This window comes from Calypte anna, chromosome 4A (genome assembly GCF_003957555.1).
Source record: "Calypte anna isolate BGI_N300 chromosome 4A, bCalAnn1_v1.p, whole genome shotgun sequence".
Lineage (NCBI taxonomy): Eukaryota > Metazoa > Chordata > Aves > Apodiformes > Trochilidae > Calypte > Calypte anna.
In genome coordinates, this window is record NC_044248.1 from 32,215,213 (window position 1) to 32,503,570 (window position 288,358).

General features: G+C 37.8%; 2 protein-coding genes across 2 annotated transcripts; one reads left to right on the forward strand and one right to left on the reverse strand.

Annotated features, from left to right (window-relative positions):
• Nucleotides 1-7,109: 7,109 nt before the first annotated feature.
• GLRB (glycine receptor beta) lies at nt 7,110-55,451 on the reverse strand. The gene is made up of 10 exons (XM_030449817.1): nt 55,397-55,451; nt 53,947-54,100; nt 42,671-42,777; nt 40,065-40,132; nt 29,212-29,441; nt 26,201-26,283; nt 23,820-23,960; nt 22,043-22,195; nt 16,493-16,785; nt 7,110-7,406 (listed from the first exon to the last, which is right to left on the reverse strand). Exons 2-10 carry the CDS (start codon nt 54,075-54,077, stop codon nt 7,110-7,112), a joined length of 1,503 nt encoding a protein of 500 aa, XP_030305677.1. The 5' UTR covers nt 54,078-54,100; nt 55,397-55,451.
• A 41,185-nt stretch (nt 55,452-96,636) lies between these two features.
• On the forward strand, nt 96,637-225,268 carry PDGFC (platelet derived growth factor C). Its single transcript, XM_030449844.1, is given in 6 exon segments — nt 96,637-96,941; nt 170,998-171,192; nt 188,413-188,594; nt 217,063-217,270; nt 222,785-223,002; nt 223,687-225,268. Coding segments are annotated over 6 exon segments (1,029 nt in total). The 5' UTR covers nt 96,637-96,832; the 3' UTR covers nt 223,804-225,268.
• Nucleotides 225,269-288,358: the final 63,090 nt, after the last annotated feature.

A 288,358-nucleotide genomic window follows, 5' to 3' on the forward strand; every position in this document is an offset into this window, starting at 1 on the left:
TGAAGCACATCCAGGAGGGCAGTGGAAGTAGGCTGCCTGAGATGACACAATCGGACAAATATTTTAAGAATCCTACAAAGATTTTACACCCTCTGGTGGGCTGAGGATAAAAAGGATTTGTCAGAAGTGGGAGCAGCTAGCAAGCTAGACATTGTCAGAATCAGAAACTGGTGCTGGAGTGGTATTGGCCAAAACATTAGTCTTTGCAGTCAGTTTGTGTCAGTATTATGCCTCTGAAATAGCCAATCTTCAAATTAATGTTTTCCAATGAGCTGGCCCTTGGGAGTCAAAGAAACAACCAAATTATTCTGAAAGAGCAAGTGTGCCTGAGACACTGATAAATCTGTTATGACAATGTAAGGCTTAATAAACACTGCAGAATACATTTATGTAGCCTCTGGGTCAAATGCAGGCTTTAAGGTTAATAGAGAAAAGCAACATTTAAAAAAAATGTCACATGAACTACTTTTTCTCATACTCTGCTTATGAGAAGAAATACATGATTCATTACCCTTAACTCAAAAATGTAATTCATGTAGTCAGGTGCTATCCTAATAAAACAATATTCTGAGTTATACAGAAATAACTAAAATAAGATAATGTAGATGGTGGTAAAATCTGAGAAACAAAGGTCTTTTCATATATAACCATTCATCTATTCTTGAACATCAGCACTGTTTTTTCTTCATGAGCTCCGTCAGTCACAGGCACCAACTTTGCTCTCACTGGATGGAGATGAAAAGTAGAACAGCTGAAGAGAATTGCCAAGGAAATAACTCAGTCTTGATAAAAGAAGTGCTTTGTAGAACAGAAAAACAAAACAGTGCTATTGATTATCATGATGTATGCTACAGCAAAAGAAGGTGGGAACACAGGGGTTGCCTACACACAGCTTTTCCTCTCAGCAGCAGTCACGGATATTTTTTGTTGGGTTTTTTTTTTTTTCATTTTATGACATTAGAGAAGAATCCGTCTGAGTTGAAAGGTTTTGCACAGGCAGTGAGTGGTACAGCAGCTTGACCTCCTGTACTCAGGTTTCTTGAGGCTAAAAAGCTCTTGAGTTTCCTTTCTCAAGTGAAAAATGACCCCCCACTGTGGATATTCGTAGAAAGAAAAAGACACACATAACTATATCTGAAAAAAATCCACACTGCCCACTGCCACAGCCTGAAGAACTCCTCAGGTGGAGAACAGTTATCCAAAACCTTATCCTTTCTACTCCACAGTCCACATCTTCCTTTCAAATACATCACATGGCTTGTGGGATAGAAAGCAACCCATGTTTCCTTACTGCTTGTTTTTTGTCACTGCAAACCATACTTCCAGTCAATAAGGGAAAAGACTGTTAATGTTCCTGTACTCAAAGACCTGTGCTTAATGTACCTGTTGTCTCTGCATGATAGCCACTGGTGCCAGGCAGGCTTGAGGTTTAACTCAATACTCCAAAGGACAGCTGACAAGCAAGCTTGGAGGAATCAGCCTGTGCTGTTCTCCAGAGCATTTCAAGGAGTTGATGTGTTGAGAAACACTATGACGAAAAGCAATCAGTGCCCCTCAAAACCATGGTTGACCTCCACGGAGAACCTAAAAGACAAAAAAGACTTTTGTAGTCTTTCTTTCACTAATTTCTTTAGCCTCAATATTCATAGAAAAGGTTACAACCTAATATCCACTATTGGAGTTAGGGACTTTGAACAGAATCCCACATTCGATGTATACACAGGATAGTCTCAACACACAGATTCCATAGGCAACCTCATTCATGTTTAGGTGGCCAAATTCACCTCATTTTTTTGTAAGTGCATTTTGGAAAAATGAGTTTTGTTTTTGACACTGTGGGTGAACACCCTTGTGAGTTCACAAAGTTAAACATAGCAGAAATGCTCCATGTCATCCAGACCCATAGGGAGAGTATTTTATGGTGGCATCTTTCACATCACCAGTGGGAAAAAATAACTCAATTCTAGCACACAGTGTGTCATCCAGCGTACATCTACGTTTTGCAGAGAGGGGCTGATAAACACCCACACAAGCTAACTTTAACCCAACTCTCAAGTGTAAAAGCCAAGGCAGCACAAAGCTTTGTGGGGGTTAACACTGAAGTATATTTTTTCATTTCCTATGCCAGCAGGTAGGCTCCCCAGCCAGAGCTCACTGTTTCCATGGCTACGTTGCCAGTCGTCCCCAAGTCAGCTGGTTCACAGCTAATTTGGATAAGCCTGCATTAGCTGCAGACATTTCAGTGACTGCACTGTAGATATATTCATAGCAATGGAGGGTTTATCAGAAAGACTTCAAATAGCCATGAAATATTGTTGTAAATGTCTGCTGAAACTATCAGCACTGATGGAATGAGGACAGGTGCTGGGAGGTGGAGGAGCCGGCAACTTTACTGAGTAAACCAAAATGCAAGGGGGGGGGGGGTTGCAAGAAGCCCAGACTGATTGTGATTTATTTAGTACAATGGTATAAAAAAAAACCCTACAAGAAGAGTTCTATGTCTTGAAAAGATTTACGTTTTGTTTTCTGTATTTTCCATTGTTTATTCAAGTGTAGGGCTTCCTATGAAAACAACTAGTTTCTCTATCTTTCTGGCACCACAGATGATCTTAACTTTTCCTTTTTTTAGTTAGTCTTTATATAAAGACTATTTAAATGTTATAGGATACTATTTCCATAGTAAATTGTTAGTAACAAGTAGAGCAAGTAAATTGTTAGAAACAATTACTTTAAATTTTAGACACAACCCCCCCTTCCTTATTGATCCTCTCAGCATCTGAATTTCTTTTTTTGTCACATTATCTTCCCTAATCCCCAAATTAGTATGGATCAAGTGGAGTCCTATCATTCCGTTACCTGATGTACACTGCATTTGTTCTCATTTCAGCACTAGGGGATCTTTATAGCCTGAAAAATTGCTTGACATTGCATATATATTGTGCACCCTTGGAAAGAAATAATTTATTGTTATCTAATCTATGAATATCCTCAGCACAAGTAATCTAATAACCATAACAGTAAGATGCTTTAATTGAAGAAGAGTCCAGTGGTCTCAGCTGTATTATAATATCTCTTAACAGATTACCTTAACAGCTATGACAGTCTGCTTATGGAAGTTACAGTCTCTCTTCAGTGTGAGATATTTTGGAATAATCATTACTCATTAGTGCATTTCCTGAAAATGTGATGATTATACAGCCAGATTAACCTCTTTGGTTTGTGCTCACTGAAACTGCCCAAAAATGCAACATTACTACTTTCTCCTTAATGGATTATTGGATTCTGAGGATGCTCTCCCTTTACCCACACATTTCCTGATTTTGAAGAATGAAAGCTGTATGGCAATGTTTCCAAGTGGTCAATCCATGTATTTTATGTAGATATGTATGTATAGGTGTATGTCTATGTACATATACGACTATATGTACAATCCAATATACAAACCAAATATATTCCACTTACTGAAATAAACTCCTTCTTCTCCCAAAAGACAGACTGCTCACAGGCACCATCTCAGATAAAAGCTGCCAAGAAACACTACAGAGCTTCTTTTAAAACTGGCTGTCAAATAAGAGTAGAGCCAACATAAGAAAGTAAGGTATGGAGGACACCAAACAGTATATTTCACACACCCCAACAGGAAATTACTGCAAAGCAGCTGTTACATTTTTCACTTCACATCCTTACTTACTGTATAGCTTAAATTTGTGGATGCAGTTAAGCAATGAATTGATTTATCTCCACAGACATTCCTGATGCAATGCTTGGATCTGTTCTAAAATCCTGAAATAGAAAGAAATGTAAGTGGCTGTAACAATTTGAAAAAAGGAATGTGCTATTTGGATGCTACCTCTTGATGCCTTAGAGCCAAGAAAATACTGAATTTTTTTTTTTAATGGTAGAACAAAAATTGGTAGTGCTTCTTCCAGTGAACAGGAGAACTTGAAGTAAATGTCAGCTGAAACACAAATGGTTTCTCCCTCAGAAACAGATTTTTCTGTTATGTAGTTTGTTCAATCATGACTAGTTAATCTAGTTATGAATGTGTACCTCATCAGCTTCACCTTTGCTACCACATGAATGTCTTCAGTTCTACACTTTGAAATTCGTACTGCTTGACAAGCTTTTATAGCTGCCCATTGATTTTATGTCCATGTATTTTTAAGTTATTATTTTTTCCCCCTCTGTATTTTCACTGCCAAGAAACAACCTATGATAAAACTGCCTTGACAGGTTTATATTTGCACCTCGTTCTGGAAATATAAGTCAACAGGCATAATTTTACAACTAGAGGGTGCTGGAGGACCATAATGTGATACAGGATGCAAATCCCTCAGTGACCTTTAGTGGACAGAAGAAAAATAAATCAATAATTACTGCTCAGTAGGACACATTAAGATATTCTGGAGTAATACAAATACTGAAATATTATCTAGTGTAAGCAAATAGAAAATTAATACTTTATAGCTGATACTGTTTTATTTTAGATTTTGTTTCAAATTTGTTGCTAACTTTGCTTCCATCCTCAGTTTTTGTGCTGTAATAAATGAAAAGCCTTTATCTTAACAATACATATTCTTTTTGCTTCCTTTTGTGTGAGTTGGAAAGCAATTAAAGCATATTATTGATTAAATGTTTTATGATAAAACACAAAAGCCATCAAGGAAGCAGGAAAGCAAGAAGGAACAAAGATTCATTTAACAATAAAATCTATTATTGAGATTACACAGATAGAATGTGGACATTAATTACAGATAAATCATTTAATAAGAGTTCTAACAAAAAAGTCAACTTCCAAAATTCATACAATTTCCAGCACAGTGTAATTATTTTCTTGCCTTCCATTACTGTAAGAAAAAAAATACAAGTATGAGAAAAAATAATCTCTATAAATATAGCACTCTGTATGTAGAAAAATTACCCCTCCCATCCTTCCTCTCTTTGACTTTTCCTTATTGCTTCTTAGAGTCTCTGACAATTCTGTAAATACCTTCAACAGACAGAAATATTGAAACTTTGAACTAGATCTTAAAGATGTAATTTTTTTCTCCCTCCCATTCAACTTGGCTCAGTAACATCTGGCATTTCCCTTCCTTTTCCTCAGATCAGAAAGAAATCCAAAGAACAAACCATGACTGCCTGGTAAAGTGACTCCTTGAAATCTCCATGAGAAATATTCCAGGAAGCTGGCAGAAACTTCATGACCATATTCTTAAGAACAGAACTCTTCAGCCCAGACAAGAATTGTATCAACCAGGCTACTGGTCAGAAAGTGGCAGTGGTTTGAAAAAAAACCCAGGTGCTCAGAGAAACCAATGTGGGGAGCTTTAGCATCTTTTTTACATTCCCACTCGTGACTTTCTGGTTGTTCTCACTGGATGTACATGGACAACATTCACATGGTGGGTGATAACAAAGTGTTCTGATAGCCCACTTGTGGCCTGCATTGGCTCAGCACATCCTGGATGATACAGAAATGTAACACAACAAGAGGGATTGTGTCTGGTTTTGTGCTATGGAAGGTTTCACATATTTAATTCAGTCCCTTCCTAGCATGTGAGGAGCAAATAACTGGTATTTCTTTTTATGAATAGCCAGGGTAGTGAGAACCATCTTACTTTGATATTTAACTAGCTGTGGTACCCCAACTTTACAAGCAGAGACATGTTTTTCTAAAGCATGCTCTCAAACACTGAGGTCCCATCCCAATGTGTTTCCAGGGAACAAATGCCCCTTGTCCACCTACATCCCAGCAGCTTTCTTTCAGCTGTTTCACCTCATGACTTGCCCTTATGAAGGGATATACCCTGGCACCCACAGGAGACCACATGTCCTGCCCTAAACATCCTGAGAAGATCATGTTTAGTAGGCTCCATGTCACAGGGATTCCACTGGAAAATGGAGAACAGTCTCTTATGTTCTATCAGTGTCCTAACAGTCTCTTATGTCACCAGTGAGCTGGTGAGGGCAGTCACTAATTCACACATATGCATGCATATATCTCACGATATATATAAGAGCCTCAGCCCCTTAAGACTTTTGGACACATCTTCACTTCTGGTGGCTTGGTGTAAACTTTGGTCACCTGTACTACAACTGGCAAACAAAAAAAAGTATTGATAAACGAGGAATTTCATTTTGACAGGAACTGATTTGTTCAAACTGAAAGCTTTTAAGGGGATAAACAAACCAAATTGAGTAAGATGTAGCCAATGCAACAAGGCTTGACAGATGCTACAGAAGATAAGCAAGAGGGCCCAGTAATGCAAAAAAAGTGGAAGAACCTGATACTGAACTTCACCTTGTGATGTTTCTCAAAAAATCCTGATAACTTTAATCTAGAAAGTGGTCCGGGTTTTTTTTTTACATATTGTATATAGTTTACACCTAAGGAAACAGGAGTCAAAATTGGCCCAAGGTTTTATTGTCAGCATATTCTCAAACACTAAGTGTGCCTGCTTGATAGATACAATTGATTTTTTTTTTTTGGTTTTCTAAATGAGCTGATTTTACAAAATTAGTAATCCTCTGACCTTTATTTTTCACATAGACAAGACTGGCTAATTCAATGCTGCCTTTATCTTCATGTACAAAGTCTAAATAATATGAATTACAGCTTAGCTTTTCCTTCAAAGGTGCCACCTAAAATCATACAAAAACAAAATATTTTTTTTTTCCTCCTCTGGAAGTCAGCAGAAAAGCTGTTATATACTACATAAACTAGAATACTGACTTTAATAATACTTAACGTGCACATCAGTTTCATTGTCAGAAACACTTTAAATCTTTGTATGTTACTAATAACTGAAGAACATTATTCAGCTTTATAATGTAGTATGCATTGTCCTTCATATATATTCCTAAAGCAGGATGTATGCTGTACATTTATATACAATGCTTTTCAGAGCACAGACATTGCAGTTTCATGCTTTCATTCAAATTTCAGATGCCATAAGTTCAGTACAATCACATGGCATCAAAATGCAACATATTGCTTTGCAAATGCAAATAATTTCACACAGTGGCCTTCATGACTGGGGTAATGAAATGGAATATATTTTACACGTATGAAATAAATAAATAAATAAATAAATAAATATCATGAACTATCATAAATATATGGACCAGTATATGACGTTGAAGAACAAAAAGCAAAAAGGGAACAGTGCTCTTGCATAAAGATCGATTCTCTTTGCTGCTGATGGAATGACAGGCTTGGGAGGAGGAGGTTTCTTGTTGTTCTTGGCTTGAGATTTCCCAAGCCCATTGTTGACTTCTATGGGCTTCCCATAACAGTCATAATTCGACAATTCAAAATCCCTTGGCAAGCTTCCAACGATGCTGAAATCATTGGATCTCAAATCAGATTTCGAAGTGCAAACTTTTTTGCATCTGGTCTCACCAACCTATGAAATAAAGAGTGAGAGGAATCATGGTCTACTCACCGTATTTCACAAGAAAACTCAACACAGCTGCTAAAGAACAGCGCACACAAAGATACAGGAAAGTATTTGTTGATAGGGACACATTACATCAGCTTCATTTGCTGAATGGTGGCATTATAAAGTACTTAAGGAGATCAGTCAATCATATAAAGTAATCCAAACATTCACAATTGTGCACTTTCTCATGCACAAGGTGCCACATGATTTGCAACATGCTATAGTTAGACTCTTTCATTTTAAGATGATGGAAAGTGAGACAGTATTCCCATAGAGTATTTTTGGAAATTGGTTCTGTGCTGATGAACTTGCAGGACAGATACTATTCAATATTTACATTTTTCTGAGGCCTAGAAGATACAGTCAGAATTAACCCTAAAATTCAGTGTTTGATGCAACAAGTCGTTTTAGGTTCTATATAGGAGTCTGCTTAAGATCCTGTATCTCAACCTTGGGTGACCACCTTGCATGGTGAGAAGGCACTTTCTTTGTACCTGAAGTCCTTGGTGCCTCTCCAAAGACAGGTAACAAAGATGTGACACTGTTCTAAGCACTTCCCATTTATTCACTGAGGAACTGTGTAACAGGGACATCTAAATCCGACTTTGAGCCTTTCCTACAGCTCTGTTACTGCTCAACGGGATCAAGTACCACTGTGCTATGGGGTAACCCTGGGTGAATCCCTCTCTTTTACAGACTAGATAATTGTGCTGACACAGGCAATAAAAAATTAACAGAAAGTATGGTGCCATCAAACTGAAATGTTTTTTGTGAAAAAACCTCAACAGTTGCTATGTTTGCATCCTTGGATTTTATAATGTTTATATTTCAGGTGCAACAAATCTCCAGGATGAACACCCTCACACTGTTCTGGAAGGTTGGAGGAAGGTAAATCTCTCCTGAAGTTCAAATGGACTATACAGTAAAGCAGAAAAAAAAAAAAAGGAGAAAAAAAAAACAGGTTATGAAACTTAACTGCATTATTAATAATGCCATTTGTTCCCATATATAATCTGAGAGTTAGGTAGAAAAAATGTTGGTTCACAAATCAGGCTATACACATGGACAACTGACATTAACTGAAGTTTTGGTAGGTCTTCCTGGAGCCACTGAACCACTAAAACTTTGCTATTCCAAAAGTTGCCTGTGCCTCCTCCCCAGCAGCCTCTCTCTCCTCCACAATGCCTCCAGGCATTTTACTCTCAGCTTTGCCCATCTCTGGTTTTCTGCAGTCTTAGGATGACAATTTGGGATATCTGCGTCACCACATTTTGTAATTAAATTAAGTGAGCTATAGTACCAGACTTATGGACAAACGAAAAACATTCTGGAGAATATAATTATCTTCTCAATGACAACTGACAAGGTAACCTGAATAGAAAAAACTGAAGCAGTCAGGAAGAGAGATAAATTTGACTGGAGCTTTTACTCCCATCACTGACAATTCTGATTCTGGTGCAACATGGAAGAGAAGCACGAGACGACTCCCTCAGCAAAGAATGGATCCACCTCCCCACATCTGCCAGACTTGTCTTTCTCAGAAAAACAGACAATTTTGAAACCAATGAACTAAAACTGAGTGCAGGTTACACAACAAAACCAAGGTGACAAAACTAAAACAAGACACTGTTCCATGATGGTAAAGCAAAGCTGTACGTAAAAATTCCTGCAGCTGTTTCGCATTTGCCAAAGAGCTGACAGCCTGGGACAGTTCAATACTGGACAAGCCAGGCCAGCTCTCTACAAAGGTGGTGATTGAGACATGTATGAACATGATTATGTGACCCTGGGTGACATGGGGGCAGCCAGCCAGTGATCTGAGAGACTTCTTCCCATCGGGTCATACCCAGTGATATGGGTCATAAAGACACAAAACAGACTCTTGTGCAACGAAAGGTTAACTTCGAGGTCTGGGGTGCATGTTAACTGAAGAGTCACAGGAGTATTACATTTTCTCCATGGTCAAAACTAGCAAAGTTTAGTAAGGCCATTACAAGAATTATAATAATGTATGAAATTATAAACCTTTCGGATTTGCAGACTTGTAGTCCATTCCTCATACTACCAGCTATGTACTGTAAAACTCAGTGACATTCATGGTAGCCTAAGTGCTCTGATTTGCAGTGAAGAATACTCCTCCTGTTCCACCTGCAGCATCCAGAGGCTGCCACAGGTCAGGTCTCTTTCTCTTGGGGGACAGGGAACTCTGGCACTGGCTTCTACAACACCTGAGCCTAACAAGCAGAGCACTGTTTGCAGCATATTCACAAAGAGCTCTGCTCAGTTTAGTGTCACCTGGAGTACTGCTTTATCAGGGTGACACAATTTCTCTTGTAAGAGCAACCCGACCCATTTTTTTCTTTAGTTAAAGTTATATGTTACTTTTAAAAATAATTTCTTTCATTTCTCTGGCTTTGAAAATCTAACGTTTCTATTTTCTACATTCTATTTTCCACATTCTACTGCCTACACATATTTTAAAATTTCTTTTCATATATCTCTTCAACTCTCCAATATTTCTGTTGTCTTAATCTAAATTTCCTTCAGTTAACCTACAGCTTTCCCTAAACAAAGAGAGAAAATACATTCTAAAAGTAGTTTATTTGCTTTTTATTCATCTTGTCTTGGTTTGAGCTAGAAGTCTAATGATATTCCTGACACCAAAGAACCATTTCAATGGAAAACAATACCACAGGATCTTGTTTTAGGGAATTACACTGAATACTAGTAAAAAAGTAAAATGGTGTTAAATGTTACATCACCACTCTCCACATTCACTGCCCAAACTACCTGTGCCAACTTTTCCTTTAAAAACATACAGAATGAAGAAATTTTTCAATGAACTTGTTCTTCACAAACATATGCACCTTATTTCAAACCTGAATTTATTTGGCTTCAATTTTCAGTCATGAGGCATGACTAAAGTTAGTCTGATTAACTGCTGGTACTTACAGATGGTAACAAATCTAACCTAGATTTTGCATAATTCAGATGATGTAACCAGGCTGACATATGAAGCCAAGCCAAATATTCTTCTGCGTTTCTTACCTCTACATCATTACCTCTGCCAACCTAATTGAGAATCTTTTAAGTAATTATATTGTTTGATCAAATCAATAAACCCATATATAAGCTTTAATTTCACTGACCCATTTAAATTTATTAGCTAACTTGGGGCTGAATGCTGAATAATATTAGGGATAATTAATACTTATGAATAATAACTATTAGTCAACCTCCTGTTCACTATGCAATATTTTTCACTGATTGATGTCAGGCTTATGATTATTCATGTTATGCCACTTAGCATATATTAAAAGTACTGGCATGATGTTAGCTTCTTGCTATCTTTTGGAATCCTCCCAGTTTTAAATGAATTATTAAAAAAACAACATTAATGTTGCACAGCGCTCATGGTCTTCTAGATGCAACTTAAGCTGAAATATCAATTGTAAAATGTTTAACTTTAATAGCTACTGTTTAACATTCTCATTAGCTACTGCCAATAAAAGCTATTTCGTAATCTGATTGAATATATATGGCTTTTCCACAAACACAGCAGAAAATTGGTTCAATACTTTTTGCCTTTTCTTCTAATTCTTTATATTTACAGCACCTCTATTTAATATTGGATCAATATTCTTTGTACTAGTTTTGTATTCTTGCTATATATGCAAAGTAACTTCATGCTGTTTTCCATTATACTAACCACATATCCCTTTTGTTACCTACACGTATTATCTACACCTATTTTCCAGGTTTCAACTTGCATTAATTGCTATCGACTTCTCAGTGAGAAGAAAAGAGAAATGCTTAAAGCCAAGTTAGTTTTCAATTTTTGGAGAGTTTATTTTCAATTGTGTTGTTTGCTTGATTTTTAGAATTAGTATACCTCCTGGTCTGTAGCTGTTTCAAACTTTGTTAGAAAGCTCACCAGCATCATTCATATTTTTTGTTTAAATTCTTCTACCTAGATGAGAAAAAATACTTCTCAAGGTTGTGAAATCTGTCCTCTCACAGCACCAAACATACCAAGACTTGACTAAACTTGTGCAAATAGAATAAGGAAACTTTTAAACTGTTCATCCTATAATGAAGTCCTATTTATCCACCTGGATGAAGTGTAATACAAAATGCCATCATTTTGGATTCAAAAATTATTGAGAGCAGAAATGTCTGCAATTTCTAGCAAAGCTTCAAACGTGCTACAGCACTGGCAGCCTCTCAAGCTCAGCATGTGTCCCTTGGGCTGAAGTGCCTCCCTACTGTAATGCAGCATTCCCTGCCCTACAAAGCACCTCTCCTCTGCCATAAAATAATTCCTTCTGCTGACCCCAAGCAGATCTGTCACTAGGGCTGTCAATTGTGTGACAGTCTTCCATACAAGATGAAGGAGTAGTTCTAACAAACTCAGTGATTAATTTTTTTTTCCACTTGTTTTGTTCTTTTCTCTTGGCTCTTGCCATAATGATAGACATAGATCATCAATAAAGTAATGATTGTTTAGTATTAGTGTGTATTCAGACTGAGTACATTTTATGGAGAAGCTCAGCAGGAATTCACCATCACATTCCAAATATTACACTCCTTGCAAATTCTCATTACCCCACTAGTTGCGAAGTACAGTACAAAAATATTTATACATAAAACATCACAGAATCACAGGATAGCTGAGGTTGGCAGGGAGATCTCCGGAGATCATCTGGACCAACCCCCTGCTCAAAGCAGATTGCTCACGGCCTTTTTACAGTCAGGTTCTGAATTATATCCAACAATAGATATGTGAATTGCTAGAGCAGAAAGAACTTACTCTGTACCTGAAATACTGTCAGGATATATTAAAATAGCCAGTCTGTGGTTTTATGTACAACATAAAATGTATACTGGGTTTCTAGTGATTCTATAAGAGAAATCTGAGTCTGGAGTGCCAAGATCAGGTCACTATTGGTCACCACCAGTGGTCAGATAGATTGCAAATCAGTAGAGATGAGCATAACCTATATCAGGTTTCAGAGCCTAGATGTAGCTCTGACAACATCAGGCAAGCAATAGCACAAGTTCTCTTTAAAAATAACTGGGTTTAGAGCTATTATCACCACTTGCATAGCACTATTCACCCCTCATCTGAGCCATTCTTTTAGCAAATGTTCTCTCCAGTCTTCAGTACATATCAGTGGGGGCCCAGCTTCTATAAATGGGCTCGATGAAAATGTGACTTTTCAAATTGAGGGGTATTGTTACAGTTAACAGTGCAATCTCCCCCAGCAATCATGCCACCAGTGAAAGCAAAAAGAAACTGATTCATCTTCAAAACATTTGCCTTGCTGCTTGTTTTCCTCACTGTATGATGTTACATTGCTAGGAAACACATGCAAACTCTCACTGAGAAAGCCACTGCCAGCAGTTACCACCAGGTTGCATAATCTCTCTGTTCAGAACATCTCCTTGCAGCCCCTAGTAGCTAAGGGGACCAAACTGCTCTTTCTCATGGCTTCTTGCCTGTAAATACATCATCACTGCAGCTCCTAGCAAACACAGTCAATGTGCTTACGTTGAATCTTCTCTTTTTTTTTTCTTTTTTTTTTTTTTTTTTTCTGCAGATTCAGGTTGATTTTGCCAGATGGAACACTTGACTTTAATCAGAGAGTTATAGTTAAGCCCATAACCTATGGGCTTAAAATGGCATTGACATTTCAAGGGGCTTTTTTGGAGGGTGCATGAGTCATAAAGCCTGGACTTGGGGGTTTGGCATATGCTGACAACACCCAGCTTTTACGTCAGCAGTACGCAGGGTTTTGTGGAGAGGAGAAGTAGTTATGCATCCACAGAGGGCTTTCTCCATCTTTGGCTGATTCTCAGATTGTGAGCATTGTTTTCATCCTGTCATCTTCATTGTTGCTGTTGATGACTATTGGTTGCCATCACTGACTTTACTGACAGCTTTCCACTGAAAAATTACCCACCTTCAATTAGGAATAGCATCAAGCTTTTAATTCTTATGATGCACTGAAGCCCTTACCCCTTTACCCAATTCCTTGTCATAAAAAAGGAACAATAGCTGTTTGTACTTCGAAGTATTATGACATGGTTTTGTTATGCTTTGTTTTCTACTTGTATGAAACACACCAAGTTTCCAGACCAGATGCCATTTTTATCTTTCAGAAATGGAGCACACGCATGGCAGCAAATTGTTCCATAAGGGCTGGGACCCGGGGTGCATGACTGCATCACTTTCTTCCCTGCACTCCCTTTGATGCTCCCCACACCTGGGGCCTTCCACCCCAACAACTCTGCTATACTTATAACACTGTCCCCTTCTCCAAATCTCCAGCAGAGATATCACTGCTGCAATGCTGCATGGCTGCAAGAGCCAACAAGAGCATCACTTGCTGCTTGAGGAACACTGGCAACCTGGAGTCAGATCAGGGGCACTTTAAAGTGCAATAAAGTAATTTGTCTTTTTAAAGTGCATTCCCTTCTATTAGTATCAGCGCCCTTCAGTTTATGTCTTTTAATAATAAGTGCTTCATTTAAGATGGAGAAAAATTTACTAATGAATTATTAATGGTCTCTGTTTTACCCTACTTGAAGCCTTCTGCTTCCAGATCATTCATGTTGGCTTTACCTTTGAGCCCCATCTGGTCTATCCACTGCTTCAAGCCTAGCTAAGGTGAGATTTCCAGCTACACCCTCAGTCATTTTGCTTCAGTATCACCTCCTATCTGGAAAGAGAACAACCTTGAGCTCTTCTATATGAACCATGCCCATGTCAGGGATGCAGTTCCAAGTTGTCTTCTTTTTCTTCTAAAACTATACATTGAGTCATCTTAGTTTTTTCAGATACTTGTATTTGCTCTGTCCTCACACAGAGATCATACACAATTCTGATGACAAACAGCTCCTGAAGTTCTGGGACAACATTCTGACCTGGTTTTGTTTCATATTCTTTATGTCTTTCAACACAGTTTTTTTCCATTATCTGTTTCTTTATTTTTTCCCTTCCTTGCATATTTGCCATATGGCAAGTACATTTTCTACTTGGTTGTTATTGGGTCTGTATGGGAGCAATCCAAATTTTGTGGGTCAGGCCTACTTTTGGATTGGGAGCCAAAGCTACCAAAAGAAAATTAGACCTGTTTCGATTTAGGAGGCTGGATAAAAGCTGGATCACTGCCCATGAGGGGAGGTGACCACTCAGCAACATGTCCAGCTTTTGCAGCAATGAATACATATTTCCAGTATGTCTTGCTAAACAAATAGTAACTCTCTGTATAAAGATCATCAGAAGCTGTGTATGCACAGTACTCCATGTATATCCAACCTAAATTATTGTTGCAGATATTATAGATACTGGAATGTTAAAGGTCTCTGATAAAAAATTGGGAAGACTCTGAAAATTGCAGGTCAACCATGAGATGCTGGACTTGACATTGCATGATCGTGGATGGGAAACACTGCAAGAACTTGGGGGGCAGACTGAGGTCTGAATCCTAAAAACTTTCAGGCTACTACTCGACACCATTCATGGGGAAAGCTATTTAATTTTTGTGGACAATGACTCCCCTTCCTTTAAGTTTTAAAATGCACCATATGTCCAAACTTACCTGCTTGAAAAATCTTATTTAAAGATGAATGGATAGCATAGGTGGTAAGGGTTATCATTCTACTCTCCTTATGGCTATGACAATGGCATGCAGCTTAAAGGATGTACACACTAAGGCAACTCAGTAATTTAGCAATTTGGTTTTATTCACACTACTGTAAAATGTAGCTTTTTATTAATCTTGTAATTGATCAAACTGTACCCTTTCACTTGTTAAGTACGAAATAGGAATAAACAGATTTTATGCTGCTCTACTGGACTGTTGCAATTACTTTGTCACAAGAAACAGCTGAATTTGGCACTCACAAATTGCCGAATGCAAAAATACCACATTCAGTTCAGAGGAAGTAAAACTGTTCTTTCTACTCAGTTCTCATGTTGCCTGGGCCTGGGCCTGGGTTGCTCTAAGCTGAGCCTGGTTGCATACCAAAACAGCTCCCAGGAGACTCTTGTCCCAGATGAGTATTATGGTAGTCAGTGCACCACTCTGCAGCTGCTCTGGATGGTGGGTAATCAGTTATGGGACAATGTCAGGTTGATACTAGGACAGGGTTTCTGCAATTCCAGCATAAACTACTCCCTCCTTAAAAAAGCTTTAGAGTCACATTGGACACTGCCAATATTATACTTGGATCTGGCCTAATAACGCTATTTTCTACATCTAAATTACTGAATTAGTGAACTAGAAGCCAAATTTGTATTTCCTATATTTCAGCATAACATATTTTCTTCTGTAGAATAAATGTCATTTAAATATCACTCAAGACTGAGGGCAGTTGGCCTGGGATGTCAGATAACTACTGGAGCACAAAGGGGGAGTTATACAACAACCAGGAAGCATGATGGAAAACTCTTGCCTGAACTAAGGTGTACATCTCCTCTTCTTCACGTAACGTGATTTGACCAACTTACCCATGAACTCTATCTGGAAACACAAGAAATGCAGGAACTGCTTGACAGACAAACAGACCTGTCTTTTGTTTACAAATGCCAAGGCTTCTGAATCCCTGCCTTCAGAGATGCTTGACATGCAGTGTGGTGCAGCTGTGGCCATCCCGAGGAAAGCAATGAGATGAGTGTTATTTGAGTCCACTCTCAGCAAATACTGACCGAGAGTCCCATCCTCTGTATAGTTATAGCTTGACAGCTGCTATTTCTTATGAGAAAAATAGCAACTGTAAAGCTGTTTGCTGCTTTATTTACCTGAAGCTCAGCAGCAACCATGGTGCTAGGATATTAAAAGACAAATTCTTCATTTAGTAACTCTGACCCCAAATCACTAGAGACCAATCGGTCATATTCCTAAATAGTAATTACCGATAGGTTTTTAATGTCTTAATTCCTTCTAAGATTAAGCATTGATGAAAACTATTAAGACAGCAAATTACTGGAATTATGTTAAGAGAAGATAATGCTGATTTTGCATACACAGGTTCTCAGCTCCTACCTGTAAAGTGCTGATGTGGACAGGAGTCCCTGTGCCATTCACTGTGTTCTTCTTGGCAGCATTTCCACCCTTCCCTTCCGCTTGCTCTGCTTTGGCAATCTTTGCTTTTTCAGCTTCAATTCTCTTTGGATTGTTTAGCATTACCTGAACGACTGCATACTCCACCAGAGATGCAAACCCAAAGAGAAGGCAAACAATCAGCCAGACATCTAAGGCCTTCACATAAGACACTTTGGGAAGTTCGGCAGCAAGAGTGGTACATTCAGATGCCAAGCTGAGTACTGAGAAAATACCTACAGAAAAAAAAAAAAACCCCAACACGTTGATTAGAGAAAACTTACCCTTACTGATGCTGGCTGTGCTGTCTCTGAAAAAGACAACATTGAATGATGCTTTTTCTAACAGTGAATGGGACTTCATAATGTGGTTGGTTTATTTTGCAGTGGGTAGACACAATGCAGATGTCTTCAGACAACAAATAAGTTAAACTGAATAGTCATGGAGGATATTACAGTTAGTGATTAGTTATTATTAGCACCTTCATTTTATAAATGGGGAAAGAAAGAAGTATTTACTGTAGTTTTCCAGCTTGATCACACACTGCACAAATGGGAAACGGGATGTCCAGAGGCTTAGTCTACAACGTGCATCTAAGTCTGGCAAGATGGAGGAGAAATATGATACCTACATTAAAAGACTTCAAGTCCTTTAAAATAAATTTTAAGAGCTGCTGTTGTCCAAGAAACCAGAACTGTGATACAGCAGGGGAAATCCTCTGAAGGACCTGCCCACAAGTATGATATCCAAAATTTAGGTGGAGAGGAAGTTTTTCTAAAGAGTAAAACTGTACCAGCCAATTAAAAAGTCTGGGCTCCAAATTCACTGTGAAGATGAAAACACTGAGGTGACTGATGGTCTACAAGCATTCTCTAATAAATAGTAATTGAAAGTGCCTTTATGGGCCTGTGAAAGTATTAAATTTTAGTTGATTATAAATACAATCATTATTTTGCTGTTATTCATATTAGGATTTCAGTAAGAGTGATATGATAACTTATTTGATATTTATCTCCAGAGAAACTATAAAAAATTGTTACAGTCACATGATTTAAGAACATATAATCCGATGGTGTTTTATTTTGAAATGTGTGACAAATAATTAAAAAAAAAAAGATTTTTTTTTCCACTGGGATAAGAGAGAATGTGCTATGTCAGATCATAAGGACAGACCTAATACTGTACTACCAAACCTCACTGTCCACTCTGGTTTTATTTTCCTACTACTGTATCAGCAGCATTCAAGTATCAAAAAAAAAAAGATACCAAGTCAGCATCAATTAGTCTCTCTTTTTATAAATTTATTTCCACTGACCAACACCAGCTGTCTTCAGCTGAACACTAATAATGAACTGCAGTAACAGGTGCAAATTATGCTGTATTTCCTCTTAACATATAAAGGACATCTCTGCCTATGCCAACCTTTCTGTTCATTATCTGACAGTGTACTGTATCAAGTAGCATGCTATGCTTATGCTAGACTTCTGAAAGGCAGCATCCATCTGTACCCTGAATAACCAAATTAGCAAGTAGCCAATGACTGGCTCAGCGTCTTGGATATTTTTTTTTCCTACTAACTTTAAATACGTTTACTATCTTAATATGCAAATGTTATTATCATGCCTGGTACTTAGAACACATGGTCAACCACTCTGTAGAGCTTAAAATACTATCTCACACAATTTTGGATTTAATTCTAGAAAACTAACTTAAAAATTCTACTAGGTGAAGAGATTCTAGTGGTGCTTCCATCCATTTATTCAGAAGACCAACTGAGGTCACAGTAACCTGCCACTAACTTCCATTTGTCTGAATTCCGAGGATGAAAAACTCATTCGTGAAGCCTGAGAAACTTCTAGGTTTTCAAGGTAACAAAAAAGTGAAAGAAAAGCACAGAATACTCAATTAAGCAACTATTTGCTGCCAGATCAGAGTGGGGAGTGCCTTGGAGACACAAGTACCAGAGTTGTAAGTTACACCTCTGGCAGCAGCACCCAACACGGTTCAAAGCCCAGGGCTCACGCTCAGTGAGAGGAATGAATAAACTGCAAGATTACTAATTAAACAAGCAAAAAAATCCTCCCATTTTCTTTCCAGGGATTACTAAAGAGACAGGACAGAACTCCTCCCTCTACACTTGCAAAGTAAAGTGGGCTTTTTAGCTTTTTTAGCAAGTATCTCTGCATTTTTGCCTCTAGAGAGGCATCCTTCTCAATGGCAAAATTTAACTAATCAGTAAGGTTACTTAGCTCCCAGCCTAAAGCATGACTGTACAGAGCTACTGTTTTAAAAATTCTGTCTCAAGTTACACATGGAATATCAGAAAGTGCCAATCCAGCAAAGCAATTCAGCATGTGTTGCCAGATAAATAAATCTTCCTTTTTTGAATCCACTGAACTTTTGATCCCCAGCACTATCTCCGGGCAGTGAATTCCACAGGTTAATTATATACTGTATGAAACAGTATTTTCTGGTTTATATTACTGCTTTTAAAATGTCTGTTGTCATCTCACTAATTTTACTGGAAAAGGTCATATTCTATCTTTGTTATAATTTGATACCTCTAATACATTCTCTTATCTCATTAAACTTCATAAGCTTAAAGACATACTCTTGCCAATCCCTCTGCATAGCACATGTATCTTTACATCTTCCTTTGAGGCCCTACATTTGCTGCAATTTTATAAAATGAACTGAACAGAACTAAGACAGATCTGAGGACAGGAGAGGGTGGGGGCATGCCTGGCCTCAGATCCAGCTGTCCTTTGTATGTGTGGAATCTATCACTACTACTAAAAGCCTCCATGTACCCTGTTGTACCCCCCCTGCATGCTCCATGCTGCCAGGTTGCTGTGCAAGGACAGAAGTCTGAATGTACATCAGATCCCTACAACTCCAAGATCTTACTCCCTTTGGGGGTCAAACTGCAGTGAAGAAAAGAAAGGGCTTTTAACAGATGCTTGCACACTATCCACCTTTAAAGAACCAGAGAGTCCTCTGCCAGGCCCATGAAAAGGTGAAATACCAGCATTTAGTTAGAAAGAAGCAATTAGTGATATCAACTTCAAGGTTTCTTAGCCCCAACTGCCCAGGTACCAGTCTTTTGTGGACCTCCCTGCCACCAGATGATCTAAATGGATGAAATGTTACTGGGTTTGCAACTAAAGTAGTTCCTATGCAAATACTTTTGCTTCAGATATCCTTCTCCCAGAACAATTATCAGTCTACAAAGATATATTTTGAGTACTGATTTGCTAAGAATCCCCTAAATTACCTGGAAACTTCTGAGATGCCTAACCACGGGGACCAGTAGACCATTATACTTAATTCTAAGGATGACTGTATTAAGATATTCGTTAATAAATCTAAAGTAGCTTCTCATCTGATGAGACCTGTATCTAGCCATTGAGAATGTGGTGTCCATTGGCAACACTTTTTTGGGAGATTAGATGTAAACCACTTCATGCAGAAAAGTTAATCTTGTTAGATTTCAAGGCCAATTTATCTTCAGGGATGTAAATAGAAGAATTAATCTGTTGCTCCCTTGCAAAATGGAAAAACATGAATCTATTCCAGTTGCATGAATCTATCAACTTGCATTCCCAAGTACTGACTCAAGACTAAAAGATGCTCAGCTTTAGCAGTTTTTGCTTCTCTGGGGAGTCAGGAAAAGTCACATAACCAGTGAAATGTTTTGAAAAAGCATTATTTCAGAAATCCTAATACAGAAAAGACTACAGTAAGCACTTCAAATAAATGAAAAATAATAAACAACAAATAAGCATGCATGTTTAGTCACAAAGACATCCACATTACATAAATCAGCACTATTTCTCTTATAAATCTATTACATAATTAATAAGTCTGTCTGGTCAGACATTAGAGGTACAGGATTATCACAGCAGAAATACAGCTCAGATTTTGATCATACAGGAGCTCACTACATGAAAAATATTTCCAGTTTGTGTTTCTACCTTTTTAATTTAAGGCATGCTACTTTTTCCCACTCTTCTTTTCTTAAAATGTCTCACGTTTTGCATTATGGAATGCATCCTTGCTACTTTTCAAGGTAAGAGATTATATTTATTACTTTCTATAAAACTGATACAGATTGTGACTTCTCCTCAAGTAACTATTAATATTTTTAAAAGTCAAGAAAAACAAAGCTGATTTGTATTAGAAACAACCCCCTAGAGAAAGGATACATTAAATATAATTTGATAGTGTTTATGTCACACTTAATTAGAGCTATGTAGCCAACCCTGACTCTGAAGCCAAAAGTATCACTCCAGTCAGGGTTCTCCAGGATTTTTACAATTCTTAGGCTTTTTTTGCTCATTGCTTCAGTGGAGGAGGAAAAGGAACAGTAGATGACTTGAGATGGGAGAAATGGGACTCATGCCAGTGGATATGTGGACACTTTTCCACCTAGCAAAACCAAGCAGGCACCCTTCCCTCTGCAATAGGCTCTTAAGACAGCTACTCACTGCTCCAAGACTTTATGGATCACAGACATAGCCTGGTAAAATGATGTGGCAGGTCCTGACTCCCAGAGTCTCCAGTGCTTACTGACACATGGGAGGCTGCATGGGACTCAAGTCCTGTGGGGATGTAGTGGTTCAAGTGTGGATGAGAGGTTTCTGAGGAAGGCAGGGGGATGGAGGGATTCTTGCAACTGCACCCCTGGGGGCTTGAGAACAGGTATGCTGAGCCTCTTAGGACACAGAAAAGATTTGGAAAATAAGTGGAGTGCCAGGGAAAAGGGGAGCATGGGGAGGTCAGAGCAAGAGGGAGGAGAGATCATGGCATGGGGATGGGAATCCAAAAAGGAAAAGAAAGCAGAAGCCTGGCTCTGAATTTCAGAGAGCTTTTGGCATTAGTGGTTTTGGCCACCCCAGAGCTGGAGTCCCATGTACAATCCAATTAGTCAAGATAATACTGTTTTGATTAACTCTGTGTCCTACTATCTTGTAATAAATGAAGGGCCTGCCTACTGCGTTGTGCTGAGCAGCCGGGTAGCACGAGCCTGAAGTACTCTCAGGAACTGAGGCCCTAATGAAGTAAACCAAATCAGGTAACAAGGATGCTTATTTTCTTCCAGACATAATTTTTTTTCTATTACTCTTCAGAGAAACAGCCCCAAGAGGCAGAGTCTCTCTAAAGCCCTACTTATCTTCTTGGTTTCTACTGATTATTCAGATGTTCAAATCCCTGTAAGGTGCATATTGCCACAGTCTCTGCTGCATCCCTGGTATGTAAGACCAGCTTTGACTGAATGGAGAAAAGCAGAGACAGCATGCTTATCACATAAGTGCTGGAACCAGTATCTCAATGGGTTTTACATGACTAGGAATGAGGAGATTTCAGTGAAAATGATGAGTGGATAATGGAAGTGAATTTGCTCTCAATGTCCAGCATCATGTTGTCAAAGCAACTGGTAATGGCTCAATGGTGTGACACTGGACTGTGACAGTATGTATAAACACAGGTTACCCAGTGGGACTCTTGCAGCACTTGCATCAGGATTGATCCAAAATGACAGCCAGGATAGAACAACAATTAGCAGTGTAGGAGCATAAACACCCATCATGTAAAATCCAACTTGTCTTCTTAAAGTGAAGATTACTTCTACACAAGTGTAATAACCTTTAAAGAAATAAATTCATTAATGTTTACTGTGCTTTGTAGCTCAGCCTCTTCAGGTCCATATCTTCTAGGCCTTTTCTATGTATGAGCAAAAGGTCAATAACTTCATTTTCATTATAAAGGGAAATAGTACAATCTGAAAAAATAAATGTTGAAAACAGAGCTCTACATAGCTGCCAACTTTGGTCATACTCTCTGTGCTCTATAGGGCACCTTCTGACTTTTCACAGACCATCAGGACAGGCAGTTAAAGTTAAACTCCCATCTTGATGCTGTCTTCAGGATGCAGTCCAGATAAAATCAATGGGGTCCAGCAGTTGTACTGGCTTAAACTCACTTGAAACTCCTACTTATCATTAATTTGTGCAAAAGATGGAATTAAGATATATTAGTGTAAAAAGTTTAGAATGGACAGAGGCGGTCTGATTGTGACTAAGTAGATTCCCACAGTACTGAAAGCTAGTACATGTGACTTCTAAAATTCATTCAGACTTTTAAAAAAAGACTCTAAAGACACTGTTATTCTTGCAAACAAGGAATACTCTCACCAGTAAAAAAGTGAAGATCTAAATCATCCAAACATTTTTGATATCTGTTAACATGAAATCAATACAAAAATAAAACTGACAATACAGAGGTTTTGTTGGAGGCAACAGATGGATCAGGAAGTCTGATAACCAGACAAAAAATTACGTTTATATTTTTACTCAATTAGCAGAACTGGCATTTTTATGTTAATATTAACATTTTGGTATTATAATTAAGAACTTCATAAACTATTCTATCACAAGGAAAAGACATGTTATATCACAGTAATTTAAAAATTCAGATCACTCTGTATCAATAAAGGTTGTGCAAAGCTGGTTTAGAAGACAGGATCTGTCAAAAATATATGCATTCATCGTCTATATTTTCTCAATTAAGTACCATGGAATGATAAGGCATCTTGAAAGTGTTGTCTGGCATACAATAACTAAAACAACAAAGCAATAAAAGCAATTAAAGAAAATCTTCCTTGTGTAGAAGATACTATATGGGTATATCACAGATCTTTCTATCCTCTTCAGCAATCTGTTGTCTCACAAATTTCTCCTCTGTAACTTTTGAATACCTTCCAGATATATTGAGGTTTTATTTTCATAGGAGGGATGACCTTCAAAATAATTGTTTCCTTTATGCCAGAAAAGCATTCTGTATGGCTTTGTAACATCTTTCATCAAGCAGAGAATAGTATCTATTGGCCTGACCATTCAGTGTGCAAGGACCTTCCTAATTGGATCTGTCAGTAAACCACAGTTATCCTACTTGGCTGCAACATATGAATATCTTTTCTGAAGCTGGCCGCTTACATAAATGGGTACAAGCACTATAGAAACAAACCAGTGATAGTAAGATCACAAGACATCTAAGCAAAAGCAATACAAACATTTAACCTCATCTTTAACCTAGCTGTTTCTAGATTTGGTTAGTCTGAACTAATTGCATGTGACAGTTACTATGTTAAAAGTAATCTATTTAAGCCTACAGAATGCAAGACATGAACTGAAATATTATCCATTAAGAATAAACAGTAACTGAAGGAAGCTTTCATTTTTTTACGAAAGAAATAATTTATATTACCTACCTGTGCCTTTATAATACTTGGTGCAATTACCATATTCGATATCCTCCTTTTTAATATCAAACTGAGGCAGAGCAATTTTCTCTAGCTGGACAGGATCTCCAGACTGCCAGATAAACCGTAAGTCATCAGTTGTGTAACCAACTACAAGAACAAAATAATAAGAATCATTAAAAGAATCACCTCAACTGGAGCAAACTCTGCAAGAAAATCTAGCGTATATTTATCATATGTCTTTCACTCTTTTTATATTTCCTGCTCGAATAATCAAATACAAAAGTAAAATAATCTACAACTGAATTGTTATATATGCCTAAGTTTGGACATGGTGGGTAGAACATTACAATATCAGCAATATTACAATTATTGAGGTGTTTTGTCCAATGCTTACTGCTTAAACAATGAAAGCAAAGCTCTTTTCCCCACAGTTTTGAAGCTTCCATATTCATTCATACTCCAGCAAGGCATGAAAAATATTCTGAACTTTAACAGCATTCACAAGTCCTAAAAACTTCAAAAGAATTTAACAACACAATTACTGTGATGAATCTTGGGCTTTCTTTGAAAAAACTTTTCTGATTAGTTGTTCAGATTAAAGGCCCTGATTCATGAAAGAGTTGCCATTCAGCAAACAGTTGACCAGGAATTTAATTAGATGTATAGACCTACTATAAATCAATTCAGTGCCTTCATTATTTCCTGGGTATGGACTTCTTTAAGATTCACAATAACTTAGTAAAAATCACAGTGTCTCAAAGCTTTTTATGGAAGATACTATAAAAAAGAATAAATAGTTGTTTTAATGTTTCATCAATAAAATTAGTTTCACCTCCCTACAATAAACAGCAAATCACAAAATTGCCAAGATCCTTTATGATAACAGTTCCTGGACACTTAAAATTTTGTCCTTAGAGAGTGTGCAGAACTAGGGGTCAAAATATAGGAACAGCTTAGTAAAAACTGGTGGCGGCTTTTGTTTTGGAAATACAGCAACTAGAAACAAAATATTGATGTTAAAATAACTTAAGTAGAATAAAACTACCAATGGCTATCAGTGAGAGCAAGCCTACAGCTGGAACTGGAGGGGCAGTCAGGAGCTCATGGGTAACATTGTTGCTTTTGAAAACTGAGTTAAAAGGTAGAAGAAATTTCAGCGCACAATCTTTCCAAAGGAGCAAATTCCTCCTGAATATGTCAACTTAGCATTGAGAAAGACAATTAAGTTGTTTAGATAAAGTTAGAGAGTTTTTTTTCATTAGTTCATCCTTGAATAACCATTACCTTGAAAAGCTTGCAATTAAACCCAGATTGAGAAAACTTCAGCAAACTTGCATTAATATTATTGTTTTTTGACCATAAGTTTACTTCCGCTAATAACTACACATTCGCAAAGGGCAAAAATACTATGGACATACTACAATTCTAAAGGTAAATGCTGGCAATCAAAAACTAAATTGTAAAGCTCAGATATTAATATTATCCTTGTACCCCTGGGATGTCCTGATCAGCCCTGATTAACCTTGGTCTTTCTTCACTGTTGTCTTCCTTTCCCTATCCTCCCCTTCCCCACCCGGCCTGGTGGAGTAACAGGAAAGTTTCTGTATTACAGCAGGAGCAGACTGGAGCAAGCTTCACACTTGTCCTTACTCAGGAAAATAGAATTACTATGCAAGTGGGATCCTCAGGGAGGAGTGTGGGGAAAAAGCTGTGCTTGAATAGGTACCCTTGTAGCTGGGGAGCGTGAAAGCAGATGGGTTTCAGAAACAATTTAGCTGCAACTTCCAGCATGGCATGAAGCCCTTCAGAGATGAGACCTGGCTGTTCATGAGATCATATCACCTAGAGACCAAGGAAGGACTGATAAGGAAGAGATGTCTGACTACATCCCCAGTACATCTTGAAAACACTGTCAAAGAAGGGGTTTCATATTAAATGCTCTTGATGTATTGACACCAAATACTTTTCCTTTGGCACTGTATCAAAAGAGTTTAAAATACCAGGAAACATCAATGCAAGGGTAAAAATTTGACCTCAAAAACCTCCAGAGCAGCACATGCTGTGGAAGTTACAATTTCCTGGGGAAACCATGGATATTTTTTTTCTAACTGAAATGTGTCTCCATTTTGCTATGTTTATTGTAAATGCTTTTATAAAGCTCATCAGTTGTCATGCTTAATAGCAAAAGCTGAAAACAGAGTTTATGGTGCTATAACCATAAGAAGCATTTTTGATAGGGAACTGTATATTGCTATGAACCTGTGAACATTTATTTCAAAATTCATTAAAAATGCTGACTTGAACAACACAGAATTGATTATTTTTGGTTTTGATTCTCAAGTATGCCTATAAGGCAACTGTTTTTATGTACAGAGTGATTTACATACAGCTTTCCAATTGCATCTTGCAGCGCTGTGTATCCATAGGAAATAAGGTCAAGTCCAAAGGGCATGACAGTGTAATAGACAATCTGAAAATACAGAAATTTAAAAACAGTATTAGCTGCCAGGTAAGCAGTAGATGGCAATAAGGAAAAAAAAAACCAAACAAGTATCTGACTTTCAGCCTCTAAAATAGCAGAAAATTTTTAAAAATCGTAAGTAGCAGGTTGAAACTGAGATAGCTCTAGTAATCCAAGAACAAAATGTTATAAACATATGCTAGTTAGAGCTAGTTACTAGAGACTTACTAATAAATAAATGACACAATACGTATGTCATAAGAATAGCCAAGCCAAATATTCATAGAGAACAAAGTCCTGTCTCTAGCAGTGGCCCAACAGCAACCTCCTGAAGAACATGAGACTCCAGCAATCAGGAAATCAGATATCCAGCAGTCTCTCAGATATTGCACCTCAAGAATTTTCTAAACCAGAAGTGACACTTCAGTATTTAAGGGACCTCAACAGATTTTTTTGTCTCCAAGGGGCTGTTTTTTTTCCAGTTGCTTTCCAGAGTCTGTGAAAGCTTTATCATGCACAGAAATCATGCACAGCATTCTGCACATCCCACAGCTAAGCTGCACACACTCTAATCATCTACTTTTATTTATCTTGAGCCTGTCTCATAGTTCTTTTACTGGAAAAAAAGGTGAAAAATCAATGTCCATCCATTCTCTCTGTGCCATTAATGATTTAGAGACCTCAATGCCACTACCTCATTTATCTTTTTTGTTGGTTTTTTTCCTGTGTGAAGGTGGCCTTGCATAGCTGTTCTTTATAAAGAATGCCAATCTGTACCTTTGACCATCCTTGTCTCCCTTCTTGCAGTGGCAGGACTAGAACTGCACCTTATTTTCAGGATGCACGTATGGCATGGATTTACATAGCTGCATGACGTTCTCTTTAGTCCCTAAAACTACCTAGAATTCAGTTGACTTTTCCAACTAGTCCTGAGCTGTTAGCTGACATTTTCAGAGAATCAGCCATTATTACACAGAGGCAATAATTATTACCACCTCAAAACAAGTCAGTTTTTATGTAAAGTCAAAAGAAAAAACTTACTGCATGCATAATTTACAGTTATTTACATTGAATTTCCTTGCATATGTTGTTGCCTACTCACTAGATTAATCTGCAATTCTCACTGCTGTCTCTCATCTTTACTATCCTGAATATTCTGGCATCATCCAAAACACCTGTCAATTCAGAGTTTTCCAGATGATTTATGTTGAACAAAACAGGAACCAGAAGAGATTTTTCTGTGGGACTTCACCACTTATTACTCCTCATATGACTACAAGCTGTTTACTCCTACATTCAGTTTCCTAATTCATAACTATTTATGAGGGAAAGAGCTTTCTCTCACATGCGTTTTGTCATAAACATGTATTTTGATAACTGGAGACTCTTTCATTCTTGTGTGATAACACCTCTGTGAAGTAAAAATACACGGCACAGCAATTAAATATTTTTAAATCTTAAAATCTCAGCATCATGTCACCAAACCACAGTGCCTCAGAAAATTAATGAGTATCATGTATTATTAAAGTCAAAGAGAATATTTTTAGAGGACAACACTAACTACAAATGTTATTGAATTTTGTTTTGTCATTTGGAAGTTTTCAGAGATTAATTTTTCCATCAGAAACACTTCTAGTAGGATTCAATGAATATTCACTATTTGCTAACCTAACCTAGTGACTGAAATAATCTCATTTATGAATAGCTGGAACCTGGAATTTTTATTAGGTTTCAATGTTTTATTTAATATTTGCTATTTCAAATGAAAAATTTTCTTTAAAGCTGAAAAGATATTTTCTATTTTGAAATATTATTTCTACAGACGTAAAACATGCTACAGAAACAACTGAATCAGAATCAGGACCTTCAGAGTGAGCTAAATGAAATACTTTGATTGCCCAATGAATTTTCTTTTCTGATTACTGCTGGCAAAAAGTCTTGAGATTGAGTTTTCTGAGCCTGATTTGAAATGGGCAAAAAAGAACCCCAACTTTCCCATCTTCTTTCTTTTTTCTAGCAAACTCTACCATGGGAAGAAACAGTCTGTGTGACTAGAATTTCAGAAATATTTCCAACTTAGCTGTTAAGTTGCAGTAAATTTGGGTAATAATTTTTTTCCCTATCAAGGCAATATGTTCCAGTTCACACCCAAATAAAATTCACTCACTTTCAGGAAATTTTCTCTATTTCTAGAAATTTCTATATTTCTAGTCTCTACAAATCATTGTGTCTATAAATTCTTAAGATCTGTAATTCACTATGAGATCCTTCTTAGTCTAGCAATTTGATGTTTTCACTGGATGATTATTTTTAGGGCATGGTGTTTACCTTTGACAAACCAACTCAATCCACAAAACAGCAATTTGCAACAATAGTTAAACAACATTTTTGAGCCTTCTGAAAAAAATCTATGCCAGTAAGGCATAAAATGTAATCAGGGTTATATCCCAGTACTTTTACAAAACACTGATATTCACAAAGTTTGTAATTTCTGCCTTTCCATATATATCATTAGTAAATAAACATAATTTTCTTTTGTTGGTGCAGAAATTCAAGTGGTCAGCAAATGATAGGGTTTTGCTGAAAGCTGTACGTCAGATATTATCTATTTCATTATGCTTCCAAGAATCCAAGAAATTAGTGAAAGGGCTTAAATTTTTTCTTCAATGAATTCAGTGTACTTAATGTGTTAGCTTAACATGACATACAAATGTGCATACAATTCAAATTTCTAGTACTTGCTGTGCAACTTACACACTTTGAAACGATCTGATTTCTCCACAGACATTTGAATTAATTTTAGTATTGTTTAAAAACTGTCAAATTTAAGTATTAGTCATAAATTATATTACATTAAGTATAACACAGTATATATTTCTCATATCAAGTAATTAAAAAAAAAATTAAAAGAAGAGTAAAAATATATCAATAAAATACCTCATGCTGACTAGGACATCTCCATCCCGGAATATAAAAAGAAGAATATTTTCTTGTGTGACATCATGGAAGTTAGCATTTTTTTCATTTGCAAAGAATAAGTCTGGTTTCCAAAGACATTTAAACATAGTTGGGTCCACTGTCAGAGTATCTGAACCTCTCCAGTCATTAGGAAGTTTGAGCCTGGGGTCATTCCACTTCTGTCTTAGAAAGATGTTGACTCTATAATCCTGATGGGAAGAAGACATAAATATTAGACCATCCAGAAATCAAGCCATAATCCCACAGAGAGAGAAAACCATTTTATCAAACTGAGGAGAGAAACAATTTATCTTTTTCTATCACAAAATAATATTAATAAGTAATAATAATTAATAAGTAATAATATTAATAAGTATAAAATTTAATAGACTACTAAAAATAGGTACATTTTATCTCACTCATGTTTTGCATCTAATAACTTTGTTTAAAAAAGGACCAAATTGCACTCCTCCCACCCCTAATTTTTGCATGCCCTCAACAGTAAAAGCATGCAGCAGGGCAGAGGAAAGCCATTGCCTGACTACACTACATTGCTGCAGGCAGCACAGGCACAATACCATTTCTGTCAAGATATCCTTCAAGTATAAATTCCAGCTTATTCTCCATTTGGTTCAGTGGCACACTGATAGTACAGTATCACACTACAAAAGCAGAAAGCAGACCAGGTAGATAGTAGATTTCACACTGCCCATGCAGCCTCAGACCTTGTAACAGTGATTTGGGATTATTTTGGTTACTGAAGAAAACTGATGCCAGCTCGCAACACAAGTACAGGCATAGCATGTATGAGAGCAGAAAAAGAGCAGGTCTCAAAAAGACAAAACCAAGGCTTTACACAAAGAAAACCTCCTTCTGCATTCAGCAGGACTGCTGCTCAGGGATGGACAGCATTAGAGCCATGCTCAATGAGAACTTAATTTTGCCTTTGGGACCTGGAGTAGCATGTGTCTCAGGGCAAAATGGTACCCGCATGCATTCTGCCCTTAGCAAAAGCTGTGTGCATCCAAAGGAAAAATCTGACCCAGTATGTCAGTTATGATTTTTCAGCCTTACTTCTAAATCTTTTTGCTTTTGACATTTACATTTAAGCCGGTGCCTCTTTTTTACATATCTGTAAACTAGGTAAATCACAGAGAGAAAAAAAACCAAAAACGTTATGTTGAAATAAAGTACAAAGAAAAAAACAAACCCAAACCAAAACCGCCACCAAAACCAAATTACAACACAAACCAAAATTCTATATGTATGATAATGTCTATCTCCAGTCTTCTGACCAATCTTCTATGGTGTGGTTTTTTTTTTCATAAATGACTATAAGGTACAAAGTATCTTGAGGTAAGGGGTGCATCATTTAGAGCACTAAAATCACTGTACTTCTTTACAATCACAGCAAAATGCCAGAAAACTGAGTGAAGGTTCTCAACATATTTTAGGTCTGTTAATGTATATAAAGCTGTTTATTTCACACATCACTGCCATTTACACATCTTCCTGTCGATATAATGTGGGTTCTCTTCTCTTGTACTGTAATACTATAATTCTTCTGTAATACTGTAATACTATATAGAATGGGTATTTACAGTCCAAAGCATGTACCATGTTGAGACAGGCAAGCTAACTTCAACAGGAAGGAATTCACCTGGTTAAGACCTCATGCAGAACCATCTACCCTGTTAATTAATCCTGTTAATTGGGATACAGTCCCCACTGTCCTATATTAAGTCCAACAGTCAGATCAGCCGACTACCGGCAGCGTGCTGCACACCCTTTCTCCGGCGAGGGTCTCTGGCGAGGCCAATCAGCTGGTAAGGGGGCGGCACCCAGACCAGCAGGAGGGATTTAGGTGGCTTCTGGGAGCGCCAGCGACCCGGAACAGGCAAACAGGAAGGTGACGCGGCAGTTAGCGAGGCAGTTAGAGCAAGTAGAAGGGTCACAACAACCTCCCGCTTCTCTTGAAGGAGCCATGGTATCCAAAAGAGGAAAAACTTTCGCTGTTACAACAAAACGTGTGTCCACACAGACAGAACCCCTTAAGATGGATGCAGCTGTTCAAGCCTCTGGCTGCGCAGAGTGTTTGAGCCTAGTGCTAGCATCTGAGGACAGTGTCTGCGTGAGATGTGAGCAGGTGAATGACCTCCTATGCATGATGGCAGAGCTTAAGGAGGAAGTAGAGAGATTAAGAAGTATTAGAGACAGTGAAAAGGAAATTGACTGGTGGAGTCACACCCTTTCGACTGCAAAAGAAATCCAAAAGGAGTCAGTGAAACCCAGCCCCTCCTCTGATCAAACAGTAGTTGCAGACAAGGTGGATAGGGGGGAATGGAAACAGGTACCCCATCGGAAAGGTAAAAGAATCCCCTCCCAACCCCCGCCATCCCCCCAGGTGCCCTTAAAGAACACATATGAGGCCCTGGACTCAGAAAATGAGGCGGAGGCCAGACAAGAGGAAGATCTCTCGGGAAGGTCTCCTGCTCGCCCCCTCTCTACCGCACGGGATACAACTACAGCTACGAAGAAAAGAAGAAGGGTAGTTGTAGTTGGTGACTCCCTTCTGAGAGGAACTGAGGGCCCTATATGTCAACCGGACCCATCCCACAGAGAGGTCTGCTGCCTTCCCGGTGCCCGGGTGAGGGATATTAGTAGGAGACTCCCTCAACTAATTCAGCCCTCAGATTATTATCCACTGTTGGTAGTCCAGGCTGGCAGTGATGACATTGCTGGACGAAGTACAAAGGTGATTAAAAAGAACTTCAAGGCACTGGGTCATTTAGTTGATGGGTCAGGAGCACAGGTGGTGTTCCTGCACCTGTGTTCCAGCAATAGAAGACCTGAATGAGGAGAGAACTAGGAAACTAATCTGATCAATAGGTGGCTAAGGGATTGGTGCCACCGGCGGAACTTTGGGTTTTTCGACCACGGGACAACTTCCGTACTACCTAGTGTTCTCAAAACAGATGGGCTTCACCTAACTAACAAGGGGAAAAGGACTCTAGCATGTAAGTTGGAGAGGCTGATAAGGAGGGCTTTAAACTAGGTTTGAAGGGGGATGGGGTTGAAACTGGGCTCTCCAGAAAGGAGCCTAAGGGTGGTCTACCCAAGGTATGAGACAAACCAGAGGCCCAGCTAAAGTGCATGTACACCAATGCACGCAGCATGGGCAACAAACAAGAGGAGCTGGAAGCCATTGTGCATCGGGAAAGCTATGATGTAGTTGCTATCATGGAAACGTGGTGGGATGACTCCCATGACTGGAGTGCTACCATGGGTGGCTATAGGCTCTTCAGAAGGGACAGGCAGGGTAGGAGAGGCGGAGGGGTAGCCCTATATGACACTGTAGAAATTGAAGTCTGTAATAATAACGTGGAGTGCCTGTGGATCAGAATCAAGGGGAAGGTCAACAAGGCTGATATCGTGATGGGAGTCTGTTACAGACCACCCAATCAAGATGATGAGGATGATGAATTATTCTACAGGCAGCTGGCAGATGTCTCCAAATCGTCATCCCTTGTTCTTGTGGGCGACTTTAACCTACCAGACATCTGCTGGGAACTCCACACCAGAGAGGAAGCAGTCTTGGAGATTCCTGGAGTGTATAGAGGATAATTTCCTACTCCAGCTATTAAATGAGCCCACCAGGGATGGAGCCTCGCTTGACTTTCTTTTCACAAACAGAGAGGAGCTGGTGGGAGATGTGGTGGTCGGTGGACGCCTGGGACTTAGCGACCATGAAATAATAAAGTTTTCAATATTCAGGGATACAAGGAGGGTCATCAATAAGAACTCTACGCTGGACTTCCGGAGGGCAGATTTTGGCCTATTCAGAAGACTTGTTCAGAGTATACCCTGGGAAACAGACCTTGAAAACAGAGGGGTACAGGAGGGATGGTCGTACTTCAAGGAACAAGTTTTGAAAGCACAGGAGCAGGCTGTCCCAGTGTGCCGAAAGGCGAGCTGGCGGGGAAGACGACTGGCCTGGCTGAATTGGGAGACTCTGAAAGAAATTAGGGTTAAGAGGAGGGCCTACCAATTATGGAAAAAAGGGCTAACTACTGAGGAGGAATTTAGGAATATTGTTAAGTCATGTCAAAAGAAAATCAGAGAGACAAAGGCACAATGCAAATGGAATCTCGCCACCTCTGTGAAGGATAACAAAAAGTCCTTCTACAGATACATCAGCAGCAAAAGAAGGGGCAAGGAAAACATCCATTCTTTACTGGACACGGGTGGGAATATAGTTGTCAAAGATGAAGAAAAGGCTGAGGTATTTAACACCTTCTTTACCTCAGTTTTCAACAGAAAGACAGGTTACCCTGAAGACGGATGGCTTCTGGAGCTCATAGAAAGTGACATGAATCTAAACAGCCCCCCTGTAATCCTGAAGGACACAGTCAGTGACCTACTGAGATGCTTGGATCCCCACAAGTCTATGGGACCAGATGGGATCCACCCAAGGGTAATGAAGGAGCTGGCAGAAGAGCTTGCCAAGCCTTTCTCTATCATCTACCAACAGTCCTGGCTCACTGGGGACATCCCAGATGATTGGAAGTTGGCGAATGTCACGCCAATCCGCAAAAAGGGCCGGAAAGAGGACCCAGGAAACTACAGGCCCGTCAGCCTGACCTCAGTGCCTGGCAGGGTTATGGAACAAATCATCCTCAGTGCAATCACACAGCACCTGCAGGATGGGCAAGGGATCAGACCCAGCCAGCATGGGTTTAGAAAGGGTAGGTCATGCCTGACCAACCTGATCTCCTTTTATGATCAGGTGACCCAACTGGTGGATGAGGGGAAGGCTGTGGTCTACCTGGACTTCAGCAAAGCGTTTGACACTGTCTCCCACAGCACCCTCCTGAAAAAACTATCAGCCCGCAGCTTGGACAGGAGCACCCTGTGCTGGGTTAAGAACTGGCTAGAGGGCCGGGCCCAGAGAGTGGTGCTGAACGGGGCTGCATCCAGTTGGCAGCCGGTCACTAGTGGTGTCCCCCAGGGATCAGTGTTGGGCCCAGTTCTGTTCAATATCTTCATTGATGATTTAGATGAGGGGATTGAGTCCATCATCAGCAAATTCGCAGACGACACTAAGCTGGGGGGCAGTGTTGATCAACTGGAAGGCAGGAGGGCTCTGCAGAGGGACCTGGACAGACTGGAGAGTTGGGCTGATTCCAATGGGGTGAGGTTTAACATGGCCAAGTGCCGGGTCCTGCACTTTGGCCACAACAACCCCATGCAGCGCTACAGGCTGGGGGCAGAGTGGCTGGAGAGCAGCCAGGCAGAAAGGGACCTGGGAGTCTGGATCGACAGGAAGCTGAACATGAGCCAGCAGTGTGCCCAGGTGGCCAAGAAGGCCAATGGCATCCTGGCCTGTATCAGGAACAGCGTCACCAGCAGGTCCAAGGAAGTGATTCTGCCCCTGTACTCAGCCCTGGTGAGGCCACACCTCGAGTACTGTGTCCAGTTCTGGGCTCCCCAGTTCAGGAAGGATATCGGGGTCCTGGAGCAGGTCCAAAGGAGGGCAACTAGGCTAGTGAAGGGACTCGAGCACAGACCCTATGAGGAGAGGCTGAGAGAGCTGGGGCTGTTCAGCCTAAAGAAGAGGTGGTTCAGGGGAGACCTCATCGCTCTCTACAACTACCTGAAAGGAAGGTGTAGCCAGGTGGAGGTTGGTCTCTTTTGCCAAACGACTTTCAACAAGACAAGAGGGCACGGTCTTGAGTTGTGCCAGGGGAAGTTTAGGTTAGATATTAGAAAGAATTTCTTTACGGAAAGAGTGATCTGGCACTGGAATGGGCTGCCCACTGAAGTGGTGGATTCTCCGTCCCTGGAGATATTTAAAAAGAGACTGGATGTGGCACTCAGTGCCATAGTCTAGCAACCGCAATGGTGGTTCAAGGGTTGGAATCGATGATCTCAGAGGTCCCTTCCAACCCAGCCAATTCTTTGATTCTATGATTCACTGTACTGAGTAATATTTTTCCTTGCTGAACCATAAGGGAAAAAACAAAGTATCAAAACTAAGTAGAACAAGCTGAGGCAATATTTATTAATATGAATAGTTCTGAGAGATGTCGCTTGTTGACAGTCCAGTTTTGAAAAAATATACATAGTCTGGCTCTTATTTATAAGAAGACCTATATTATTTGGTCAAAGTAAATAAGTATAAAAATAACTGATATGAAGTGATGTTTTACTGGAAGTCTCTCATAGAGAATCTTCAGGAGCAAGGAGGAATTCAGGTCATTACCGCAGACAGCATCTTTTCAATTATATATATATAATTGAAAACTTACTTTATTTCTTGCTGAAGTTCCCATTCCATATGCATTTCTTGTCTCAGTGAAAACTTGCTTTAAAACATATGGGATAAATACTGCATACTGGTCATGCTCACAAGCATTACTCCAAAATTAATTTCCTTGTGAACAAGTGCATTTCCCTAATTTTAATGAAATCAAATGCCTTTTCAGAGACATAGGCAAATCAAAAGCATTGTCTGACACTTGCCTTCAGCTTACCCATTCAGAAGAAGTTTACATCACTGAAAGGCAGAATGCACTGGCAAAATAAGAACTGGAAGTGAGATCAGGTGAATACTATTTTATCACCTTCAGATACTATTTTATTACCTGCCAGATGTTGTGACATTTGAATAACTTGATTCTGTTTCTGTTTAAGACAATGAAAGAAAAATTACATTAACCTAAAACTGATCTGTTCAGATCTACCTAAATGACTAGAAACCTGTGTCAAGCTTCACTTGGAGAGGAAGACCACCTATGTACTTGAGGCAACATAGAAAATGTAGAAGAAAACAGAGATGTCAGGATACAAGTGCGGCAAGCCAGACAATGATGTGCAGAAGAGCTTCTGTTTAAAAGAATATTAACTATTACAGTTTCTGATATAAATCTATTTTGGCAGAAGTCTGCAACCAGTCCTCTCAAATTTGGGTAATGAATTTTAAGATTCACTATGTGCACTACAGTTAGGTTTGACAGGAGCTGAAGAAGTGATCTACACAAATCATGTAATGACATAGTCTTCTTCACATACATTTTACACATCATTTGAATATTACAGAATGATAAGCATTTTATAAAAAAGGAGAGTCAAATACCAACCAAAAATCTTGAGACAGGGGCAGGGGAGGGGACAGTCCAGAATAGATTTTCATCAGCATTAAACCTTGGAGAACATGGTAGGTAAAAAAAATCTACAGGTCATTGTTTTCCCATGAAACTCCATCAAAAGGCAAGTTGTTTTCGAGGGGTAGAAAGGGGAGGCATTCTAGGAAATATTTCAAATGCAACCTACAAAACAGTGGGTATGTGGCTAGAAAAACTCCTCAGGCCAGAAACCAGGCATAATCAATACATCTCTTTCTGCACACTGGAGCACACAGAAGATCACTTATACAAAGAAAGAAAGTATTATAACGCTATTTTAATAAAGTAGAAAATGTAATTTTTAATATTAAAGTAAGAAAAGATAATTGACCTTTATAAAAATAAAGAAGGCCTTTCTGCAAGGATTTAACGTAAAGGAGAAGGAGGAAGTGAGGTTTTGCCATTTGAGTGAAGAAAGGTTATGCTGCAAGTACAAAGCTGGCATACAGGTTCTGCAGACAGAGGGACAGATGACCAGCATGACTAAAATTTTAGAGCCCAATAGGTATTTAAAGCAGAAAGAATCTTTCCTGGGCAGTCTCTGTCCTGTCATCCAGTCCATTGCAGCTTATAAATGTAGCATAATTACCATGTTTTCCCACAAATCTGCAGTCTAAAAACACATCTGCAAAATCAGAAGTAGAGTTAGCATAGGGACCCTAGACAAGCAGTCTGATGAGCTAGGATGCAAGTAACAGGATTGAAGATAAAGGGAGCTTACTGGAAGGTAGCAGCTCTGTATAAATAAAGCTCATATTCACTCTGTAGTTAGCTAATTTTTTGTTTAGCTTTTCCAGGTAACTTGTTTGATACCTGTGTGAAAATGTTGCAGCTCTCTTGAGAACTCAACAGCTCAACATGAAAGTGACTGTTTCCAGACACAGAGCAAATTTTTACCCTTCAGTTTCTTCACTAGGGTTTGATTAAGTCAATACAGGCTTATGGGATTAGGATACACAGTTCAGGTCCTGTCTTGATTCAAACCCATTTTACATCACACCTGTAAGTGCTATACTTTAGAAAAAAGCACATAAAAAAACCTCTTAAAAAAACAACCAAACAAAAAACCAACCAACAACTGCAATTAAAAAACAGCAAATTTTTTTATTACTGAAATACATGAGGGACCCTCAGAACCAGCTACCACGATGTCAAGTTGAGCCCACTGACTAATCAGAGGTTCCTGACACAAAGCCCAGAGTTGGCTATTTCAGAGAAGGGTTTAAGAGTGGGATACAGGACATCTTACTGAAGATACTTCCATCTGCATCTCTTTTGATATCCTTCTGAATGAAAGGAGATCAGCATGCCAAATCACCTTTTCCCACTGGCACTTCTACACATTGGTTTGTTGGGCTGTATACCACCACCTCACTCAAAGTTACTTGGCACCCTTGGTTGCTTTACCTCACCCTTCCAAGAGAAGAAACTGTCTCCTTAGGGCAGCTAAACCAGGATGTTTTACTCCCGTATACACCTTGCAAAACCTATGACCATCAACTATGATACAGCCAGAAAGGACTACAGAACCAAGAATCATCACTATAATTCATCAGCTGAAATACTTAGAAATGTAATTACTAATAGCAAAATATCTGAAATAATGTATCAGTCCATTCAGTTTAGTAGGTTCTGGTAACTTTACGAACAGTAAAAAAAAAGAAATCAATATTCCCCAAAAGTCACTCCAGTGCCTGAGACAGAAGGCAGCCACTCTCTTCTTCAACAGGGAAGCTTTTTCAGCATTTCTGTTATTTCCTGCAAATGCCTCTCCTTTCTGAATGCAAGAGGCCCATCTGGTCCTTCAAAATTTAGTGCTTCATTTCCAGGAAACACTTTTCCTGTAATTCTATAGTCACAAGTCTTTTCCCAGTCTAAGTGACTTATTTCTACTGTCTGATGCATTACCAAGACCATATGAAGACAAGTACTAGGCTATCTCCAACAGAGCATTGGTTCTTGAATACAACAGAACGCAATGCCATCTGCAGCAGGAGGAGTATCCCAAGTGATGTCAGGAAGAACAGATTCCCTGTTTATTTTGTCACTGCTTCCCACGATACAATAAGGCACCAAAGAAGTAACTCATGCTTAGTTATCATGGCATGCATGTAATGCTGTAGAGCACACACTTCATCTTTTGGAAGGAAAGCACATCCCTTACGTTCATGTTTTGTTACTCTTTGGATGTGGGTGAACTGTAAAAAAGCCTCTGTAAAAGTCACTTTTTAAAACATGCAATAAATCTCAGAAACTTGAAAGGGCCATCTGGCCTAATATACCTGCCATCTTAGACACTTATCTTACTCCTACTTTCCTGCTCTTCTTCCCTGCCCATCTTTAAACTTTAGTCCCCTTTTTGTTTTCAGGAAATAAAACTCAAAGTATGTTTGGCACAAGTATATTCTTTGTTATAATATCACTTCCCACAAATGCTATTAGCTGACTTATTATCATTCACTCCTAATTAAAGGAACAGAATTTTTTTGCCAAGTTGTTCAAAAGCTGTTCCAGCCATCACATATGCTAAACTTCGAGCAGCTCTGAAGTCCTACTGAAATGTCAATAGGGTATCATGTAAACTGGTTCAGAATTTTAAGACTTTTACTTCTTCCAACAGCAAAAGGTGGTTTATTATTTATTAGCCATATTTTAATTTATTGCTGCTGTGCCATTATGAGTAGGAATGCTGTCTCAGTCACAACCTCAAAAAGAGCATCCTGGTTTTGGGAACTACCTCAATGCTGTGGATGCAACAGATCACCAAAGTAATTTCTAAATGTGATGCTCAGGAAGTACTTAAGAACTCCCATGCTGAGTGCATACCCTGGCAGTGGCTTCCCACATACTTGGAAGATACATCATGCTCCCCTCTTTTTTACTTAAAAGAAAACCCCTGTCAGATCAGAACATCTTCAACATTTAAATGTTGGGGTTTTTGCAATATTTTTAACAGTATTTATTTGAAATACTATTGTAAAGAAGATATTCAGGTTCCAAAATACTCTAAATGGCTTATCTGAAATTATTTTTTCTCTTGAAATTAACAAAAATGTCAAAATTATAATGAGAATTATTTGGTGCTGTTATTGACATGTTAAAATTTTATGACTGAACTCATCTTTTGAAAATTCAATTCTTTTACCTCTCTCAAACAGTAAACAAAAAGAAGTAAAATTATGGTCACTGATGACTTACTCCTTTAGTCCTTCTCCCTCTGCTCCTCCATGATTTACTTTATCTTCAGAACTTCATGAAACAGAGAATCTGTATGCTTCAGCCCTATGCATGAATGTTCTTTTTCTCTCATATATAGTTTTAGTATTTTCTGTACATCAACCAACTTACATTTTAAGTCTCAGGAAGGTTACATAATTTGCTTGGAATTTCCCTTATGGAAATAAGTGTATTTCTTACATTTTAGATACCATGGATTTTCTTTAATTTACAACAGATTCTAGAAGCTGACAATGTCTGGACAAATATGGAGTGAAACAGATTAATAGGTTTATGATGTTAAGCACAGTCAGTCTATCACTAACCCCATTAACTCAATGCTGAGAAACTGCAATCATAATAATTATTTCTGCTTTAGAGTTCATAATCCTCAGCCTGAAATTTAATAAGGAAATCTCATTTCAGTCTTACCATAGTTGTCTCTTGAATTGACCCAAAGCTATTAATGAAGATGTTGACTGCAACATCGACTGGAATTCCTTTAGAAAAAAAAAAAAAAAAAAAAAGAAAAAAGATTAAAAGATTTCTAGTGAGCTGCACAATCCAGTAACTCTATGTTATAATTTTTATACCAGGATCACAACGATTCTTCATATGGTCATTCAACTTTATCTTTTCAAGTTAGATGATACACAGCTTTCAAAAGCTGTAGTTTAATGAATTTTGATAGAAAATAAATACAAATCATGAAACCTCTGTTCAACCCAGTGATAAAAGAAAAAAAAATCCTTAGTCCAGAGTATTAAGATTACATCATTTCACAGTTCATAAACCTGAATAATTTTCAAATTTGATTATTTTCTATTACCACAGAATGCACAATCCAGTATTATTTCTGCATACAGTGCAGTGGATAGAGGCAATTCACACTTCTGGTGGTAGGCACTTTTAACTGTCAAGGTCATAATGATGATCTACCATCCCAAATTACCTGTTTATGATTTATGATGACACATTTACTTATGTTGTAAGAGGATACTTCTTTGTGCAAGCCAAGTACAAAACTGAAAGTAGGAATACAGGCAGATAAAAATAGTTGCATGCAGCTTTCACAGTTGCACAGAGTGCAAGAGGAATTAGCTCCATTTTATAATGGTTACCAATTTGCCAAGAAAAAACAAAAAGATAGGAAGACAGACTGGATTTTTTCCTCTTTTCCACAGCCAGGAATCCTGTGGTTGCAGAGGGATAACGTGACAGCTGCTACATCTGCCCTCTGTCACCCTGTGGGAACTGACAGGCAGTCATTTAATCTGGTGTCAACAGAGAATTATCACAAAGCAGGGAGAAGTAGCCTGATGGTTGTGAGAACTAATTATGGTCCACTGGTTTTATTTAGCACCTGTATGTTGAGGGTGTCACTGTGTACACTAGATGCATGTATCTGACCTCCTTTACACTGTTAAAAGTACTTAATTCAGTGGAATTCTTTCTACTTTCAGCACTAAGCAATAGAACAATACATGAAGACTACTTTGACAAAGATCACATAGTAATATATGCCTTACCTAATAATTTGTTCATCTGAACACAATATTTCGGTGTACACTGAATACATAAATTGAACTTGTCACATTTCACCAGAAAATCACTAAAGTAGAATTTCACTTTTTTAGTTTAACCAGTTTCTTGGATTTGTTTTTTTAAATCAGACCAGTTAAAAGTGGTACTTTTGGTTATGCAAGAAGCGTAAGATTTTGTTTAGTGCCTGATGCATGTGACAGAGCACCTACCACATCATTAGTAGCCAAGAGTGTAATCTCTCTTCCAGATTTGGATAGGAAGTGCCATCCAAGAAAATCAGTCATGTGTGAGGAACATTTTCACATGGCCAAACCATTGTCAGAAAATGTTCTTTTTCTTCCACCTTCCCGTGAGTTAATATTGCATGTCCTCCTTTTTCCTTAGATCTTGATTCCTACTAGACTGCCAGCAGTGTTATCAAAAATATAAAGAAATCTGCAATATGCTTTGTGATTTATCATTCTGAAGAACAGGTAGAACAGAAACTGAACGTTTATTCTTTGTGACAAGGTTTAGTGCTGTAAACATACACAAGATTCTACAGAGAATAAGAAAAAAGCCAGTCACTTGCTGAAAACTGACTTTGATACAATTATTTATATGTATTATAAATCAGCTATAAAATTTAGTTAAGCAGAACATCTGCATGTGGTGTCTTTGAAAGCAGGAACAAGATTACAGATCTACAAATTTATCGTACTATTGATAGGCATACTAAACCACCTCTTAATGCACACAGACATACTTAAGTTTAAAAAAAAGAACTGACTTATGTGAACTACAGTGTCTGTAATGTAATAAAATTTTCAATGTCCTTTTCCAGCAGGGAAGGCATCTAATTCCCAGAAATTTACAGCAGTCTGGGTTATTAAGAGGTTTTGAAGAGAATGTGTATTCCAAGCTTTTTTTTTCATATGTAAGGAAATCAGGTTTGCCTACATGGAAGATTCCTACAACACTTGACTACCAAGGAAATGTTTTAAAATCGGAGAATGTGTTTAAATTATTACCTATTTGAAAATGCATGAAATGAAAGTGTGTAAGATGTATTACTAACATACCTTTTAAGGGTTAAATAAGTGTATAGTTCCCAAAGAGGGCTACTGCAGATCCCAAGTTTTATAAAGCCATTTTAAAGGATCTCTAAAGAGAATTCTGTTTTTTTAAAATACCGTAGAAGTACTGCTAAAGTCTCACTGAAATGTAGAGATAAAAAGACATTTAAAAAATTTATTCTATAAAATCTAACTCTATCTTCAAGAGACTCTTTTACAAAATGAAAATATTTATGATAGTAATAAGTATAATATCGAAGTATCATATACTATTATGATCATAAAATCCTAACATATTACCTTTCAGACCAAAAGCAGGAAAACACAGAAGAGATTTACCAGATTGTGAATATTTTCTCTACATAAATTTTCTTTGTATGAAAAGAGCAAAAGTTAAATTCCAAAGATTAAAAATAAAGGCTGGAACATCTGACAAACCTTTGAAATTAGGCCTTATCCTGGGATCATAACTGAGCAATAGTCTATTCAAGATATTGCTGGTAGAATTAGCTGGTACTCTTGCAAGATCTTCAGCTGATTGCTGGCTGTAAAAAAAAAGTGCATTAGTTACTTAAGTAGTTTTGGAGTAGTGCCACAAATTTCATTTCATGAGCAAAATACTGTCAGTATTTTCAGCTTTCATAGTGCATAGACTTCCTTGCTATGTGATGCTTCAGTATTTTTCAAGACACTATAACAAAAGTCAAAGCTCTCTCTTAACTGTAAACCTGAGAAAATAAACAAAGCTCAACTCATTAATTGTTGCCTTCCCTCCTAGCACAAATTTCCAGGGAAACACCATGTCTTCCTTAGCATAAAGCAGCCACCTGAACTATTTTTAGTGACTGTCAGATTAGGAATAGAAGTAAACTGACAGGCACTTGGTAGGTGCCAAACCATGCGGAGGTTTTTGGCAGCCTCCTGCTCTCACATGCCAGCACCAGCTACTCAGAGGGCTGGAGCCATTGCATCACCTCCTTGTCAAGTGCTAATAAAAGCTCTGTTATGGAAAATGAGGCCTTGGATTCTTGTATAATTTTGCAGGGGGAATTGAAACATCTCGACTTACCTTTTTATTGTTTTGGGTGTTAAAACCATCACTAAAATGAAAAGAATCTGACAGGTAAAGGTAGCTACAAGAGTAACATGAAATAGAGTGTGAAAAAAAAGCTGTGAGGGGGCATCAGTCCCAGCCCATTTATCTTATACACCTTTAAGGCTGATAATGTCATGTAAATTACTTTATATGCTATCTGTACAACCTGTTCAGTGATGTTTCCTAATTTTGAGTCTTGTCTTGTAACCACTTTCCCATCCATTTTAAGACAAATACTCTGCTAACTGTCATCATAATTTAGTAACTAAGATGTCATGTAAAAAGAGGGCAAACACTCTACTGAGGCATAAGCTGTATACATCTAATACCTCTAGCAAACAAATGTATGAACATATTTTTTAAAATTATCTAAATTATTTCCTAAAAGTTTTCTAAAGGTTTCCTAAAGGCTTTCAGTATCAGCTGCCTTTGCCTCATTTATCCTGCTTAATTTTTTTCATTATTCTTTCCCATACCAATGTCAGCTTGATAGACCTGTGTGCTATTCTTTATAACATCTCAGATCACTTCTAGTTTTCTTTTCATCACTCACTTTCCTTCATGTCCTCTAGGACTTCTGCATTATTCAAACACTTACTGAAAAAAATATTAACTCTCCAAAATGCTTTCGGTGAGGTATTTGTTAAAAAAAAAAACAAAACAAACTAAAAAATGTTGAATGCATCAGGCTTCTTTATTTTAACACATCCAGTTAGGGTAGCTTCTGTTCACCATCCTCTTTAAGGACTACTGAGAAATTAAGTAACTAATAAATAACTCTCGTCATTGCATGGTATCACTGATCGAAATCTGGAGGTAAGACCAGATCTCAGCCCTTGAATAGCCCAGCTTTTATGAATAAAATCAAAATTTTAAAAATCAACTTTTTAAAATTAAAACTGTAAGAGAAACCAGAAACAACTGAACAAGACCTGCCAACTTGGTAGCACTTCATACGCCTTTACAGTGAGGTTTCATCTCCTCAGTTAACATTTAACAGACGAAATGTTTACAAATAAAACTACGAAGGAGTTCCCTATTCTTTCAACCATTTATGACCACATAACAGCACTTTATTCCATCATAGCTTCCTTTATGTCGCTTGAGCATTTTATGTTTTAGAAAAAAAAAACCAAATTTTTGTTTACCCAATTGTATGCAGGATATTTCTGAAACCTAAAGCTGTGTATCTGTTTAATTATTTGCTTGTATTTAACATTATACATGAGGGATAAAAGCACACCTACTCAGCTCTGATGTCAAATAACCACCTCATTCTCCCCAAAATTTCAGACTACTCACCACTCGCTAGCAGGATTAGCATAAATTCTGAAGGCTCTCCAAAGACATAGCTACCAAAAGGTGTGCATTCATGGGTATATCTTAAACTACAGTATACCAGATGAGAAAAAAATGTGGAGCAGCTTTAAGTACTACCTCTTGTACAGGCATTAAAACTGCTGCTATGATTAACAATTGCAAAGGTAAACTACTTGTTCTATCAGCATTTATCCAGAGATAAATGGTCCTCTAACAAAAACAGGAATATTTTAGTTTATTAGCATACATTATCTTCCACCAGCATGTCCTTATCGTGTCTACAATAAACCTCTGATAATTTACTATTAGAGCAACTAAATAGCAATAGGTGTTCTTATCCCTTTGAATAACTGAGAAATTCACCTTCAAACAATTTACCCATGGCTGTGTTTACAGCTTTTTATATTTGATTCAAATTTGGATCACTATGAGTAAGACTAATTTTTTACTATCATTTTGAGATTTCTGATCAGCTTTTAGTGGTGACCTTTACCAATGGAAAGATTGCTACAGAAGCATGGACACATAAATTAAATACAGATGCTCATAAAATGCAACGAGGAAAAATGCCAAAGAAAATAAATGGGTGAGCATCAAACAACCGAAAAAAGCCAAATATTGCTGATAGCTTTATATGTCTCTTCAAGAAACAGGAACAACGTAACAGTTTTGTGAGATCTGAATTGCACTGCATAATTACAGAAGTAGAAATATCTGTTCAGGCTGTTTGTTCAAACATCAGCCATGATGTAGGTAAGGGAGATTTATTGTGTTGGGGGAAAGTGATGGGATGAATAATGGGAGGCTGCACTGCTTTCTGGTAAAGAATTTAATGATCACATCTTCTGTAAGTTGTTGGGTAGTGTTTTAACTTAAGTGTAATGTGCACACATTTATCCTCATTTATATAAGGACCAAGTGAAATACAGTAACATTTGTTGTTTTGAGGTGGGAGAAGCAAGACAGAGGATCAGTACTTGCTATTTTTTAAATGTGACTTTGAAATAACTGGTTGGAATAGCTACTGGAAAAAAAAAAAGCTCTGCTTAATAGCAGTCATATTGTCACTGTAGTCTTTTATAGCATGCTGTCATTGAATTAATGTCACCAAAAAGCACTCCTGCCACTGAGCATTGTCACCAGGACTGGGTTTCCTTCAGAGAGCTTTGCTGATCAAAATGCCTCCATTCCACCTGCAAATCAACAAATCCTATGTGCAGGTTTTGGTGATTTAAGAGGTTATGTCACTTTCAGAGGGACAGATGAGCAGAATGACTTAACCAAACAGCTCATGGGATGGGTCAAGTGTTTGGAGAAGCAGGCTGGAACTATTCATGCCACTAAGATATTTACTAAAGCCACTAAAACTCCTGTTTATTTGGGTGTTCTTTGATGGATTAATGATGAAAGTTATATGTGTAGGCTACATAAGAGAAAAAGAATTTGAGGTAAGATCTCCTTTCCTAAAAGCCCATATAACACACCAACCTAGAAGTTACTTACTGCTTTTTCTTATTCAACCTACAATTTTCACATTTATGAAAAGCTGGTAACTAGCCTCAGGTTACCCTTTGATTTCCACCAATTGTAGCATGTGCTGTAATTTTAATAAATTTATTTTGAGTTGAGTGGATATGGAGCTGCTGAGAAGCATTAGGAAGTGGACTGCAGCAGAATTCTTTACAGGTAACTGATGAGTTCTAATCAAGATACAGTGAACACCAAACAAAGCATCAGGCAACAAAAGTCTCACATTTGCTATAAAGGGAATTTAAAAGCAAGTCATAGGAAAGCTAGAAACTGCCTTAGCAAGAATTTTGCCTAAATAATAACTCTGGAAAAAACCACAACAAACAAACAAAACACAAAAAACTTCTTTTGTGTGTGGAAAAAACCTAAAAACAAACAAAAAACCCAAAAAACCCAAAAAAAACCCCAAAAAAACCCCCCAAAATCAGAGAAAACAATCAGAATATTCAAAATTGTTCTTGCTTCTATAAACATTGCCCTCAAAAGCCAGAAACCAAACAAGGCTTTTGGTATAACATCTCTGTGCGATATGACTGGCCTCTCTTTGCTCTTCAGAACATTACTTCTGGATTTATTGAGGAATAAAAGCATGACTTTAAATACTCTGTTTCACAGGATATATTGTAAGGTGTCCATTTTCTCTCCTACTGCAGCTCTACACACTTTGAAGAACAATTAACATTCTCAATTGATGGCAATGGATAATTATTTTTATAATTCACTAATAAAATCCCATAGTTTAAAGAAGTAGATATACATGACAAAATGCAGCAGGTATTACACTTGTTTTGAAATTTATACAACATCCTTACATTTGTGTTAAGCGTATGTTGTCAGAAGATGTTATTATATCTCTATGGGTTATCACAACATTTAGTCTCAGAGCTCACTAAAGTTACAAGGAGTCCTTAGCACACTCAGTGCTACAGGAAGGTGACAGGAGATAGGAATATAAACAATATTATACACCATGAGGAAGGAGTACTTTTGCTGTTGTAATTAATACCTACTGCCCTGATCCCTACTCTTAAGATCCAATTATGTTGAAGAACTTCTAATTTTAAAAGAGAATATGAATATACTTTTTACCTTATGGTAGGAAAATCAGGAGAAAGAAAGAAAAAAAAGAAGGATGTGTCAGAAGGATGTATTCACACTCCATCTTACAGTACACTGCAGTCCACACAGTCATGTAGCATGCTTATTCTGGTGTTTACTTAGAGTGCACAGCTTTCATTACCTAGAATTAAGCTTTGCCTTTGCATCATACTAGATTTCTGTCTGACAGATAAAAGTACTCCCACTGTAGTCTATGAGTTTGTAACTCACAGTTTCAACTTGCAAAGCTCAGTTAAATCCAGAAAATTTTTCTATTTAATGCTGAAACAACAGATTTTAGTAGGGTTTATCTAATCTTCATGATGGAAACTGACATTTTACTCAAATGAGATGGCAGTGTATATATCTGAAAATGATAACACAAAGTTATGAAAAACACAGTATCTGTCATCTCATCATATATTGTGAGAACTATTACCCTGATATAAACTACCAGTGTTCCAATTTGCAGGCATTTGATTTTCTGAGTGCAAAAATTTGAAGCATAAAAATAGGCTAATGCAAACCAGTAAGATGTCATTCTTCTGAATTATCTCAGTTACCTCAATTATGCTTAAAAGCTACATTTTCAAACTGTACTAGGTACACGTCTGTTACTAGAAAGAATAATTACAATGCTTCCAATATAAAGAGATATCACTGAAATTATGTAAAACTATGGTACCCTGAGTTTAAGCATCTTCATGCAGTTGATAGATAAGTACCTAAAGTTAGGTAGGTAAATATCTAATTGTGCCTAAATTTGAAGGAATTGCAGTCCTGTGAACAAAGAGAAATGATCCTGAATAGTAGAATTTGAAACAGAAACCCAGATCAGGCATCCCTAATTGAGAACCCTGAATTGTGGGGGTGAAATAAATCATCTTTCATCCGCTATTGTAGACAACCAAAGAGTACAGTCTCCTGATGTGGGCATACAAGCAACCTTTCTGAAGTTGGGTAGTATGAATAGTTCAGTCTATGTCACTACTTCAGTCCTTGTCTATCAGAAACCTACCAGTCCAGCTTTGGTTTCAAATTCAGTATTGCCAAGGCAGACCACCTTCAGGAGTGTTGATATGGTGATCTGAGGTGCCTTATTATAAGCCAGAGAAAAGCAAGCTGATTCATCTGCCTGCCAGAGATGACAGCCCACAAACCAGCAGAACCAGGTTAGTATGGTACTGTATCCAGCCTGACCAGCACTGGTCACAGCAAGCTAACCATGCACCCATTTCTCAAAATGAGCTTGTTTGGTCCTCACTTAGGCATCTCTGCATCCCACTGAAGTCACCACTTAAGCAACTTCTGTCCTGTTGTGTCCTCACACTGCATGCAGACAGGAAACATGATCAGCACTCAGGTGCTTAAGCAGAACAACAAATATTTTAAAAAGCAGCCTCCTTGTTCCATTACTTTTATCGAATGTGGTAAGTGATGCATGGATCTTGGTGAAATCTAACTACCTTGTATGGTGGTAGAAGTGGAGATACATTCTGTAGAATTTCTCTTTTGAAGATTCATTTGGTGGAGCTGAGAAAGGAATTTAGTTGCATAGTTTTCCTTCTTCTTGGGTTTAGGGGGTGTAATTTAACCTGCACATCCCAATATCTTCTCAAGCTAGAGGCTGTGTCTGACATATGGAGTTGGTAACTTTACTGCACCATTGTAGTGTCTCATCACTGCAGTCTTCAGAATAAAGTAAATGCTGCTCACTGAGGGAGAATTATTGAACAAGCAACAGCCTACCATGCTTAATTACTGTTTTACAAGAGAATTCAGGTTTTGCTTATAAAGCTTTGCCTTTTACTCTCCAGTAAATTTATCCACTCTGAAAACAAATCCCCAAAACTCCTGGAATGTGGCTCTATCTGCTTGGGATCAGGGCTTTCCATAAGAGCTACATACTACAGAATGATTAAGCAATTGACCAACTGCTGTTACTATGCAGCAAGAGAATTTTTATAGGAACCAGACCTGGGCCAGTAATGTACTTATCTTCAGAATCACTGTGAGATGTAACTGCCTCCACAACCAAATCCAGGCTTTTCTTTGAACTTCAGTTCATCTTCTCCCACAAACTCTATTAATCCTCCCATCATACCTACAAATGAAAATGTTCACAAACTACCAACAATGTCTTCTACAAAATGGGAATAAAAACACTGATGACACTTCTTCACCATTGACGTTTTGGGGATGTTGCCATACTATGCATAAACAGGACGTATACCAGAATGCTTTATATAATTTTAAAATTATATCAAATTTAAAAATTATAAATTATAGATTTTAAATTTATGTTGTCCAAGAGGAAAGAGGAGAGGTTCCACACTTTGAATTTCTACTTTAGTCTTTATGGGAAGAGCATGTCAGAAGCTGACAATAAACCAAGAGGAATTTTAGGACAGGCTCTCATACAACTCTGTGGCTTAAACACATGGAAGGTTTTTCTCCCCTAGTTCCACTGTCTTTTGTTGTTATTTTTAAAAAGAAGCTGTTTATTGAACCTTGCCATCTGTGACCTTTCTAAGCTTCCAGCTGGCAGATGGCACAAACCATGTTTTCTGGAGGGCTTAGAGGGCCATTTCACAGTTTCTGAAGTCGTTCATATGCTTTATTGATTTGTACTCCTACTCTGTTCATGAAAAAGCCTCTAGAGCTATGAAACAGTATTTAGTTAATCATACATTTGGATTTAAATGTCCATGTGGAAAAAGGCACAAAGGTGAGGAGGGATCTTTATTCAAAAAGCAGTCCTGCTGTCCAGACAAAAGAAGGAGATTTAGTGACTGAGGTTTCACTCTTAGCATTGCGGTTGCATTAGATCCTGTGGGATCTTCAGAAATAAATGTTGTGCCAGGGAACAGCTGAGTCATCCTAAACTATAATTAAGAGGGATAGCTGTGATTAAGAGCATGGTCATAACTGATTTTCTTAGCTGCTGACACTCTTACATCTCTATGCTTTCTGTAACTGCCATATCAACTTCCCTTTCCTTAAAATTTCATTTGTCTTGAGATCTTGCAAGTTTGAGAAGAGACCTTCTGGGGCTACTAAGGATTCTGGGGGTAACAACAGCAGCTCACACATCACAACAAAAAGTAAACATCTTCCAGCATCTCTCTTAGAAGAAGTACCAGCTAAGTGCCCAACATGTTTAGCAAAAACAGGTATTAGAAGACATTATGAATGAGTTAATGAGTTAAGTAAGAACAGCTGTAATTAAGCTGATAGTCTACTCTATGATCAAGAAAAAGATTAAGTGACAAAATCTATCTGCATCTATATGCAATCATCTATATTCAGTACAATGAATTTAAAAATTAGCTTTGCAAAGAAGTCCATAATCCAGAAGATTTTTAACTTCTTCCTGGAAGAGATGAATCTGCCTTTTTCTTTTTTTTTTTTTTTCTTTTTTTTTTCTTTTCTTTTTAAGATTTTCCATGGAAACAAAAGGCAAAAGTTTTGTTACACTAAAGCTCTGCATTTTATTACTCTATGCATCTGTGGAAGCCAGATTCTCACATTTCTGCTCAGATTTATAGGATGTTAGGCCTGATATGCCAATTTCTTTGTTAATCAACAAACATTCAGGAACCAGATACAAGTATAATTACTCTGTTTCATTTGGAAAGCCTGAGGTAATAAGGAAAATGATCTGAATGCAAGCTGTGAAATTTTACATCTGTTCCAGGCAAGCATTCAATCAAAATAAGAACCAAGTGATTAAACATCAGCTTCATGAAACTATTCAATAAAAAAGCTGGGAAAAACAGTTTCAGAAATAAATTAAAATAAGATGGCTAATCAAGCCAGGATCAGACAATGTTCTGAGAAGTACAGTGTTATCAATAATCACAAGTAAGAGGTTTTTCTCTTGTGACACGAAATAGAATTTTCTTAATTGATGGAAGCAAGTACCTGTTTATGAGACAATAATGAACTTTTTATAGGGTGTCTAATCAGTTTGCTTGCAGATTATTCTAATAGTAGTGAATTTCATGCACATCTGGATAAAGGCTTGCATTCTGGAGAGCCATAAAAGGAAGAGCTTCAGTATGCTCCATTTCCATACAAACAAACTCATGCTGAAGTCCCAAGCCAGTCTTATAACTACCCATTTCTTAGCATCAAACTAAGGATCTCCAGCACTAAGATCAGATGAAGCATAAATCTTTCCTGGAAAATTATTTGCATACATTTGAATATCATTATAAAGTTTGCAAAGAGAAAATTGTTCCTTATATAATGACAAGAGTGGGTTTTGTTCTCTGGAGGAGGCAAAATTGAGCTTTTCCCATGTTGTAAAGAAACAAAAGGCTATAATTTGTTATAATTAAGCTTTAAATTTTCTTGCAAGAGTAACCAATGCAAATTAAAGGCAGGTTAAGTTGTTTAACTTATAAATCTATTTTTCATTAGGAATTTGTACCATTCAATTTTATACATTATGCAAATCTTATTTTCTTTACAAAAGATACAACGCATTCTTCTAAAAGATTTCTCTTCTGCTTTACTAGTAAATTTTTCATTCAAGCACTTCTTTTGAAACTATATTGGATCAATCACTATGCTGCCATTTAATTCCCATTCCACTGCACTGTGCTTTCATTTGTTTCAGAGGAAAGATTCCTTACTTTTTTCCGCAGGAAAAAAATAATGAAGATTAGGCAACCTTTTTTACAATGCAGAGTGTAACTATCTAAAGAAGTTTTGTGAGAGATCGTGTGGCAAATTAAAGTTTGCCATCAGAAGTCTAAGTTAAGAGTGCATTAGATAATTTCTCTGGAAGAAGCAGCTGACTTTCATTGCTCATTTACATCAGAGGTCTGCTAGGTGCCAGCCACAAAAACCTGCAGCCCCACTCTTACATGGGGTTGTCCCTTCAAGCTGTGCAGTTCATCCAAGTAAGATCTAGAAAATTTGTTCATCATTTAGAAAATCCAACAGGGCTTACTGATAGAGCAAGCAATTCTAGTTAGCAGCACTGCACGTGTGATACATCAGACAAATACTGGATTCTGCTAGTATTTTCACAGAAAGCTTCAACTGCCTGGAATGAAAAATACAGCTTGGAAAATTAATAGCATTTATCAAATTATTTTCAATTATATTGGTGACAAATGACATTATTATAGAATCACAGAATGGCTTGAAACACCAACAGGTATTAAAAAGAGTACAGTACCAAGAAATACTGTACTTGAAAAAAAAATACACCCATGCATCAAGCCAAAATAACATCAATGTCTTTAATTCTAAAGACCAAGTCAAGAGCAGGGGGGAAATGCTGGCTGCTTTCATGGAAGATCTGGATTGAGGTCCCAGGTGTGTAACCCACTTTCTGAGGACTTCAGCACCTGTTCTGAGAACTGTGACATTTCTCTCCTTGCTGTGAATTCTCATGATAGCTCAGACGAAAAGCTCCACATGGAGCTCAGCTGAAGTATTCGAAGTTAATAGAATGGCTAGGGGTCATTTCAGATGAGTCACAATCGTATTAGACACTTGTATCTTAATCTATTCAAACCTTATTCAAATCACATTTTTCAGGTCTGATATTTAAAAAAAAGAATGAAAACAATGGCCTTAGTAGAAACCTTTTAAATAATCTGGCTTATAAATAATTATTGCTGTTAATATTTTAAAAGAGTGGGAACTTTAAGAAATATTATTCAAACATTGCTTCCATCTGATTATTCAGCTTTTTTCCCCTTTTTATTTGAGAAATATTTATTAATGTGAATAGTCAGCCCCATCTTCCAGTCAACTTTTACGAATAATCAAGTAAGAAATGTGTTTTAAATTTGTCTAAACATTTTTATCTTTTCAGACCTACTGGTCTTCTATACTTTTTGGCAACATAATATATTCCATCGATTTTTTACATGGATATTTACACCATAACTCTACAAAGATACTCTAGGCTGGCCAAGAAAATGACAGAAGAGACTCACAAATAAAACTGTATTGTTCTATGGATCACAGCCTAAAACTTGTTAGGCATTAGACAGAGGGAAGAGTATTTTTAACATCAAGTAATCATAGATGTCCGGAATATGTTCTCTATTCATCTAGGCAATCAAAGATTTTAATTTCTGTATTTTTACAGAGAGAGAATTCCATAAGGGCATACTTTATAGCAACAATCAATCCATCTCCATAAAAGTTTTAGTACTGTAAGTCACTGATGGAAGATGCTGGAAACATTTGTTCTATCCAACACACGGTAAAAATACATATAGGACATGCCTTCTCTTACACCACTAAGCTAATTGGAAACTGAATTTCAGCACAATGGCTTTGCATCCTCCTTGCTTTTCTCAGTATACCTGCAACACAATGCTACACAGCACAGTACTATGGGATCACATACCAGGTCCCCAGAAACAGCAAGACAGTAGGTTGGAATCCCCCAACAAAGAAACAAACTATCTACAACAGCTTAAATGTTCATTAAAACTGAGGACTTACTGCAGAAGAATCACAATCATCAACAGAACTTAGCTATGATGCTGCTCAAACCCTCTTCCTCTCATTCTCACCCCAAATGCCATTCTCTCAGCAGAAAGCATCACTTTCTACTTCAGTTGCCATGAAATTTCCACTATTAAAAATATGGTAGGATGACCATTACAGAAAAGCATACAAGAAAGAAGGTACATACGATGGACATAGGTACTGCTTCTTTTTCCCTTTTCCTTTCTTTGAAGACTTCTCTTTGGAATAGACTTCTTCAACCCATAAGGAGAATGAGATGAAAAAGAAAACTGCTAATACGAACTTCATCTTGAACATGAAGCGTCAGAGAAACTTCCAGTCTGCGGCAGAAGAAAACAAAGACGTTTCTGTTAGTAGAGCTAGACATAGCAAATGGGAACACTTATCTACAAAATGTAAACAAATTTTACGGCCTTTTTTTTAAAAAAAAAATACTTTTATCTCACTTGCCCTTGAAGGAAGAGTCTGTTGAGGTGCAATTCTGATATGGAACCAACTTAAGCAATTTTCTGGCAGTCAAGCAGAGTCCCAGAGTTAAGAGCCTGACAGCAAGGATTTATGTGCAAGTTTGCTCCAACACATTTAAGAACTGAAAGAGGATGTCCTTCAAAGGCTGCCTCAAAATCCTAAGAAACTTGGAAACAGAACTCTTCACTAAATACACCATCTATCAACTCCACTGGACACGGTTAAATGGGAGCAACCAGACATCTAGCAAGGCAAAGAACTGCAATCCCTCCATGACCTTGCACAGCTAAAGCAATAATTTCAGTGCCAGTTAAGAGAAAAGCTTGCAAATTTAATTTTACCTACAGAATTTAACCATAAATTACTATTTTGCACCAAGTATTCCCGCTGCGGAGCCAGCCCTGAAAAAGGCCTTGCAAAGATGACTAAACACATTCGGCAGTACTCTGCTCGATTACATCGTCTCCAGTTTAACACCCAAACTCCTCACGGGGCAGACCCACGTCCCAAAGGCCGGAGCTGAGCCTGTGTCCCGCCAGAGACCGCACCGGCCGCGGCCACAACGGCATTGCCCGTTATCTTCCCATCCCACCGATACTTCCCAGGCGTCTCTTTGGGCCGGCGGATGCTTCAGCACCACTTTCCACTTCTATCTATTTAATTCTTTGGAGGGAGCAGCGCCCGCCTCTCTACCCTTCCTCTCCCCTCCACCTCCAGGAGGCACCGGGATGCTTCAGCCCACCCCAGAGATCCGCAGCCCCCCTCCTCCCGCCAATACCGACCCGCGGAGCTGCCCCCGCAGCCCCCTCGCCCTCACCGGGTCTCCTCTCCTCCCCGATACCACCCGAGGCCTCCCGCCAGCCCCAGCGCCGCGGAGCTAGCGGCCGCGGCGCTGCCGGTGCAACGCGGGGGTACCGGGGGAGGAGGGAACGAGCGGAGTTCCCCTCACTCCTCCCTCCCCACCCCAGCGTTGCCGTGGGGGCAGCCACTCCCGAGCCCCGCCGCAGCCCTCCCTGGCCCCGCCGCCATCGGCGCTGGCCGAGGTGCTGACCGGGCCAGGGAGGCTGCGGCCCGGAGCGGACGGAGCTCTGGGGCCGGGCCCTTTGCTCCTCCGCGGCCCCCTCCCCCGACACCGCCCCGGTCCTCACCGCCAGACGCTCCCCTCCGCGTTTAGAGTCGGCGGCCAGCGGGAAAGCGGCGGCGGGCCATAGCGCGGCCCGCTCTCGGAGCGAAAGCGCCGTTCACTCCGGCGGGGGGAGATCCCCTACCTCCGACCGTGCCCTCCGCGGCCACTGAGCATGTGCGGGAGCCGCGGCGCGGCGGCCTCCCAGTGAGCATGTCCCGGCCGCACGCCCGCACATGGGCACTAAGAGAGCGGCGTCGCCGTCGGCGGGAGGGCTGGGGGACGCTTTCCCCCCCGCCCCGAATTCTGACCCCGCGCCGTCCCGCCCCAGAGAGGGCACATTGCCTGGTGGGGTTGGAGGGAAGGCGCGGATGTGAGCGGAGAGAGACTGAGGAGGATGGGGGGAAGACAGGGTTCAACACAAGAAGTGCAGGGAGCTGTACAGGGAGCGAGTCCAGGGGAGAGCCACGAAGATGAGGCAGCTGAAACACCTCTCCTATGAAGCCAGACGAACGGAGGTGGGGTTGTGCAGCCTGGAGAAGGCTCCAGGAAGACCTTCCAGTGGCCTTCCACTACCTGAAGAGGTCTGCAGGAAGGCTGGGGAGGGACTTTTCACAAGGGCCTGAGGATAAGAGGTATTGGCCTGAAACTGGAGGAGGGTAGATTCCGGTTAGGCTTTAGTAAGAAATTCTTGACTATGAGGGTGGTGAGATGCTGGAGCAGGTTCCCCAGAGAAGTAGTGGACACCCCCTGCCTGGATGTGTTTAGGACCAAGTTGGATGGGATTTTGAGCAACCTGGTCTGGTGGAAGGTGTCCCTGCCCATGACGGGGGTGTTGTTAACTGGATGATCTTTAAGGTCCCTCCCAACCCAAACTATTCTATGATTCATTGCTACATAGATTTGTGCGTGTGTGTGTGTGTGTGTGTGTGTGTATACATATATATATATATATACATGAATTGAGTCAATTGTTATTGCTTCATTGAAAATCATGGACTTTTGCTGGAGGTTCACTTTGGGTCCAGAGGCATATCCTTGTTGCAATGGATGTTGGTTTTCCTGTGGCTCTTGGCTAGTCACTTCAACTGCATTATGAACAGAGACCTAATGGAATTGAAATTTCATCTGGAAAATTCTTTCTGGAGCTCCTTGTATCTCACACTTGTAGAAATGCAGGTCCATGCTGAGTTTCTTGCAGAACTCATTGCTTACATCAGGTATTTGGCTGAAATTTTGGAAATGGACAGACATCATTATACAGCTGAGTAGTCTTACATTAGCAAATGCTTATCCTCCCATTATAGTTCAAAGGCCTCATCTCCCACTTGTCTCACATTCTCTTTAGTGACCAGGTCACTGGAGATAGTGACTGTTCTCAAGTTTTCTTCCTGCTTTGTTTCCTGTCATTCCTAGAATGCACTGCCAAAACTTCAGTCTGCAGTATGATAAAAGAGCAGCAGCATCTGAAGAATGCTTTTTATTCTTAGGAATGGATCCAATTATTAAGTGTAATTCATCAGTGGAGGCTTTCTGCAACATCCTGTCGTCCCCATCATGCTTCTTTGTGAAGCTCTGTTGGAGTTTGGATTATAATGACAGATAAAAACTGAAGAAAGCCAGCTATTTGGCAAATGAGACATGAGATGGTGAGTGTGCCATGGCAGGCAGCAGGCTGTACCCAGATTCTGTAACACCCGAATGTCAGGTACCCTCAGCTCTGCCTTCTAAGAAACAGTGTCATATGGTATGCATGTACTGCCATACACATATATACATATGTGTGTAAGTACACACACATGCATCTGGGTGCAAAAGCCCACTGTCATGGGTCACCGTAAAGCCACAGGTCTCTCAAGACACAGTTTTCCTGCTCTAACACAGGAACTTGCAAAACTACACAGAGTTTCCTGAAACAGAAAGCAAAGTCCAGAGGCTGCCCATAACACTGTCTATGTGTAGAAAAAAATGGCAAGCTTATTTTTTTAAAACTCTTCTGAACTTTATCTCAAGAACAGAAACCAAAAAGCAGTTGTTGTTCTAGAAGGAATAGCATAAGTATTTTTGAGACCACTGATTGCCATTTTTTTTTTTATTTTATTTTTTTTTTTTTTTTTTTTTTGTTATTGGGAATAGGAGCCTATTGGATGCAAAGCACCCTTTGTTCTCCTTTTGGTCTCCTTTGGGCTGCCAGCAAATCCATTGATGTTTGTAAGTGCTTCCAATGCAGCTATGGGTGTAACTACCTAAGGGTAGGTGAATATTTGTGGCAACTCAACTGTAGAATAAAATGGATATGAATACCATTTACCCCTCAGGTAAGACACCTTGTAGGTGTAATATCAAATGTTACAAGAAATATTTCGATAACCCTTGGTTAATTTTTCTCATGCATTTACATGGCATAGGTGTCAGCTCACAAACAAGTGCTGGCAGTGAAGGGTATGTGGGAAAAGTCCTCCCTCCTCTCACCATTTAAAAACTGGACAAGGTGACAGACAGCTGCTTTCTTACCCCCAGCACCTTCTGGACCCATCACCAGGGACAGAATAATCATGCTGCCCATGGCATCGCTTCACCCAGCACTTGCCAGAAGAGACTGGGGCTGTCAGACATGCAGGGCTTTGAAGGGCAGCCTGCATGCCATCCAGCCCAGGCAAGTCTGAGTGAGAAGGACTGGGGGAAAAAGCCTCCTGTAAAGCCTTGTGCCAAAAAGAGATCTAATTCTGAGTAACAGGCCAGGTTCTGCTGATCAGTTCCGTTGGGGGTTTGTCTGTTAGAGATCTTCTTACTGCTAAAGGAATGCATAATGAAGAAAAGGCTGAGGTATTTAACACCTTCTTTGCCTCAGTTTTCAACAGTAAGACAGGTTATCCTGAGGACAGCTAGCTTCTGGAGCTTACAGAAGGTGACATGAATCTAAACAGCCCCCTGTAATCCTGAAGGTAACAGTCTATTGAACTGCTTGGATCCCCACAAGTCTATGGGACCAGATGGGATCCACCCCAGGGGGATGAGGGAGCTGGCAGAAGAGCTCGCCAAGCCTTTCTCTATCATCTACCAACAGTCCTGGCTCACTGGGGACATCCCAGATGATTGGAAGTTGGCGAATGTCACACCAATCCACAAAAAGGACCAGAAGGAGAACCCGGAAAACTCCAGGCCCGTCAGCCTGACCTCAGTGCCTGGCAAGGTTATGGAACAGATCATCCTCAGTGTAATCACACAGCACCTGCAGGATGGGCAAGGGATTAGACCCAGCCAGCACGGGTTTAGGAAGGGTTTGACTTGATGATTTCTGAGGTCCCTTCCAACCGAGACAATTCTATGATTCTATGATCTACCTCTGCCTCAGCCTTTCTTGTATTTCAGAGTCTAGGAGTGGACTTCAGCATCTTCTTGCTGCTTGCAACTGCTGCTTTGTCCATTGGAAAAATCAGACCTTGTCCATTTCTCTGGTTCAGGATTAAGTCCCAGGAATTCCAGATCTTAGACATTACCCTGATCACTAGAAAACAGTTGTGTAAACTATAGGCAAAATGTAGCTCAACCTTTCCCAGTGCTCAGCTGGGAGTCATTAGTCCTTTTAGTTTGCAGCAGTGGAACAAGTAGAGCTGAAAATCCAGCAGTGTAGCTCTGCTTTTCAACCACATCAGAAGTACTTCAAGATGTATAAGGTAGAATTTATTTGGTTTTATCACTCTTTTTAGTCTACTTTCTTAAGGTAATAAGTTTTGTCTAATAACGTTGTATGTGTGCATGTTTCAAATAGCTTGTTGCAAACTTTTGATTTTTTTCCAACTGATTGATGGCACATTTAAAAAACAAACAAAGAAAGAAAGAAACAAACAAACAAAAAGAGCAGAGACCTCAGAGATATTAAGTCCTGCATGTTTTGTAAAGACAGCTGGCTGGTAAGACAGATTGAGATAATATTCTTGCAAAAGGAAAAAAAAGTGAGAAGTAAAGCAGAATGGCATGACTAATTACTAGACATGAAAATCCACCTGGGAGAAAGGCATTATAAATTCTTTAAGCACAAACATATTTAATTCATAAAATATCTGCTTCATTAGAAGAGGAATTATGACTGAAAAACAGAAATTCTAGTGTCAAATAGACACTAAAGACTTTAACCAGCTTTTTTCAGGAAAGGGAAAATATTATTTTATATAATCAAATAACAATAAATAATACATAATATAAAATAATAATAACCAATATAATTGTATTGAATTAAAAAAGCAGGTGAACACAAGACCCACATTGAATGGAAATCAGATTTCATTAGTTTTAATGCTGACCAAACTAGTTTTTCATATAAATTGAGTTAAATTAGTTCACACAACTAGAAAAAATTAGTTTAAAAAAGGATTTAATGTTCTGCAACCTCACAGATGATTCTGATTTCAATTGCCTGTCACACCTTGATGACTTTGGTGATTATCCAGAAGGTATAGATTTACAGGGCTCCTAAGAAAGACCAATTTCTATAGGATGCTACATGCTATTTGTTCTTTCCTTTCTTATTATTCTGGAGAGATATATATCCTCAGGGTATTGTATCAGGTAGGAAATGGGGACAAATTAGGTTCTTGGTATAAAAGTTTCTCTCATCTGATACTAGTGACCAGGACTGTGAAAGGTACCCAATTTTCTTCCATCTGAAAAGATTTGTAATTTTAATTCAGTTTTGAAATACAGAAAGTAGAAAACTCAGCAGCAAACCAAACAGCAAGAAGATGAATCATCAGAGGACAAAAATTATAGTGTGTCCTCCTTAGTGTTCCAGTTCCCTCATCTCTCTCTCTGTTAAAGATACTGAGTGTGACAGATGATTCTTACAGGGTCAATCTGAATGCTGGCAAATTTAGGCTATTATGCTTTGGTGGAGGCTCTAATATGAAGACTTTTCAGAGAGCTGTATGCACCATGAAGTCTCTCATTTATTAAAATCAAATGAGAAAGAGATTAAAAATACATGCACCTTCAAAAACTGTGTTACTGGTAATTGCAATAAGCCTGGACTATATTAGGCTTTATGTATTTAATAGATACATAGCTTGTCAGAACAGCAATGGCATTTATTGATCATATTAGACATAATCATATTAATAATGTATATACTTCACAGGAAGCAGCCACATGTCTAACTGCTGTCATGGATATACAGAAAATTGGAATTGTACAAGATGCCCAAAACATATGTTCCTTGCAGGCTTATGCAATTTATTACTTGCATTTCCTAAGTAGCTATCAGCAGCCTGTCTGCTGACAGATCTCCACATGCAAATTGCTGTCGAGCTGTGTGTATGACTTCAAGATATTTTTCCCTTCTTTTCTTCTTGCTAAAATGAAAGTATTGGCAAAATGACTCCAAGGCTGAGAAAAAAACCAGCAGAACAGTCCTGTAATCCCTGAAAGGATTGATTAATATAAAAAGCAGAGGCATCCATGCTAGAATACAAAGCTCCATGTGTTGCAAGAGGGTGGTGTGTGTGAATAGTAGTTCATTCTACTGGTTCTAGTTTGTTGCCAAAGAGATTAAAGGAAAATCAGAAGTCACTGAAGCCAGTAATATCTGCATTGCTAGTGTCAGTGAGAAACTTATGTAGTGGCATCCTGTCCTTAACCATGTTGAGAAGAGGTTTCACCTTAAAGAAGTCTCCAAAGTAGTCCAAGTCACAGTTCCTTTCATTATGCAAAGAAGTTACTAAAAGACAGCTTAATCAGCCTGAGGAATGTTTTAACTGTCAAAAAAGTGTTCTCTCATCTGGAATGCTGCTTCTTGTGTTGGAGTGTTTTACTAGCAACAATGAAGTAATTTTAAACTTGCTGCACCTTGTAACACCCACTGTCATGTAGTACTTTTTTAAAAATTGTGTACGATTATATAATTATGACAGTGGTAAAAAATTAGCTAAACTTTGCTTTAAAATTGCTCAGTCTCAATTTCTATCTTTAAGATAATCTATTAGACAGTCTAGAAAGATTGCCACACCAGTTTGGGGGAAAATAATAATAAATTTTTTAAAAAACCTATTTGTATGCATCTATACTTAACCCATATACTCACATTTAATCCCTGTGTATAAAACCGTATGACTATAATTAATTGGCCAAACAGATTTAGTGCCAACATAATTTCTTTTTTGGATTATACTGTCATTTAAGAATTGAGATACAAGTCAGCAGTGAAAAGGATTAGGCTGTCAGTTTCAATGTTCTTAGAGGCAGGGTTTGTTCATGCATAAATGGTAGATGTAAATGCCTTGTGAAGAGTTAATGCATGATTAGTAATTTTTATCAACATGCTACAGGCATGAACTACATGTCTCCTGGATAACTAACTGTACTGAAGCTATGTCTATGCAAATCAATAAAGAATATAACTGTTCATTGAAAATAATCAGGAAGAATAATCAAAATGTCATTCAACAACACATTCTGTACTTTCTGCAACATAAACACTTTATAAAGGCACACTGCATGCAAAGTGCTACACAGAATTAAGTACCTGCCATTACCTCGACTTGCATCATAAAAAGAAGAGACAGATGCCTTGTTGTGCAAGTCAAGACAATTCATGCTAATAAGAGTTTTAAATATGATTCAGGATTCCTCCTGGATGCAATGGAAATATATCTACGTCTTCCTGAGAACAGAAGTGAGGACATCCTAGCCTTCCAGTCTCATTCAGATTTTCTTTTTGCCCACCATAGTGCATGCTCTCTGCCCAAAACTCACTGCTGATGTGCTTTACTGTAGTAGCTTCTCTTTACTTAAATTCTTCTTGATTTGCATTCAGTCTGAACAGCTGGCAGCTACCTGCTAAACATATGGTGCCAAAGGCCTGCAAGGCAAATTTCTTACAGCTCACAAGATGCTCAGTCTCAGTCTTTGGAACACTCCTAGCACACTGTCATGGTGCTGTAAGAACTTCTGTCTGTCCTGGGCTCCCACTCCAAACTGGACATGATCCTCAAAATTCACATTGTGCCTGTGACCTAAAGAAAAAAAGATCCTTTTTTTGCGTTTTGGACATCAGTTACAGCAGAACCTCAGTATAAGGGATTAGTTTGGTTCTTAGTCTAAAAAATTGTTATTCTATAAATTTGTGCTATAGTAAATCATAACTTTAGGATCAGTTTCCTCATCCGGATTTAGCCATTCAGAAAAGGGATACCATCACAATAAATGCACTCTCCAGGAGAATTTCTGAGTTTTCATGCTTACCTTATGGGAAGGATCCATGCAGGTTAAAAGCTCTGCCTTAGCAGACGCACTATTAAATTGACCCTGAAATCAAAGTTCTGCTTTTTTTTTACTTTCAGAAAACCCAAAGAGTTGGTTATTCCTGACTGCTGATTCTCTGTGTAAGGAAGGAAATTAAGACTGTAAAATGTAGAAGAACCATTATATACACAGCAGTGGAAGTCTTGGAGAATGAAACCACTCATCAAGAACAGGTGCCTGAGGCACAAGGGCGGATATGTGACACAAAATTTAAGGAGGTATTTTTCAAGAATAGAGAATGCTGGAGAAAAATAAGTCTGGAGCAATCACTATTATATTAACCCTTTTGACTGAACACACTTTTGAGATGTCTGAATTCAACCAAGCAGGCAAGCAAGGCCATGTCCTACTAGTTTGAAAAACACACTTCAGAGTAATCATAATTATATGCTTGGTGCCTAGTTATTACACTATATGGCTTCTCAGAAATAATATTAGCAATTAGTAATCTCCCAAATAGAAAATTTCAAAAATATGTTACCCAGAAATCCCTGTGGAAACCCCATTCATCCTACAATGACAGCTCATTGTGGAAACAAGTATTTTACCCATTACGCCTGAAATATGCAGTTTAAATTACGTACCTTGCATCAACATTAAAAATAAATATAGCCCTGGAAGTTCATGAAGCTGCAATGAAAGCTGCTAATTATTATTTTTTATGTCTAACTGTAAACAGAGATGCCAGAGGTTTTAGCATTTGTGGTCAGTAGGTGTTAAAGAACATACTGATCTTTTACTGCATCCTTAAGTTAACTTTGTCTGCTCTAAGATATCACTGTTTCTATCTTGAACTAGGAGACACTCATAAATAGTAATGGATTTGGTGTCAGTGCTGGCAGTGAGAACTGCATTCGTGCTGAAAACTACCTAGTTGTTGAAAAAATGCATTCTTCTGTTTAGGTTTTATCTGATTGTTGCTATATTTTTGTCTTTACATTGGTTTACTATGATATCAGTTTAGACCAGTCAACAGATTACTGCCTACAGTACAACTATTAATCTCCTTAAGTGTGATTTGACATGCTTTGTTTGGTTAGGGATCTGTATTTTATGCTAGTGCTTATCTGCTGGCACTCTGATTGTAGAACTCAGTATTCCATTTAGAATATCTAGAGGGCTAGGACTGGGATTTGCCAGATATTTTATGCCAAAGTACTGTGCCATTAGTCTGTATGCAGTATAATTGCAGTACTGTTCATATGAAGACCATTACATATTTGATGAAGACTATCAAATGACTGCATAAGAGCAATAATGCTGCTTCAGACCACTGGACCCCATGGCACAATATTCTGTCCACAACAGTGGCCACAGGCAGATGCCTAGAAAAGAATAAGAACAGCATCAGTAGATGTTAAACTTTACATGAATTCCTTTCCAAACTCCATCTATTTTCAGCTGAGGCAATTTCTTAATGCTGTTGCAGAAGTACCTAGGCCTTAATATACTAGAACAAGGCACATACCAAGGGCATTGCTGCTCTGCTCTTCCAAAATTAGAAAAAAGACTATGGGACAGCCTGGGTGTACAGAGGGACTGTCAGACTGCAGAGAAATAGTCTGAGAGTAGCTGTCACAGCTGTCAAGTCTAACATGATGGCTCAGCTCCAAGGAGCAAATTCCTGCTGCTCTAGGCCAGAAGAATTGGGTAAATAACATTCAGAAACTCTAGGGTCTTTGTTTTATTCTTAGCCTTTGGCTAGTGCTATACATGCATAGGTATTTGCCTCAGTGTGCATAGGAATGCAGTTTTTCTTAGTTTTCACCTTTTTCCTTATTTCATAAAATCCAAAAATCACTCAAGCTCACAAGCAGAATTTTTCCAATCTTTATTCAATTCCTTGCCCACTCAGCCCCCACTCAGTCTGCCCAATAACATTGTGTGAAGAAAGGTCTTAGGTTAGCATGCCAGTGTCTGGATCAAAGCATACAGGCTTCCAGTGAAGCTCTGTGTGAAGACAGACCGGACAGTGACTATTTCTGACTTCCTGTCACATTAGGAGAATGTGACTGGGAAGCTACCTTGAGTACCTCTCAGAGGCCAGCCTCCAGAAGCTGTTTTCTGCCTCATTAGCATCCCTTGCTGCTGGAAGTGCAACTGACGAGTGAAAGGCCAATGAAGATTCCTGAGACTTCACTTAAAGGACCTGGACAACTGTATTATGGCTGACATGTGAACCAGAAGCTGAGGCCAAGTCATGGTATCATATACTGACATAATGAACTGGTAAAGATATCAGCAAGCTCTACAGTCACCTTAGGAACAGCCACCATAGTCTTTATATGTACCTGCTGGCACCACTGGTGACAGAAGTGTATCTCTAATGGGCTTGACAGCATTTAAAAGTCCCATCAACTTTTGCTAATATCCAGGGAGGCTTCTTTTTTGGTCCAGCTCCTTACAGTAAGTGAGAATCAAGAGACTTCTACTGACATTATTCACTGGCCACTTAATGTCCTAGATGCTGAGGGTGATGTTCCCTGCTGGAAAATTATTAGTATAAATAAAATGCACTGAAGGCAGTTTGTCTCAAAATCACACAAGGAATATGTACTATCAGTGTTGCAGTTGCACTCCTCTGTTTTTATGTCAGCCATGAAACAGGGGAACAGATCCCAGGAGACATTTTGCTGCTGTTCAGCCTCTCTCTCAGATGTTTTGCCATGGTTCGTCTCTGCAACAGCATGACACAAGCACAGCAGCTTGTTGTCCAAAGCTGTTTCTGGCCTTTGCAGCTGTTTCTTTGCTACATCACCACATCTCAGGCACACATCCCTAGCTAGACCCTGGTTTGCCTGGACCATGTCTACTACACAAATTGTCCTTACTTTACTCTCTGCTTCACTCACTGTGATTTCACCATATTCCTCACCCAATTCCTGTTACGGAGTTTCCCAATCCAGCCTCTCAGCACCCACTCTAATCTAATCTCAGTGACTATTGTCAGCCAGTCCAGTCCCACTTTCCGTTTCTTGCACAAGAGCCTGGACAGTAACACAGAGCATAGAGGAGATGTCAGGGCTCTTCTCACCAGCACAGGGAACTCGGTTCCAAACTGCCTGGGTGGGCTCATCAGAGAAGCCTTGGTTGGAATTAAGCACTTCTAGATAAAACAGTTTTAGACAACTGCCATAAAGAAGATGAGTAACAGTGCTTGGGTTAGATGTTTAGGCTGGCTGTCACAAGCCAGAGACCTTCCCAGTTGGATGGTGACTGAAGTGCACTGGGCATCAGGAATGCTGCCTGCAGGAGAGGGAACAAATTGCAGTGTTATGTTGAGCTAAGAGCTGATGATAATGAGGTTTCATTAGTATGGTTCAAACTAAGCTGCATTTCCTTGTCTGCTTCTGCTGGGATAGATAACAAAGAGCAGACTTACTAAAGTCAATTTATTTCACACCTACTTTATTCACTTGTAGGGTAGGCTGGCTGCACTGTCAAACAATGGTTGATTTGGTGTGTTTTGACAAGCCCATATTGTATGCTTCTCAGCACCTCATTTTTTAGGTGTATGAAATTTGATGAAACAAATACGCCCTTTTTGCATTCCTCCTTTCTTCTCTTTTCATGATAGTTTAATAAAATTGAACCAACATTGGGATCGCAGTTCCAGAGTTGTATTTAGGCCTCTTTCCTCCTTTCATTTCTCTACATTTGTGGCTAACTTCCACAAATATAAATAGTCAGGGGATTCTCTGAATATTCAGCTAGGTTGTTGTCTCCAAAAACAGGGTGACTTCCTTTCCTTATTGTCTTCTTAAATCCACTTCATGTACTGGCCTTTTTGCATAAAAAGGATTTAAGACCACTGTACCAAAGCTTAACTCTGATGTTTATTTTATTAAAGACATGAAAATTGGCTGAGCATTTCCCTTTAATAAGTACCTTGTCTTGGAGCTTTACAGAGATACAGATCACAAAAAACCTCAGAAATCTTGAGATGCTCATTGTAATTTACTAAGAATGAAAAAACCATATATAACTGATATTTCTCTATATGACATTACCATTATCTCTGAAATGCTCCAGTGAACTTTCTAACAAATCAAACATAAAGAGACCTGCTTGTCAGTTCAAAAGTATGGGCAGTCCTTGCTCAGTCACAGTTAATGAAAAATTCCCTTTTAATTCGTGTGAGCCAGCATTTTGAGCTCTAGTTAAGGAATATCGCTGGCAGTGTGGATTAAAGGATTTTTTTTTTATTGCTGCTTTTCTTGCCTTTCCAAACAATTTTGCTGCCGGTCAGCTATTTACAACACAAGTTCAGAGCAGCAGTTTTGTTATTAAAGCAGTGGAAAATAAATGCAAACATAGAAAGAAGTGTATAGAGATGTAGCCAAAACCTTTTATTAGATTACCAGAAAACAGGCCACATAGCAGATCTTTATTTTTTAAATCTGGTTGTTTTTTTCCATAAATCCAGCCGCTGATGTTTACTGATGATTCACTCTAAATATGAGCTTCATTTGACTTTTGATTGACAAAACACCCAAACCACAGGGCAATTGCATGGAAGAAAGTCTAAAGCAGCTCCATGTCTTTTCACCTAATAGTCTCCCATCCAGATATGCTGGGATATAGTGCTGCCGGTCACAGGTTTTTAGCAAGAGACCCCTAGCTCTGAAATCTCTGAAAACTTTCCTTTGTCCCAGGGAAAGCTACACAAAGTTAAGCTATTTGACTTTTCCTTGGGACAGGCAACTTGGGTTGCAGTGCTCACATATCCCAGCAGGGAATTCAGCTCAAAAGTGAGGTCATGTTTTGTCATGTCCTGAATGAACTTGAACCCTGGCTGGGATCAGTCTGATTTAAACAGTAAAGAAAACAACAACAACAAAGAGGAAGAAAAAAAAAAAAAGCACAGGAAAAAAAAAATTAAGAAAAAGGAGAAGAGAAGAATACAAAGAAAAAGATTAGAAAGAGAAGAATACAAAGAAAAGGAAAAAAACCCCAATCTTCCCAGAAAAAACTCAGGAATATATATGGGGCCCCCCATACTTGCCTTTATTCCCCTTGGTTTGACAGCTGCTGCCATCCCTATGTCAATGGGGAGAGGCTGAGACCTTTTTTAAGCCTGTTGGTGTTTTCTTTTCTGAGATGAGCTAGCAGTGAAGTTACTGTTACAATTTTCTCTACTTAAATCTTCCCAGCACTTGCATGAGAGTCGCTCTGCTTTCACTGCCTCAGTGAGCATAAATTCTTCAAAAGCTATTAAACTGTGCATCACAAAAACACTGTGTTGCTGAAGAAAAAACTTTTCACATATCTGCCCATGGACTCTTGCTGTCTTGAAGGCACTGAAGCAATTCCTTAAGTCTGGTGAAGTATAGATTTCCATTCATGGGCATGGTCTTGACTGAGATTTGGGCTTCACTGTAAGGTTGATGCTAATTGGAGACATTATTTAGACACATTCCTCCATGGCAGCTGAAGAGACAGTTGTATTTTAAGGGAAGCTAGGGTTGCATTGGTATTACTGGGTGATGCAGAACTTAAAGAAAGGAACAAAGGTTTGATGTGTTGTAATAATTCTGTGTGAGGTGGTGTCTTTACCAAAAACTATTTTTCTGCAAATATCTGCACATGCCTAAAGAGGTAATGTTACAAGTGGGGTGAGTCAGGGGAACTCCAATGAGTGTCTTCAACCTTGTTTTCATTAGGAGGGAACCCATTTGCCAGCATGATGGTCACATACCCTGGTACATCCTGCAAGTAAGTGCAAGGCAAATTCACCCCCTCAGTACTCTACATCACAAATGTGCAGCCATTCTTCCCCCAGAGCAAAACAGTCATTTTGAGTTAACTTCACAGTAGCCACTTAGTGTCAGTAAAAGAAAATAGGAGTTCTTTATCTGTTACTCCCTAGACCATGGGATAGGAGTAACCTATTAGAAGTCTTCCATAGCTAACAGTTTTCTCCTTAAAGTCAGTGACCGATCTGTTGGGAATATAACCCTGGTCTTTGTTAATACTTGTGGGGTTGATGGATAACCAAGAGACACATTATGTACTTCCAGCAGTGTTGCTTAATAAGAGAAACATGACTAGCTTAGTTTTGAATTATTTGCAAGAAATTTGTTTGATTGAAATTTGTATGAAAGTGGTGAAAATATGTTCTTTTGGTCTACAAATGATTCCAGTTTACACTGAAGTGTCACTACCCTGACACCAAGCTCATTTTTCTTAATGATCTCAATTCACTGTCAGTGAAATCAATGAAGTGTGTTTTTCATTGGTCTTAATGGGATCTGGACAAGGGCCTGTGTTTCTAAATAAAGCCAAATAGTGGCTGATTCTGTATTCAGTTATAGCCATGTAAATTGGAAATCAGCCAGTTGGCAACTTCTTTTTTATTTCCTCCTCCTTTGTGTTTTGCAGCAGAAAAAAACCTACTTTATTGGGGTGGAAAGGGTAGAAGAACAAACTTAGAAGGATAAAACTGCTGTTCTCTTTTCAAGTGATGTAGCACTTGGTCTGTATGCCTCAACTCAAAAGGAGTACTTTAAATTATCCTGAGCTCACCATCTTGAATAATTTGCAGCCACCTTAGGTTTGATATGACTTAAATTCAGCTGCCTGTGTACTAAAAGAGACATTACTATTACTCACTATTGGCTAAGTACAACAACACTCAAACTATACCTCTTACATGGCACCTATGCATAAGGCAGAGCACATGTGAAGTAAAGCTATCACATCTGTTCCATTCAACTCTTACCCTCAGGGATTTCCCTTCATTTATTTGCTTTGGCAAAGTAAAGAGATTTTTGCACAGTCTCTGACATCTCTATGTATCTAGAAATATTAAAACACAATCCCTGAATTTGACATACAGGTGGATTATGGCAATGGCTTACACAGCAGACAGCTTTAAAAGCAAGACTGACAATTTGTTTAGTTTTCAACTATTGACAGTTTTCTGCATGGTCCCTTATACATAAAAATTACAGAATTTTTTAAAAAACTTGTGGTTGAGAATACAGTGTTCATTGCCAATGACCTCCCCCTAACTACCTCAAAAAAGGGGAAAAGACAGTCCAGTGCATAGTCAAATATCCTTTCTCCTCGTTCTCTAAAAAAAAATTACTTCTTACCTTCAGCAAATGTTTAGTTCTCTTGCTTTGCATCTAGAAAGCTTGATAATGTTTTCCCACTTAATAAATTTTAGGAGATTAAATTAGCAGCAGACTGCTAACCTGTAGCTTCATTCTCTTTTCTTCATTATTGGAGTTCCTCTTTATAAAATTATGATTTTCATAAAGAAATCTGATGACTCACAGGAGAATAACAGCACACGTGTACTCTTGATTGTTAAGTTTTTCCCACATATGAAGATCAAGAGGTCAGTTCTGACTGACTCTTGCATAACATGCAGCTTATACAATGAGGAATGGTAAAGAGTTTAAAGAAATGACCACTTACAGGAAAGAGGTTATGATAGAAATCCCATGTGAAACTGGCAAGGGAGATGAGCAGACAGAGGAGGCCTTTGAGGTGGGCAGAATGGATTTATACTGTTGTCCTGCCACTCAGCAGAGGCACAAGCACAGATTCTCTTCTATCCTTCGGAAAGTATCTACACCAACAGATTCTCCCTATATTGTTCTGCATTTAAATGTTAAAGTGGTCTCAAAATACATTGTGGTTAAGGGCCTGTTTTCACGCTGGGAATAAATAAATAAGATTTTAAAAAGCCCCTCAATCTGCTCTTCTGGCTCTCTTCCCTGCTCCTGAGCAAACAAGCAAGTCCTGCTGGTTTCTGTGGGAGTTGTAAGCACTGGCAGAGCAACCAGAAAGAGTATATGCAGAGGAGATTAACTTTTCTTCAAAACATTTCATGGTCTCACCAGTCCTTTTGTGTGGAATGAATTCTGTTGAAGAAAGCCACTCCTGCTGACAGTCCCTTCAGCCAGCCCCACCCAGGATGATGCCTGGGACTGCTGTTTGGCTGTGTGCAGCCCTGTGCTCTGGATGGGCACAATTAAAACCTCCCGGTGGATCCACTTAGGGTATTGTGGAGACAAACACAGACACATTTTTTATAACTTTGGAAATGGGACTGCACAGGAGGCTCTGCTGGAATGCTTACTAGTGACTCTGAGGGATCAGAGCATGTTTGACATGGCTCCTGTGTTTTTTTCAAGGTTGTGTTCCAAAGGATTTTAATAATTAAAGAAGTAACAGAAGCTTCAGCATAAAATATCGGTTGTGGGATTATTTTTTCCCCTGGGTTTTAAACATTAGTTAGATAAAGCCTAAGGAATAATGAATACGTACCTTTCCTAGGAAGAAAATGAGAAAAAAGTTTTGAGAGAGGCACAGTTTAGAAATACTTTTCAGAATACCTCCCTACAGGACTGCAGGCTGAGAAAGACATTTTCAGGCATTTGCCACGATATGTCATTGACCTCCCAAATGGGAGTTTACCAGTTCAAGTTACAAAATTTTCTGACTTCTGCCTTGAATGGAATTCAAGACAAACTAGACCCCAATTAGAGATAAGTCCTACTTGAGCAGAAAGCTTTATTGTTTGGGATGTCATCCTGGCTGATGGATTTTCTCACTTGCAAGAGATGTGTTCCATCAACCAGTTTAGTTCTTCCAGTGCTAATTCACTTTTTAATGGTGGTACATTTGCTTTTGAGTCACTAATTGCTTTAACTTGGCTTCTAACCCATTTATTTTTCTTAAAATTAAAAAGATTTTTCTTACTGCTAGGACTGAGTTTGCCTGCACATATTTAATAGACAGTACATGTTACATCAGTATACATCCCACCTTTCTTGTTTGGGGCATTACACTTATCCTTTTCAACTTATCCTATTCAAACACATCAACCCTCTTTACCTTTTCTTGTTTTCCCCAAAAAAAAAGAAAGTGATGAATGATGCAAGGCCCCACCAGTGACTGAACTTTTCCATATGGAAATACTACCTCTCTCTGGTGGTTTCTAAGATACAGAGGTAACATTTTCAAAGCCACACAGAGAGTTTAGCCACACATTTTCCATGTTTTTTAAGCTAGAAGAGGGTCTGAAAGATCTCATCGATGGAAACATCCCTTACGAAGGTGATTTTTTCATTTAGCATGTGTTAATTTTCTTTATTCAAAAGCTTTCAAATTCTGGGGAACAGATTTTTTAGTGATGCAGGAATTTAAAGTATCTTTTTGTCTAAATCTTCCTGGTTATCTTTAGTAGAACCCACAACCACAAATATCAAAATAATTATTCACTGCTTAACTCTTATCAGAATTAGTTCTTTTTAAACAAAAAAAGCAAGGTCACTTTAGAATTTTTTGGTGTACATCTTTGAGTTGAAATTATTTGAAACCAGTAGTTAAAAGTATAACCTCATATTTCTGTTAGATTTGAGGCTGGCTGAATTTGTAACCTTGAGAAATAGTGGTGTGTACCAAGCAGTCCATCGTAGTATTCATTATTGGACCTGGTGCCAAGCATAAATTTTAATCCAAACTGAAATGTTGTGTGGGACTTAAGGGAAATTTTGCCTGCAGTTCTTTATGACTAAGTCCCAGAGGAACATCATGAAAGGAAAAGGATGTGAGAAAAAATGTTTGCCAAGTTCCCATCACTACTGACTAAAATTGCATGTATCCCTGATATCCATTCACACGAATACTCTGCACTTCCCTACTTTTACTGTTGAACTCCTGCATCACTGTGCTTACAAAAATAATTATTATTTACTTTCTGGTCCCAAAAGAAGACAGGATTTAAAAACTTAAAATAAATCTCTCAGCAGGTTTTGACCCTGCACAAGAAACACCAGCCACATGAAGCCTCATGAAAGGGTGCCATAAAAAATTAAAACCAAACAAGGTTTACTCAGAAATGCAATTGCCCAATATACCCAGAAGTGCCAGCATCAGTTTCCTCTTCAGGCTATTGACTTCATAACCTTACCCAACCCTCCAGAAATTTCCTGGTCAACAAGACTTTTCGGAAGCTTTGTGGGGAAAAAAAAAAATTAAAAATGCATTGGTTTTAATCAGTTTCCTTAAGACTGAATCACTTCAAAAGAACTCAGACTAAACAACTGTAAAAGTTACTTAAAGTAAACCAGCTTATCCCTATAGAGCAATAAAGGCAAACAAGCAGACAGGAAAGCCTGCAGGAAACAACCTCTTTAAACTACCAACTTGAAGGACTATTCAGATACTGAATGTATTTCTGTATGGAAAGAAAAATATTCCAACACTTTTAAAATATTTTTTTATTTTAAGTAAAGTTTTCAGAGACACTCCCTGGTATAAAGTGGGTGAGAGATTTCAGGCTGAAAGGGTTAATTGTTAAGGAAAGTATGGGTTGTTCCTTTTATAATATAATACTATATTTGTAACTGTGAATACTTAAACATGTAAAAGTGCTTCTTTATGTAAAAACATAAAATGCATTTTCGAAAAGTGTATTCAAATCATAAAGGGAAGATGTTTTGGGAGAGTACGTTGGCTGTGCCTTTGCTGTTGTCAGCATATTCCTCATGTGAGCATGACCTTGGTGGAATTACTTAGATGAATAAGTTCAGACACACTTGTCAATATTGGCACTTCTGGACTATGTGTCTGTGACAAGCAGAGCCCCATCTCACTCCTAGTTACACTAAGTGATTAATATTTCAAGGAGAGACATATATTAACAAAGAAGTATCTAGAGAAGTGTGAAGGGTAAGATGAGAAAGCTGAACTCCATCTAAGAAAAGATGCTGCTATATTTGTGTTTGCATGGAAACTTGAACATCTGGCCTGCAATTGATTTTAGAGGTTTAAGGCAAATAATACAAATCATGGTATCAGATATAGGTCATATGTGGTTAGCCTTATGAGACATGATGGAAAGGTCTATATGCAACAAGACAGAGGAATTCCCTTTGTTTAGGCTTTCAGTTACTTTTAGACATTTTCCCATTCTTTAATGAAAACTGGCAGCTCACATTTAAATAACTCACTTCTTCTTTCCAGGTTTCAAAACTGTAAATTCAAACAACTGCAATTTTACTTTAAAAATAAAAAGTTTATCAAGTTTATGGGCTTGATTATCTTAATGATCTTTTCCAACCAAAACAGTCCTAAAAATTGCCATTAGAAATGCAGAAAACCTGTTCTCCTTCATGAGCAGGAGCATCTGATAGAGCAGATGACGCAGAACTTCCTTCTTCTCAAGAGGGCAATCTGTGACGATGCTGGTGTAAAACATCAGGCCATGCTCAAAGTCAGATATGACTACATGCAGACACTTACTTTCAACCAAATGCTCCCAATTGCTTTTTTTGGTTTGTTTTTGTTTTAGTATTGGAGTGTGCCACCTCTTATTTCGCTTGAGAGATAAGCTACAATGTTTCTAAGGAAAGAAAACAGTAATTAGAATAAGGTAAGACAATATCAGCAACTTTCAAACAGAACTGAACATAAATTTGTGCATTTCCTGTTCTGATTTACACTGGGTTTAAGAGTTACAAACTGCTAGGTATGCTCAGAAGACTTTAAGAGAGTCAAGTCCTGTACTCACTTTTTCGAGGATTTTCATATTAAAGAATATTTGACATTGTGGTTTGAGAACACAGAGGAATTTCTTCCTGGAATTTCACATGACAGACATAGCTAATCTCTCTTTCTGACTTCTCATTTGTCTCTGGACAGCTGGGATGGCTGTCAGCCCAGAGCACTGACTGAGCTACAATGGGTGCTGCTCCTGAGAACACACTTTGAAAAAGTTTTGTTTTTCTTGAAACTTTAAGGTATTCTTTTCTTTCTTTTCTGCTTTGATAGCCTGATGTGCTGTTGCAAACTTCCTGTCTACCTGCCAGAGGCATTTGATTATAGCTTTTCCACCCAACCAACGTATAATGAAATTCCTGGCCTAAAAGCTGGGAGTTGTGAGATGAAGGAAGAAAACAAGCTATTGTTTTCCTGCCTGGAAGTGACTGCAGCCAAAACCAACACAGATTCCTCTGGTGCCATGTCTGTAACCAGCAGTCACTCTCCTTCCTATGCCACGCTCACTGCCTGCTGCATTTGTTTGGCACAGGGATGTTGCTCCTCAATAAGCAAATGGAGAGATGAAGTCCTGGGTGCAGGAGGTTGTGGAGGGCTCTCCTGGCAGACCAGACTGGACATGAACAAACTGGAACAAATAGATGTTACACCAGCAAAATTTTTCTAAAATCTTTATAGCAATACAGGGGAATCTTGGCAGTCCTAAGACATTTCATCAGTCAAGATTTCTATAAATAAATAGTTAATTTAATTTTAAATGCCATTTCATTCCAGGGGTCAGTTCCAGGTTTCTGTCACACAGGTGTCTTCCTCAGGGAAGTTTGTTCAAGAATACAAAAGAAGCAAAACAGGACGAAATGTTCACTCGATCCAAAAAAACCTGTCCTGTTTTGAATACTAAACCATGAAGCAGGGAAGGACTAGGACTTTCTTTTGACAGTGATGGGTTGAATGACAAACCTTGTTCTAGAAAACATTCCCTACAAAACTCTTAAATAACCAGGAAATTCTTTTTCTGTAGTCTTACAGTTCTCCATTACAGACCCAAAACCTTTGAGGATTTCAATTAAAAAAAAACTGGCTGGGTGATATAAAAGACTGAAATTAGGAAAAAAATATCTTCAAATATGGAAGACTAAATTCTGATATAGACTCATAGAATCATGGAATCATTTATGTTGGAAAAGACCATTGAGATCATCGAGTCAAACCGTAAACCTAGCACATTGCCAAGTCTACCACTAAACCATGTTCCTAAGCATCACCTCTTTTAAATACCTCCAGGATGGTGACTCAACCACTGCCCTGGGCAGCCTGTTCCAGTGCCTGAAACCCTTTCAGTAAAGATTTTTTTCCCTAATATCCAATCTAAACTTCCCCTGGCACAACTTGAGGCCATTTCATCTTGTCCTGTGGCTTGTTACTCGGAAGAAGAGACCAAACCCCACCTAACCCCCACCTCTCTACAACCCCCTTTCAGGCAGCTGGAGAGAGTGATGAGGTCTCCCCTGAATGGAGGCTGAGAAGTCATAATCCTCTCACTATATATATACTGGTTCCTGCTAAAATAATTTCAGCTCATAGGCTTAGTATTAGAAATGCAAAGTTTCATACTAATACATGTACTTCTCCTTATTCTTCCAGTTCAAGGGCATCAGATAGCCTGAAAAATATCTTGGAGAGAAAAATGCATTTAGTTTCTTCAGCTAGGAATTCCTACAACATAGCTCATTATCTAGTGAGTCAGGAGCATCCTCATTTTTCCTTTACTTGGTTTTGTAATGGAATCTCCTTTGGGGCAACCAGAAACAGAGCACAGAAGCTGAGATGTGATACCAGACCCCTTAGGTTCAGCAGGCACTTTGTGTCCATATGTGGCACCTGGCTGCCATTGTGTCCAGAAGCATTCATTCTTCACAGGTTAATTTATCCCATAATACAAAGTGAATTTTTCCAGGCAGAAAATAAGAAACAGATAACAAATACAACTAGCTTAAAATATCATGAAAGGCATCATGGACATCACATAAATTTATGCTCAAATTAGGTAAACTCTTTGAAACCTGTCAGATGCCAGCAAAGTTCCTCTTTCTCAGTTCAACTGGTTTCCAGGCACCATTCACGCATGTCCCAAAAAGGAGCAAATGGATTTTCTAGTGATTTGATCAGCTTGATCCAAGGAGGAAAACAAGTCTGCCATATCTGTTTCTGTTAGCACCTTGTTTTTAAGTTTTGATACCATTAACATGTAATATATAAGCTATTGTTTCATCAAGGTCTCACCACATAATTGCAGTTATATCTCACAGCTTCCATAGATACCTGGTGGGACTCGATATTGCTTCATAATCAGTTTTTTTGTAAAATTAACAGATTCAGACAGTACTTGAGGACACTATAATCAGGTCCATAGCTGTGGGTGAAAAGAAACGAAGTCGAAAGATATTTTTAACATACTGTGCTAACTTCAAGTTGTTGTGAGTGCAATATTCTCACTGTAGTTACATTTGACTTGAAGCAGCACAGATTAAAAGTAATTTCCCTTGATATTGGTCAGTGCAATTAATACCTTAAAACACACAATCATTACTTTATCAGTATAATCATGCTTACTAACACTTTAAAAACTCTGAGATGTTTCTGTTTCATGCTCTAATGCTGATGTCTGAGTCAAGAATATCCCTTGGCTTCAGTCCTTGTAGTATTTGGTTAAAAGATGAATGGGGAAATTCACATATTAGCAAGCAGTTTGAATGTGAAGCCACTGGTATAGCACTTCACTTTCATATTTTGGAATCCATTAATGTGTCCAGTTATACAGTATCCCCAAAATATCAGAGCCATTACCCTTGAGAGTATTTCTCTATAGTGGATGCTCTAGAAACATCCTAAGCAAGTAACACGAGCTCAGTGTGAAATGATGCTTTGTTCTCAGGAACCTATAGACATTTAGCAGTGCATTATAATGAAGCACTCATATTTTAAATGTATTTTTAATAGTCTAGTATAGAGGGGAAAAAAAAAAGGAAGTAATTTAATTTTTATACACAGAAAAGAATGTAGATGCATGCATTTAAAATTTCCCATGTGTTTTCACTTTCAAAATGTCAAAGAAAGATGTATCTGAACCAAGATATTTTTATTTCTGTAATGGAGCTGGTGAAGCCTTTTCTGTCCAAAAGTAATTCCTAGTTCTTAGGAAATTCTTATGAAACCTCTGATGAAAAAAGGAGACAGACTTCTGCTACTTTGAGACAGCAACAAGTTTGCTAAAATATAACATACCAGAATGTCAGACTGAATATGCTTTTGGAAAAGACATTTCTAGCTTAGAAAGAGGCCATGTTAAAAGCAACAAAAAATTTACACATTTTTAAATGAAATTCATAATTATTTTGTTCCCAGTCGTGTTTCAATTTTTTTTTCATTTGTTTGATTCTTGTTTTGTTGTTGTTGTTTTTTGTTTTGTTTTTAATTCTGAATAGACATGTACATAATTGATGCAAATCGAGATGCAATTCATGCTCATACATTTCCTATTACACCTCTAAAGAATGAGCATACTGTTCCTTTTAAATGTGAGAGTGCTCTTTTCCCTAGGGAATTAAAAAACAGGGTCAGTTCATAATAGTTATGATTCCATTTTGGCAAGAAGTTAGATCCTTTCACTCTCAACATCTCTTTCTAGCTCAAGTCATAAAGACAGATCTGGAAATCCAATTACTGCCTCCTGTCTGAAATCTCTTAAAGAACTTAGAAAAGGTCTCACTGAGAGACCCAGAAAACTTATTTAAAGGGCTTTATTTTTGAAGTTTATGCTTGTATCCTTACTGTTTAAAGTTCAGAGTTTAAGTGATGTTATTACCAACATAAATGCACTGCATGTTATGGCTGTTAAGTCAATTAGTGACTTATTTATGTATTTTGGCTATGATACATTGAAACAATGTATACATATTCTGCATTCTATTTGCAGCTCTGGTTCTGACTTGCATCTCAGTTCAAAAGGCAATGGAAATAGTTGTGTTTATCCAGTGGAAAAAAAAAAGGACCCAAAAAGCTCCTAAGAATGGGGGGAGAAGCATTATTTCACAAAATCAGTTTTGGCCTCACTTTTGCTTTTACTATTTTTAAAATGAGAGAGAAGGTGTGTGACAAGAACAGGTGTAGGTTTTTAAAATGAGCATGGAAGGCCAGTTACAAATTCCAGCAGAGCAAAACATCGAGATTGAGGTACTTGGTCAGTCAAAACAAATAGGCACATTTTAAACACACAGAATTTGCAGGAGCCATTTCACACACAAGCTGGAGAAAAGGTCACTTGACAAATAAATGCAAAGAAATGTGCTGTGCACAGAAAATGTAGAGTGAAAGAAGGAAAATTCACCACATAACTAGGCCCCTCTGTTTGTTAACATCTGGAGGTGCTTTGGTCAAACATTCTGTGCCAGGGAAAATCATATATGATGTAGGGAGAATGATCCTCTGATAGGTGTTAGATTTGGTGATGAGGAGATGCAATTTGAAGTAAATTTTTGTCAGTTCACATAAGACACGCCCTGACACGGCTCTGGTGATCAGCCCCTTGTGTTTGCAACCAGCTGATTTTAGTGCTGCCATAGCCTGTGCTTGGGCATTTAGGAAGCACTTACACCTCTGCTATTTTCTTATGAGTTTTCTTTTCAAGGGTGCTGAGTTTCAAACCAGAGGCTTTCTAAATGCCTCACATTTGCTTTTATAAAGGGAAAGGGAACAGTGTCATTGCTTCTTCTCCCAAACTGTGTAAGTCCTCACACCTTCATCTCAAATCTATGATTTCAGATAGTGCTGATGTAGAATATTTTGTCATCAAGGTCAAACTATCAGAAGAGCACCACTATAAATAAGACTGGAGAAAGGAAATCTTGGAGGAGAGTGGGCATTTTTTCACAGAAAATTCCAAGTCCAGGCCACTCTGCTGCAAAAGAGATCTCTCACGTCACAGATGTTCAGATCCTCAGGTTACAGATCCCTGCAAAATCTGATGTTTCAGAAAAACTGTCAACAGAACTCACAGGTTCAGGATAGAAGACTTACAGATTTCTCAAACAGGAATGAAGAGGAGTAAAAACAGACACCAAGAAGGACAAGTCCAATGGGTCACCTTCTGCTCACTTGTTACTCACAGGTTACTCACATGGATGCTTAAGTAATCATCATAGACAAACATTAACCAGGCAAAGGAGCCTGTACTGCCAACAGGAACAGGTAATTGATAGTGTTTGCACAAATAGCTCAGTTTTTGAGAATTTTGACTTTTAAGCAAAAGCTACTGTGTCAGAAGATTCCTGATGACCTGTAGGCATAACAGGATTATTTGCAGCAGTGCCAATGTTTCAACTACCAACCTTTCTCACTAGAGATTCATTGCAGGTTCCATTTTTTACAAAGCAAATCAACTCACAGATCTTAATCTTGAGAGGTTCAGAAAGAATTAGAAAAATACCAGAAAAGGCTCACAAAATTTTTTAACCTCAAAATTAAATATAATTTAAAAAAAAACTATTCTGATTTATTTTTAAACCGTATTACACAACAGACAGGATCTTGAACTGCTACTATCTCTTTGGCCCATATGAAAGGCAATGAACTGGAAGGAAAATCCTCTACAAACGTCTCCAAGAGTTGTCCATTTTTATGTCCCCAAAAGGCTTAGCACTAAATGGGGTCACAGAGTCATTTAACCCATTCTTTCTGTTTTGAATGGTGTTCAGGTTGGCACACATGTAACATAGTAATATCCTCAAAGAGGTTATCTCACAACATTGTCAAAAAAAGTAGTTTGTTTTGCTTTTATATTATTTATAAATATTAAATTATATATTCTGGCATGTTAAGAGATATTTTTCACATTATCCTAACAACAAAAATGAATGATTAGTTTAGAGAAATAAGAGACATTGAAAACAGCAAGAGAGGAGTTTCTGGGAAAAAAAGGAATGGAGACTCATCTTATATAAAGGTTCCTAGATCTGAAGGTTGATGTTATTAAATTGAACATCTTAAAAAAAATCAAAGGTATGAGAAAATGGCAGCAGGATTAATGCTATATGACTACAGAGCTAGAGAATAAGAGAGTCAGGACTGCTCCTGAGAGTCAGGATGGTCTGCCAGTAATCAAGTATCTGACCATAAGGCAATCCCATTTCCAATCTGAACTTGGTCAAAAGAATCCATGTGATTAATGCCCTAGCATTAATCTGTCATCTCAAGGGCTCTGTGTAGCATTTTTACTTACTGGCATTTGGGGGGGGGGGCGAGGGGAAGTCATCTTTTGCTAACAAATACTGCAAAAGTGGTTTCTTTCTAACTGCAAATTACTTTTAGGATGTGCTTTTGACTCACAGTGTGAGTAAGATCGGGAAATTCCAATGTTTTGTAACTTTAATTTCCTTCAAATAACCTGCAACCACAAATTCCAGGAAAGTTCCCCATTGGAAACTGTGTTTGTGGTGTTTGAGAACACTGTGCATGGCAAGCCAGCCAAAAATACCTCAGTTTTTTGTTCCCTGACTGGGCCTGTGTGTGGGTTTGGGATTTTAGAATGGCTGATCAGGGGCAGGAGTGGCATAGTCTCTTTCTCCCCATTTATCTCATTCCTCATTCTTTATCTCCCCAATTATCCTCATTTCCCCAACAAGCAGAGAGGCTGAACCCTGATGCAGAGCTTCTTCTGACCTGCTGCAGATTACAGCTACTGTCAATCTCCTTGCCTGACAGGCCCTGTAGGAACTCAGTTAATTCCACCTACTTGTAAAGAACATATAGCGCCATCAAGAAGTTAGGAAAATTACTCCAATTTTGGTGAGAAAATAGCAATCTTTAAAAATATTTTAAAATAGCATCTTTTAAAAAAATCCATCCAGCATGCTTGTGCCTCTTCAAAATGCTGGATAAAATAAAAATTTGTCTGTCAGAAGAATTCCCCCAGCTTCTTTCAGTTCTCCTTGAAACACCTTTTCAGTGGAATAAACAGTGAGTTGATATTTAGGAAGATGAGTTCATTATTGGCCTGGTTTTGCAAGAATGACTGCATCATGTGGTAGTTATGACACTACTTTTCCAGACTTTCATCTAGCCCAGTTTTGCTTCTTATGAAATTATGAGCACTTTAGGACCAACAATTTTTTCTCCATCTGTATTTGTAAACATATATGGGTTCTAAACATGATAATAGTTTGGTATATATTGTTGTGTTTGGTTAGGGGATTTTGTTGTTTGGTTTTTTTTTGTTGGTGTTTGTTTGGGTTTTTTTTGTCCCAAACAAGAAGTTTACAAATATACCCTCCTGAACAGCAGTTTCCAGAATATTAATTATCTGTAGCTCACTCAGGATTCCAAGGTTGCAACCATACTGATTAAATCCATGAGACAAGTAGAACACATCTGGTGAGTGGCAAGAGGGTCAAGAGATAATTATTTGTCCTGCACTGTCTTAAACTAACTTTGGAGCTGGGCTTCAATTGAGTTTTTAATTACTGTTTCCCTTAAGTGACTTCTATGTCCTTAATGACTCTGGCTATGTGTTAGGAAAAATTTCTGATGGTGCAGCTAGGGGAAATTATGCAGAAAGGAGAGAAGAGCTTATTATACATGAAGTATGATTGTAAGGCTTAGAAATATAATAACAAAATGGAAAATACTTGGAGAGAAAGATATTAATAAGAATTTCTGCTATGAGCCTATTAGGATTTACAGCACAGAAGAGTTCTGAATACATTAATGGTATGGAGGACTGGCAGTTTATAACATTTCAAACAAGATTTAATATTTCAAGCAGTGATGGAGAAGTATTAAAGCGAGTCAAAATTTTATCCAGAATACTGTGGGCAGTGCTCCAGAAAAAGAATTCTAAAATACAGCTTTCAGGTAAGGGAGGTCTCAATGATGCAGGAAGTCTCCTCTAGGTACACATTTCTGTGTCTCTTGGCAAACTTCACTGTATCATTTCACTTAATTTAACCTTCACTGAAAGCCAGTCTAGAAAGAAGGAAAAATTCATTTGGCCTTCTGACTTGAGCTAGGGAGTAGGGAATGCTGATATTAAAATAACTCCTGATTTTCCTTATCCATCTGAGAAACAACAAAGTTATTTTCCTAGTTTTGTAAACATAATTAAGTTAATTAAATACTCATCAGCTTGAATGATGTATAAAGCACACTTTGCCTCTGTCTGATACCATGACTCATGACTCTATCTGACATTACAACTGAAGAAAACACAACCATCCAGCTTTAATCTAGCCACTGGCAGCACCTAAACTGACTATTCTCTCCTTTTATGAGCCCTTGAAATGTTTCAAATGCCCAGGGCACTGCTTCTTTCCAGACCACTCCAGACTGGGCAGGCTGCCAGGCTCCCAGGAGAACAGTTGGAAGAGTAAGTGTTTCTCCAGCAAAACTGGAAGGGGCCCAGTATATAGGATGGTTTCAGGGAATTCCCAGTCTACATCTATACTACAAGTCCCTTCCAATATGAAACTACAGAAACTGTCTTTACACTGAAATTGCATTGCCTCTCATCCGGAGATAGAGAATCAGGAGACCTTGCCATTGAAGTCCTGTACTTAATTCTTTCCATGTCTTCAGAAGCTGTAAATCACATTTTACAAAGGAGTTTCTGGTGACCCGTTAGTTCAGGCTTCTGAAAAGAAACATCCAAAGCCTGTTTAATGTGTATCACTCTGCAGCAGATGCAATGTTACATGAAATAAAAAAAAACAAACCCAAAAAACTGGAATATGATTCTACTGTCTACTTGTGTAGGACACTGAAGAGAGAAAACAGAACTGGGAAAACCTTGTTTGACCTTCTTAGTTTCACTGAACTCCAGCAAGAAATACACTAGCAGGGGTTTAGTATTCCCTTGTCCACCCTGAATAACATCAACCAGACTGAAGGATGATGCCCTTTGCTCATCCAGTGAAACTGGAATTTGCTACTGAACAATAGAATCAGTTCAATAGATAGCACAGAGAATATCTTATCCTCATACTATCTCATGGAAGGAGATGTGATTAGGCTACCATCAGCTTGAAAGGATAATTAAGCACAGATTTTATATTTACTGAGACCACTAAGCCAGCAGCAGTGTGGGCTTCCTATGGGGCAGGCAGGGCATCATTTATACTTGTCCTGTGGGTGATTTACATGGTAGGACACCTTCTGATGTACCAGGAAGGGATATAATATATGGAAACAAAGAGCTTGAAGGTTGAATGATGCAATGCCTGTTTCCTTCAGCCCTCAGCTAGAAAGTATGATAGGATAATCTCCTGAATGAATGGCCAATTAATAAATTATATGACTTCTCTTTTGCAGTTTTTCAGGCATCCTTTTGGAAGTTTTCCAGTCATTGGAGCGTCTTTTTATCCCGAAATATCACAAAAGGTTAAGGTGATTGAGAAAACCTTTCTGCAAAATGGGAGCTTATTTTTAGAAGAACCTGCAGATGTCAGATTTAGTAAGTACCTGATGCCTGATCTCCCTGGTCACCTTCTGATGTCACTTAAAATGGCCTGCTCATCGGATGAAGTATTATTTTTAGGAGAACTGTAACAGAACTGAGTATTGCAGCACCTTCCTAAAATGTTCTCTCCTCTGGCAGTCTTTATGGCCCTGAGTTAAGTGCAAAGGCTCCCCTGCATGATACATAAGAAGAACTGCTACATAAAGTTTGGACTCTCAACAGTACATGTTCTGAGAAAGATATTGCCACAGACAGCTAGGAGGTAAATCCACAACAACACACAAGTTTTCCTCTCTCTCTGTATGTAGCATGTCAGATTTACAGCTGATAATATCTTCATAAAAATGAAGTGTTTTTAGGGTCTAGAATCTTTTAGTTTAACTGCATGTACTTTTAAATGATAAATGGAAGAGCATTGACTTCTACTTTCTGCTTAGTAAATTGGTGATTTCTGCCACCATACACTGCACAGAGACCCAGGTTCACCATATTTCTCAGCCTTACAGAGTTTTGATCTGTGCCTTCTACTACAGGGCTTTGAATACTAGGCAATATTTTTTAAGCAAAGGAATCAGATTTTTTTTCTCATGAAGGTGTTCTTATGAGGTGGGTTCAAATACATATTCTGGACTAAAGGGTTTTCTATGTATTGTGAGAAAGGGGACAGCAAGGCAATTTTTGTAATTCTCCACTCACTCTTTGAGTCCAAACCAATAAGATTCACAGTGCCATGGGCAGTCAGACAGCCAAAATCAGGTCTGAAGGGATCAACTGAGTGTGCAGGAGAACAGACGTGGTTCATCACAGTAAACCTTCCATTTGCTGGTGAGGCAGCTGTCCCTTTGTGCACTCCTTTGATGAGCAGACCATTATTAGCAAGCCTTGCTCTCCTGATTTGCAGAAAACCAGTGCAAATATTATCGTAATCTGGAGAGTCAATGTGATTCCAGTTAATTAAGATTTGCCAGCTGATTGGATGTGATCCCAGAACACTGAATGTTCATTTATAGTGTAAATGTGCACTGGAACACATCCTGTCCTCATTTCACAACTGTAAATAAAACAATCCTAGCTTTTTAGTAGTGCCACTGAAAGCAAGGGTCCCCTCCTACTTCTGCAAGGGTCTGATTTTAAATGGCATCATGTAGTTGGCTTCTCCGACTTCTGTAAACATGAAGAGAACTCAGAATCATAAAGCTAAGCACTTATTCTAAGACAGTGTTCTTCCCTTTAGACCCGAAAGGACCAAACAGCTCTACCTTCCATTTCTTCTTGATTTTACATTCCACTCTTTTAATCAACATATTGGGTTGTACTACATCATAAACTCCATCTCTGTGAGGCATTTTACATCAACACCATTACTTTAAGCAAGTAACTGTCTAATCTTATTTTAAAAAGAAGGTCCAATTAGCTTCTCAAATTATATCTGCTATAATGATTTCAATTAATGGAGAGAAATATAATCACCTTTAGTTCTCTATTAATTTATCAAAGTCAAGCTAACACATCTCTTCTAAGTCCCACTTTTGTAGTAACAGGGGAGTTAAAATCTACAGATAAGAACCTCAAATTTAATTTGCCACAGGACACGATGTGGCAACGTGTATGTTACATCCCACCCCCATTAAAGTGAAGTTATACTCATTCACTTTCCCCAGTTTTACAATATTCCTCTATTAGTCCAAGCTTTACCAAAAATTAACACAAATACTGCAGTTTGCTTGAGACAACTTTCTTGGGTTGGATGCAAGTCAGTGAAACTTGCTTCCTTAGGTGGTTATTTTTAGTGGCTGCTTCTTAGCAGCCTCCTCAGTTGCTTTTGGAGTATGAAGTACATCATCTCCATAGGAGATGCTGTATTAACACAGACTTTTCTGTAACTACAGAAGGATTTTTTTTTCGGCTGCTGTAAATTACCAGGCTGGAAGATAAGCATTTTGCAGCATAATTTAGATGACAGCAAACTAAACTTACATTAAATGGGCAACATGTATGATTCTAAAATTCTGTTAACAGACCCCCATCTAGGAAAGCCTAAACCAGCACTGAACAAATCAGCTGCACGGACTAACAGGCACATCCCCACACAGTGGGTGAATGGTTTTCATCTCAAGCAAAGGGCTGGGTTGACCCAATTCAGTTGTTCCTAGAATTTTGGGTAATGTCTTAGCATAATGCTTTAAAATCCCATGTTGATGAAGATCATTCCAGATCTGTTACCTCGCCATAGAGGGTTGGCATGTACCGTGTGGGATTGCAGACTGCCCCATAATGGTGCTATTGTTGCAATCTGCATATTGGGGATACAGAGGGACCTGTTGTGAGGAGGCATATGATAAGGATGGATTTAAGTTAAACTGGACCAGATGAAAAAACTCAAGCTATCTGAGAGGGCTGAGGATACCTTCTGAGGGCAGAATACAGCACCACAAAGATATGCAAGCTGACATCCTAAAAGCAGCATGGCTGTGCTAGCACAACTTTGCATGCAAATTGGTTTGCCCTCAGTTAATCTCCATACTAATTTTCACTCGAGTGAAATTTTCCATTCTGCTTTCATTTTTTTGCAGCTGTTTCAGCAGTTCTTAGTGAATATATGTCAGATGTCACTTGGTGGTTCTTACACTTCACTCACTTCACTTTCTGCGTCTGATATACCAGGGATGAGTGATGAGTGAGTACAGAAAAGGGAATGTGTTGCTGGAAGGTTTTTCTTTTTTTATTTTCTTTTTTCCTTCTGGATGTTGCAACCTGATATACATTAAAATGAACAAGTTCACATCTGCAAAGTGAGGCGTGAATGTTTATTTTAGACACTGAATACTTGGCAGATTCTCAGGCTTGACAGGTTTTCAAGCTTATTAATTTCCCAAATATTATGTAGCTTATTATATTGCTTACTTTCTTTTTATGGTGTCATTGCAAGTTAGAACCTGACTTAATAACCTTGAAAAACAAAATTGTATTACTTAGCAGTTGTAAACATTGATCTGTGGGCAAATTTACCTAAAAGAACTCATAATACTGCCCTAAGCTATTAATGCACTTTGTCCTGCAAAAAAAAAAAAATCTGAAAAAAAATCACTCAATGTTAGATAAAAAACTACAAATCAAAGCTAACAACCTTGGAAAAAGTAATGGGATGGGTTTGCAAAAGCATTTACAATTTTCCACTGTTTCAACATGAAGCAGCTGTTCTTAATACCATAATATTCACAACAGAATTCCATGATACAACAAATCTGACTTCAGTCTGGTAACTGCATTAGCAGTTCTTAATTAGTCTGTGCTATTAATAATATTTTTCTTATCTATTCAGTTAACATTAATCTCGCTAACTTAAGCCGTATATTTTTCTCAACTAAAATTACAGATATTAAAAGTACATTTACAATAACTGGTTACTTGTAGTACAAGGATGTTGGACTGCCCATGATTTACAGGAAGAAAGAGCATGATAACTGAATGATCATTTTACAATGGTAGAGTAGTCCTAATTTTATTGACTTGCCCTCACAAACAGCTCTTCCATAAATATGAGGATTTAATAGAACTGGAAGAATAAACATGGTTCACACCTATGAAACTGGTACAACAGATTAAGAATGAGCTTAAAATAATTATTAGTCTCAGCTGCAAAACACACACTGATTTCTCTTTTCATTAGAATTCTGCTGCACTATAGTATTTACACTAAACACATGGATAGTCTACTGGCTGTTCTTTGCTATCTTTACCCAAGTAAGATTCCTACTGCTTTCATAATAAGAGACTGATGGAAAATCTATTACCATAATCACTTGTTAAAACTTGGTGCACACAAACCATTTCTTGCTGAAATAGCTGAAACAATTAAGTTTATATGACAAAATACTTTTTGTAAGTAGCAATAAGCACACAAACACTCAGGTAACAAGAAGATGGATGAAAAAGGAAAAAAAAAAAAAAAAAAGTGTGAGTCTTGAATGGGAGATACAAACTGGACAACAAAAGGCAATAACTCAGCTTCTGTAGCTCTGCCCAGCTCTCAGAATTATCATTCCACTTGAGTATCATGTAGTCACGACCAGGTGTGAGATTGAAAGCAGAGCTTTCATCATTTTCTTCCTCAAAAATATCAACATCTATTCATGAGCCTGTAGACAGGACAGTTGAATTGAATGCAGAGAATTCTGCATTCTGTTAAATGATCTTTCTCATTAATTTCCAGTTACACAGGGAACTGGGAACATTTTCTTAGCTTTGTTTTTGATTTTTTAATTAATATAATGGAATCAACATTACTTAGTTCAGTGGTTCACAGGACTGAGCAGAAATGTGCTGAGCTACAGAGGATCAAGTCATATTTGTTTTATTTAGGCATGAACAGGCTTACTCATCCTATGTGTGTGATAGGGCTCCTGGAGCAGAAGAGTTTTTAGGCTCTCATCCAGTAGTGTAGTAGGCAAGATTAGGGCTCTGATCCTACAAATCCATTTAGATTATCACCCTTTCTGTATCTCATGTATCAAACTGTTTTACACTTTTGAAATACGTCCTTGTAATAACACTCATATTTTGCATTGATTAAGGGCTTCTATAAGTCCACCCCTATTCACTCAGTTCATTCTGGGAATTGCTGATGTGCTTTCTGAATGGGAGCCTAATTCTGTGAGGTACTGAGTTCTACCCAAAAAAATGCTGTCAACTTCAGCACTTTCAGCTCCTGGTTAAATTGCAGGTGATTGACAGTAACCAGCATGCTGAGGGAGCACTAGGGAATGGCAACATCACTGTTTATATCTACAAATACACTCTAATTACTTAACTAGACATAGATTATTTTCTAAACAGAAAACAGTGTTTTTTTATAAGTTCAGACTGTAATGGAGTGGTGTTCTTTTCAAAATGGATTGTGTCAGGGCACAACATGTAACAGTATGAGAAACATAATATCAAATAAGTACTTAAAAGCCTACCATCAACCTGAACACATTTAATGGGATGATCTGTGATCCAGATGGTAGGGAAGCTGAAGCTTTTATTTTTTCACAATGCTGTGGGAATGAGATACTGTGATTTGATGCCAGTGTTTGATCAATAAAGAAAAATGTTGGCAATACTTTGGAATCTTGTGCATTCTTAACTGGATGACGTGAACTCCAGTGATTAATAGTGGGATAACTTTGAAGAATTACTGGAAAAAGCTTTAAAATTATTTTCCTTTGTAGTATATTTCCATTCAGTGGATTGGCAAGGAAATAACAATGAGAATTCACTGGTATGAATAATGTATCATTCCTACATTCTTAATACTCTTGTCCAACTGGCAGTCCTTGCTTCCCTTAAGTTTTCTGCATCATTACCTGGATTTCCAGAAATAAAAAATAATGCGTGATATGAAATATTAATACTAAAATAGGCTTTTATCTATGTGTTTATGCAGTGCAGCTAGTGAATAGCTAAGTAAAATTTAACAGCTCTTCAGTATCTTAAATTATTCCAATGTATTTATAATCTGCAGAAATTCAGCCTATGTTTATGTAGGAAGGAGCAAAAGGAATTTTGTAGAACTGAGTTCCTGAGCCCTTGGAAATAGCATTTTTTGTCATTAAAAAAAAAAAAGCCCTGTAGAATCTACACCTGTTTTTGAAACGTATTAATGAATGAAGAGATTAAATAAGCTCTGTTTAAGAATTGAAAAAGTGTTAGAAATGTCAGCATCTACTAAGCTGACATGGTATTTTAAAAGACTTCTCTTTCTGAGTTTGGAAAAATACACAGGATGAAAGCCTTGATGATCCATCTTTAACCTTATTTCTGCCAAAATAATTCAGATAGTTCTGTGAATGAGGCAACTGATGAGGAACTCAGTGCTTATGATTTTCTATTCCTGCCATGTTAAAGCTTTTTTTTTTAGTTTCCACTGAGTCCAGGCTTTAGAAAGTGATATTAACTATTTTGTCAAACATGTGCCTTCTTATTTTTTTTTTAACATAAATTATTCAAATTTAAGAGACTTGGAAAATTACAGTTTGGATGTGATCAGCAAAATCTTACATTTAACAGATCAGCTCTTGGAAGCTCCAGATCGCCTGAATAAAACTTTGGTGTGCTTCCATAGATGATGCCAAGCTTAGATTGGGCTGAGTTGATAGCATACATTCTCTCCTGTTGGCTCCATGCAATGTAGGACAGGGAAGCTCTCTCATTTAGAGGTAGAGATACTTTGTCAATAAGGAAATATAATGTACTGTAGATTAAAATAAGAAAGATCTGGAGAATATATCCATGGGGCAGGCAAGAAAGTGTGTATTTTACTTTACATTACGTCTTGAGTTTGGATAAGAAAAAGATTTTGAAGCACATCTGTTACTGGTCATTGTCATATTACTGTTTTCTTGAAGAGTGTGACCTTTTTTATTAAAGTATAGTGCAAGATCTGCTGCAACATACCCATAAATGTGGATGCTGGGTCTGTAGCATCAGGTCTTTAACTCCACTGATTCCCTCCTCTATTCTATGTCAAACCAATTAGATCAATGAAAACCTGAGTAAAGTTGTAGAAAAGTTGTAATCTGTGAGATGCTAATGGGGAAAAAGGTTTGCCATGGTAAACAAATCTGGACTGGAGTCTTGTGGGAAATAAGAGAGAGCAAAGTACAAAGAGGAGAAAACTGAGTGCAAGGGAGTATCAGAGGACCAGGCAAGGAGGTGGATTAGGAAAGCTAGTACTTAAATCTGGTGTGGAGAGATAAGATTAGGATGCCAAATTTTTAACTAAATAATGCAGCAGAAGGGATAACTAATTAAATGAGAAGGGTGACATGGAAGAGGTGAAGGAGAACAAGACTAGAAAAGAGGATGAGAAAAATGAGAGGAAAGGTAATGTGTTGAGCCAGGTTTAGGGAGGACAGATAGACATAGTAGAAGCGTGTTTGCTCCCATGCCTCATCATTCCTGGGTGCTCGTGTCTGTTCTTCAGTTCCCCATTGCTTTTCTACTCCATTTAGATTTCTGAGACTCCTATAAGCTTTGGATGCTTGCAGTATCTTCTTTTATGAAGTGCCACATATACATAAAGAAATGTAATTAAATTAAACATACTGATGAGCCAAAGTTTTTAACAACACCAATATACTTTTGTAAACGTAAGATACAGATGGTATCAAAATAAATCAATAAATGTTCTTTTTCTACTCCAAACACAATAAATGTAAATATTCCACTTAAATAGCTAATGTGACTGATCTTAGGATCTCTATTTGATAGACAGTTTGCATTCAGGATGTTAACTGCTTGGTACATTGCAAATATTGGTAGTGAAATTATCCTGCCATCCCATAAATACCTTCATCTGAGCATTATTTCATGAAAAGCAGTTTCAAAGTGATTAGAATATACATATACAAATAGGTTAGGAATATTTCTCTAGGAAAATGAAAAGACATTGCTTGTAATGCTCTAAGTGGTTTTTACCAGTGTATGAAATAATCTGTTTACATATCTATATATGTTTTGAATAATAAACTTTTAATCTTGCTGAATCTGTATGCAATGATACAACTGTATAACTACATGATACATACTGGTTTTTGGAATGCTGGTAGTTAGTAATCTAACCAAAATTGGTATCCTGATTGCAAAACTTTATCTTGTACTGCTCAAGGAAAGGCAGACAGGCAGAAAGACCAAATTCAACAGTGTTTCTAAATTCAGTGGGTATTTAGAGATGACACAGAGACATCTTATGCCATCTTCCACTGTGATCGTAACAGGATTCCATGCATACTGATAGAACCTAAGACATTATTGATCATTGATTGCTTGGGCACAGTCCTTGTACATAACTCAAGTATGTTCCCAAGAGCACATGGCATTTAAATACAGAGGGGCATCTGAAATGAGGAGTAAATCCTACAGCTCATAGGGACATCCACTGAAAGCATCCAGGAGAACTGAATGCCTTGGGAGAGTTCCTGTGTACCCAAAATTCTCCCAGGTACGTACCCCAGGGGGAAAAGCCAGCTTCAGGACTGGCTACTGCCATCCATTCAGGCCTCAGTGTATCCTGCACTTAAGTTCAGCAAACGTGTCACAGGGCCTACATTCAACTTCTTACATGGTGGCTTTGGAAACCAGTCAAGACCCAAATGAGCTCCCAGGTTCCCAAAGTGCGCAGTATTTTTTTAAACATTGTGGGAGATCTCTTGTGGGCCTCCTTCCTTGCCTTCTGCTATAGCTCCCACAGCCTACTTAAAGGTCCATTTACAAGTATCTTGGACATGTATGTGTATGTAGCTGATAAAAAAATTGGAATTAATTAGATATGATTGCTCTAAAGCAATGCTTATATGTAGAAATCACACAAAAATATGAGAACTTCAGTTCTCAAATGTTTGAGTCAGTTTGAAACGTTATCTAAGCTATGCAATGCTGAGCAGAACAGTGTTGATATCCTGAGAAGTCTGTGTACAAATGCTTGTCTTTAGGTGTATTTGTAAGTCCCAAGTCTCATTTTAGGACTTCCAAAACAGAAATGGCACTGAGTTTAGAGCTGTGGCCCAAGTGACCACACTATGTTCAGAGCTCCTTTTTGTCTAGCTGGGTCTGAACACTCCACACTGTTCAAGCACCAACATAATTGAAGCCTCTTTGGACTTTGGTCTTTTTCTTCATTATATTTTTGAAGGTAATGTAAGAAGCAGGATCACAAATCTTCAACTTGTTTACAAATTCAGTATCAGTGAACAGTAAAGCTGGAATACTAAAATTTATCATGACCTCATTTACAGGAGTACTTTCTAATGCAGTAATGATTTTCTGTGCAATTCCATATGCAGCCTTTTCACTACATATTAGTAAGATTGTGTATTTATTTGTACAAATGTCTCTTTTTCTAATGCTCAGGAATCACTAGAGCAGAATATTGTATTGTTGCTTTTCTAAAAGACAGTACATGTTTCTACTGAGTTTCTGTTTTATATTTGCCATCCATCCATAAGAGATTTTGTACACCCATAACACTTAAGCAGTGTTTAATAGTGCTTTACACAATTAAAAATAAGTCCATGGTGTGAACAGAAGCATTTAAACCTCAGCCTTGTTATACCAGTAAACTATCCAGATGTATCTATGCTGAAATCAAGACAACCTAGCACAAATGCAGTTCCTTGCCTGTGTGTCTGTTTCAGCAGAAATGTATCAGTTTTAAATTGCATGCTAAGCTTTACGAAACACTTCTTTTTACTTGAGTATTATGTCATTGGGATTATATGGGTACACTTACAATATATGAGAATATACCAGTACTTATGTATTAATTACTTTTTTTTAGCCCTCATTCATAATAGGAAGCCACGGAAAACCAAAAGAATCAATCTTCTTTCCCTAGCAGCATGTTCCAAACTTGCTAAGTTATGTAAATGCCTCGCTGTAACTCTTGTGAGACATTAAGATCACAGAATTGCATTTGCGGACCTACATGTCTCCAGAAGCATTTCCCTTTGGTTGTACATCATGCCTAAAGTGGGCTTGTGTATCAGCCTTTTCCTATTTTCCAAAAAAATACTGTATTGCTCACCTTATTGCTCCTCAGGAGACAACTGCTTGTCTCATAGCACACCTTATGGTGAGAGAGGAGGGAAGGATGTTTTTCTGAAAACAGCATGTAGGAAAAGAAAATGGAATACTTCCTTACAGAATGTTCTTGCGATATCCAGACCCCCCCTGAAATCATTTGAGGGTCATCTTGGTATCAGTTCCAACCATTAGGGGCAGTCTATGAACTGCCTTCTGAATGAATGCATCTTGCCAATTCCAGCTCCATGGGTAACTGTGGGGGATTTTTTTTGTTGTGAAGGGAAAAAGGGTGCAGAGAGTGTAAACTGTTCACCTCTTGTCAGTATTGTGATGATGCTATTTTGACTTTGGTGTGGGTAATTCTTCTTGTTGATGTCAGTGATGGTTTGGGATGAATGTACATTTTAATTATAAATATTTAAGTTAATAATAATTGCAGGTAAAGTCTTCATATCAAGGGTATTTATAGTTCATGAGTAGAATGGCTGCACACAAAGTATGTCTCTGGAGCCTTGACAGGCCAAATTTCTATTGCCTTCTCTGGTGGCTAGGTCTCAATATTTTAGTTCTGAAACTGGTGCAGAATAATTTCTTGTGGGATAACCCAGATAATTAAAATTTCATTCAAGAAAAAAACCAAAAAAACAAAGAAACCCAAACAAAAAACCTGCTTCAAAAAGTTCTAAGTGAGGATGAATATAAAAATTGAGTCGTAAAATAATCTGAAAATATGTCTAAACAGCATGGCTATTCTGCAGAGCAAAGCCTACATCTTAAAGTATTTGAGGATGGCAATCAATGGAGAAATGCCTGATGTAATATTTAATTTAAAAATACTTGTTATTAGAAAAAAATTGGAAAAATGAACTCTTTGATACACTGTGAAAAAGATTACATAGTTGTGAGATGAGATATGGCATGGTGACTGATACAAAAGACAAAGACTGAAGTGCAATTCTCAGCACAGAAAAAAGCTAGGAAGACAAAGCTTCATTTCACCAGAACTCCAAAAAGCTTAAAGGTATAAAGACATTCAGATGAAAAAGGCAGTAAAAATGCCTAGCTATGAAAATGAACAGGGTAGAGAAGTTCAATAATGTATTTTAATACTTTAAACACATGCATATACTCGATGAAACTGAACAGCAATAACATTTTAAAAACACACAGATAGCCGGTGATAAATGCTTAGCATGAATTTCAGATAAGATTGGATGTTTATAGGGATGGGGATTACCACACACTGTATTCTTGATGCTATTAACTAAAGGAATTTTTTTAAAAAGTACAGCCTTAATGATCAAAAATATATCCTGATCTTCAAATGATGGAGGTTTAGAATGAATTCTTCCTCCACAAACTGTTATTCCATATTCATCCACTATGTGGGTTCTTGCATTTTCCTTTGAAACTCAGAGCCAGGATACAAGAGGAAACACCAGTCTGCTGTAGCTGGATTTTCAAAGCTATAGAAGACATCGGATGCTTTACTTTCCATGCATACAGTGTGAGACTTTAGGTCCATGTTTTTCAGAGGGAAATTGTCATCCTTTCCCCAAAATACAAAGAAGCCCATAAAATCCCCAGGCAACAAAGGTTAAGGTACTGTACAAGACTTCATTTATTTGATTAAAAACCCCATTTCTTGGGGGTACAATCAAGGCAGAAGACCTGCAAAGTATGTTGGTTTTCTTTCAATTTTAAACTAGCAAGTGAAAGCAAACAAATTAACAAATTGTAACACAGACACAGTCTGCTTTGTGCAGTAGGCTTCCTCGCACACTAAGGGAAGGGTTACTATTTACGGTATGCTCCAAGTCTGCCTTTCAGAAGACAGCCCTGCTTGGCTGGACAGCTTCCAGTTGCTACTAGAAATATATCACTTATTAGGAACAGAAGGGATGTTTCTCACTGTCTCAAGGGTTAGTTTGGCTGAGGTGAAGAAGCAGCTCAGTGATATAATGGAAAGAGCTGGGTCAAAGGATAAGAAATTCATATAGTGTGTCCTGAAGACTCCAGCCATGCTGGCTCAGTTTCTCGTGTGCATCTTGCACAGACAGTGAGGACGACCACAGCTGTATAGGTCTTCATATCTGTCCCCAAAACCACCTCAGAGCTATGGGGGCTTGAAATCACAATCAAAAAAAGCTCCCATAAAACTTCTCAGTTGAGAGGAAAAGATTTGTCCTTCCTACTGCCTCTCTTGCCATCACTGTTGGCGTTTGGTCTTGTTACCCAGATCCATCATGTAGTCAGTGTTTGAACTCTTTTCCAAGCAAACCAGAAACGCCAGCTCTAGCAGGGAAGCTTGAACACAGCATCACCATCTTGGGGGGCTGAATACCATCAGTCCTTCCACTCCTCACCAGTGTCAATGGGGAGCAATACACCTTGCCATAAATTCAATTCTGATTTCTGGTGAAAGAGCAAGAAGAAACCCAACGCTGTCTGCTCTAGGGATACTGCCTCATGGAGTACCAGAGAACATTTCAGCAAGAGAGGAGAAGTTAAAAGCTCAACTTTTCCATCTGTTTATGTAAATTGCTAGAGGTCTCATTTCAGGGTAGCCAAACCAGCAAACTCTGTCAAAAAGAACACCAGTCTGCACCCAAAGCCTTTCTGAAACCTCCTCTCCATGTTGTACAACCCCAGGAACAAGGGCGTGCTCCCCATGGAACCCTTAACCCCAGTTTTCAAGCACGAAACCCAATTACTGGTAAATCAGCACTCAACGTCTCTCTCAGAAACTGACCCGGGACTTCGGTCACCTCGGTTCCACACGGGGCGGGAGGAACCCGCATCATGAGGGGGCCGAGGCAGCCCCAGCACCTGTTGCGCCGCCACTTGGCCGCGAGAGAGGGGGCAGCGCCGCAGTCCGCCCCGCTCGCCTCCTTCTCCCTAACCGGCAACTTCCCGGCGCCTAAAGCTGCTGCCCTCGACGGGACGGGAGCCGAGAAACGCTGCCCGACCTGGCAGCGCGGCCGCTTTGAGTTTAAAGGAGAGGAAGGTATTTCTGCGGGACCACGGCCGCCCTTGCCCGCCCGCCCCGCCGCCTGCCTCCTGCCCGCCCGCCCCGCCGGCCGGCCCGCCCCCCGCTCCGCTCTCCCCCGCCCCCCGCTCCGCTCTCTCCCCCGCCCCGTCGCTGGTTGCCGGCTGACAGGTGCGCGCTTCTCCGCGGCAGCAGCGGTCCCGCTTGCCCCCGCCTCTCCGCCTTCTCCGCGCCCTCATCAGCCCCTGCTCCTGCAGCCCTGGATTGTTTAGTCCTTGGGAAGCTGGTCTGGGTCCAGATTTTGCTTTGATCTTTTTTTTTTTTTTTTTTTTTTTAAGAGGAGGAAAAAAAAAGAAAAAAAGCTGAAGAAAAACAAAACCTGGAGACGCAGAGAAGGGCTCTAGGAAAAAGTTTTGGATGGGATTATGTGGAAACTACCCTGCAATTCTCTGCTGCCAGAGCAGGCTCAGTGCTGCCTTCTCCCCAGCGGCGCAGCCCGCGCCGGGCGCTGCTGAGAGACTCCCGGGCCTCGGTGGTGCCGTGCCGCCAGTGCCTGCTGTGCCGGAGCCCCTCGCCCCGCCGGCCCAATGCTCCTCCTCGGGCTGCTCCTGCTAACATCTGCCCTGGCCGAGGGGGCCGCCGCCGAGTCCGACCTCAGCAGCAAGTTCGCCTTCGCCGGCGCCAAGGAGCAGAACGGTAAGGAGCAGCGGCTGCAGCTCTGCCGCCGTGTAGCCCGGGGCAAGGGCAGGGGCAGGGTGGGAGCAGGCGCTCGGCCGGAGCGGAGCGGTGCGTAGCTCTCTGTCTCGCGGGGCTGGCCGGCGCCGCGGAGGGAGCGCGGCCCTGCGCGGGTGCGTGTGAGCTCCGTGTCTGGCCGGGCTGAGCAGGGTTCGGCAGCGGGTGTTCGCGCCGCGCTCAGGGGAGCGCTGTGGGTGAAAGGGCAGGGGTGAAGCGGCCCTCGGGAGGGAGCCCACTGCCTGCTCCCTGCCTCCTCCGCTGGGCTCGGAGGTGCAGAATGTTCCTCCCCTTCTCCTTCTTCCACCCTGCGCCCCCACCCCACCCTCCCACTTCGAAAAACAAACAAACAAACCAACCCAAACCTAACAAACCAACCAACCCACCAAAAAAACCCCCCACCACAACAACAACAAAAAAGACGCGCGCACTTTTCTACCCTGAACCCGTATGGGGGTGGGGGGGTGGCTGTGGGGTTTTGTGTCTGTGCGTGAATGAGTGGTATTTTGTACGGGCTGGAAACGAGCTAATCCCGCCTAGGAAATGAGAATTACTTTCAACTTTCAAGTGTACCTGAAATGTTTAGAAAACTCTCAAATGCAAGTTCCCTTGGGCTGGGGCTGCGCAGAGCTGGAGAAAGACTCTTTTCATACAGCAAGGGCAGCTTCGGGGTGTGTAATTTGCTTAGCCTCTGAACTCCATATGATTTACATTATTCAGATTTTTAAGTGCCTTTCCTCTTGATCTGCTATTATGAAGTCATTTTAAAGAATATTTTACAAACTGAAACGTTATATACTGCATGCAACTACGCTTAGTGTAGAATATCTAAAATGAAGGGTGTTAGTACATTCATGGCTCTTAATGTATGGGAGGGTTTGTATGTATGCGTGAAAACTTCAGTATTTTGCATGTCAGCTAGAACAAGCTTTCACTCTGGGCACAAACCAACACAAAAGGCCAAGCTGGGAGCTCTCAAAACTCTCTGAACTGTAATGGAATAAAGCAGCAGTGCAGATTTGAGGCTAATTCAATTCTCTCAACTTTGAACTTGTGGCTCCCCAGATAAACGTATTCTACATCATATCCTTTAATAAAATGCAAAGTTTTGGAGACCTCCACAAGTGCTCTGTGGATGGGTAGAGTATGCAGTGCTGTAGCAAATTTAGCAGGGGGAGATTAATATTGCCATGGCCTGCTAGTGTGATGATGTATGGCACCTGCAGGCTGCTGGAGCTGCTGATCAAAGAGCAGCACGGGGATCAATCTCTAATCAGAGCAACTGTGAAGGGCCAGAGGAAAGTGATCAAAAGACTCAGAGACTCCGCTATTCTGACAGGAAACTGATCAGACTTTGTGTATAGTACAGGATATTATTTGCTCTGTGTGAGAGAAGAAATCACTCACTTTCTACCCCTTCCCAGTTTACCTGGTGTGTAGAGGCTTTAGGGCAGCAGTTTGTGACAAAGTGGATTTGGTACTAATATACCCAAGCCTCATGCTGTTACGCTGCCTTATGTTAAATTTGCATGGTGTGCATATGAACCATATCACCACACGGAATTACCATTGCTTTACTTTGTCAGGCTGAAAGGAACCTGCTATGTTGTCAGTCAGTCCTAAGAGGTTTGTTACAGGCTAACATAGCTGGGCCCTGAAGGATCACCAGGGTCCAACAGTGGGAGTGCAACGATAAAGTGTGAAAAGTACATCATACAGCATAGAAGCAAAACTGTAAATAGCTGTAAGTATATGTGACAACACAAAGGAGATTCTGTTCACATGTATCAGAAGTGCAGCTGCCTTAGGTCAGGCTTGAACTGGTTTCCAATGCAGTTTGGCATGTGTGAGGTATCATCACTGCACCTTCAAACAAATGTAAAGGCAGGACAATATATATATTTTTTAAGGAGGGCCCTGGAACTGTATTCTCTGGTAGTTAATACTTTACAGCAGTAGATGTACTGCTTATAGCTTTCTTGGAGTTTGTTTTCCAGTTGTTTAGTTGCAAACATTACTTAAAAATAAGTACAAGTTTAGGTACTGTTGAGTGCCAACCCCTGACTTCTTAACTGATGTTAATTATTTGGGGGATCAGTAATACTGGTCAAACCAGTTCTCACTTGATTTAATTAGAGTGATTTTTACACTCTGCTGCAATCTAAAGATTGTATACCTTTTAGCTAGAGGCAGGTTAAAACTCCCTGGAGTATTTTGCTATTCGCGTGCCAAATAATATTTGGTCAGAAGAGAGGGAGATTTTTTACTCACACAGACTATAAGTAAAATATCTGTCCTCTACTTGTAAAACTGCTAAATGGCCAAGGAGTTTTGTCAGAGAATGGATTACAGCATTACTGGGCAGCCACTTGGGTGTTGTAGCTACTGCTTCAAGGTGATACTGAAGATGTCTCTGACCAGTTATTAAGTCAGTGGGGACTACTTGTGTTACAAAGGGTAAGCATATGCTCAAAGATTTATGTTTTCATAATTTTTTCTTGATATTATTTCTTTATTAGCTAAATGGTTATTAACTTCAAAATTACAATTTGACTAGATTTAATTTCTAAATGTAAACATAAAGAGCTCTATCGTTTCTGCTGCATAGCAAGTGTCATTTTAGGTGGCAATTTCCTAGTGTAAATATTCCTTTGTAAATGAACTATTCTTAGAACACAGTATTTTGCTGCTACCTCCAAGGAATTCAGTGTAATAATTGTTGTGAAGTCAGTGTATCTCCATTTGAAACCACTTAAAAATCCCTCCTTCTTTTTTGTTGGCCCTGTGTTATGGTCAGATTTTCTTTAAGTTTTATTTGTAAATTCTCCTTGATGGTAAGGAGCTTTATGTGATTTCCTTGAAAAATTCATACTCATCTTTGGTGTATTTTTTTGCTGTTCAAGTGAGTAAATGTTCATCTGGAGCATCAAGCAAGTTTATGTAGCAATTTTCTGGAAGCTGAAGCAGCAGTGCATGTAGTGATGGCACTACAGGGTAGATTTCATTTCCATGATTCTTTGTCCTGTTGAAAAACAGATTATGCTTTGAAGGGTTTGCCATACTTAGGTGTCTACCAGTTCTCTTATGCCTGTCTGATACATTTATTACCATTTTTCCACATTAAAGTAAAGAGATGAGAAAAATCAATTACTCTGTCTTTCGAAGAAAACAATTAAACCTCTTGCATACAGAATTCGATTACTTGGATGGTTTACTTATTTCTTCTTTCTCTTACAATTTTCTACTTTCCCAACTACTTTTGAATGCTATTTTCATGTAGTATCTTCATCCTGTTCTGGTAGTTTCAACAATGCCTGAGGGAGATACTGATGGACTGAGTAATGCAAACTTAATTTTAGTAACTTAATTTTAGTGCCGAAGCTCTGGTTGTTTGTGTGCACCTGCTTATGTGATGCTATTAGTTTAATCTAGATTTTATTACAACATGAGATGGCAGGAGAATCTCTAGGGTCTGTTTTCTTGGCTTTTTTTGGACAAGATGGGATAAATGTTGAATGTAAATTTGCTAAACTATCAGCTGTTATGGTTTCTATGGGAAATATGAGGATGTTTTTATAACAAAATTAAAATCTATCGGGTGCCATAGGTAATGAAGTGTGTATCTTATGTGACATGTACTTTTAAAATGTACTAATGAGTTACTTCAGAGGACCAAGAAATTGACTAACTAGTTAGAAGTATTCATTTTCCTGCAGTCAATTTCAAGTGTAAATGAACAGCAGTAAATAGAGTAGCTGAAGTAAAAATCTTATAAAACCAAAGCACTTTTTTTACTTCTGTCAATTCTGCAGCACTGGTGATGTATTGGTCTGTTAATGGATCTGTTGATGAATTTTAATTTTTAAGGTTGGGCGGGAGGTTTTGTTTTGTTTTGTTTTGTTTTTTGCTTCCCCCACATAAATAGAAACTCTTTATTGAACACTTCATAATGTATTTCTTAAATTTTCTGAAACAGGCAAGGTTTCTGTCACTAGAAAAAAAAAACAACCAGCAAACAGGAGTCCTTGGGCTGGAGTTTGAGACTGGAACATCTCCAGCTCTCCTTGGGAAAAGTTGGTGGATGCAGCTGGAGCTGAGCCAGTAGCTGAATTGCCAGAGGGAGCTTCTCTTGTCACCTTGTCACATGTGTGGTCTCATGCATCTCCTGACAGCCGCGTAGAGGATTTCCTGGTTTGTGTATCTGCAAAGTGAGTTTCTGGCTTATTCTGTGCTGAGGACAACATAAAAACATAGAGTTTCTGATTAAGTTCATTTAACTTGGGCTGAACACTTGAAAAGAGGTGTGGATGTCCAGGTGATGCAGGACATTGAATCCTTGCAGAGGGGAATGTCAGTGCTTTTGCTTGGGTGCAGTCACTGACTGCAAAATATCATCTAAACCAACATCTGTCAAAGCAGTGGGAATTGGTAGCACTTCTGCTGGGTCCTGTTGAATTGATGAGTACTGATAAAGTCTGTTGAGTACTGCTGGGTAGCAAAAATTGCCTTAATTTTGAGAAATATAAAATATAAGCACATGTCATCTAGAGGGAAACTTGATAATGATGCAGTTTTCCTTAATTTTAATCTATTTCTGTTCAGTGCAAGGATTGTTTTGAAATGTTTTAAGCTCTTTTCCTGGAGAGTGAAGACTTGTACCACATCCTCTTTTGACTTTAAGTAAAAGATTGTGGTGAATTAGAGAGGTTCTTCAACACTGCAATAAGTTACAATAAAGGAGCTTTTTAAAAAAACTTTTTTTGCCTTTGTGACTCCTGGCATATTGTCTGCTGTTCAGCAAAATGCTGATTGGGATTTTTCCTTAGTTCTGCTGTTTCGCTGTTTCTTATGTTTGGTAAAAGTGTTTTAAAAGCACATACCATTGGCTACTTGTCCTGGATATGTATGATAACTTTACCTAAACCCTTTCAATCTAATTATTACATTGTCAGAATGTAACAGCAAATAACTGGGTTGCATGCTACAGCAGTGATTGTGCCTTACAGCAGAGTGGTTTGGGGGTTTTTGTTGCTGTTGAGTAGTTCCATATTTTGGTTTTTTGCTGGATCGGGCAGTTCCTGATTATTACAAGAGGATGCGCTGTGCAAGCCCTCTTCCCTTAGCTGGAAATAAATGTCTTCAGTTGCTTTATACATAGCTTTTGGCTTTACCAGAGAACTATATCTTTTTAATTATGAAGTATGTGCCCTGTCACTTCCCAGCATATAATCATTTTAGGAGCTGGCCTGTACATATGTAGTCTTTTAGCGGAAACCGGTGGGATTTAGAAAAAGTTCTACAACAGAAGATGAGCAGATCTAATGTGTAGAAGTGTGGCTGGTTTAGTAGCACTTAGGTACCTGTATGAATGCCTAGTGGGTTTGGATAATCTGAGAAATTAATTGTACATTAAAATTTACTCAGCCCTGTCATTCTTTCTTTTACAGCTTGTGTCTGATGTGAAATGCTTTTATTCAAACAGGTAAAAATATATCATTTGCTACTGTGAAGCTAAAGTAGAAATTTGATTTTTCTATAAGCTTTGTTACATTTTAGAATGTTATTTTAAGGTGATAATGCAATGAAAATTTATTCATGGCTCCATCCATAGACATACTAGCCTTAGGGTTCAATTTAACTTCTGATGTTCTTACCTTGACATCCTCCTGCTGAGATTTCATAAACATACCCCCAGCATTACACTGGGTTATTTGTGCTTAATTTCATGATCCTTCAGCATGCTAAGTAGTTGTCTTTCATGTGAAGATGCACCATCTTACAAAGCATGTGTGCAGTCTCCTCTCTTCATGTTTTCCTGATCTAATCTGTTTCTACAGATTAATTGGTTGGTGAGAACAGGGCAGAACTTTAGACCCTCACATTAGAAAGTCTTATTACACAGAGAGTATAAGAACTATTAAAAAAATAATGTAATAAGAGAGAAGACCACCTAATTCCTTGGTCTCTTGCAGGCCTTCTATGTTAGAGTTAGCAAGGGCCATCTTTCTTTCTGAGTTAAATTATCTCTATTCCAAATATTCTGTCTTTGGTAAGCATGTGCATAGTTCGGTAATTAGACTACACCTTGCAGCGGTGTATGACTGTACACTTGCTCTGAGCTTGTAGGCTTCTTGGGTCCACAGATTCCTCTCAAGTCCTGAGAGCATGTGCCACCTCTCAACTTGTGACACTTTATGTTCACCTTTGCTGACGGAACCCTCAGATGAGGAGGCTGCAACTCAGAAAAACTCACTGACTTGAGTTCAGTCTCTCTGAGCTGCTGGATTATGGTAGCTCTGTGTGACTGTTCTCATTCAGACTGGACTGATTTGATACTGGGCAGGTTAATTTCTGCAGTGAAGGTGTTCACATTGCTAATCACTGTTTTTTCTTACTGCTATTTCCATATGCAGGTGTTTGGAGCAGGGGAAAGGCAATATTGAATTAACTTCCCCTGTACTGCAGTCCAACATGATACAGGCAAAACCAGTGTCTACATATGAAAATAAGAACATGTTCAAAAGGTTATATACCATGTAGTGGTATCCTCTGATAGAACTGAGGATAGGAGAGTTGCAGGGGAGTAACCAGTAACACATTTGCTGTGTTTTTTCAGTGGCAATATGCCTTTTTCTGAATTAATTTGCAATATTATTAATTTGCTTTATGGTAAAGGCATTCAAGGTGTTATTATATAACACAGATGTTTTAAGGAGATTCTTCAAGGGTGAAGAGCAACTCTTTACTCCTCTGTTTCATAGAAGCCCAAAACACAAATTTCTCCTTGACTTTGTTAAAACTGATTATTGACATGTGCAGGCATGGCTCACTTTTATCGACCAGTGCAAAGTATGCACTGGTTCTGAATAAGCCAGGTGAACAACTAGGTTAGTGGCAGGGAGGCAGATTGCTTTCCTCTGTTCACACATCTTACCAGGGCTTGTGTCTGGAACCCAGTAGAAATCTTTTTAAACTTTTTAGTACTCCTGTTTTCTAAGCAAACACAGGTGTTAGTATGGTAGTTATATTTCCTATGATAGTATAGCTCTTCTGAAGGAAGTGAGGGAGGTCTGGCATAGCAGCTGGTGACTTTTAATGCTGGATTTAAACTCCTCTCTTGCCCTTACATGGCTTTTTCTCAAAATACTAAGTCTGCCTCAGAAAAGCTAAGAATATATTGGGAAAAGGAAGCATCGTGGTTTGTGTTTCCTCTACATTTAATTCATATTTCCATTGTTTTTGCTATCATCTTCTTACAATGAATGGGCAATAAATGACTTAAGGAGGTGGGAGGCTAGATGCTGCAGATAATTAGGGAATTGGTCGCTGTGATCTGATAAATGGGCATCAAGCTGGGTTCAGGCAGCAAAAGGTAAAGGAGTAGATCTCCTTGTAGATAGAATATTCTACATCTTTAAACCATTACTCAGTTTGGCACATGTCAGCAAAGTTATTTTCTGTGCAGGAAAAGTCCAAGTGTAAAATACTAAGGAGTGTTATATTTGAAGAGTAGCTTACACTGGAAAAATGATCTTGGAGACACTTTTACCACACCTTCTATGTCAATCCAGAGCTGTAAATCTCTCTGTGCCTTTTTTAAAGCATCACTTTGTTTAAAAGCACATGCACTTGGAAAATTACTTTGCTGGAAGATATTATGTGAAACAATGGATAATATTGCTGATTTTAATGACCTCTAGGGTAGCCTTTTCCAGAACATTAAGTTGTCCAGTCTTTTATTAGACTGCTATTTGGGGAGCTTCACTGTTTGAGCCATTTCATGATAGCAGCCAGAGTGAAAAGCTGATTTTTTTATTTTTAAATAAAAAATTAATGGTTTAACTATCTGCCTTCCTGCTTGTTCAAAGCAGAGTCACAAGTCCAGGGGTTCCAGGTTCCTCCTCTGATTGACAGGAAACCGGCATTCATTTTATACAATAGTTGAACATTTAAAAAGACATATGGCACAGGAAATCTTTTGCTGTGTGTGAAGGTATGGCATTTCCAATCTTAGTGTTCTGACTATGTCACCAGTAGTGGTGAGTTATATGAGGCTACTTCCATCTGCAATGAGTCTTAGGTTTCACTTGCTTGTTGGTTCTGGGGCTCATTCAAATTGCTCTAAAACAAAATAAAAGGAATGGATGTAATAACTTCTTTATGGAAAGTCATAAAAAAGCTATAGGGCCATGTAAACAAATTGGGTCATTTACAAGATGTTTAAGTGATGGATAGCAGTCCAAATTCAAAGGTGTGGGTTAGGTTTTACAGTCATCTTGACTGAAGTGTGCCCTCAACAAGACTTTCTTTTTCTGCTAGAATGCCTTTGACGGTATAGATGACGAATTCTCAGAAATGGTGTTTTCAAAATGTTGCAGGGCATTCAGAGTAAAGCTCAGAAACAGGAGAACAAATCAGTAGTATAATTTGATTTTTTTTTTTCCCTAGGTGAATGAGGGGCCTTTCTTGGTCTGCAATGGTTATACTGTAAAGCTGTGTAGAACTTTGTAGTGTTTCTGGGGAAAATAACCTAAAAGAGTTTCCCTTCTGGATTCAAACATGCCTGAACTAATTACAGGCAACCGTTTTGGCTCTCAGCTCTTTTCATATAAATAGGTTTGTGCAGAACAGTGGTGACTGCGATCCAAGTTAAACTCTGCTAGTCACAGAAACTTCTGTTGGAACAATTCAAGCATTGAATATTCTATCTATGGTGTATCAGCTCACAAGCCCTTGTGACTCGTTTCATCATTTGTTGGAGGGTTCTGAAATACTGGCATGGATAATTGTAACTAATAGTTTTGTATGTTAAAATACATTCTGCATGATTAGTCTATACTTCTATGTAAACGTAAGCTTATGTATGACAGATTTCGCAGATTGGGGGAAGAGCCATTGATGTTAGCTACTGTAGGTTGCTTTCTTCTCTGGAGATAGGTGCTCAGCTTTGCTATTACCAGTGCAATGTCAGCTGCCCATTATAACTTTTTATGCACTATAGTCTGCAGGTCATTATGGAATGAAATAACTTTACTCAGCACAAATTTGGAGTTAATTGTAATTAACTGTACAGGTTGCAGGGTAAAGCTACCTGTTCGTATATACAGTGCTAAATAATGAGCTGTTGACTCATCTTTTATATGCTTGATACTCTGCCTATGGGAACTACTCTGCCTTCCCCTATGGGGAAGTATGTATGTGTAATTAAAGAGCATTTGGAGAAGTCTTTCATAAAGTGAATCAAATCAATGCTGTATGGTACAGTGTGGGTTTAAAAAGGGTTGTATTCACATTGTTGGCAAGTTGTGTTTTCAAAAATAGAGTTTTGGGAAGTGTTGATTTTAGTATCCCAAGGCTTCAGTGTCTAGCTCTTCATTAGTGTGTCTGTTGTTACACAGGGACACCCATGCCTGCAAACCTTTCTGCTCCTTGTGTAACTAGAGTGAACCTGAAAGTGCAGTAAGGCCTCGTAATTGAGAGCTAACCAGTAATGTCTCCAAAACAAACATGATTTCTAGACAAGAGGAAACTTATATATGACCTAACCTAAATGCTACTCTTTAAAATATGTCTAAGGATTCCTGTTGGACTTTTTTTTTTTGCCTTGGGTCATGCAAAAATGCCTAGCCTTAAGGAGCACTGCATATCCATAGTCAGACAAGGGTCTAAAACTTGAAATACCCTAAAATGTTCTGCTAAGGACTCACTGTATTTCTCATAGCACTTGGCTGGTGTAGGTATTTGCAAAGTACTTACCTCTAGGTGCTAATACAACCTTGGTGCTAATACAACCATTCCTATGACTGAGAGTGGCTCGGCAAGCTCCTCCATGAGTTACTCAGTACTCTCAGGTGGATCCTATCCCATAGACTTTAGGGGTTTATTCTGCTCTCTGTCCCTATTTTCCAGCTCAGGAGGCTAAATACCCTGAGGATAACTGGCCTGACTGTTAAAGATTGAGGCAAAGAAGGCATTTAGTACCTCAGCCTTTTCCTTACTTATCTTTGGTAGCAATGGTCATCCCCCCCAGTCTGGTAAAGGATGGAGGTTCTCCTTGGCTGTCTTTTTTTTGTTCGTGTATCTGTAAAAACATTTTTTGTTATATCTCATGACAGTGGCCAGATTGAGTTCTAGCTGGGCTTTTGCCTTTCTAATTTTCTCTGCATGAAGATGGGTGTGAAGGTACTGTGGGGTGACAATACCTAGTGAAATAGTTGTAGCATGTTTCTGTATTTTTACTGCTTTGTTTGTAATTATGTTAACCAAGACCTCATTAGTTCTTTGCATTAGGGAAAGAAAGCAATGATGTGTTTGTAGTGTGTCTAACATGTTCCATTAGTTCAGCAGGATCTGTAGCTTCTCTTTGAGGTTAAGTTTGAGAATCTATGATGTTACTGTTTCAGGGTTGGATCCATGTCCTTGTATAAAGCTTATTTCTCTTGATCATTATTGACAAACCCCCAAATCTTGTTAATGGTTCTTATTAACCTGAAAGGGTTTAAAATAATTCACCATAGATTTGGGGCTTAGTTTTCTTAGAGACAATTTTAACAGCTCAACATTTATTTCTAGCAGCAGCTGCTTAGTAGATGGTCTTTAGTTACTCAAATTTATAGTTATGTGCACTTGTGTGTGGTTTATTCTGACATTTTTATTTATGTGGGTGCTGATTGTATGTTTTTTTCTAATTTGATTATTGAGATATGTTCTTGGACTAGATTGACTTGTTCAGATTTTTTCACTTTTAGTAAGCCCTTAGTAAACTTTACATTGAGTATTTGCATTTCAGATGGGAATATGTTCTCTGTAGTTTTAGAAAAGCAAGAATCTCTTGAGTTGGCTTGGGCAAGCAGTGTGAATGTTGGAGCCAAAACAACGTGAATGTATTCAAAGTGGATTAACAGTATGTTTAACAGGTCCCAAACATTCAATAAATAATATATTTAAATAGTAACCTTGTATGTGTATGTGCAGATTCAACTATTGGAGGTAATGTGCCAAATAATATTTATAATTTCACTTTAATTTGCTTGTGTTCGGGAAGAAAGGAATCTTCCCTGCCCTCCTATGGGTCAGCTGTTATTGCGTGCATTTAATTTTAAGCAATAGGGTTGATGAACATGTGGATCCTAGCACGACGTGCAGCTTGGAGGTGACTGTTAGGCTTCAACAGAGGGTAACATCTGATCTCTGTGGCTGCAGCTGGTTCATGTCATCTGGTTTTGGAATATGTGCATCCAGATATTGTTACTGAATACAATATCTATTGATTTCAAAGTCCTGACACCCCTGCCCACCTTGAGGATCTTGGAATATAACCCTGGAATATGGTTTGTCTGCTTTTAGAGAGATTTGATTGTGGGGTTTTTTTTTGCTTTTTTTTTGGTGAATGGCTTTATAAATGAATAGCAGCACCCTATTTGTTTTTAATTGCCTCTACTGCCTTCCATGGGCTGGCCTAAGACTAGATGGACAGCTATAACATAGTGATGTTAGTTTTTATTCACAAGTAGCTGTTTTTTCAGTTACGGTCACTACTTTCCATCATCACTCTGCAGGATATTGCTTTAAAGCTTGAAGTCTATTCTAAAAAGTACTTGGTATTTGTGGTAATAGATTGCATTTAGTTAACTCCTGGCCCTGCTGTAGTAAAATCCTTGATATAAAGGCTGTTATAAACTTGCTATTTACTCTCTTGCATGCTGTTCTATGTACTACTGATGTATTGTTCTTACTTACCTGAGTATGAATACTAACTTGTAAATAGAGCTACTATATGTCTAGCTCTAATCCCTGACCTTCCACACTGGCAGGACTTAGGATAGGTGTAAAAGATGCAAAGTACATTGAGGGATTGCTCACTAAAATACCCAAAAATTTTTCACCGTGAATGCGGAGATCCACTGAAGTTGAGAATTGGTTGAATCTAGTTACTAGAAAAAAAAATCACATGATGCACATTTGCAAGATGAAATTGCTTTTATTAAATCAAAGCTTGAGAAAAGGAAACATCTAGCAGGGTAACTTCTTTTTCAGATTTTTGATTATGTTCATGAAATGTGAAATTAAGCTCAGTAATTGTATTCATATTTGCCCTGGTGGTTGTGCATGTCTAGCTAATGAAATAATTTATTGCATGTGAATTGCTTTCTTATCTGGAAAAAAAAAGAAATTGCTAATGGTTGAATTGTAATAAAGTAGATTTATGGAAAGTAGTATTTGAAAGATAAAAGCTAATCATACTTCTATATTTTTGTTGTTTTCCTTTATAGTTCAGTGCTTTTCCTAGGGAAAGGAATTCAAGTGCTTTGTAGAACAAGAAATTTTCTACCCTATTTACAGTAAAATACTGATGGACAGCTATGGAAATATGTTAATAAGAAGTAAGAAAATAATTTGATAAAAACTGCAACTGAAATAGTGCTTTACCTTTATGCTAAGGGAGAAGTCTTTTCCATAGTTTGCAGAAGCTGAACAATGTTGGATGTTCAACATAGTCAACATAGAGAATGTTGAGAGGTAAAAATATGAAAAGGAAAACTGTTGAAGGCCATCTACAGGAAAAAAAATGTTAGCCATCAACAACACTGCATAGAAACTGTCTTTCTGTGTATCTTTTTTTCTTTCTGAAGTAAAAGGATGACTAAAAGGGCTCCAGCACAATACCTGTACTTGGATTAGCAAATGTGGTTGAATTCTTTTTCATACTCTTGTGCATGATGTAGTTTTTTTAATAAGTCTGCTAGGTAAGTACCACCTGTTTTCAACATCATGTACAGCTTTTGAAAAGGGACGTCTGGAAGATTTTTCACTGTACTTATGAGAACGTAAAGTGGTAACAGCAAAGGCTGCAATTTAGTTTTCATAAACACTGCAGTGCACTGGCTGGTTTGTCCTTCTACAGCCTGAAGGAGAAGGAGAGCTCATTGAGGTGCTGTTCCTCAAAATAAGTGTGTGTAATGGTTGTTCAAACAGGTAGGTCTGTCTTGTTGTTCAGCTAAACTTCTGGTAGACAAGCTTGTAATGCTTGGTTAAGTCCTGAGGATGGCTTGTCACAAAGTATAATTGGTAAGCCATTGGCTTTGTATTTGTTATTGATAGCTCCTAATGATCAATGAGAGTGGAGGCTCACTTCTTCAGAGAGAGACATGAACACTGTGGCATTTTCTGTCTCAAGATGTCAATCTGAGGTCATAGCAAAGGGAGAAACCAATACTTTCATATGCAGTTGTTTTTCATGCCTAAACATTGTTCAATGTCATATATTCATATGTCTGAGGAACCTGAGGGTTATATCAGTATTGGATTGTCGGTGTTGGATATAAGAAATCTCTGTGTTTCTGCTTTCTTCTTCTGTACCAAAATCCAAATATTGTGGCCTTTCAAATTGCTTGTATTTTGTGTGGCCAGTAAGTGTGATTTTAAGAGACAGCGTTGTACCAATAATTTTAATTACTTTTAAAAAGAGACAACTATAATACTTTCAAAATTAAAAATCAGAGTTTTTTAAAAGTGAGACCTAATGGCATCAGAAAGATCACATGCCTCTGAAAATTCTCAATTATACTTTGAGAATATACTTTGTTTTCTGGCACATGATTCTGTTTCCACTTGGAATTTGAGCCATAAGGCAAGTAGAGAGAAAATGTCAAGCTGTGCAATGTCGCCTTAGTGCCAAGAGAGATTCAGTGCAACCATATTTTGGTTTTTTTATTCCTGGCCCTTTTGGAAAAAATGATTTCGTAAGGCCTGAAATGTTTCTGAGGAGAATGCCACCAAGACCTCTTTCTTTCTTTTCCTTAGCTTTTAATTACTCCTGTGTTTTGGGGAGCTCTGCTTAGAGCTCGTGTCATACATCATGCTGGTAAGCAGTTTTTTTTCTTTTTCTGTGTGTACTTAAAAAAAAAAACCAAACAAAAAACAAATAGGAGGAACAGAATGTTATGCTCTCTTTAAAGAGTTTACAATCAAGAGTGCCTATGTTTATAAACCATAGGGAGGCAGTCTTCATGGAAGTACATAATTGGTCTTTGTAGGGCACAGAGAAGCTCATGTGAAGGAAAATCAAACTAATTACTTAATGAAAATTTCAACAGCAGTATTTTTCTCAGTGAGCATCAAGTGTTCATTGCATTGAGGTCCTGATAGGCACAGTACACATGAGTTTCTAGATACCTAGGCAACCAGTTAGTTTAACTCCCTCTAATGTATCTTAAATGTGGTTTTTGTGTTTTGTTTTGGTTTTTTTTTTTTTTTTTGAAAGTAACAAGAGTAACTAATAGAAAGTCCTCATTCTTTTAAAAATTATCATCTCGCAAAAAGAAGGGCCAATTTCAACCTGACTCTGTTTGTGATCGAAAGCTGTCTCCTGGTTATGTTGTACCAAATGACTATAAAAGTCAGTGGGTGGTTTGCTTAAAGAAGGAGCAGTGGAAAACAAGTGCATTCCTGTGGTAAGATGATGGGAGAAGGAAAATGAAGTAAAAGAAAAGCAAGAGGAACTGTTCTGAGGCTGCTGAAAAAAACAAGTGGCCTTAGCCTGATTAAAGTCTGCATTTTTGGTTGGTATATTGTGGGTTTTTTAATTTTGTTTGTTTGTTTGTTTTGTTTTTTCTGTTTGTTTTTTCTGTTGTTGTTTGTTTTTGTTTTTCTTTGTGTTTTGTTTTTGGTTTTTTATGTGTAGGCTTTTTTTTTTTTTTTTTTTTTTCTAATTGAGTCCAGTGGGAAAATAGTGTGATACAGACAGTAGTTACAGTGTTGATTTTTGAATAGAAAGGTCAGCAGCTTGCACCTGCCAAGCAGACTTCTCTCAGAAATAGTCAGATATGCTTTAGATGCATAAATGTAGATGATGAGAGCAAGAGGAAGAGGAGCTTTGGTAATTTCTATCTATAAACAGCCCTGGAGCTCCGGAGTTACTTTGCAGAAATAAAAGTTATAATGCTTATAACATTCGGCTGTTGGTGCTTGGCTAACATCTGCTTTCCATCATCCCCATCCTAGAAAAGGGCTTGAGGGAACCATCTTCCATCTAGCTGGAGTGGTCTGTTTGGTTCCTGAAAACTGAAGGAAAAAAATCCAAATCCAACCAAAACAAAAGTCAGTCCTTGATCTTCAAGATCACTTGATTACAGAGAATACGTCATAAATGTAAGAAGGATCATGTGCTCAAAGGATCAAGCTGTTTGTTACTGCTATCTTTTGTAGAAAACAGTAGAGAAACTCTATTGGAAAGCTTTTTAAAAAATCATTATAATGATCAGATATAGAACATGATTAAAACAAAAAAAAAGGGGGGGAAAAAGAGGAAAAAAAGAGAAATCCAAATGTTTTCTATGCTTGACATACACATTTTTTCTCCATATCTTTTCCATGAAACATATTGATGATTTTCTCCTAGGTAAATAGCTCCTTGCTCTGTAGTGTAGGAAGAGATGGTACTAAATTGCTGTCTTCTGCAGTTCCATAAATACTGTTTTGAAATAGAAGTCACAGATATAAGGCAGAAGTAAAAATGTAGTGCAAAATTCTGTATGTAATTCAGTTTTCCTGGATTCTCTTTCTTTTGAAAAAAAAGAGGTCTTGGTTCACTGGTTCTGGGTTCTTTTTTTTCCCTACTTCTTCAAATGCCTATTTACATATTCATTTACATGTCCAAATAAGCAGTATTACTTTTAAAGAGATTGTGTCCAGAAAATAACTCTATAAATAACTTCAGGTACCTCATCATCTTTCTTACAGTAAAAAAAAAATATTTCTAAGTTGTTTATTTCTCAGGTTTGGTACGATTCTGGTTTTTCTGTATCTTTCTCATAAACATTGATAATTTAAATGATTTCAAAATTTTAACATTAATCTAGCTACAGAGGATTATTTAGTGATTATAATTCTACCTTCAGCAACTGTTTCGTAACTCTTCAAGCTGTAGCAATGTATTAGGATTGAAAGACCTGCAGAACTCTTCCAGGGTCAGAAAGCTAGGAGACCGTTTTATTGCTCTCTCGATGCAAAAAATACTGCCAGGGACTTCACTTAATGTCAGTCTATCAGTGTAATACTTCAGTTATATTTCCTAATATCATAGCATTATTCAGGTAGTAATAAAGCATAAGCAAAGGAAAGCACAAGGTGTAGCTATTTGTCCTGTTCTGTTCTTAGAATTTACTTTAAGTTAGGTTTAGCCACTACTCAATAGGATTCCAAAGAAAGATGAAGTGTTACATAAAGGGGGCTTGGAGACAGTGTGGTAGTCTTGTTTCTCTGTTGATGCCGAATGGGACATGATGGCGTTTTTGTAATTTTTTTTCTGTTCTGTTTTTTCTTCCTTTTCCCCTTACTCATGGCAGAGGGTTGAAATGGTGACTGAGATCACTGTCACTTGCTGTGGGAATACACACTGCTTTGACCAAATTCAAATTGGAAAATTGCTCTGATGGTCCAAATAAATTATGTCTTAAGCACTTAGTTTTCTTGCTCTACAATAATGCCTTTTATTTAGGGTATGCCACTATTTGAATAAATACTTTGAGTTTATTATCACCCATTAGAATCTGCAGAAATGTAACTGCCATTCTGCTACCCAGTCTTGCACAACCTCAGGTATATTTTAGTACTGTTTCATATCTTTGCATGAAAGGTGTAACTAGGTGTCCATTTATGTTTCCTTTTTAACCTGTGGAAACCACAGGAGCAGAAGCTGTAGCAGTTGTGGCACTGGGGTTTGAAAGCACAGCTATAAACTTTAAGAAGGAGAAACAGAATGGAAGGAGCCCAAAGCTCACTGAGACTTGACTCCTGTTAACAAATTTCAGTTAAGAATTACCAAATTATCTTCTAAATCTGGAAATTATTAAAGATGTAAAACTTAGGGTTAATTAGCTTATTAAATATTAAGTTGGGGTGAATTCAAGAAAAATATTCTCAGTTGTACTCAAAAAGAAGTGCTTTGTATTTGAGATGAAACAATTTTATTAAACATAGGCCAGGAGAGCTAATTAAAGATACAGAAATGGTGTGCATTTTGAATATCATCAATAGTAATGAGACCAAAAGGCAGAGATAAGTATAATTCTGTGATCTAAAATGCTGTAGATGAAAAGAAAGCACTGGTAATGTTGCCTTGTGTGCCAAGGCAACTCCCTGAGAAATATCTAGAAGGTAATAGCAGCCATTCCAGGCAAATGAAAGGTCTGGTTAGCTCAGTGTGTTGTGCCTGACACTTCTCATTAAGTACTGTAAGGGTGATTCTTTGCCCTATTCTGCCTTCTACCATTTTTGTAGTGAGATTTTTATTCTCTTTTAAAGTACAGGCAAAATGTTGGGATTTGCTAGCCCTTGTAAAACCTTGTAAACTTCTGCCCTTGTAAAACCTTTAAAACCTTGTAAACTTCTGCTATCTGCTGTTTCTAGTGATGAGAAAGTTTAATCACATAAAAGATAATATTCTTTTGGTTGCTTCTCATGCACTATTGGATTGTTTTATTCAGTATCATCTAATTCTTTGGTTTTGCCTATGGCTTTTAGATTTGACCTTCTACTGTGGAGCCTCACCTGGGAGCTGCTCCAGGCTTTGAATCTTCCACGCTGTTCTCCTATATAGTGTTTGTGTGTATGTCTGTAATAAATATGCACATATCTTTGTGTTCTGGGTATAGGAGATTTGAATAAAAATGCATATGAAGTAGGTATCTGCTGGTATTCCAAAAAGTGTTGGCAAAGGGTATCAGAGATAGGAGTTCATCGTGGATTTATGCAGTGATAGTGTTTTCTCTAATTCTCTGTGCTTTTGCCATGGGTTCTTAATATTCAGGTTTTTCCTCTTAGCAGTGTAGTCCTGTCCCAGACCACAGCTCAGCATGTGGGAGAGATGCTGAGAAATTGCTTTGTGTTGTGCTCAAATCTGGGAGCTTCAATGAGCTGAAGCCATATATTTCACAGGAGTGATCTGTTTGCATGCTCTGCTGCAAGTCTATAATTGTTAAAAGAGTAAAGAGTAAAGGAGTAAAGAGTAAAAGAGGTTGTCATTCAGGTGGTGATTGTAAAAATGGGAAGTAAACTTACTGAAGTGTTCTTCACTGAGCATTAGTTTGTGGTGTTAAGTGGTGTTCTGTTTGTTTTGGCCTTGATTTTCTTCATATAGCTTGATTTTTAATTTTTTTGTTTTTCTTCTGTAAACCTTCAGGACCAGGATCGACTCTTCCATTAGGCCTCTGCATAAGAGGAGTGGAGTCTTTTTCTTCTGCTTGACTAGCCTGGAAAATGAACAGGTCTATTTATTGAGTTCATATACTGTCACTGGCAAATCTGAAGGCAGTGTTGAGGCTGTGAAAACTGTGATCCATTTGCCATTCATGTAAGGGAAGGACATGTATGTGTAGAAAAGGTTTTGGTTTGCATTTGGTTTAAAGATTTTGTCCTAGCATCATAATGGCAGCAAATTGTCCTTACTGATTATTTTGACCCTCCTTTAACTGAAGGGGAACCTGCCCTAGAAATAAACAGGTTCTTCAGTGTAGCCAAAGATATTTAGATATTGCAAACGAGTTTCTAGTCTCTCACCCTTTTCTTTGCCTTCTCTCTGACTTGAGTTTTATTTGTGAGTATGTTTACCAGTGAGTCTCACAGGTAAAGCCATATCTTTGTCTGCCTTGTGAATGATGGATTGATGATTCATTTCTTCTCCAATATTTTCTAGGGTTTCATGTTTCTTTTTAAGTGAAAAAACCCCACATCCTTCACAGGTATCAGATGTTTCACCTGAGTGTGCCATTATACGTTCTCTTGAGTCAGCATTTGGGTGCCATCCTGCATTTAGGAATGTGTTTTTTGACTGCAACAAATGTAAAAATAGTTGTTCTTAGAGAAGTATATTACAGAGAGAACTCCTTTACTCTGGCAGCTGTGCTCTGAAGTTCTGGTTATTATGCACATAGTAAATAACACCTGCTAAATAATCCTCATTAAGCTCATCAGGTAGAAGTCACAAGATAAACACTTTTTTTCTGACAATATTTTAAAATTCTGCAGTTCTAGAGTTAGTACTGATAAGGTAGCACTATTATGTTGCAATTTGAAAATTGAAATTCAGCGTTAAATTTACCCTGGGAAGTTACTTGGAAAGCATTTTTGTGTTTGAGGTGACTTAGAAATAATTTTCAAGATTGCCTTCTATGTTTAAAGATATCCTAATGATTGAGCTGTTACTTGCCATGTTTTGGGTTTTCTTTTTTCTTTAATGGATTGCTAGGGGAGGAACGAACTCTGCAGTCATAAACAGCCTAATGCATGCTGGTTATTTTGTCTCCATTGGATGACCCTGTTAGGTAAAGTCTGTTGTGATCCCAAACCTGGTTCCTCATGGGCAGCATTAAAAGCAGGGAGTGGTGTCTCAGAGAATGGTGTCAGCGCTATGCTGCTTGCCAGGGGTTCTTAACTTTCTAGGATTATCTGCAGGCAGCCCTTTGTGAGGAAAAAGGTGCTTGCTGTGGGATGTGCTTGCTTCTTGACTGCTGCTGGATCCAGCACTGATCACCAAGTGTCCTGTCTCTGCCTTAGGAGAGGCTAAAGGTACTAGTGGAGGAAAGAAGAGTAATTTGGTGCACGAGATGAAAAATGCTCATAAATACAATTAAGATTTTTCTTTATTTAGAGATCAGTGCGTGGCTTTATAGAATAAAATAGACTTTCATAAAAATACAGACTGCAGTGATACAATGCTAGGTGAAATGTAATAGAAATATCAGCTCAAGTTGCTACTGCCTACTTTTCTGGCTCACTTTCAGCTGTGCCTGTGAGCGCAAAGGAATGGCATGTATTTATACATTTGTAAATAAGATCCCACACATTTTCCACTTGAGAACATGCACTCAGACCTTTTATGGTCAAGAAGGGGTGTTTCCCTCTGCCTGTCTGCTACCCAGGGAGCTACACATTTCCAACTATGCGGTTCAGAAACTTAACAGATAATACTTTGTAAACTTGAGCCTAAATAAAGAAGTTTGGGGGATTAAAGGCAATAAAAAAAGATTTTTTTGTTTTCCAGTAGAAATATACTTGAGGATAAACAAACAGGTTTTGAGGTTGATATTCTTGCATCGACCATTCTGCCTCATTCAGCTTAACTTCTAAAAATAACACTTACATTGAGCTCGCATGACTGTTTCTTTTCAAAATGTCTGTTTACCAAGAGATTCAGTTGATAATGGTCTATGGGGATATCCAGAACTTATCCAGCATTTCTTCGGGATATTCAGTGTCATTTGACAGAATGGATCAATATACCCTAGCAATAATATTCTTTAAATAATTTTGTCTTTTTAAAAGCCAAAACAAAACCAGAACGAAACAACTAAGCCCCCTTAGGTTACATGTGAAAACATTTCCAAAAATTTATCTATTCTCAGGTCTATTATTTCGCTTATCCAAGAAATTTCTGACTTGGTTTGTCTGATCTCCACCCAACTAAGATGAATGCAGAACACTTAAATGTTACTGCTATTAAAAAGTACTGTTGAGTAGTATAGAAGGCACAAATGCTATAGTTCACTTACAAAGCACTTTAGCTGCAGAGATCATAATAAATCTCTTACCTTTATTTTAAGTGAAATGTCGAACTGTTTCAGGGAAACTTTAGTGTGCAGTACAAAATATGTGTCCAGGTCAGATTTAATATTCTAAACACTGTATCACTTCTGGATATCAGAGATTTGAAGGCTGCATATAATATGAAGCTGGACAGTTTGAATCACTTGGAATACACTAGAGAAGCTACATTTTTTTTAGATATTAAAAAAAATATTTCAGTACTTATGCCATGATGCACACAGTACTTCATTCTCCCTTTTATATTAAAAGGTTTTAAATAGTCTTGGTTTTGTTTTGTTTTTTAACCAGTTGCTTGCTGTCTTCACATTAAACAGATAAACTTTAATACTTGCTGAAAAAGAAGAATGCCTACAGGAAGAGGAATAATCACTTGCTGATACAGGGTAGATTTCAAAACTTTCACTTATTCTCCTAAAGATGCATTGCACTGAGAGATGCAAGACTTGCTTTTGAAGGGTTTTTCAATTTCTGGACTATTAAATTAGGTCAAAATAAAATGACAGTAAGCTGAACATTTAATAGCAGTATGTGCCATTATAAGTGTCAGTATATTGAATTATAATTGTTACATGTGTTTTACATATTCAGTTACAATTCAAGATAAAGTGTTTGGAAGCTTGCTTTTCTCTGCTTGGAAGGGATGAATTGTCTGTGATAGTTTCCTGTCACTTCAGCAGCCTTCAGTCATATCACTCTGCAAAGGCAGAATTGATGTGTTTTTCAGTTTGGGCCACGGAAATCTAAACTTGCAGTCAATGGAGATGTCCAGAAAGGACTTAGCTTAAAATTTATGGAATGATGTGTGTAAATTCTCTGAATCTGTGCATAAAAGTAGGAATTCAGAGAAGAATTAAGATTATTTGTAGATGCTTTTCTAATAGAGGGAGCTTTCTCTCCAAGGTCATGTTCTTGCAGTAACCAGAGTTTGTATAATCTTTGACAATATGCAGTAAACCAATTCCAAGTGTTAGGTAGTTTTTGTGTTTATTAGTTCTTTCACAGAAAACTCTGTGCTACTAGGTTTTTACTTAATAAGGAAGAAAGAACTGGCTGTAAAATTAACTTTTTCTGCAAACAGGTCACCAGAAGTTTATTGAACAGGGGGAAAAAAAAGACAGAGGGCAGAGAAGTGATGATATGACACCCAAGAAGAATTAATTTGCTAAATCTATACTATCAGTACTTTACTTTCAGGTGGCCCTCCCCTGCCATTTAGCAATCTTGTTTATAAAGGAATTGGTGCCTCATATTGGCATGCATTTTACATGTGTGCAATTCAGGAATTTTATGAGAAGAAAACAGTTACATGATCATCTTTTTTTTTTTTTTTCCCAAGATGAGCCAAGAAAGTAGTTTCTGTTCCAAAGAAATAAGAATCAGTGACATAATAGACTTTCTACTGTACTTTCTCTTCATTACTTTGTGTAGGCTTACAAGTCCCAGCCAGAGGCAAGTGAAGCTATTACTTAAGTGGAAATAAGTGAGTGGGCTTAAAACGAAAAATTTGGCCTCAAGGCAATAGAGTATATTCCTAGAACTCAGTTGTTGTCACTTAATGTGTTTAATTATCTCTTGATTCACCCTGTCATTTTCTGGAGCTACAAATAACTAATCTGTGAATTGTTGAGTAAAAGCTACCTTTTTATTGGTGTTAGACTGAAGAATGTCTTCCATGGAGTTTCACTCTACAAACTGGGACATTTTGCTATTTTACTTTTTTCTTTAATTTCCATTTCATTTGCCTCTTCATATGAATTTAATTACCTTTTGCACTGTTTTCCATTTCTAACCCTTTGCAGTTTCTTATTGGTGGTCCTTTATAGTTATTTGTCTTTGTGATTTTTTAAAATTGCTTTTGGTTAATGTTATTGTTGAGGGCAGAAGAATGACGAAGATGACTTCTCAAAGGATTCTATTGATCTCTCTCCTGAGATTAGGTATTAAACTTACTCCCAAGTTAGTCATGCACAATTTCATGGACCTAATTAATGTTTTAGGTGAGAATCATATCCATGACTTTATTAGATAGGAGGTGATTCTCTTGTATCAGATCTAGTGAGCACTTTGATCCTGACCAGGAAGCTCTTCACAGGGACTGGGTGCTAAAAGTTGAGCTGCTGATCAACTAGATCAGGGTCAAAGTGTCTGATGATCTTGTAGGTTCAGATCTGCTTTTTCTGACTTGGTGAGTAATGATGTTTAAAATGTAGAAATTTATTACTATAAGGTGTTCTGAAACAAAATATCATGAATTTTAACCACACAGTAAAATACGTGATAAATTGAGGCTACAAAATAGTAATTTGACCTGACTACCTGTTCACTACCTGTTCAGTGTATCAGATGGGTTATCAAACTGGAGAGCTTTTTTTTTTTTTTTTTTTTTTTTTTTTTAATCTTATCTGTGCTTTTCTATGGTCTGTCTGCAAGTAACATCAGATCAGTTGTCACTCTGAACTGTTATTGTCACTTTTTTATGTTACTTAAAAGCCATCTCTTGCTTTGAATGATAATGAAGCAGATGGCATCCTCTATTATCTGAAGCTGGAAAACTGGTATATAGAGAATAAAAGATCAAACATCTGCAGTTGTGGAATCATCAATGAAAAGCTCATAAGATAAAACCTCTCTGGGATTCAAAGCCTTGTTGAACTCCCAATGGCTCTTTCCAACCTAAGTTGATAGGAAATCTGTATTTGTAATCCTGGGGTATTTGTGGGAGCTGTGGTAGTGGGGGCACCAAAGGGTTAAAAATCATTCTTTTTTTTTTTTTTTTTTTTTTTTAAACTTCCAGATTTCTTCACCTTTAAAACAGCAGGTTCCTGGCTGTTTTATCTGAAATTGGAAGGGGAATAATTCTTACCTGTCAGAGCACTGAAATTGTTTGCACCATCAAAAAAGCTTGATGCAACTTTTGTGATGACCATGTGAACAATAGCAATGCAATCTGCTTTTTAGCACAGCTTCAGGATAGTCTTAACAGTCTTTTTGTGGTCACTGTGGTTAGTTATCAGAAGCCTTGCATTTGAGTGAGGAGAAGGTAATACAAAACTGTCCTTAATAACAGGAAATATTTGCCATTTCACCTTCAGCACAAAAGAATTCATGTTTGCTGAAATGCTGGGTCCTTCTAAGGGTCAGAACTGTGAAGCTGTTACATCCTTTGCTTCAGAACTCCTTTCAGTTTTGTCTGTTTAGAGTCAACCTCTCCTGTATTCTCAGCAAATAGTGATTGGTTTTGTTTTGTGTGGTGTGGGTGGGCTTTTCTGCTGTCTTTGTTTGTGTTTTGTTTTTTTTAATAGGATACAGAAAAATGGTACGAAAATAACATTTTGAAACTTCTGGACAGGAAAATTGGAATACTAATTTTAGCTGGTGAGGCTGGGAATGTGATGCTGAGCTTGGGTATTAGTAAATTAGACCCAGCTAAAATAGGTGTTCTTGCCAGTTTAATATTTGTAGTAGTATCAGTTACTGTTCAACTTCAGGGCTAAAGTTACCACTTTATTACAATAGCTAGAAATCAGAAGAATGTTTTTGAACTGACATAATTCAAAGTTAAAGTAATTGATGGAGGCATTTGTCTTTTTTTTAATTGAAGACAATGCACAGATTGGGCATGAGCACAGTGAAATTTTACTGTATTTAGGGCATTTGACTTTGTTATAAAAGTCAGAAATGCTCTGCTTCTGGCAAGCTTTGTCATCATCTGAGCTGTCTCGCCACGCAGATGATGTTCTTCTCTTGAACTTGCCAGCTGGGCAAGTTGGGAATCAGATTGTACCTGCTGCACATGTACACACACATGCTCCCCACAAACTCAGTGGCAGTGCCTCTAGTAATAAAGAATTCTGCTGTTCTTTCCTCAGGTTCAGCTCATGGTGGGAGAGGCACAGGATTTCTCCTTCTCCTCAGGGATTTCAAACCTTGTTTCTGATGTTTCTGGAGACAAGCTGTAGCATGGCATTTAAGGATCCATCCAGGAGTATGTCATTTGATGAATTTGAACCCATCTCTGAGTGAAACTGAACCAAGGCTTGAAGTAATCCTGGTGTTTCTTAGGATAGGAAGCTGTTGCTTAAGAAGCAGAGTAGAAGACTGGGTGGAGGTTTTTTTTGCTTGTTTTTTGTTTGTTTGCTTTTTTTTGTTTTTTGGGGAGGTTTTTTGTTTGGTTTTTTGCGGTTTTTGGTGGGTTTTTTGGTTTTTTTGTTGTTTTGTTTTGTTTGTTTTGTTTTTTAATAAATGAGTGCCTTAGGACTTAGAGAAGGAGGCTCTGGCTTATGGATCTGAGTGGGTCAGCTCTGATTTGGGCACTGAGACCTTTGGAGAAAGAGGAACTTCTTTCAATAAAAAACCCAGCCCACTCTGAAACCCCATAAAAACTCAGAAAAGCACATCTTCTTCCAACATAGAGTTTTATTTTCTTGAGTCTGCTTTAAGGCTTTTCATGGTACACAAAGTGATTTGAGCTGTTTAAATCCTACTGTCCTTTACAGGAGGCGAATACAGATTTCCAGATTTGCTTGGAAACCATGTACCCAATGGTGTACTCTCATGGGGTTTTTTGGCTTTTTTTAATCATTCCTTTTCTATTTTCATACTTTGAAATTCTGATTTTTTTTTTTTTTGTATGGTTCTTCTAGAAATTGATAATTGTCTCTATGTAAAACCAAAAATAGAACACACACTGTCTGGCATCATTTTGGTAAAATGAAAATCTACACATTTTATTTATATTGCTCTAAGTAAACTCTAATCTGTTGAGTGAACATCTGTATTGAGAAAGAGAATGTGCATATCTCTTGGACATGGCTTTGAGATCTTGGTTTTCAAGGACCTTTTGAGAATATAAAGTAGGGTTTATTTTCTTTCAAATTTTAGACTTTGATGGTTCGTATGTCAGTATGGATAGACAGTAGATGGTGCTGGTAATGGTGCTGGCATTTTTTATCACCTTTTTCCACTTGATAAATACAGATGTAAAATACAGCTGTACTGTAGTCAGAGATGCTCTGTCAATTCTACTTCTTGAATTACTTTTTTTAAAAATTATTTTTGTTTCCTCCCAACGTTCTTTTTCCTTTCTTTTGTCTTATTTGAATAAAGCCTAAATGAACTGTGGCCCACTGACTGGGAGATATCCAGGAGTCCTTTATGCTTTATTCAGAAAGTAAAGTAAAAATTTGGAGAATCTTGCCTGTGCAGCAGGTCATAAGTATAAACACTACTTAATTCTTAAATTTGGTACTGTTTTCAGAGACTCACTATTTGTCTCAAGAATTAATCTAATTTACAGAAGAATTTGATACAGCTTGCATTTCTAGAAATGTGGGAGCAAAATAAATCTATGCAGTACAGAATGTGTATTTATAACCATTAAGATGCTACTATGAGAGGATGAAATAATAATCTTATATTTAATATTAGGATGCATATCATACCTGTTGAAGAGATGTTATAAACTTGAATGTGAAACAATGAAGTCCTCCTCTTGTTTAGATGTCTAGTGGAGATAAAGCACCAAATGCAGTCCTGTTTTTCTCTTGGATGAAACTATTGTATTATAAAGTGTAAGTCTTATAAACTCAAAAATGTGAATGTGGATAAACAGCTTTGTACCTTATCAACAGTATATCAGCTGGAGGACAAACCTATAAAAAGGATGTTCTGGAAGCTGTGACTTTTGATGGCTTTTCTGGAGATATATTTTGATTCTGAAAAAAAGCATTTTTGGCATTACCTAAGTGGAAAGAAAGTAAATCAAGACAGCTCCTGTTTCGGCTTCAAAAACTTTAATTTTATAGTCAATGTGAAGTTAGAAGCCCACCCAGTTCAGTCAAAGTCAGGGTAGGGCTTGACTCTCATAGTGTTTTCTCAATAAAGCTGAAATTAGTTGCCAGAAATTTTGGAAGCTCAGTATATATATAACTAAAAGAGTTGTGACTTCTGGTAATGGTGATGTTGTAACTCCAGTTTCCAGTTCTTGCTTTAAAAAAATGCCTGGCTTGCCTTGGTGTAATAATCACTGAGTTTTAAAAAATTTCTATCTTTTTTTTTCTTTTTTCCACATATATGCCAATAGTCTTGTCTTGTTTGGTCTGTTTTCTAAGTAGAAATGATGGTCCTGTTAAGAACTGGAGTTGTGGATAAATATGTAGGTCTCCACTGACCACAAAACTCTAATTGCATGGCAGGTATATGAAAAAACAGATTTTCATGGAAGCAGTTTGTTGAAGGCCATTATAGCCAAGTTCTCATGGAAGCTTTCTATCATGTAAAGCCATTGTATCAGACCATAAGAGGAGAGGTCTCCAGCTTTACATTGGAGCTGTTAAACCAGAGAGAGAAAAAGATGGAGATGTAAAATTGAGAAGCCTTGTAGTTTATCATCAAAGATGTGCTGTCAGTGCTAAAATATTGCATTCACATGGGACAAGGGTGGATGTTGTCCCCTGCATGTGAAGCAGTGCAGCACTGTTCTGTTCAGCCTTTGTTCTCCCCTACAATAAAACAGGAATGAGACTCTGTTGAGAATGCATCCTTAGGGAGAAACAGCCTCAAGTCTTTTGTGTACAGCTCTGCACAAGTAGTGGGATCATTCACCACCTATGGAGTAGGTTGCAATGCAGTTTCTGGCTAAGAGCTTATAGAATCAGTCTTAGCATTTAATTCCCAAACTGGTACATTATGATTATATTCTGTATCCATGCATCTAGACGGGATCTCATGTGTCCTGTGCTCTGTAAGATCATGCCTACCCTTGTTCACATTATCTTTTCTAAGTCAATTGACTTTACAGTATACTTGGAGTCCTGAAACCCTGCCCCTTGGTGAGAAAAGATTGACTAAATAGAGCTGATTACTAATAAGATCAAGTCTTTGCATCTAAAAAAACCTAATTTAAAGATGCTCATCTTTCCTCCTGTGTCTCCCCCATCCTCTCCCTGTGTTTTGTATCTTTCTGTCCCTGTGGCTTTTTTAGTGCTAGTTCTGTAACTAAAAGGCTCACACAGGTGGCCCTGTCAGGCTCTAAAAGTGTTTCCTCAAGCAATAGGAAGAGACTGCCTGAATAATGGAGGTTTTTACATTTAGGGCTGGTCTTGCTTAGAAACTCTCAGATAGGATGTATGCAAGAGAGCAATAAATTATCTGTAACTTGTAAAACATTCTGGGATACACATGGGATACAAGATCAGTTGGCAGTGCAGGTTTTCCCATGAAGGGTATGTTTCTAAGGTATCTGGCAAATTGCTTCATCAATCTTGCTGCTTACTCTTTAATAATGGTGATAGTTTACTTTCAGTATTATTTCTTTGGGTAAAGCTTGTTGAATGGTCCCCAGGATCATGTAACCAGTGGCTGATGGAGTTCCATTTTCCAGCCCTAAGAGCTTTACTGGCTTAAAAGTAAGTTTGAAACCTTCAGAGATATAAATTTCTGTCCCACACTTTCACTTTAAACTCCTGCTTTAATTAATAACAGGCTTAACTCTTATAATGAGTATAGTCTGGGGCCATGAGCTTGTGTTAAAAACCTATTTTTGTTGTCCTGCATTTTTCTTGTCAGTGAAGTCTGTATTTTAAAAAACCAGATGCATTGTCAATGATGCTCCTGGATGTGTTCTGAAACAAATGTTGAAAATAATGGAAAAACAGAATAGTGAAATGTGAAATGTGAAGGTAGAGTAGTAGAATGCTGGTGGAGTGCAAAGTAGAATAGCTGGGACAACTGAAAAAATCAGACAGTAATCTGGATTGTTTGGGTTTTTTTCTTCCTTGTGTGTATGTATATGTGTGTGTGTTGCAAAAAAGCATATACATGTGTATATGAAATATGTTTATGGAAAGTGCTGTAACAGTAAAACTTGGGGTTCAGCTGATGATTTTGAAAGAAAACCTGTGAACATGACTAGAACCAAGTGATGCTTTTAGAAACAACAGTGTAGTAAGGTGACAGGTGACCTGTAACATAATACAAATTTAGGGTCATACAGTTGAATCTTTAGCTCTATAAATAAGTAAAACTAGTAATGCTTTTGAAATTAAACACTGCAAATTATTCCATTCCAGATTGGTTACAAAATATTAATATCTATCCCTGTAAAAGCAGGAATTTACAGAAAGAACATGGACAAATCTTTAGCACAAGAAATCTGAGCAGCATCTGTGTAATATTGTGCGTGGTATTTAAATAATCCATGAATTAGTCACACATTTATCAGTTTAACATTGCTCTAGCCGAAAGTTCACACTGGACTGGAAGCATTGAATCCCATAAACACTTTTCCCAAAAGCTAATCTGAGAAGCCTTAAGTTTGTAGTTTTTTGGGTTGGTTGTTTGTGTGTTTGTTTTTGTTTTGTTTTTTTGTTTTTTAAAGGAAGGGAAAAAAGCCCGCAAAATCCAGAAAAATAGTGAAAGTTTGGTAAATAATATTTTGAAGTGAAGAAAATATTTAAATTTTTATATGACTGTATTAATCTCGAGTTGCAGTAAAGTGCTGTTGTTGCATTATGTGCTCCATTACTTGGGATTTAGATCCAATACTGATTTGATATGGAAAATGTAGAGCTAATACTTTCCCAGGCAATAAAAGGGTAGGTTGCTTCCTCATCTGCTTCTCTTCTTATTTAAGACTGCTCTGGCCATGAGCAGTTTTGCCATTTACCTGGACAAATCTTAGAGTTCTGTGACCCTGCTTGGTCTGACACAAGTAGTCTTGTGAGCCATGGCAAGCAAAACAAATTTGCAGGTCTGTGCCAGGAATTTATAAAGCCAATTCTCTTGCCAACAGCTGGAATGATCAGCTCTGCAACCACAGCCTCTGACCAGAGACATTCCATGCCTGCTCTGTCTGAGGATCTCTTTATAACATCAAAGCCATCATAATGACTTCAGAACACCTGCTCTGTCATGGGATCACAATGGTTAAGTTTCAGGCCTAATGAGAGGCCCTGAAAAGTAAAGATCTTGTAATTAATGTCTGTGACACAGAATCTGCAGAACACAAGGGCTGCAATAATGGGTATGAATCTTTATTGAGCTGGTATTACTGTATGCTGCCCTAGCTCCCAAGAAGCCCTTCTCTGAAGGGTTTAAATGACAAAGGCCAGAAGCAATATCAGGGACACTTGGCTTAACTTCCATGTCACAGCAGCTAACAGTGAACAAAGAGCATCCTTGTAACCTTTGCAGAATAAAACATGGAGTGTCTTGGTTTGGTTCTTTGGGTTTTGTCATTCTGGAGTTAAACCTGGTGTTGCAGCATCATTTCAGGCTTGTTGCAAGGACAAAGTGGTAGCGTGTTTTTTTGTTTTGTTTTTGTCTGCTTTTTGTGTTTTTGTTTGTTTGTTTGTTTTTTTAATATGATTTTACTTTATTCTGGAAGTAACAGGCATGATAATTTCAGTGTCCCCTATCCTAACAGTGTGTGTGCTATAAATCGTGTTAACAATAAAATGCTCCTAATTTTGTATACTTGACTATATATATATATATATATATATATATATACTCGCATACTTGACTGTTGTATTAATGACAAACTTCTGATTATTGAAACTTAGACCTCTTGATTTTAGGCTGTAGTTGACCTGTGTATGTGAAATTAAAGGTAATTCTCTCTTATGAACATGGTAACACAAGATGGTGTTCTCAGTTGCCCTGCAAAACTGTGTTTGACTTCACTGGAATCCATCTCTTACCTTCCCTAGCTGTATGTCTGAAGGACCATATCTTTTAAAAGCTATGAAGACAAGTAGTTTAAAAAAAAGCAAATAAATAATAGTATTATGATCAAGCCATTAGCTGTGTGCAAGGATTGTGGATACTGAGGACCTATTTTGGTGCCTGCTGAAGTATTTCAGAATCTTCTCCTTGACCTAAACGAATGAGTGGTTCTGCTTAGGCTGCTCTGGACCATGGCTTTGGCTGAGAGGTCCCTGCTAGTGTATCCCTCGGGAAACAGAGACACACTTAAAGACCCTAGGGGGTCTTTTTTTAATTAAACAAAGCCAGAAGGATATAAATTGGCATTTAGTCTCTGCATATATTGGCTAGCCTTAGATAAGTAGTTGTGCTCAGCTCCTCTTAGTAGTGTATTGGTGTTGACTTCCTTGACCTACCTACTGTAATCAGCTGTTTTCACAGCAGACACCCACCATGTGCATCTCAGTAATGGGCCTGCTATAGGGAAGCAGGGAAGTGTTTCTTGTTAGCATGGTCACAGGTCCAGTGTTAAGTGGCTAAAAAATTTAATAGGCTTTGTATTCTCATTCATCTTTATTCCTGCTGCTTGTTACTTGTTTCTGACAGCCAACAGTGTAGGATTTGAAGCACATCTTTGTTTATTACAACACATGGAGGTTATAAGAAAATGAATGATTTTCCCAGATAATATATTGGGAAGTTTTGGTGTGCAGTAGGATAGTCTGGGGGAGGCTGAGGGGAGACTTTACCACTCTCTACAGCTACTTGAAAGGAGGTTGTAGTGAGGTGAGTGTTGGCCTCTTCTATCAGGTAAATAACAATAGCACTATAGGAAATGACCTGAAGCTGTACCAGGGAAGGTTTAGACCAGATATTAGGAAGAATTGTCTTTACTGAAGGATTAATCAGGAAGTGGAACAGGCTGCCCAGCGGGGTGGAAGTCATCATCCCTGGAGATATTCTAAAAACATGTGGGTATGGATGTCAGGACAATGCTCCAGTGGGCTTGGTATTTTTTTCTGAGTTGTTGGTCAGACTTGGTGGTCTTAGAGGCTTTTTCCAACCATGGCAATTCTGTGATTTGTAGTTATTTGAAGAATTTTGTAAGGTTGCTTACTAGACTTCTGCTTTTGAATCCCAGAATGCTTAAGAACTAAGCTGAAGGCACAGCAGGTAAGATTTCTAGAGAATAGTGTATTGCTAAGTGGTACTGCCATGATTGAGTCTGGTACCAATACTTTCATATACAGAATATAGACAGATAGGAAATAAATGAGAAAATGAGATGGAAATGAATGTAAGAACAGAGAGAGGATGTGGGAGTAAGATGAAAAAGAAGGTTTATCAGTTCCTCTCCTGCGGAGGAATGGAAAAATGAAAGAAATTGCAGATACAGAAGAGCAGATGCAGGAGATGATAAATGCCTTTGCTGAAGAAGGGCAAAATGTGAGAGAAACTAGGATGGCTGAGATAAAACTGCAACTGATGGAAATAATCTGTTGTTGTTCATCCTAAACCTGTAGTTAGTGTAAATCAAAGCATTTAATCTGAAAAAATCAAGTATGCAGCTATACTGTGAAGCAGCCCCATTGTCAGTGCCCATTTTGAGAAGATCAAATAGGCTGTGCTGTGCTGAAAGTGTATTTTATACTTAATACTTCAGTGTCTTCATATTACAAATAGGATTAAGCCTGCTTTCTCACTTTTGTTTAGACCTTTTGCAGAAACAAGAGACCAGCCAAGAACTATGAGAAGTTTGACATGTATTTCAGTTATTATATTAGTATTATTGTGTTACTCAGTGTTTTTAAACAATATGTAATTTCCTCTGCGTTGTTATACGTATGCAGAAATTTTCTGTATAACTCAAATTCAAAAAATGGAATACAGTTGATTATATCCTCAGATTGTCAGATATAAACCACATATTCTCAGCAATAAGAAAATGATGTTGGGTTGTTTTTTTTTTTTTTTGACACTGGAACATGTCTATTGAAGACTATCCAAGGCAGAACACCTGCTGTTTCAATATATCTGTAGTTTTTTTAGGTGCATCAGGAGGGAATGTGTTTGTATACTGTTGTGTGACGTGTAAACTTGAATTTCCTTTCTTTAAAAACTGCTATTTGAGATGCAGTTCTTTTCTGGCAACATTTGAATGAGTCTGTGTTTTTTTTTTACATCACCAGGAACATGGGGTACTGGGAAGCACCTAAAGTAGCAGTGATATTTCTTTTAAGGTTAGCTGTTCTCCAGAGCTCACATTATTTTAACAGCAATATCTTTTTTTCTTTTGGAAGCTCCATAGAAATGACTACACTGGGGGGGATTTGTGTGATTTAGTTCTCTCCCATGCTGACAATTATTTTTTTGTGGGTTAGGTGTGTAGTTCAGAGATCATAGATGTAGCTGCTGCAGGGCAAGGGTAATGAAGACTATGTGAAAGGAAGAATGTGGAGACTTGAATAAATTTCTGGTGTACTCGAAACTGTATGTTCCAGTTTCAAGTCCTAATATTAGACTATGGCAAAATCTTACCTCAGATTGGGTTCACATGTATTTTTTTGTCTTGAAAGGCTCTGAAGTCTAACAAACCATTTGTAGGGCAGAACTTTTTTCTGAAGCATTTATATGTAACAGAAAGATTTGGAAGATATATATATATTTACATATAAAATTGGTTTTTTTAAAAACTATGCTATTGACAAAGTTACGTTGTTGCTCTATATCTATGCTGTTGGGTTTTTTCCTAGGTAGCCCACAGTATCTATGATGAGAAATTTGATAACCTGAAAATACAGGCAGTTCTGGTGCTTTTTCTTTGCTTTTCCTCTGAACATTGTCAGTCATGACAAAATTCTAAAAAAAGTTATAAATCCACAAGCACTGAAGTCTTGCTCTGCCTTAATGTCATACAATCAACTGATTCATTCATATTTGCATATTTATGGAGATAAAAATGACATAATCATGCCTCATGCTTTTTTAATCCCCTTTTTTTAATAGGTAAGAAAAATTATTGGGTTTTTTTAGTTCTTGAAGAACCAAGCTAGTTGTTTTAAAAGCAAGTTCAAAAAAGTAACTGAAGTCACTGAGTACAGGATTAAATCTTGGAACAGTGGCAGCAAAAGTTTATGTTAAAGCCCTACCTTGGTTCCATGAGATGCTATATGGAACAGTAACACTAGTAAGGTTTTGTGGTTAGACATTTTAATGAATTAGTTGTTTTTCCTTTGAGCAAGCCACCAATAGGTTATGCATCTGCAAAACTGTTTTGTTTTTTTTTTAGCTGAAGTATAGCCCTCTGTTAATCATCAGCTCACTTTTTATTATATATATAATCTTACAAATTTGAGATTATCCTATGTATCTTTTAATATCTGGGTCTGGTAGATAGTATTTTCTTTTAAATAAAAATATGTTTTTAAAATAGTTCAGGATTTTATTCCAGCATGACTCATGTTCATATGACCCAAAGTACTTTGTAATTCCTTGTGTAACCTCCTATTTGAGATATTTATACCTATTCCCCATCTGATTACAAGGGTGGTGTATGCTTCCTATGATCATATTAAAATGATGGGCATGAAATAAAAATCTGTATCACAGTGGAACAACTAATGCAAATTTCCATTATAAAGTGGTTGTTTTCCCTCTTACTGCTGAAGAGAAAAGGAACAAAATTTTGAGGGCTGGGGGCCTAAATGGATTTGTGTGCACATGGATGTGTGTGTGCAAATAAACATACACCTGTCTGGCAGGAGGAGAGGAGAAAAGATCTATTCACAGTGTGGAATCCATAGTATCCTTTGGATATTTGTCCCTTAGGTCAAATTCTCAACTCTCTGTTAGAAACTATACTTGTAGCATGGCTATGTGGAAAGGTTCAAAATATCTCTAGCTAAGCCAGGGGTCAGAGTAAACATCTTTGGTTGTAGTCATTCAGGGTTCGCTTCTGTAATTAATATTTTGAGGGTTTTTTGACCACTGTCTGGGAAATTCCTTTTGTCTAGTATAGGACGTTAACTATGTGCACAACTGGTACCCAGAATAAAACTCCCTGCATGTTTACTTTGTTTTGTAGTGGGTCTCTAAAGGAAGGGTAACTCAAGCAGTCCCACAAATCTGTACTCCTTAAAAGTTTTACTTATAGGTAAAATAGAAAAAAGAGAAAACAAATTTTTTTTTTTGTATTTAGGATTCCTGGGTTTTAAACATGCAGTCTCCACATGTATTCTGAAGAGTTTTTACCTTGAATTGTACCTTGTTTGGGACAGGGATTGTCCATGAGGACTTTCAGACTTTCATACTTTAATTCTCATAATGGCATAGACCCATAGAAAAAGTATTTCTAGTCATGCAGATTGCCACTGTTTCTGTTGTTGGACATAATTTTTTTCTTAAGATTCACTCCTCTACAGTTGTAAATTTTAGTGATTAAAAAAATAGCTCATTAATAGAGGAACAAGGAATTTGCTTTCCCAGATTGTGCGGTTTAGAAGGAACAATGTGCTTCATAAATTGATCAAGCTTCCTTTTAAAGGCATCAGAGTTTTCTTGTGTATTTTCATCTTTGGTCTCTGAAATTCCTATTAAAAGACTAAGAAATGGAAAGTATCGAAGAGGTGAGTAGAGGTATAAGGATTTACAGTAAAAGTTGGTTGCAATTAGGTTGGAAGTGGGAGGCAAATCAGGAGTCCTGATTACAGTTCATCTGAAGGGCAGGGCTGAAGCACAGTAGTAACTCTGTGTTAAGGTTTCTCCATGGTGTTGTTTTTATCAGTAAAAGAGGTAGAAAAATGTGTGCTGCAAATTATGAAGACTATTAAAATAAACTTGCTTTAGAATCAAAAGCAAAGAGTTTCTCTGAATATTATTAGCTCATAGGCAGATTTAAAAAATCTCAATTAATTCCAGAAAGCCAAGAACCAAGAAACATGGATAGAAGATAATATCATTACCTTGATGCCACTTTAATGGGGAAATTCAGCCCGAGGAAGAACCAGTGGAACCAGCAGAGTGGTGGCTTGAGCCTGGCCCTAACAAAGGACTCCCCATTAGGGGATGGCGAGGAGGAAACCCACCTAGAACCTTGTGGGTCAAGACAAGGGCTAGGAGATTTTCACAACACCAATTACTATCATGAGCTAAACAGATCCAACTTGGGGAAAAAACAATTTAATTTATCATTAATTAAATAAAAACAAGGCAAAGAGAGAACACAAACCAGAGATTACTTTTTCCCCAACCCTCCCTTCTTCCCGAGCTCAGTTTACTTTGTTCTTTATCTCTACCTCTTCCCCCCAGGTGTCAGAGGGGGACAGGGAATGGGGTTTACAGTCCAGACATCACAGGTTGTTTTCTGCCACTCTTTCCTCTTCAGGAGGAAGGATTCCTCACAGTCTTTCCCTCCTCCATCGTGGGGTCCCTCCCATGGGAGAAAGTTCTTCACGAACCCTTCCAATGTGAGTCCCTCCCGCAGATTACAACCCCTCAGGAGCAAACTGCTCCAGCCCAGGTGGTCCAAAGAGCCATGGACTGCTTTGACAACAGTCCCCTCCATGGCTGCAGGTCCAACAACATCTGCTCCATGATCTTCCACAGCCTGCAGGTCCACAACTGCTCCAATGGGATTCTTCACCACCACTGCTCTGCCATGATCCTTCGGGGTCTGTTCCACCATGCTCCTCTGTGGGCTGCAGGGCACAGGCTGCAGTCTCACCATGGGATGTGGAGAAAGAAAACCTCTGTTCAAGCACCTTCTCCATGCTCTTCCTCAACCACCTTGGTCTCTCTGCTCTAGCTTTGCTCTCCTCAGGTGTTCTCTTCTTCTTCTTATGTTCTGTCTTCACATGTTGCTCTCTTTCACCTTCCCCTCTTCTCTGCCCTTCTCTTAATCACTGGGTTTTTCCCCTTCTTGAATATGTTAATGGCAGAGGTGAACATCTTTTATTCACTGATGGCCTGAGGTGGGGTAAGGCATTTCAGAAACTACTTACCTGAGTCACCCACAGCCTTGGGGACCCCTTCCCAGGCTCCGCATCAATCCAGAACAAGCAGTGATGGAGAGATCTGTGGGAAGTGAAGAGAAAGCCTGTGAGGCCACATGGTAACAAAGACTTTCAACTTACTGTATGAAAACCAGAGATGCTGGGCAGCTATAACTTCCCTCTTCTAAAGTATGGGACTCCACTGAGGTTGTTTTTGGAGCTAGATACTGTTGTGACTTGGACAAAGCTCAAAGGAAAGTTGCAGAGCTATTTATAGAGAATTATGAGCTGTGTATTCTAGCTAAGCAATACCTAAGGCAAATATAATAAACCTTAAAACAATTGAAATTACTGAAGTTCTAAGGAAAAAGGAAATGTATTTAGGTGAGTGTGTGAAGAAATAGTGGCTAGACACACAGGCATTCAAAGGGGACAAAAAAGGAGAAAAATCTGATTACAAGGCATGAAATGCAATTTGAAAGAATACATTAAATTATTTGGTGGTTTTCTGAGTAAAATGGAAAAAAACTCTTTACTGGAGGACTTTGAAGCTGCACGTGTCTTTCATCTTCTGCTTTTTCTGCTTCTTACCAATTTGCCTAAGCAGAAATGTGAGGTCAGCTCTTGTTCTGCCCTTTGAACTTGCAGGGGGTGAAATTCAGTTGTCTTTCTCTCAAAATGCAATAATGTATTGATAACTGGTGCTTCACTTTCTAAGTTAATTTCTGCAGAATAAGACATAGCTATTTAAAAAGTCCCTGAGAACTTAAGAGATCTTTAAACATGCATCATTGTGTAGCAGCTTAGACAGGGTTAGCTTTTTGTGGTTCATCTGCTGAACCCAACTGGGAAGTGCTGACCTGAAGATTCATGTCATGCACTGGGCTGTCTGGGTTCAGTGGCCTTGCCTGACCTTTAGACCAGATTGATTTCTAAACAGTTTTTATTAATTAAAATTCAAGCTAAATTACATGAGTGCACCTGGAAGTTCACTCTGTCTAGGCAAAAAACGAACTGGTGACTATGAGTGGTTTTCACTTGTGCAGTAGCTCTGTGAAAGCTTTTTCCATTGCCCTGCTTGCATGTTTGTTCCCAGAACACCGTTTTGTGCTGCTGTGGGGGCTGCTCAGAATTGGACCTGAGTCAGCTAGTGGGCCAGCAGACAATTCTGGGTTTAGGTCTCTAATGTAGGCTTGTTTTAACCCTTTTGAGTCTCATTCCAAGGTTTGTGTTTTCGAAGTTCCTGTGAAGCTGAAATAACAGAATTTATAGTTAAGGGAGTTGCAAACAAGCAGAAAAGGTTGGATAAATATTTTTTGAATGGGGAAAATTATAATTTTTGTCAGGGTTGACTCTTGTTCTTTGAAGGTTAAGGAAATGCTGCAGTATTCATTTTTAAACTTTTTTTTTAAAAATAATTTAACAGATGGTGAAAGTTGTGAATGCCTTTTTTTTTTTTTTTTTTTTTTTTTCCCCAAGAGTGATTTGAAATGAAGACTGTAATGTGACCTTACAGAGAGTTTATTCCGCTTGTAAAGTAGTGGAACAAACATTAGCTTTCTCTTTATCAACTGTTACTTGCAATGAAGATGGAGATAATAATTTAAGGATCTCATACAAGAACAAGGGTATGTAATCGGCGAGATTACTGGTGTATGTTCCTCCCTTGAGATTATGATTAATGGTTGGAAATCCCTAACTTTCTACTTTGGCATAAATTTCAGAAATGCAGAGTGCAAGTTTGCCTTCATGAAAGCAATTCACAGACACAGTTATGTTGAGTGCTTTCAATACCATATTGGAGCATCTTTTTGAAGACTGATATTTTAACCATTGTTTTCCTAAAGAGAGCACAGTGGGAAAATATAAAGTATATGCCATATTTGTTAAATACAGTTCAGAATGCTATTTGCATGTACAGTTGTAACCAATAAAGGAAGCTGAGCATCTGTTAACCCATACCTTTTAGGGATTGGGTAAAAGATACTGTAGAATATAAAGTAGCCAAATATTTAAAAAAAAAAAAAAAAAAAAAAAGTCAGTATTTGAAGAACCAGCAGCAGTAAAAGTCACATCTGGTAAGGCCTTGGTCCTTGGTCCCTAAGGCACTATTAAAGAATTGCAACTTTCTGTTTACTTCAAGCCTATGTCACTCTTAATATTAAGATACAGTTAGTTAGAAAAATGAAAAATACCATTCTGTTGCTCTTGCTATTCTTCCTTGTTTCATGGTAAGACACATAAAATTTTCATTAAAATAACAGAAGATTGAACCATTGCCATGTTTGCTGCAGTTTCAGTAGCTGTCAGCTGATAGTGCCAGGACTACACAAAGCCTGGTGAAGCAGGACGTAAGAAAACAGAAGAGAGAACATAATGATTTTCAGCCTCTCTCCATGAACATAGAACCTCATGGGAGCTGCATTTGAACAACTTCTTCAGTTTAGTTATGCTAAATTCTGATGTGGTTGTTTTATTGTTTTGGCACCCAAATATGAATAAGGGGATATGTGTGTTTTTCGCTTTTGAATAACGTTGCCTTTTTTGTCAATTTCTTCTTCAAGAACATGGAATACTATCAAGTAATACTATTAAATATTAGTAATATGTAAAATGCATATGTCAGATTACTTTAGTTTTGTTCTTTACACTCTTACAAGCTGTTAACTGGTGGAGAAAAGACATTTCCTTTTGCCTTTAAAGTTGTGTGTAGTTTACATTATTACTTATGCTACATGTGCAAGCATATACATGGATTCAAGTCTATATACAAATCAATGGTTCTCTAGTTTTGACATGTTAAGTGTTCAAAACAAAGTGGGTAATAATGCTAAAGACAGTTTGTGACTAGAACTGGGAGCGTTTTGTGACTATTGACATTGCAGTCAGCAAAACTGTTCAGGGGGTTTTTAATCAGAAAGCTATTTTAGTACTTCTACCAGATATTCAAATTTTGGTAATGTTAATTAATAATTGTAAAAATGTTATCGAAAGGGAGTGTTTTGTGAAATAGTTACTTAAATCATGATGCAGACTTTGAGTTTATACACTATATTGTTTCATTTTCACGACTTAAGGATTTGTGTGTTTTATACTAACTTATAATAAAAAAGCTTTTAGTATAAAACTTTATAATAACCTTAAGTTAGTATAAAGTATAACTTTCAGTATAAAGGGAAGATTCAATACTGTTGAGTCCATTTTTGATCTGATGACTCTCTTGTTCTGAATCTGAGACCTAAGAAGCTTCTCAGACTTGTTTGAAGATACCTTTTTAAGAGCCTTCTGGAAAATAGGTCCACGGTCTCAAAAAGGAAGGGATTAGACATTACTAAGGATTCAGTGAACCATACAAATTTAATTTGAACAATTTCAGGTTATCTCACCTTTTATCAGTAAAATGCTTTGATATGCTAAGACTGACCTGTAAGACAAATAGAATTGCTTATAACAAAGCTGGAGTTACTGAAGTCAGCATTGAAGTGACATCTGTGTTCCTCAGACTTCAAAAAAAACCCTTTGTCTTCCTCTGAAGATTTAATAACTATAAACCAACACATCTTTCCTGTTTTTTTCTCACAACTGCTGACCATGTTTAACTATCATGCACCTGGATTTAAGAAATTTACCTTTTTTTGTTATCTTTTCCATTTAGAACTCTGTGATGGTTGTGTACAGTTTAGGTAAAAACTGGATTGTCAAGAATGTGGCTCCTTTAATTTTAGAATATGAGAAGATATTTTTAAGTACAAACATAATACTTAAATGTAAAAAAAAAAATCTTTGGTCTCTTTCTTCCTCTAAGTATATTTGTGGTTCTAAGGAAAAAAATCTGTAGTCTTGTAGCTTATTTTAGATGCAAATGGTTGGATGAGCTGCTTACTTGTCTGTGACAGCAGAAACACTCTTCTTGATGCTTAATTCTCTGGCTAGTGATGTAATAATTGATAAATCTGCCAAACTACTGTCTGAGACTGGCGGTAATTTTAAACTGTGTTTCAAGTTGTCTGGGGATGAGGGGTGGTATTTTCAGCTTCCCGAAAGATTATTTGGTTTCATGAACTATTTCCTGTGTATTTTGGGGCTTCATTATTTTAATGTGGGTTTTACATCTAATTCCTGAATACATTTACAGATACTAAGGTAAGCATAGGAGGTTAGCAGACTTCCAGTACAGCTTAAAGTACCGTGCTTCATTCAGGTGACACAGAAAGTTTTATCAGTTTGACCATAAGTGGGACAGAAAGATGAGTGGCCTCTGGAAAATTGAGATACAGTGGCAGGGTGAGGTATATGTGAAACACACCTCTCCCCTGAGAAACTGCATGCTTGAAGGAGGAGCATTTCAGCAATGCAGATAAAATAGAGAAATAAACAATGTAACTGATAACAAAATGAGTCTGGGCAATAAACAGGTCAGTCAAGAACTCGCTGTGGAAAAGAGTTTTATTGAGGATTTTAGGTGTTATTACGTAGTTCAAAACTGTTGATTTGTCTTTAACAACCATGTTTCAAAGGTTGTGACAGACCCAAGCAGTCATTCTGAAACTTGTTACAGTGTATTTGTTGTCTTTTCACACTTCAATGTTTTGCAGGCGTGCTCTTTATTTCTTAGTTTGCATAGTTCTACGGTGTAAATTCAGTTTTTTACATAATGCTTTCTTTGTCTGGTATGTGGTAAGAGATTCAGTGGTGGTGGGGCCACAACTCAAAAGCTGTATATCACAAATCATGCTGAGGGGGATGTAAGTCCATCCTTTAACATACATGCACAAATTTATCCCTGAGAAATTTGAAAACTGCCTTTCAGCTAGGTTACAAACACCTAGAAAAGGTTTGGTGTTTTTTTTTTTTTTTTTTTTTTGTCACCCCAAGTTCCACCAATTTTCTGCTGTACCGGAGGATAAAGGGGAGGGATGAAGGGAAAAAAATACTTAATGCTTGATTTTTTCTGAATTACATGAACATATGTGAGGGCTAGAACAAAACACACTTTCAGATATCTTTCTGCAGGGATTTTTTTTACAGAAATTTGGGGATGCTGGGGAAAATTGCAAATCCATAGTAATTTGGCTTTCTGCCGCATGTCTTTTGAAGAGTTAAGGAAAACAGGTTTTCTGCAGAAGGTGCCTTGCAGGTGGTAGAGCTTTCTGAAGTTGTATTTCCAACTTAGCTGGAGGATGCAAGAGCTTTTGGGCTCTGGCTGGAGGTGGTGGACATGACAGAATGCTCCCTGAGGCCAGAATTGTGATCCCTGACTCCAGCCTTCCCTGTTAAATTTAGACAGCAGCTTAGTTTTGTCCTCTAATTAGAAGAATCTGAGATGGGCAAGTTTACTGCTGGAAGAGTGTGTGGTAATGTAGTCATTGCTTACAGGGGAAAGGAGAAGTTAAGAAGGGATGTTTGTGGTCAGGGTGTATGGACTGATACAGTTGTAAACGTAGTGCTGATCCTTACTGGCTGTAAGGAAGATGTTTACATTGAATGGCATTGGATGTGTTTATACCAAATCTGAACTTGGTGTTTCTTGTAACTGTTTAAATTAGAAAGTAAAGTAATACATTAACGTCCAAAATATTTTGCTTTCTTCAGCCTCTGTTTTCTGAGGCTTCTTAGGGACATGTAGATAATGTTCTTGAAAAGGAAAAATATCTCCTTTTAAGGATACAAGAAAAAATGAGACAGCACTATTTCCCATGCATCTGGCAGAGTTAAGTCTTCTCAGTTTAGATAGTAGAAGGGTTTATGGAATGTTTGTTTTTTTATTTGGTGGGTTTTTTTGTTTGTTTGGTTTTTTGCTTGTTTGAAAGCAATATGTATTTATGAGGCTTTCAGTACGTTTACAAGGACTTCATTTCCATCCTGTGCAGTCTTACCCGTGAGTCTCAGGACTATGATTTTCTGCATGTGCCAATTTGTCCTTCTGAGAAGTTAATACATGGCTCTGTATGCTCATAGCAGACCTGGTCTGTTCTGTGTAAAAGGAGCCCATGTATTCCTGAGAATACTTTGAACCCAGGCTCAAATATTAAGTTTGCACAGGAGCCCACCACCCCTATTAGTCAAACACTTGTTGAAAGAGAAGAGTTAAGATTGTTTGTTGTATCCCTTCCCCCATTTGGAAGAGGTTTGAAATATCCTTATCTTCACAGCTTGGACTAGATTTGAGGCAAACTCTCTGCAGGGCTATGTTTCCATCTGCACTCTTCTTCAGCACCTGCATTCCTCACATTGCTACCAATTGGTTTGTGCTGCAGCAGTAAAACTGCAGAGGTTGCAAGCCTGGGGGATTTATTTTTAATAGGTTTTGAAGTAAATAATGTATTTGAAACAAATGTTATTTAAAAATACTATAAATATTGATCCAGGGCCATCTGCCTGAAATGAATAGGTATGAATAAAGAGTTTCTTTAAATGGATGTTTCTTAGCCTACAGTCTCTCTAGTTGGTTTTTAAGGACCTTTTCACACACTGGCAGCTAAAAGCCAAATAAGGAAGCCAAGGCCATGTCTATTGCATTGTGTTTGTAAATTTTATCTCAGTATCTTGTCAACACTGAATGTACTTTTATGGGCAAGTAATATTTTATTTTTTTTTAACCATAGGCAGCAGGAAATACATATTTAGCTATCTGCATCAAATGGAAAAAAGAATAGGCACAGTATCTCTTCTGCCTGAGTAAAAACAGGATAAATCAATTATTCCTTTGCTGTTCTTGGTCTCCTTTCTCACTAGAGGAGAAAACTTAGTGCCTTGACCTTCCAAGAATGCCCTATATGAAACCTAGAAGTGGTTGGATCCCTGGTTTGGATCCTGGTTTGTGAGGCAGTCTTCTGTGCAAGTTCTCTCCTTCTGAAAGAGAGGAGGCTGAAGAAGCGATTTCAAGAGTAAGGGAGATAGTTCTGAGTGCTCCTCAGTTCTTGCATCTCAGAAGATAGAACACTATATACACATGGGCCTAGGAGCACTCATGGAATCATAGAATAAATTTGGTTGGAAAAGACCTTTAAGACCAAGTCCAGCCTCATCTCTCTTCTGGAGAATGTGATACAGGCAATAAAAAATGCAACATTACAGCATCTGGAGGGAGAGTAGAGAAGAAGGAGCTCTGCTGTGGGTAAGTACAGTAGGTGGTCTTGATGAAGGGTAAAGAACTCCTTGCAAGGAGTGTTTAGGGAGTTTGTAGGCTTCTAACTTAGTATGCTTCTAACTTTGGTTAGACATCCAGTGTTCACAATAGAAAGTTTAGAATACAAAACACTTATTTCAAAGTGCATTTTGTGGGATATGGTCATATGGGTTAGGTAGACTAAACTTTAGTCTGTGTCATTATCAAAATGCAAATTCTTTATTACCAGTAGCAATGTAGTACTTTGCTCTGTTTAAAATATTTAAATTACTTCACTGCATTTATAGGTTTTAAAAAAATTAATAGCTTGTAGGTTAGACATTTTTTTTTAATAATTCAAGATTAGATTGATTTGTGTGTCTTGGAGGAACTGCAACATGACTAGATAGTTACATATTTAACTGCCATGCAATTTAGGAGATACCATATACTAACCCAGTATTTATGCTTTCTTCTGTTTTTTCCCATGTTATTGTATCAAATCACACTGAATAAGGACAAGGTACTCTTTAAATACAATCTGTTCTGAAGTAATTACTAATGTAAAAATCAATACATCAATACCATGCCTACTGATTACAGCAGTCTGTCACTTAGGATGTTGGTTTTAATGATACAAATGAGAAATAGTGGAAGAAATTAAAAGAAAAACATGCAAATATGCACGTAACTTCCTTTTCTGTAAAAGGTGAGCATAGGCATGTTCAGAGGTCTGTATAGGCCAGTGTGACTTCTTTAAGCAGTGGCCAAAGGTAAACAGTGGTAAATATGTAAGAGATTAAGCTTATGCTATCTATGCAATCTCTCCCAGGCTGCAGCTCTGTGTTATTCAGAGACTTCATGAATCAGTTCCTGTACCCAGTGGATTTTCATTCTGGTGACACCTCCAACTTCCCTTCCATTGTGTATATTTGCAGCATTCACAGTACTCTGTTGCAAAAACCTTTGCAGAATAGCCGTGTATTTTTGTGAAGAGCTACTTTCTTCTGTTTTGAGCCCACTACCTGTGGTCACACTTGCAGTTCCTTAGCGTTGGACTTCTTATCCCCACCCACCTTTGTTTGTGCATCCTGGGCTATGTCAGAGCCCTGTGAAACTACACCTTTGCTCTGCTATTTGCAGGCTGAAAAATTGTAGATTATTTACTTGTCCTTTGAAGAGGAGCTGCTCCCTATCTTTGACATTCATCTAACCCTTTTCTAAACCTTCTTGGGACTTTGAAGGACACAGCTAAGTGGACTCTGGCTCTGTAGTGGGTTGACCCTGGCTGGACTCTCAGTGCCCACCAAAGCTGTTCTTTCACTCCCTTCTTCAGCTGAACAGGGGAGAGAAAATATAGTGATAGGCTTGTGGCAGAAAGAGATCACTCACCCATTACTGTCATGGGTTTGACTTGGAGAAATTGGTTTGATTTATTACCAATCAAATCAGAGATTGGTAATGAGAAATAAAAACTAAATCCTAAAATATCTTCCCCCTCCCCACCCCTTCCATTTTCCTGGTCTCAACTTCACTCCCAAATTTTCAACATCCTTGCATCCAGCAATGGGAGATGAGGAATGGGGGTTGTGGTCAGTTCATGACACATTGTCTCTGCTGTTCCTTCCTCCTCAGAGGGAGGACTCCTCATACTCTTCCCCTTTTCCAGAGTGGAGTCCCTTCCTCCCAGTGCTCATGGAGGACTGAAGCCAGTCCTCCATGACCCTCTACAACATGAGTCCTTTCTATAGGAAAGGACTGCAGTTCTTCAGGGACTGCTCCAGCATGGGTCTTTTCCACAGGACGCAGTTCTTCTGGAACAGACTTCTCAAGCATGAGTACCCCACAAAGTCACAAGTCATAGAACTGTAGAATGGGTTGGGTTGGAAGGGCCCTTAAAGATCATCCAGATCAAACCACCCTGCTATTGGGCTGGGACAACTTGCATTAGACTTGGCTGGTCCAAGCCCCATCCAGCCTGGCCTTGAACACTTCCAGGGATGAGACATCCTCAGCTTCCCTGGGCATCCTGGCCCAGTGTTTCACCACCTGCACACTAAACACTTTCTTCCTAATATCTAACCTAAATCTACCATAGAATCATAGAATCATGGAATTGGCTGGGTTGGAAGGGACCTCAGAGATCATCGAGTCCAACCCTACCATCTTCCAGTTTAGAACCATTCCCCCTCATCCTACCACTCTTTGCCCTTGTAAAACGTCCCTCCTCAGCTTTTCTGTAGGCCCCCTCAGGTACTGGAAGGCCACTGCAGGGTCTCCCTGGAGCCTTCTCTTCTCCAGGCTGAACAACCCCAACTCTCTCAACCTGCCTCCATGGGAGAGGTGCTCCAGCCCTCTGATTGTCTCCTCTAGACTCACTCCACGAGGTCCATGTTCTTGTTGTGTTGGGGCTCCAGAACTGGATGCAGAACTCCAGGTGGGGTCTCATAAGAGCAGAGAATCACCTCCCTTGACCTGTTGGCCACACTCCTTTTCATGCAGCTCAGGATATGGTTGGCTTTCTGGTCTGCAAGTGCACATTGCCAGCCTGTGTTGAGCTTTTCCATCACACAACACCCCAAAGTCCTCCTCAGAGCTGCTTTAAATTTTGTCAAAATGATTTTCCTGTAGTGGTGGTCCCAGGAGGAATGATCCCTGCATGTTTTTGGTAAGAATGTTTAAAGGTAGAATCATTAACTTCATTTGACCATCCCTCTTTAGGACAGCTTGAAGAGCACTACAGTTTGTAGTGTTGTGAAACTGAAGTTTCCATCAATTTTCTCAGCCCTTTCACTAATTCAGAATGGAGGCATTGAATGTCTGTGGGATGACAGATGCCTTCCTGCTGTAATTGTTTCAAGTTACCTCACTTTTTCTTTTTTATGACCAATTTGATTTCAAGGAAGCAGGAATTTAACAAAAGCTTATTGAACAGAATTAAGCTCTTCATGGGTTTAATGAAGTGTAGTTTACTATAGGTGCCTCACTAAGCCAGTTTGTTTTGTCTGCCTTGTGGAGTGCTACTCTGTAAAGAAATCTAACACTTTTCACTTCCCTGTTACTTATTTCATTTAGCTTTGGCTATAAATTACTTTTGGCTCTATTACAAAGCTTTCAGAAGATAGGAGAAAACAGGAGTCAGGAAGAAATTATACCATTTATTTATTTATTCTATAAATCTGCTTCACTGCCAGCTAGATGGGCATAGTGAGGAAAAAAGAGCAGTCCAAAAAACAAGACTGTGGACTGCCAACTAGAAACAGGAGTTAATTCAGTGTGATCAATCTAGAGGATTTCCCCAGTTACCATTGCCACAGAGTCCACACAATTTGCAAAGAGAATTTCTTGCATTTTTTACTTCTATTGCTGTTTTTGTTTTTATTCAGCCTCATTTTCAGTGCATTTGGTAAGTTGTATGATGACTGATGTATTGATTATTTCTAACAGAGGAGAAAGTCATGAAGTTTGTGTCACCATGCAGTTAGTTTACAATTTGTCATTGTTATCTAAGGACTTGTTCTTGTAGAAACTAACCTGAGAATTCTGCTGTAGCAATTGCTAGCAGTAAATGTTTATGTTGGTAGGCATTAAATTAGATATGAGCGATTGAAGGAAATAAAATAAATGGAACGAGACAGAAGGTAAGTTCAAGAAATTGAGCCATTGAGTTTTCTAGATGTTTCGCTTAAAATCTACTGGAATTGCATAGGCACTTTGGTCACTGCTAGAGGCTGTGTGAAACAGTAAGTTAATTTGTGCTTGTAGTGTTAGTTTCCAATTTCTCGGCCAAAATTTAAGCACCGAAAGATGCAATTTGCAGTAAGTCTATAATTGCCAGAGAAACAGTTGCATTCTTACTTTGTCTTTTTTGCACGCTTTGAGAATAACTTTATAACCCCAAGGAGTGTGTCAGTTGGCAGGATCAGTCACAATTCTGAATTAAAACAAGTTTCTTACTTCAAAATTCTATGAGGTTTAATCATGAAGCTTATGTTCACTTTTATGTTTGAACATACGTAGCAAAATGGGTGTGTGAAATTCCACAAAAGGATTACTGAGTTTACAAAGGACAAATTCCATGTGCATTTTCTTACTCATTTTTCTTCTCTTTATATATATTCTCTTCTACCTAGTTCAATTTGTGAGATAGATTTCACAACTGTTGTATTTCAGTAATACGCTTTCGGTATGGGCAAAAGTTGAGATTTTACTTTTTTGTTCGGTTGGTTTTTGGTTTGTTTTTTTTTTTGTTTGTTTTAAATGTAGATAATATTGTTGCAGAAAATGCTTTCTGTCCAGCTCAGTCTGCCTGTAGAGCGAGAAGCTGGAACCCTCTGTTGTGTTCCTGAATAAAAACCTGCATTTTTTTGTTACTATTGCAATGGATTGCCAATTCTTAATACATAGGCATACAATTTCTATGTATATGCACCACTTAAAACTTTTTGTGTCAGATAAGGATAAAACAATCAGTACCCTCCTGGATTTCCCTGGACTGACTCTCCACAGGCTCCCGAGGGGCCACTTCTGGAGCCTGCAGAGCCTGCACAAGAGTCTGGTCCTCCAGCCTGTCCACAGTGTCCTCCTTTCTTGTCTCTGTTTCATATATACTGAGTTTGCACTGCTTCATTTTGCTTAGACTACTGGGAAAAATATTAGATGGCATCAGCCACAAACTCCTTTAATCCATTGACCTGCACCATTTTCAGTCTGATGGTCCAGCTGTTTTTTCATCCATCTTTTAGTCCACATACCCAGTCCATATCTCCTCAGCAGGGCTTTGAGAAGAAGTGATGGGAGTATTTGGTGTTAGAGAGTGTTGAAAGCCTTGCTGAAGTCAAGCTAAGCAAAACTGGCTGCTCTCTGCTCATCCACTGAGCCATCCATCTCATCATAGAAGATAGGTAGCTCAGGAGCAAATAAGTGATGGCTTCTCTATGGGTCTTGTGCTGCTTCTGCCTGGAGATAGTTTCTCTTTGGAATTTCTCTGTGTTCTGCTTGCAATTGAACTGAGACTGAATTAATGAGACTTCTCATTCATTATTTTTAGAGGTGGCTGTTCTAATTAATTAATTTTTTTCTTGTTTCACTTTTCTGCTGTTTTCTAAAATTGTGCTCTAATGTTTTTAAATTGAAAGAGGGTAGATTTACATTAGGTGTTAGGAAAAAATTCTTCACTGTGAGTGTAGTAAGACACTGGGATAGGTTACCTTAAGACGTTGGTGATGCCCCATCCCTTTAAGTGTTAAGGCCAGGATGGATGAAGCCATGTAGTTTAGTGAGAGCTGTCCCTGCCCATGCATGGAGGTTGGATCTTGATGATCTTTTAAGACCCCTTCCAACCGTAACCATTCTGTGCTTCTATGAAAATCACTTATACACTACCAACAGCACTGATTCTTGAGTGACTACATTGATTAATTTTTAATTTAAAAACCAAAAAAATCCCACAATCCTGCAACTCTCCCTCCCACCCCCGAAAACCCCCCAAAACCAAACAAAACCTCTGCAAAACCAAGCGCCTCCCCCCTAACCAAAACAAAACAAAAAACCCACCAAAATCACCCTCCAAAAAAAAAACAACCAACCAACCAAAAATGCCACCACCTTCTAAGTACATACCTGCTCTAAATTTTCTGTGTTTTACCAGTTATTAATTTTTTGGGAAAAAGTGCTTCTGACCTAAGGCACTCTTATAAATGTCATATGAAACTAATAAAAAATAATGTTTCTACATATCAAATTAAAGCAAAAATTTTCATTAAAAATACTTAGCTCATTTATGTCCAAGCTCTTTGGGTAGATATAAATTTACTTGTATGATTTCACTGACCTTTGTGGCACTAACAGCAGTCTTAAACGTTAAGCACATGAATAAGTGCTTTCAAAATTGAGGTTGTAAATAATAAGCTATTTCACAGAGAGAAATGTGTCTCATTGATGTGGGGTTTTTTTGTTTGTTTGTTTTTAGGGATTTTGTAAATTTACAGTTCACATAAATAACTTCTTAAAGTTGCCATTAACATACCAAGGCATTGCAACACTTTTCTTATTTCAGAATGATCAGAACTAAGAGTGCAGAATAATCTTCAAAGAACAAAACCCTACATTGCCTTTTGCTCATGGTGACTTTTAGAGTAGTAAGACCTGCAAATGAGGATCCCCTACTAAATACCAGACTTTCCCCAGCTGCCACATACCTTGATATTAATTTCTTTCAGTAGCTTTCAAAGACATTGTTGAGCGTTTTATATAAGTAAGTGAAACATTTCCAGTAATGTTTCATATTTTTGGTCGAACTGTTCTTTGTGTTTTGATCTCCTCTTAATTACCATCTCATTCTGTAGGTGTTACTTTACTGATTTGCCTCTAAAGACTCTGTTGGGCTGCCAGGGGAAGCACAATCTGCCTCGTGCAGTGCTGGCTGGTTTGGGAAATGGGCATTTTGTTCACATGCAGCCTCCTGGACACCATATGTAGAAGATTTTTTCATTTTGTTCAGCTGCCTTGGTAATTGTGATCTTAATGTTAATCTTTGCTGCTTTATGAACGTCCACTAGAAATGGGAGCAAAGTAGAGTTGGGAATGTTGGAAAGAGAGCAGCAGATTTTGTGGCAATTGGAATATAAATGCTGGAAGGTCAAACTAAAGTGGTCAAACTAAAGTTTTCACTTGAGCTGAAGGGTAAGGAGGAGGAGGAGGAGGAGGAGGAGGAGGAGGAATAGGAGGGGAACTCTTTCAAAGCCAGACTGTTGTCATTAACCTTTTATTTTTTTTTACCCTCTCTTTGTATAACAGGCTTATTAAAAATAATTGCTAATTAATGACTTCTGTAAATCAGGTGCACTAAAAATTCTTATTCTATATAGCTATATACCAAGTCTCAGAGATAATATTTAGCATGGTATCAGTCCTTTAGATGGGGTCATAGTAGCCAGTGCTTACTATTAGCTGGTAGCCTAAACTAGTTTTTTCTAATCAATTGACTAGACCTCTGAAGAAAACAACCTAAAATCAAGTGCTGCTGTTCTTATACCTGGCATTAATTCTGCCAGGCCCAGTTCCAACAAAGTGGCTTATACTCTTATTATCTTTTGTATTGAGAAGAACAGTTTTTAAAATGCCTCCTTTACATAGGATAGAAGCATCCATTCAGTTATGTCCTGATGTGTTGAAAGCTGAAGTCTATGTTGATTTTAATGCAAATTGCTATGGTGCTTAAATTCTAGAACTAGACTCTGACATTAAGGTCCTCCCTAGATAGTAATTCTGATAACCTTTGGAAAACCTTTTGTAGAGAATTAGGTACTGTGTTTTTCTTAAAATTATGCTTACAAGGGAGAAAAAAAAAGTAGAAAAAGTGTTATATAAAACTAGAAGCTTTTTTGGCATTAACTTGAATAATCTGAGAACTTGAACTTTTCAGAGTTGGAACTGGCAAGACAAGGTTGAGACACATATAAGCTGCAAGATCTAATTTTCAATTGTGTATTTGTCTAGAATTTTAATATAGGTGCAGTATTGATTCTAACTTACTCTGCCACCTAACTGCATATTGACTCCATTTGTAGGCTGGAGACAGTAGACAAAACACGGTTTGCCTTTTGAGATCTCTAAGCACATAGCCTTTTAGTTTGGAAATAATTCCTTTGTCAGAAATAGGGCTTCATATGGAAAATAAAAAAAAAAAGTGCTGTTGAGCCAGACAGTAGAACCAGGACTACAAGAACTTCTGAATAATGCCATCTGGTGCTCCTGAAGTCTGCCTTAGAAGTATTTGGCAGTTGACTTCACCAGGTCATTATGTCATTTTCAGATCAGTAGAGTGGAAGAAAATTGGGCTTCTTCCAAAATCCTGTCTTTCAGTGTGGAAGCAGTATTTCTGTTGGTTGCATTTTTTTCCAGAACTAGTCAAGTAGGATGAAACTTTGTCAGATGTGACTGCAGCTCTGGTAGAAACTTGACAAAAATTAAAAGAAGGATTTTTTTAAATATTTTTTTTTCTCTCTCTGAGTGTGGTGACGATAAAGTATGGGTTTTGCAAGCAGAACACAATCTGAACATGCTCTGAAGAAATTGTAGGGTAAATCTGACTTCGGTAACCTTCACTCAGAAACAAGATGAGGAGAAGACATGTCAGTGGTTCCCTTCCCTTTTCCTTAATAGACTTGTGTAGGATTTAGGAAAGTGATCGGTTCCCAGCCCGAGGAGATTTTTCCAGGATTTTCAAACATCTCCATTTTCTCATGAGGAGAGTAGCCATTTCATCCTGATAGAAGTGCTTAATGCTTAACTCTCATTTGAACAGCAGCCCAGGTCTGGCTGTATAATGATGTGCTTAGTGCTTCCCTTACAGATATTTATGCAGTGCCCTACCTATCACACAAGGACCACTCTTCCAAGCAACCTGATTTTCTCCACAGCCTTGCACTTAGCATGAGTGTACTGGGGGCCTGTGGGCATTGCAGTGCTTAAACCTACACGAGTCAAGTGTCTGATGCAAGATTGCTCATAGCAAGTTTGCATTACAGTGATCCTTCTCATTTTACCCCATTTCTGATGTGTCTGGAGTCCTGCAGGCAGGGACCTGGTCTGCCCAGCTCACCACAGAGCCAGAGCACAGGTGGGAATTGCAGAATGAGTTGGCTGAAGCTGGATCCAGAATGGAAGAATACTACAGGGTTTAGAGCTAGAGCTTGTTTATTATCCAGGGTCCAAGAAAGAAATCTCTCCCCTTCCCCCCTTGTCCCTCCTGGTGCCCCCTCCCAAAGTTAGGTTACTTTTGAACTTGTGCTTTTTTTTGTGCTTGAAAGCTCAAACCAGATGAATTACTCCAGTATGCTTACTCTTAGAAGCTGCAGCTGCTGCAGAGCGAATGCCAGCCTGCCTGCTGATGGGCACATCTGTTATATTTTATCTGTTTTGTAATCCAAATCTTTGAGACCATTTCTGTCCATATACAGTCAATCCAGTTGCACCCCTAACGTTTTGAGTACAGATGGCAAGTGTGCTCATAATAATGTTCCTGACTGGAGCTGGGAGTCTGGGAGACAAAAGTTGACTCCTGCCCTGCAAACACAGAATTAATTTATTTTGTTGGGCTTATGCTGGGTTTCAGACAGATCTAGTCTGAAAAAAACAGTTTTACTCTGAGGACCTTTTTCTCTTTGAAGATGCTTCTAATTCAGCCTTCCTGATATTCTTTAGGAGCACATCCCACTAGACTTAATCATTAGGAATAATGTATTATTCTGGGAGTAGTCCTCAGGGGAGATGGCAGAAGCTGTCTCTTCATGCGTCATTTAGATCTTGGTGAGAGTTTGTTAAGTTGCTAGAGTGATTACAAAAATCAGAGACCTCACAAAAAGCAGTGAGAATAAATACTGGGGTAGTATTTAGACTAGAAAAGCTCTGATATTTTATACAGGCCTTTTTATAAAGTATATTTACATAATACAGCTATCAAAAATTGTGAATATTTATATACAGCCTGGCAGTAAAATAGAGGCAATAGCAGGATGTTGGAATCCTACTCGGTTACCCCTATTAGAGCATAGGAACGGCAGCAATACAGAACCAGTACATAAGTATCCTATAAATTATCTTAAAACTTTTGGAGTTTTGAGTTTTGGAGGCTATGGCTTTTTCTTCTGGGAATTACTTAAAAAAACAAAACAAAAAAAATGCAAGCAATCTCTATCCAATAGTAATGCAGCCAAAAGAGAAATGACATTTTCTACATGTAGTATCTACTGAGAGCAATTTCTCACTAGTGGCAGACATTAGTTAACACTGTAAGCACCACTATGATTCTGGCTAAATAACATTTGGCTTAATTGCTGTAGCAGTAATTATGCTTACATATGTTACAAGCTTCAGCTTCCTGTAAAAGTGACTGATTATAGACATGAAAAGTGAAAACAAAATAATTATGATGTAGCCTTTTTGTAGCTTGCACAGCTGTACTAAAAGAATAAAGACAGCTGCAAGAATAAGCTTTAAAAATAGTATGTGTAGCTTGTCTATTCCTAACTACACACAGCAGTCTGTCTTTCTGGAAGGAGGTATCTGGTATTTCAGTGTTCTGTCTGTGTCTCTCCCAGAAGTACTCACAATACTGTCTTGGTGGCTACAGAAGGACCCATATATTATTAAATTAAGATATATTAAACATCTGTACATATGTATGTATGCATTTATTAATCCTCCATATATTTAATGTAATGCAAAGAAAAAGTCTTTTTTCTCTCTGTTTTTTGTCTTGTCAATAATGGTCGTGGTTACATATAAGGAGGAAAGAAGGACTTTTAGGAAGAATGTCCAAAGTACCATTCTGTAACAAAGATGCAGTGAATAAACTTTGGTATTGTTGTTCTACAAGCCATAATTTGAAAACGTTTGTGATAAGCAAAGGCTTTTTGATCTATGTTCTGCTGTTGACTATATTTTTATCATTCTAGAGAGATGAAAGTAGCTTAAATGAATCTGCTAAAAGAATGGAAGGCAATTTCAGGGCATTTTATTTTGGAAAAAAGGGTTGAACTGCAGAAGGCAGAACAGTAGAACTCTCCTTTTGTTTGCATATGTTTGGCTAAAGAAAAAAGGCCTTTAACCTCTACTCCTGAATAAGGATATCTGTGATTTTCCATACATTCTGTGGAAAACTTGTGATTTGTCTATGTAAGTGGGAAAACAAATGTAATAGTATGTATACCTACTTTTTAAAGCACTCATATTAAAAACCAGAAATGTTATTATTTACTTATCAGAATGTTTGTATTTATTTTTGTAATTATTCACCAGGGAGGGAGAGAGGAAGAAAAAATGTTTTGTACTCTTCAGTTTTTTCCCCCAAAGAGAAAGCAGATATTTTTTCCAGAACTGACTGTTTTTCATTCTTCTTCACTATCATTTACAAAAATGATAGGAGGAGGGAATCATAAGTATGATAAAATAGGAAGAAAAAGAAAATCTTCAGCTTAAGTATGTAAGCAATTTAGACTCTTGCTTTTGGAAATGGAAGTAGAAAATATGAATAATGAGATATATGATTTAGAGAAAAAAGGCTTTTATTTAGGATGCATGTACGGAAAAGTTTCACCACTTCTTAATGCTACTGTCAGTGATTGACTGCAGTTGATACTGAATTACATAATGTAAAATGTCATTTTGCTATAAAGGATGAAGAGTCAAAAAAGCCTAGAATAACAGGGAATGAATATGGTAAGTTATTTTCCCCAGTTAAAACTAGTGAATAAACATGGAGATTAATTTGATGAATGCTGAATTATGTTTTCACACTTTTTTTTTTTCCTGGAGTACAATCATCAGTAGTAAACTATTACTCTACAAACTAAACTAGTGCCCATTTTTGATAACCTCACTAATATTACACTGTAATGTATAAGGTATAATTATGGTTTGAGGGGGCCCAGGCTAATTCTATGGTACCAGTGCAAGGACCTTTGTGACCCTGAGGGATCCAGAGAGTGGGGTAGAGGGGAGGGGGCAGAACAGAGAGGGGTCACTATTACCTCCCATTTCCTGCAATACCCTATAAAAGCCCAGGAGGGTGGGATGTTGCCCTTCCTGAATCCATCGGGTGCTGGGAGGAGCTTTGGACCCCTTTCCTGAGGCAGCTCTGCAGCAATGGACCCTTGGACATCCATCTCTGTGATTACTGAGATGTTTATTATGTATTTGTATATGTTTGTTGCTCACCCCATGTGTTACTGCCCTTTTCCTTTTCATGTAAACCTGTTCCAGCTTTAACTTCCAACCTTTAAGTCTCTTTTTTTTATTTCCCATTTGTTTTTCCTTGGTAAGTTGGAGGTAGGAGAACAGAGAGCAGTTCTGTTCTCTGGGTTTTGGTTCACCCTGACCACTAAACTGAGAGAAGTATAATTTAGCCTGTAATCAGTTATATTAAGTGCACATTTAGAACTCTTTAAGCAGCCTCCTGAAGGGCACCACCTAGTTTTGCTGCTGTGGTGGGAAAACTGAGAATCCTAAGTATCAGTGGAATAGTTTTCCCAGTAGAAAATCATTGCAACCTCTGTTGCAAACTCAGACAAACCCACTGAAGTTATGCTCTGACAAAGGAAAAAAGAAATAATGTGAAACAAATAACATCTGTGTTCCTTCCATAGTCCTACTGCATGGAGACCTGTGGAAATGAGCAGGTGCAGGTGGTTATTGCCCAAGCTGCTTCAGCGCTGCACAGTCAGCGTCTTTCTGTGCTTTATGACAAAGGTTGTTGTTAATTCATTGGGAGCCTTTCTTTTTTCTCACATCCGCAGCAATCAGTATATGTGTGTGTATATATATATATCAATATATATCAAGATACATATATGTACATATATATCTATCTATCTATCTATCAATGTTTATCGTTGGTTTTTGTTTTTTTTTTCAAATTCTCTGTCTAATCCTAGTCACTCTGACAGTAGTAGGATACTGCAGTCCCTCATTGGTGGAAATGCTTTCACTAATTTCTTCCTGTAATCTGCGACCAGTTCTGAGTAGCCACAAGTTTTCTGCAGTTTTACACTGAGCAACTGGTTTACTGTTCCTTGCATTCACACTCCTGCCTTTATTATTCAGTTGTGTTATGCTGTGCTCAGATGCTTATTTATGCTAAAATTCTGCAAGATCACCCCACAGTAAAAAATGGGAACTGCTGACACAGAGTTGGAAAAGTAGCTGTCCCTGTGTGGTATCTTGCTTAGCTCCTGGGTGCTGTGTGATGCAGGCAGGTAGGTGATCTTTCCTGAGCCAGAATTTAGATGGAAGTGGCTATTTTTTCCAGGATGCAATACATCTCTGCTGGCACTCTCACAAGCATGGTTACCTAAAATTTTGCATAAGATGTTTTTATGTATGTGTGTGTGTGCATATATATATATATATGTATTTGTGTGTATGTATGTGGTGATATAAAAATAAAAACACACAGTCTTACTTTGGCCAAAATAATTTAGTGCTTTCTGCATCATAAATGACAAAAAGTGATTATTGGTTGCTTCCCCTTCTTGTCTGTGAAGACCTCAGTTTTGGGAACAAGTCTGGTATCATGGCTAATGATTAAAATTTTACAACCTTATAGATAGGTAAAATGTGGGATTCCATAGTGCCTTTCACTTGCTTAATCAAAAGTAGATGTTTGTTTCTTTTTCTTCCTTTTTTTGATGGCAGTAGAATTGTGACAGTATCATTGTGAGTGTGATTGTGCAGAAAAGACTTGGAACAGTTTTTTTACTATCTAAATACAGGTTGTCTATTAGATTTAACAGGATAATTTCCTAATTTCATTAGTTAACCTGCTAATTCAGTGTTGGATAACTATAATCTTTCATTATATAATGTGGATACAAAAGCTTATAACTGATAACTTCCTATTCTGCTTCACAAATCTGGTGTTTTCATGGTATTAGAATAAAATCCATCTATTTTTTTCTTTTATATAAACTGTGCTTAATGTGATGATAGTCTGTGAACATATTAGCGCATAAATTTTGGTTTTTTGTGCGGTTTTTTTGCTTGTTTTTTCTCCTATGGTCAATCAGTATTTCTACTTAGTTTCCCTAAAAAGTGTGTTCTGTCTAGAAATAATATGATTATTAAAAACTGAATGGGAGAAAATTAGTGCTTTCAGTTTCATGAATGAAGTAGGACTGCAGATTCAGATAAGACTTTGACAAAACTTGGAAGAGAACAGATAATAATCTCTTTTATAGTACTCTTAGGTATGTGCGGAGCAAATGAGAAAGTAAAATACAATGAAAAATGAATTCACAGGGGGGAAAAAGCCACAAAACTGACAAAACAAAATACTGCATTGTTTCATAGAATGAATAACTTGATAACTGGTATCAAAATTTAAGTCAGGAACTGAGTTTGGCTGGGGGTTCTTTCTGACTTTTGTTAATGAAGCATAGCAGCTTTTTTTTTTCTTTCAGTGAACTGATCTCACAGCCATTTGCAGCAGAAGCATTTTCTGTCTATGTCTAAAAGAACTGGAGACTTAGGTACAAGCACACAATTGCAGCTGTTTTACACAACATCTGGGTGGCATCCATGTTACCAGCTGTAATGTACATGGAATAAGAGGGAAAGAGCAGATGAGGAATCCAGTATATTGTGTCATCAAATGACTATGGCTGATTTAAACATTCAGGTATAATACTGGTACTGTACTCTGAATTGAAAGGGGAAAGAAAAAAGCAAACAAATACCTGTTCTCACCTCCAAATAATAATAATATAAAAATCTAATTAATTCCAATGTTAAATTAATAGTAAAATCTAGACTTAAATGGTGAGCTGTTTAGGACTCTTGAAAAAAAAACAAACAACACTGTTTAATGGGTTTTCTTTACCTTTTGAGGTCATTAAATTTTTAGGTGAACTTTTTGCTTTGACATCAGATAAATTCTGTTGTATTGAAGGTGTAAGATTTTGTTGTGTTTGCAGTCAAAGCCCAGTCTGCTAGTTCAGACGGGTCAGTAATATGAGCCTGGAGAAAAGATAATTACAGGCTCTGAAAAATGGGATGTTTCTCATCATCTTTCAGTGTTCATCTCCATGACTAGATAGCCACAATGAGTATTTAAGTTGCTTTTTTCATTTAGATTTACACAAGATGTCCCTAAATTAATTCTTTTAACTCCTGCTTTTTCAGATGGAGACACAATTATTTTGTCTCGTAACCAGAATTGGATTGAATGGTATTAAAATTACATTTATAACACTAGGTAGTGGCTTTTTCTGTCCTCTCCTTACAGGACACTATACAAGTTAAAGCTTTAAAAGAGAAATTTAAAAAATCCCATGTCAGTTTGATTGGGAGTTGCTATTAAGTATTGATGTTGCTTGATGTTCATGTGGGATTTTTTTCCAGTAGCAATAACAGGAAAAGTTATTATTTGAAGGGAATTATTTGAGGAGAAAACATGAACAGACCAAACTTAAATGCCTTAGAGTACAAGAAGATTGTCCTAGTGAAGGACTTTGGGCTGAGGTGTGAGTAGCTGTCCAGTTTTGCCAACTTCTTCTCTGTAAGTGATGTTCTCCTGCACTAGGTGTTAGAGGTTGAGAGGTATGCTCTGGGGGAATGGTACTTCTGTCTGAGGGTAAGGGGTTGTATTTTATATCAGCTTGAATTTTAACAGCAGTTGTAAGGAAAGCAAGGGATTTTGCAAATGGATAAAGCAAGCATACTGTCATCTGCAGGATGTACCAGAAAATGGAATGAAAACCAGTTTTCCAACTGTTGGGGGTTGGAGGGAGTTGTATGTGAAAAATTGCCAAAATAAAGAAAGAAACTGTACTTTCAGTCCCTCTATTAATCTATACTATTTTTACTTTACAAAGGGCACTTTGTTTCATTTGGGCTTTTGCCTAACATTTTCCTAGACCAGTCTCCTGAGGTAGTAAGTATAATAAGCAACACTGGACAAAGTGCAAATGCAGACCCTTGTGGAAACTTCCAGTCCTTGTGGGTACTCTCCCAAAGGGAATCATACCAGTATAGCATACATATGAAATGGCTTAATATATATTCATTCTTCTGTCTGTTATCTCCCAGTTAAGTGCCATTCTTTTAAGACATTAGATGGTTATAATGTGGCTGAGGAAAACTGCACCCAGAATAGCTGGCTGATTCTGTGCTTGAGAGAATGAATACCTGTATAATGGGTATATAAATGGGGTGCTCTGCTTACTCTATTTTGACCAACTTGAAAAAATTGCTTTTTACCAGTGTATGAAAAGCAAGATACTGACTAGAATATTAGTGGTTTTCTGGTGGCATGTGAATGTGGTGTCACTAAGAGCTGTGAACTACTTTAAAGCCAGAAGACCCATAGTGTAACTGGCTGGACCCTAATAATGATGAAACGAGTCAGGGTCATCATCATTTCAGCACTGTTCCAGGGAGGACTTGCCTCCCTTGCCTTGATGAAGGGCCCCACCATGAGACTGCCAGAACTTCACTAAAACCTGGTGTAATGGGGGAGCAAATTGGAAATTTAATATGCAGGAAAAAAAGGAGGACACTTTCTCTGCTCCTGATCAATGGAATTGCTTGTGCTTCTGGTGAGATCTTTATCTGTTCTTTTTGTCACTCTTGAAATCCATTTAATGTCTCTTAATGTCTTTACTGAACTGAGGCAGCATGTTTTTTGTTCCCACACCAAGACAGTGGAATGGTTAGGCTGGTTAATATGGATCTGAGGGTATCCATGGACTGGAACTTGAGAAATCCCAAGGAATGCTCTAGGCTCAATGTGGCCACATTTTTAATTTCTTCCCTTGTTTTTGTGCTAGTAACTAATGCTTATGGTATGGACCAATTTTAAAATGGGTGTTAGCATTGTTGATTTCATGCATGCCTCTCACATTTGATATATTTCACATCCACATCTTCAGAAGTGGGCACAAAGGCACATCTTTATTAGTGGGCACATCTTTATTAGTTTTAGGCCCGCAGATGGTCTTCAAAGATACCAGAATGTTTCTTCTCTTAGAATTTGGGAAACCAAGAATCTTCCAGAGGCAAATCTCAGCTGATGGGCTGTGAGTGTGATCACTTTCATCAGAGTTGGCTAGTTTCAAAATGAGATGACGACTTATTTTGCTGTTGTTCTTTTTAATTATTTTCTCACTTTCCGTTATGCTGTGAACTCCCTGGATCTTATAAGCAGATTTTATGTTACTTTCAGAAGAGCTCTTGGCAATAATTGGACATGCCATAAAAATTGAAAAGATTAGGATGAGGTCCTATTCCAAGAAAAGTGGGTTTTGATCTTTTTTTTGGTTTTCTTTTGTTTTTGTGTGTGTGTGTGTAAACCACAGAGTGAGATCTGAAAAGGCTCTGCAGAGCGACTTCTGCTGAGCTGTGAAGTAAGAAGTATTTTTAATTGATGGAACACCTTAAATATTTCTTTCATCAGTTCTTCAATAAAAGCCTATATATGAATGCAAGTAGCATGTCTTTGCATTAATACAACTTATAATGACTTTTCATCCAAGAATATTTAAATTGTTTAGATAGGTGTTCTGTACATAAGGATTTTGTAGATTCTAATAAAAATAAAACTTGTCAGCTCTTTGTGAATAAGCATGTGTATCCTACTGCAGTATAGTCCATAAAGAGTTGGTCTTATCTTTAAATTGAGAGCTAATACCAGTTCTCTCTAAAATAATATTTTGGAGAAGATGGGATTTGAAGCCAGTCTGAGTAAAGTTTGTACCATATGAAGGAAAGTGTATCTGTTAGCAAGTGTCTATTTACTGTCTTTAAAATAAAAGTCCTATTTTAAAGTGAAATAGATTTCTTTGTCCCATTTGCTTCTGTCTTTCTTCTTTTAATAGTGAGGTTTTCATAACCTCAGCTTCAAGATTATTTTAAAAGCTTTTCTCACTGCAGAGGAACAATTACACTTGCAGTGAAAAGAATCATTTCAGTAACCATGAAACACTAAGCCTCCTCCTCTTTCTGCTTTTCACTATTTCCTCCACAACATGATAAATTTCTGGATTTAAAAAATGGTCTCTGAACCTTGTTTGAATTTTATTATTTTCGTTATCATCCTGAGGAAAGTTTTCATGTAACGCTCATGTTTTAAAATAATCTTCTGAGGAAAAAAAGGTTTTCAGAAGCTAACTTCATCAGTCTGTCAGTGCATAAACAGTTTGTGTAAATTTAAATTGCAGCAAGAGTGCAGTGAATTCCTTCTCTGAAATCTCATCAGTGATCAAGGAGTCCTCAAACAATAAATTCTCCTGTCATCAAGACGTATCTACTAAGGACATTATTTAATTTGTATGCTTTTGTAGAAGACCAAGAATATTTACAGTACTTAGTTCCTTAGCAATTTAAAAAATGTTAATATGCTGTATTAAACCCCGCACAATCCAAACTACAAGAAATCACCTCCCCTCAAAAAAAAAAAAAACCACCCAAGAACTAAAAAGCAAAAAAACCTCAAACCCAACCAATAGATTCTCTGTTGATTTTCACTCAGCAATCTTTGCTCTCCTATTCATTTTCAGAGGGGAGGCAGTCAAAATTGAGCATCCAGCACTTCATAGTTCTTTACAGTAGTGAAGCTTTGATGTGCAGATCACCTATGCCTTATTAAAATCTTCACATCTTCAGTTTGAAACAGCAGCTGTAGCACTTTGAACCTTTTTGTTTTGTTATTATGCAAGATTTTCATAAAACAGACTTCAGCTAAGGTGGTGCCTTTAAATGGAAGATGAACGTGGATAGAAATTTCAGATTTGTCTTAAACATTCTGTGTATGTAGAATTCTTTTTCATGCAAAGTTTGTCCCTAGACCATACTAAGTAAACAGAAATTATGCACCTTCAAAGTCTGTAAACACTGATTTTTCTGAAATTCTGGAGAGTGGATCTGATTAGGCATGAAAAATACTTTCTATTTCAGCCACCATGTGCTCGAGATACACGTTTAGCAGTTTTAGACTGTTTATCATGAAGTGATTCAAACAATGAATTGTGGTTATTTATAAAAGCAATTCTCTTCTGTATAGCAACCTGCTGCTATGCCCTGGAAGAATGTGCTGCCTTAATATAAGGCCTAATTTCAATTCCTTGAAATTGCTTCATTTTTCTTCTATGGTAAAGTATATAATACTCTTTTACAATTAGAACATAAAGATTTATGCTCAAGTCTTTCTGTAGCGATTCCAAGTGTAATTAGGGCAAAATTCTTGTCATTTTACCTTTTCTAGTAAATACAGTCCTGGGATTTAATATTTTCCTTTCCTTGAGACTAAGGCAATGTGATGTGAACTTTGAATTCAGCTTGTTCAGACTACAGTTAACTAATGCAGTGCCTGTGAAATTAATAGCTCCACCTTCCAACTCAAGGAGTTCAAGGGAGGATATAGACTCAGCCATAACAGGCATCCAAAACAGCTTGTGAAAAGTGTGTGAAGAGACTAGAAAGTGGTTTTCATCAAATATTTGGACCTAGCATACAACTGACCTACGATAAATTATTAGTGAAGCTGCTCTTTTTTTATTGGTGGGCAGATGAACTTCTGATATTCAGACTCAGCGAGAGAGCGCTACTGAGGTGTCACTCTTTGTTCTACCATTGACTCTTAAAGTCAGGTTGTCTAAGCTGAAGTTGTCCCCCTCAAAGCAGTCAACAAATTGTGCTAGTAAGACTGAGAGAGTCTGATTTCATTTTATACTCTTTACTTGCTCTCCATAAGTGCAGGGCAATTTTGCAAAATGCATTTTGACCATTGATTTCCCCTAAGCCCCCTCCCATGTGTCTATATGTGTTTTCCCAAGAATTCAAAGAATGCTGAAGAGCATTCTGTATGGTTTGGCAAGGATTAAAGTTTAAAAAAAGGTAGTGACAGATCTGGCTGAGTACTGATCTGTTACTTAAACATGATCCTAGATAACACGGAGGATAAGACAGTTGTGGAAAGCAGCATACCTGGCATGCTGGATTTCACCCTGAACAGGAGCTTTTGATGTGATGCTGCAATTGGGCAAATTATGTTCATGGAATACATCTCCATACAGTATTGCCAAGTCCCTTGGGAACACCACAGATTGTTCCCTTAGGTAGTTTTTAAAAGGTTGACAAATGGGTAAGTTATCTGAAAATGAACGTGTTGGAGTGGTTATTTTATGGAGTGACTTGAGTTTCAAATGTTACATTTCATTTTACAGCTGTGGAGCTTTTTCATATGGACCCACGTAAGTCTTCTTGACCTTGGGTCAAGCATAACTCTATACGAAGATTCTGAAAGGCTGAAAAAATGTTGGAAGATCTAGTGATAAAAGTTTGAACTTCATTCAGGAAGTAATTAATGAATTATATGTGAATATATAAAGTCATCAGATAACTGGTGAAATAAGGTGAACAATGGGAGCAGTGGGGAATAAAACCAGAATCAAAATAGCAGTAGGTTTCTGAGGACCATGACACTACACATTATCTTTTCAGTGGCATATGTTGTGACTGATGGTCCTCAGGGCCCTGCTGTTAGTCCACTGCAAGGGCACCTGCTATACTAGATTAGCAGAAGGGTCTTGGAAGTGGTTTTACTTAAAATAGTCTGCTATACTGCACATACCCTGGGGCATAGGTCTCATACAGCTGCTGTAGTGTGACTTTATAGTCTGTCTTTGGAAAAATAGAAAGGTCAGAGTAATGTAAGGATTAATTGTGTACAAATGTGAGAAGACTGTTCATCTGACTTCCATGAAGGCTCTCGTGTGAATAAAGGATGAAAGATCAGGTAGGATTCTACCACTTGCAATTGACTGAAAATGGCATGCATTTTAGAGAGAATTGCAGGAGTTCTCTCACTGAAGCCAGAAATTTATCCCATCCTAAGAAAATCCTCATCACTTATTCTAGATTTTGATTGCTTGTAATTGTGGTGCCTCTGTAGAAGATATCCTTGGTGTTCGTTTACACAGGAGTTCAATAACCAGCAGGACTAGAGATGGATGTTGACAAAAGGAATAATAAAATGTTATTCCTCCATATGGCAATTTTCTACTGTACAAAACCTTTTCATTTTCTTCTTGCAGAAAGAGACTCTCTTCTGTAGCTGGACTTGTGCTTCCTTTCTGAATTTTTTCTGGATGTGCAAATTCTCTTCTGCAGTAGTAGTTTTCTAGAGTTTTTCATGGTCTACTTTTCCATGCAAAGATGCTAGAATGGAATGTTTGAAATTTGGTTTCGTGCTGAGTCCTGTAATCTTGAAGTTCTTCCAGTTCCATAACAGTTGCTTTGGATCAGTATTGATATTGCATGATCTCTTCCTGCCATATCATCTTCTAGGATTCAAATTTTAATGAGATGTAGGCATGATATTCTTAGAAAAGCTTTGTTTGAGTAGGCTAACCCCAGCTAAAATCTCATTTGCTGAAATGGGCATTAAAGATATGATGACTTTTTGTCTCTGAATTTGAAAGTAGAGGGTAGTCTAGCTCAGAAAATGCATAAACAGATGCCAACTTAAATTATTTATAGTACTTACTTGGTTTCTCTTGTCTTTTTAACCTAAAGATATGCTGGTGGTATGTTTTCTGTGATGCATCATGCAAGCCTTAGGCAGCCTTAAGCTGGCTTTTGGGCATTCCAGTAGAAATGTTACTTGTGTACCAAGAGTTTGGCAGAAACTTCATAGTTTGCTTAGAATCCTCTGCATTTCTCATAGTGAACTGAATGCTATATTGGATTCATCGCTATAGTTACTCTTGCTCTACACTTAAAACTACCCCTAGATGTGCTGCAGTCACACCTTCAATTGTAGTGAACAAAGCCCTTTACTCTTTGGTTTTCTTTTATGTTTTCTCTTATACAACTTAATCACTGTAATTTAAAAAATTACACTTGATTTCATGTAGCTAAGCAGCAATGCTTTGTAAGATAGTCTTGAACTACACTTTCTTTTCAGAACTTATAATATGACTGATGATAATTTAAGTTTGACTTGCTATCATTGTAGCACTACTGTATGAAGAACTAAGAAAAAAAGATAATCCTCTCAAATAGCAAAACAAAGGGAAAAGCAAAACAAAGGAAAAAAGCAAAAGAAAGCACTTCAGGACTGGTATTTCTAAAGATGAGGATAGAGTTTTTATCTATTTATTTTCCCTCTTGAAACATGATCAGGACAGGATTATATTTTTGATTCTGAAGAGTACCTAAAATGAGCTGTAGTTGTTTAACACATACCGTATCCATAGAGTCTATTTATTTCGACTGAATTCCACGTGTTCCGTGGATAATCTTTTTCGCAAATGTTTGCTAGTATCTGATCTTAGCAAGTGCTGCACAATATAAACTGAAGGAACTATAAAGAAAAGGGAGATTAAAAAAACCTAAGCCTTGCTTTTCAATGAAGTCTGACTTAAAATCAAGAAGTGCAATTTTCAGATGGGTCAGGTTTTAAAGAATTTTTCCATAAAGGACCAAATAACATCATACATTTAGAAGCATACATTAGCCATAGCTAACATTAATAAATGAGATACAAGCAGGTTTTAAGGGATGGCAATGGAACTTTTAACTGAGATGAAAAGGGTAGTTTAATGGCTTTGTTGAAGCTGTTTGGAATATGGTTTTGTTGAAGTTTTCTTGCACTTGTAACCACTCTGTGCATGTACAGCCTGGAAGATTGGGGTTATACTGCTCTGTTGCCTAGTCTCTTCCTGCCTCAGCTGATACGTAGAGTCTTTCAAGACGGACCAGTTGATACTGTCTGGGCATGTGTGTGGTCTGTAGTAATAACAAAGCTAATTTTGGATCTAGTTGTGAGTGCTATGGTAATAAAATTGAAAACAAATTGGAAATGCTGGATTTGAGCATTTATATGTGGTGTTTTTCAAATTCACCTGTTTCTGTTGTTGCCACAGATACTATGTAATTTCTATTGACATTTTTCATATATAGTAAGTTTAACTTTTCTAAGGAGACTTGCTATTCCACCTACCCCAGCCTGTGTTTGTTAAAACCTGGATAAGCAGCTTTCAGAAGTCTGTCCCTTTCTGATCTTCATTATCATCGAGGACTTCTTATTTTACCTGCTCATTAACAAGTAAGACTGAAACTCCTGTGGCTCTGCTCTTCTGGTGTATCATCTAAGATACACCTGGAAAATGGGTCAGTTGCTGTATATTGTTTGGCATCATTGCAGCTTTCACATTTTTCAGTATCTATTTCACATCATTCTGCATAGAACAGCTTCTGAGTGCAGACTACGTAAAACACCTCTCTTCTTCAGGGGAAGAGAAATAGGATACAGAAAACACAAATATTATGTAGTGCTCTGGAATATAGTAGAAAATAAAAATGTTTAAGTCTTGTAGAAAGATGTGGAAGTTGGGATAACCTCATGCTGTTGATTGGTATGTGTCGGGTATTCAGGCTGATTATATATTTTATCTCTCCTATATACTGCTGAACGTGGAGCTGTTTACTGTCTGTGTCACCTTGAAAAGACAGGGTAAGGGATTCACCTAGAATGGTGGGATTTCTCCTTTTTTTTCCCTTGTCCCTCTTCCTCTCATCTTTTTCCCTCCACCCTTGGGAAGTAAAAAAAAGTAGTTCAAGTAGTTACACATCTTGTTAATGGCTTTTTTTTTGTAATCACAGTTCTAGATACTAGTTCAGTATTTAGACATTATACTGTAAGTGTAAATAAATGGTTAATAAAGGTAGGAAAATCTGGGGTATAAAGAGCTGGTCTTTTGCTCTATATGAAACAGGTATTTTTAATTCTAGGTCATTCATCGTGGATGGTGAAGTTGGAATTATTCTTCTACTGTATCTAATGGCATCTAGATGAAAGTCCAGTGCCCAGCTGCTATACAAACCATATATGACTAATGAAAACTAGAGAATAGATTTATTCTTCTCTTGAAAAATATTTCTTCAGAAAATAGCATTAAATATTAAAAGTTTGTGCACTGGTGATAACCTGATGCGCTTTCTTCTTGCTTACTTTGTGCAGATGTGGAATAAGATTAGCTTCCCAGTGTTGTACTCCGCCTGTATTTGGCAAGGAGATTTTTTTATAACTGGTTTTTAAACTTTTAAATATCTCTGCTCTTACAGTTACTGGTATTTTTTAATATCTGTATAGCAGTGGGCCTATAAATAATTGTTCTTATTAGAATTAACTATAATGTAGTGCTTATAAAACTTCCACAGCACTTTCTGCTGGAAATGTATTCTTGACTCTTGATTTGCACCTCCAGCACAACTCATGATTCATTAAATACCGAAATAGTTTTGGACTGGGGTAAGAGACAAGAATTTTCTTTCCTTAAGTGGTGCCTTTTCTGTCTGAGGTGGCTCAGGTCACTCAAGCTAGCAATTTAATGGAATAGAACAGAGAAAGGGAACAGACCTTTACTGGAGTCCAGATGCTATGTGATAGCTATCTGCTATATAATATTATTAGAACAAATGTGAAAAAATATTATCAAAAGAACCATTTTTTTATCCATAAGAGAAAAGCAGAATATTGCTATGGGAATTTTAACTGCTGATTTTGGTATTGCAGAGCTCTTTGTTAATTTTTGAATAACTGGAATATAAATTTTATGAATATGCAACATCCTAATAATCCTATTTATTTCAGGATGGTTATTGGCCTATAACTGAAAAAAAGCAAATGATATTGTTATCAGTCCATTGTAAGAAAATTATTCCAACGGCTTTATATTTTTAATAGAGATGGAATTCCTTTCATATTGAAGTCAGCAGGTGATTTAATATTGATTTGAATGCAGCAAAGACTTTACCCGTGGACATTGTAATAAACGGTTATTGAAACACTATCATAATTAGACCATGTGATAATACCAGAAAGTAACCTCATCTAATATTTAGCAAAAGGAATGCTTTATCTTGGCTAAATGTGCTATTTATCTAGTTTTAAAAGGTATTGAGAAGTTTGTGACTAATACTGCCTTCCAAAAGAGTTTGGTCTGAAAACATCTCAATAGAGGTTACATTGATTGCATAAGGATTTTCTGTGTACAAAGCCCCCTGTTTCATTGCCATCCTCTGCACTGAGCCAGAGTACTGGGCAAAGAGCTGGCAGAATACTTGGAGGTTATAAACTCGTACAAGTAGACACTAATTTTGTTTCTTGATGTAACTAGGAATCAAAGAGGATTTGCTGGTGTATGATTAGTCAGGATTATCTTCTGCAAGACAATCAGTCATGCAGCTGTTTGGAAACTTCATTAAATCTCTTACTACAGTTCCATACTTTGTTCTCCCATTATGTCTCTATTTTACTCCACCCCTGCTTCACCTCTCTATTTTGTCTTTTGAGGCCAACTACGAAAACGGAGGGTTCCTGGAGACTGGTTAGAAAGCTTTTGCTTCTCTGCTCATTTCTTCTGTGTGCAGTCCTTCTATAAATGTTCTTTACACACATTCAACAGAAAGACTTTGAGCCATCATTTCAATAGCATATCATGTTTAATATCTAAGATGACAGTACAAGTTTGAACCCAAAACAGTGACTGAAGATAAAGAGAATATGTTAAATTGTAGGATTAAAAAAAAAATAAAATACAGTCCTCTACACATTCATTTTGAGTTGTGTGAACTGGAATTTTTTTACCTGCCTCTTCAAGTGTGTGTGGTAAGTGTGTCTCAGATGGAGGAGTAATCTAAACAAGGGGTAGTATTTTATCTACATGTTTCTCTATTTCTTATTGTTACCTGAAGAAACATTTCAAGATTTCAAATAGGTAGCTGTTTCAAAGCACAGAAGCTACTCAAAATGGAAAACCCACAGAAGACTAGATGTGTCTTAGAGCTGACCCAGAAAAGCCACAAACCACTTTGGAAAGCTATCTTAGGAGATACAGAAACTCTGTACAAAGTTTTCTTTGCTCATTACTTGAAAAGCTGATGATAAAAACAAATGCTGTGTTCTTCAAAAGCTCTTCTTGTGGTACTTGAGGGTGGGAAGGAGGAGCTGCTTGTTAGGTAGGTTGAAAATTGGCTGGAGTGCCAGGCTTGAAGTCTCAGCATCTCGTTGGTGGCTGGGAGTAAGTTGAGGGTGAGGAGGCTGGGCTTAGTTAGTCTGGGGAACAGAAGTCTTTGACACAGTCCCAGTTGCCTGAAAAGCAGTTGCCAGATTGACCAGTTGCCCTGGTAGCACCACAGAGTGTAAAAACAAAACAAACCCTGAAAAACTCACAGGTAGAAAATGCTGCTTAAGAGGTTCTGATTGGACATGAGAAAAAAATGCTTTGCCTAGGGAGATAGCCCAGCTCTGGAATAGCTCATGGCAGCTCCTTCTGGAGTTTCCACCTGCCAAGGGGTTTGAGTGTTGCCTACAAAATGCTCATTCTCAAATGGGCCCCATCCTGTGTCCTGAGGAGAAACTCCTCAGAAGCTCAAGCTGGAACCCAAGCAGGAGCTGGGACTGGAGGTCTCCAGAGGTCCCCTCAAAGCACCATTTCAATGATTTTGAGTGGCTTTGCTTTGATACCCATTTTACACCCAAGCAATATCAAACAGAGCTTGAATTTGTCTTCAGTTTTCTGCCAATAACAGACCACTTTCCATCTTTTCCTTTGCACCAGGAAAAAGAGTGTTTTAGTTTTGCCTGCTACATTCAAATGTTAGGTAAGAAGTGCCTGGAGGCAACAAAACACAGAAAGAGGTCCCTGTAAGCCTTGTGTTACTACTTTTGAAAGTAACCTTACTGCTTTTGGAAGGTCTAGTAAATGAGGAAGAAATGGCATGTTATGTTACATTTCAAAGAACTTCTCCTACTAAGTCTATTTCTGTACATATGTGAAGTGTAGTAAAAGTTATATGAGAATGTTGTCAGGAAATCCTTTTGACTACTTTAATTAAAAAAACCTGCTTCCCTCTGAAGTTCTGTGGTAACAAACAAATAGTTGCTCCTTCATATTTTGTTTCTGAGTTTTAAGACAGAGAACTCACACATACTGCAACATCATGTGTATCTGACATATTTAGACCTGAAACTTTTTTTGTTTCCATTTGTGTTTTTTGTTTGGTTGTTTTTTGCTTTGTTTTATTTTGTTGGGGTTTTTTAAGCAGCGGTAACCATGTGTGAACTAATGCTGTTTCTGAAGGTCTGAAATCTAATTTTCATAATTAAGTGCTGTTGAATGAAATGAACAAAATAATACATTAAGTATGCACGACTAGCAGTACTCTTCTCTTGTCCTTTTGTCAGATTAGTATAAGATTAGTAAAGTTTTAAAAATTGATTTTACCAGTATTGTGTGACCTCTTAAGTGAATCAGTCTTTAAAGTGAATCAGTGCTGAAGCTGTTACTCCACCCACACATCTCCTTGTCTGTCTCCTAAACTGTGATTTGTCTGAGTTTTACCCGTGACCCTTACTAAAATGTAATGATTACGATGTACTAATGAAGAGGTATTTGCTATATTTGAAAAGTGTCAGCGCTGATCTTTGTTAGACATGTTGTGCCCATGGGGGAAGAGCCCTACTTTGAAGTAGGCAGGAATGAGCTTGTTTGGTCGGTGGGTTTAATTTCAGTTTACAGGGGCATTTGCTGATCTGTTTGGCGATACCGTAGTTTGCATGCTGGTGGAAGGGTTACGCACTACCCTGCTTGCAGAATGCCTGGAATCTTGTAATTTTCAAGGGCAGGCTTTTTACATTAATAGATATATAAATCTGGTGATAGCATCTTGTACCACATCAAAGACAGCTGCGGTGACTCATTTTTCAACTTCAGGCACTGATAAGTGTCTGCTGTCCTTTTCTAGTAAGAGTAACCATGTTATATCCCTGGGTCATCTTAGGGATTTTTCCCATCCTTGTTCCCCATTTCCAGGACTTCTGCAAGTGATCTCATTTGCCCATAGCAGATCCCATCTTCTCATGATCCTTTCACTGAAGGTGCAGATACATTGTTTTGGTCCCTTTTATGTCCCTGTTTTGCTTGCATGGTGATGTTGCTCCCTGGCTGAATCACAGAATCACAGAAAGTCAGAGGTTGGAAGGGACCTCAAAAGATCATCAAACCCCCCCCCACACACACACACACACCAGAGCAGGGTCACCTATAGCAGGTTGCACAGGAACATGTCCAGGTGGGTTTGGAATGTCTTCAGGGAACGGGAGTCCACAACCTCCCTGGGCAGCCTGTGCCAGTGCTCTGACACCCTCACAGTGAAAAAAAATCTTCCTAATATTTATATGGAACCACCTATGCTCCATTTATAACCACTGCCCCTTGTCTCATTGTTAGTCACCCCTGAGAAAAGCTTGGGTTGGTGCCTTGCTTACTTCACTCCTTGCCTAAAGTCTTTGCTTAAACTGATTCTTCAGGGTGATTCAATGCTGTCTGTACAGTAATAACTTTTTTTCTTTCTTCCTTTTTCTTTTTTCTTTTTTCTTTTTTCTTTTTCTTTTTTCTTTTTCTTTTTCTTTTTTCTTTTTTCTTTTTTCTTTTTTCTTTTTCTTCTTTTCTTTTTCTTTTTTCTTTTTCTTTTTTCTTTTTTCTTTTTTCTTTTTTCTTTTTTCTTTTTCTTTTTCTTTTTTCTTTTTTCTTTTTTCTTTTTCTTTTTTCTTTTTTCTTTTTTCTTTTCTTTTTTCTTTTTTCTTTTTTCTTCCTTTTTCTTTTTTCTTTTTCTTTTTTTCTTTTTTCTTTTTTCTTTCTTTTTTCTTTTTTCTTTTTTCTTTTTTTTATTTCTTTTTTTTCTTCTTTTTTCTTTTTTTTCTTTTTCCTTTTTTCTTTTTTTCTTCTTTTTTCTTTTTTCTTTTTTTTTGGTGGGGGTGAGGGTCGGGAGAATGGTTGTTAATAGAAAGGCAGACAGAACACGGCAGCAATGTAGATAGCTTTGGTGTTGTACATCTGACTGCTGTAAATCTGACTGAATGTTTTACTCCCTTTTAAGTATGACTTAGTCTGATTTAACCCTAAAATAAAGCAGGAATCACAAAGTCATTCCACAAAGAACGGAGACTATAGGCTCATCTTAGACATGATCAGGTATCTATGCTCTTCACACAATTTCCTCAAAAGAAATGTTCATAACAATGCATAAATTCAGTAGGGAAAGGCTAGCTTTTTGTGGTACAATAGTATGATTTATGTGGAGTGTATAAAAAGGAATATTGTGGCTTATCTGAAGACAAATAACACGCTTCATTCTCCAGTGACAGCAATTACTTGCTTTTGTAGTCATAAAAAATAATTCTTTTGTGAGAGAAGAAATTCCACTGTGCAAGAGCAAATATTTGAAATGGAGCAAGTGTTGTGTGTGGGAATTTGATATGTTCGTGGAACACTGTTTGTGCTAAAGTAAATAGATATTTTTCCTTCACAAATGGAGGAGCTGGAGATACCGGAGATGCTGCAACTTCTGTTCACTAAATTGCCATATGCTTTTTCTTTCCTTTCTTCCTTTTAATTGACTTTTCATTTGATATGCTTGGACTATCTACAGTCCTTACTTGCTGCTGTTACTGTCCTGATGATACAAAAGAAAACACTTTCTTAATGTGTTGTGAAAAATAACCTGGTTTGTAATCCTGTGTGTGCTTTTTAGAGACAAAATGAACCTCTGTAGTCAGACAGCAGATGTTGACATGTTTGTCTGAAACAGTGGTCCTTTGCATACTTTGGAAATATCACTCCAGTGTTCTAATCTCTGGGAAAGCAATTTTTATTATTGTTGGCTCCTGTGTTTAGAATACAGTTCTCGCTTGACACACTATACATTACAGAAAAATGCTTATGACTCAGCTAACAAAAGCCCAATTAAGTGCCCAAAATAGGAATCTGTTTCTTTTGCCTTTTTAATCCTTTTTTACTTATTACTGCATGTTATCCTATCTTATTTGTGCATAAGGCAGTCAGTCTTCTTCAAGGAGAGACCACACACCATCAGTTTTATATAAGCAGCAATTCCACTTAAAAGAAAATTTACTATTTTCATGCCACAAATAGAAGGCACCAGTCCATCAGACTTTAACATTTAAATATAGATTAATTATTTTAAAATAGTAATGCTTTATCTTCTTTTCTTGCAGTACATTCATTTAGCAGTCAGCCTTTGCATTTAGCTTCAGTAAGGTACAATTGCAGTGTATATTTTCATTGTAGACTGAATCATGTCTTGCTAAGTTTTAAGTGAATGACTATTATAATGCTCATTATAAAAAAATCATAAAAATAAGGTAAAGTATCTAATTGTAAGAGACAATGATGAGCTGAAACACTGAGAATTCCTGTGTTTTACTGACTGAAATATTAACCTGACTATGTACAGGTTTTTAGAAAAAGCCAAAGATAGTGAGTGAGGTGGTGTAGCATAAGGAGGATCTTTTCATCTGATGGAATTAAATTTTGTAGTCTAAAGAACACATCATTGTATGTCACAATGTCAAAATGTATCTGTATCTGTCAGTGCCTGCTTTTTACAGCTAAGTACCCCATATGAGCTGATTCTAGATGCTGGATGTGAATTCCTGTGAATACTGGGCACTTGAGAATGTGGTTTCTTGAGTTACTGTGAAGAGCAGTTGGGGCCCTGGAAGGCAGAGCTGCTGCTCACTAAAGGAGTCCTTTCTTTTTGGTACCTCCTCATAGTTATTTCTCCATAATTTGAAGAGGTCTTTTCAGTAGTTTAAGTGTTACTGTGTGCTTTAAAAATAAAATGCAGTTGGCTTACTTATTTTGAATTCATTTGACGCCACATTGTAAAACATTAATGAAATTTTACATGTGTTTACTCTTACAATGCTGTGAGGAATTTTGAGGAAGTCCCTCAACCAAGTCTTGTCAGTAAATGCCTAATTTCTTACACTTGGTGACTTTCCCAAAGTTCAAAAAAATGTCCTAGTTTCATTCCTGTATCAGAATAACTTTATTCTGACACAGTCCTCAGTTAAGAGGCAGCCATCAAAACCCACATGTCTGGATGCAGTAAAGGTAGGAGAGTCTCCTTCTTGCAAGGTGATGAAAAACACAGAACAAAAATGTCTTTGCCTATACTATACAAACACTTCAGGAAAAGAAGAAGAAACTAATACTGATGCATCTTTTCTCTCTCTTTACTATAGGTGTGCAGGATCCTCAGCATGAGAAGATAATTACTGTGACTTCTAATGGAAGTATTCACAGCCCCAAGTTTCCACACACATACCCACGCAATACTGTACTGGTGTGGAGATTAGTAGCAATAGATGAAAATGTATGGATACAGCTTACTTTCGATGAAAGATTTGGGCTTGAGGACCCAGAAGATGACATTTGCAAGTAAGTAACTTTATTTTGGAAAAATCTGAAGGCAGGTGTGGGGGATGGAACAAATTTGTAGCTCACGTTTTGGAAACATATGACACCTGAATGTCAGTATTATTTATAAAATTAATCTCTTAATGTATTAGTTTATTATTTTATTTTGCAGTGCTAGAGAAGGATTCCATGCTTGAAATCTTTGGGGTTCCCCCTGTTTTCCTTCTGCATTCAATATCTGGGCCATAGATGTAGTATTATGCAGAAATGTGAAATATTTGATCTCTCAAATAAAAGTTTTTAGACCTAGGAAAATACTCCTTACAGAATGTTAGAGGAATGAATGTCTAATTTTCACAGAGAAAATACAGGTAAGCAAGTTGTCCAAAGTGGAGTTCAGATAATTGAATCAAAGTACAACATCCCTGTTGAAAAAAAAGCCAAAATGCACAATATTTTAATGGCCTTCAGTGGTCAAGTTCTCTGTTTTCTATGGAAAACAGCATTTACAGTATCGGATTAATTGCCGTCCTTCAATGATGGGGTTTTTTTTTCAATAAGTATTCTACCTGCTCAGTCACTGGCACAGGTTTCTATAGGATTCTATAGGATTTTCTATAGTATTTTTTCCTACGACTTGCAGCCCAAGCCTTCATAGCTTGGGAGAGAAACAGCTGTGACATAACAGGCATTAGGATGGATGTAGTTCTGAACCAAGCCATCTGATGAATCATGTTTGGATATTTGTGAGAGAGTAGAAGATGACATTATATATACTTCCTCTGTGTGGTTTAAATGGGGGAGTTCCTAAACTCTTATATCCTCTATCTGTCTGCTATCATAGTGGCACATCATAAAAAAAATTAAATGCATAAATGTGTGAATAGTGGTACATTGTCTGAACTGTTTCAGTAAATTCAGTAACATAAAATAAGCCATTTGAATAGCATATTCTCCATAGATGTGTTCCTGGATGTGTTCCTTCATGCAAGATTTTTCTTTCAAATTATTTTTTTCTTTTTCTTTGTTTTTCTGCTGGGGGTTTTATTTTGAGCACCTTGAATACACATTTCATTTGATTTCAGCTTGCTCTCAATTTTTCTGATTAACTGATATTCTGGATTTTTATATCTTTGTCCCAGTTTGGACAATCTTGTATCAGGTTTTAATAACAAATTTAAATTTTTAGAGGCTACTTTTATACTTAATTTTTGAAAAGAGGTACACAACAGATGGATAGATGTCTTTTGTAATTCTGAAAGGTACAATTGTCAAAGATGCATCAAATACAATTAAAATACAAAATACTGTAGACATGTTTGCTCAGATGAGTGCACTCCCTTTACACAATAGTTATTTTTTTAAATGAAAACTTAGCTTGCTTTTTCTTTTCTTTGCATATGGCAGAGTGAAGTGGCAAGTGAAAGAAAATCCAGGTAGGGTGACTCATTCGTCCACTTGCAAAGAAAAAAGTAAGATAAGTTAAAATATTTTTAATACTATAACTAGAACATTATTTTAATGGGAGTACATTTATTTTAAGTAAACAATGTGCTGAATACAAAAGCACTGATCAACTAAAGGACCAGTAATAAGTCACTCATAATCTTCATTTGATTGGAATCTTTTTTTGCTTTTATTTCTTCTGGGATTCCAGGAAGTTGTATGACTTCAATTCCTGATGTGCTCTTTTGCAGACACAGCGAGGTTTTTGGCCTGGAAGATAAAACCCTCTTATTATACATAGAGTTATATTGTTGTCTGTAACCAAAAGAAAAAACTATGAAATGTAAATCCAGTAACAAACTCAGTTAGGAAAGTGCACTTTGTTTGATCTGAAGGGAGTATAAATAAGTTGAGAAAAAGACTAGGACACAGAGGGCACAACTGTGTAAAACAATTCTACAGGCTAAGTAAGTGACCAGTTTTCAGTGTAATATCTTCTGTGTAACTTCTTGTGTTTCTTATCTTTTATATTTCCTAATAAAAATATTTCATCTTTTCCCACTACCTTCTGTAAAAAAGCTAAGGGTTTTATTGACTGCATTCCTTAATGTTTACAACTCCACTGTGTCTCTACCATCTTGAAACACACAAATTGGTATTGTTACTGGAGAGTACTCAAGAGTTTCTCCAAAGACAATTTTATTTGACAAAGAAAAGAATATAACATGAAATTTAATGTTTCATAGCATCACATCTTACAGTGACATGATCCTTTCGTTCTGACCAGTGGCTGCAACCAGGTAAACACCTCCACATGGTAATACTCGACTGTCTGTGTAACAGTGTCCAATTTGCACCAGGATATCACAGACTCACACAGGAAGTTATGGGTTGGAAGGGACCTTGAAAGATCATTCCAAACCCCTGCCAGAGCAGGGTCACGTACAGGAGGTCACACAGGAATGTGTCCAGGCAGGTGTGAATGTCTCCAGGGAAGGAATGTCTCTGAATGTCTCCATAACCTCCCTGGGCAGCCTGTGCCAGTGCTCTGTCACCCTCACAGTGAAAAAATTCTTCCTAATATTTATACAAAACTGTCTATGCTCCACTTTCATAACCATTGCCCTTGTCGCATTATTAGTTACCCCTGAGAAGAGCTTTACTGCATCCTCCTGGCTCTCTCCCTTTACATATTTATAAACATTAATGAGCAAACCCCTCATTCTCCTTTTCTTCAAGCTGCAGAGCCCCAGCCCCCCCAGCCCCCTCAGCCTTTCCTCATAAGGGAGATATTCCACTCCCTTCATCATCTTGGAGGCTCAGTGCTGGACTCTTTCAAGAAGTTCTGGGTCTTTTTCAAACTGCGGGCCCAGAACTGGACACAATATTCCAGATGTGGCCTCACCAGGGCAGAGTAGAGGGGAGGAGAACCTATCACGACCTACTAACCACCCCCTTCTAATGCACCCCAGGATGCCATTGGCCTTCTTGGCCACCAGGGCACATTGCTGGCTCATGGGCATCCTTCTATCCACCAGTACCCCCAGGTCCCTTTCCCCTTCACTGCTCTCCCTGCCCAACCCTCTAGCCTGTCTAGATCCCTCTGAATGGCAGCACAGCCTACTGAGGTGTCAGCCACTCCTCCCAGCTGTGTTTCATCAGCAAATTTGCTGACACTCTGTCCCTTCATTAAGGTCATTGATAAAGTTGTTGAACAGACATATCTGTCTTCCTCATCTCTGAGGACCCCATAAGTTACTTGCAGTATTTATTGTCACAGTTTAAGATAATAAGCAACTTTTAAATCTCACAACAATTCAAATATTGTTCATACATAGGAAAAAAAATAAACCAGAGCCATACATCATCATTTAAGACTTGTTGTTTAAGACAGTTCTATAGCAGGAAAACAGTAGTAGTGGTGAAAAAGAAATGTCCAAGATGTATCCTGAAGCTCTGAAATGTTCTTGCCTGTATCTGGTTGACCTGATCCTCCACACCTGGACTTCTCCAAAGTCAGTTCTGACATTTCAAAGTATTCTCAGAGGTCTTTGCATCTAGAATGAATGACACATTTTACAGATAAAAATCTACAGTTAAGAATCTTGCTGCGTCCTTTTCAAAGAGTCCAGGTTATGTAAAAAACAGTTCTATGCATGTATCTCAGAAGAAATTTATTTGGTTAATAGTACAGTTATTTAATTCTCTCTAATACTGCAGGAATTTCAGCCTTGTAACTTTGCTTGGTTTCAGTTGTGGCTTCAAAAGAAAAAAGTTATGAGCAAAAAAAATCTAGCAAACGACATAAAAAAAGAAGGATGCAGTCTCCTGGCTGTTTTGCAGTACTATTCAGATGATACAGCTGACAGTGAACTTCTTTTACGTAGGGGAATTTCAAGCTAACAGAGTCATAATTAATTTACATTCTGTATGCACACCCTTTCTGATGAACAAAAAAGGCATCTTTTTTTCCACTGATTCAGTAAGTGATAGGATGGGTCATTATTTTCATTGTGTTAGCCCCTCACTGCTATTTTAATCATGAGGGCCACGAGGTTAGACTTCTGTGCCTGAAAGCTCCTGCCCCTGGGTAATGCCATAACTCTCCTTGACAAGGAGAGACTGAGGTTTGCTCAACTGTTGCTTGTTGTCCAAATTTGTCGCCTTCTGTCTGTAGAACATGCATTGATAAAAGCTTTGTGATAACTTCTCTGTGACAGGAAGGCTTTAGCTTTCTCCCAGGAAGAACATGAATGCTACAGTTTGACATGAACCCCCAGACAGATGTTGTGAGCAGGCTGTGCACTGGAGAATTACATCACAGGACTGACACACACAAAATAATTTAATAATTTTAAAAAATCAGTCTCTTTCTTACACTGGTAATGCATGTCAAACTTGCTCACTCCCTGTGCACAAAACAGCTCTAGTTCTTCATCTCAGTGGTGACTGCAGCTGTTCTTTCCAATAATCAGATGACTACAGTCTGACTTGTTATATATAATAAATGGAGAAATATTTCATAAATTCAAAGTGTAATTACTGTAGATACAATGCTAGGGGTAAAATAAATAAATAAAAGAATGTGGAAACAACCAGTAGTTGAATGCTCGGTGCCATTTTACCACCATCTTCATTTTAGGATAGCTTTACTTATTTTCAACTTTAAAATATTTCAAGTATGATCTATGTCTGTGTGTGTTGTGAGTTTGGGGGCAGGAAGAGCTTTTTGAGGTGAATAGGTGAATCTGGTAATGTATTTAGATAAACTATAAAGTTTTGAAAGAATCCCAGAGCTTGTCTATTAATATGTGCAATATGTAGAATTTTTCCTGAGAAAATGAATTAAGCCAAAGGCAGCTGTCAGTGCTAGCATGGGATAAAATATTCATTAGTAGTGCTGTGACTTTTTTTTTTCTTCCTAATATCAAATTATTCCTTAATAACAGGAATACCCTTCCTCTGAGGTTCCTAGAATGGTCCTTTCAGATACAGAGCAAGAAGCAGAGACAGGTGTATAAAATGCACCACTCCCTTTCCCTAATATTTCTGTTAGCTACTTGCCATCATTTCAGTTCTGTTGTGGCTGAAGTGTGCCCAAGGTGTCCCTTCCATTCAGGGGAACAACAAGGTTATGAGGTAGAAGCTACAGTTCAGTCAGCTTCAGGTCTGTACTTGTTCTTAATGAATGTATATTAAGAAATTATTGTCAAGGGTTAAAAAATCAGATTTGACTTATTCTGGCAGGACTGAAATCAGTGTATTAAGAAGAGACATACAGACACTGCCTTAGTTGCTATGAAGAAGGAAAAATTTGCTTAGCTGGTTTTTTTTTTTGACATTAAATTTTGTTGAAATGCATCCTGTGCAGGGTAAGTTATGGTAAACATTAAACAAAAAGGCCTAAACATTTTGTCATTTAATTTTTTAAGGAGACCTTTTTGTGTAATATTGGGCTCAATAAGCAACTACACCATGTACAGCTTCCTTCCTTGCAGTTACTACAAATCTGTACATGTAGCACATGGAGTAAAATGTGGTTGCTTAACTGCCTCAGTAAAAAATGAGAAAGATATTCCACTTCTGTTTGCGCCTTTTGTAATGGAAAGCATCGTATACATCAACAGAGCACATACTTGAAAGAATAATTTCAGCATCCTTTTCTTCTAGAAAGATGAAATTCCACCCCCTGAAATAAAGTATTATGTGATTTTGCCTTTGTTGCATTGTAGAGGCAATATTAATGGATGTGTGAAGAACATACTAATACCAAGGATAGATTTAAAATTATAACTCTTCATATAGAATAAATATTCATTCTGGGGGCTTTTGAGGGTAGAGAGTTCCTTATAATGTTTAGTTCCCAAGAAAATTGTTTTCTGGGCAACTGATGTGCTGTCCTTACTGTCAGACAGCTCTCAATACGTCTAGTGGACTGCGATTACAGAGGGTGAAATCATCTCTTGGATAAGTACAAAGTTCAAGTTGTCTTTGAATAACTGGGCAAAGACCTTTAAGTGAACTCTGTATTTAAAGAAGGAACTGGTACAGACAGCGTTCACTGTGAGCCATGTCACTAAGTAGCTGGGCTGCTGGGATTTATGCTTTTATTTTCCGTCCCTCCCCACCCACCATCCATTTTGAAGCTGAAGAGATTGCTGCTGCCGCCCACATCTGTTTTGAAAATTCATTAAACAGTAAGGAGTGCTCCAAAATTTCTACAGCTTCAAACTGAAAAAAAAAAACTAACAAAAAAAACATAAAACAAAACTATAAAACAGTCCCCGCCACATCCCAAAGACTGAGAGTAGAGATGAATGTTATAGTGAAGAACTGTCCTTAGGTTTCTTTCAGCTGTTCCTTTAGGATTTCAGTGTGTCAATTTTCACCACCCACGCCTTTATTTTTTTTTTAGGAGCTGCAGTTCATATAGGTGGGCTAGGCTCTCAGTTTTGTGAATCAGATCCATTTGGATAGTTTTTGATTCCATTAATAATTGGAATTATAAAACGTATATGAGCTGTCTTTCCTCAATACACAATCTTTTTATGGTTTTTGGTTTGATTATTGTTTCTTTGTCCAACACATAATAACACTTAATTTTTTTTATTCAAATTCTGAAAGGAGGTCTTATGATTTAAATGGACTAGGATGATTTCTAACATTAATTATATTAATTTAAATACTAATAAGAAAGACTTATTATGAAATAACTAGCTTAAGCTGAAGTCCTTAGTAGCAACGATGATGGTTGACCACTGACAGGAATGTGGCATTTTATGAGCATTGTGTAGAAAATGCCCATAAATTTTGTGTTATAGCAGCTGGTGATGTAATTTCATCTGCTGCTTGTGGGGTTGGTTTTTTGGGGTTTGATTTTTAGTTAGTCAACTCAGACAACTGAATAGTGATTCTAGTTCAAGAGAGGTTTAAAGAATTAAAGAGGTCAAGAATGGATTTAAATGTAATATGAGCGTGGAGGATGAGGATCAAAGCTTTTAATAAGTTTTACTAATTTAGGACCATAGTCCTTTGGTCATAAAATATTATTCTTTTAAATGTAAAGAAAGGGATTAATGCTGCAAAGGTTATTTCTTTTGTGTGAATTCAGTTGTAACTATTATTTCAATTTAATCAATTCAAAAGAATCCAGTAGGGTCATGCATCCTGCTTATTTATGTTTTGATTTAAAAATGAGTGGTTTTTCACATAAAAAAAAGTAACTGGATCTCTTTGTATTCTGATTTCATTGAACAAAAGTGTATTTTCTTGTATTTATTTATTTTAGTTTTTAAAGAAAGCACTTTCTTTCAGTTTTTTCTTGATTCCAGAAAAAAAATTACTCTGATTACTAAATGGTTCATACACAAACTCATCTTTGAGCTGGTCCCATTCAGCTGTTTCAGCTGCTGTCCGCAGTTCACACTGTGTCAGAGTTGTGTGCTGTATCCAGGAGTGTTCCTATGAGTTCTCTACTGCACATTAAAGTTGCTTATTATCATTCCTATGAAAACACTTTTGTAAAATGTGACAAAACAGATCTTGCAGGCTGTAAAAAAAGATAAAAGTTAGAAATCCCAAAACAGTACGGTTTTAACTGAGCCTGGCCTCTAAGATACATTTATTAGGGTATTAGAAGAGTAAACTCAGTTCTGAAGGAAGGGTTTATAGCTGCAAAATTGAACTCTTTAAGCAAATGAGAGTGCAAACATAAAGGGGAAGAGGAGATGCTTCTCTGAGCAGAATGTGAGGACAGCATAGTCTGATTGATATAATCAGAAGGACATGCTGCAAAAAGCTTAGGGACTTTCATTGAATTCTTGCCCACCCACTTTTCCCTCCTTTACAGTAAATCCAGCATTCACTTTTGTTATCCACTGTTGCTAGAGAACACTTAGAATGCAAGAAATTTAAAATCTATTTTCACAGTCCAGATGAGTGTTAGGAGATTGATAGCTGATGAGTGGGCAGTTGACATAATTTAATTCCTAACTCCTTTTTCACACCGTAGTCTGTACTCATTGACTTAAAAACCATTTTAGGCTCCTTTAAAATTTTCTCCTGTCCTCTCAGTCTCCTGGTCCTCTCAGCAGGCTGTTGTGAATAAAGTGAACTATGTCCACAGTATCAAAATATTTTTTGTAAATGATCCTAATCCTAATTTATTGCTTCTATATTTGTTTCATGTTTCCATAGTTGGCTGTGTTTCTAAATAGTGTAGGTCGAAGTTATTTTCTTTGAAAACGAATCTTGAGCTACTGGGTCTTGCTTCTTTCTGGGGTATTCTGGATAAGTTGTTACTGATGGAGTTCTGCTCCTGCCTCACCACTTACTAAAAAGATAGGAGCAAATGTCTACTCTGAGAGGGCACAGAAACCACGCTGTGACCCATCAGTACCTGAACTCAGGGAATACAGACAGACCCTGGAACCACCTGCATTTTCTAGTGTGGCTCTTAAATCCACATAGCAAGAGAAATGCAAGCTGCAAAGGCACACCCAGCAGCAGCAGCAATCTAAAGTTACCTACCCCGTGTAGTGTCTATATATTACAGTTTATACATAGCATGCACTCCATTCCTGATGTTTTCTGGTTACTGAAAATCTAACTGCAGTTAAGCCCATGGGCTCACTGTCAGGCTTACAAGCAGCTTTCTCCTGTTTAATCAGCAGGAATAGCAGACATACCAAGTGTCCTATTCCTAGACAAGCAGTTGTGTTTCTTCACCTGTTACTCAGCCTTTTTTTCTCTTCCTACACTTGTCTTTTCTCCCTCTCTCCTTCTCACTAAAATGCTGTGGTTGATTCTCTGTATCATCCAAAATTTAACAAAGTATGTAACTCGCATGAAATTCTGGTTAGAGAGCAAATATTGGTCAGTCAGACAAATCAGTAACACTTCCTGGCTTGGATTTGATGCTGCTCCATTAGGAGAAAGGTGACATGACATGAAATGTAGTGCACTTTATATTAATTTGTTCTCATCTGATTCATCAGGATATCTGAGAAGTTGCATGTCCATGAGAAATCACAAAAGGGAAGATTAGTTATTACAGAAAAGGTTAAGATCGTCATGTGGGAAGGTCCTAAGGGTTTATAAGGTTAAAATAAATAATCTTTTCCTTTTCTTGACAGTAGCATGAGAACAGGGAGACCAGTAAACTAGCAGCAATTATTAAGAAGCTCTGTTTCAGACTAGCGTTGATTCATATACTGTGGCTGGATTAAAAATAGGTTCTCCATAATTCTATAACCATTATCTTATAACTAGGTACACTGAAGTGAGAGGAAAACTCCTTGCACTCTTCAGGTGAAACACCAGTCTCCTGCTGGGTGGGAACTCATTTATCTGCCTCATGCAGTGTTATGTGACTGCTCAGTTACATTCAGGGGATTTTTCACTTGCCTGTTTAAAGCACAAATTACTAGCTTGTCCTGAAACAGGATATTGGACTTTCATAAAATTGATCTTTCCTGGACTGGAAAATCCTGTGGGCTGGTATAGCAATCAGGAGACTATATATTATTGTATCAGTGAGCTAAAGAAATGAAGGTGTTTTCTTTAAATAAACATGGAGACCCAATTTCCATTGAGGTGGGCAGGAGGGATGGGAAAGGAAGAAAGGAAATTTGATCATGCATGTAATGATTCTGTGCTTGAGGGGCAGGGAAAGCTACCTGCATTGCCCTGGGAGAATCTTTCATCATGCTAAAAAAAGCTTCCTTAGGATTTTTTTGTTACTGTTTTCTAAAATATGCTTTTGAATATTGTTAGGAAATTCCTTAGTAGTTTTTCAGAATGCTGACTGGAGTCCATAGCTGTGTTCCAGGATATAAGAATTGTACACAAAGAAAAAAAAATTACCATTTAGGGATACTAGAATAAATATCTAATTTATTATATAATAATATAATAATATATAGTAATATATAATAATTTAATATCCGTTTGAAAAACAGTGGTAAAAATATGATTATGGATTGTGGAAGCCGAAACAGTTTTATCAACCACTGTGGACAGTGTGAATACAGCTAAAAATTTCATATGGAATTCATTCTTAATTTGTTCTTTAGAGGGAATGCTTTACAATCATGGCTGTTGATGTGAACTGTGAGCTCCAAAGTTTTTGTTTTTGTACAAATATTGATCCCTACAATATGAAGAGGTGTTTTTATTATGATCACTGTAACTGCTTGTAAAATTCTAAAAGTCCCTGTAAATCACTGTAAAATAATTATTTACACACTTTATCCATATTGCTAGTTGAAAATAATTGGATGCTTAAATAATTACAGGGTTGCTGTCTGAATATAGAATTGTTTTGGTTTAGCGCCTGAAGTACATTTACCCATGTATCTAGTTTACAATTCCTTATTAACTTTTCTACAAGAACACCCCTTCCAACAAGGCAGAAGTTGCTTTCAGGGACTATGGGATATTTTTGTGCTTGAGATTGAGATGCTTAAGTGCTTGCTAGTTTGCCTAGATACCCGGCATGGTGATTTATTCCCCAGAGGTGCTTGTGTGCCCGTTTATTGGTCATTAGGGACAGGATATAATTTCAGCAATACCCAGACTGGCTCTGAAGTAAATCTTTGTATCAAATGAGAGTTTTGGGAAGGAGGGTGAAGATGTGCATTCTTTGGGTGTCTTATTTTTGCATGCAGTGTGTTGAGTCCAGTCCACCAAGTGACAAAACTACTATGCAAAATGTTTCTGTATCAGCTTCACACGAGGCATCAGCTTTTCAGCTGATCCACAGAAAATAGAAATGTTTTCTGGTAGGCTGGAGAGTGGAAATGTAACAGTTAGTTTCTCCAAACCAGACAACCAGTGCATCCTTTTCTTAACATAAAGTGTTCAAATGTTTGAGGATTAGAGTTTGGGAGATTGAACACCTGTCTTGTTGCTTCCCCTTTCACTTGCAGTTCTGTAAATGTGTATTTATGATCAAAGTGTATTATCATGAATAAAGGGGCGGAAAATTGAAATCTTAAAGACTAAACTTCTTCTTTCATGTGTCCTAAATTAACAAGGTAGAAATAGAGAATTGTGTGGTTATGTCAGAAGTCTCAGGCTGTTAGTAATTGCTTTGAGCAAGGATTAAATAGAGAGAACCATGGCAACCATCTAACATTTGTGAATGAATCTGTGTTTCCATAAGGTAGTTCCTAATGTACAGTACTGCATATTCTAAAATAGATGTACTCAAAGTAGGTTGGCACAGAAACTGCAATCCATATTTGGTGAGTGGCAGTTAGAAATGTTCTCTGTTTATACCTTGAGTGCCTTTTTTTCATGGAAAATGTAGAGGTGGCCAGATGCTTGGCAGTTTTATGCTTATTTGCTGTATTGGCTGAAATGATGTCTATTGCTGGAAGTGATGTTTGTGTATAATTAAACATCATTTTTCTGAGTACAAAAATCTTGACCTCATCAGTTATTTATTTGGACAAGACCTATGTATGCTGTTTCTTTCCAATGAGTATTAAAACACAGTTTGTGTAGAATCAGCAGAAACAGTTAGTGCTAGAGAAACATTAATATCAAATCATTGCTGTTCCATCATTTTTTCTCTCTTTTTACATTAAAGCATCAAACATGACAGAAAATATAGAATGTAACTCTTTTCTCAGTTGTTGGATGATCTGTAATTGCCCATGCTGCCAGCCTCAGGAAATGGAACCAGATTATTCTGGGTAAATTTTTTTCAGAACTTCCTTTTGGAAGACAAAATCCAGAAGGAATATTTTAAATATTTAAAGTTTAAATAAAAACCTGTTTCTTTCAATAACCTGGCTCTACTGTCACTCAAAGATAGCCACAGTTAAGTATTCTGATAGTGTTGAATGGAGTAATTCTTACTGAATTTTTACCCTGCATGGAGTATTTGATGGTGCTGCAAGGTGCCCCCCCCTTCCATTCCTCCAGGAAGTTTGCTTTCTTTATCATTTTATGTTTTTTCTCTGCCACCTGACTGTCACTTGGAGTTATTCATCACTATCACTGATGTGCACTGCTAGTGGTTTGTGATTTCAGGAGTCTTGGATCTACTTAATGGAGGACTCGACTGAGTGGACCAATCTTCCCCAGTATGGGATTCATTTAGTTATCGTTTGGCAACAAATAGAAAACATTATATGATACAAATTAATGCATTTGAAAGGCAAAGAAATTAATTAAACCTCTGTTCCAAAGCTTGCCAACTTGAGTGGCAGGAGGTAGTACTTCCTTACACGGCTGTATTGGTACAAAAATTTTAATACCAAAAGTGTGATTTCCTCTTACTCTGTAAATACAGTGTTTGTTTCACAAAGAGCAACGTGATTACTTATGGCTGTGATTTAAAAATGACCGAAGAGATGAAAGGTACCCTAACAGTTTTGTTTATACAGATACACAGTTAAGCCAGATGACAGAAACAAAATATTTTATTCCATAGGAAATTTAAATATTTCAGTGACACAAATTGTTTCAGATGGAGATGGAAAGAGGGAGAGGAAATTTTCCTTTAAGAATAATAATTTAGAATTGTGTTCAGAAAAATATCAAAATTATATTTTCATAATCACAGTTTTTTTTAAATTTCAAAAGTTTCTAAAACTGAAGCTGTCCAAATATAAACTGTCTAAGTTCTAGTCAATAACAAGTTTGTCTGTTGAACTGCCAGAGGACCTTGAATGCTTTTGGTCTACAGATGAGGTAGGTATTTTGGTCTGCTATGCCAGGACCAGGAAGACCTTGGAATTCCATGTGCTTTAAAAACAAGTCAGAACAGAAGTATTGCAGCATCCTACAGGATGCTGCCAAAAAAAGTGACAACTTCCTATTTCTTAATAATAATTTAAAAAAACCCAAACATCAAATCGTCAATTTGGAACCAATTTTTATCAAAGGGGTAAGGAAAATATATTTCACTTTTTTGCAGGCCCCTTTAATGGGTGTGCTAGATTTTTGTCTAGCACACATCTATATAGGAGATGGAAGGTCCAGCACCACTGATATGACAAAGTGTTTCTGCTTCTTACATCAATTGATTTATTTGTGGAATTCCAAAGGCAGAGGGAAACCACAAAAAGTTCACAAACTGCAAGCCAAGATAAACAGCCTGTCAGAGCATGTTTAGCAAAATGACAGTCTAAAAACACACACACACACACACACAGACACACAAAAAGAGGTATAGAAAAGGAGAGGGAAAACTTCTTCCCTTGGAAAATACATTTCCTAGTTGGAAAGGCTTTGAAGTTTACAGTCACTTATATTTCTTACTTGGTTCCTTGCTCTTTTCCATTAAATTGTTATTGTTTAGTTTGTTAATTCACATGGACCCACGCTCTTAGGCCATAGGGAAGAGAAATACATATTTTTCAGCAGGGATAAGAGAAGGCATTGTGGCCATCACTGGGGGTTAGGACTAGGTAATCTTTAAGGTCCCTTAAACCCCACACCATTCTATGACTGAAGGCAAAAACATCTTTCATCCAAGAAAGCAGACTAGACTACCACATGTTCATGATTTTTACTTAGTAATATTCGAATAATTTATTGAACATGTAGCATAATCTTATAAATGCTAAAGCAACTGAACCACTTTGTTGCATTTCACAGCAAATTCAGACCAGTCCAGATGTGCAATGCAAGGAATTTCAGTTGCACAGAAGATTCTTTCATCAGGGCTCTTGCAGCACATCCAGCCTAGATAACTTAACAGGAATAAAGTTTACTGCTGAAGATGTCTTATAGCCCGAAAACACATGAAGGACATTTTTCTGTTGATGTAGAAAGAATTTCTAAAGATTCTCCTTGCTGATATGAAATATCCATACTGTGCTGGTAGCTCCCCCCACATCTGTGTTCAGCAGTGAGAAGCCAATACTTACGTGTTGGCTTTTGAAATCAGAAATTTTTAACTGTGACACTAAGTTATCTGTTAAACATAAGGAAAAGAATACTCTATAGGTCCTGAGGGAGATAACGGAGAAGGGGAGTAACCACTTAGTGGTTACTTTAGTGGTTAAAAAAAACCCACTTAGTGCCATATGTGCTGTACTGTGTTGCCGTGAGAAAGTTATTTTCAGTTGGCTTATATAATAGGTAAATCGCTTAAATAATAATACTGGCAATTGTGTAGTATTAGCATGGTTATGATTAGATTGTTTCCAGATTGATCCCTTTTGGATTTCTAATTATCAGAATGGTACTGGGGTGGGGGAAGGGTGATTGAGAAACCTCTCAGTCAAGGCAACACTGATAACACACAGATAACATCAGAAATTATTTTGATTACAAATGACAGCTTGTTTACAAATGCCACATACAAAGATCAAGGAGGAAATAATTGAATAGAGAAGAGATATCCTCACCGAATTATTTGGTTCTGTAATCTGTATAAGAAGAAGAATTTTATTTGGGTTTTTCAGAATATTTTTTCCTTGTTTTACCTCTCCACTAATGGAATTAAGTAGTGTTTATTTTAAGGGTCTAGGATTTAAACTGCGGAATTTGAGTTTCACTTCAGGGGTACCAGGAGACCAAAGGGTGCAATACAAAGTACTCTGTAAATTATGCAGAAGCACTAACACCTGTTCTATGGCCCAATCCCTCGGACATCTTAAATCGAAGTCAGGAAACATAATTGATTAATTTATTCACTCTGTACAAATTCAGAAAACTTGTTAATTATTTCACAGAATCACAGAATCATCACAGTTGGAAAAGACCTATAAAGATCAACACATCCTATTGCCAACATCCTCCCTGAATAAAATACATGTATCAATATCTGTATCGTCCACCAGAGCATGTCCTGAAGTGCCTCATCTGCACAGCTTGTAAATACTTCCAGGGATGGTGGCTCCGCCACCTTCCTGGGCAGCCCATTCCAATACCTAACTACACTCTCAGTAAAGAAAATTCTACCTCAGATCTAAACCTCCCCCTGGTAAAAAACTTCAGGCCATTTCCTCCTGTCCTGTTATTATTGACTTGGGAAGAGAGGCCAACACCAACCTCCCGACAACCTCCTTTCAGGTAGCTGTAGAGAGTGATAAGGTCTCCTCTCAGTTTCCTCTTCTCCAAACTAAAGATTTCCAATTCCATCAACCTCTCCTCATTGGGATTACCTCCCCCACCACTCCTTCCTATTTGTGAAAAGGAGATCTAGCAAGGCACCTCCTCTGGTAGGAGGCTCCTTTACCAGCTGTGTCAGGAAGTTATCTCCATAACACTCAAGGAACTTCCTGTCCTGTCTCCTCTCTGCTATTTTATACTTCCAGCAGATGCCTGGTAGGGTTGAAGTCCCCCAGCAGAGCAAGGGCTACCAACTGTGACACCTCTGCCAGCTCCTTGTAGAACGCATCATCTGGCCTCCTCATTCTGTCCGTAGCAGGCACCCAACAGGATAGCCTCCCTATTTGTCTTCCCCTTCATCCTTACCCATTTCATATTCTTAACTAAAAAAAATTGAAAAGGTTAACTTAGAAATTTCCTAAGCTGTGCTTGCAAAAATAAGAGAAAATTCAGTGCTCAAAATCAAATCAATAAATGTGTTGAGCCCTGACATTTTTGTACAATTAATGTATATTTTGCCTCTGTAGTAAGTTGTATACCTGATCATAAAGTAATAACACTGGTGGATGAGGTGAATTAGTTAATGTTTTTGGGGAAAAAAAGATAGTGAGAAAGTAATTAGTACCATACTTTCAACAAAGATTTAAAACCATGCTGCATGGCAGTAATTGATTTTTAACACAGTTAATGAGCATATTCATTACATTTTTAATTAAGTGGAAAAAAATACTGTTTCTTTAAATGGAGATAATAAATGTGCAAGTCAGTCTTGCACAAACATGCAACACAAGAATTTATTGCCTGCTGCCTAACTAGGGAACTGGGAATCATTATAAAGATTAGTTTTACTGAAAAAAAAAAATCTAGAAAAAACTTGAGTAGAAAATGTTTATGAGGTAATAATTTTCACATTAAATATTGCTTGACATATTGGTGACGTGTGTGTGCACATGTTTTTTAAAATAGCATTTGCTACTATCAGAGCAGGACTCTTTGTACCCTTGAGAAGGATTCAGTGCTATTTATCAATTTAGATTTATGCGAGACATATTTAGAATATGAGAACATAAAAGTACCAGAAACCTTGAAACTTCCTCAGAGGTGTGTTGTGCTTGTGCAGAGAATACAAAGTTGTGGTTTAAAAGTCAAATGATTATTTGGGTAACTGTGAACGTCCAGGTGCTTGCTGTCCTTTTCCCAATGCATTTTCCCCTTCCCAAAGCCTGGGCTGTGCTGCCACTGAGGCTCAGAGGTTTCAAGCTGCAGCAGGAGAAACCCAGTTAAAATGCTTGGTGTTTTATTCTGTCAGGGGGCAGCTGGGAACTGATGTGAAGAGGGTAGAAGCACTGAAACCAGAATGTACCTTCTAGAGCAGCAGCTTTCAATGTTTTTATGACTTGTGAAGTCCTTAAATGTTTTCCAGTAGAAGTGAGCACCTTAGTGTGTCACATTAAAGCTCACTGATGGGAATTGTCCAGCCTTTCTTAGTGGACCCATTGGAAGTTGTTCACAGATCCTCTGGGGATACTCGGACCACATCTTAAAAACCAATGAAACTAAATCAAGCTTAGTGTGTTTTGTTCTCTACCAAGTTCTATATCTCTCTTGTCAATATTGTCAAATCTCAGGCTCTTTCTGACATGCAGTACATCTAGTTCTTTGCTCAAATAATGTTTCGTTGGGATATTCATTAAACTCAAAATGTGCTTTTCAAGTTTCCCTAAGTCATCTTAACCTACAGGAGCTTATTCACCACTGGTGTGACAAGAGGGTTTTTTCCGTACCAAAAAGCCCCTGAGCTTTCACTGGTGACATGTAGTATGCTGTGCCACACTTGGGCAATTTCAGTCTTTTTTCTCTGACTTCATTCTGCCCTATCCCACATGTTGTAATTGCTTTCCATAAGGGAACAAACAAAACCATACTCATGGGCCTTTTCAGAATGCAAACTTGACTTTTATTTTTTTAACCGTCTCTGCACGATTTTATTATGTATTTAAGCCAGTAGCAACTTGGAAGTGAAGTTTTAAGTAGTTGGTTTTGGTAGCATACTTTTAGCATTTAAAAACAAAAAAGCTCAAAAAACCAAGCCAAAACAAAACAAACCAAAAACCAAAGAGAGAGAGAGAGAATATTTGCAGAAACTTCAGTTTCTTGCTTTATCGATTAAGGCAGAAAGTTTTATAGAAATTTTACCAGCAAATAAACATTATCTTCTTTCGAATATGACTTTGTAGAAGTTGAAGAGCCTAGTGATGGCACTTTCTAGGGCGCTGGTGTGGTTCCAGTAGTTGTGCCAAGCAGACAAATCTCCAAAGGAAACCAGATCAGAATAAGATTTGTGTCTGATGAAATATTTCCTTCTGAACCTGGATTCTGCATCCATTATACACTTCTTATGCCAGTAAGTAAACATGTTTCAGATTGCAAACACTTCAGAAAAGCACAATCTTTGAAGTGGTAGCTTAAGAGTATCTTTTAATAGCTTAGGACTAATTACTGCTTATTTTGTAGTAATAATAGTAATAGTAAGTAGTTATAATAATAAATTTGTCTTCTGGAATTGTACGTTTTGTTTCTGTTTTTTAAGAGTGTGCTTGTGGTGGTTCTTGGATGGCTTTGGACTGGGAAGTTGTGCGTTCGGTTGTTGTGGAAACTTCAATAAAATATTTGCGTTCCTTATATAGTACTGTGAAAAATATTTTTGTAGCTTTGAGAAGAAAAATCAGCGTAAGAATCAGCGTGTCGTGTGACAGTTAAAGAGCTTTAAGGAAGTTACAGAGAAGATGAAATTACTACTTTTGTTAGTTGAGATGTTTTTATTAGTCACTATCAGACATCTACAGTGAAATTATTATCCTAGTTCAGATGTTTCTGGATTTCTTATTTCCATGACAAAGCAGACATACACACAGAATTGCTTGGGTTTGAAGGACCTCAAAGATCACCAAGTTGCAACCCCACTGCCATGGGCAGGGACACCTCCCACCAGCCAGGTTGCTCCAAGCCCCAAGCCCTGGCCATGAACACCGCCAGGGATGGGGCAGCCACAGCTTCTTCTTGGGCAACCTCTGCGCAGGGTCTCACCACCTTCATAGCAAAGAATTATTTCCTTATGTCTAACCTTAGTCTCCTCACTTACAGCTTGAAAGCATTCCCTTCATCCAATCCCCTATACAGTGCAGAATGCCCATTTGCCATTGCATTTTTTCCTGGAAACTATGCTTTAGACTTATCTTGAAGGTTGCTTAAAATTTATAAATCAATTAAACAATAGCCATTGTTCAAAATGTGACTAATTTCACTAACAATAGATTTATGTTACTTTTTTTCATTCAAGTGAAAGATGTGTGGTAGCAAAACAGTGTTTATAGATATTTAAGGATGAGATATTCTGAAACATCAGAATGGAGCAGAACAGGAGTTGACTTGTTTTTGAATAGGTATTCCATAGTTAAATAGACTAAGAAGTAATTTTTGTTAAAATCCTTATAATTCACTTTGTGAATCCCCTAAGTAGTGTTGTCATTTGTGGTATTTGGTTGGTGGAAAATATCTGCAAGCTCAATAAAAAATTGATCCAAAAAATCCATTTTGTAGCCCCACTGACATGTGTGCTTTACTGAAAATACATTTAACTTGCTTGTTGCTTTTGCCATTTTTCCCATTTTCAAAATTTACTTAGAAGAAGCAAGGAACAATTCTGGGTATCTTTCAAACAATACATAATCATCTGTGTAGTATATTTAGCATTAAGTTAATGATGTTAGTGAAGTGTTACAGTGCATGTGTATATATATATTTATATATATATGTTATTTTTCTGTTGTTCTCCTATAGCTATATATATATATAATATATATGTGAAACTGTAACCATGATCTAGTCCTGGAGTGGTTAAAGATTTAATCTGCTTATTTGACTCTTTTTTTAAATTAGACCTTTTCATTAATATCAGTAGTATGACCTCATAATGATACATTTGCCATTAAATAAAATGTCAGTCTTCAAACCAGCCTGAAATATGGCCAAGTTTTAAACTTTTGTACACCAAGGGCAAAATGTAGTAAATATGTTTAATTTTAGAAAATGGTAAAAGAGCATCCCTAAACAGAGCTATTTGTGAGCTGATGACAAGTTTCATTGTCACAGCTCAGTCATATTCCATCCTATCTTCTCTGTGTCTGTCTGATTTACATATGAACCATTTTCAATGGAATGTATTAATCAACAGCACCTAAAACTTGCAGAGTAATATGTATAATTATCTTTATGTCATGGTGTAGGAGTAGAAATGAGTTTATTTGATTGAAGGGAAAACTGGTTGTAACAAATTATCAACAGTTGCAAACAATTGTATAATCTTCAAAATATTTTATATCACTTATTCAGTAGAAAAAAACAGAGATGATATGGCAGGATGCTTTTTTAATTCCCTTTTTTCTACTAACAAAGCTCATTGTAGCGTAAGAAGTTCACATACAGACTGGTTTAGGATAGTAACTGGCAAGAGAAAGCCCCCTTCATGTCACAGGAATTCAGAGCTCATCTAGCCCCAAAGTATGCAGTACAACTACTGCTTATCAGTTTGTGGGATTAATTTTCCAGATCTCTCTTTTAAAGGACTGTGATCATTTTAATCAAAAATTGTCTCTCAATAAGCCATGAAAAAATACAATATCCATTTTCAGACTGTAGATTGGTATAAATGAATCTTTATTGCTGATTTCAGGATTAGACCTGCATCCTGCAACTAAAGCAATTTAAAAGTGTTGCCAAAAAAACCAAACCAAACCAAAAAAGTAGTTTTCTATAAAACTACATTGCTATCTCATCCAACATTCCAAGAAGATTAAAATTTACATCTCCCCGCACACACATACCTCTCCACAAAAAAAAAAAAAAAAGAAAAGTCAACTATAGGAATGAGCATTCATTTTTAAAAATTCTTGAAAAACCGTAACTAATGGACTTCGATTCATTTTAATGAACTGGTCCTAAACAGTTAAGTTATTTTTCCCCTCATTTTTTTTACAAGAGGGGGAGATGCCTGGTAGACTAGTAATGAGAGATTGTTTGGGGAGAAATGAAGCAAAACTGAAATAAAACAGTGCAAGCTTGTTTCTGTATTTGTAGGCCACACACAGAGAGGGGCACCGTACACATTTTCAGGTCTTTAAAGAGCAAGAGAAATGGCTTTGTTTAAATCTGCTGTAATTTATTGTATATATATGTATTTTATTTTGTATATTATATTTCAAACCAACTTTTCAGATGATGAATAAGTAGGGGGAGAATGGCTATCAATGGACTTGCAACTCATTCCAATGTCATTAGTTGCAACATAATTTTCTAGAAAGGTTTACCATGGGATTTTAAGGCATCTCATAAAAGCAGAGCATGTACTGAAGACCAGCAGAATGGTCCCAGAGAAAAACTTAAATCTTTTTTTTAGGATTCTAGCCTAAGTACAGTTTAATTATTTGCATTTCTTCCATTTTTAATTGTGGCACAGTGTTACATCTAGAACTTCCCATAGTTCAGATCTAACACCACTTTTCATTCACTGTGCTATAGTTGCAAGTTAATTTTGTCTGGAATACTGTAAAGTGGAAGGAAGCATTGAAAAAAGCTTGCTATAGCTAAGAAAAAGTAGTTTGTGTTATTCTATAATTATTGTGCTGCTTTAAGCACAGCTGTTATTCACAGCCACTCATTTTCTTGCTCTGCTCTGTCACTTAGTTTGTGCTTACTGGTGAGCTGCTTTATTCACTAAGTGCTGCTTAGCAGTTGTTCTGAGTCTTGACTGTGCAGCTATGCTTTTATTAAAAGTCATATTTTTGGCACCACTACAACACCTAAACCCTCCTAGAACTTTCTTGCAAAAACAATTTTTTCCCCTTCCTTCTCACTTGCCCCTAGTAACAGCTCTAATCTGTGGAGCAGCTCCATGCAACTGAAAAAAACCTTATAAACTCTTGCAATATATGTTTGGGCTTCAGTCTTCCTAGTGACTTGTTTCGTTTAAATTATGTCAGTTACAAGTTTGGCAGAGAAAACTTGATGTAATAAACTCCATTGTTACTTAGGGGAGTGAGTGAATGGGATACTTGATGCCTGAGGTGCCATTAAGGAATGCGTGACTGATTGCCAAAGTAGTTATTAATTATTCAGGGCACTCAGAACAAAGCAGCTCCAGTTAAAGTTGAAGCCGAGGGTGACTGTATTCCCCTTCTTTCTTGGCATATGTTAGCATGTCATTTGTCATCAAAGATCATGCCAAAGATCTTTGCAAAGAACAGATTTAACCCTATTCTATGCAAGTGAAGTCAAAGAGGAAAGTCTAAGAAGCTGCTTAAAGACTGACCTTGTTTAAAAGTGACTTGGCAGGTGTTCTGTGACTTCAGTCCAGTACCTTTATGGCTACCTGTATTTCAGTCCAAGAGATGTGATTTTTTTTTTTTTTTTTTTTTTTTTTTTTTTTTTTTTTTGATGCAGAGATGCTGTTGTTAGTGCTCTTGCTATTAACAGGAATGCAGATTAAATTAACATTGTGGCAGATAATCTGTTTGGGATATCTAATAATTGTTCCTTTATTTCATTTAAATTGGCTTACGCTTTGTTCTCGTAGGGTTCAGCAGTAGTAGTGTTAGTAGTAAAATTTTAGTTGAGCATGTTTAATAATAAAAGCAAATAAAATTTAAACATTAAACATTATTAGTGTATACTAATAAAACAGAGAAAAAAGCTCTTACCTAGCATTCCTTCTCAAAGTCCACAGATTTCACAGATATCAAGTGTGTATATTGCATGTCATGAGAGCTCAAAGGAGGCCTGCATTAACTGAAAATTCATCCAGAAACATCAGAAAGGACACTGCTGATCACCTGTGCAAAGTTTTTCCTACACTTGTTAAGAAGTAATCAAAAGATTTTGGAAATAACACTGTTTCTGGGTTAAGTGCTGTGAAGCAGCAGGAGAGTGTATGAGTATTATTTAGTACTTTGCAATGAGACATGAAGTGAAAAAGGATTGTGAAAATCCTTTATATCACAGAGTCATAGAATCATATGAGGGGAAGGACTCCTAAAAAAAACCCAACCAACCTCTGTGTTCAGAGTTTGCAATGATGAGGTGTAGTGAAACCTCAGATAAATCAACTCCTAAAAATGCTCTGGCATGCAAATTCAATCGTTCCATTTTTTGTGGATGGTAAAAATACATTGTAAATCAGAAAGGATTTTGGATTAATTCTGTCCTTGGAGATTTCATATTGTGTTAAATTTGTGCTTGACTTCTAAATAGGAATTCCTTTTGAATTTCTTAATTGGTACATTAAAGATCACCTAAAAATACCTAGATAGGAGTTACATTCTTCAGGTTCATAAAAAACCTACAGAAAGTACAAAACAGAGGATGGCTGTAATCCATAGGGCTACAAAGGGGGGGAGGGAGGGGGGGACATCACTTGAAATCAAAAAGAACCTCTGAAGGATATTTTGTAATCAAATCATAACATCTTGTTTTCTTGTCACCATATCCTGGTCTGTCAAATGAACATTCATAAAAAATATGTAACAATTATTTCAAAATTAGATGCAATTATGTTACCACACTTCAAGCATCATGTTTTGTTGGCTTTTGGGGGGTTTTTTTTGGTTTGTTTTTTTTTTTGGTTGGTTGTTTTTTTGTTTGGTTTTTTGAAGTCCATGGAAGTGGGTCCTTGACATGAACAACCTGAGGATTTTCTGATACTCTAAAAGAGACACATTTTGAACCAAATTGATTGTTATTTAGTTCTTAAATGGAATGCATATGATTATATAATAGCAAATTTTTTACTCTGAAGGACTGAGTTTCTTTTCCTATGTCCAAAATTCAAATGTACTTTTTCATTTAGTCTGTGTGGCAGATACTATTTATTTTTGGGGTTTTTTGTGATGTTAGTTTTACAGTGACTTAGGCTGAAAAGAATCAGAAATAGTTTTGTTGACTGTTTGTAGGACAAAGTAATTCTGGTTTTTTTGACAAACATTTTCTATCCCACCCAGTGTCACTGTGGCAAAACATGTAAAGAAATCCGCTGATTTTCTTATTTCTAAATATGCAACAAATGTTTCAAAATTAGATTCAATTATATTAGCACACCTCAAATGTTATGCTTTGTTGGGGTTTTTGGGTTTCTTTTTTTGTTGTTGGTGGTTTTTTGTTTGGTTGGTTTTTTGATTGGTTTTTTTTTTCCCTGTTAACAACTTCAGTAGAAATTCTTCCTGAAAAATTCAGTTGTTTTCAACAAGTAACATAATTGATTCTGCTTATGGAGCATTCACAAAAGTCTCAAAATTCTCATTTTGGAAGATAATATTGAGGGAAAGCCAAAACAAGTGAGATAGAGAAGAGCTTGTGAAAAATATTTTCCTTGTAGTCATGAGTAGCATTATGTGAAATTTAGATCACTCTGGCAACCAGTTTCAAGCAGAAATGTTGGCTGTAAGCAGAAGTCAGGGTACTGCAACTGTCAAGAAAAGGCAGGAAGCCGTTTATGCTCCTTTCACAAAATTGTATCTTTGATCATGTATTAACTCTCTTCTCCCAAATGAAAGCAGACAGACAGGAGGACTATTGAGTGTAAAAAATATTGAACCTCTTTACATGGCTTAGAAGGTGAAACAGTTTATAAAACATAGGAAAGTATTTCAAATACGTCTGTTTTCTTTAGTTTCTGTAAGTTACTAAGGACTTTTGTTATGTCTCCATTTAGAAATAAATACTTATTTTCAGGGATTCTTTTTGTATTAATTGGAATGTTTATTGGTGAGACCCATAACTTTTTTGTCAGTTTATATATATGTATGCATATTTAATTTGAAAATTAGTATTACTTTTTCATGGTTCATAATTTACTTTATTCTGCAGAAAATCCCGGTTATATAAGTTTTAATGTGTTGTGCTCTGTTGTTTTCAAAAAGCCTGCAAGAGAAGTTAAAGATAGAAAGAAGAGTGGTTTTGTCTTGTCTTGAACAATTTCAAAATCTACTGGAATGTCATGGCCTGGGAGTGGTCTGGCTGGTGTATGTGCGATCTTAAGTAATGTTATGTCTCTTTGGGAACAATATGAAGGAACTTTATTTTGCCAACTGGTGGGAAAATAGAATAAAAATAATTGTGTACAAATCCAGGAAAGACAGTGATGGGGAAAATCCAGTCTGCATTAGTGACACAGGGGAGGTGAATACATGAGGAAGGTGTCCTGGAGTGAATTACCAGCCTTGTGGAATACTACAGCACTTACATTTGGTGTTATTTTTGTCATTCAATTTGACTTCATAGTCATTGCCATTTACACTTGCTGATAAGCAGGGAATACATCACTAGTGAAAATAGCTCAATGAAGTGCCATTATATTTTCATTTGATAGTCCTGAGTGTGTTCTGGGAGTCCTCATTATGAAAGTGTACCTTATAGTAAACACAGTTAACTATCAAAACTTAGATATAAAAATAAGTACCTTTATTAGACATTTTGGCATTAAAAGTCAAAGGATTGAGTTTTATACTTGATGAAATGACAACTACTGTTATACAATCTGATAAACCTCTTTTTGAGAAGTATGTGAGTGTTTTAGTTGGTTCTTTTTTCCCCATTAAGTTCACTCAAGAAGGACTGAATTAGGTCAAATCAGTACCATTATACAGAAGAAACTGACAAAAGTATACCACTGCCACTCTGTAGCAAATATAAATATTGTTCTAAAACATAATTTTCTCTACTTATAGCAATTTACCTATAGCTGACCTCCGAAGAGATTCTCTCTTCCTTCACAAAATCTGAGTTGTAAAGCAGTTCTTTATAAATGAGAGAGGATCGAGCAGGTTAGTCTTTACCAATCACTTGTAATACATTAAAGCATTTCGTACCTTATGTACATTAGCAATATTTATTATTTGACAGAGTTAGCAGTAATGTCAACTTTCTAAGCCTTTCCAGTTACCTTCCCAGTTTCCCAAATGTCAGGCTGACTTTCATCAAACTGAAAGTTGTCTAGCCCAGGAGTCTGCAGTCAGTGGTTGTCATAAATGGAGAGCAGAAAGCGCTAGAGAGGAGGTCAAGCAAATGCATTTTTTCACCCATCTTGTATTGCCCCACTTCCCAGCTATTCTCTGCAGAGGAGGAGGATTCTCTGAGCCTGTCTAGTTGGTCTATTTAATCATCTGGAACAGACAGAACTTGCAGATGATTGTCCAAGTATTCTGTGGACCCATTTAAACTTCATGCCTTTGCAACATCTTTTGCTCAAATAAGATTGTACAAGCACCTTCTAGTAGTAAAGAAGCTTCAAACAACTCTGCTTGAGAGGAATTTATATGTATATAAAAATGTGTCATTCTTGAACTATAAGCTTGCTGATCCCATGTATTAGGAGCTGTTGGATGCTACCTCAACATAAATATTCCACAACAATGTCTGAATGTTCCTTTAGTCTTTTAAAACTGTTTTTCAGTCATGGTTCACATTTATTCATTTGATCTCATTGATCTGTTCTAAAGAGTGCAGTCTCACTTATTTATGTGTAATTTTTAAATTAAATCCTTTATTAAAAGTTATATGTTACTTTTCACCTAATATATTTGGTTAAAAAAACCAAACAAAACCCATTTTGCCAGCCCTAAAAAAACAAACAAAAAAAGCCCAACAACACCTTCCTGTTCTCCAAGATCCCTTTAGCTGCACTATGTTGTTTGGGTTTTTTGTTTGTTTGTTTTTGCTATCTTTATTTTTTATGTTTACAGTATTACATAATTGTCTAGTTGACTATCCCTTTTCCAATTTCCAGGATCAACATGTAATTCACAGCTTTTTGAGAAAGCATGCTGATGGCTTCCCTACACATTCCCAAGCAAAATGACTCTGTCCCATTCTCAAAGTAATCCCCTCTGTCACTGGCACAGTCCTAGATTTTTTGTGCTCTCAGATACTGAGATGTTGTGTCTGACATGCTTGCCAGTGGAAACAAAGGTAAGCAAATGTACATTTGATACCAGGTTTCAGGCAGCACCATAATTCTCAGTTATGCTATTTCAGCTGCATTCATGTCCTGTCCCTTTTGTGAATACCTGAATTGTGCTACAGCCTAAGCCATTGCCTCACCCCGACAGAACAGAAAGGAACTGATTAGTGATGTAGACTGAGCAAATTTTGTTTACCCTAATGCTAGTATAAAAATATGAAAACAGGAAAGAAATAAAAGAATTTGGGACAGAACAGAGTTACTGTGTGCAACTTCTCCTTTTTATTTTTTTTGTTGTTTTTTTATTATCATATTGTCTGGATCTGAAAGGCTCTCAGTAAAAACAGAATTGCAGATGGAATTTGGAGTTGCAAAAAAATGGAATGATTGTTGCAGCTCTAGACATTAGAGATCAAATCAGCTGTGGAGAGCAGCTTTGTAGAAGACTCTGCAGTCAAATCCACAGACTGCATGAAGCACCTCTTTAAATTCAGGAGAAAATGTCTTGACAGAGTAGTAACACTGTATAGTAGCTTCAGGGTAAGAGTTTGCTTGTGGAAAGATTAGTGTGGGGTATTGGTAGTGGTGTTAAGAGAAATCCTTCTGTTTCTGTTAAGGGATAGATAATAAGCCCTATGGGAATACCCATAATATCCCAAATTTGCATGTGTCTTGTTTTTACAGTACCTGGCCTCTGGTGTTACAGATGGGGATTATGAGTTGTCGTTTGTTAGCTTCTCATAAGTACTCAAAACCTTTAATGATGATGATGATAATGAAAGGTTTGGCTGGATAAGCCAAGATTTTTGTTGAAAAAGTTTGTGTTGTTGTTTCTGTTTTGGTTTGGTTTTTTTTCATGGGAAAGAACAGAAAGTTCAGTTATAACTGCAAGTTCTTTCAGTTATCTCTGGCTAGAGTGGTAGAGAGGGAATTCAGGAGGGTGACTTCTGTGTTCAGCTCCTGATAGCTAATGTATGCTGTCAAAGAACTGTAATTGTGTAAAAAGTAAAATTAAATTAACAAAACCTTGCATCTGAAAACAGAGGGCAGTTTGTTTGGCAAAAAGCATTCCCAGAGGCAGAATGCTCAGGCTGCTTGAGTATTCGTTACACTCTGCTTTCAGCTAGGCAATAAATTGTAGGAAGAAAAATAATAAGAAACATTTATGAGAAGTAAAATGCTGGGCTTCAAATTGAAGGGAATGATTTAGTGCATGAAAGATGAGGCTCAAATCTACTTGAAAAGTGGAGGTGTGAAAGCAGACAGCACAGCTTTGGAAGAAATTTTGCGTGTAATCCTGCAGGCTTTGTCAAGCTGCTGGTTCCCAATAACCCTTCCCTTTCAGCTGCTCAAAGGTTCCACGGGCAAACTGTAACAACTCTATCCTGACATCACATTCAGCAGGTCTCAGGTGTCATTTGAGTCTGTTAGGTGACTTGGGAATTTCAGTGTAGTGGTGTAGATAATTAAATCAATCTGATTCTTCATCGTCCAGTATATAGCTCTGGTATCTTTTGTAGCATTTAACTTAAAAGAGTTTTCTGTAGACATCTCTTGTTCAAATTTTCTTTTGACAGTGTGACAAATGTCCTTTAAACATCATGACCATCTTTAACAAGGCAGATCCTGTGCTAAGGTTATTTGTTAGAAATCAGTATCCTCGTCAGCTTACAAATAGTTGACATATTAGATATAATTTCTAAATCTGATTTATCCAATATTTCCAGTAATTTCTTTTACTTATAGTATCTTCATGTGAATTTACAACAGGTTATGAGTTTTGAAACTTTAAAACATCTAAAATCTAAAATGGTTTTGTAGACAAATTTTGCTAACTGCGAAAACGTGACCCTGAATTTCACCACTGACAATGTCCAAAATGACTGTATAGTCAAGGAGACGATGATAACTGAGTTGAGCAAGATTATAAAAGTCACTTACTTGGTCATCATCTGTGTTTTCCTGGAGAAAGGACCAAATACTAAATATTTTTTAACTTCTGAACTGGCAGGCCAGCCACGTAAATGTAGGCTTTTAATATGTAAGCTGTTAATAGGGTTACCCTTCCTTATCTTCTGTGAAAATCACTCTGATCTTCTGAAGTCTTCTGACTGGTGTCTGCATATTTGTCTCAAGGCTTTTCAATGTGAGCTGTTCTGGGTAATCAAAAGTTAATAATAAAATACTTCCTTTTCTTGAGTCATCTGTGTAATGCGTCCATGGCTTGGAATTCTTGTCTTTAAGTCAAAGTAAATTTTGTCATTTATCTGTTCTTGTTTGCACTCTGTTAATATATATTAATTTTTAAGTACTGTGTTTGCTTTTTTTTTAGTTGCCCTGGTGCTTAAGAAAATCATAGACACTTTTCATATAGAAGAAAAACCCCATGTGATTAGGTGCCTAAAATAGCAGTACATCTTTTGATGCAGCATAAATGTAAAATTAAGGTTCATAAGTGTTTTGAAACTGCTGGTGTAAGCCACTTCACAGTACATACAAACCAGCTTTTTACCAAAAAAAATTAAAGATAGAAGGACAAGTCAACAGTACACAGATAAATGAAGAATGCTCTCAGTCATCATTAAGGCTCAGAAATTTAGTTCTTCTTACAGCTAGGTATTCACATGGATGAAAGACAATATAATGAAGTAAGGAAGTCATTTATTCTTTGCTAACAAAACATATCTGAAATATTAGGACTCAAGAAACAAACCTACACAGTCTGTAATGGACCAGTGGTGATCAGACTGAATGGCTGATTTTGTGCAAATGTGAGAGACAGGGGAACCTGAACTCTGTGCAAAACTCACAAACCCAAAGCCTGTAAGTGCAGTTTTCTTTGGGCAACTGTTCACCCCACAGAAGCCTTCTCTCAGCTGCTGTAAACAAAACTGTTCTGGCTGTGTACTACAGAGAAGCACTATGTTCCTATTTAATTTAAAGCCTAAAAGCACCTTTGAGATGATGTCATGACAGAAGAGTAAAGTAAAATCAGTTTTGAGCTACTAGCATGTATCTCTATGTAGTTAGGGATTTATTTATGCCATTTTCTTAGAAATTAGGACTAAATAGAGAAGATAAATGAATTACTTTTGGTAACAGGAGAGGTGCCTGAGGACTGGAGGATAGCAAATGTCACTCCAGTCTACAAGAAGAGCAAGAAGGAAGACCCGGGTAACTATAGACCGGTCAGCCTCACCTCCATCCCTGGAAAGGTGATGGAACAACTTGTTCTTGTCACTATCTCCAGGCATATCAAGGACATGGGAGTCATCAAGAGCAGTCAGCATGGTTTTATCAAGGGTAAATCATGTTTGACTAACCTCATAGCCTTCTATGAGGAAATTACTAGGTGGATAGATGATGGAAGAGCGGTAGATGTGGTTTATCTTGATTTCAGTAAAGCATTTGACACTGTCTCTCACAGCATCCTTGTAGATAAGTTGATCAAGTATGGGTTTGGTGATCAGGTAGTGAGGTGGATCAGGAACTGGTTGAGAGGAAGGAGTCAGAGAGTTGTAGTCAATGGGGCAGAATCTGGTTGGAGGTGTGTGACTAGTGGAGTCCCTCAGGGGTCGGTACTGGGACCGGTGTGTTCAATATCTTCATCAACGACTTGGATGAGGGTATAGAATGTACCCTCAGCAAGTTTGCTGATGACACTAAGCTGGGAGGAGTGGCTGACACACCAGAAGGCTGTGCTGCCATTCAGAGAGACTTAGACAGGCTGGAGAGTTGGGCAGAGAGAAACATGATGAAATTCAACAAGGGGAAGTGTAGAGTTTTGCATTTGGGGAAGAACAACACGATGTCCCAGTATAGGTTGGGGGCTGACCTGCTGGAGAGCAGTGTAAGTGAAAGAGACCTGGAGGTCCTGGTAGACAAGAGGATGACCATGAGCCAGCAATGTGCCCTTGTGGCCAAGAAGGTCAATGGCATCCTGGGGTGCATTAGAAAGGGTGTGGTTAGTAGGTCAAGAGAGGTTCTCCTCCCCCTCTATTCTGCATTGGTGAGGCCGCACCTGGAGTATTGTGTCCAGTTCTGGGCCCCTCAGTTCAAGAAGGACAGGGAAGTGCTTGAAAGAGTCCAGCACAGAGCTACTAAGATGATTAAGGGAGTGGAACATCTCCCTTATGAGGAAAGGCTGAGGGAGCTGGGTCTCTTTAGTTTGGAGAAAAAGAGACTGAGGGGTGACCTCATCAATGTTTTCAAATATGTAAGGGGTGAGTGTCAGGGAGATGGAGTTAGGCTTTTCTCAGTGGTGACCAGTGATAGGACAAGGGGTAATGGGTGTAAATTGGAGCATAGGAGGTTCAAGTTGAATATTCGAAAAAATTTTTTTACTGTAAGGGTGACAGAGCCCTGGAACAGGCTGCCCAGGGGAGTCGTGGAGTCTCCTTCACTGGAGACATTCAAAACCCGCCTGGACACGTTCCTATGCGAAGTGCTCTAGGTGGCCCTGCTCTGGCAGGGGGGGTTGGACTAGATGATCTTTCGAGGTCCCTTCCAACCCCAAGGATTCTATGATTCTATGACTTTATGTTTGTATGTAACTAGTAAATTGAGACAGATTTTTGCAGATATTTGTTTAGATAATAGGTACATTCACAGGGAATTTTGTGTTTATTTTCTGAGAGGATCATTGCTGTCCATTGTTGTAAGTTTTATATTTTCTCATTGTCTCTTTTTCTATAAATTATGTATCTCTTAGTAGTTCATCTAGAGTATTTTTAAAACTACACTGGAAAAGTTCTTCGTTAAATTTGAGAAGAGGCTTGCCTTGCTGTTAAAGAAGAAAAAAGATCATAAAATTTTCCCAGTAAGGTCTAATACTTCATTACCTGAAGCTGGTTATAAATTATAGGGAATTCGGAAAGTCAATAAATTAGAAGCTGCCCAAATGTAAACAGAACAAAATTTTCTCTGAGGCCATTTAAAAAAATAAAGATAATTTTTAAAAAATTATGCGAGCCTAAGGACCATTGTTAAAGCAAGCTATGATTTACAAAGTTACTGCTATACAAAAATGCCAGTGGATAATTTATAGATAGGGACTGGCCTAAATTTCATGGTAAATACTTGGAAGAGTGGCTGAATACCAAGGTGATGTCATCATAAAAACGTGAAACCAGAGGAAAGGAATTTTAACTACACAGTTTTAAGAAGAAAAAAAAAAAAAAATCCAAACTGGCAACAGTTATAATGCCAAATTGTCATGGTTAGATCATACTGTTTACAAATGGTATTCCGATGGTTTTTGTCCAGAGAATAGTTTATTTTTAAGTTATTCTAACAATGCGTCAACTTGAATTTAATACTGCATGCATTTTTAAGGTTAATTTTTTCTATTCATGTAGAAATAAGCACAGTGTTAAAATTGCAACAATAGATGATGTTATACTTTCCAATTTATACACTTTTGAAATCTTTGAATGTTTTGGTTCCAGTTTTCATACAGACAGTGTAACTGGTGACAGATTTTCAAGGAATCAGTTCCCATTGCCTTCAACAAGAAATTGTAGATAGTGGAGTCTGGAAAACAACGAACACATAATAAAAATAATGGGCACATTATCAAAGTTTAAATAGATTATTTTTAAATATATATATTGATATATTAATTGGCAAATATTTGTTTCTCTATATACTTTCATTGCACTGAGAATATTTTTCTGCCTGATGAGATCTTATTTCCCAAGTTCTAACAATATCTCTAATTTCCTAATCGAGTGAGTTATGTACCTTGGACCAGTTTCAGCAAAGAAGTAACGATTGACTGGAAGAATCCAGTCTTGATGGCAGTTGTGTTAGAAACAGAATCAACCTTACCATTTTGAGATCACAATGACTGTTTAGCTCAAAAATTGTTTTAATTTTCTGTGGGAGAAGTGGAATAGTGGAAGAAAAAAGAACAGAGGTGTCAATATTTTAGCCACTTACTAAAACATCACTCCTCAGAATTCTCTTTTACAACACACAGTAGTTGCTAAGGGAACACATATCTCATACTAATATGTTGTTTAGGAAAAAAAATAGTATTAATTGTGAAACAGGAGTAAAACTGCTAGATTTTTAAATGTCCCCTTCTGACTTTTTAACTCACAAAGGGATATAAATTTACAAACGGAATTTTTACTCATCCAAATTTTGTCAAATTATATTAAGTTTATGGTGATGTACTTGAAATGACAGTTTGTCTGCCCCCATATCCTACAAGTGGTTTGTGTTCTCAGATCCTGATTTGTTCATTCAAATCCTCATGTTTGTAGAGTGGGACTGCACTAATAATCTGCAAGATGCAAAACATCTCCAAATTAAATACTAAATAGTGGAAGAAGTCTAAGAGCATGATAAATATGGTTGGCATGTAGGTATTGTAAATGTATAATCACTTCTAAAAACAGAGAAGATTTTCTCCAAATACTGGAGTGACTCTTCAGCCAAGCATGGCAGTCATCTTTGTCAACTTACCCAACTTGTTTGACATCATTTTATAAATGTAATTTGTGCAGTACAGCTCAATTACATTTCATTTTTTGTCTTGCGAATCTTCTGAATGTGTTTCTATTCTTGTTTAAACAAATATCATCTCATGGGGTTTCATTGTGCAGGGCAGGTGGAATTAATCTCACCAGAAGCAGCCACGCAGATCTCACTGAGTGTTCTTGGCCAGGGTTTATTTGGAAGTTGGTTGTTCTTCCCTCTGCATTTTTTTCCCCTCTTCTGCAGCAGATTGTAATGTCTGCCTTTGATGCCCAGGAAAGAAAATACTGAAATATACATATATTTATGCTCAGTCATCAATTCTTGTAAGTAATGCATTTTTAATATGATCTTAATTTATCTTTTTATTTGGCTTATTTGTGAATTAGAGCTTTTTCAAGCATCCAAATGAGCATTTTCTAATGGCTTTGAATCACACTTTCTTTCTTGATCAGAGGATCTATGAGTGGTTTGCCATAATCTTTCAGTCAGCTGCTAATGCAGGGAATAACTTTCTGTAATATTATGTTTAATGAAAACAGTGTCTGCAGTTCACAGAAAATTATATTTTTTATTGGCTGGCAAATTCAGATAGAACCAGTGCCTCACATTTTGGCTCTTTATTTCAACTGGCAAACCACACATCTAACCACTTCCTAGATTGCAATGAATAGCAGCCTGTGAAACCACAATTAGTTGAAGCTTAGAAAACCACGTTTTTTGATCTCTGTGTTCTGTAATTAGTTCCATTTATTCTACCTGAAATCATCTGAAACTGTCATTATTCTTGAATCAGTGAATGAGAAAACGAGACTGAGGGAAAAGATTAAAGATTTTTTAAGTATAAAAATAAGCATAAAAGTACGTTTCCATGTTTAAGTACACATTTTCAAAGGGATGTTAAGAAGACTTTTATAAAAAGGGTACATGTGAGCAACAGAGGGAGCAATGACTGTAGAAAGCTTTTCAACTCTTCAAATTATGCTTTTCAAATTAAAAAAAACCCACAAGCCTCACCATCCTTAAACACGATAGTAAGGTAGAGCAGTAGTTTGTAACTGGTTAAGATGAGCAAAGTGCTCCTGGGTGGCACTTACATTCTTGTGCGGGTAAATGCTCTGACTTTGTAGCTTTAGAGCATGGTGAGAGTGGAAGAAGAGAGAACTAATGTGAAAGGACATGCAGCTGTGTGTGCATGCATGGGAAGGTCCCTTCAAGTTGGTGTGACAGTGCTAGTGCTTCTAGTTGCAAAATTGGGGTCATAATCAGTGCCTGAATGGACATATCTAAAACATCAAAAGGAAGGTTAATGGCCTGGTGGAAGATATAAGAGATCATGATTTCTCCATCATTTTTGTTACAGAGAGTACCACCCTTACTTACATTATGTTAGTTAATTAATGTAATTAATGTATTAATTAATGTCAAATTAATCTAATTTGTAAAAAACTATATATTTATATGTCCCAGAAGACTTGATCTAGTTGACTAGGTTAGTTAGGGATAATTTGCCCACATCTGTGGACAGTGACAGTGTAATTACTGATGCTCTTTCAGGCCCAATGGAAGTTGATTGATTTACTAGCAGTCTTCAGGAGAATAAGATTTGCTCTACAACACACCAGTTTTATTAATGCTATGGATTTACTACTTGGCAGGTTTCATCTTTCCTTCTTTTCTTCTTTTTCTTTTTACATGCATGAAGGTCTGACAAGAAATTGCACGTAGAAAAGGGAAGAAAAAATCGACTAGAGGCTCTTTCAAAGATTATTTTTTTTAATAACACCAAGAATCACACTGAGACAGTTACTTGTATTGGTGTCTTAAAATTCAGCCTATTCCATTTTAATAGATCTGTTCTTGCCATAAGCAGCTCAAAATTTCAAGGGAGCCTACTAGGAAGAGAATGAAATAGTCTACCTCCAAGCCATCTTTTAAGGATCCATTTTAAATAGTGGCCATGGAGACTAAAAGAGAAGAACATGACAGAAACGTGTCTGCTCTTAGTTTATAGCTGATGCTAAAACCATTTTCTTAAATGGGTTATATTATTGTGATGCTTCAATGAAATTGTAATTGATGGACTGCTAAAGGAACTTCTGCTCTTCCCACGGAATCAACTTTTATTAAAAACCCATTACTCCCTATTTTACATCAAGAGGAATTAGGTAAATTGAAGTGTAAAACTGGGGTAGTTTCATTAGTTTTCATATTCTGAGTTTAGGGCTTGTGGGTTGATATGCCACAGAAAAACGTAAGCATGCTTTTCTGCCAATTAATCTATACTTAGGGATACAGATATGCAGTTATTGATTTTTACTACAGCATTTATAGAATAAATGTAAAGGGTTAAAATGTACAAATGGAGAAATAATCACTGAGGAAAAAGGTGTATTAGAGTTTGCTTATATATATGGAAGAGTTTGGGCCTTAGCTAGCCAATAGTGCAGATTTTAAAATTATTTAGAATTAATTTGTTTCTAGAATGCAGAGTTTTCCTCAGCATAATTTTGCATGTTATTTAGAAAAAGAGAGGTGACCAGATAGAGTCTGTGTAATGCAATCACAGGAATGCAAGGCCGGAAGGGAACTAAGTAGGATCTTTTCTGAACCATCATCTTGCTCCAACGGAGGAAATAGACCAAGCTGATTCTAGCTAAATATTTGTACTGTTGTGAAGTTCAGGGACACAAATTTCAGAGATTTTCCTCATCACCCATTACACTGTTTTGCATAGTATGAAATTTTTTTCTAATATATAACATAAATCTTTCCTATCATTGATGGACTAGGGAAGAGCTGATCATCTGATGCTCTCTTAACATGTTTGTTACTACATCTCCTGTCAGCCTAGTCTTGTCTTGTCAGTTTGAAGAAACTTCTTACTCAATCTTTTATCATAGTTTGTGTTTTCTTTTCCTTCTCCACTTCCCTATGAATATTTGTTTTCTTGCTGCCTAAATCTTAGAATTCTCTTACTGGAAATAAAGCTGAACTCTGTATTTCAGGTGGGAACTCTTTGGCAGCTCAGTCATCTCTGTAATGTTGTTCTGAATATATCTGAATGAGATTTGCCTTTCTCATAAGGGGATCACAGCTTCTCAAATTTAAATTTTGGTCCCCTGTAACACTGTTCATTCTACATCAGGACTTCTGTACTGGCGATCTTGCATTCATGCTTTTAGTGTTTTATTTCTAAATGCAAAGGTTTTAAAACAGTTTTCTTTAAATTTCTCTAACTAAACGTAAATCCCCAATTAATTTCACCTCTTGTTGTGTAACAGGTTGTTTTGAATTCACTGCATAAATATAAAAATATAATGAGGTAACATGAGATGGGAATTAAGAGATATAGATGGTGGAAAATGTTTAGATAGCAGTGATACAGCTGAATGTTAAGAGTATGTCAGGACAACTTTGTGGTTAACAGTACAGGACTGTAAAAGCTTGTTCAAATGGTGTGAGAATCTTTATGTGGGCAATGTAGCCATTGCCTCTACCATGCTCTTGTGGGTTATGGCACATATGTGACATATAAAACAAATTTAAGTATGACAAGTAAACAATACAAAACATTTTTCTTCACAAATCTTAAAGTACAGGAAATCTCTAAAATGTTTGATTAAGAGCAGATACATGAGAGCAGAGCTGAGGTTCTTGCCCTGTAAAGTAATGTTTTGTTCAAGGACTTTCTACCTTGAAGGCAGGACAGGCTCTGATTTGCAGTGTCTGCTGTACAGGAATGTTGGGTGTGTCCCTTTTATTATGATATTGGATGAACAGAAACCTGTTGTGGAATGCATTTTAACATGTTTACTGAAGGATCAAATTAAAATTGCATGCACTGTAGAAGTAATTTTCATTGTCCTTGCCAAATGCACTTTCCAGTTGTAATAAACAGCCTTTCCTACTGTTTCATGTTTGATGAACCTCCCGTGAACCTACTGGGATAGGTAAACATTTTCTTAACAACAGCTACCCATTTCTAATAGCTAGAGGGAACTTGAAGAGCAATTTATTCCCTGCCTCGAAACACTTGCTGTTGTTCCCTTAGGTTGAGGTTTTTTTAAGAATTCATGTATTTTTTGACCAATTTAAATTTGCATGTCTACAAACATGATGTCCTTTATTTAAGTCTGACCACATCTCCTGTCATAGAAGAATGTACAAAAACATTTTCCAATTCAGAACAGCTGCATTTATGCTGTTTATTCCTTCTAAACTACTGTCTGGCTAGTAAGAGCTAGAGCTTTGTGTACAGAACAAAAAAAACATATCCTTCTGCAAATCAGAAATGTAACAGATGCAAGTGTGTTTCCTATGTGAATTTTGGGTTTGTATATAAATGATTAATAATCACAGTAACCCCATTTGCAGTAAGATTTCTGCAAAAAACATTCAGTGTACTATATCTGTGTGCTCACTGCAGTCTGGTTGTGGGAATCTCTTAGAATTGGCTTACTTGTGCATTGAGGCTCTTTCATTACTGCTTGTCCAATTGCAAGTATACAAGCATCCTTTTAGATTTCACATTTAAAGTGTAATTCAGATTTTTCTGTTGCAAATCCTTCTAACTAAAGTAAAAGCTATTCTACATTTCAGCCTACAACAGGTGTGTAAACAGGACTTGCAAAAGAAGTGAAATCTATGGTGGGATACTTTTGGTTCTCCCTTTCTACTGAAGTTCAGGCAAATCTCAGAGATAGAAGTCTCTCTGCACTAAATATGACTTTTGATCTGAACTGTAACAGTATTTGCTAGGATCTCATTATAAATACTGTGAAGATTCTCTCCCTTGCTCAGTATTTGATATACAAGTCTTAAGGTTTCCCTTCCAGGAAGGAGTTGCAGGTATAACACAGTATTAATTAATATAGGACAGCGTAGAAAAATACCATTTAATGGATAAATATATCAAATGCAATGCTACTGTGCCATATATAAAGAACAAAAGAACAACTCAAGAAGTTGTAATTGAAATATAAAATGTTGGTAGCTGATATACAGAAAGCATGAAGTAGTGAAAAGAAGTAGTTTTAGAAGAATCTCCATAGAGTTCTGCTTTAGCTCCTCAGTGAGAACATACAGGAAGAAAACAGCAAATAAAAGAGTTCTGCCCTGGAAATAGGTGTGGGACTTGAGATGGCCTTTAACCATGAGAGATGATAGACTGCAAGCAGAGGATAAACTTCTAATGTCCTTTAATATTATGATGAGTAGTTTGTGTAGTAAGGAATAGGTGATAGGTAGGTGCTAAGAGAGGGAGAGCAAAGTTATTATTTAGGAAAATACTTTTGTGAGTTCAAAACTTAGCACATGAGAGTTGGAAGCCATCCCATGTGTGGTGTTAACCTGCTGTTCTGAACAGCAATTTGTCAAGGTAGAAGACTGCTGACAATGTCCACTACAAGTGATTAAATCAAACTTCTAGAAAATGCTTATGAAGAATGTGCATTCCCCCACATATTCAACACATTGAAATGATTCACTGTAGCTGTTAATTTGTTTGTGACAGTTCTGTTAATATTTTTAAAAATGCTATCAGACTTGGAGAGGATTTCTTAGACATCAGGTTTTTTGCTTGTTTTAGCACTATACTGAAAGCAAAAGACACACTGCAGGGCTTTCTCCAAGCAAAAATTTTGAGTTCAAGGTGAGAGATATTGTACCTCAGTAAATTAATTTAAGACTTCATTTTGCCTATATACAGTCTATTTTCAGTTGTTTTCAGCAGGTACTTTGTAGAAACACATATACTTTGATTCTTTAAAATGTGTATAAGGTATTAGTATTGCCCATGATCTGAATTAGAGTAATTATCTTTATTAAGCATTCAAGTAATACAAGAAAAAATTATCTAGTAGGTATTGACCTTTTAAAGTTGCAGCTACAGTTCTTGTACATGCATACATATGAGGTAAATAAACATCTAGTTATTTTTTAATGTATTGCATATGTTTGGATTGTGAATGTTATAATGCAAGTTTCTCTAGAATTTAGAAATCAAAATATTTTGCAGTTGTTACTAGGATACAAAAGGTAGGCTTACTTCTTGCTATGGCATATACATACACACTTGAATGGAGTAGGATGAGCTCACTGTAAATTTTGGTTAAAGTCTCATTTAGAAGACAGAGATGTATTAACAAGATGATAGTGATCACTAAAAATTAAGGTTTGGAACTAGTGATGGTTTAGACATTGCTTTGCAACAAGTATACTTTATGGAAACCAGAACCCAGTGATTATATACCTAAAATTTGTTCTCATATCTACAGTAATCTGAAAACAACAAAAAAGATGAGTTATTTGAGGAAAGGACTGACTCCACATGAAAACTGACATATGGATTGCACTTTGAAAATTATTATGCCACAGAGACAGTCTGTGCCATTGCTGCTGCTGTGCTATTAGACTGATTCATTGCAGGCTACTTGTTTGTAAATGCCTCCTGTTGAGCTGAGTACTTGAGGATGCACTTTTAGACTGGCCACAAAGTTGCAGAATGTCCAGGTCATGAGAGCTCTTTCATTTCTTTGATAGAACCTTATTGTTTAGTACTATTGCCACAGATTCTGAAGGTAAGCAAATAGAGTAAAAACCCACGGCAGAGACACTCTCCAAGCTGAATGGATGCCAGGGTCTGCAGGGGTTGCACACTTAATGTCCAGAGCACTTGTAGCACAATATAAAGATAGAAAATTCCGAGGCTGAGAAAGGCAGAGAGCTGGAGGCCCAGTAGGGAAAGCAGAGAGACATTCTGGATCTCCTGTGCTGAATAAATTGAGGAGGGTTGGTACCCCTGCCTGTATGTCATTTGACTGGCAGGAGTTACATCCCCAAAGTTAGGAGAGCTGCATGAGATGTATTTTTATTGCTGTGCCACTGGAGCTGAATTTACCAGACGACCCACGGAGCAGCCCTGGAGCTGCTGTGTCTCTTGTGCCCCTGGCAGCTGATGGGAACTCCAGCTGAAGAAGTGAGAAGTGCTCCAGTGGATGGGAGCTGCACTGACCTTTCTGGCTTCCATCTCTGTCACGTGCAAGTAAACATCTTTGCCTTATTACATAGCTTTGGCAGTCTAAATTGATTATCTGCCTTTCCTGTTCCTGGTTTTTCATTCCATTGCTGGAGGCACAAGAGGGTGATTCTGGAACTTGATTTCTCTCTATAGGTGGTTGTGCACAGGCCCAGCTATGGATCATCTCTGCTTCTTTCTGTGTTGCTACTTGAACAGGACTAATATTTTGCGTAGCAGAGGAGCAGGTTAATGTTGCACAGAGAAGATGTCTTTACAAGTGATAAGACTTTCACAAATGGATTAGTTTTTCTGTGCTGCATACATATAAGCAAGTAAAAGTTTGTGCTTTTTCAGGTAGGTCCGGACTTCTAGAGGCTTTTCCCAGGTATTGACATGTACTTATGAGATAAAAGAAAGAGAGCTATCGTTAGTCCAGGAAGCTTCTGTGTCCTTAGGGCAAACTTGGAGAGCTGCTCTCTCTCATGGCTGCCTGTGATTATAAAAGAAGGAAACTTTTCTTTATTTTGCTACAAGAGTCATAGGATGTGCATATAAATTTCAAGAGCATATGTTGAAGTCTAAGCAAGACTTGGGAGTGTTCCTTTATAATTAAAAAAAATAAAATAAAAATCACAGATCTGTAAGGCTACTTCATTAGAGCAAATATGTTATTTCTTTCAAAGTACTGATCCCTGTTGGTTTTTGGAGAAAGGTAGGATCCTGTGAGGTTTCCTTTGTTATAGGGTCCCTTCTAGTCTGATTAAACCATCCTAATGCTTAATAGTGTCTCCAAACTGCCAACTGATGCATCAATTTTCCCACAGAATCTGCTTGACAATGTTTTTTCACACAAGAAATGAAAAAAATGGGGATTTCTTTAGTGGGGAGAGAATTATTTTAGACATTCACTACTTGTAAGCGTACTGTCATGCCAAATATTTGACTCATATGTTTTTGTTGTTCCAGTCTTAACTCAGTAATTGAATTATCAAACATGAAATTCCTCATTCCTGGTGGCAGCAAACTAAATAATTACATCTTACCCCTCCTTTAACTGGAAGAGGGTAGTGTCAGTATCTTAATGGTCCTACCCTGTGAGACAGGAGCAAAAGGAAGACTTTGCTGAGATATGCTGAGATCATCAGCTTAAGGGATGATCTTGTATGGTTTATAAGTGAGTCCTGTTTTATTCTGGATTGTTTCTCTTTGGAGCTGATTCAGTACAAGGGAAGAATTGATAGTGTCAGAATGGGAAAAGTTGTTACATGCAGTCTCATATCCAAAGTTTTACCCCTTTATATGTCTAAAAATCTTCTGGATTCTTCAGATAAACCAATGAGCATGTGATGAATGTTCATTTAATTAATTCTCTCACAATGAGCAAACTTGAGAGATCAAGTAATTGCCTTGATGCTCATTTTACAGTTTTTATAATGTTGTGTTAGAAACCTCCGTGCTATGAAATTCCCAGTGGCAGAGTCAATCCAAAAATATTTGTGTTAGCAGCCACTGTGCTTTTGGTTGTGCTGGCTTGTCTGTTGGAGGTCTGCACTGTGAATGAGTTTGTGGTTAAAGAAAATGAAAAATACTTTTTTTCAGAAAGATTACTTCTTGTTTATGGTGCAGCCACATACAGTCATGCTAGCATACCAAGGAGGTGCTACTGCCAGATGCTTTACACGATAAAACTGTGGCCTAAAAGCCTGAGCTTGGGATCATACAGGAAGTAGATGTCAGAACAAGAAATTAATCACAAGTCTCCAAGTTGGGCTACATACTAAATAATCCTTTCGGTTTGAGCTTCAGCTAGGCAATTTAAAATTAATTTGTTTTTTGTTCATGTTTCCTGTTTCACTGATGGTCTCCTTCTTATTCTATGTGTAAGAATGTCCTGTCCTTTCCCCTTTGAGAAAGGAGCTAGATAGAGTAGATTTTATTCCTTTAATAGGGCTCAACTAACACTGTGAGCACCCTAAAATGCATTTTACTCCCTAAGTTTCTTCTGGGTTTCTGCTGACATCTATAATTTTCATGGCCAGATAGTTTTGTGAAGTTAGTCTTTTTATCATTGCCTTCCTTTTTTCAAAGCCTGTATCTTAAGCTGTTGCCTAAATTTGGTCTATTTGCCTGTCTTGTACACTTGTAAACACTTTAGGGGATTTCTGTAAGGTATTTGTTTTGCTAGAGTGAAGTACACATACAGAAATACAATATAAACAGACTTAATGAAAATTCTGTTTGATCCAACTCTAATTGTCATTCTTGGCTGCTCTACAGGACAGCAGTTTTTTTGTTTTCTGCTCTGGTTTTCATCCTGAATCATTTTAACAGTAAAGGTGCAACTGTTTGGCTCTACCTTGGTTTTAAGCATGTGTACTCCTATTAAAGAATGAATACTCTTTCCTGGGCACAAAACCAAAAACCATAGATTGGAGGGATTTTTTACTAGAGGAATCACATTAAAATACAGAACTTGTTGATGTATTTTTCAAATTTGTCTTGACAGAATTATTAACACTCGGGGAAAAAAAAAAAAGAAAAAAAGAAAAAGAGAAAAAAAGGTGTTGTCAAGCCTAAAACATGGTATTAAATGAGTACATGCTGCTGTGACAGAAAAAAATGTCTACTGTTTGTTAGTGTTTATCATAGAAAAGCTTGGAGATCATCAGCCCCCTGGAAGTGATCTCCATCAGGAAAGCTATTTTGGATAGCTGCTATTGTCTGCTGTCTTGGGTTATGTCTCCTCTGCCAGATAAAGAGATGTCTGTTATATAAAAGGTTGATTATGTGCTATCTGATCCCTTAGGGGAGACATTATATAGTTCTGTGGAGTAAGCCAGGTGATGCCAGCTATAGAATAGATATAGAGTTGACAGATTTCTGTTTCTTGGTAAGATTATCTTCATAGTCTCCATCCACACTGCACAGCAAAACAAGAGCTTACCAGTGGTTCTCCTGTGAGGCTTCCACATCACTGTTCTGCAGAGAAGTTGCAACTCTGAGAGCTACAGACCTTGACAGCATCAGTTTGTGTCAGGGGAAGGAAGTCTCGGGAATGTCAGGAGAGATTAAACTCTAAACATGGATTTCAATCTAGCAATATTTAATTGGAAGGAATTATAATAGAAGTTCTGAACTTGCTATAAAGTGAGGTAAAGCTCCAGTTAAGGAGTATTGCATCATGATGAAGTTGCAGCTATGATGCTGTGTTTCAGAGTTATGCTGAAGCTTTTTATTTGCTTGTTCTAAAATGTAGGTCACATCAATAGAGTTGCAGTTTCTTCCATTGTCCTTTCTCCTGTTACTTTCTCTGAGAGAAAAATCTTCCTGAAGATATAAACATTGCATACAGAACACACAAACCCCCCAACTTTGAGAAAATAAAGAGAAATTATAAAATGTATAAAATTCAAAGGTATACTTTTAACCAAAGAAAGGAGTACCTTTGACTTTCTAAAAGGTATACATTCCAAAATAAGTAGCATGTATTAGCAAGTAAAAGCAATGTAGAGGAAAATCTGAATTACCACTTATATTAAACAACTTATTGACTTGAGGTTTCATAGTTGTTAATATATTAGAAATATAAATTACTGCATTTATACTTTAATGATTTCAATTATCTTCAATCTTCAGTATAAATTTAGCTGTGATTTAAATTGAGTAAATTAAGGTACTATTGGGAAAAATATTCACAATCTTGAGATTTTACTACTTTAAAATGTTTCTCTTAAAAGTTGTGCAATGCTGCTGTTTCAGTTACTTTTCTTTATGCTTTGGTTTGCTGTAAGAATGATTAGAAAGCGATGACAACTTAAATTGTGTTACCATTAAGTGCAATGATTCACCATTTCCTCACAGCATTTTAGCTCAAGCAAATGCCTGCTGAATACTGAATAAGATAAATTGATGGGTTAGTCTCTATAGATGTATTGCTAAGTGTACATGTTCTAAGTTGTAAATGTGGAATTAGATTCTAGACCAGTGGAGTTTTATCTGGAATCTATTTCATTGCTGATAAAAAAATCCCAGTAGAAGGGAGACACTGAAGTAAATTCTTTAGGTGGAAACAAAATAGATTTTTTTTTCCCTTTAAGTACTTGATTCTTATTTTGTTTTTCACCTTAGCAAAACCCTGCAATTTCAACCAGGAAATGTGACTGTTACTTCATGGTGGAGAAAAACAGGAAGAAAAACTTTGGGATACTTATTTTTTGACCATCTGAATTACAGTGTCACAGCACTACTTTGAAACTTGCTGAGTAAGATGTTTTGCTAAAAGCAAATATTTAAATTATAGACTAGAATCTGTTGCTTTATTATCATAACCTAATAAATGGGTCAACATGTTATTATTTTTAATGTGGCCAGTGGACATAAGAGGAAAAGAACTATTTTAATTTTTGAAATCCACATTGGTTCAGAATGGGAAGAAACTACTTCTCTCTATTGGAAATGCTGCTGGATTAGCAAGATGAACGTATGATAAAGTTAATAGTGGCAGAGCCCTAGATCTATCTTTCGTATTGTCTTTGCTAGACTCCCAGTAAAAAAGCAGTAGAAATCATTCCAGTGGCTGCATTTTATGAAGATGAAGAGAGAAAACCCTTTGAAGCAAAAGGCATGGTGGCTACTCACTTTTGCTGCCCTTTCAGCCACATACTTGGCTGAAGCTAAAAGTGCAATAGAACTGAGAGCACAGAAAGGAAAATACAGTTACTGGTGTGAAATCCAGCTATCACAGACATATGTATTTTACAAAACTGCTTTTTGGTGTATAGTGTTGCATGGATTATTTTATGAACTTATTTTTCTTGCATAACTGTTACATTTCTCATCAATATGATTTTGAAAAGGTAAATGAATGCAGTTGATCTTACATGATAGAAAAAAATACAGTATCTATAGACTTCTCATTAGAGTACTGAGAGTGCCATTTTGACACTAATATAAATATATCTGTAAATGTTGTGCAGTACTTACAGGCACTGCACAGGGAAGGGTTAAAAAGCTTGTAACTTCACTTACAGGAACAACATTCAGTCCATCATTCTTAATACTATCTAGTAGGATTGTTGTAGGAAAATTCAGCAAGGGACTTCAGGAGTTCTACAGCTTAGCCCCCTGCTTCAGGGTTGGGTCAGGTCTGAGATCAGACCATTGCTCAGGGCTTTATCCAGTCAGGTACTGAAAGCCTCCACTGATGGATACTGTGCAGCCTCTCTGGGCAGTGTTTTCCAAGCCCTGACTGTTACTTACAGTGAATTGATTTTCCCTAAGTCACGTAGGGACAACACTTGAGAACAGCACTGCAGTTAGTATTGTGCATTTAAGTTGCAGATTCTTAATCATTCTCATCCAACAAATCAGCAGCGTGTTCAAATCTTTCTTCATCATTACATGGTCCAACTAAATTGCTCTGGTGTGGATGTAATGTCTGTAGTGATGTCTGCCTGTACAAAAGCCTAAAGAAACTTACAGCCATGCAGCATCAACTTTGTGCCTGTTTCCCTTCCTGCCTTTTTTTTATTCTTGTGAAAATACGAATCAATGCAGAATTTTTAAACAGAGTGTAGAGTGAGCAAAACCAGAAGACTGGCTTTGCTTGATTTGTCTGTCACTGAGCACCCCTCATCCAGTGAGTTTTGTCAGTGAGATTTGTGCTGTGGGAAAGTACATAGGCATTGTCACTGCTCAGTTTCAGCTATTAAGTGATTTTGGTATCCTTGGGAAAAATATCTTTTTTCTTCATAATGGAGAAGCAATTACACTAATGCCAGATATTATAACTCTTAATTATTGCATGACCATAAACATAATTCATAGTACTGTATGAAACTCAACTAGTGCTTTTTTTTTTTTTATCTATAGATCCAAGCAGGGATATTTGCTATCTTTGTACTCGTGTATGTTCATTGAAAGACAAGAAGACAAAGATTGTAGCTCAGTTTCATAGGGAAGGCAGCATGTGAAATGTGTGTTTCCTCAGATCTCTAGAGGGTTACAGCAATTGCCTGTAATGGGGCTATACTTTCAAATCACTCTTTGTTCTTTTTCTGAAAACATGTCCATCACTTAGTGAACTTCTTCAAAGAACAGGTATAGTGGCATGCTTTCTTCAAGGTTAGAAATGTAAGAAATGGGAAGACTGTCTCGTGGAAGTTTGTTTACACTTATCACTGAAGAGTAATTAGGTACTTTTTGACTTTTGCCATTTGTCTTAATAGGTAAACTGTACACTGGAACCAAGCTAGCCACTTGTAAACTTTCCCAACTATGTAGCTTCATAGAGTACAGCACTTCATCAAAGCAGGTCCATTAGCCCTCTGACTGGTACTTTTCTCTTGGCTTTGATTGCAGCACCACACAGAAGCCCCCAGCCCCTCACTGCTGCCCCCCTCAGCTTTGCCATTAGAGGTGCTGAACAATGCTGTCGCTGGCTTCAGCACCGTGGAAGAACTTATTCGGTACCTGGAACCGGACCGGTGGCAATTGGATTTGGAAGACTTGTACAGGCCAACGTGGCAACTTCTTGGAAAGACATATATTCATGGGAGGAAATCAAGAGGTAAACTGCTCTTCTGTCTGGCCTTGCAGCCTTCTACGGGTGTGTTTTCTTGATAAAGCAGCTGTAGTTAAGAACATTCTTCACCTCAAATTTTAGTTCCAAGGTGAGAATATGGTAGAAATACAGCAGGGATCATTGGTTCTAGTTGTTCTCATAATTATACTATCTGAAAGGACAATAACTCAGCTCAAAACAATTAAGCAGGATGAAGTGAAAAGAGGAGAAAAAATAGAAACACATGGGATAGATTTCTGTAGGGAACCTGGGAAATCTTTATTTCCACAGAGTAGCAGTGGAATTTCATTCACTTACATTATCATGTGAATGACTAGTTTATTTCCTGTTCCAATATTAGAATTTTTCCTGTCTCTGTACCATATGAATTGAGAGGAATTAGTGAAATGTTTCTCTTACATTATACATTATTGAATCTGTCTGCATCGTGTTTGATCCTTCAGTAGTCAGTTTAATCAGATATAGAGTATGTATTTCAAGACTCATGGAGCTATTTCTTCCATGTACATTTGACTTTCCACTTACCATCCAGATGCTTCCCATGATTATGGTTTCCATTTGGATGGATAGCATGCAGGCAATATATACTTTCTTGCTCACCATACAGCATAAAAATGAAAACATATGAGCATAACCTAAAAGATTCTTCTGTTGACAAATATAAACTCGATTATCATCCAATCAGCAAGAAAAATGAGGAAGTAAAACCTTTTTTAACTCAAATTTAAATTTTTGACAGTTGATTCTTGAATCGGAACCTAAAAATCAACTGTTCTAGCCTACCTGTATTGGACACAGCTATGTACAAAGCAACTGAATTAAGAGTGAAAGAGGAGGAATTAACTTTAAAAGCTTTCAGCAATGGTCCATACCTTTCAGATAGTCATTTAACACTTTCCTAATGAAAGAGATTCAGTATTTGCCAAATGTATTCTGTAAGCATACAATAAGCGGGAGAAGTACAAAATGTAATTTGTGAAACCATACATAAACTAAAATGCAGGTGTGAATACATCTACACAGACAAAAGCAACTCCCTGCAAGACATGTCTTAGAAAGAACCTGTCAGAGTAAATCTTTTAAAGACCTCTAATTAGATGCTGAAATAGATTTTTCTACTGAATAAACATATCGTGGCATTGCCATATCTGAGGCCACCCTCAGATTGAATTACTGAGTGTGTAATGAAATAGCCTGAGGCAGAAAATATGTCCGGTTGAGATGATAAAGAATTATCTGTTAGGTCTATTCAGTAGGTAGGGAAAGCAAACCTTTTTTGTTTTCCTCATTTTTTTTTAATTTCTTCTTTTTTTTTTTTTTTTTTTTTTTTTTTTTTTTTTTAGATGTTATTCCTTCTAGAAGCACATTTGCTGTATTTAAAAATCTTTTAAAGGAACATTTAGGAGAAGTGCATGCTCTGAAATGTTTGGAACAAGTGCATGCCCTAAAATGTCTGGGTTTTTCACTCTTTGATTCTATAATTGGGTCAATTTTATTTTTGCAGTATTTCAGTGTAAAAGCTAAATTACTGTCCAGCTTTCATAGAAAAACATTAGTTTACATCTAGATTAAATGAAAATCTAATTAAAAGTGCATGTTGCTTTATGTGGAGAAGAGTATTGTCTTGTACGCCTGCTTAATAATTCATATGAAAAAAACTATATTTAGACAACATAAATTCCACAGGACTTCTGTGTCTGATGTTTTCTCTGGATAAAATGCTTCCAAAAACTTCTAGCCAGGAAAGAAGAAACATCAAGTTCAGAGGCTTTGAAGTCTAAATATAGTCCTAAATTATTTTATAATATTAAACATACTTTTTTTGCTGTGCAAAAATATATCCCATTGCTTCCCACAGAATTCTCTGCGTAATCATTAGACCATATTCTGAAGTCTACTTAAGAAGGAGAAAAGAGTCACAGTCCAACCATAGCCCTTAGCAGATACTTTTCTCGTATAGTTATGTGACTTTTTTTTGCATGGCTTTTTGTGCTTTTTTAAATTTTCTTTTTTCTTTTTTTTTTTTTTTTCCTACTCTTTTGGAGTTCTGTAGCAGCCCTATCCTTATGTAGGAGCCAGTATGAAACTTGCATTCCCAGGAAAATCTCCAAGGTGCTTAGGAATGAAAACCATTCTGCTGCTATCTGTGCCCACACACAAGTGCCTAAACTAGAATTTCATTTGTTTTGTTGACTTTGAGAGCAGCATCCAGCTGCAGTAATGTTTTCGGAAAGAAAGTTCCCAGTGGTATTGGTAACATCCCAGAAGCTGCCAGAGAGTTGCATTGCCAATTGGAGAACACAGTTACTTCAGGCTGGTGTGAATGTAGGTTACTTCAGTTGTGAAGGCACACTTTTGAAATAGACTTTGATCTATAACTACCTGGACCTATTTTTTTTTCTCCCTTTGTTTTCTTCTCCCCTTATTTTTATTTTAGTGTTTTCTAATCATGTGCTACTGCAGAGCCTCCCATTCCTCCTGAGCTAGTGCTAGGCAAAAGAACTTTGGCTGTTGTGTCAAACATGATACATGAGTGGAAGCCAAGTTGAAGGAGTGTTTAAATGTTCACATTATAACAGGTACTGTAACTTGGTGCACTTGGGAAATCCACATAACCTTTTATTGTGGTTAAGTAAACACTTTTAAGGGAATATATACATTCTCTCATCTAGCTTTGTGCCCGCAGTACGTTAAAATAAATTTTGGACAGACAAATACTCTTTGAAAAAATAACAGCTTCATTCACACACTTCAAAGGGGTTATTGTATAAGCACTAGATAAATTTGCCACAGACCTTTTAATGAAATTGAATTACATAAGTTAGGGCAAGGGTTTATTGTGAGGTATAATAGCAATATACCTTTGTACATTGTAAAGCATGGTATTTTTCATCTCTCCTGAAACCCGTTGTAAGAGTTAGGCACACTACAATCTATTTGCAGAGAGCTGATTGCATGTTTTTCCACAGAACCTTTTTAAAATTTGAGTCTGCATGTCTGAGGGGTTCACACAATCACAGAAAGTTAGAAGTTGGAAGGGACCTTGAAAGATCATCAAGTCCAAACCCCTGCCAGAGCAGTTCAAGTTCATTTCAATTTTGTGACAAAGTCTATAGTACACTTGCTGCTCAGTCCATTTCAGTGGATTGCCCTTTCCTCTCTAACTACACCTAGTTTCAGGAAATTGATGCATTCCTCAACTGCTGGCAGCAGGCAGGAGGGAATGGAGAAGCAAAACCCCACAGAGCATCTCTGTCCTAGTCAGTGAGCTTGCTGGGAGAGGCATCAGTGCCCAACTTGCATTTTCAGTGACTGATGGAGAATGTTAGGACACATAAGCTTAGCTCCTTAAATTCACTGCATCAACTGTCTCAGCCTCTGTAGAAATCTACTGGTAGAAAGTATTGGAACTAACATTTTTCTCATTGTGTTTTAGGTATTTTATCCTCATCCACATGGTTAAATTATTGTATGGTTCAAAATGTAACAGAAGGAAGTACTTTATTACTTTCCACAGTCCTTGATTAATGGAGCTAGACATGTCCACCTTCTATATTACCCAACATAGAGCTATTAGCTAATCAGTAGAGCTTAAATAATTTCTAATTTCTCACAGTGAATCTCTCAGCTGGAGGTTTTGCCTCTCTTCCTCTGCTCCTTTCTCCAAGGAATGCTCTTGCAGTGTGGGAGGCAGGCTGGTGTCCTATCAGTAACTTTATTGAGGTTATTACACACTCCTTGCTTTTAAAATCAGATTGTTTATTTAGGAGCCTGTGTTGAACTGATAGTGATGGAATGAACTGCCCCAGCTTTGCATTTGCTGTAAATGCAAGCAGAGAAAAGGCTTCAGGGTGTTTAACTGACCCTTCCCAACAATAAGCCCTTGATTATGGATGCCAGTATATAGATGTGGTCTGCAAAAGAAATGTTTGAAGAAACATGGAATAAAATTGCTGCCCCGAGACCTGCTCCTGGGTCAGAACTAATGAACATTTCTAATAGACAAAGGCAGCTTCTAAATTTCCTTTATTTCTTATGTGATTAAATAGAATTGAGAGTTACTTGATAGGCTGAAGTTCCTCGTGACCTCTAGAGGCTCTTTACATAGTCAGGAGAAGGAAAAAAGGTATTTCTGTCAAGGCTGACTCAGATTTTTTAGCATTATTTTATATATCTTTATATTAAAACTTTTACCAGTAACTATAAAGCATTTGTCAAGTAATATCAATACATCAGGATGGTTTTGCCATAGTTTCTTGATTTAGCTCAAAAACCATTGATTTAAAACTCTCTGCTGCTATGTCTGAGAGCTCTATTTCAGTCATCTCAGTAGCTGTATTATCATAGGGTTTTCTTCCTTTTTTTTTTTTTTTTTACTGGATGGGTAAAAGACCATGCAGACCAGACTATGCCTGCGAATTACATATCATTTCTGTTCCTTAATGTTGGTATGTTTAGAGAGAAACAGCTCAGAAAAAGAATTCCAGATCATGATCATTATAGTCTGACTTTTCTGAAATAAATGAAATTACATTGCTTTTCACCAAAGTAAAAAAATTCTCAATTTTTTCACTAAACCCATTTTTTTTTTGGTTCTTACTGCTAAAGAAGTGAGACCTGTTTCAGATATTTTCATAAGCTTGCTCTTCAGCTTTTGGCATAGTGAAACTGTAGTGTGATACAGTGGAGCCAGATTTTAAGGAAACTGGTGCCAAATATTACTATCTTTAACCTGCACTACAAGTTAGATGCTTACAAGGAAGAACTGTATTTTATTTAAGGCACATCAAATTAAAAATGAGAAGCAACAAAAAATTATATGTGTATGCTACTATAAATGAGAAGGGGAGAGATGGTCAACCAATAGTTATATAATTACATATACTTGTGCACATACTGTGCACATTGTCTGTGCAGTATTCTCTAGTGGTGACCTAACTTCTTGAATTTCTTAATCCACAGAAGTGAGTTTCTCTTAGATATATGTGGTTTCGTTCTTTTTTATATTTGCATCACCCTTGCAAAGAACAAGTAATTGAAATTTAAGCAGGGAAGAAGTTTGACTGCTTCATGCAAATGTGTTGAAAATGTTTTTGGAGGTTTGCAGGACTCTTAATTGCAGTGTTTCTCCAATCCAAAACTAATATGAACTGGCAATGCTAAAGCTCCAAGCATGACCATGAATAAAGGAGACCCCCGTAGGATTGATTTGATTAAATATTTATTGAACATAGTAGCCAAAGCTTGCTTTATTTATTTTGAACCAAATCTGCCAGAGTTGTAAACTAATTGGTGAATACTCCTGCATGACCATGATTCCACTTAGGTTTCATGGTTTTCATGGTACTCCAATTTTAAACGTGTGTGCTGAACCTGTACCACCAGCAGAAGAATGAGATTTCCTCCAGGGTTCTTCACTGCTGAAGTTGGTTGACACCCAGTAAAGTTGGATTATGAATTGGAAAAGTCTCCAAACCAGTTTGTTTGTCTTTTTTGCAGTGGTTGATCTCAACCTCCTAAAGGAGGAGGTGCGGCTGTACAGCTGTACCCCTCGCAACTTCTCTGTATCCCTGAGGGAGGAGCTGAAGCGAACTGACACCATCTTCTGGCCACTCTGTCTCTTGGTTAAACGTTGTGGTGGAAACTGTGCCTGTTGTCATCAGAGTTGCAATGAGTGCCAATGTGTACCAACAAAAGTCACAAAAAAATACCACGAGGTATGCAGTTCTTTTACATTTGTGTGCTTGGAACTGCCAGAAGCCAGTGAAGGAAGTTATTTTTCCTGTAGGAATGCACTGACATTGGAATTCTAAAATGTTACCTATTGCACTTACCATAAATAATATTTTCTTTACCATTTCAATGAGGTGTTGCATTTTAAAAGTAATATCTTTCTGTGGAACTATTAGGACATTTCTGAAGTATTTGCTGTTACAGTTCAGACCCGTCACAACCGCACCTCCTTGTTCAGCTTTCTCTAGTCGTAAATGTGAATTTTTTGAAGGAACAGATAACAGTCCCCTTTCCATTGTTATAAATCTATAGTTTAAAATATTTATTATAGAATTATCTTATCATTCCATTGGGTTAACTATACTATTGTCCCTTAAAAAAGATTAAGTAGAGATAGGAAACTTCAAGAGTCCCCTCTTCAATAAAAGCAAGAATCTGTTCAACATGTTTTAATCAATTTTGTAAAGGTCTCCAGGTGAAGCAAAAATAGTAATTACTGACTGGAATAAATGAAGAAATTTAGCTGTGGAAAGCCTGTTTCTTTTAATAGGCTTCCTGTCAGCCAGTTTAGTCTAGCTCATAGTCATTTCCAGTTTAGTCTAGCTCATAGTCTAGGTGTGTGATGAAACACTTACTGTTTTCCTGATGCTTGGCTTCTTCTCCTTTAGGTTCTTCAGCTGAAACCAAGGATTGGTGTCCGTGGATTGCATAAATCATTGACAGATGTACCCTTGGAACACCATGAAGAGTGTGACTGTGTGTGCAAAGGGAATACTGAAGGATAAACATGATTTAATTGTGCTGTTTTCTTTCAAAGCACATTCAATCAATGGCTGATTCTATTATGGGGCTTGTGCATTATCTTCTTCTGTAATCTCAGTTGTTTGCTTTGGGGATCTTCCATCTTCAAGATTTACAGTGAGCTCTAAAAAGAGGAGAAGCCAAACTGGGATTCTGTTGTGTGACAGCTCTGTTTGGAGGCCCAGTGAAAGGATGGGAGAAAGGCATCAATGAGGGATTTAAAATATATGTATTGTTTTTGTCCCCCACAATTTTCTTGACAATACATGGATTTAAAATTTAGGAGTAAAATTAAAGTTAGAAGGCTCACATCATGGAGATTTGATCCTACAGCTCCAGTACATCTGGCCTCTGGTTGAAAACACCTGAAATTTCTCTTTCTTTGTTCAACTACTCCAATGTACTCTAAATCGAAGCATTCTCTGTTGTATAAAGTTGGCTTAAAAGAGACTGTCTTGTTGTGAATTAAACTGAATTTGTCTAATGCTGGTAGAAAGGACTGGATTTTTCCATATGCTCTAGTAAAGCTCCTGCCTTTTAGAAAGATGACTGGACAATAACATGAGCTAAGGAAGCAAATTTTGAAAAGAACGGCGCCTTTATTCTTACTACTATGGCTGATGACTTTTTGTTTGTTTGTTATTTTTTTATTGTGTACATTTTTATACTCTCCTTTTGACAATATAACTATTTGCTTTTCTAAACTTGTTAAATATATCTATTTTTACCAAAGGTATTTAATATTCTTTTTTATTGCAGCCTAGATCAATTATTTTTTAGTTTTGAGAGACTTTAAAGCCAGATTTATATAGTTGGAGGAACAGAGATGCAATTATAATGGGAAAGGAGCATGATCTCTTTGTATTTTGTGGCTACACAGTGAAAATGTACAGTTTTTTACCTGGATGCAGGTAATAATAAACAGAGGTGTGTGGATGAAGCTCTAAACTTGCTAGCTCCAAGACACTAAAAATATGGGAGACAGACATTGTTGTAAGTGGTTTCAAAAGCTGACTTTAAAAATTCCCCCTCTCCATTCTGGCCTTTGTTCCAGTAGAAAAGAAATGAGCATAGATAGATGCATTCTGGCTTGTTTAACTTTTTAATTTCTTTGAAGTAGGATGGTCTACAGTATAAGAAAAGAAACCCAGTGGCTTGCAGCCTTCATGATGCATGATGGTCATGGGAAGGCAGCCTGGTTGAAGTGTTTGGTTTTCCATTGACAATTACAGCTGTTTAAGTACTGCTCACTCACAGGATAGTAACACTTTTCAGTACAGTTTGATGAACTATGGATTTGTTCTTCTGTATGTTCTATTCTTTAACCAATACACTTACCCCGACCTATGCAAATTGAAAAAGAAACAGTAAAGTATTTTGCTTGTAAAATGCTTTAACATTATGCCTAGTTTATTTTTTTTACTATTGGATTTGCAGATTGTAATGAATCACCAAATAAAGTAAGAATGCTAATTTTAAGAGAACAAATGTTTGTTAGTTGCATGTTTGTATCTATTCTCTATACAATAACAGAAAAAGTTAAAGAGGATGATTTTCTACTTACTGTTTAGAAAGTTGTTTACAAAAACAAGTATCTTGTGTTGCAACTTCCACTTGCTTTATAAATTCAGCTTTACTGTAAATCCACAAGAAGAAGAAGAAGAGGAAAGAAGGAATGTGATGCTATTTATGTAAGCATTTAAAATGTTCAAAATCATCTGGATGTGAAGCCTTCAAATTGAAACAACATCTTCTGTTAATTGTTTCCATTGTGACAATGAGTTCTGATGAAAATCTGTAGGTTTTTGGAAGTTGCTGTGACTTTCTGATATCAATTCTGGAAAATTTTCAGGTGGCTTCTGATTTCTTCTTAACTGGTTTGTTTTGCCCCATCCTCAACCTACTACTGAATAAGAAAAATGTTTCATGTAAATGTGGCATATAGTTATCCAGTCTGAACATTAACTGTATTCTTAGGAATTAGCTGGAATTCTCATACATATTCTCCATGTTATGTTCATGCAAGAAACCTGGTTTACCTTTTACCAGGATACATAATTTTTCCAGGGAAGTTGGAGGTTTTTTGCATTAATATTGTCCTTTTTTTGTGATCTAGAGTGCTTTTGAATAGCGAATTGAGATAAGAGCATAAATCATAGTCTCTGTCATCATAATTCAGGAGGAGAACTGAAAAAAGTAATTCCATCACAGAAATTTCTGCTTGAGGAAATTCAGGAAGCCTCACCCTCTATTTAGACCTGCTAGACAAGGCATGGAATGTATTTTGGGGTACTTGGCTGGTGACAGCAATGTAATAGGGAATTTCTGGAACTATACAGGGCATGAAGTCATAGAATCATAGAATATGCTGACTTGGAAGAGACCCATCAGGATCATCAAGTCCAACTCCTGTTCCTGTGTAGAGTACCCCCAGAATCACACCATGTGCCTGGGAGTGTCATCCAAACACTGCTTGAACTACGGCAGGTTTGGTGCTGTGACCACTTCTCTGGGGAGCCTGTTCCACTGCTCAGCCACCCTCTGCATGAAAAACCTTTTCCTAATACCTAACCTAAACCGCCCCTGACTCAGGTTCCTACTATTTCCCTGAGTCTTGTCTTCAGTCACAGGAGTGAAGAAATGAGTCAGAAGTATTTCTTCTAATGTCCCCTTCTGGCACTGGCTCACTTTCTTCCAACTTCTTGTACCAGTTTCCTTTCTGATTATTGGCTACAGAAATGCTTTCAAACTCCTCATCACAGTGCTCTCCCTCCCCTCTGATCCAAAGCCTCCATCTCTCTTGTTTGGCATCCTAATGCTAAGCATTGCTTAGCTCTTTCCCTCCTCTCTTAGCTCCATGCTGAAGCTGTGTCTTTTCACTGGCGCTGCCTGGACTTGGCTTTTCTGCCTTTCCTCAGATGTTGAGGAGGTTTTGCACCCCACCTCTTCCCTCCCTTGAGGAACATGAATGGGATCAAGTTTTTTTCAAGGACAGAACCTGGGAAAGATACCAACCAAATGAAGCAATGGAAGGTTCAGTTTTCCTGCTTCATGCTATGCCCTCAGAAGAGCAGGTTCCCCCAGCAGCGGAGAGCTTCTGCTGGGGGTGTGATGGGAGGCACCCATGCTGCCTCCTGCCTGACTTCACCAGTTTACCGTGATCTTTGCATCCAGAAGAGTCTTACAGTGTTTCAAAGATCTCCTAATGTCTTTAGAGCCCCCCAGTGTGCTGACTGCTCCCCTGTGGTGATGCCTGTAGCTCCCTGACACCTCCGTGCCCCCAGCCATTCCATCAGCCGTGGTGCAAGGCTCCCCACAGGCCTTGCAGGGATGCTGCCAGCCCAAGGAATGTGACAAGGGTACACAGGGCTCTGGGTTTCATGGGGATGCTTTGAACATGGCTGGTGTTTGGTCTTAAGCTTTGAAAAATGCACATGATATGAAACTTCACACACAGAAAATGTATTAACTACAGGAGGAACCATTTTAATGTGAATTATTTCACGTAATACTCACAGAATCACATGCCAAACTCTGCCTTTCCTAATTTGCTTAAAATTTTCCCCTGGAGAGGTTTTTATTTCTCCCTCGAAGGTTTCCTTACCGTAAGGTGAAATATTTCAGTCAGGTGTTTCTGAGGAGCTTTAACTTCTTGCAGCCTCAAGGTGCTTCAAGGCTTGGGATACCCACAGCACTCAGGAGATGCTCCTCTGAGGGTTTTGCTTTGTTATTGTTTGTCTTTTGTTGGTTCTAAGAAAAAAAGTGTGGTAAAAACTTAAATGAAATACTAATCACAGATTACTAACAAGCAAACAACATTGCCTTACACAATTACAGGTCATTGCAATTGGATGCCAAGGATGCCATATCTGTAGAAAGACATTGATGAAAGTAGGTAGAAAGCCCCTGATTTCTAATGTGGAATAGATATTACAAGTTTTGATCTTACTTACTGGTTGAGATTTTTTTAAATTTTTGCTGTTTGTTTTAAGCTGTCAGTAGCTGAACTGCACTAGTATAAGCATCACTGTTTGGGAATAAAAAGGGAATGACTGTTTCCAGTGGGCCTCAGCAGTGGAAACATCTGAGTGGAATAAAGTAGTTCCTGTAAACAGACAAAATCCAAATGGTGTAGGCTGCTTTTTGCAGATTTTATTATATTCCCCATAAATGGCTTTGGCTAAAAGTAATCTTTCCCCCAGAGGGATAGGTGGGGAGCTGCCGACTGATGGCAAGCCTTGTTTTTATGTATTCTGTAGATACTCACATTCCTGGAACACTCCTGTCAGCCATGGCCAACATGGGAGTGATGTGGAGCAACACCAAAACGTTAGTCACCAAGGGTGTTGACTTAACATCTGTTGACTCAAGTTCTTTTAAGTTTCCTTGCTCTTTGTCTGTCCAGTTGCACAGGATCATGGCTTCTTTTCAGCAGAAGAGAAAAAAAAACAAATAAATTTGTGGAAATAAATTTGCTGAAATTCTCATAAATTTGCAATTCAGATAATATCTGCCTAAATTGCTTTGTTTTGATTGCACCAAGCTTTAGAAATAAAATTTGGAAGCATTTCCTTTCTTCCTGAATCCTGAACATATGGTATTAGGGCTACTGTTAGAAGCTTTCTTATAAAACCTCACACAAAGATGCTGAGACATGATTGCAGGTTCTCATTCTTGGCTCAGAATCTAAGCAGATCAGTCTACTAACCTGATGCTGCTGGGATTATATGATATTTAAATTAGTGTGAGGAAGTGTGTTCTTCCTATCAGCTTTTGTATGGGAGATGCCATCAGACAAATTGCCTTTCAAAGTCCTTCGTTCTGGTTTCAGAGGACCAGAACAGAAAAAACCTACATGGAAAACCATCAGCACCTGCCAGGCTCTTGATGTGGCAGTGATGATGAGGAGCAGCTGAGCCTGTGGGAGGAGACGGTGGTTCAGGTGACCCAAATGGACCAATCACAGTATTCTTTCCCATGGTGCTTAGGATAAAATGCCTCTGAAGACACCTTTCTATTGGGGTTTTTCTAGTTGGTGTGATAATTGGGTTAAGGTCTCCTTATGGTGCTGGTCTCAGTGGAGAACATCATTCACCAAGCTATAGCTTTCCTCCTACCTTCCCAATCAGGACCAGTTTGGTTCTTCCAAGTCTGTTGAGACCATGGAGTTGGGCACCCCCATCTGCTGCCTGGTCCAGTGTGGGAGTTTTCTGGTTGGGAAATAATTACCAGTGGAGGAGGGTAAGTTCTGTATTTGTATATACATTTGCTGTTCCATATTTACATATTAGTATATACGTTTGCTATTCACTATTTCTATCTTATTAAATCTACCTAGGTTTTTTCTTCCAACCTTAAACTTTTTCTACCTAATTCCCATCTCCTGCTAGGAAGGGAATAACAGAGAGTGTTTCTCACTGCCTGGTTACTGTCTAAAGCAGTGACATCCTTTCATACACCTTTTAAGCCCAGGGACAATGTTTTGTTTTGGGTTTTTTGTGCTTGTCTGCCAAAATCATGAAATAAAAAAATAGCTGCTTTTTTAGCATAAGTTAGATAGAGCTTTTTAAAGAAGAGTGTTTGCCTTTTGCCTCACTAGAACTTCTCTAGATTGTTGAGAAAAAAAAATAGTTTATAGGCTTGTAATTGGAGAAAGATGACAGCTTTCTGAAAGTGTGATTCAGAGCAGATAATCTGGACTCCTGCTCTGAATCATGTTCTGTGGCAGTCTTCATTGAGCTCATCTATCTTCATCAAGTATAGGCCCTCCCAGCTGAGGTAGCTCTTTTAGATGTGTGAAGTTAATCAATGGGAATGCTCCAATTATTTTCTGAATAAATCATCTCTTTCTCAAAGAAAATTTTCAAGAAGTTCTGCAAGCTGGAATGGATTTTTGGCAAGCTTTTATTTTGCTTAGTGAAGGTGGAAACAGGAGTTTAACTCAAGCTCATGCTGCCTTCCTCAGATCCTGCAGCACTGAAGCCAGATCCCAAGGCATCTTAGTCCTTGTGTCTCCTGCTCAGATTGAGTGACAAATCACATCTTTCACAGTAAATGTGTTTTGTTAACAGTGCAACATCCCAATAAGTTAACAAGGTTGGCAAGAAGATTTGTTTATCTGTTGCACTTAGTCCTGCTTTAGTCATATCTGTAGGGTGTGCCTGCAAGTCTCAGACATGAGACATACGTGGCCCTGGTGTAAGAGAGAAGTGAAGACCATCCTGCTTAGGGCTCTTTTTTGAAGAACAGGATCACACACTAACTGAAACTTTGTAAATCAAAAGGTAGTAAAATTAACTGCATCACTTTGTTCAAAAGGCTTAACTTAGAGACTGAGAAAACAAAAAAGTTAAAGCTTTTATTTCATTCTCTTCAAGGTTTTTGACAACTTCAGAAGGCTGCTTTTCACCCTTGCCGATTTTTTATTGTGTATCTTTTTGCTATAAATTGTGTAATTTCCCTCAAAACTAGTAAAAAACCATCAACTTCCTATGTCCTCAGATGTTAAAAGGCTAGAGCCCCCATTCTTTCTGCCTTCTTGTGACATGTCTTTTCTTGTGACTTACCAGTCTTCAGAGATGAAAAGTAGGCGATCTACCTACCCTACAGCATCTTTATACTGCTGTGACTCCTTCAAGATGATAAGCAGACTTTTGATACTGTAAGGACATACTAGGCAGAAACTGGCTTTTGGAGAAGTTCATGTTACTGTGAATTCTTAGCAGCCTATTTATGGCTGAAGGGCACATGGAATTAAAATGCACAAAATATCACCACTCTTCTTCAGAAAGGCTAAGCCCTCAAAGCCTCAGAAGTAAGTCTGTTTACCTGTGATCCACTTAGTTATTTTTCATGTCTCACATTGAAGATGTGTTGAGAGACAATGTGTGGCTGAGCTTTTTCACCCAAAAAGCTTTTTCATTTGGAGGCTTAAACAATTAGAGCTCTGATTCATTCACTCAACCATGACATCAGGCCCATGCTATGTTGTGTAGTTAATCTGGAAGTTTAAGCACAAAATTCTGATAGAGGCAGAAACAATCACCTTTTGGTTGTGAGGGTAAGGAAAGAGTGCATCCTTTCTTGACTGTTTTATGGCATCTGGCTTTTCAGGGCTCAGAGTGCTGTCTGAGAGGTGCAAGTGGTCACTGGCCACAGGCTGACAGCCACTTAGAAAAGGGGTTATCACTTATGGAGAAAGGAATCTGTGAATAAGTAAATGAGCTAGAGGTCTGTGTTACTTTGGACCAGATGCTCATCTAGGTCAGCTTTCTTTCCTCTGTTCATGGTGATGATTGATGTTTATGAAAGGATGCCAGTATGCTACACTTTCCAAATTCCACAAATCAGTAGCTTGAGACTGCTTTTCCCTGAGTTTGAATTACTGCCTTTAACATCCTCATCAGCAGCTGAGAAATACAATCCATTTATATAAATGGAAATGGTTGTGTATGGTGTGACCAGAGACAGTGGAAATGCAGCAGGGGCCCTGCCTAACAGAGAGATGGTGACTGTAATGTCATGAGCTTGTTTTCCTTTCACACACCTGAGCTTCATGGGTTCAGAAAGGGCAGATCAGCTGTTTCTCTATCAAAAAAGCAGGGAAATAATGAAGCACAGATTATTTAGAATGGAAAATCAGGATGGTTCTTGCATGCACTTCGAAGTGTTTAACAAAAGCTGTAGTTTCATGTCAACTATTTGCTTGCTGAAAGGATAAAAAATAAATTACTAATTGTTCTATTACAATGCATTGTTAATATGCTATATATGTTTTCCTTCTGTATGTTTCATGATCCCCAAGGCACTAAAAGGTTGGACAGTCTTTTCATTTAGTATATCCTGCTTTCATCAGTTTCAGATAACTTAAAATTCTAGAAGTTTTTTGAAGTTGGTTCTATTTTTACTATTGATAATAAATACTAAAGAGAAACTTAAAAGTGTAGTCACCTCTAAACAGAGGTGAGTTTTTAACACCTCCAGTAAAAGAGACAAAACTATGGCCTAAACCCCCACAGAAATCTGTGGAGAATTTTTTCAGTCACTTTGTCAATTTTACATTTCCATACTTTAGCAGTGTGGCATGTTAGTGCCAAAGTAATATAACTATTTTTTCTACTTATAAAAATAAGGCTTTATTCCATCAGATTGTGAAACTAAACTGAACAGCTAAATTAGAGAAATTGGTGATGTGTGGCTCGGTGAGCAGGCAGTGAGGTGAATGGAAAACTCTGTTGAGGCCCATAGAGTAGTGGCCAGCAGCACAAACTCTGGGTGGAGAGCAGGAGTTATCAATGTACCCACACGGTTAAGAGTTGGCTCAAACCTGTTCCACGTTGCCATTACTGCTGTTGATGTTGGGGCACAGTGAGTACCCCTTCAGCAAGTTTGCAGTTGGCAAACCCAGGAGGTGTGGCTGATAGCCCAGGGTGTTGTGTGCCATCCAGTAGGATCCCTGAGAGTCTGGGGCAATGGGCTGACAGGAACCTCTTCAAGTTCAACAAAGTAACTGGGGTGACTGGGAGAGAGCAAACCCCTGGGGGGAACAGAGCTAGAAAATAACTTTGAAGAAAAGGATCTAGGGGTAGTGTAATGGTGAATACTAAGTTGAACATGAGCTAGCAGTGTGCACCTCTGGCAAAAAAGGCCAAGGGTGCCCCAGGCTGCATTAGGAGGAATGTTGCCAACAGGTGGAAAGGGGTGAGCCTTACTCTGTACTCAGCACTGGGGAGGTCATGCTCAGAGTTTCTTTCCAGCTCTGGGCTCCCCAGGACAGCAGGAACATGGATGGACTGCAGCAAAAGGCCACTAAGTTGTTTACAGGACTGGACAATCTCTTATGAGGAAAGGCTGAGAGCTGGCACTGTTCAGAGTGGAGAAGAGAAGGCTCTGGTGTGATCTGGTCAATGTCTACAAACACCTGCAAGGGAAGTGCAAAGAGGATGGGCCCAAGCTCTTTCCAGTGGTGCCCAGTTGACAGGACCAGAGACAATGGGCACCCAATGAAAACCAGGCAGTTCCTTCTGAAACACTTACTTACTCTGAGTGTTATTGAGCACTGGAATAGTTTTTCCAGAGTGATTATGAAGCCTTCATTCTCGCAGATATTAAAAAGTTGTCTGGATGTAGTCTGAGGGCGACTGGCTCTAAGTGTCCCCTGCTTGAGCAGGGAGGTTGGACCAGATCATTTCCAGACCTCCCTTTTAACCTCATCCATTCTGTGATTAGCACACATACAATTTCCACTAACCTTACATCTTAAAAATCGGATATTCAAATCAAGAACTAAGAATTAATAAGCAGAGTAAAGTATTTCCTTATGCCATAAAAGATATACTTAAGTGTCAAATTGCCTTATAATGTTTATGATCTGATAGATGACAAATTCTTTTACTTCAGTTTCTCCCAGAATAGGCTTCTAAGGCTTCATATCTGTTTTGTTAATCATTACTTTCAAGTTAAAATCAGAAGATAAGGTTGTGAAATAATTGTATGTTATGTGATAGAAAAAGGCCTATATCTAGGCTAATATCCTGTGTAAAATCACACCTTTGTTTTTCAAGATCAAGTTTCTTGTAAAAGAGAGAACCTCTGAACTGTCACCAAATATCTTGCCTAATAATTCTTCTACATTTCAGTTTTCCTTTACATAGCACATAAGAACATAGCCATTTTCCTCTCCAACTTTGTAATGGTTTTTAGCCCTAACAAAGGATACTTCATAAGTGCAAATAGAGGTCAGGGGCTGCTAGGTGTTGGGTTTAGGAAATAACATCAGAGCAATCCTACAACACCTTGTCCAATGGCAGTAATGTCAGGAATGATGCCACACAGGACAACACAACAAGCAGCCCCCAGATAGGCCAATATGTAAATACCCACAGGATGCAAGATAGAGGACTTGGGAGTTAACTGAGGAAAGGATCCACTTCTCTGAAGAAGTTAATCTGTTTGAGAGACTGTATAATGGCTGGTAACATTTTCCTGGAGAAGAAGACAAAAAATAAAAGAACAGAAAGGAATGAATATGTAGTTAAACTATCCAGATACATAGAAATATTTCTTGCCTCATGGTAATGTGAAGCAACAAATGGAATATTTGTTCAAGCAGTGCTGCAGTTCCCTATACCTATGCTCCAGGATGGCATTTAAATCAGTAAGGGCTGCATTCTTTCCAGTGTGAAAGTAGTGAACAAGATGTCTATATAAATAACTTACTCTATAAAGTATCTGCATTACCATATCACTGCTGTGCTAACCACACTCAATCATGTCAAACCACTTTGTGTGGTGGGGTAAAATTGTTTCCTTAAATATAGTAGCTTAGTTTTCGACTATTTTAAGCAGCCTAAATGGATTTAAGAGTTTTGGCTGCCCTCGTAGTCTCCTTGAAGGTCTCTCTGAGTGAACGCTGCAATGAAAAATTTCTTCTCTGTGACCTGTGGGACAGTGTTAAGCAGTGAGGTCATGAAAGCTCTCTTATTTAAATGCAAGAGAAGAGGCCAGACACAGATTTATTTTTCAAGTTTCAGGAAAATGGCTAGAGAAATCATTCCCAGTTGGCAGAAAGGGGACTCCCATTCCTCAGCTAGGATTATTTTGTCTCTTAAAATTTAAATTTCATCCCCTCTTATAGGAAAATGTAAGAAGATTAAAGTAAGGATTCTATAACCTAGTATTTAGCTGTATTCCCTTTTATATATTCTTTTCATACATGTCCTTCTGCTGCACAAGCAGTGAGTCTAAATTGCCTTTTTCTCCCCTGCATTTTCTCCCTGGCTTCAAGCTGTGCTAACGGGCCCCAGAAAGTAGAAACTGTCTTTTTGGATGTTTCAGATCAGTGTCAGAGTAGTTAAGCAATAGAATCACTAAGTGAGAGATGAGGAATTCATTCAAGCAAATAAAAAAACTCAATCTCGACTAATGAAAAATGGATGAGCCAGAGGAACTCTTTTTGTGGACCCAAATTTAAGGTGAGCATCTAGAAACACTTGGGAGCCAGTGAGCTGACGAGTTTGGCTTTATCCGTGTCTTTGAAAGGCCTTCACAAAGGCTACTAAAGCAGGAGCACTGCTATTTGGCTTTGCTAGGGTGTGCCCTCAGGGGTCAAGAGGATCTTGGCAGCAGATATGCGAGAGATCTGCCCTGGGCACCATGTGCTGTCTGGTGTGATGGGTTTTTGTATGTGTGGTGAGGTGTGACTTCTCTCAGGCTGTAGAAAAATGCAGCTCCCATAGTTAATAATTTTTTATGAAGTCATTAAAGAATTAGTTGTTGTCAGAATATTTCTCTGTGTTTTTCTTGCTTTCCTTGTATGTTTTCCCATCTTTGCCATTCTGTTATCAGAAAGAGTACATCATTTGTGTGAGCTGCAGTTACCAGTGCTATGTCTCTGATGCAATGGTGGCTCAAGGTACTTCATTTCATTTTGCATCTGGTGCTAGAGACAAGTGAATCCAGCATCTGTAACAACTCAGCTGATGGATATTAATTTGACCACTGGCAATTTGTTCAGCTGCCAAAGCTTGATTGTGTTCAAAGGCAGTGGTCAGGATGTCAGTGGGCATAAAGCTTTGACAGGCTCTGAGCAGACAGCTTTTGTCTTGTGTGAGCAGATTTACTTTGGAGAGAGTAAGCTGTAGTTCTTGGATGCCTGGCCAATGTATTGTTTCTTTGGCTTGAATATCTGTATGCTGGGTATTTGAACTCCAGCAAGTTAGAAACGAACACCCTTTGTAGCAGATTCAAGCTGACTGTGGAATGTGCATTTAATACGTTAAAAGGAGACGTGCGTTGTGCTTAAATTCAATGAGGCAAATACTCCAGCCATTCCCATTTTGTGTTGTGTTTTTTACCTACTATCTGCAAAGCAAAGAGGAAAATATTGCAAGATGGAGCAGGGATTTGGAGAGGCTCTCTGCTGTTTTCTGAAAAGCCACTCAGGAGTGTAATGATGTGTTGCTTGTGGTTGCACATGGCAGAAGATGACTTCAAGAGACAGAGCATTTGCAGAAAAGGTACAATACCTATAAAAACATAGACTCAGGGCTGTAATATAGGCTTACTCTGGCTTGACCAAAAGGCAAATATTTAACTTCAAACATAAAAATATTTGAACATACTCTGTTTCCTACTATTTAATGCAGCAAATCCTAAAACTGTGCAGCTGGAGTGACCTCCTGCAGTTGCCATTTATGTGTCATGAGTACTCTGAGACTCAAGTCTAGCAAGCAGAAAATTACTTTTTGAAAAAAATAAAAAGATTGGGTACATCTCTTAGCTATCTTTTCCCACTATGCAGTCCAGAGTATCTTTATTTTAAAAACTTACTCCTCTGTTTGCTAAGTTCATTAGTGTCCTGCTATCCTGTTGAGCTTGATCTAATTTTTACTGCGGGCATGTAGTATTTTCAGTAATCAGAAGCATTGTATTTAATTTTGTACTTTTTAAAACATTTATTGTAATTGGAGCTTGAGAAAAGCAGACTGAGCTTTCCATGAGTGAAATAAATTGCTTTATGTGAGAAGAACAGGAAAATGATGTGAAGCATTTGTACTGCAAGACATCTTTAAAATGCTTTTTTAATATTGTGGAATATTCAGGTTTTTACCTGAAATTGGCCCAAAGATAGAAAACGTTTTGACTCTTTATTGTTGTGGTTTGGTTTTTCTGGTTTTGTTTGTTTGGGTTATTTTTCCCCTGTTACTTTTATCCTTCTAGGAGATACTAAAAGAGAATTAAGATTATTTCCACACACGTTGGCAGTCAGTTGAATTGTTTCAGCCATATGAATATAGCTTCTTTTATCCAATGGCAAACACAAATAGATCCTTTGTACTACTGGGTAGGAACCACTGAGGGAAGGGATGTATGTTGTGCAGCACTGCGTGACCCATGCACCTCATTCCTCTGGTCCATGACACCACTGAATCAAACAGAAATTTCACCACTAAATTAAACAGAAATTTCATTGCTGTTCCTCTGCACTCCTCCAGTCTGGGAGAGCTGGGCCAGTGACCTATCTCCATTTGTAATTTGGTTGCTGTCTCTTTATATTGGCATTTTCCCTTAATGTGCAGATCTCTGGATGGTCTTCTCGTCTTCTGTTTTTAAGCAGACAAAGTCCCATCAAACCATCTGTCATCTCCTCAGTTTCAGCTCCTATGGATATGTCTGCGGAGTGAATAGAGCAGGAGTACCCGTGTGAAGTGGGAGTGCATGTAAATACCTAAACATAGAGATTGTGGACATCAGATCCCACAGCTTGTCATGCTGAACCTCTATAACTCCTTCACAAATGTATGTGCATAAAAGATGGAAAAATACCAGTATACATTTTTGTTACAAAGAGATCTTTTTAACAGTAATCTTTTCATACCATTGTGGAATAGAAAGACTTGTCCAAGTTGATACTGACTTTTCTTTAATGTATTCTCTGCCAATGTTGCATTTAGATTATTGAGCTCAAGTGATTTTAAAATTGAATTTTCTCTGATGATAGAGACATATGTTAAACTAAAATATGTGCATATTTTGTAACTTGTGATTGTCCTGACACAACTTCAATGAAATGACAGATTGTATAGTAATGAATTTCTCTTTCAGTTTACATTGGAAAGCTTCTCCTCTCTTTTCCAGACTAGAATACTAAGGATTTCATGCATTAAAAGAAAACAGAAATTGAGACAGCAGTTCTGAACTACAGACTCTGTGATATTATAGGCAAATACTGTGCTTCTAGAGCAGGGTTAACATAACATCTCCTCCTCCCTCCCTTCCTTCAAGCTGCTAACCTATCAGACTAGAAATCAACATTTTATTCCTAGCACTGCTGCTGATGCCTGATACAATGCTGAGCAAGTCACTCTCCCTTTCTTTAATTTACTCTATTGGATGTAGGTGATAATACCTTCTTTTTACAAGGTACTTTGAATTCTGAATAAGGTACGCAAAGTGTAATTTTAAATACTCCGTTTATTATAAGGAGGCTTGGAATGATACCATGTAGATGAAACCAAGCATATACAAAATGAGAAAGAAATGAAATTGCAGAAGTTACTGGCATGCGATTGCATTGCCACATGAAGGGAGGGCTGTGATTTACCCAGGTAATTATTCCACAGAGTCGTGGGATGATGCATAAAGCATTCATAATGTTGAATTTTCTACTTTCTCATAATAGCCCAAGCATGCATAAAACCAGAAATTTAATACTTTTTAGTCTTGATTGGGGTTATTTTTAACACATCTTGATTAGTGCAACTTCTTTCCCAAATCAGCAGGACTAGTGTGACATTTCAAGATTACAAGGATTTACAAGATTACCATGTATTCTTGTGTGTAATGTACATTGTGCATTCAATATTTTTAGTAATTTTCTCTGCTGTCATTCCTATCATGTTGATAGTTTAATGAAAACAAAAGCATGTAAATATTAACAAAAGGAGTGGTAAAGAATAAAAATGACATGGAAAGTACAGTCTCAAATATAGAAGCTTTTAGTGCAGTATATTTTACACTTAGACTCAGTGACAACAGGAAAGCTGCTCTGTACCTATAGTCTAAATACCACGGATTTTATAGCTCATACAGCACCTGATTTCTCCTCTCCTTTGAAGCTAGGATTTCCCATATAAATCTATAAATCCAGCAAGTATTAACTCAGATGCTTTGAAGATTGCTTTATTTCTGTGCAGAATCAAATTTGCTGTTATCATAGTGAATAGAGAGCGTGTCAGGTAGAACAAAGACAGGAGGCTACATCAGCTCTCCTACTGTTTATGCCATTTCATCTGCTTCTCCAGATGTATAAGGACTGTTTACACCTTCATTCCTCATTCTAATTGCAAAATCTCACTTTCCAAAATGAGACCAAATCCTAGGTTTCTAACAGACATAGCTTTGGAAAAAAAAAAACCTCAAAACCCACAACTGAAAAGTAACTTGGTGTTCTTCCACAGACAGAATCAGAGAGGTGGCCCATTAAATTATGAAAGGAAACAAAACAAACAAAAAACCCCCAGACCATTGTTCAGTGTTTTAAAATGCAACTGTACTTTTGCAATAATAAATCATTCTGTAATACAGCAGTAATTTAGTTTTTGTTAATTAATAATTTTATTCGTTAAAATCAATATCTTTGCAAGAATGTTATGTTGTGTAGCAATATTCTGACTTATTAAAAAATAAAGTTGGGTGTGCAGTATTGAGAGACAAGTTATGAAGCCTTAAACCCAAGATTTTATAATGGAAGTGTTGACAGACACTTAATTCTTCTGGCATAATAAATTCCCCCATAGTATTAATTATAGGGATTTCCAATCCTTTTATAGGCTACAGACTGTCTGGAGAGAGACTATCACAAACTCCTTGCAGAGGAAACTTCTTAAAGGTGGTTTATATTTTCAGATGGGTGCTTTTTCTTTTTTTTTTTTTTTCTTGGGAGATGTTTCCCCCTCCACTCCCTTTCCATGTTTTGCCTGGAACTCCTTGTCAAACAGACACATGCACACATCTTATATATATATATATATAACAATATTTCTGGGTTATTTCACAAAATTATAAGAAAAGTAGAAATTTCAAGAATAATCAAGTGAGTCTGGTAAGTTAATATGGTACCAGTCACGTATTTTTTTCTCTTGTTTAAATGATGTGGATAACATCTGCACTGGGAAGCTCATGAACGATAAATTCCAAAGGCTGAACTGAACCAGACTGCTTTCAAAAGTTTTTTAAGGCCACATCCACAAATGGGTCCTCAGAGTTAGTCACCTGATATTAACCATCCATTTCATGGTGGAGAATGGTGGAAAAAGGCCTCGTAGATCTGATGCAGCACCTTGCTGGCCCATATGATGTCAGTGCAATCACTAGCTGCGGTCTCAAGAGTGGAACTGCATTAATGTGATACTGTATCTGAGCTTTTATGGCCAGAAGTAGTGGTTATTAGCTAGGAACAGGGTGGCTACGTGCCTATATTATTTTAAAATTCTTTTGGCCCCATGGCAGGTCATTCAAGCAAATCATAAAAGCCTTGATACTGTGTCTTTCCAAGCATGAATGGTTTCAGCTTCCTTATCTACCTGCTTCTCTGCTGCTTGAAATTCCCAGGCTAATGGCAAGAACAGGGTATAGTTGCATTCTGCTATTTCAGCTGAATCTATATTCCCAGTCCATTAAAGAAAAAACTCGTGGGCTACAGGGTAAAGCAAGAGCTACCCTGGTGACATTTGTCAGGGCTGACGCCAGTCCTGGATTTGGACCTTTGCTTTTAGCCCTTTCTGAAATCACTTCTGCCAGGCTGAGCCTCCTGAAGAGCAGAGGAACCAGAGCTCCGCTCTGCCCCTCTGGCCTGTGCTGGGGAAGCACCTGAGCCTCTGACACTTTCCCTGTTGCTTTTGTGTGGGTTGCTCTCTTGTAACCAAGAACTGAAATTCTGCATAGCCCGTGCATTTAGGAACCCAAACTCAGTGTGTCAAAGACTGTGAGAAGACACCACAGCTTATGGGAGATGAAGGCTGAGCACATTTACAGAGTGCTTCACAAGAGGTAACGACTGCCAGCTTTCAGCTGCTTAGCTCAGAAATGAGATGGAGCAGCTCTGATCATATTGCAGCTGGACCTCACCTGATACATCTATATCATGCTTTAAAGATTTGTCATGTAAATCTCTAGAGGCTTTAAAGTCTATGTCTTTAAATCTACGGACTTTAAATCATATTAAAGGCAGGACCTCAGTCTAATTTCATTTTTTTGCAGTTGTCATTGTCTTGGAAAAGAAAATCAATTTGATATCCTTTTCTTAGAATTCTGGAAAAAGGGTGCAAAAGCCTCCTGTGGATTACATCTTCATATCCATCTCACAAATATGTGACGTGAACCATGGTGGGGTTTTTTGTTTTGTTTCATTTTTTTATTATTTTTATTTTTGGCTTTCAGTCAGTGCAATCTGTGAGCTCTCTTTCTTGTGTAAATCATGGCACTCCACTTTGCTGAAAGGATTGTGTAAATTTTCACCCACAAAGAATTTCACTATGTGTAAAAGCAACCCCCCTGTATTAGCCCTGTGTACATCTTTAACACATTATGTTTTGAATCAGTCACTTGGTAGAAGTATCTCATTTTGTCTGAAAGTAGTAGCAGAACATCATAGAAGGCATTCAGTAATGGCTTTACTTGGCATTACAGGAAAGAGGCCAACCTGAATAATTCAATTCCCTTGTATTTTTTTAAAAGTACCTACAGTACTGAAAAAAATAGAGGAGAAAATCTATTTTAAGGAAAAGAAAGTCTGAATCCTCACAGAAAATGTGGAAAAACCTCAGGCATCTCACAAATACCATCAGGAAGATCAGGACAGACATGTTTTATTGTGCTTGTATGGGTCTATATAGTTAATATATGAAATTTATGTTAAGAACCTGTGCATTTAAGATCTTTATTTCACAAGAACTGTAGTTGTAACTCTTCTACAACTTTTAGGTAACTCCTTGAAGTAACTCAAGCATCCACCTGGGATCAGGTGGATCAGGTGGGCAAGACGAGGCAATAGGACAGAGGAGCTGTCTGGATGCTGTTTAATGTATGTAAAAATATTCTGTGGCTTTGGTGACAACACTAGTAGAAGACAAGCAGAAGGTACTGATGTTGAAGGCAATATTGAGTGACAGTGTAACAAGTTGTTGTCCTAAGGAAGTCTAAAGCAAGCTATTCTCTTCAGTGAGAATTTTGCTTTTTATAACTGAAACAAGTGGTTAACATCATATGGTTAAGTTTGTACAAAGAAGGGGACTGGTGGTGTCCTTTCATGATGCTTTTAGTTCCCAGAGTTCCCATTTTTAGCAGTTACTCCAAGAGATGTCTCGGGGATTACTGAGCTATAAATATGAGTCTTTTAAACTTTGGCTGTGAGAAGAGGGACAAGATATTCAGATGATTGGCCTGACACTGGGAAGTCTTCAGGCCTTCATTTCCAAGCTGTGAGAGTTGGCTGAATTTAATTAGGGCCAGACAGCGAATAATTTGTGAGCTGTACATGAAGCCATCTTTGGCTCACTGCATGGCACTCATGTTTGTTCAACTTAGCAAATCCAGTATTCATTATTCCATAATGCACTTCTCTTGCTATTTATGTGTACAGATGCATTTAACTGAATAATGAAAGTGTGCTATAAATAATATGCAAGTACACTTCCATGGACATTTCTGCTCGCTCCTTTTTTATCCACTGCTAATATTACAGCCCTGAAATTTCAGGCAACAGTACTTACCTATATAAATTCTTCATTTCACATGTACTAAAGCTGGAAGGTCATGTAGTGTTTTCAATCAATGTATTCATTTTATGAACAAGTACAGTAATATTGGTACCCTTCCAGCTACTTAAAATCAGGCCTCAGAGACTGAGTCATTGATGTATTGTATAATTGCTCTTTCCAAACTTTATACTGTCAGATTTCTTAAGACTGAATGCTCATCTGTCTGCATTTTAGGATATTTATAGGTAATCAGACTAAAAAGATAAAATCTAGACACTGTTTCAGGTGAAGGAAGACATTAATGGAAAGTTTGGGAAAGAAATAGTTCATAAGAACTGTATTTTCTCTGACTAGGTGCTATAACCTTGAGATGCACTGAAGTGCAAATTACAGTGAACCATTTAAATGAAAAAATAACACGGCAAGCTGAGTGAATAATGCATATGTCAGATTTTCTTTCTATTTACTTGTTTGCCTATTTTGAAGGGAAAATAATGAGTTTAGGGGGGCAGCAAAGATTGAGAGTAACTTAAGGCAAGTGATAGCTCAAATGACCATAAAATACATAGGACAAATTTTATGTATGTATATTATATTTTGATAGTTGATATACAGTGAACATTTAGAAATTTATGAGACATTCAGTAAATTAACAGCTGAATAAATTATTCAGGTAAGCATGCATATGAATGTTGTTTGCATTGAGTTTGGAATTAGTGTTTTTCACTCAATTTTATGTCCAAAGAACTGAAATTCCTCTAGTAAGGAATCAGAATAGAGCAGTACTTAAGATCATGCACATAATGAATGGGGTAATTGTGATAATGAAATAAAGAGTTTAGTATTTATATTTGATTTATTGGCATGAAACATTTATTTACCATATTAATATATCTAATGTGTTTCACTATTTAAAATGGAAATGTTACTTATCTACTGTAGTAGATAAGCTATTACTTACCTATTGTAAGATGCAGGAAAATTACTTTTTTTTCTAGAATGAGTCCATGCTCATTCAATTACATTGTGAAGAGATTGGGATTATTATAGATCGAGTGGTCTGAAAACTCTATTAGTAAACAAGAGTTTGATAGGAATTTATGATGGATTTTTTTTTTCTCTTCCTTCACATACTTATTTTTTTCTCTCCTTAGGAGAAATTACTCTTAGAGAAGAGAAGAGAAAAACCTAGTTATAAGAAGTCTAGCTTCAGGAGTGAAAAATTCTGAGTTATGATTAGATTCTGCTGTGCCTACATGATATGTCAGTGCCATGCCAATGCCTTTTTCCTATAAAAGAAATTACACCAGAGACAACTCATTTCTTTAGCCGGTAATATTTCAATATGCAACCCAGACATTGACAATCCCACCTCCACCAAAGACTTAGTAGAATATCTGACTCATTCATAACCATGAACTGCAGACATTGATTATGAAAACTTCCTCCAAAGTTCTATCTGCAGATTTACAGGGGTCTGCAGAAATTGAATGGGAAGTACAGGGACTGCAGTTTCATGAATTTCTGATCTTGTGAACATCAATATGGGATATAATTAGTGGTCCATAACAGTTATTGTTATAACTGGTGAACAGTTTGTTCTTGTGTACCATTTCATGCCAACAATAGGATTAAATTAAGACTGAATGTTTGGTTTTTGAAGGAACTCAACTCACTTTCCCTTAAGGTCTGATATGTCATCAATTAAGTAATAAAATCCTTGGATTTTTCAACTGTTTTCTACATTGAAAGTTATTAGAATTATTTGTTTCAGGGTGGTGATAGTGTTGTTATTTTGCAAGTCACTGAAATGACTTGCAAGGATTATGTCTGAGCTTTGGTGAGCCCCTTCATATTGCAGAATTTTTGCAGCTATGTTGATTCTGTAAAATCATTATTAACAGAAGAATATATTTTCAAGGTTGTCTGCTCTATCCTTCTCTCCAGATATTTCAGTCCACATGCCAGGTGACTAAAGCTACAGTGGTAGCTGCCAAATATCTGCCTTTTGTGTCAAGTGCTGCCTTTTTTTCTGTGTTAGTTGCTAGCTAAGTGTGAAAGAATAAAAAAGCAACCTTTCTTATGAGGTCATTGCTGTTTAAAAAAAAAAAAATATAGTAATTTCTCCTATGCTTCCATGTTTTTGCCACCCATGTCCCCTTCCCCCAGTTCTCACTATAACATTGTGGGAACTCTTGTTTTGCAGGGACTGCTGCCCATGTGGTGGCAGCACCTGGGTAGTTTGGTATTTAAACCCCACTCCTCTCCCCAGTGGAATGTTCCTAATGCTCATTTCTGACCTGAGTTTCTTCAAGACCTTCACTGTCAAGCAGGTCATTGTCACTGGCACATTGCACTCATGCACCAAGAGCTTTCCTTTGCAAAGCCTTCCAGATGTGCTCAGTTTCACATCCATGAGTACTCCTCGATGAGACCTCTTGTATATCTGAGCTGCTTATGTGAGCTTTTGAAGAAGGTTACTTAAAAAATGTATATTCAGATAATTTTTTTACACAAAGCATTGCTCTTTGTAAGGACCACTGCTGTGAGGAAGCTCATCTGGCTCATGCTGCTTACTGGAAGATACCCAGACTCCTGTGTTATCTGCTCTTTCACACAGATCCTTGCCTTGTCCACCCAAGCAGAAAAGTGAGGTGTGCCTCCTTGCTGTTGAGATATTTCAGTGAGCTCTGCAAGGTGGAGCAGCATTGGTAAGAGCTATTTCCACATCACTCATACTATGCACCTCCATGCCCATGGGTCTTGGGATTTCTAGGTAATTCCTAGAAATCACCTATCCATTCTGTGTTAAAAAGCTGTCATTCTGCAGGACACACTGTCCTGCCTCATGCCTGGTGTCCCCAAGCAGTTTGCAAAAGGGGAAATATGAGTATTTTCTGCCCCCTTATTTCTTGGGAACCAGTGCAGTTTTGATCAGATTTAAATATTTTCCAGTTCTTTCCCCTACAAAACTTTTGTAACCCTTAACTTATTAAAGAAAGTTTGGCTGTTCTTCCAGTCAGATGCTCAATTTTTCCTTTGCTTTGGAAATAAATGTAAATGTCACCTAGGCACAGCCAAATATAACTGCTCAAATAGTAAGCACAGTGGACTGGATAAACTTTGTCCAATTTACCATTTCTGGAGAAAATTATTCTTTCCAGAGCAGACATAACAGCAAACAAATCACTTTGTGGTGAAAATATGGCCAAGTATTGGTGACCCCTAGTTCGGTCCCTGGCTCAGTAGGGTTTTTTAGCAAATCACTGTGGGTGCTTTGTCATTGGAGATTGTGCTGGTAATGCATCTATAAAAAATACTATTGATAGCCATGCTGAAGAGCAAGAGTATAACTGTCCTCCAGTGCTTTCAAATATTTATCATACTCCTGTGTAGCTGCTGAAACATATTCCCAGCAGCCTTTAATTTTAACACATTATTGGCAGAAACCCATTTGTTGCCTCCTTTTGCTGCCTCGTAATTCTTTCAGTGCTTTTTAGCATTTGGTCTTTATGTATCGCTAGTGTGTCCACAAATATTTTAAAGCCTAACCTAAGATCACTCACTGATAAAAAAATTAAACACCACAGGTCGAAGATTAGGATAAGTAAGGAGGAGAGAAAGGATTCAACACTGAGCCAATGTTAAAGGCAGAGAGCCTGAAGGTGCTGTCTCAGGCAGGGTAACCGAGTCTGACTTGGGGCTCTTGCTGCTCCTGTCGGTCTTTCCTGGCAAAACATCCATCCTCTCTTCACATGAGTTCTAATTCTCACTCCAGCTTTTCTTTGCGCTGTTTCAGTGCCCTAAAGCAACAGAAAACTAACCTGAAAAGCAGGGAGGGAAGAACAAAACCTTTTCATATTATTTTTCACCTGGAAACAGCTGAGGCAGGGTCAGAGCTGGGGCAGGGAGGATGACGGGGCTGGGATCACCTTTAGGAACTACAACTTCAGGCAGAATGGAGATCAGATAGCTTGTCCCTTATCTCTGACAGAGGCAAAATCTGAGCCCAAGCTCAGTGCTGAATGCATAGGAAAAACTCCCCTCTTGATTTTTTCATTTGGTGTTTTTTGTCACTATATAACCATGCCCAAGAAAAGCATTTTACTGCTTCCTCCCTATTGTTTTTGTTTTGTAAAGCTTTTCATGCTTTTACGTTGGTTCTGTATGTACATCTTGCAAACTTCAGTTACAAAATAGGACAAATAGAGGTGTTTAGATGAAAAATGAAGTGTGTCAGTTTTCGAGCACACAGTAGACAGTGGCTTAAAAAATAATTTTACCATGTTTGTAAATTATGATAAAAATGCATAATTAAAATTGTAAGAAACGTGTTGTAGTTTAAAAGACCCACTTTCTGGATAGAGGAAACTTATGTTCAGATACACATAGTTTTGTGTGGTCAAAAAACATAAAAAAAATCACATAAATGTTTATATATCAAAGGAAACATAATATACTTGTGAAAGTTGATAATAAATGGCTGTCTGGAGTGTTTTTTTAAAAGGGGGAAGTCTAGACTTCAAATATATGTTAATTGTCTATATTTTTAAAAAAAGAACCTCTTTGAAATATGTAAGAAAGGGTTGTTATATAGTTGCAAAACAATGCTAATAAGTATTCCAGGTTAAGTGATTCAGATGAAATGGCTCGAGATTAGGTGGCTACCAGAATAATAAAAAGAGAATACAAATTAGTGTGCCAAATCTTTCATACCATACCAAAACAATCCTTTCTTTTGGTAATTTTATATTGTAGCCATAGTAACAAAGGAAGGAAACTTAAGTCACACAGACATTTGCAATTCCTTTTGTTTTTCTACTTGCAGCACTTTTAAATTATACTTTCCTACATTGAAATATGACAGAATATCCTTAGGCATTAATTGATTCCTACATAGCTCATCTAGATCCCATTTTAAAAGGTTTGCTTTTTGTTTCATTATTTTATGAAGAGGCCTTTGAAATAAGCTGCAGTATTCAAAACATTATATATATGTAATGAGGGTACCTACCTAGAATTGGCTATTAATATATTATTTGGGGGATGTAATTTTAGAAATAGTTTAGAAATCTAAGAAAGATTTTCATGCTGAGGAAAAAGAAACCTAAAGAAGGCAGTGATTAGAAAGTTCCAGAAAAGGTCTGTAGATACATAATGAATCATTGATTCATTCAGGTTGGAAAGGGCCCCAAGAGGTTTCTAGTTCAGCCCAGGCTGCTCTGGGCTTGATCCAGTTGGGTCTTGAGAGCCTCCAAGGCTGGAGGCTGCACAACCCCTTTAGGCAACTTGCCTGCCCTCATAGAAACAGAGCATTTTCTATTTCCAGTAATGTATCTGTTGTCTTTCACCCTCCTGCTGTGGGCTTCTCTGGCTCTGTCTTCTTACAGAACTTCCCACAGGCATAGTAGGATTATTGCTCTTGTGTCTCCCTGAAGCCATCCCTTCTCCCGGCTGAACAAGGCTGAGTCTCTCTCCACACTTCACCTCCTTCAGCCCCCAGCCATCTCAGTAGCCCTCCACTGACCTTGCTACAGTTTGTCAAGGTCTTCACTTCCTCTTCAAGGGGCCCAAAAGTGGGCACAGGATTCTGGATATGAGCCAACACCTGCTAAGCAAAGGGATGATACAGTCCCAAACACCTCTACCCTTCATTACTGCCAGAGCATGTTAATTTTTAGCCTGACTCACAAGGCTCTTCTCTCTCAAGCTGTTTCACAGCCTGTACCAGTGCAGGGTTTTCATTCATTCAAGGTGTACAATTTTCTATTTGTCCCTGTTTGTTTCTTATGGCTCCTGTCAGCCCCTGCCTCCAGTCTGCCTAGGTGCTTCTGAATTGGCTGCATGAACTAATTACATGTCATCTCAAAGTTCAGTGAAGGTGAACTCTGACCTCTTCTCCAGGTCACTGGAAAAGATATAAGACAAATTAGGTCCCAGGGTAAACCCTTGAAAAAAATCATAACTGGCCTCCAGGTAGAGCATGAACCATCAACCACCCACCCTTTGGGCCTCAGGGCCCAGATAGGTTGTCACCTATGTAGTGGACCATTCATCCAGATCCATCACCATGTTCTAACTCGGATATCAGGATGCTGTGGAAAAGGAAAGAGTACTTCTAGATGATTTTTTTTAAAAGCAGAATCCATACTTATGAACTACAGCAAATATTCTTTAAACAGCTCTGCAGTATTTTGAAGTCACAGATCTATAAACATTGTCTGACAAAAATAATTCAGTTTTGCACATTGCATATTCTGCAGTTTCTTGATTTTTATGCAGTCAGTAGATAGTGTAGTGTTTTTTTCTCTATCAGTGTAGTGACAGCAGACAAATACTTAGCAGAACTGTACTCAACATGTCATTGTCATAGTTTAAAACTACCATAAGTGCGTCATCCTGTAATTGATCATAGCTGATTTGAGAAAGACCTCTATTAAAATCCATTTAATTTGTTCCTATCATAGTCTGTGAAACTATACAAGTCTGTAGAACAGAAGAGTTTAGGGAGTAGGAGTTTTGGGTTGGAAGAAAACCTGAGTAGTTTTTGAGCTGGGAGCCTTGGAGTACTTGATATGAGAAGCAGGATGGGGCTTCCAAGTACAAGACATCTCTTCATCTTCCTGATGGGTGATATCAGTGGCACAGAGGTGTGTTCCTGTTAAATTTCAGGAAGCATTTCAATCCTTACCCAGTTTTCTTCACTACTGCAGTTACAGGCACTTGCAGTTGTGACCCAGAGGCAGGCTGCAGAGAGTGCCCCCAAACCCAGCTTTCTCAGTGCAGACAAGAAGGATTGGGTGACTGGACGCTATCCTATGTTCCTACAGAGCCCCCCTCTGCAAAGTGCTTGATTTAGACCAGGTGACTGGAAACTTGGGAAATATCTTCTCTTTCTCACCCGCCCTCTCCAAAAAGAGCTGGGACTTGCATCACTGAGTCATGTAGGTTCCGCAGCATCCCAAAAATGTCTGAGAAGTAGAAAAAGGGCTACTGCCCACTCATCAGAGCTCCAAGCTCACCAGTCTCAGATTTCAGATGACATCCCCAGGAGAGGGATTTTCTGAAAATTGGCCACAATTCCTCTAATGTGTCTCCTACTCTCCCTCTTTCAGGAGGATTTTCTACATTTGCACCATGGTTTCTCTCTTAAAACTTTTCTTCCTTGTCAGGTGGTTTATGTTGCTCCCTGAATAGCTTTTCTCCTCTAACCAAACACTTCAAATGGAGAAGTTGAGCATGTAAAACCTGGCACAGATTATGTCAGAGTTGAGGAACGTTAAATTACTTGAGAAATATATTATACATATATATATATATACATATATATATAAAAATATATTTTTTAAAGTCTGAGGCAAAAATTTCTTTATATGAAAACACCTTAACAAAATCTTTCACTGGCAGCTTAGGAGATATATTAAAAGAAAAATCTAATTTACCACTTACATACCAGATGAATATTCACATGCATGTTCATTTTTGTTTTTTTAACATAGCACATGGATTTGTTATTCTTCCTTAACTCTACTGTCAATCTTATATTTAATTTCTTCAAAAAGTTTCAAAATGTTGGCACTGACCATTTTCACAGTTAACTCTCACTGAGCTTTCTGTAGTGTTTCAGGCCATCTGCTGTAAGTTGTTAGGTGGAGTCTGGACTTTAGACTGTCTCTTCACTGGAGAAATCTGTATTTCTCCTTATTTTCCATTCTTTATTTACTTTCAACAGGTTCTTTTCTGCACCACCATGTTTTTGCAGTGTGATAATGTAATTCTCTCTTCTGAGTCATTCGAAGTTATGTAAAATTTTCCTTCCTAAAATTTTGGATTTATTTTACCAGGCTTTTCCAATTTATAAATAATCTGAACAAAGTCAAGAGAGGACAAATCTGAAAGAACAAAGGGACCAAATACTAAGTTTAAGGCTCTGTTTAAGGCTCTTTATAACTTCCCTAAGTGACCGTGTAACTTTGGAGCCATTTGAATTACTCTGTTGTGCATTTTTCTGTGCCCTCAGCATGTTCCCAATCTGGCATGGCTGTCCAGCTTCTCAGATGGAGCAGCTTTAAGTGGAGCTGAGTTGGAGACAATGAAGACTGAACCTGCAGCTGTCTTTAGCCACCCATCTGTGTAAAAACCCCAGTATTTCCTGAAGGTTTTAAATTCTTCTTTCCTGAGCATCCCGGAACCAGCTTAGTATGGATTGGCCCAGCTGTAATTTACATTTAAGCCTGGTTTGGATCCCTGAGCAAGGCATTCCTCAGTCTGTTTCACCTGAGGGGCTCCATCCAGCTGGTGTGCTCTGACCATGACTAATGCTGCCGGCTGGGCATGAGAACAGCAGCAGCAGGAGGTGATGCTTGGTCCTCACTCCTTCCTCCAACAGGAGAATGAGTATGTGATGTCAGTAGCCTCAGTTCAGTCTCTGCTTAGCAGAAGGGGTTTATGCCCAACTTTTACCACCATCTTCCACTTAGAAGCTATTCCAATATGTGAAACAGCTCTGTATTTTAAAGGAATATGTACTTACTTCCATAAGTAAATGGGAGAAGGTGGGGGGGAGGAGAACGCACAGAATTTGTGCCAAAAGAGTCATGTTATTTTGGTGTCCTGGGGCACGTAGAGCTCTTGCCTGGAAAAAGGAGGCTGCTGACTTCTAGTCCTTGCTAGTGGTTATTTAAAAGGTTTACTTGAAGACTTATTAACAAAAATTTCATGAACTTTAACCTCCTGGCTGCTGTAAATCTCAACTGGATGCCTAATGCTACTCACAGGTTGAAGAGGGAAGGGATGTACCTGCCTTGGTAGGAAGTGTACTCACCTGCTTCCTTCCATCCCCCCTTTAGGTACTTCGTCTTTTTTTCTGGGTTTAGACTCTGAATTTAGGCTTCAGTCCTTGAATTCGCATACTGTACTGATACTGAAGAGCATAAAATGAGATTTCCCCTAAGGTACAAAACCCAGCATATGCATTTAAAAAGCTTTGTGAGCACACAACTGGCTATTACAGTGGTATTTGAAAATGAGCAGAAATGGGAGTCATTCACAGCTGCCAGCAGTGTGTGCACATCATGCAAAGAGGAACAGGTCTTGTGGCTTCTGTGTCTCATTCAGAGTGCAAAGATATGACTAGGGGAGACTAAATCAAGATAATTTGGACACTTCAGAGTGTTTGCATGCCAGCTTGTAGAATCTCTTTTCTCAAGACATTTTTAATGTAGTATTCTTGAAAGGCAAAAGGCACATCTGTATATTTTTTTCTTAACAAAACGTGTGTACTCTTAGGGTTTTTAAATGTCATTTAATAAATATTCTTAGTACATATTTAGTACATTCAGTACATGGGAGATAAAATAAGTGCCTAAGCTTTATTACTTTCCCAATTTCTAATTTGAACAAGTAAGATATTGGAAAGCAGCTATATCAGAGAAAATTTTAGGGGTTAGAGCAGCATTAATCTAGCTCTGAATATCTCAAGTTATTCTTTACAGTGCTCAGAGAATTATCTAATCTTTACACCACTGACCTCAAGCATAGCTGGGTTGGGTGTGTGGTGATTGATAGGCAAGCTAAGGTCATGGTTTTTGTGCTGTTTGTGCACAGCAAAGTCAGTATAGGACCTAGAATTTCAGTGTTGTGATGAGACAACCGTCAATGACAGAGATAATACTCTAAAAAGAGAGTTTTCTTTAAAGTAGGTCTACACATGCGATGAATGTAAATATACAGAATACCTGTAAGGCTGTAGCAGAGTACTTTGGGCAAGAGGTTGTTTCTAGTAAGGTAAAAGCAGAAAACCTGTGAATTTTGAGGCAACACATGGGGCAAAGATTTGAAAGATTTATTGCCAAAGTGTATTCCCCCAGATTTGGAAGAAACAGAAACATCCTTTTTTGCACTTGTAACACCAGTGTAAAAGTATCTAAAACAGTCCATTTACTAGATTATCTTGAAACTTCAGAAACTTGAAAGTGTGTTACATGGGAAGTGTGGTACTGCATAAGCCCTCAGACTTCGGTCAGTGAAATAAAAGGGAAATTTAATACCCCAATAGTATTAACATTGTATTTACAGCTGCTGCTGCTGCCCACATGAAAAATATGTTTCCCAAGGGCTGAGATCAAAGGTACTGCCACAGTGTGACATTCTATGGGACTACACTATAAAAATTTTACAGATTTGACAGATTGTTTTCAATTAAAATGTGTTTGATATAAACTGCAGGTGTTCATAAACAGAGAATGAAGGGTTTTTAAATTTTTTAAAAAATACAGGTTAAGTTTTAAACTAGCCACTTGGTTCAGCTGTACAACAGCTTCATGTTTGATTCTGGAAAAATAACTCCTTTATCTATAATTTTCAAGGAGCACATATAATCTGAATATCCTAGACTTTTGGTGGGACTATGTAACTGCTACCCTGTCATTTCATATTAAACCAACAGGTGGTTAGCACTTTTTTGTCTGCATTTGCTATGTTTGAGGGTTTTTTAATTAGTTTTTGTAATGCTGTTAGATACCTTATATAGAGAGTTCATACGCGAGTGGAAGGTTCTTTACTAAAACTGGAGCAAAACACCCATATATCCTACTTTGCAGAATGTCTCTGTTTTAATTTGCCACCCTGATATAGATGAGGGGAGCATCATCTCCCAAAGCACTTGGAAATGGCAGCAAGGTCCTTGCCAGACCCCATGGTACATCACCAGAACTGTGCACAGGCATTTTGCCTCCTGACTCTGTTAGTGTTAATGGGAGTCAAGCAGTTCAGCCTCCATATACCATGCTCCAAACATATCCATTGAAGTCTGGCAAACAAGCCCTGAGGCATCCTTGTAAAAGTCTTTGAAACTGCTGCTCTTCTGTAAGATTTGTGATGAAAAAAAAACCCAAAACCCAGAAAGCTGCCCACCCTACAAAGATTTCCATCCCAAATCTGTGCTTGAATATAAATAGGTCTGATGTTTTGGCATGCTAGCAAAATCAAAGCACTGTGAGGGGAAGAAGGGTGATCTGAGAGGTGCCTGCTTCCCATGGGTGACAAACTGGCTGGCTTTGTGGATACACCTTCAGTCAGGCATTTTTCTTTACATTTTCTTTATATTGGGAGCTGCTAAGAAACACCTGGACCAGGCACCAGAGTTTCCATCCTCAGCCCTGATAGAGCACTGCTGATTTATTGGGTTGTTCTGGTCTGGTGCAAAGTGGCTGTACAGCCAGTTTAGCTCTATTCTGGGAGTATGGAAGAATATTCATGTATTACAGAAGGCTGACCATAAAGAAAAATCTCCCTTTTAGCTCCTCACTCAGTAGGGAGAATGACTACATCCCAGTTTTGTGAGGAGCAGGGACTGGGGGAGCTGCCCCTACAGCAGCTGATCAGCTATTTACCTGTGAGGTGGAGACTCAGCCACATCTGGGAATAGAGCCCCAGGGAGATTGTTCTTCATGCCTTCTGCCATGTGTGGTCTTATCTGCAATAAGAAATGAAGGTAATATTTATTCCCATGTGGGTATTAGAACAGGATCACAGATGGTGCAGAAAGTGTTTCTGGAATGCAAATAAAAAGGGGCAGGAAGCCAGCCTCCATTGCTTTCTTACTTGTACCACCATAAGACTTATTTCCAGAGATGCTTAAAATTCCTTGACTCTTCCAATGGATAAGTGATGAGAGATGGTTCCAGGTTAAGCCAATTTGCAGTTACTCTCATGCATGCTCAGAAGCACCAAGTTTTTAACACTGCCCTATTATTTTCACTTCCTGTATTCCTGCAGCTGTGTGGTCCCCTGCAAGCCCGGGCTGCCTTCCACAAGCCATAAAACATCTTGAGGACTACCCTGATTTTGGCTTTGTTTAAAATTTGACTTGACTGCAGTCATTGGCCAGAAATACAGCAGTGCAGGCTGGCAAAAAGCAGCCGTATCACAAGTAAGAATCTGCCTTCAAATTGCTTTATTTTAAATAAGTGCAGCACAAGATATGTCAGGTAACAGATTTCTTGTTAGGAAAACTTGTTCTAATTCTTGTGGTAGCGTGAAGGGCTATTTCTCTGTTTATTTCTCTGTTTATTTCTTTGTCTTCCTTAATGCAAAGTATCCTGCACAGAATCTAGGTGGCTGGATGAGGGAAAATGAGCCTCACAGGTCTCTCCCCACATGCTGCCTGTGCCATTGCAGGATGTGACAACCATGTCACCCCCAACTAGTGGGATGTGTGTGTGTATTTGTGTGCTGAGGAGCCATCCAGAGCGACTTTACTGCTCCTTTCACATCCCTGACCAACTCCAGCATGGAGGTGGAGGATGGATGAGAGCAAATATTTAAAGGCCTGTGTGGCACACTGTCCTTTGCCACCATAGCAAGCCACGCTCCTACCTCTGCTCACCCAGTCTGCAGGGTTTGTTTGTCTGCCTTTTGTTTGTTGTCAAAATGCTCTTTATTTGCTTCACCAGAAATTTTGCTCCCTGGAGAAGTGTTATCTGCTGCCATTCCATCTCTGGGAGTAAAATACTGCCCCCCTTTTACATGTAAACATACATTCTATTTTTAACTTTTTCATTTTTTTCTTCAATCGGGAGTTTATATTTTTCTGCTGCTTCATGCTTTTTTTCTGGCTCCTGCAAGAAATGTTGTGAACTAATATCTCATTAAATAATATTTTCAGTTCTTCATGAGACCAGTTAAGCATTTTTAAAGGCCTCTAAGCTTTACATGTGGCTTTCAAGGGTGGTGCATAGCACTCTGTGCATATTTTTTTTGTGGAAGCTTTTTCTTCCAGGGCAAAGAAAATGAAATTCAAAAAAAAACCAGACAAACACTTTGTCAGAAAGAGCAACTATAAAGAAATTTTTTACTTGTCTTCCTAGTTGGATGATTGAAATTAAAATGGAACACCACACAAACTTAGAAATTAAAAATTACAAAGCTAAGAATAGACTTGGTTTGTTTATGCTCTTTTTCAGCAAACTGTGATTATTCATCTGAGAGGTGGTATGATTTTAAGATTGTTTTTTAATTAAATTTCCATTCTTTCTGTTAAGGAGGCTTGTTAAAAAGGTGTACAAACTCAAAATAAGAATAATATCTTGTTCTTGCACAAAGAATGCAAGACAAAGCTACCTGTGCTCATACATTGGGTGTTGTTCCAATTCCTATTCAGAGATGTCAAATATTACAGTCTGACCCCAACTAAGTTTCATTTTTAATTCAATGGTTCACAGAGAGGTGAAGGAATTTCCACAGCCTCAGAGACCTCAGGTTTTTATCCATCACCTTCAAAAATAGGTACCCTGCTAGATGGATTTATTCCACTTGATAATAAGGGGAGAGCTTCAGAAATGCATCCCTGGCTTCTGTGCACGCTTTTCTGCATCTCCAGTTGGGCTTATTGGATAAGAGCTGAGAAAAGGTCAAGATCCAGTGATCAAAATGAGATCCTGCTGTTTATAAGATTACTAGAATAAGATTTAAAGAATCTTTAAAAACTGAAGCAAAAGTTAAAAGATTCTCATGTTCTTAAAAATCAGACCAATGATTGTAAGAAAAAGTCCCAGACTGTCTGCTTGATCTTTCAGACAGAGTGACAGTGTGAAATTTAATTCCAGTTTGTTATGACACTACTGGTTTTTAAATTTTCTTGCATAAATTCTTAAGTTATTACAGCTGATGTTTATACAGACTAACAGGTTTTTTTTTCCTAAAAAATCAGCTTTATTATTTTGTTTTACTATTTTAACCTGATGAAGCAGAAATTTTCCTGTATCTGATGTTTCACTTTGCAAAGTATGACCTTACAGCTTTCATAAGAACAAAGCAGGTTGATTTACCAAAGTTGGAAGATGCAGAATTATGTCACTTTTAGCTATATTTCAGCGACTATTTTTTAAACAGAAAAATGAACCACCAATAATGCCAAAATTTTTCACAAAAAATTTTGCATTTCTTAGTACCAATGAAACTAATAATTATTACTTCTGCTACTTCTAATCTGAAAATCCACCTGTTTACAGTAGAGCTACTAGTTAATATATGGTATAAGATTTAATAGATCTGAAACTCATCTCTATTATAAGCCCTGGAGTATTAAGTCACACTAAAATAATGAATAGCTATCAGGCTGGCATTGGAGTTTTCTAATCTGTGAATTAGTCAAGCTTGCATTAAACTCTTAAAACACCTAGTAGCCATACACAGAATTGTGAGCTGCAAGTGGAAAAGGGTATTGTAATACTGTTTGCTAAAACAGTTTACAAAATGTAAGCATCACAGAAAAGATAGAAAGATTTGTCTTTTTCTCAATTATTTATTAGTGAAACTGTAATCTCATTCCTCAGTTCTTAAGACTTTTTACATATTTTCAGGTTTTGCAAGATACAAAAAAAGTGTCACTATTATTTACATTATTTCATTCTCTGGGTAGTAAAAAAATGTTATGGATAAATCTTATCCAATCTCTGATAGGTGAGAATATTCTTATATCTAGCACAGAGGTCTTCCAGCACATGCAGAGCTGTGAACTTCACATTCCAAATTTCCTTTGTATTCCTGTGCTAGTAAGGAGCTCTTGCTTTAAAGAAGCAAGCTGATGAACTACGGTCTTCATTATCAAAAATGTAAGAATTTACTTTCAAGTAAGAAAATCTGCAGTGTGTAGAAAGCTAGGGAAAAAACACAGTAGACTACAAATGCAGTGTCTGAAAAAATTAAGAGATGATTAATGCTTTTGTAGCTTTTATGTCCCATGTGGGCTGAGGGACAGAGGATCTTATTGTTAGACCTATGGCCTAACACTTATGACCTGTGTCTGGAGTCAGCAGCACTTCTCCCCAGCTCTGTATCTCTCTGGCATTTTGTTTTGTCTCCGTGTGTCTCATCTCTGAGTGATCTGTGTCTATGGAAATTTTGAAAAGAATGTTCTGTGGCCAACATCCAGGAAGTTTTGAAATGGCAGTTTTGAAACTGCAGCAGTCTCCAGTTGCCCTTAAGGAAGAAGCTCTGTAAGACACAGACAGGTACTGTTCCTGGCAGTCCTTTTCCAGCCTCCTTTATTTTGTTTCATCAAATTTAATAAATCCGGTGTCAGTGAATGTGATAATCTGGCAAGAACAGCTAATCAGATACTTAATAGGATAGTGAGGTGTGTTTAAATTCAGTTCTGATCCCAAAACACAAACAGCAGATGCCTGTTTTTAAAAGGCACAATGTTCCCACAAATGTGGCTGCAGTATATTCATCCCATCAGTAGCTTGTATCCCTCATAAGCTTCTCCAAAAGAAAACATTGTTGGAAGACTAACTTGTTAAAAGGAAAATAAAAATGTAGTTAGGCATTAGAATGTCTGTTTAGGTTTTGGATAGCTAAGGCTGAGGTCCCTACTCTAATGGAAAAGTTTGAACCGTACTTGACTATCTCCAGAGGGAAAGTTTTAAATATAGAATAGTAAAGTATTATGTGAGGGAGTGGTCTCAGTTTTGCTTGTGGAGTTGTTCAATTAGCCATATAAATGATGGCATAATTACTGTAGAATACAAAGCATGACCAGTTGTCTCCATCCTGGATAAATGCTTCAACCCTTCAATGAAGTTCCATTTACTCTCTCTGGACTTAGTTTTCTGAGATTGACTATAAAATGGTTTATGATCTCGCTTTCTTGCTCTCATTGACCTGGGAAGTATTTTTTCCACACAAGCTGAGTTACTTCTGTGGAGAAAGGTGCTAAAGAGCCCTGGAAACCTACAGAGTTTGCTTTTCATGTCCTATCACCTTCAGCAGAGATGTGAATTTAAAAGCCCCATTTTATTCCTGGCCAGGTTCTCCAGTAGTGCTGCTGCTAGGGTAGAGGATCTCTTTCTTTTCTCTCCCAGATAGGTGGGATTTAGAGTGTGGATTGGTGGGGGGTTACTGGTAGAACACAGATAAGAATGATAAGAAAAAAAGAACACTTTGCTGGCTTAGGAATCCTGGCAAGGAAGGAGATAACCTTCCTCACAAATCCTGGCAGGGCTTGGGTGTATGCTCTTTGTTTAGGTCTGCCAAGGTTTGGGCAGTTATGAGCAAGCCCAGAAGCAAATCTTTCCCTTTGTACAGAATGATTCTCAGCCACCTGCTTAACCCTTTCAAGAAATACAGGTACCTCAGAGGGTAGTTGGGAGCCAAACAAGATTTCTGAGAATGAAATTTGCTAGACTGATGTCTTAAAGTTGCCTGAATACCTCTGTTCTTACTCAAAATTGTCATCACTAACTGTGGTATTCTGAAATGAGGCAAATACATAAGAGCACTTGAGTAAAGCACTTTCTGCAAACATTTACTCCTTTACTATTGTCAGGAGACTTTTGCAGGTCCATAGGGATTGTTCATGTAACATGTTCATGTAACCAGTAACTAATGTTACTGGTTAAGTCTAGGAACAAGCGTTGTGGTTTGGAACCTATAAATGCATGGGTATTTCTAAGCTGCTCCTGCTCTACAAAGAAAAGTGCTTCTATCTCTCTGAATCTGATGGGCCATATGGTGTACAGCACTGAGCAATGGAATGATTTGCCTGGCAGTATTTCAGAAGAAAGTAATCAATCACCACTTGAAACTGCAAATGGGTGCTTGTTCAAGTTCAGTCATTTTAATCCTTGTCTTCAGATTTATCTATGGATTTATGTGTTATATTAGGCATAATAAACCTGTATCTTTAAACTGTGCAAAATGTCATTACATTTTGGACATTGTAGCAATATTACAAGGATGCCAAATATTACTTAAATACAATTTAAATAAGACAAAATAACTTGGCAAAAATGTTTTTTTCTAAAGAAGAAAGTGCTTTGATGCTACAATATCAAAATCTGAAAAGAATTTCTTTAAAATATTTAAAGTCAGCACTTGAAATCTTAGAATCATATAAGGCATGAATTTTTTTAATGGTGGACACTTAAGATAATGCCTATTTCCAAGTAAACTAAAAGAAAAATGAGTTTTGCTAAATTTGTTGGTTTTGCAGTTTCAATCCACCTGTAAATTAGTATGATTATAATTGCCTGGGATTTTATTCCCCTTTAATTTGGTTAAATTAGCTGCAAAATAGAGGTTATTATTTTTCTGATTTTAATATCAGCTTGGAAGAAGGTATATTACTAAAAAGAATATAAGGACTGTGCTTGTTTAAGCTGCTTCCTAAGCAAGAGTCTCTCTCCTGTTATACAGCTGCTTTTATGTTTGCCTTCTATTGCTTTTCCAGTCAAAGGGTGTTGAAAAAATACCTGTTCAAGTCCTTGAAACAGTAGGGAGATGAAATGGGGTATGATTTACCCTCCACCTCCATACTTTGGTAAACCATAACGATATGGGTATATATTGTTTGGAACCAACATCAACATTACAGTTATATGTATGAAAAATTGTCTAAGATCATATGTGAAATTGTTACGATTTTTATTAGGATGGAAAAGAGAAATTTATTGCCTTATTTTACAAAACCATGCTTGGGTACAGTGCATCTGTTCAGTGAGGTATGTTGTTTATAATCTAACTTCAGAAGCTTTTGCAACAGTGGAATAACATAAAATGTGAAAAACACCAGAAGTAGTTCCCATTAATTTCTACTTATTTTTTTTATCTTGATTTAATTAGAAAGTGCCAAAATGCATGAGAAGAGAGAAAGTGCGATTAATCTTCTAGCTTTTAAAATAGTGTTGGGATCAACTGGTGCATCTAATGCTGTCCTCTCCTGAATGTGAGCTGTTGGAAGTGCCAAAGGCCTGGGCAGCTCAAAAGAACAGATAAACTATTGATGAACTTGTCTGAAAATATTAATAAGATTATTGGGTTTTGTGACCAAGTCACCCCAAGAACCAAGGTCACCCATAAAGCTCCAGGCCAGTCAGTACATTAGGTGAGAAAAGAACCTGTGCCCTGGGAGGACAAAGTCTGAATGTCTGAAAATATCCAATAGCCAAGAGAAGGGGCTTGCAGGACTGGAGACACCTTGATATTTGTATTGCCTTGGTCCCAGGCTTCTCATCTGTTATCAAGAAGAGATGAACCTCTTGCTGTCAAACCCCAAAGTTATGCTGGCTGGGAAGCTGCAACATACCTGCTCCTGACTGTTGAGAAACAACTGGGATCTTTGCATCCCTCCTTCCACCTCCTCCTCCTCCTTTTCTCACACTACCCCTGCTGCCAGGTGTGTTATATACACGTTCTGTAAGAACTAAGATGCACCTTTTTTGAATGAAATTCCCCGAAGAATCTCTCTGTGCATGGTGGCAAAAGATGCCAAGGTGATATTGGAATATATTTGCAGTAAATTTTATTAGATTTCAGTCATCTGATTTATTTGTTCCTGGCTTATTTCCCCTTCTTATTCCTTAGTATTTCTTCCCTGACACAACATTTCCTTTGTAACTTTATGCTGTCACATGGAGCTGTTCCCTCTGTAGTCCCCTGTTCCAGGATTTTGGGCTGTGTACACTTTTATCTCCAGTATGTGGCTTCAAGTAGCCAAGGCTCCAGGGCTCTATGCAACTATACTGATCAAAACCAGGTGTCAGTGGAAATGAAGGACCACAGGCTTTTGCATTAAGCATAATTATGTCATCTGTCATGAACTATATGGGCTATATTCAATAATTGTGGGATTTATAAGGAAGGCCAGGATGGTGATTTCCATGCTTTGTTCTGCAAGGCTGTGCTATGTGGCCTTTGCAGCTATGTTGAACAAATGAACAGCTATGGATTCACAAGGACTGGGGCTTAATGTGACCATGTGGTTTCCCTGACTTGCTCATCTGCCTGCTGGTATATAGATGCTGAATAATTAGGCTAAAGAAAAAAAATATGTTAATTCTGTTGGTAGTGTCAAGAACATCACACACAGATAATGATCCTGATGAATTTCAGTTCCATCAAAGTGAAAAGGGAACTTGCTGAACCTTGTTGGTTTTATAGAGCCTAAATATCACTTGTTTTCTTTCCTTGCTTTCCTCTTTCTTCTTGCCAAAATATGTAGGCCCTATATCAACAGCCAGGATGGGGAATATGGGTGATGATTTCCACAAAAGCACAATGAGATGTCTTTAGTTTGGCACAAAATTCGCTTCTCTTTTTCCCCAGGCTGCTGCAAAGCTAAACGTGTATGAAGACTTATCTTCTCTTATGTAAATATTAAATTTGGAAATTTCATTAACATCAGAGTATGTTTTAACCTCTTTCATTCTGGAGAAGGTTCTGTGTGCTGAAAAAGTATCGCTGTCTTGCAACACAGAGTCCTCTAAACTGCCAGATAACTTTTGTGACAGAACAATCAGAGGTTACTGTTAAGAGGGGAGGAAAAAAAAAGCTGGAGTCCTATTTTCTGGCAAGTTTTTATTCTGTTGCAGTGTGCTCTGAACATACTTCTCATGCTCTACCTGTGAAGTCTAAAGCTTTTTTTCCTTTCTTTTTTTACTTCTGGGAAGAAAAACAGGATATGAAGTATTTGCAGTGGCACTAAAATGTCTTGTATGTGTATTGAAAACAAGTCCTGAAATTATAATGATGTGATTCTTGCACTGAAGTGCCAACCCCAGAGGCTCTGTCAGGAACAGGGCACAGGACTTGCCTGCCCCTAAGCTGCTCGTTAAGTTCCTTTTAAAATCTTTGGAGGCAAAGAGACAACTTTCGGGTTTGATTCTTCTGACCTGTTTCAGTTGCCTTCTTCACGTGGAAAAGAATTACTCCCTGGAAAAATTAATTCCTACAGTCTACAAAGGGAGATTAGTTTAAATCTAGACAGGTACATTTAGTGACATGATTATAGCCACCCTGGATCCTTTGCTGGTGCTTTCACACTTCATTAAAAAAAATCCTGTTGCTGCCTAACTCCATGTTAATGCATTAGAGTAATCAAAGCAAAGGTATCGTTTTGGTGTCTCAGCTGCAAATGGATATCTAAAATGCAGAGATCAAGACCAAAGATCAAGATCAAGAGCAAAACATTTGCTGATAATAAGATGTTTCAGTGTCTGAATTAACAAAGATGTCCAATATAGTTACAAATACTGGGAGACTTCTGAAAGAAATGGCCTTTCTATTTTCAAGTGATTCCTAAAAATGTTACTCGTACATGTCACTGGTAAGGAGTTTCATCGCTAGTGTGAATCTAGTAAAAAATCTTCCTTCAAGCCAATTTGGTTTAGAAAAAGGCTTGTTTTGATATTTTATCTGCTACCACTGCAAGTAGGTTGCATACATACATAGTTTAATTAGAGGGCTTTATCTTTTAGCCAGCTGGAGTGATTTTGTTGTTGTTTTCTCACTCTCTTTTTACATAAAATGTTAGAAATAGTTAGAATGACCTGGGTAGTTTGTTAAATCGTTCTCAGCTTTGTTTTTTGTTTGTTTCCCCCATTATATGTGTATGCAGAGGCTGTTAAACTGGATGTTTGTGGGGTTTTTTTTGTTTGTTTGTTTGTTTTTTATGGGAATAAAGAGATTTAACCCTAAGTTTTCTTCATCAGCAAAGCTCTGAGGAAACCATTATTCAAAAACCAGTTAAACCCTTTCTTAAAGCCCTTAAAAATTTAATAGGATTTCATTTAGATACGTTTTGTCTGAATTTCTTCTGTTCTTGGGATTTTATTTAAGAATTTGCTTGAGATTCTAGCTTTTTTATGGAGTACATCTGTGTTGCAACATCTTCATTAACATCATGACTCAAATTTCACGTTTTAGCTACTTTTCCTGAAATGTCCTGTTTCTTAGCTGAGCTGTGATACTCCAGCCAGCTTCCAAAACCTGGTGCCAGTATTTTGGGTTCATTCCTACCCTGCCTCTGTCAGACTGTTCTGGTACAGCCATCCTGTACCAAACCAGATGTCAGTGTCTGTCCTCCTAGAAGAGGTCTTATTGCTAATTCATGAACCTGGTGGGTGATAGAGATTAAAGCCTCACTGCAGTTTATGGTTTCCTGACCACCTCAGGGCAGTTTCACTAGGAGCTGTTCCAGAGGCTTTTAAGTTTTGTGTTATATATCTGGATTCCTCTGTAAAGAGGCAGCACACATTTCAGGTTTTGCAGCAACATGTGATTAATTCCAATACGAATCGGATATGGGCAAACACTGTCACAGCTTGTATGGATCTGCAGCATCTCTCAAAAAACTATGCTTTATGTAATCAATGTCCACTGCAAGCAGTATCTAAAGACCAACATTTCTGATCAGTTTCTCCTTGGTGCCCAGGTGAATATACCATTTGCCTATAAAGGCTCAGTTAACTGGAGCTGTAAAGGTCCTCATTGTACGACTCATTAATTGTTTCTAATGGATTGAATCTTTGAAGTCAAGAGTTCAACATAAGATTGTCATTAGCCAAATGAGTTGCCTTAGTAATTTGCACTGTTCTGCTGGTTTTCTGTAGTTTAGAAGACTTTACAGGCAGCACAGTAGATCGTTTGCTATAGGAGTGAATTGTAGTTAACGTTGCCACTGATGTTTTTAATTTATACCTCTGATGCCTGTTTTGAAAGTAATATCAAAGAGACTAGAGTGAAAAGAGGCAAGGCCAGAGCATTCCTTGTGTGCTTCTGTTATTAGATCTGTCTGGGTCCTGCATTTGGATAAGTTCCACTTTCTTCTGAGCCTGCTCAAGAGGAAGCGCTGTTCTGTTGCAAAAATACTGTATTTTCTCTTGCTTCAAGAACTTGGATAAAATTTCATGTATAATTGTTTTTTATGCTGCTGTTGAATTTGCATAGGTTGTATGACATGAAAATTGTTCATGTGGGGAAGCACTGATCCTAAAGACAGGGTGACAGAGATCCACTTGTTCAGAGGAGACTTGGAGAAGAGAAGACTCTAGGGAGACCTTGTTGTGGCCTCTTAATAATGGAAGTTTATAGCAATGATGAGGACAATTTTTTTATCAGAGCCTGCTGCAACAAGGGGTAATGGTTTTGAACTAAAAGAGGGTCATTCAGACTGGGTATAAGGAAGAGATATTTTTATAATGAGGGTGGTGAAATACTGGAACAGGTTGCCCAAAGTAGTGGAAACCCCATCCCTGGAAACATGCAAGGCCAGGCTGGACAGGGCTCTGAGCAACATGATCCTAGTAGAAGATGTTCCTGCTCATTACAAGGGGGTTGGACTAGAAGACCTTTAAATGTCCCTTCCAACCCAAATTATTCTATGATTTGTTGATCATCAGCTAGGGAAATCAAAGAAAACTGGTGCATGATTTTTTTTCCTTATCTGGTATTATAAAACAGATTTTAAAAGGGGATGTGCTTTAACGAAATACTGTATCATTCACCTATATATTAATGAAGGAAATTTATATATGAGCTTTTATAGCTCTTGACCACTCCTTTATTCCCTGTTACCCAGGAATACTTGTAATTTCACCTGATGCTCTGTTGTACTTTTGTCCTAATAGTTTATGATGGTAACAGGTTGAAACCTCTGACTCTGCCTGGTATATTTCTAAAGTGTGACCTGGTCTAGACGAGCAGGGTGATTTTTCAGTATTTCACCTTGGTGGATTTATGCTGGGCATGTGGTGAGGTAGCTCTCTTTTCCCCAGATGCTTGAATCCTCCATATTCATAAACAGTCCTGGGAGTGGAATCAAGACCTTCATGAGCTCAGAGTCAGCAGGTTTGATGCAAGCAAGTACACAGAGTTTAATAAAAACAAATTATTTCAGGTTGTTGCAATATTGTTTTGTCTTAAAGTCAAAACTTGCAGTTTCTCCCTCATTAAAAAGAAAAGCAGAATCATTCTCATATAAATCTGAAAAGAATTACAAAGAAATTGCTGTAACTTTATTGACAAGCTACATGTATTATAAAAAAAATAATAATCATGCAATGTGGTAGGAAACCTACCTTGCCATTCTAGAAAATTAATTATTTATTTGTATCATTGTTATACTTACACACTTACTGTATTATAGTATTTTGATTTGTCTGACTATTGGATAACTTGATATAACTTCATGTGAACTACCAAAAGGTGAAAAAAAAGTGAAATTGAAGAGTAATGAAAGAATGCTGCTGTATTTCTGAGCTCTTTACGTCTGGATTAAATCAATTATTTCAGCACTATAAAAAAAAAGCTTGTGTCTTAGACAATAATTACCAAATAGACACTCTTTAACATCCAGAACAAACATCTGGATCATGTTGACTTTTTTTTTGCCGTGGCAAAAAGGGTGAATGAAATGTAATTCCTGTTTTCTGATGTCATGAGGATTCCTTCATTCTCACAGCAGCTGGAGCTGGAGATCCCAATCCCCAAGCAATTATATAAAATATTTTTTAAGAGTTGCAGATGTTATATGTGGTTAAAAAGAATTGACACAGCTTACTCTGATGTGACTTTTGTCTCAAATATAGTAGATTAATTTTTTAGTCTTCTTTGCAGTCTTCTTTATTAGTCATTATTTTGAGCAAAATATAAAACATTGATGTCCTTGAAGGATATATTAGTAGTATTAGAATAAAGTATTGGTAGTATTAGGATAAAGTAATAATAGCTAATTGCTTATGTATTGATTAAGCCGTTCAATTTGAATCTTCTCCATGTGTTGTGTTTTTTTTTTTTTTCTGGTATGCATGACTTCTTGGATCTGTATGCATGATTTTCCTAAGTATTTCTAATGCTCTATTATTTCTGGAATAATATTCTTAATACAGTATAATCTTCCACAGTAAACTGTAGCAGTAAACTGGCTCTGGGGCAGAAAAAAAAGATATGCTAAATTTTGGCCTAAATTTTAGGTTCCTTGTTAGGTTATAAAAGAAAAAACCTGCATTAAAAATAGTTTGACTCTTTTATGTGGTGGATTAGCCTGGGTTTAGCTGCTTTGAAATCTGGTAATCAGATAAAGTTCTCCACAAAGCAACTGCAGCTCTTTGCTTATGGTGCGGACCAGCTTGAGGTCAGTGATCAAGATGAAGGTACATTTCAAAGAATTTCACTTGGGAATGTGCACTGAGCACTGCTGATGGATCAAAAGCACTGCTCTGTGGCAGTGGGAGGAAACAGAGAAGCACTTTGAGTATGGAAGCAAAACCTGTGCTCGCAATAGCACTTGGCATCTTTTGTAAAGTTCACGGCTATCAGGACAGAAGAAAGCCTGACAGCTACTCTTGCTTTTCCATTCAAAAGCCTGTGTTCCATACTTAATCTTCTGAGTAGAATTATTTAACCATCTGTGGCACTTCTCTTTCATGTCTGGACAAGGAGGCCTCAGCACCGGTGTAGGTTTTCTGTGGGTGAAACCGGTCCCATTGCCCTGATGCTGGAACTGATCCAGTTTTGTTGAAGTGAACATCTTCATCATCTGGGCTGTCCCTGCACACCCTGCTGTTGGGTGCAGGTGGGATTGTGACAGACACAGACACAGAGAGACAGGGGAATCCTCTAAAAGAGTTAAAACAGGGGTTCTGCTGCCGCTCTGGAGCAAAAGCCTTTGCTTCCTACATTTTCTCAGAACTGCAGCCATGCCTGTTGCCTGGACTCTGTATTCCAGAAGAGGTGAATATAAGTAATACCATCACAGTTGCTTTGTGATAAAATCATATATATTCCACCCTAGCATCTATTGAAACGTGAAGATAGGCACACACCAGCAAAGCATGGAGTTTTTCTTCTTTTTTACAACAATGCAAGGGGGAGGAGCACTGGCTTACCGTTTCTTGTAGTTCAAAACAAGCGTATGAGCTTGCTGGCATGTATATATATTTATATATATATATGTGTGTGTGTGTGTGTGTGCCAGTGAATGCAGCAAACCTTGTTCAGTGAGACTGATGCAGACCCATGAAATGAAGGTCTCTGGTAGCTTTTGTTATTGCAGCTGCTAGTTTTAGAAGAAGAGTAGACCAAAAGCTCTCTTTGCTGCCTCTATGACATTTTGAGTGAGCAGGACATGCTGGCAGAGTTATTACCCCAAAATCATAGAACTGTTATGAAGTTTGTGAAGAAGTAATTACTGGGCTTGAGGCATTATTAGTGCATAGGAGAGTTAGGAATTGTACAAGGTAGCATCATATCCTGTCTTCCCACTTACTTCAAGAATAGTTTCTGGGTATTGTACAAAAGGGTTATTGCATTTTTTTTCCTTCTAACAGGAAGGTGATCACACTTTCACGTTGGTGATGAGCCTCTAGCAATCCCTGAAGTTGTTGTGTTTTTTTTTTTTCATGGGCACTATGAATTTCTTCCTGTCACAGCAGGATAGGTTGTGGTATTACATCTTGAACTTGTTTTGCCACGACAGCTACATGTAGTGACTGCAACCCTGAGTTTATGATTATAATGTTTTTAAAAGACAGGTACAGGTATAGGATAAACAGCAGCTATGTTTAATAATAAGCGTGACAAAACAGAGAATGTATTAAATTTGAAGCCACTAAAGTCATTTCAGGAGAAAATTGCTTTAGTATGTCTTAGACATGCAGTAGGCCCAGAGTGAGTAAAAAACTAAGAACTGCCTGGAAAGCCTTATATCGGTCAGCAGAAAGGTGATTACAAGTAGCAATTTATATCTTGGAACTGTTAAAATATGTGGTTATTTTGCAGTTTCTGTGACTGTATTGGAAAGGAGAATTTCTGCTCTATGGGATATTTGTCTTCCACTTGCTCCTGCGTGTGTTTTGACTGTTCTTCTTTCCTTATGACTAATGCTGTGTCCTAGGATTTGCCTCAGTGAACATACAGACTGACTTCTCAGAAACCACTTGGAAAGTTACACCAAGATTGGAATGTATTAATCTGTAAAATTGCAGAAATCTCTTCTTGTGCCCGAAGGACTGATGAGAGCACTCAAGTTAACAGTGAGAACATCAGTGTAGCTGCGATGTCTCAGTTAGATCTGTAACAACTGAAATGTTTTCAGCTAAGGCAGCTGCAGCTGCTGCTCTTGTTGTCATGTTGATCTCCAGAACCAAATGGAGAAAGAGGAGACAAAACAGCATGAAGGGCAAGAAGATGTTATGGGAGTTAATTTTTTTAAGTTAGGCTGATTTTGGCACTTTCCCTTAGGTGGGAAAGAATGATGGCATAAAGCAGAGGCAGGAGAGATGAGATGCCAAGAAAGACAAATGTAGTCTCATGGCTGTTGCTCCCCAGGCAGGTGCTGTGCTAGTCCAACAAAATACTTGAGTTTTTTGCAGGCATTTCTTATGGGTTCTCTCTAGTCTTTTCATTAGTCTGGAAACTCATTCATCTGGAAAGTAGCCAGTATCTTTGCTTTAGCTCATGCTCAGGTATGAAAGTGCCAGAGGTGCTTGGCAAAGGGGCACAGAACAGAAATGATTTAGGTTTTAAGTGCTGAAATGTTAATAGAGCTCAGGGAGAGTCTTGTGAACATACTATTCTGTAAGTATCCAGTTTGTATCTTCCTCAGAAATGTCCAACTTTAGTCACCAGTAGATAAAACATACTGTTTACTAGCCTGATCCATGAAGGTAATATTTGTTACACCTTGCCTGAATTTATACTGCCAGATACTTTCAGAATGAGGTTAAACACATAGTGAGATTGAAGTACCACTCAATGCCAGTTTAAAGTGCAAGAATTGTCTGGTTTTTTTACCAATTTCCTTTAAAATATTAGCCTCAATACAAAACATTACAGAAAGGATTAACTAAAATGTTCATCTTTTTTTTTGTCTTCTTCTCTATGGCTTTGGGACAAGTGAGTGAACAAGTGCCAGCAACCTCCTCACAGCCCTCTGCTGCCAGAGACAAGACTATTACTAAATGGGCAATGCTTACATGCTTGGTGCTATTTGCTGGGCTCTTTCTGATGCCTTGCACAAAATAGGCCAGCTCCTACTTTTGCTTTATGGCTCTTTCAACATAAAACAAGAACCTGGTAACAGAACGGCAGTGGCTGTGGTTCCATGGGTAGTGGAGCAAGTTCACTTTTATTTAGAGAGTGTGATTTTGTGCCTTCTGACTCCTTTTCTTATTTTCTTATTATCTTATCTGGTGTTGATGAGGTTGTCAAGGTTTAACACTGGCCTGGTGGTTAAACCGAAACAGATGCTCTCTATTAATAACTCTCTCTCCTCCTTGATGAAGAAGGGAGAGAGAACAAGGGAGAGAGACTTCTCAGTTGGAGATTAAACTACAAGACTTTAATGAAACAGCAATGATAGAATAAATTAGTGAACACATACAGAAATACAGGAAAAAATGAGAACCACCCTCCTTCCCCTTCTCCCCCAACAACTCTCATGTCAACCGAGGCTGCAGGGTAGCCCTGGGAAAGTCCAGGCTGGACTCCTGGAGCTGGTAGCAGTCGGGAGCTGGAGGCTGGAAAAGAAGCAGGACGAGAGGCAAGAAGGGAAGCAGCTAGCTGAAGCAGGAAGAGGCGCCGGAAGAAGAAGAGCGAAATTTGGAAAATCCCTCAAATCCTCAAATTTATACTGAGTGTGATGTCTATGGGATGGAATACTCCGTTTGGTCAGTTCTAACATCTATCTTGTCTGTTCCTCCTTTAGGAGGGCTCCTGGATGGTAAAATGCTTTCCTCAGAGCTGAGCAGTGTCCTTGGCTCTGCATACCAGTCCCTGGCAGTACCTATAAACATCAAGCGTTATCAGCCCCAAAAGCAGACATTGTCTGAGGGACCCGCTGCCAATCTCAGCAACTACTTAAAGAGGCTCAGCTGAAAGCAAAAGCACAAGACAGAGAATCACCTTCATCCTGGCCCAAACCAGGACAGAGGTCTATTGGACTGCTTTTGCATTAGCATTTTGGCTGGACTCAGAGATCTGCTTTTGAAGCAAATCTCTGGATTGTCCGCATTTGCTTTGAATTGTATTATGGAGGAGTCTGCAAACACATAAAATGGGTTCCCATAAGATTAAATTAAAGTGAGAAGAACCATCTAGAAAAGCACAATAATTTGTGTCCCAGTTCTTGGGACCAGACTAAAGTAGATGTGAGGTAAAATGTTGACACATTGGGTGTTTCAGTAAGGGCTGTTCTGCTCATATCCCTCTAGTTTGCACTACTTGCTTACATAGACTCAATTAACTGAATGGGCTCACAAAATGCAACAATTTTTTTTTCTTTTTTTTTTTTTTACTGGAAATCATATTTTTTCCTGACAGGTAAGTGAGTCAAAGCAGCTTCTGGAGCTGACTTCAGTGATACTACAGCCAGCACAAGGATGTAATAGAAGCCTGTATCTGGTTGTGGGGAAATAAAGAGGAACTGTTATGGTGACTTGCCCTATATCTTACCTTTCTAGGGGGAAAACGCTTGCTAATTCATGGTAATTTATCATGAATAATTAGCACTGGCTTAAAGGTTAGTGTAGAGTTGTTTAAGAGTTGTTTAGTATTTCTCTGGTATAAATAGTGTTTGCTCACCAAAAAGCTGTCACTGCTGTTAACTAACCCACACAAATCCTTTTAGCAGTGTCAGTTTATTCTGTTCTCTGTGTTTATATTTATTTCTAGTGTTTATTTATAGCTCTTATATTTATTTATATTTATAGTGTTAGTAGTTTTTTTTTTTAATTTAATGAATTTGTTAGAGGAACATAAGCCAATGTCTTATGAGGAGTTTAAGAATGTAATGGAAGTTCATTGCATTTAAATGAATTTTATCCTGCAATTCTTTCTGTTATAGGCCTGATTCTGGGGACTTAATACCTTCCAGTATTGTCAATAATTTTTGCAAATTTTTGTGAAGAGATTGAAGATGGGATAAAACTGAGAGGAAACTTTTTGGATTCCATTTGACCACCTGGATAGGCTTATCTCTTAACTCTGTTTTAAAAACAAAATGTGACATTCTACTAAGTCTAAATCTTGAAGAGTCAGTAAGCACTAGATTTCCATGCTAACTTGGCACCTAAAGGAAGTCTTTATGTTACATTTGCTTTTAGGTTAGTGGAAAGCATTTTAACACTCAGCAAACTTGATTTCTTTCTTAAACTAGGGATAGCCTGGGAATCATTAAGTGCCAAATGCTTTTATCAAACCCATAAACAAAGGGGGATTCTATAGCAAATCCATTTACTCTCAGGAGATTCCAACAAAACACATTTTCACTTATTCCAAGTGAAAGAATAAATCTGTAGCTCTTTTTAAAGAGCCTTACTTCATGGCCCTAGGAGGCAGACACAGTACTGCATTTAAAACAAAAGCTGGAACAAAAGCATCCTCACCAGGCTCAGTAAATTGTGATAATGTTTTATAGGTCTACAATACATCTGCATGTGTTATTCAGTTACTGCCCAACCTAGCAACATAAATATCCTGTAAGGGAAAAATGTGTTGTAGGGATGTTTTTAGTTTTTTTGTTACATTATTTGACTTCAGTGACATTGCATGAATCAGCTTCTCAACTTGAAAGAAAAAGCTATGTTCTGCTAGCTCTGCTTGAGAAGGAAATTACTTCTACAGCAATGGAAAGCTTTGATAAACAACCTAGTGGTTTACCTGTATCTAATCACACTGTATTTCTCCCGAGTTGTCTTTTTGATTGCATCCATAAACACGCAGGTAATTAACCTTGCCTGGCTTAGCAATAGCACAGTTGCTGCCACAGCAGAGGCTCCTGGCTCAAGTATTATTCATTACTGAATAAATACAGCAAAGGGAAGCTGGAGATTTGCTCCCACACAACATAACCCTGGGGGATGTGTCTACATGCATCCATCTGTGGTCTTATGTTGGGGATACAGACTTTTATATGGGTTTTGGTGGCAGAGACTGCTTCTGCATGTATTTCTGCCAAGCAAGGTGTCTGAAATTAATCAGCTGCTAGTTTATTTAGTACAGAATATGGAAATATCTGTTCATGTGTATTTTCTGAAAAGAACAGGCTACAGCATCTATCAGAACTCTGTTTTATTTATTAGGTAACTTATGGACCAGCATTGCACTTGCTAGACTGTTCACAAGCATCCCTCTTACAGTGAGAGGAGCAATCAAAATAGTCCACAGACAAAATCATATGTCTGTGGTAATCAAATCCATATTGGTACAGCCATTGGACCAGTGATAGGTGGATCTGTGGTGCAGAATGCTACAGCAGTACAAGCAAGTCTTTCAGGGCGTGATCAGTGTTCTTTCTCTATAGTGATAGCATTTGCAAGTGGCAATTAAAATCTTATCATCATTGTGATCATACAGTCTAGGAACATACTCTGAAGCAGTAACAAAAATTAATATGGGAACTCTCTAGATTTCTTCTTCCTCTAATTTGAGTTAGGTGGAAATAAAGACCTTCAAGTGTTTTAAATTTCAGCTACTCTTAGGAAAACATTTTTATTGTTTTGTTTTTGTTTTTTTTTTGTAAAGAAGCCATAGAAAGCCTATTTATTATCATTTTAAGACTGTATTATTTTCAGAAAACATGGTCTTTTTCTGATAGAAAATTAGGGGGGATTTAGTTTTTTTAAGAGAGAGTCTCAATCAGTATTATGCATATTACATAAAAATTGGAATCAATAAAAGCTAGCAATGTAATATTTATATATAAAATTACTTTTAAACATATAGTGCATATGACCAAATAAAATTAGCAGTGAGGATTTCTGGTTGGCTTTTTTTTTTTTTTCCTTTCTGGAATCTATGGTTTCCAGATGTGTGGGATCAACAATGCCTTGCCCAGGTTTCATGATGTGTTGTGGCTGAAGGCTTGAGCATGTTGTGTGCAGCAAACAGAACAGCAAGTAACTTGATGAGAATGGCTTAAAACATTCATTCTTACAGCTCAAAATCAAACAAAAGTTTCTGAGAATGACATCAGAATCATTACATTTATTGTAAAGGAATAATTGAGCTGGCAACATAATAAGAGAAGATGTTATAAGAACATTTCATTGTTTCAAAATGAATTACACAGTTTACTTACAGTGTATTGACTGAACTAAGAGGACAGGGACAGGATCCTTTTTTAATAGGTCTTGCTTCATTTAAATTCATGGTTTCTATTATGTGCTGATATATTCTGCATTTTATATGTAAATGACTTTCCAGTTCCCCTTGCAAATAAAAATTGTATGGTTGAAAAAAACCAAACAAGTCGTCAAACCAGAAAAAATCTCCAACCTGATAATATTTGGAAGGTTTAGCAAGTCATACTAGGATCGTAATTTGGCTTACTTCACAGAAAAGTTTGTAGGTATTTTGATATAATTATATCATTCACTTGAAGGTGTGTTTAGACTTCGCTGATTCTGACAATGCAGTGCAGGGGCTTTAAGAATGAGAAAAGACACTATATTTAAGGTTAGTTCTTTGCCCAGAACTATTCATGTGGATTCCTCACAGAAGTCCCAGGCAGAGCACAAGGGTTCTTTCAATAAGAAATTACTCTGACTCCACAGCCAGGAGCCAGGGAGGTTTGATGAGAATAGAAATGAGAGAGAACAGAAATGGATTTATTTCTCATGTCAGCACTAGACTGAAAAAGGCAGAAGCTTCCATACCTAGCTTCAAATAAAGATTTGATGTCTTCTAAATAGTAGTAATGAATTATTAAGCAAGTAAATGGTTTAGTTTTTTCTTAGGAACAAAACCCTTTTGGTGTCAATAGTGTCTTTGAGCTATGAAAGCAAGATTTAATTCCAAGAGTGATAAATAAAAACTCAGCACAGGAGTTTCCCAGCCACATTGACAGAGTAGTTTGGCATATGTATTTGGTTGCACACTATTTCTAAGTGAGGTAGATTTCCTCCCCCCATCCTGTCTGATGATACTATTTCATAGAATCATAGAAATCATAGAATCAGCCACAGAATCGTAGAATCAGAATTTCTGCTCATACAGAAACTGTAGATAAGCAGTGCTCAAAACATCATTGATATTATTACAGGTAAGCTTCTAAATATGCTTAGGCTTCTGTGCTCATACACCTGTACAAAACAAAAGTAATACTTTTTTCCTTGAAAGAATAAATCTTGGGCTAACCTAGCAAGTAGTTTCCCATGACTTTGCTTGCAACTTACTAAGGCAGTTCTGCATATAGCCCCACTGAAAATCAATTCAAGTTGTCTTTATAACTTAATCATAATGTCTTGAAAAACTCAGACTATGGTGAATTGAATCTTCTGTCTTGATCTCCCAGTAAATGAATGATAATTGCATGTACTTCTGGCTTTTGAGCTCATCAGGACATGTCATTGAAACCTTAAAGTCATGAGTCTTAGCATGTAGATTGCAATTAGGTGATCTTTAATGTCACTTCCAGCCCAAATCTTTCTCTGACTCTGTGATTTTATTGTATTAAAGCAAAGAAATATTTTCCTGGCCTTTTTTGGTGTTGTGTTGTTTTTTGTTTTGGGTTTTTTTTAAAGATTTGCCTGACATCATTTGCCAAGGGAGTCCCATTTGTTATGAACACACTTTTTATTTTGTTCCTATAGAAGATAATTTTTGGTATGGTTTTCCCAGCATTCACAGGAAGACCTTGTTTTTTACAGGGAGTCCATCCAAATATAGTGATAACAAATAGAGTTTATATCAGATCCCAACCATAGGTTAATCTTTGACAGATCATGCCATGTGCTACCAACTCCAATCAGGTCATGTTTTTTTTCCCTGGAATATTTTAAAATATAACTTTATTTTAAACACTTTTTTTCTCTTAGACAGATACTGTTTCATTCTTAATAGAGTAGGTTATCAATCATAAGTCTTTGAACTTTTTGACAGAGAAAAATAAAGAAGAAATCTATAAGAAAATGTAAGATCTGTGTCTGACTGACAGTTTTTATTATTAAGATGATACGAGGGCAATCTTGGAATTCAGAGCAATAGATTGCTAGGGCTCCTGCTCCTTGTGGACAAGACAGACATATAAATCTTAAAAATTAAATTCTTAACATTCTTGGGACTAAGTTGAAAGCAACAGTTTGTATTCAGGCCAGGTTTAGCTTCTGACGATTAAGCCACTGTTGCATTCAGTATCATGTGAATACATAAGCAAGTAAGATTTTTGCATCTTATATATGCTTCTGCCACCAGTCTCTCACAATAACTTTATCAGTATCACTTTCAAACAACAAACCAGCTGTGATCAGCAATAAATGAATACTTCAAAACCATCCACAGAAATAGATACTGTAAGCTCTTTGTATGTGATGACTCTTTGTAAACTGTGGCCTTCTCTGGTAAGTGCAGCATAAAATATACCTAAAAATGCTAGTGGTGATACAAAGTAGTATAACCACTTCTAATATTCAGACAGTTTCAGAGTAGTTTCAGATGTGCTTTATCCTCAGTTGTGAGTTTAGCTCATGTAAAATATCACACTCCTGTCAATTTTTGTCTTTTTGCATTTGCAACAAGCAGAAGATTTTAATTGGGTTTTTATCCAGTTTGAATTTTTCAGCTCTGTCCATATAACAACACATCAAGTGAGTGCCTGGAAAACTCTGCAATGGACTATGAGTAGCTTCCAAAGAGAAGTTATTGACACTTTATTAGACATAATATGATTGAATGTATACAAGCACTAAAATAGTGAATTTCTTGGTCACAAAACACTTAATTCAAAACACAACTATATCCAAATATAATAACAGAGATTTCAGCAAAGCTTGAGCTAATAATTTACTAGTGTTGCATAGCAGTGGTTTTCAAAGTCTATGGTCAACAGAGGCAAAAAATATAACCCCAGCAAATCATATGCAAAGTATCTGGGTTTTATGGGTTTCATATGGAGTTTGGTGTCATGCCTATCATGTTCAACCTATGAATTAAGATACAGAGATAATATCAGATAAACATTTTGTTATATAAAAAATTAGCATTCTAGTAACTTTGCAGTTAGGATAAAAAATCAGAATTTTTTTAAAAAGGGTTTCTTTTGGGGAAGATGGGGTTGGTTTTTCTTTCCTTTTCTTCTAATGCTGTGTTCCCTTTAGAAGAGAGAGGGTCAACTTCTGATGTGTGTAACTATGAGATCTGTTAAATGCATCTTTGCAAAACGTGTAGTGAAGCTGAAAATCATGGGTCTCAAAAATGCTGTGGTGATCAGTGCTTCCACAGCCCAGAGGAAGAGATTTCTTGTTTTCGTCTGCACATATTAATTATAAATGGTCTGATCAGAAAATCAAGAGAAGTCTATGCTTTAGTTCAAGAATAGGGAAATTTAAAAATACTGAGAGGAATATAATGGCTTCTTTCTCCTACATCTTTGACTTCCTTTCAGCTATCAAGGAGACCATGAGCTACCATTTTCTTCCACAAATTAGTTGGGCATTTAAACTCTAACAGAAAAATTCAGATGTGCAGCATGCATTCCAATATTGACATTTCCAAGCAATTTCAAACCACTAATTTTTTTTGTTTGTTTCTTCTACTGTAACTTTTCAACAGTAAATGCAAAAATCACAGTTAAAATCAGCTGTGCATTGCACACCTTAAGCAATTTCTAGGGGTGAAAAGGGCTGTGCTTCTTATCATCTTACTTTGCTTAATCTTTCTTCAGTGTTGAACTGTATTATCATAAAAACTACTTCATCAGTAACTTTTTATTATTCTATAAGAGGAGTGCAATCAGAAACAAATGGTATTATTTGAAAGTTGAATTTATTTTTCCTCAAATATTTATTTTGCCCACCTCTTAAAATCAGAACTGAGGAACCTTGACAGATCTACATATAGCTGTCAGAGCTCCACTAGGAGATGTCTATTACTGGTTTTGAATGTCTCAACAGTAGCATTACTTCTGGTTTTCTTTGGTGCAGAAGAGACTTTTATTCCCTGACCTCTGCAGCAGGACTCTGCTTTGTGTATGATCACTCTGCAGGGTGGTAGAGTGGCTGATGCCTGCACAGCCAATTGGCCGGGAGAATAAACACTGAATAATTTGCAGAAATAGTCCATGGAAGAAGGAAATATGATAACTTTGTTTTCCAACCAAGAGGGCAGAAGTTTACGATGCAGTGAGGTATGATTTATAGGTTACTAAACATGATATTTTATATTTGAATCCCTTTCCCTTTGGGCTCTTCATATTTTGGGTGGATGCCACCTTGGGATAATAGCATAATTCTTGATTAAAAAAAACAACCAAACAAATAAGCTTGTATATGTTGCCTCAGGTTGAGTAAATTTCTTGCTAAAAATCTTAAGAGTATGCATCTCCTGCTATCATTGTTGCTGTTTTTTCCCTTGATTAAGGTAAGACACTGTCTTCCACCCACTTGTGATTGGGGTAATTATCACTTAGATGGATAGCTCAGTACCTAAGCAAATAAATTTGACTTGGAAACCTGTAGACTTCTGGCCTTGTATGTTGCCTTATTTGACAAATAATATCCATGCATTCATCTTTTGAAAGTTAAAAATGGTTATGTGGTCTGACTCCTTGTGGGCAGTTGAAGACAGCTCATCTGTCTTAAAAATTGTGAACATGTTTACAACACCAGGTGCCCATAGTTTTTTATATAAGCTTGCACTCTTTGAATATCTGGTTGGAACTGGGTAAGGATCAAGTCATGCTTATAAAGTTTGTTTGATTAGGTTTTGCAAATAATCTGAAGTGGTTTTGTTCTTGAAGACTGCTCTTCAGACAAAGATTGCTTATAGCTCAGTCATTGATGACAATGATCAAAAGGCTACAGAGGAGAAAGTGTTTGACTTTGTGGTCAAAGTGTTGGACCGGGTCTCTGGAGTTCTGGTTGGGCCACAGCCTTCCTGTATGGACCTTGTGCCATGGTTCCTTCCTCTGTAAAATAGAGATTGCAAGATATGGGGGTTTACAAGTAAAGAAAAAGGGCTCTATGGTAAACAAATGAATGCAGGAGTGAACACAACTCAGAAGTTTGAAATCAGTAATTTGATAAAGCATTTGTCAAACTCTGCCATGGAATTTCACTTGGTCTGTTGCTATGGCATGTAAACATAAAAGCTGAGTTCTGTACTAACTCTGTGACTAAAAAGAAGGAAAAAAGACAACTGTTTTGCATCCCTAGTTAATACTATTAGTGACTTTCCAACAGCCTGCGACTGCAGGCTAATATACTTTAATCACAGTTAGGGTCCTTGCTCATGAAAATTTGCAACCTGGCAACTCTGTTCTGTTCTTTCTGTTCCTGGCTGATGTTCTGTTTCTGAAGCAGAACTAAAATTAATCTACTATTTTTTTTGTTTGTTTTTCTTCATGTTCTGAGAGGCATCCTTTTATTTTCAAAGCTCAGAATCTTGGACTAGCACTCATTGCACTTCATACATGTAGAAATATAAATGCTCTTTAGTAATATGAGATCACTGCTGCAGTAGTATCTAGAACATAACAGCAATTTGGAGGGAATAATTTCAGAGTTTCAGGGAAATAAAGACAGAAACCTGAAAAATAAGGATTTGGTCTATGTGGTTCACATCTGTTTTGGGGCCATTTAATTCAAGTGGAAGAATGTGATAATGTAGTAACAGTAGTTAGATGAGAATAACTATTGTTGGTGGTAGCTAATTTTCTTCTCAGAGGTCACATAAAGTCAAAGCTGAATGGTGTTTTTATATGATGGCCTAGAATTATTTTAGAATATGAGGAAAAGCAGAGGTCTGCTATACCAGTGTAAACCCAGAGATTCCAGAGGTTTCTTTAAGAGACAGTCACTAAAAGCAAAGTGAAGCTGAAGCCTAGAGAGGAAGAGTGAGCTTTCTGGGATGGCTCAGACCCTTGTTGAGAGTCCAAGGGTGCAGACACACTGCAATCAGGAAACCAACATTAGCTCAGACAAGATGCATGAGTCAGAGATATTGGGATGAAAAACGTGGTATCCAGGCATCTCCCTCTCGCCAGTTGCTGGGCACTATTTGTGGTTCACCCTCCTGATGGGAAACAAAACCAGAAATAGTTTAAATTGGGTTAACAGCTAACAACTGCCATGTGACTTACTGAAAGAGAGAACTGTTTAGCTGTGAGGACTTGACCAGAAGGGACAGTAAGGGAAAAAGCTCATAGTAGTGTGTTCCCCTTTTCTTGCATGACCCTCAGGCCCTCTGAATCTGTCCATCTCGACTAATCAAGTTTAACAGCCCAAACTGCTGAATATAACCTGACATGCAAAGCACATGTGGTCCAAAAGCTGAATCCTAGGTTTTGTTTTTTTCCTGAGTTGTCTTCTGAATTAACTCCCAGAATCCACAGGCATTTAAAACAGACATCATATCATCGTCCACTTACATGGTTTCATTTAGGTTGGATTCAACCCAAAAGATGCTAATAACAGTAATTCCTCTTTCAGGTCATGCTTTTGCTTTACTTAACAACACTTACAGGTGTGTATGTGTGGATAGAGGTAGTTAAACAATTTAAAAGTACAGAGGGGAATTTTTTCATTCAATATATGCTGAATAATGTACATTTGGTGTGAGCTTTACACTGCTTATTTTAGTAACTGGAGATGACTACTTAGACATGAATCAGTTCTGAGCAGTTGGTCCAGATAAACACACTACTTGTCTTGCTCCCAATACTTTCCTGAGCCCTATATCTTTGTCTCAGGTCTACTACCAACTTCAACACATATTTAGTTGTGGTTTTTTTTTTTAAATGGATGGTCTGTATTTGAACACATTTGCTTCCCCTTATTTCTGGGATCTGTGAGATAGTAAGTCTGATTTTTCCTTTGTTATATTGTTTCTGTATCAGGAATAAATGTAATGAATTTTTGCTTCTGACCTGGTTAATCTGTTTTGTCATCTATGGCATTTTCTGGAAGCAAGGAGTTCTCAAAGTTTGACCAATTGTTTATTTTCTGCAGCATTTTTAAACCAATTAAATTTTTATTGTTATGGTTGATAATTTTGGTAAATTATAAGCTGATCCTCTGAATAGGCTGTGGCTTGTCTTGTTACTGAAAAGACCTATGCAGTGGTAGAGTAAGTTTTTTCTTGTGACTGAAATTTATTCTTTGCAGAGAAAGCCTATTTCAAAAGTTTTCAAAATATCTTGGAAAAACAGTGAAGTAAAACTGCAAAATAAAACTGCCAGTTATTTTAAGACCTATTGCACTCATTTGTCTAAAACTAGTCCTTGTGTCCTACCAGTCCTGCACAGAAATGCTCACTTCCCTGGTTTATATTTTCTAAAACCTAAAGGTATTTGTAGTTGGACTCTAAATTGCAGCATTTTCTCCTGCTTTACTTTTTCCTCCCATACAAGAGAGTAAAAAAAAGCACTGGTTGAATTTATTTGGCCAACAAAGCGTGAGCCTGGAGTGTAGGATTTGTTGACTGAATGTACATGGAGACAATTTGAATCCATTTATATATACTGTCTCTAATTTATAGGGTCTCAGTTTCTTAGAGAACTTTTGGCCCATTGTGTATATGAAAAAAGACTTATCTGACTTTTGTGTTTATATAGTATAATGGATTTGCCTTTCAAACATTGATCAGGGATGGAGGTTATCTTTGATCTCCCTAACTGTATCATTATTTTTATCTTGTGAATTAATTCATCAGTTTTATTAATAAATTCCCTGACTGGGAACATCACATTAACACAGTTCAGGGATTGTTTTAACTGTCCCTGTCATTTAGCCAAGCAAAACCTCACAAATATTATTATAAAAAACCCCACAACCCAACATCTGTGGAACTTTTGGCAGAATCACATTTATTATGTTTATTTTATCTCAAAAGCAAAACCTAATGCTATATGTTTATTACCTATTGCACATCTCAAACTGAAGTATTTTCTTTGCCTTAGATGGCGGATTTTACTCAATAACTGACACTTTATTTAACTAGGTTGGTGCAGCCACAGGGTATTGCCAAGTTAAGACATCTACTACATCTACATTAAGACATCTACTGTCCAGAATATTTATTGTAATACAGCTCAGTTATGTGAGAAACAACTTTTAAATGATGTGACTGTGACTGTTTTATAGTGCTGTTTTACATTTGGTAGTAGCAGTGTTTCTTTGAAGACTTCTAAGGTTTCCTTTTCATTTCTTCTAAAGGCATTTTCTTTTAAAGTCCCCAAACATCCAACCCTTCAGATGAATAAACACAGAAAATGTGTAAAACATTATCCCCTACAGTTCTTTCAATAATGCAGTGATTTGGGAGACACTTCAAGCTTCTGAAAGACTTTGTGCCTGATTTCTAGCTATAGACACTTGTTTCTACATGCTGCAATAATTTGCTAAATCTAAATAGGTTTCAGAAAGACCCAATCTTTGGCTATGTCAAGGTGGTGTCTGGTGCACATGAGGCATGAAGGCAAAAGCAATATATTCAGCTTAGCTTTTCATACCTCTAGCCACTGAGAGGAGTTTGTTTTGCTGCCTCCAAAAGTGCAATGGGCCAGGTACACCAGCTGAGCATCAGTAGGCAGCAGCATTGGCTTCATGTGCTTTTTTCTTTCTGAACATTTTTCCACCTCCTATTTTTAGCAATCCTAGCAAATGAATGGAAATCCTGTATTTTCTTAAATCTACATGTGACAGGTGGGCCCTTCTGATTCTTGTTTCAGAAGGTGAAAACACACGAGTAGAAGAGGAGAAGATCTGAAAGGAGAGTGAAATTCAGAACTATGCTCTTGCAGAAGAGTAAACTGATGTGATGCAATTCAGCAAGTGCTTATAGATGTTAGCCACTCTTGTCTTCAGTGACTGAATGGATAAAAATAGGAACTGTGGCTCCTTCATGGTATTTCTGTGTGGACAATGGCCCCTTTGGCTGACAAACCTATAAATCTACAAGACCTGACCTCTCTTTGATGCCAGTATAGTCCTATGGCTTTCTAAATGACTACTGAAAAGATCTCTTCGTGGAGATAAGATGATAGGCATATGAAATGATGGTGTTGAGCACATATTTAAAGTCTGGATGCAAAAGTCAATGCTCAAGAAAAAGCCACCTGTAGATGATAATAGCCTGTCCTTGTTTGTACCTGAGACTAGCTGAGATCTACAGACTGAGTAGTGGTCTCTAGGGCTGTGCTAGAATCTGTGCCCAAGACTTGTAGTTATTCCTCAACTGTGTTTTCTTTTGTATTATTAGTTTCTTTTTGCTCACCATTTGAAAAGAATGCTGCTTAAAGAGTCCTACATGTTATATCTGCGACTGACTGTACTTCAAAATTTCCTTTTGAACAGATACTGCTGTAGGAGTTCTTGGGATAACATGTGAGCTGAAATACATATTTTTGTTTGCTTCATAGGTTTGGTTTTTTTTCTTCCAGAGCTAAGTAAAATATATTGCTGCTGCTAGTGTTAATATTTAATGTACTGCTCAACTCAAAATGTTTAAGGCTTACATATTTAATAAGAACAATATAAAATAAAATTATGAGACATATTTCAGTGTATCCATTCAGGTGTTTTGAAAGACCATTCTGCATCCACTCTTTCAGCTAATCATTAATATTTGTTTCGTTTGTTGTCATGGATCCTTTCTGAGTTTTCACCTAGCCTCTGATTTAGAAATGCAATATCGGTGTTTGCCTGGTTTTACTGTGAAAAGTCTGAAGGTAGTGGTTCTGGCAGGCAGAGCAGGCAAAATACAAGAGTGAGAGCTTAAAAAGGGGAAAAAAAAAATAGAACCGGGCATTTGGATTCCAAAGTGCTACCGCAGTGATTAAAAAATAAAATAAAAACTTGAGCCCTTTATTTGATCTGAAACATGAATACAAGTTCATTTTGAGTTTACAAAGCTGAGAACACTGGCATCCTTCAAACTTCTTTGGAAAAGCAGCCAATTCAAACTTCCTGAAAGTGAAGTTTGTGGGAAGTGGCTTAACATGCTAGAAAAGTGTTTTAAACTCCAAATAGAATAAGGTATTATGCTCAAAGATGATCCTTAAGCTTAGTGAAGGAAACTACCAATTGTGGAACATTCAATGTATGGTTTGACTTATGGTGTGTATGCAGTTCTTACCATGGGGGATGTCTCAATAAAAGAATCTTTTCATTTTCTTTTGCTGTGCAAATAGGGAAATAGGCGAGAGCTTTCAAACATTGTAATCAAACATTCATCCTTACAGACTCTTTGGAACAAAGTAAACTTTAAAGATTAACCTGACCAAACTAAATTTAAAAAGGAAAGAAAAAAACACACAATGTCCTTGGAACCTCACACAAAACTACATAAAGGTCCACTGTATAAAGTATGCTCTACAGGGACATGTAGTCTATACAAAACTAAAGAGCAGGGCAGACCTAAAAAATTATTTTTACTTCATACAAGCATCAAATTAGCAGTGAGGGTGCCCTCAGTCAGGTAAAATTCTGTGTTAGAAGCCAGAAGTGAAGCTTTGGTTTCTATTTTTTGTTTTGGTTTTTTTTTTTGGTTTTTTTTTTTTTTTTGGAGGGGGTGTGTTTGGTTTTTCTGTTTTTTGGGGGGTTTTTGTTTTGGTTGTTTGTTTGTTTGTTTTTTTCTTTTTTTAAGTGTGTATTTTAGTGGCTTGCCTTAGCTTTCCAGTGGTATAAATGGAATGTGCAATAGGTTGTAAACAGATATTCCAATCACGGAGGTGCTGCTGTAGAGCTGTAGATGACGTTCTCAGCTGTAGGTGTCAGATGTTACTACATATTTCTGTTTAAAGACAGACTGCCTGCACATGATAAAGCACTAAATATTTGCCCATCTTATCCTGACTGAATGTATTGTTAAATTTCAGAAGAATTTCAGTTTTCTTCTGAAAAGGATTAAGTGGGCACTATTTTCTAACATGTTTTAAAAAGTAATTTATGGGTATACACTTCTTGGAGGTTATTCCAAAACTAGAAGTTGCTAAAAGTACTAAACTTCATTTTGTTTTGAGCACCTGTGCACATGCAGAAAGGTATCAAGCATAGACAACACCTGTAACATTAGAAAGAAATTTGTTTCTAAATATAAATGAACCTTGATTTAAAGGGTTCATTATCAAAAGCTGATGCACAATGCCACACATTAATTTCTTTTTGTCTAAAAGCTTTCAATCTGTTTCAAGTCCGGGGATGGCATACAGTAAGCCCCCAGGTCTGAGAGTCTGCCTGTGCAGAAAAGAAAGCAGAGAAGGATGTAAAGAATTAATAATTTATTTTTATCACTTCTTGAAGATCTTTCGGCTCTCAGGTCAGGGTTATACCTGTTTTGCTTGCTGACTCAAAAGTTCAATCTACCTCCCTAGTAGCATGTTTGATATTTAAAGCTGCAAAGGACATTTCCTGTATTGCTTTTCATATCATGCATCTATAAAATCCTCTAAAAGCAATGGTTAGGAACAAGCATCTCATAAATCATAGGAATTATAATATTTAGAACTTGCATTATCTTCCACTGAAGAAGCTTTTTGCCTTGGCTGCATCAAGAGATATCACCTTAAAATTATGTTAGGAAATTTAAATGCCTCTAGATTTAGTAAGTTTTTTCATTGGTTGATTGGTGGTTTTCAAGTGTTTTTGGAGACAAGACAGATGTCTCTATTTTTACAAGTTTTCTAGACCCCACAAGATACAACATTTTTTCAGTTAATAAAACATACAGGGGAAAACAAAATTGTCATACACTTTCTACTATCCACAGGTGAAAACAGACTTTTGAGTAATATCAGAGAGATACCAGTTCCTCTGATAATTGAGAATATGATGCTAGTACAGTAAATGTGAACTGAATTCACTGCTAGAGTGGGGAACAAGATTTGAGCAGAATGTTAAACCCAACCAGTTCTTGCCTTCCACACTGTGTTTTGTTCAGAAGCAAATACCTACAAGAGTCTTGGCTTCTCCTTTCACTAAATCTAGGACAGGACACCTCATTTCTTTCTTGTTTCTGCATTCAGAACATTCACCAGAGTAATTTAATTTGTATTTTCCCCCTACCACTTTGTTGCTTTCACTGCAACAACTGGAAATCTTTGCTGGAAATGCAATGGACAAGCATCAGATAATACATTTTTTTACTGCGATACTTAATGAATGCAAAGGAAAGATTTACCATTGTTTTTATAACCTCTTTTACAAAAATTCTTGAAACATGAAAGCCCTTTCCAGCATCTTTTCTACTGAAACAATGTATGTTCTGTTGCTTTTCAAGTAATAGAATTTATGAGGCTTTGAGTGTGGTGAGGTTTTATTGGAACAATATCAAAGGCTTCTGTGACTTCGTTTTCTATTCATGGTGTAAAGGGCCCTTCATGTCTGAGGAGCAAGGGACTGTAGCACTCCCATCCTGTATTAGTGTATCAGTAATACACGTCACTTCGTTCCCAGAATTACTTATTTGTCATCTGCAACTAGAGTTTAACAGGGTTCAGAAATCTATTGTGAGACTCTCATCAAGACGCAGTAGATTGGCTCTGCTGTCTTGTTTTAGTTTTTCAATAGGGAAGAAACTGTATCAAAATCAACAAAATTAGATGGCCATATTCACAAGTGAGTACAGATGCTCAGCTGAGAGCTGATGGAGACTTTCAGAAGCACCAGAATAAAATCCAAATTGATTTGCTAACTTGCCATTCTAGGTTTGAGAAAATTCATTCAGTGCTAGGTCTTGTGTGTATTGAACAGGATGCTTGTTCTTCCTCCTCTGCTTATACCAAGGGGTACAATGTTTAAGATCTTCTTTAAGATGTGGTAGATGTAGCTTAGAATCATAGAATGTGTTGCATTGAAAGGGGCCTTAAAAGGTCATTTAGTTCAAGCTCCCCTGCAGTGAGCAGGGACATATTTTAACTAGATCAGGTTGCTCAGAGCCTCCTCAAGCCTGACCTTGAATGTCTTCAGGAAAGGGGCTTCCACCAACTCTCCAGGCCAACCCGTTCCAGTGTTTTACTACCCTCATAGTAAAGAACCTCTTCCAAATATCTAATATATAAATCTATCCTGCTCTAGTTTAAAACCATTGCTCCTCATCCTAGTGCTTTATGGTCCTGTAAAAAGTCCCTCCTCAATTTTCCCATAGAAATATGGGAAAATTCAGACACTGGAAGGCCACTATAACATCTCAGAATCTTCACCTCTCTAGGATGAACAACCCCAGCCACTCTTCAGAGCAGAGATGCTCCAGCCCACTGATAATATTTTTGGCCCTCCTTTGGACCCACTACAACAAATCCATGTTCTTCTTGTGTTGAGGGTTCCAGAGCTGCACATGGTATTCCACCTGAAGTGTAACAAGAGCAGCGTAAAAGGGCAGGATCACCTCTCTCAGTCCGCTGGCTCCACTTCTTTTGATGCAGCCCAGGATGTGATTGTCCCTCAGGGCTTCAAAATGCCTTGTTGGCTCACATCCATCTTTTCATCCATCCACCAGTGCCTCTGGTGTGTTGACAGCACTAGTCAGCTTAGTGTTATCAGCAAACTTGTTGAGGGTGCCACGGATCTCACTGTCTACATCACTGATGAAGAACAATAGTGGTCCCAGTACAGACCCCTGAGGGACACCATTTGTCACTCTTCTCCATCTAGACATTGAGCCATTGACTGCTACCCACTGGATGCAACCATCCAGACAATTCTTTACCCACCAAATTCATCTCTCTCCAGCTTGTAGAGAAGGATACTGTGAGGGACCATGTCAAAGGCTGTGCAGAAGTCCAGATAAATGACACCCACTCCTTTCCCCTTGTCTACTGGTGTGGTCACTCCATAGTAGAAACCCACCCGGTTGATCAGCTTCATGTACTCTTCACCCCAAGATTTTTAAAATCAGGGAAACAGCTCTTGAAGCTGTTTATGATCTTGGAGATTAAACCTTTTTCAGAATCTTTATTTTCAGAATTTATTTTTTTTTTCAGTATCTCCTTTTTTTCCCCAGTAGTTTTTCAGTGATGAGGGAAATGGATCTTGGGAGCTATGTAACTATGGTAACTGTTAACCTAATGCATCCCCAATGCCATGGGAGCAGTAAATTGGTCTGCTCTAGCCTACTCCTATAGCTCCTAGAAAAGTATGACTTTCCACAGAACTAATTCTGCCTTTCAGAAAATTAATTTTGAATTCAAAGACTGATTAAGAATCCAGTAATTCAAAATCATAAGGATCTGAGCAAGAGCTGGTTGTGTGGGTGAGGTATGAGGCTTTGTTTGATGTGTTTCCATCTATCTTCCCTTCCTGGATTTGTCTGGCACCAAATATGCTTTCTGTGCCATATTTAACTCTCCCTTTCCAGCCCAGAAAGTCACTGCTCTTGCCTGGTCATGCCTGCCTGGACAGTAGGTGCTGTATAAGAGGAAGCCCCAAAGGTTGCTGGTAGCAAACTTTGTTTTCTTTTATGTCAGTAAGGAAGACCTAGCAGGAAAACACTAAACTGATATTGACAGGATTGACTGATATTGAACTGGATTGACAGGAAGCTGAACATGAGCCAGCAGTGTGCCCAGATGGCCAAGAAGGCCAATGGCATCCTGGCATGTATCAGAAACAGCGTCACCAGCAGGTCCAAGGAGGTGATTCTGCCCCCATACTCAGCCCTGGTAAGGCCACACCTTGAGTACTGTGTTCAGTTCTGGGCCCCTCAGTTCAAGAAGGATATTGAGGTCCTCGAACAGGTCCAAAGGAGGGCAACCAAGCTGGTGAAGGGACTTGAACACAGATCCTATAAGGAGAGGCTGAGGGAGCTGGGGCTGTTCAGCCTGAAGAAGAGGAGGCTCAGGGGAGACCTCATTGCTCTCTACAACTACCTGAAAGGAGGATGGAGCCAGGCGGGGGTTGGTCTCTTTTCCCAGGCAACTCTCAGTAAGACAAGAGGGCAGGGTCTTAAATTGTGCCGGGGGAAGTTCAGATTGGATATTAGAAAGAATTTTTTCACGGAAAGGGTGATCAGACATTGGAACGGGCTGCCTGGGGAGGTGGTGGACTCTTCGTCCCTGGAGACATTTAAAAAGCAACTCGATATGGCACTCAGTGCCATAGTCTAGTGACTGTGGCAGTAGTTGATCAAGGGTTGGACTCGATCTCTGAGGTCCCTTCCAACCCAGCCTATTCTATGATTCTATGATTCTATGATTCTATGATATCCTTTCTTGGGCATTGTACCTTTAGCCAGCTCTACAACAAAGATCTAACAAGTGACAAACTGGTCCTCAAATGCACTTGGTAATTTCAGTTTGGGCACTCAGGCTTCAGGTACCAAAATCTGTCCTGTTATGTGATGTGAAAATTCAGAGCTTGCATTTGTAGCCAAACCAAGTGAGATAGGAAACATCCAAGGAAATAAAAACAGGATAAAAAAACAAACAAAACCCCAAAAACCAAAACCAACAATAAACCCCACCGTTGTTTTTGTTAAAAGTTAATGTATGTGTGTGATCTCTTTGGCTTTACTTGTCACTAATGCCTTTCTCATTCTATCATTTTCTTACTGAACTTAGAAGGAAAAG

Coding starts and splice junctions, on each gene's coding strand:
- GLRB (XM_030449817.1), bottom strand. CDS start 54,077: ATGTTCAAGATGAAGTTCGTATTAGCAGTTTTCTTTTTCATCTCATTC. Junction 40,133..42,670: donor GATAAGGCCTAATTTCAAAG/GTTTGTCAGATG, acceptor TTTTTTCTAAAG/GAATTCCAGTCGATGTTGCA. Junction 16,786..22,042: donor TGCTGCAAGAGTCCCACTGG/GTAACCTGTGTT, acceptor TTTTTTCTGTAG/GTATTTTCTCAGTACTCAGC.